The following is a 228,968-nucleotide window of genomic DNA, read 5'->3' as shown; positions in this document are numbered from 1 at the left end:
TAGTGTTTGCTTATCTGAAGGCCAAGTCCAGCAGTTCGCAGAAGAAGCAGGCAGGGAGAACAGGCTGAAACACCAAACTCCCCCAACTCCCAAACCGAACTGAACTGAGGAAAAAAAAAAAAAAAAATTTCCAACCGCTTCACAATCTAAAGCTGAATTTTTGTTTATCAACCAATGAAATTCGTTTAGAATATCAGAATGTTTTGGTTCTAGTACCAAAAACATTAGCCAGTGTGTTCCAGCAGTGTTTGTTCTTAAAGGCACAGCCTCAAACGACCACAGTCCACCCCTTTCTAAACAATTTCATTGGCTGTTCGTACTGTCCATCCAATCCAGAACAATATTTACAGTTCGTAAGTTAAGTTCATCGTCCATTCCGGCTATACTCAGATGTAGATGATTCAGAAGTCCAAGAAAATCCAAAATCAAGAAAATGGAAAACAGTTTGTCTCTCCGCAGACGAAGCGAAGAAAAAGGGAAACAGGGACTCAGGGACTCTCAGTTGACTCAGGGCTCTCAGGGTTCTCAGGGTTCGTGCACCGTAGATTCCTCAGGGACTCTTTCCTTTGGACGCGCTGTAGCTGTACAACGTTCTGAAATTAAACTCTCTCAGCTAAAGTTAAATCTCTTTGTGGAATACACTGAATTTCACCATTCTCTTGCATTACCCAATAAGTGTGACCCGGACCTTCTGCTGAAACCACCCCTCGGACAGGTTTAGCCTCTCCTGAGGGCGAAAATACCCAAACAGTTTTACCTAACAGATTCTTTTCCCTAACAACAGGAACTCTATCACCTTCTACTTTCTGTAGCAGATCAGAATGTGCAGGTCCAGCTCGGTTCACTGAACCTCTACTGTTCACCAGCCAGGTTGCTTGTGCTAAATGTTTCTCCCAGTTTTTCAAAGATCCACCTCCCATGGCTTTGAGAGTGGTCTTCAACAAACCGTTGTAGCGTTCAATCTTCCCTGCAGCTGGTGCATAGTAAGGAATATGGAAAATCCACTCAATACCGTGCTCTTTTGCCCAGCTCTTTACAAGGTTGTTCTTGAAGTGAGTTCCGTTGTCTGACTCAATCCTCTCTGGAGTTCCGTGTCTCCACAGGATCTGTCTCTCCAGACCGAGAATGGTGTTGCGTGCAGTTGCATGTGGGACTGCGTAAGTTTCCAGCCATCCAGTGTTTGCCTCTACCATAGTAAGCACGTACTGCTTACCAGAACGAGAACGTGGTAGAGTGATGTAGTCAATCTGCCAAGCTTCACCATACCTGTATTTGGACCATCTGTCACCATACCACAAGGGCTTAATTCTCTTTGCCTGCTTAATAGCAGCACAAATGTCACAGTCATGGATGACTTGTGTGATGGCATCCATGGAAATGTCTATGGATCTGTCACGAGCCCATTGGTATGTTGCATCTCTGCCTTGATGTCCTGACGAATCGTGAGCCCACCGAGCTAAGAATATCTCACCTCGGTGTTTCCAGTCGAGATCAAGTTCAGAGTCCTTGTCTACTTGAGAAACTCTTGCAGCTAGATCTGCCTGATGGTTGTGCTGCTGTTCCTCAGTAGCTTTGCTCTTGGGAATGTGAGCATCAATGTGTCTCACTTTCACTGGAATTCTCTCGATTCGATCAGCAATGTCTTGCCACAGTTCAGCTGCCCAGATGGGTTTTCCTTTCCTCTGCCAGCCATTCTTTTTCCAGTTCTTTAGCCAACCCCATAGAGCATTGGCTACCATCCATGAGTCGGTGTAGAGATAAAGCTTTGGCCATCTCTCACGTTCAGCCACGTCAAGAGCTAGCTGGACAGCTTTTACCTCTGCAAACTGACTGGATTCTCCTTCTCCATCCTTCGCCTCTGCAACTCGGCGTGTTGGACTCCACACGGCAGACTTCCACCTTCGCTTGTTCCCGACGAGACAACAGGAACCGTCTGTGAACAAAGCATATTTCTTTTCATCATCAGAAAGGTCATTGTAAGGAGGAGCTTCCTCAGCACGAGTTACTCTCTCCTCTGGAGGTTTAGCACAGTTGGTATCTTCAGGCCAACTTGAGATCACCTCCACCAGACCAGGTCTTTCAAGATTTCCCATTCGAGCTCTCTGTGTTATCAGGGCCATCCACTTAGACCAGGTGGAATCTGTGGCATGATGTGGTGTGGAACCTTTGCCTTTGAACATCCAATTCAAAACTGGCAATCTGGGAGCTAAGAGAAGTTGTGACTCAGTTCCAATTACTTCAGAAGCTGCTTTCACTCCTTCATAGGCAGCTAGAATCTCTTTCTCTGTTGGAGTGTAATTAGCCTCTGAACCTCTGTAACCTCGACTCCAGAAACCAAGAGGTCGTCCACGTGTCTCACCTGGAGCTTTTTGCCACAAGCACCAGGTTGGACCATTGTCACCTGCAGCCGTGTACAAAATGTTCTTAATGTCTGGACCATCTCGCACAGGTCCCAGACCCACTGCTTGGACTACTTCTTGCTTTATCTGGTCAAAGGCTGCTTGTTGTTCAGGTCCCCAGTGGAAACTGTTCCTCTTTCGAGTCACATCATACAGAGGTTTCACAATCTGACTGTATCCAGGAATGTGTAGTCTCCAAAATCCCACTATCCCCAAGAAACGTAGAGTTTCTTGCTTGTTCGTGGGATTTGCCATGGTAGAGACTCTATTTACCACATCCACTGGAATGTGTCGGCGTCCATCCTGCCACTGCACTCCCAGAAACTGGATCTCTGTGGTAGGACCTTTCACTTTGTCTCTCTTGATGGCAAAACCTGCATTCAGGAGAATGTCCATGATTTTGTTACCTTTCTCGAAGACTTCCTCAGCAGTTTTACCCCAGACGACGATATCATCGATGAACTGGATGTGTTCTGGAGCACCACCTTCCTCCAGAGCATCATGGATTACTGCATGACAGATGCTGGAGCTGTGGATCCAGCCCATTGGCAGTCTGTTGAAAGTGTACTGGATTCCTCTCCAGGTGAAAGCAAACTGAGGCCTGCATTCCTCTGCTATGGGAATAGAGAAGAAGGCATTAGCAATGTCTATGGTAGCATACCATTTGGCCTCTTTGGATTCCAGCTCATACTGGAGTTCCATCATGTCTGGTACTGCTGCACTCATAGGCGGAGTTACTTCATTCAGGGCTCGGTAGTCCACTGTCAGACGCCAGTCTCCATTCGGCTTTCGCACAGGCCACACTGGACTGTTGAAAGGTGAATGAGTTTTGCTGATGACTTTCTGACTCTCCAACTGACGAATCAGATTCTGAATGGGCAACAAAGAGTCACGGTTGGTTCTGTATTGTCTGTGATGCACAGTCCGAGAAGCAACCGGCAACTTAATGTCCTGAATCTTGTGTTGTCCCACAACTGCAGATTCATCAGAAAGCTCAGGTCTAGCAGACAGCTTCAGTTTTTGTCCATCAATTTCTACAGAAGCTACTCCAAAAGCCCATTTGTAACCTTTAGGGTCTTTGAAACGCCCTTCTCTCAGAAAATCAATTCCCAAAATACAAGGTGCATCAGGTCCGGTCACAACTGTATGCTTTTTCCATTGTTTACCAGTTAAGCTTATATTAACCTCCACTTTACTTAACTCTTGAGATCCACCAGTGACTCCCAGAATAGTTATGGACTCTGATCCCTGATAATTTGATGGCAATATGGTGCACTGAGCTCCTGTGTCAACCAAGGCCCTGTACTTCTGAAAGTGTGAAGTGCCAGGCCACTGGAGGTACACATCCCAATAGATTCTGTTATCTGTATTACCCCTCTCCTCCCCCTGGTGGGAGGCAGGGCACCCCTAGTTATGGGGAACATGTCCACAGGTGCAACGAGCACACTGTGCAGTGTTAGAACTGGAGCCACTGTTGGAGCTACTAGAGTTGTCCTGGGGAACTGTAGAAGTAACAGCTACCCTTCTGGTATTGCTACCTCGGGTTCTGCCACTTTGCAGTTCTCTCAGTCTCCTGAAAAGATTAGAAGTTGGTTGACCATCCCACCTGTTCATGTTCTCACCAAACTGATCACGCAGGGTAATCCAAATAGTCCTACGTGACTGCCTTGGTGGTCTGTTTTGGTTTGATCTGTTTTGGAATGACCTCCTTGGAGGATGTCTATTCCTCACAGATGAAACCTGTACCCACCTGGAGGAAGAATTGGAATCATCTCTTTGTGCCAATTGGGAGATGGTGTTTTTAAATTCATCCTTCAGCTCTTTCATGCAATTCTCCAGTTTTCCAGACAGAGTTTCAATGGCTGAAACCAAAGAAACACGTGTCATGCTATCATCCAATTGTCTCAATTGATCAGTGAATTGGCCAACCGTAAGAGGAGCTCCACCATAATTTCTCGCTACAATTCTGCTTGCCAGAATGTTTGCATAATTAGAAGGAGCAAGCTTGATGAGCTTTTTAGCAAGACCATTTCCTACAGGAACATCATCAGGATTCAGAGATTCATGTTCACCATAGAGTACCTCTCTAACAGCAAATTCTCTCAGACGCTTAATTCCCTCATCTATGGTAGTCCAGGGCTTAGGATTCCATGGAAGATCATCTCGGGAAGGGTATCTCATGAGAACCGCCATTAGAAGGCGTATCCACAGATTAACCTTACCGAGAGCCTTGCCTAGATGTCTATCTATTCCATTATCCTTCGAGAGAGTTCCTAGCTGGGCTGCTGACTTGTCTCCAACCATTAGAGCTGGAGCACCTGTATCATAACATCTACCAAGCCAAGCGAGAACTGGCTCCTTATCTGCTCTGAGATAGTCTTTTCTCACATTTCTAAGCTCCTCACGTGGTGAAGAGCAGTCGGTTATGTCATCTTGTTCTTGCTCCTCTGCCTCCTGTTCCTCAACTTGTGGTCCCAACAACCTCTCAAGGATCCCTTTAAGCTGAGAGGCACCACCACTAGCTGCTGTCCTACCAAGAGATGCATCTCGATCCTCTGATGATCTCAATAACTCAGCTATATTTTTAAGACAGATTTTCTCTTCCTCCCCAGCAGAAGAACCTTGCTGTGCATCCCCGTCAGCTCCTGAATCAGCTTTAGTCTTACCCTTCCTTGTTGTTAAAACTGCTACTTGCTTTACTGGAGCTGTGTTTGGGTTTCCAGCTGCCTTATTATCAGAAGCTGATAAGCTTTGAGACAGATTAGTTGCTTTGGAGGACGCTTCCGCTCCTGCCATGGAAGAAGGAGGAAATGACTTTGCCTCGTTAATGGTGGCTGCCTGGGACACAGGAGCCGCCATGTTTGGGGCTACTGTAGCCCCTGGCTGCTTGCCAGAATCATCACCATTGCTATTCAGAGCTGCCTTGCCGATTGACTTTTTAGCTTTATCTTTAACTGACACAGATTCTCCATTATCATCCTCACTGGATGTTCCTGAAACAGAGCTAGGGTGGCGTTTTCGTCTCTTTGTCCTCCGTCTAATAACAAAATATGCCTTATAAACTTTTCTCTCCCGGTACAGTGTCACTAGCAAATACACATTACTTATCACCAGCAGCAGGACTACACACATCAAGAAAATCAGCTTTGGATCCCAGCCATCACTTAAAATTACCCTTTCACCGAGCGGAATCTTAAGCTCTTTTATCTCAATAGGGAGTGTGCTAGATGTAACATTCCTGTACTTTTTAACATAAAAGAATTCCAGGCACTGATCATACAGAAGCCGAATCTTGTACTTAAACCACAAATATAATTTTTGCATTATATATTTACCTATCTTATCGATAATCATACCCAGGCAATACTTGTAGATCAATACACCAAAGACCGAGAAGAACAGGCGCTCAAAAAGCCAAAACACCTTCATGTTTGCTCGTTCGACTTAAGCAAGCAATAAATCAAACTAATTTGTCAGCAAGCCCCACGTTGGGCGCCAATAAATGTGGTAGAGTTGAGAGAGGGCTTAGCTCTCCCTCCTCCACAGAGTAAGAAACCACAGCTAACTCAGTCGAAGAGCAAAAGCTATATATTTACAAGCATATATGGAAAGCAGGTTATATATAACACAATATATACAGGTATTTACAATATATACACAGAAATACACAGCAAAGACAAATAACACAACAAAAATCCTTCCCTCAGGGAGGGATCCCCTCTTTGGAACCCTCTCTCTCCCCCCCTTACCTCCCTTTTTCCCCAAAAAGGGGTTAGAGAGAGAGAAAGGCAAGTTACTAAGGAAAAGAGTTGTTAGCAAGCTTCAAAAGCCCATGCAGGATTAGTGTTTGCTTATCTGAAGGCCAAGTCCAGCAGTTCGCAGAAGAAGCAGGCAGGGAGAACAGGCTGAAACACCAAACTCCCCCAACTCCCAAACCGAACTGAACTGAGGAAAAAAAAAAAATTTTTCCAACCGCTTCACAATCTAAAGCTGAATTTTTGTTTATCAACCAATGAAATTCGTTTAGAATATCAGAATGTTTTGGTTCTAGTACCAAAAACATTAGCCAGTGTGTTCCAGCAGTGTTTGTTCTTAAAGGCACAGCCTCAAACGACCACACCCTGCATATTGAAAACTTCACTATCTCGTGGTCACTGCACCCTAGGCAGCCTCCCACGGTCACATCTCCCACTAGCCCTTCCCTATTGGAGAGCAGCAAGTCAAGCAGAGCCTGTCCCCTGGTAGGCTCACTTAACAGCTGCGTCAGGAAGCAATCCTCTATCCACTCCAGGAATCTTCTGGACTGCCTTCTCTCTGCTGAATTAAGTTCCCAGCAGATATCCGGCAGGTTGAAGTCCCCCACGAGGACAAGATCTGATGATCTTGAAACAGCCTCCAGTTGTTTGTAGAATAATTCATCAACCTCCTCATCCTGGTTGGGTGGTCTATAACAGACTCCAACCAGGATGTCAGATTTGTTGGGCTGCCCTCTGATTTTAACCCACAGGCTCTCAATTCCCTCATCTTCCACCTCGAGTTCTGAGGCAGAAAGTGTCTCCCTAATATACAAAGCCACCCCTCCTCCTCTCCTCCCTCGCCTATCCCTCCTAAAGAGCCTGTAGCCCCCCAGTGTAGCACTCCAATCGTGCCTGTTGTCCCACCATGTTTCTGAGATGGCAACTACATCATAGTTGCCCTGGTGGATTAGGACCTCCAGCTCCTCTTGCTTATTGCCTAGGCTGCGTGCATTGGTGTACATGCACTGCAGCTGGGCTCCTGAGCTCTCAATTGACCCTACCTTGTGCTCTACTCTTACCTCTGCAGAGGGACCGATGTCTTCACCCACCCCCTTCAGACCTAGTTTAAAGCCCTCCTAATGAGTCCTGCCAACTCTAGTGCTAGGACTCTCTTGCCCCTTCTAGATAAATGCACCCCATCAGGACCCAGGAGGTCGGATGCCGTAAAAGTAGCCCCATGATCAAAGAAACCAAAGTTCTTCCGCTGGCACCATTCCCTGAGCCACTTGTTGATGGTGTGGGTTCTCCCGTTCCTCTCAGTGTACTCCCCTGCCACTGAGGGAACTGAGCAGAACACCACTTGTGCGCCTGCCCCATCAATCAATTGTCCAAGGGCCCTGAACTCCTTCTTAATTGCCCTGGTGCCCTTCCTGTCGATCTCATCACTCCCAGCCTGTATTACCAGCAGAGGGTAATAGTCAGAGGGACTGATGAGCTTGGGGATTCCCCTTGCAATGTCCCTTACCTGCGCCCCAGGTAGAGAGCAGACCACCCTGTGGGATGGGTCGGGACGACATATGGGTCCCTCAGTACCCCCCAGGAGAGAGTCCCCAACAACTATAACCCTTCTCCTTTTCTTTGTGGAGCTGGTCGTTATAGCTGGTAGTGGCCGCTTGGCCTTAGGCTTGGCCTTAGGCTGCTCCCTGGAGCTGGTCATTACAGCTGGCGGGGACCGCTTGGCCTTGGTCTCCCCTCTGGATGGCTGCTCCTCAGCCCTCTCATCCCCACCGCCCTCAGCCCGCAGGGCCTCATACTTATTATGCAAGGGCAGCGGAGGAGGAGGAGATGGCCGGGGTGGATTTCTCTTGCCACCCTTGGCAGGGACTTGTGTCCATCCCTCTCCGTTTTCAGGGGCCCGTCCCTCAGCAGGGGAGATCTGCAGAGCCTTCTCCCACAAGTCTAACTCCCTTTCACTTTCCCTTATTGACCTTAGCCTAGACACCTCCTCCTTTAGCTCGGCCACTTCATCCTTCAGCTCAGCCACCAGGCTGAGGAGAAAGTTCACCTGTTCACACCTGACACAGGTGTCCTCACCCTCTCCCTCTTCCTCTATTCCAACTGCCAGGCTGAAGCACTCTCTGCAGCTGGCAGCCTGGACTCCAGCATGCTGGAGAAACAACTCTGTCTGGGTAGATGCTGTTTTTCTACCCTTGGTCCGAGTAATGACCATGGTGCAACGTGTGGGTGAAAACCAAAAATTTTTTTTTTTTTTTTTTTTTTTCCTCCCAAGCAGCCGAAAGGCTCTCGGCTACCGAGCCAAACTGGCGCCGCGCGCACAGCCCGCCCGGGATTTAAATCTCCCGCGGCTGACGTCAGGCACTCGCTCCCGTGCACGCTCGCGAGAGCACGAGCCCGCCTCAACCCCTGCCCCCGAGGAGTCCTCCCGACCCGCTAAACCCCGAAAGCAAGGCAAAAAGCCGAGCAGAAACTCACAAAGCGAGCGGTGCTGTCCCGAAGGAGCGGTTCTGACCGGCTACCGAGCCAAACTGGCCTACCGAGCCAAACTGGCCTACCGAGGTCAAACATAAGCAGGCAGGTGTGCAGGCAACTGGCTGCAGAGAGCGCTGGAGCCTGGCACTTGAAATAGAGGGCAATGGAGACAACACCTGCATCAGGTGTGAACAGATCAACTATCTGCTTAACCTAATGGCTGAACTGAAGGAGGAAATTGCTAGACTCAGGACTGTAAGGGAACATGAAAGGGAGTTGAAGCTGAGTAACCAGGCTCTGCAGACTCCTCTAGCAGAGGTAGGTAACCCAAAAAGCAGCGGGGTATGAATACAGGTCCCTCATAGGAGACATAAAGTAAAACCCTGACAGCTCCCCTCACCTTCCCTGCTGCCCTTGCAAAACAAATATGGGGCACTGGATGTTGCAGGTGAGGTGATTCTGATGGCAGAAGACACACCATCCAAGGTGTTGCCTAAAGCAAAACAGCCTGCCCCAGCATCAGGACTTGTTCCCTCAAAAAAAAGAGGTGGGTCATTATTATTGGTGATTCCCTCCTGAGGGGAACAGAGGGCCCTATATGTCAGCCAGATCCTTCCCACAGGGAAGTCTGCTGCCTCCCTGGGACTTGGGACACAGATGTTACCAGAAGGCTGCAGAATCTGGTACAGTCCCCTGATTACTATCCCTTGATAGCTATGCTGTTAGGGAGCGATGATGTTGAAACCAGAGGTCCCAAGGCAGTCAAAAAGGACTTTGAGACTGGGAGAACTGGTTGAGGGGTGAGGGGCAGAGGTAATTTTTTTCATCGATATGCTTAGTGGCAGGAAGGAACACTGAAAGGAAGAGGAAATCAGGTGTAATTAACAAGTGGCTCAGAGGCCACCCTCTGATGCTGCCCCTCTTAGCTTAACTGCATATTGAAAACTCAATTATCTCTTGGTCACTGGACCCCAGACAGCCTCCAACCACCACATCTCCCAAGAGCCCTTCTCTATTGGTAAAAAGAAGGTTAAGCAAAGCCTTACCCCTGGTAGGCTCACGCAGCAGGCGGGATAAGAAGCTATCCTCCATACACTCGAAGAACCTCCTGGGACTGCCTCCTCTCTGCTGTGTTAAGTTCCCAGCAGATATCAGGCAGGTTAAAATCGCCCATAAGAACAAGGTCTGATGATCTTGAGACAGCCTCTAGCTGCCCATAGAATCAACCTCTTCATCCTGGTTGGATGGTCTATAACAGACTCCAACCAGGATGTCTGCCTTGTTGGTCTTCCCTCTAATTTTCACTCACAGGCACCCAACCTGATCATCCTTGATCTCTAGTTCCACGGTGTCTAGAGCCTCCCTGATGTACAGGGCCACCCCTCCACCCCTTCTCTCTCATCTGTCTCTCCTGAAGAGCCTGTAGCCATTGATTCCAGTGCTTCAGGCATGTGAATCATCCCACCATGTTTCTGTGATGGCAACTACATCATAACTTTCCTGCTGTAACAAGGCTTCCAGCTCCTCTTGCTTGTTACCCGTGCTTCATGCATTAGTGTACATGCAGTTCAGCTGGGCTGCTGGTTTCACCCCCTGACTCCAGCTTACCACCCTCAGACTCCTGTCTGGGGTAACTGGTCTCAGCCCCCTCCCCCTTCAAATCTAGTTTAAAACCCTGTCAATGAGACCTGCCAACTCCCTTCCTAGAACCTTTTTCCCTTTGAGGTATAGGCCATTGTCATGTGCTATGATCTTTTTCCTCCTCTGGGACATCTGTTGCTAGCTGACCTGGAAGCAAGGCTCCATCACACACACTTACTTGGGAAGACATTACTCCAAATGTTCCCTCTTCATCCTTCACCCGCCCCCATCCCCCAGCTTGTACTGCTAAGCACGATGTCATATGGTACAGAGAGGTCCCTGAGTAGTTTGGGTCAATGTCCCAGCTGTGTACCCTCCCAGCTTCTTGAAAACTTCCTTGAGCTGGTGAAGCAGCACTAGAAACAGGAAAGGCCTCAATGCTCTTTGTGTGCTGCTCAGCAACAGCTACAAAATCACTGTTACCAACAGTGCCCTTGCCACAAAACCAAAATACAACCCCATACAAGCTACTATGAGGAAAACTAACTCTATCCCAGCCACTATAACTGTCAAAAAATTGTCTTAGGGAGGGTAACAAATCAACACAAGATTAGACAACTGGGGAATTACTTTGACAGCAACTTGATTGCAGAGTTAATAGTGGAGAAAATTTAGGGCATTTAGCCAAAGGCACAGAGATGGGAATTGCTGCCAGGGGACTATGTCACTGGAAAGAGCAGAAGAAAGGAAAGGATGTTGGCAAGTAGGCTGCTCTAGTGCTGGTTATCACCCCTTTTACCTTCTGCCTCTGCTATTGCTACTTGTCTTATTTTCCCATGTTTTCCCTGCTGGCCTTCAACACTCCCACAGTGGTACCTGGAAAGCTTTCCATGGGTAAACACATCTGGTTCCTGCACTCACCTCCTCTCTGTTTAACAGCTCAGCCTTGTCAATGTCTAAAATCAGCACTAAAGTGAAGTATGATAACTACTACATCACCCCCTGCACATAAAATACCACCTTTTATCCAGGCTGGCCTGATATGCAAAGACACCTCACAGGAGAAGGTTGGTTCTTGGCAAGCCTAGTCTGTCTGTGAGTGCAACAGCAGAGAAACATTCCTGCAATTTTTGGATATTCAAGCTGCGACAGGGAGGATTTTACTTGGAGCATAGGTGGATTTAATTCCCTTCCTCTCCAAATTATGATGCGTTGGGTCCTGTTTTTATTCTCAATTTGCAAGGTACTGGGGAAAAAAATGCTTCTGTAACAAAAAGTTCTAGGAAAATTTATTTGGGGTATTGTGTTTCTGTGAGTCAGAACTAAAAAGGGTAATTCTGGCTCAGAGCTATTTACAATGAAGCTAGAGTGCCAAGGTTCTCCCAGTTTCCCATGATGTAGCCTTCCTGCCAGATTCCTCCCATCAGATATTATGCTGATCAAATCAGAAGAAACTACAGTTTGAAACTACAGTTTACCTTTCAGGAACCAGCCCATAAAAATGAATAGAGAACAGGGAGATGATACATGCAACACCAGAACAACTTCCATAAAATTGCAATACTTTTTTGGGGGTAGTTACTAGGCATTACTGAGCCAATACAGCCCTTCACTTCACTGTGGTGTTCCTTTCCAAGTACAGGTAGTGCTGGAGGTCATAGGCTGCAGGGACAAAAGAAGGAATTATGCCCTGTGTTGGACCATCTCTTAAGTTAACCTCTAGGGACATCCATAGGATCCCTGCTCAGCTTCACAAACAATGACTGTCCTGAATTAATCATCTCCTTTGCACATTTCCTTCCCTCCCCAGAAAATCCCACTATCCAAAAGTCCAAGCTTCCACAGCATGGACAAGTACCATGTTAATGCTGTGCAAATGTTTGTAGAACAGTGACAAATTTCACATCTTAGGTACCTGTTTGCTTTCAAGACACTAATTAATGGCATAGGAACTGGACAAGGAAGGTGAAAGTCAAGCCCAATTAGTAAGAAATGTTCAGAAAATAAAGAGGCTTTGCTAAGGGAAGAGCCAGGCAACTGCAGGCTCATGGAACAAAACCAAGTAGGTTTCTGCAATCCATACAAATCTGTTTTGGAGGTAATCAGGAAATGAAGCATCAGCCAGGAAGCTTAGTAACAAGAGGGTACATTCTGGTGTGAATTATACCAAAAGCTTCCAGTAGCATTAACTTGCAAGTAAAATTTGCTATCACACCTGGAGCAGGTGCCTATCCTGGCCCTTAAGGAGCATCTACCACTTTTCAGTAAGCATTCTGCAGCCCAGACCAGGTCCATGCATCTCCTAATTTCTCACTAACTCCAAAACCTGGAGAATAAATGCCCCCAGGCAGCAGGTCTTAACAGGCCGCCTTTATTTTTCTCCAACAAAAGCCCAAACTCCCTGTTAGCTTATTAAAAGTATGTAGTTGCACAATGGTTCCTCTTCACTCTCTCTAAGCAAGCTCTCCAGTTAATGTATGTGCACAAGTGTGACTTAGTCATGAAATGCAGTAAAAGGTGATTTGCAAGTGCTTTACAGTATTTGGTTTCTCAAGACCTTTCTTTTTCTCACAGTAAACAGCAGCATGGAAATAGTGACTCCTTGTGTTAACACATATGCAGACATGTTTGTCAGAACCACAGATGATGGTGGAAGAGGATCTTTGCCATAGTATTCAGATGGTCTAAACAGGGAGAAAACTTCCATTTGAAGAAGCCTTAGTTTATACTTTAGCTATTCATGGATCTTTCCACTTCTACCTTTTTGAAATGTCCTGTCTAGCCAGCAGGAAAAGTTAGATATTAATGTGTATATTTAAGCTAAACTCCCAGTCACCTCCCACCCCCTAAAAGATAGACTGAAATTAATTCCATGGGTTTTTACAGCAAGAGTTCCCCAAGGGGCTCAACAGCAGTAACAAACTGTGAGGATAGGCAAGAAAGCTGAGAGCATGGAAGGGACCTTTACACAGGTACAGAATGATAAACAAAGCAGTAGCTACACTGCATGACTCAGTGTAGATCTTCATGGCTGAATCCACTACCCTGTTCACAAGACTGCCTTGTAACCCAGAAGGTCTCTGTATGTGCTGGGGGATGCACCTGCCATTGGATTTAGCAGGTTACTAATGGGAATGTGTATGGGAGGCACATAGCCAAGTATAGCCCATCTGCAAATGGCAATGACTGCCTTCATACACAAGGTTGGTTATACAGTTCTTTTTTGAAGGCTTTATTTAGCAGAGCTGCTGGACAGCAAAGTTCTGTTGGTCAGCAAGATGACTCTAGTACAGTTTTGCAGATCATTACTCTGAGGTAAATCAGTATGAGTGTCAGATTAAGACTGTAGCCAAACGTGTTGAAATTAGTAACTCCAGCCAACAGCAGACAGACTTTACAGGAAAAACCCAAAGACCCAGAAGCCTGCCATCCTCTTCACTTGTGCAGTACGGCAAACATATTTCCAGGAGACGTAATTTGAGATAGGATTTGAGGTGTCAGCATCTTGAGATAAATCAGATTTACATTTCAAAACAGCTTGACATGTGAGAAAGAAACTGAACTTTCAAAAAAAAAAAAAATCCCCAAAAGTTCTAAGATGACAGCATTAAGAACAGTCAGTGATGTCCACCCACAAAAGAACCAAGTCCTAACACACGTTCAGGTAATTAATTTCACTTACTGAGACACTATAAAGAAACTGCACTTTTCATATAGTGATCATCAGGGACTAAACAGAAGGTATGTTTTTCCATTCATTTTTTAAAACAAAATAAAAATAACAACTTGAAGAGTTCAGGGTAATGAGAAGTCACGCATTTTGGTAGCTCAAAGAACACATTTTAAAACCGTGATCTTGCAATAAGGTGTACAGACAGGTTTATAGCCTCAATTAAGTCAAGGATACCCTGCTGGCTTACTCAATCCCTGGACTACAGCCTGAGTTTCCACACTCTTAATTCTTCTGTCAAATATTTATCAATTATATTCCATAATCCTCATGGACCTTACTCCAGGAACTCATTTCACAGTCAGACAGAACTCCACTGATCAATACTGGCCGGCAATATAGGAATGTGTAGTTCTCTATTCCCCTAAAGGCTTCAAAACAGGCAATTCAAAACAAGAATTACAGTACTTAACCTTAAAACTTGAAACCTTGCAGATTCTTCCTTATATTTTGTAGTGGGTTGTTTTATTTCTAACATTCTGTAAAAAAAGAAACCTGACGCATCAATTCTTTTGGCAAAGTTTATTGACAAGAAGCTGTTAAGGGAAACTGTTACTCCAAATCAAGCAGACATCAAATTTTGTATAAAAACCTATTGAAAGCTCCTCCTCCAAGGAAACAAGGACACTGTGTATCTTCAAATGGCATCCAGAGACTCCATCACTTTTACACATATTTTATATACAAATCAGTTTCCATTTTTCACAAGTCATACTCTTTCTTCAGGTATTCAGCATTCTGTGGGTAACATTTGCTTTCCAATGCTGTACAGCCTCGGCCTCAACCCCACTCATGAATTTTATGGTTATTTGTTGAAAAGCCACTGTGTATACAGTCACCCCAGTGTCACTGAACCCTTGTAAAAAGCCTACTGGCTTACATGTGAAATCAACAGGACTGTTTTCTCCATATATCCCCCAAAATATACTGAGTTTTACTAAAAAAAAAAAAAAAAAGTTATATATTGCTTAGTTTTACTTTGCAAGCCATCTAGTTCATTGTTTCAAAAAACCCTCTTGGCCCGTTGTCACTCTCCTTGCTGAGAGACTTGCTAGAAAAATAAAGAACTTATCCTTCCAGGAATACAAAATGGACCATTAGCTCAAAAGCAATAAGTAATAATAATAAAATATTTTAGTCCAACAATAGCATATTCTTCCTATTAATTTCCAGTGCAAGGCTACTTACAAGCCATTCTCTTCCTATGCATCAATTAATTCAAAAAGCTGCCATTTGAATACAAAAAGTATGGAGAACATCCACAGCTGTGGTAGGGAAACTATTTATCAAAACCAAATTCCAGATTTTGGGGACAAAAAAAAACCAACCAAACAAAACAGAATTATTTAATTACAACATAGACACTGTGTTACTGGTACAAAACCCCAACAAAATACAAGAAACTTTCTTTATATTTAAAAGCACTATTGAGAAAAACCAGGTTCTTGAAGAAAGAGGCCACTATGAAAGATCTGACCAGTCATGAACTTCAGACATGCAACATCTTTACACCAGTTTTAGCAGCTCACCCATTTTCTTACAGGCTCTCATCTCTCACAATTTCGGAAGTCTTGAAAACATACTTTCCAAAGATGCCTACAAACCCCATTACACACACACATGTTCATTTATATTCACATTCATTACTGTTCATCCATCCTTCCGAGCCGCCGCCGCCGCTTACAGAACGCCTTTAAGTTCCATTTGTCTGTCTGCAACATAAAAGGTCCACTGTAGACAAATAACACTGTCATCTTGTCGTTGTAAGTGAGATTTCGCAGGAGCTGGTGGAAAACAAAAAAACCCAAAGTCAAAATAGTAAGAAGGGATACTCCCTATTATGTAAAAACATGAAGGAAGTCTGCGTAAAGCCTTAGACCTCAAGCGGTCAATACGGCACGACAGATGATGTCTATTTGTTCCTGGAAACCCACAAAGAGTCCCCAGTCATCGTTCAGGTGATTTTCACGCTACACTATTCTTACTACAATAAGCCTTTGTATGCAATCTTTACCTTCTTGCTACACATGAGGGTTTTTTCTTTCCATATTCTCAATGGTCAGAGAACAGTGGCTATTTTTCCTTTTCTTGGCAGGGCAAGGCAGGAGGTAGATTTACCTGGGCACATTTACTGCAACACTCCTCAGCTCGTGTTCCTCCAAGTTAAGCATTTGCTATTAGTGGAAACTCAGCATTTTCAAAGCTTCTTGGAAGTTGCACTGCTGTCTTCTGCACTAACGCCAGACACTGCACTACTTCTCTGAGGTGTAACATCCAAAGCTGGACACTTACCATAGTCCAAATCTTGCAAGGCACAAGTGCAGCAGGCTGAAAGATGTCATGCAAGCTATACAGCTTGCAAGAGAGCTGCTCGGGACCAGCACCAGGACTGGCATACCTGAGCTGAGAGATACTCCTTTTTAGTTTCTTTTTGGGGCTTTTTGGGGCAGGAGGACCTCGGCAGACAGCGAGGACCGGCAGGGTCGTCTCTCACATGCCTGCTCGAGAGGGTGACATCAGCCAGGACAAATGTCAGTGCAGGAGAGCTGAGCCACGCGATGCCGTTTGGCAAGAGAGCTGCTGTCTTCTGGCTCAATTGCAGCTAGCAGCACGTGCCATGGCACGTTTTTTCACCAGAGGGAGGGAGGAGCTGAGTGGGCTCGTTCCTGAATTGTTCTCCAGTTAGGTCACATGGCCAGGGCCAGGGATGGTAGTAACTAAGTGCAAAGCTGTTTTCAAAAGATCTGTGTTGACCCAGACTGAGGTCAAACATAAGCAGGCAGGTGTGCAGGCAACTGGCTGCAGAGAGGGATGGAGCCTGGCACCTGAAATGGAGGGCAATGGAGAAAATACCTGCATCAGGTGTGAGCAGCTCAATTATCTGCTTAATCTAGCAGCTGAAGTGAAGGAAGAAGTTGCTAGACTTAGGACTGTAAAGGAATGTGAAAGGGAGTTGGATCTGAGGAACCAGGCTCTGCAGGCTCCTCTAGAAGAGGGAGGTGACCCAAGATGCAGTGGGAAATGGACACAGGTCCCTCATAGGAGATGCAAAGTAAAACCCGGACAGCTCCCCTCACCTTCCCAGCTGCCCTTGCAAAACAAATACGGGGCACTGGAAGCAGAGGGTGAGGTCAATGAGAAGACAGAAGACACATCATCCAAGGTGCTGCCTAATTAGCAAAACAGCCTGCAACAGTTTAGGCTGTGCCTTTAAGAAAGGATAGCTGCAAAATTCTCTAGCTGAATGATTGTAAAAAGGAAAACAAAAGGAAGATAATTCTGAAGGAATTTCATTGGTAGATAAGTGGGATGTAGTTTTACGATCTTACATTCTGTTCTCACTCTGGCTTCTGTCTTTCTCTTGGCCTGCATGTTGCCTTTGGACAGAGGGGGAGGCCTTTTATCTAGCAAATGTTTCAGATAAGCAAAACTAACTTCTTAACAAAACTTTGAGCTAACTGAAATTCCCCTAATATTTTTCTCCTTTTCCCATTTTCTTCTAATTAACTAGAGAGAGATGGGAGGGAGAAAGCCTGGGGGGAACCCAAGGTGGAATCCTCCTCCAAGGGGGATTTCTGAGTTGTTTCCTATTTGTAAATTCTTGTATAATAAACACTGTATAGTTTGTATAAATTCATTGCATTCCATTATTGCTTGTAAAATACAGCTTCAGTCGGTTCTCCAGCTCAGTTCAGCTGAGCTTTTTGTTGATGTTGGTGGGCTAAACCATCACTACAACAGGGGTCTAGGAAGGGATTTGGCAGGACTCACTGACAGGGCTTAGACTCAAAGGGGGAAGGGGCTGAAACCAATCCCCCCAGACAGGAGTCTGATGGTGGTAAGCTGGAGTCAGGGGTGAAACCAGCAGCCCAGCTTAACTGCATGTACACTAATGCATGAAGCACAGGTAACAAACAAGAGGAGCTGGAAGCCTTGTCACAGCAGGAAAGTTATGATGTAGTTGCCATCACAGAAACATGGTGGGATGACTCACATGACTGGAGCACTGTCATTGATATCTACAGGCTCTTCAGGAGAGACAGAGGAGGGAGAAGGGGTGGAGGGGTGACCCTGTACATCAGGAAGGCACTCAATGCCATGGAACTAGAGATCAAGGAGGATCAGGTTGAGTGCCTGTGGGTGAAAATTAGAGGGAAGACCAATAAGGCTGACATCCTGGTTGGAGTCTGTTCATCCAACCAGGATGAAGAAGTTGATGAATTATTCTATAGGCAGTAGAGGCTGTCTCAAGATCACCAGACCTTGTTCTCATGGGCGACTTTAACCTGCCTGATATCTGCTGGGACCTTAACACAGCAGAGAGGAGGCAGTCCCAGGAGGTTCTTAAGAGTGTATGGAGGACAGCTTCTTATCCAAGCTGATGTGTAAGCCTACCAAAGGTGAGGCTTTGCTTGACCTTCTTTTTACCAATAGGGAAGGGCTGGTGGGAGATGTGGTGGTTGGAAGCTGTCTGGCATCCAGTGACTATGAAATAATTGAGTTTTCAATATGCAGTCAAGCTAAGAGGGGCAGCAACAAAACCTCCACTCTGGACTTCCAGAGGGTGCACTTCAGGTTACTGAAGGAACTAACTCAGAAGGCACCTTTGGAAACAGCTGTTAAAAACAAAGGGGTCCAGGAGACCTGGACCTACTTCAAGAAAGACCTCTTGAAAGCACAGGAACAGGCTGTGCCAATGTGCCGGAAGATGAGCTGCCAGGGCAGACGGCCAGCCTGGATGGGCAATGAACTTCTGAGTGAATTAAGGGAAAAAAAGAGGGTGTATCATCTTTGGAAAGAAGGAGAGGTAACCCATGGAATGTTTAAGGATGTTGATAGGTCATGCAGGAAAAAAACTAGAGAGGCAAAGGCCCATCTGGAGCTTAGACTGGCCTCTGCTGTGAAGGACAACAAAAAATCCTTCTACAAATATATTAATGGCAAGAGGAGGGTCAAGGACAACCTCCACTACTTGGTGGACATGGAGGGGAACATAGTAACTAAAGATAAAGGAAAGGCAGAGGTACTTAACACCGTCTTTGCCTCAATTGCAGGACAACTGGCCTCCAGAGCTGCCAGATGGAGTCAGGAAGCAGTATAGTTGCCCTGTGATCCATGAAGAAGTTAGAGACCTGCTTAGCCACTTGGATCCAAACAAGTCCATAGGACTGGATGGGATCCATCCTAGGGTGCTGAGAGAGCTGGCAGATGAGCTGGCCAAACCACTCTCCATCATTTTTCAACAGTCCTGGCTCACTGGAGATGTCCTAGATGACTGGAAGCTGGCAAATGTGGTGCCCATCCACAAGAAGGGCTGGTTGGATGAGCCAGGGAATTATAGACCTGTCAGCCTGACCTCAGTGCCAGGCAAGACTACAGAACAGGTCATCTTGAGTGCCAGCGCCCACGGGGCAGCAGGGCAGGGCCCAACCCGACCCCTCCTCACCCTAACGGGCTGGGCCGAGCTGAGCTGAGCCCTGCCCGCCTGGAGGTCTTGGCTCGTGGGTGGCTCTCTAGCAATTGCAACTGGAACCTCACACCAAAAAGCACGATAGTGATGACTGACATCACTGCAGCCCCCAGGTTGGGGTTAACTGCCACCCCTCCAGCTGTGGCTCCCAACTTTTCCTGGATACCAGAGGGTGGCAGCCCCACAGCTGTGGAGAGCCAGTATTCCTCATTCCCACTGCTGCTCAGACCATCTCAGGTTTCCTTGTGTGGACAGCTTTGCTCATCACCTGCCATCAGATCTACATGCATCTTCGCTGCTATAGCTGCCCAAACGAGCAGCGCTACATTGTTCGGATCCTCTTCATTGTGCCCATTTACGCCTTTGACTCATGGCTCACCCTCCTGTTCTTCACCAATGACCAGTACTATGTTTACTTTGGCACAGTGAGGGACTGCTACGAAGCCTTTGTAATATACAACTTTCTGAGCCTCTGCTATGAGTACTTGGGAGGGGAAAGCTTCATCATGTCTGAGATCAGAGGGAAAACAACCGAGTCCAGCTGTGTATATGGGACTTGCTGCCTGTGAGGAAAGACTTATTCGATTGGATTCCTGAGGTTCTGCAAACAGGCTACCCTGCAGTTCTGTGTGGTGAAGCCCCTCATGGCAATCAGCACAGTCATCCTTCAGGTCTTTGGCAAGTACCAGGATGGTGACTGATGTAACCACCTCTATGTGATGATCATTTACAACATCTGTCAGCCTGGCACTCTATGCCCTCTTCCTTTTCTACTTCGCAACATGGGAGCTGCTCAGTCCCTATAGCCCAGTCCTCAAGTTCTTCATGGTGCAGTCTCTAATCTTCCTGTCCTTCTGGCAAGGAATGCTGTTGGCCGTCCTGGAAAAGTGTGGTGCCATCCCCAAAATCCACTCTGCCAACGTGTCTGTGGATGAAGGCACCGTAGCTGCTGGCTATCAGGACTTCATCATCTGTGTGCAGATGTTCTTTGCAGCCATCGCCCTGCACCACGGCTTCACATACAAGGTGTATGTGGACAAGAGACTTGATGCCCAAGGCCGCTGCGCTCCCATGAAGAGCATCTCCAGCAGCCTCAAGAAGACCATGGATCTCCACGACATTGTCCAAGATGCAATCCACAACTTCTCGACGGCCTACCAGCAGTACACACAGCAGTTGACGCTGGAGCAGGGCCCGCCCTGGCGCAACAGCAGCCACGTTATCTCGTGCTCCCACAGCTGCTCAGGGGCCTGGGACAACAAGAAGACTCTGCTGCTGAGCTCCAACGAGTTCTAGGCGGCACAGCTGCCAGCACAGGCTGTTGTTTTCCTTTTCTCCTTGCTCTTAATTTATTGAAGCGGAACCACGCAGGTCATATCACTTGTAGAGTGCAGAGGTGAGCGCTGCCAGGAGCTTTGGTGTGTGTGGACATGATGAGCAGCATGGAGGTGGGGGGATGGCCAGGACTCCATTCTCCAGCCCATTCCCTACAGCGGCAATTGACTGGAATGAATTGACACAAAGCTCCTGGGTTTGGGGCTCTGGCTTCCCCAGCCTGCCCAGCTTGGTGTGGAATGTGACTGGCCAGAGCCTGGAGTTGTGGCTAAACATTTTTTTGGTTTATTTTTCTCACATGGACAACCTGACTGCTTTGTATTCCTCTTCCTGAATGGTTGATGTAAGCACAGTTTTCTCTCCTAGCTCTCTGGTACTAACATCTCTGTGATCCTTGGAAAATGGGATTAGGATGCAGTTATAAGTATTCCTGAGGACCAGATCAGAGATTGGTCTACTCTATAGCCACTGCCTTGAGTGCTTAGTTAAGAACATCTGCCCCCACCCTCCTAAGCACCTGGTTGTGTAGTCCTCTACTTGAGTAAGCAAGGGGGAATAAGACAGGGCTTTACTCCTGTTCCTCCGCTCTCTGCATCCCCCCTGTTCCTCATCAAAGATGATGCTTTTTGAAGCTCAGCAAGGATGGAATTACTGTCTCAGAAGGGCAGGGTTTTCTAATCACCAGGTGCCAGAGCTTCCCATCTCTCCACTGTTCCTGTGGCAAGAAGCCTCCCTGGAGTGTCTGTCTGTTGAAGGTGTTCAGGAGAAGACATGATGGGGTGCTTGGTGCCATGGTTTAGTTTAGGTGGGTTGAATTGGTTGATGGATTGGACATGATGATCTTGACGGTCTCTTCCAAGCTGGTCTGGTCCATTCCATTCCATTCCATTCAATTCTATTCAATTCTATTCTATTCTATTCTATTCTATTCTATTCTATTCTATTCTATTCTATTCTATTCTATTCTATTCTATTCTATTCTATTCCATTCTATTCTATTCCATTCTATTCCATTCCACAGCACTTACAGGATGGCCAAGGGATCAGGCCCAGCCAGCATGGATTTAGGAAGGGTAGGTCCTGCCTGACCAACCTGATCTCCTTCTATGATCAGGTGACCTGCCTGGTGGATGTGGGGAGGCCTGTGGATGTAGTCTACCTGGACTTCAGCAAGGCCTTTGACACCGTCCCCCATAGCAAACTCCTGGCCAAGCTGTCAGCCCATGGTTTGGATGGGAGCACTCTGTGCTGGGTTAGGAACTGGCTGGAGCGCTGAGCCCAGAGAGTGGTGGTGAATGGTGCCACATCCAGCTGGCAGCCAGTCACTAGTGGTGTGCCCCAGGGATCAGTACTGGGCCCCATGCTCTTTAACATCTTTATTGATGATCTGGATGAGGGCATTGAGTCCATCATCAGTAAATTTGTGGACAACACCAAGCTGGGGGCAGGAGTTGATCTGCTGGAGGGTAGAGAGGCTCTGCAGAGGGACCTCAACAGGCTGGACAGATGGGCAGAGTCCAACAGCATGAGATTTAACACATCCAAGTGCCGGGTTCTGCACATTGGCCACAACAACCCCATGCAGTGCTACAGGCTGGGGTCAGAGTGGCTGGAGAGAGGCCAGGTAGAGAGGGACCTGGGGGTACTGCTCAATGGTAGGCTGAACATGAACCTGAAGTGTGCCCAGGCAGCCAAGAAGGCCAATGGCATCCTGGCCTGCATTAAGAACAGTGTGACCAGCAGGAGCAGGGAGGTCATTCTCCCCCTGTACACTGTACTGGTTAGGCCGCACCTCGAGTACTGTGTCCAGTTCTGGGCCCCTCAGTTTAGGAAGGATGTTGACTTGCTGGAACAAGTCCAGAGAAGGGCAACAAAGTTGGTGAGGGGTTTGGAACACAAGCCCTATGAAGAGAGGCTGAGGCAGCTGGGGTTGCTTAGCCTGGAGAAGAGGAGACTCAGGGGTGACCTTATTGCTGTCTACAGCTACCTGAACGGTGGCTGTAGTCAGGCAGAGGTTGGTCTCTTCTCCCAGGAAGCCAGTACCAGAACAAGAGGACACAGTCTCAGGCTGCACCAGGGGAGGTTTAGGCTGGATGTTAGGAACAAGTTCTATACAGAGAGAGTGGCTGCTCATTAGAATGGGCTGCCTGGGGAGGTGGTGGAGTCACCATCATTGGAGGTGTTCAGGAGGGGACTTTATGGGGTGCTTGGTGCCATGGTTTAGTTGTTTAGGTGGGTTGAACTGGTTGATGACGCAATGATCTTGAAGGTCATTTCCTATGGAACACATTCAGTTCATCTACTCATTCTGAGAGTGAATCATAACTACTCAAAATACAATTTTCCTATTCAACTCTACTGTATATTAATCTCCACACCTTCCTCTTTGTAGCTTATTCAAGAATACAGCAAAGTGTCAACTATTGAAAAAAACACAGCAACAGTTTTTCCTGTATGCACTGGATACATACACTGAAAATCCTTACCATGACAGTGTGCCACTCTGTCTAGTATGCAATCACATACGTGCTTTCTAGTAAATGATGACATTTAGTGTAGGTTCAGGTACTGGCAGGTAAGCCACTGAAAGAGGAGAGTATGGTTTTCTCCTCTGCCTGCTCTGTACAGTCCTTCAATTACAGTCTGATGCAGCTCATGCAAACATCAGCTAAAGCCTTTACATGAAATGCTATCTTAATTCTTTGTGGTAGGCCACTACTGTGATGATCACCTTGCAGCTTGATCAATAAAATAGGAGAAAGATAAAATACCTTCAGCCACCTCTTCACAACACTATCTCTTGCTGCTTTATATTGGTGCAACACTTTCCTTGACCATCCTCTTACCATAATGTTAAATAGACTTTTATTTCTTTGAACCTCTAAAACATTTCACATCTGCTTTCTCATTTTTATTGTTTAGCTCTACCTGCTCAATTTTCTCTCCTCTCCTCTCTGTTCTTACTAATTTGACAATAAATGTAATTTTTAAATCACATAGTCACATTGAAAGCACTGCACTTAGTAGAGCCATCTCTGTTCTTTCAACATCCAAACCACTGTTATTTCTCACTGTTAAGAGAGAGCACAGAAAAGCAGATCCAATAAGGAAAGAAATCACAAGATGATGAAAGGGGACAGGTAGCACACAGAAGTAACATTGACAGGCAACAACCAAACTGCATGGAGGCATGTATACTGCAAGATCAGAAGGAAAACAAGCATCACCTTCCTCCTACTTTCAGTCAGGTAAATGCTGCATCTGACTTCTCTCAGGTCCTTGAACTGCTACTTACAGAAAAGAGCAGCATACACCAGTCAGATTTTCAAATACAGTGAAGTACGGGATGCAGGAGAACTGGTATCTTAGAAAGTATACAGGGCACTACTGAATTGCTTGTACACCAGTACAAGTAACTGGTGTACTGCTTCAACCTATCTTGGATCAAATTGAATATAACATTAGCCTTTGCTAAAGGTGCAGGCGAGCACCACACTATTTACCAGTCCTTTCACCATGTCACTGCATCGCCTAGGCCATCAGTTATCTTTATTTAGCAGAAGAGCACAATTAAGCGCTGGTCATTCTTGACTGAAAAGTCTTCAGACCATTCTCCTGGGAACATCTATTGACTTTTTTTGAACTCATAAATCTGTTATTACTTAGTTTTCCTTCATTAATATCAGAAACTTCCAGTTCTTCCAGTGTCAGCAGAAGTAGCCTTTTCCAGTATCATTATCTGAGTGTCCTGAGTGGACAAAAAAGCCTCAAAGTTGCTCTGAACTAGACAATGAGGCAGAAGCTAGTAGATCTGGTTCTGGGGTCTTTTCATCAGGAAGCCGTATTGGGACCGCACCGGGACCTGCAGCCACCGGGGATCGTCTGATTCTCTCCTGTTGGGGCTGAGGGAGCCGCCGGGACTGCGAACATCCCCTGAACACGCTGCGAGGCCGGCGGGAATCGTCTCTTCGTGCCGCTGGGGCTCGTGATCGCTACGTGACCCCTGGCTGATTTAAACTCGCTTTGCTGCCATGCACAAGGGTCTATTCGTCGGGAAGCCTGCATTATCATGGTTTCGCTACTTTTTTTTTTTTTTTTTTTTTTTTTTTTTTAGTGGGTGCTGTGGTCAGGGACAATCATGTTTGTAACTCGTAGCAAAAACTCCCTAAAAAAGTCAGTGTCAACACAGACTAAGGTAGAGCACAAGCAAGTAGCTGTCCAGGTATCTGGCTGTAGAGAGTGCTGGAGCCGGACTCTTGAGATGCAGAGTAGTAGGGGTAACTCTTGCTTAAGGTGTGAGCAGAATGACTACCTACTTAATCTGGTGGCCAGACTGAAGGATGAGGTTGCTAGTCTTAGAAGTGTAAGGGAATGTAGGGAAGAGATGAACCAGAGGAGGAAAGAGATAAACCAGAGGGGGAAAGATATGAACCAGAGTAAGCAGGCTTTGCAGGCTCCCACAGCAGAGGCTGGTTACCCAAAAAGCAGAGGGGAATGGACACAGGTTCCTCTCAAAAGACACAAGGTTAAACCTCCTTGCCTTCCCACACCTTCCCCGCTGCTCTTGAAAAACAGGTATGGGGCACTGGAGATCGAGGGTGAGGTGGTCCTGTTGCCAGAGGACACTCCATCTGGGGTTCTCCCTGAGGCTAAAGAGCCTAAGGGTAAACACCCTAAGGTTAAACAGCCTAAGGCAAAGCAGACTAAGGTTAAACAACCCTCCCCTGGCATCAGGACCTGCTCCCTCAAAAAAAAGAGGAGAGTAATTGTTATTGGTGATTCACTTCAGAGGGAAAAGGAGGGCCCCATTTGTTGGCCAGACCCATCTCATAGGGAACTCTGTTGTCTCCCTGGAGCCCAACTTAATGATGTTACCAGAAGGCTGCCCAGGCTGGTACAGCCTTCTGACTATTATCCTTTGCTACTTATGCAGATAGGGAATGATGATGTTGCAATCACAACTCCCAGGGCTATCAAAAATGATTTCAGGGCCCTGGGAGATCTGGTTGAGGGGTCAGGTGCTCAATTAATTTTTTCCTCAATACCCTTAGTTGCAGGAGGGAATACCACAAGGAACAGGACAGCAGCGTAGTCAACAAGTGGCTTAGAGGCTGGTGCAGCCAAAAGAATTTCGGGTTTTTTGATCTTGGTAAGCTTTCTACTGCACCAGGCCACCTGGCAACAGATGGAGTATATCTGTCCCAGAGAAGGAGAAAGGTCACAGTATATGAGAATGGCCTGTCCCCCAAAGGGAAAAAGATTCTGGGGAGGGAACTGGCAGCTCTCATCAACAGGGCTTTAAACTAGTTTCGAAGGGGGAAGGGGCTGAAACTAGTCCCCTCAGGCAAGAGTCTGGGGGCAGTAAGCTAGGGTCAGAGGCCAAACCAGCAGCCCAGCTGAGGTGCATGTACACCAATGCACGAAGCATGGGAAACAAACAAGAGGAGCTGGAAGCCTTGTTGCAGCAGGAAAGTTATGACGTAGTTGCCATCACAGAGACGTGGTGGGATAGCTCACATGACTGGAGCGCTGCAATTGACGGCTACAGGCTCTTCAGGAGAGATAGACAAGGAAGAAGGGGTGGAGGGGTGGCCCTGTACATCAGGGAGGCACTAGATGCCATTGAGCTGGAGATTAGGGACGATCAGGTTGAATGTGGGTAAGAACTAGACAGAAGACCAGCAGGGCAGACATCCTGGTTGGAGTATGTTATAGACCACCCAACTAGGAAGATGATGTTGACGAAGCATTCTATAGACAGCTTAAGGCTGTCTCAAGATCTCCTGACCTTGTCCTAATGAGTGACTTCAACCAGCCTGACATCTGCTGGGATCTCAACACAGCAGAGAGGAGACAGTCTAGGAGGTTCTTAGAGTGCATGGAGGACAGCTTCTTATCCCAGGTGCTGCGTGAGCCTACCAGGGGCGAGGCTATGCTTGACCTCCTCTTCACCAACAGGGAAGGGCTGGTGGGTGATGTGGTGGTTGGAGGCTGTTTAGGGGCCAGTGACCACGAGATAATTGAATTTTCAGTATTGAGTCAAGCTAAGAGGGGCAGCAAGAAGACCTCCACTCTGGACTGCCGGAGGGCAGACTTCAGGATGCTCAAGGAAATAATTCAGAGGGTTCCTTGGGATAAAGCCCTTAAAAATGAAGGGGTCCAGGAGGGCTGGACCTGCTTCACGAAAGAACTGATGAAGGCGCAGGAGCAGGCTGTGCCAATGTGCCGGAAGATGAGCCGCCGGGGCAGACGGCCACCCTGGTTGGGTAATGAACTTTTAATAGAACTAAGGGGAAAAAAAGAGGGTGTATCACCTTTGGAAGAAAGGTGAGGCAACCCATGGAATGTTTAAAGAGGTTGCTAGGGCATGTAGGAAGAAAATTAGGGAGGCAAAAGCACATTTGGAACTTAAACTGGCCTCTGCTGTGAAGGACAACAAAAAGTCCTTCTATAAATATATTAATAGCAAGAGGAAGGGCAGGGACAACCTCCACTCCTTGGTTGACATGGAGGGAAATGTTGTATCACAGGATGAGGAAAAGGCAGAGGTACTTAACACCTTCTTTACCTCAATTTTTACTAGCGGGAAAGAACGTCTACCAGACAGCTGGCCTGCAGAGCTGGCAGAAGGAGCCAGGGAGCTGCATAGTTTCCCTGCGTTCCATGAGCAAGTGATCGGAGCTCTCCTCAGCAGCTTGGACCCCCACAAGTCCATGGGACCAGATGGGATCCATCCTAGGGTGCTGAGAGAGCTGGCAGATGAGCTGGCCAAGCCATTCTCCATCATTTTTAATCAGTCCTGGCTCACTGGAGAGATCCCAGATGACTGGAAGCTGGCCAACGTGGTACCCATCCACAAGAAGGGCCAGTTGGATGAGCCAGGGAATTACAGGCCTGTCAGCCTGACCTCAGTGCCAGGAAAGATTATGGAACAGGTCATCCTGAGTGCAATCACACAACACTTAGAGGATGGCCAAGGGATCAGGCCCAGCCAGCATAGATTTAGGAAGGGCAGGTCCTGCCTGACCAACCTGATCTCCTTCTGGGATCAGGTGACCCGCCTGGTGGATGTGGGGAGGCCTGTGGATGTAGTCTACCTGGACCTCAGCAAGGCCTTTGACACCGTTCCCCATAGCAAACTCCTGGCCAAGCTGTCAGCCCATGGCTTGGATGGGAGCACACTGCTATGGGTAAGGAACTGACTGGAGGGCTGAGCCCAGAGAGTGGTGGTGAATGGTGCCACATCCAGCTGGCAACCAGTCACTAGTGGTGTGCCCCAGGGATCAGTGCTGGGCCCCATGCTCTTTAACATCTTTATTGATGATCTGGATGAGGGCACTGAGTCCATCATCAGTAAATTTGCGGACAACACCAAGCTGGGGGCAGGAGTTGATCTGCTGGAGGGTAGAGAGGCTCTGCAGAGGGACCTCAATAGGCTGGACAGATGGGCAGAGTCCAACAGCATGAGATTTAACACATTCAAGTGCCGGGTTCTGCACATTGGCCACAACAACCCCATGCAGAGCTACAGGCTGGGGTCAGAGTGGCTGGAGAACAGCCAGGCAGAGAGGGACCTGGGGGTGCTGGTTGACGGTAGACTGAACATGAGCCTGCAGTGTGCCCAGGCAGCTAAGAGGGCCAATGGCATCCTGGCCTGCATCAGGAACAGTGTGGCCAGCAGGAGCAGGGAGGTCATTCTGCCCCTGTACACTGCACTGGTTAGGCCACACCTCGAGTACTGTGTCCAGTTCTGGGCCCCTCAGTTTAGGAAGGATGTTGACTTGCTGGAACGAGTCCAGAGAAGGGCCACAAAGTTGGTGAGGGGTTTGGAACATAAGCCCTATGAAGAGAGGCTGAGGCAGCTGGGGTTGCTTAGCTTGGAGAAGAGGAGACTCAGGGGTGACCTTATTACTCTCTACAACTACCTGAAGGGAGGTTGTAGCCAGGTGGAGGTTGGTCTCTTCTCCCAGGAAGCCAGTACCAGGACAAGAGGACACAGTCTCAGGCTGCGCCAGGGGAGGTTCAGGCTGCGCCAGGGGAGGTTCAGGCTGCATGTTAGGAAAAAGTTCTATACAGAAAGTGTGATTGCCCATTGGAATGGGCTGCCTGGGGAGGTGGTGGAGTTGCCATCATTAGAGGTTTTCAGGAGAAGACCTGATGGGGTGCTTGGTGCCATGGGTTAGTTGTTTAGGTGGTGTTGGATTGGTTGATGGGTTGGACGTGATGATCTTGAAGGTCTCTTCCAACCTGGTTTATTCTATGTATTCCATGTATTTAGGCTTGCTTGAGCGTGTTTCAGAGCCAGAATGAGCCAGGAGGGCATGCTTTTGGCCACAGTTGGAAAGGCGGCTTTCTATAGGTTGCAATATCAGAGTTTTATCCCTAGATCTGTGTCGCTGCTGGCCATTCTTGTCTCAGGAAATCTACAAACACCAGCCCAAAGAGCCAGAGCATTTGTCTTGCAATTGTCCATGCTCTGGAAGGAACTACAAGCTTCGCTTGGAAGCTGAACTGTGTTTCCATTTACCCAGACAAGACAGCAAAGACCCCTCGCTATTCTCAGCGTTGTAAAGCCCAGGATCAGACACACATCTTGCCGGGCCAAGAGGTGAAACCCCAGAGGAGCTGAGTCCCCGGGACAGTTTCGTTTGGCTAGAGCAAGGAGCGACCGCTGCTGCAAAAGGATTACAGTTGAAGAACCTCCTCTCTACAAAGCTTTTAGCTACAAATCCTTTGGCAGCAAATCCTGCCTCGGCAATAAGCTGCAGACACCAACAGAAAGTGAAATGGTGCTCCTGCAGCTTCCATGTGGTCGATGCCATTTTGGTTTGTCTAGATCTTAACATGTGCCATGAGGTATCAGGATCAGTGAGTAATTACAGTATCTGATTTTTATAAGCACCTATTGAAGGTCTGTTGCCCCAGGGAATTCTGGAGTTCCCCCCCCCTGTTGTGGGCAATCGCCGGCTTCATTGCCGAGGTTCCTTTTCTTTACAGTTTAAAGTGCTGTTTGTTGTTTCTGGATTTTTGTGCTTATTGTTTAAATTGTTACTTGTTCCTGCTGGGGAGGTATCTGTTCCAGAACCGAACACCTCAAACCTGTAAATAGGTTTTATTTAATATTTTTTCTGGGATTTTTTTTATTAATAAAATTATTAATATTTTTATTAATCACTCCACTTATTGAATAATGAAAATATCCCTTTTTTATAGACTACAACATTGAGGTAACTGGAAGTTGGTCTCTGCTGCAATCCCCATTCTATGCAATTATCACAGAGGCATTGCATTTCATGGCCTTGTAACCTGGTCCTTGGTACAACTTGTTTGAACTCCTGCTAGGGCTGTCTTTAAAATGGACAAATTCTCTCACAGCTACCCTTGAATATTAAGTTCTTAGATAAAACAGAGATAACTCATACAGTGCATATGGGGATATTATCACACAAAACTCAACTTTTCTATGCATTAAATTTTCCATTTAGTTTTCCATCACGCACCTTTGGTGTAACAAAGAAGTACTGAGATGTGCTTTCTTTACAAGCAGTTTTCACAACCATATCAAAAACTCTTCTCTCATTCATTGGATCCATTCCCTAAAAGAAAAACAAAAGACAAGCGAACTCTGTTCTCTCCACTATGTCATAAGCATCTGTATTGTAAGAAGTTATATTCTACACTACTGATCCTTACCTGATTTATTTCATCTACAACCCTGAAAGGACATCTGTTGAATTCCTGTAGAGCCATCAGGTACAACATAGTGGAAACACTTTTCTCACCTCCACTCTGGTAATACGGTGTCAATTCATGAAGTTCAGTACTACTGTGGAATTTGACTCTAATGCGAATCCCATACTTGTCATACTCCTCCTACAAAAGCCAATACTTGTTACACTCAGTTTCTCTGTGCTACAGCTTATTAGCCAATGACATGCAAATTACAGAAAATTTATGTCAAATGTGCTATAGGGATCTTCAAACTACTCAGGTTCAACTTAATATCACATAATCACAGAAAACATCTGTTTGGAAAAGACCTCAAAGATCATCTAGTCCAACATTTCACCTAGCACTGAAGGGTCAATACTAAACCATGTCCCTAAGCACCAGGTCCACACACTGCTTCAACACCCCCAGGGATGGCGACTCCACCACTGCCCTGGGCAGATCATTCCAATGTTTGATAATCCTCTCTGTGAAGAAATGTATCTTAATATCTTCCCCTGGAACAGTTTGTAATAATTTCCTCTAGTCCTGGTGCTTAACAGCAAAGAGATAAGGCTGCCCCCTCCTCACTCCAACCTCCCTTCAGGTAGTTGTAGAGGTCTCCCCTCAGCCGCCTCTTCTCTAGACTGAGCAATCCCATCTTCCTCAATGCTCCTCCCAGGCCATGTGCTCCAGGCCCTTCACCAGCCCTGTTGCCCTTCTCTGGGCATGCTCCAGTACCTCAATGTAGTGAGTGGCCCAGAATCAAACACAGTACTCCTGCTGGCCACCATGTTTCTAATAGGATGCCATGGGCTTTCTTAGCCACCTGGGCACACTGCTGGCTGATATGTAATTGACTGTAAACCAATGCCCCCAGGTCCCTCTCTGAGTTGCAGCTTTCCAACCACACATCACCAAGTCTGTAACTTACCATTGAGTTGTTGTGACCCAGGTGGAGGACCTAGCACTTGGCCCTGGTGAACTTCATACAATTAACATTGGCGCATGGGTCTAACCTGTCCAGATCCAGATTAATTCTGTTTCATATATTGTCCTTAAATCACAGAAGGCCAGGCTGGAAGGGACCCCAAGGATCATCTGGTCCAACCTTTTTATGAGACAGTGTAGTTTAAATGAGAAGGTCCAGCACCCTGTCAAGCTGAGTCTTAAAACTGACCAATGTAGGGCAATCCGCTGCTTCTCCTGGGAGATTATTCCAATGTCTAACTGCTCTCACTGTGAAAAATTTTTCTTCTGGATTCCAATCAGAATCTCCCCAGGAGTAACTAGTACCCCTTGTCCCTTATTTTCTTCATGTGATTCCTTGTAAAAAGAGAGTCTCCATAGTCCTGGTAGCCACCCTTTATGTACTGGAACATGGTAATAAGGTGTCTCCTAAACCTCCTCTTGTCAATGCTGAAAAAGCCCAGTTCTCTCAGCCTTTCCTTATATGGCAGATCTTCCAGTCCTCTGATTATTCTTGTGGCCCTTCACTGGACACTTTCCAGACTGTCCACATCTTTTTTGTACAGTGGGGACCAAAACTGCACACAGTACTCAAGGTGCGGCCTGACAAGCACTGAGTAGAGTAGGACAATGACTTCTTTATGTGTGCTGGCAATGCCCTTGTGGACGCAATCCAGGATCCTGTTCACTCATGCTGAGCCTGTTGTCTGCCAAGACCCTCAGGTCCCTTTCCACAGGTCTGCTCTCCATCCAGGTGGATCCCAATGTGAGCTGTACTCTTGGGTTATGTATTCTCAGATGCAAGACTCTACATTTGTCCCCACTGAACTGTGTAAGGTTCTTCCTAGCCCACTCAGTCAGCCTGTCCAAGTCTTCCTGGAGTCTGACTCTCCCTTCTGGAGTGTCAATCTCCCCAGTCATTTTAGTGCCATCTGCAAACTTTATCAGGCTGCTCTTGATCCCAACATCCAGATCACTAATGAAGATATTAAAAAGCATTTGGCCCAGCATCAATCCCTGGGGTACCCCACTTGTGACTGGCTGCCAGTTTGAGAAAGAACTATTTACCACCATCCTCTGGGTATGTCCTGTCAGCCAGTTCCCCACCCACCACACTGGCCACAATGTGTCAGATTCTCTAGGAGGAGGTTGTGGAGGACTGGGTCAAAAGCCTTGGAGAAGTCTAGGTAGACAATGTCAACTGCACACCCTGCATCAACTGAGAGAGTTACTTTGTCACAGAAGGTGGTCAGGTTTGTCAAGCATGATTTGCCCCTGGTGCATCCTTTTTGGCTCTTCCCAGTTGTGTGCTCCAGCTGACTTGTGACAGTCCCCAGGAAGATTTGTCCCATAAATTTCAGGACTGAAGTGAGGCGAATGGTTCTGTAATTACCTGGGACCTTCTTGGAACCTTTCTTATAGAGGAGGGTGACAGTCTTCTTCCAGTCTTCAAGGATGTCTCCTGATCTCCATGACTTCTAATACATTACAGAAAGCTGCCATGCAACAACATCAGCCAGTTCACTTAGTACCCTTGAGCGGATGGCATCTGGGCCCATCAATTCATATGGATCAAGCTCCTGCAATAGCTGACACACTAACTCTCCCTCCACTGAAGGTGGGTCTCTGCCTGCACCAACCTGGATTTTTGTCCCCATGGCCTGAGATGCAGCAGTGTTGGTAAGGTTGAAGAAGGTGCTGAGGACCTGTGCCTTCTCAGCAGCATAGGTGACTAGTTCACCTCTCCTGTTTAATAGTGGGCCTATAGCCTCTTTATGTTTTCGCTTGTTGTTAATGTAACTTTGGCCAATTCCAGTCCAAGCTGAGTGTTCACTTTCCTATCTGGATCTCTGCAAACCCTGGTAATGCCCCTGTGGTCTTCAATAAACAATGTTCCACTTTTCCATCTCTGGCACATTTCCCATTTGGTTCTGAGCAAACCCAGAAGCTCAGAAGGCAGTCTCTTGTTTCACCTACTTCCCTTGCCTTTATAGGGGAAGAAGTGGTTTTGTGTGTCTATAGGAGAGCACTCTTGAAGGAAGGACCCCCAGCACTTGCTAACTCCTTTGTCCTCCATGGAAGCTTCCACAACTGAGCCCTGAAATTTGTTTTTCTAAAATCTAAAACCTTTGTTTTGGAGCTCACTTTTAGCATGCTCTGGAGTATCTCACACTCCACAATATTGTGATTGTTGCAGACTAGGCTGTCACTAACTGCCACAAAGGTTTTCTTGGTTAACAAGCAGGAAGTCCAGCAGGCACTGCATTCCTGGTTGGCACATCTAACTTTTGTATTAAGAAGGAATCCTCTATGCATTCCAGAAGGTTGTTGGCTGCCAGGTGAACTGCTGTGTTGTTCTTCCAGCGAATGTCTTCCATAAGAAACAGGTTTTCAAGACCTGAAGCTTTCTTAAGTGACTCAAGACTTGCCTCATAGGTCATGTCATCTTGGTTTGGGGGTTGGTAACAGATGTCTAAAGTCTCCCTTGGAGACACCCCCTCTCATTCAACAGGGCTTCCACAATTACCATAGCTGACTTCAATATTTTTAAGGTTCTCTTTAAAGTCCAACTCCACCATCTCTTCTGCCCTGCCTGTCTCTACTAAACAGCATACAGCCATCCATTCCTGTTAGATAAGAGAATTTTCAATACTACTCCCTCCCAGTAACAATTTATTAATTTCTAAATCCCTGACAAGGAAGTCTTCATGCAAGAAGAAAAAAACAAACAACAAAACAACCCAACAAACCAAACCCTTGGCTAGAAAAAGAAAGCAATACTTCTGTAACTTCCATTCATCATTTAAAAAGCTGTTAGGGTATATGATGCTACCAAATTGAACAGTGGGAAGACTGGGGCGGGTGGGGATGTGTAGGTTAAGATCCTATCTGAACCACTTAGGAGTGCAAGCAGCAATTAAATCCTTCACTTCTCTTTCATCAGCAGACTGAGATACTAAGCCCATAAAAAAATCCACCATGACAGCAACTTCCCTTCATACTCAGAAAAATCACACGACAAAGATTTCGACCCTGGCTTTTAACAGAAAACTGACACTCATCAGGAGTCAGAGTCAATGGTGTACAGAGGTGCAGGGATAACAGATGCGGTCCAAAATAAGGCCTATACAAGGAGATACATTCATAATTTGAGGAAAAAATAAATCCTTGGAGCACTTGCTTGTATTTCTGAAGTTCAGCTAAACTCAGTGCAGGAATGTGAATGCAACCTCCCAGTACAGAAAGCCCACAATGACTGCTTACTATACAGTATAGTAAGACTCAATCCTTATAATACACTTGTTGAATTAATGACAGCTATAAGGAATACTAAAAAACTTTGGGAATATGACTTCCAACAGGTCTATTCATATGGACTGCTGAAGCATAAACCCTGCTCTTGGAGGCCACTGACTCCCTTTCTTCTGATAATGTAACTGTAATGTTTGGGTAGAAGAATGGACAAGAGGCAATTCTTGATGGTTGCTGACAGAATACTTCTAGATTTTGAAAGTTGTGGCAAAGGAACAACAAGAAAACCCATCACATAGAAAACAGAACATGCCTATTTTGAGAAGCTGGAACAAATGAGAAGGCTGTTTACAAAGCAAGTCTTAGAGGTTCAGGTGGGTGGGGGGTATTGATCTGCTTGAAGGTAGGAAGACACCGCAGAGAGATTTGGACAGGCTGGATTAAGGTTAGTTGTCTGAGGTTTGATAAGGCCAGTTACTGGGTCCTGCACTTGGATCACAACAATCCCATGCAATGTTACAGGCATGGGGTTGGAAAGCTGCTTGACAGAAAAGTACAAGGGGCTCCTAGTTGACAGACTTCTGAACACAAGCCAGCAGTGTGCTCAGATGGCCAAGAAGGCAAACAGCATCCTGTCCTGTATCAGAAGTAGTGTGGCTAGCAGAAATAGAGAAGTGATTGGGCCCCTGTACTCAGCACTGGTGAGGCCACACCTTGAACACCGTGTTTTGGGGCCCTCACTACAAGGAGGACATTGAGGTGCGGGAGTGTCCATCAAAGGGCAAGAAAGCTGGCAAAGGGTCTGGAGAACAAACCTTACAAGAAGCTGAGGGAACTGGGATTGTTTAGTGTGGAGAAGAGGAACCTGAAAGTATAACTCATTGCTCTCTACAACTACTTGAAAGGATGTTGTAGTGAGGTGGGGGTCAGTCTCTTCTCCCCAGTATGAAGTCATAGAATGAGAGGAAATGGCCTCAAGTTGTGTCAGGAGAGGCTTAGATTGGATATTAAGAAAAATTTCTTTACTGAAAGATTGATCAGGAATTGGAATAGGCTGCACATTGAGGTGGTAGACTCACTGCTCCTGGAGGTGTTCAAACAATGTGTAAACATGCACTTCAGGATATGCTTTAATGGCCATGGTGGTGTTAGGCTGATGATCTTAGAGGTCTTTCCCAACTGAAATAATTTTACAATTCTGTGCCAATTTGGTTCAGATTAAGACATTTCACAGTCATCAAAAGGCATATGAACTAGGGTGACCTGGCAGAACAGAGTCCCATTGTAGCCTAGCTTTCGTGAGGAACAACAAGGTCCAAATGCCAACAGGAAGTAAATAAGCTATACCATTTAAAAGTCTTAAAACTGCCTTAAGGAACTTCAAGTCTGTAGGAATACATTCCAGCTCCTCTGCTACCTTCAGGTCTTGTTCTGGGATAAGTAATGTACATATCAGATAGCATCTAACATTGGAGAGGACGGATCAAATTCTCTCAGATCCGCTAATCGGCTAAATCAGAGGAAGGAGACATCTGTTTTTGTTCCTGGTGTTCTACTCCACATGCAGACAGACAAGAATCCTCAGGAGTGAAATGTCTTAAGGCCTTGTACTGGTATGTACTCTCACGTACTCCAATCCTCTGGTTCTTCTTCTGTAACAATACTATAGACACACAGAACTGTGAATCCCTGAGGTTGAGGCAAATCCATATACACTTCAGGAGAGAGCAAAGGTAACCTGCCATATTTAAGACTTCACATTTGCTAAGTGCCAATTTTTTCCAGTTTTGAAGACAAGTCACCTTTCTCACCCTTGGCGTTTTCTCTGTTAGCAACAGGTTGGCACTTCCAAATAAGTAGAAGTACAAGTAAAACCAAATCAATACTACACGTAATACATTGTATACTTAGCCACTAAATGCCAATAGAATAACATAAAATAGCTAAAAAACCAGGATTAAATCACTAGCCTAATAAGTCTGAACTAAAGTAAATACAATGCTTCTGATTGAACCCTGTAAGTTGCCAGAAGACTCCAAAAGTCAGTGAGCTAAAGTCCTATATGCACTTTGACGCAGAATCAATTTTCCTTTCACCAGGCTGTGAGTCAGTTCTAGCACAAAAAGAAGCATGTTCATCAGTAAAAATCTGGGTTTTTTAAACACAACATCTTTCTACTACAAATCAAGTAACAACCCGGTTTTGTTTCATTTTTTTCTCTCTCTCGCAATCTCTAGTAGAAGATGATGTGTGAAAATATGAATGCTGCTTCTACATACATAAAATAAATCATAATACCTCATTTTCCACATGAAGATCAACTTCACCAACACACTGCATAGAATTAAAGAAGTTACTGAACTTCTCATTTATTTGCTCAATCAGCTTTTTCAGGGGGTTTAGCCACCTTTCTTTGACCTAGAAGTAGACATATCCACATAAAATCATTTTAGTAACTGTAGTTTCCTTTAGAGATAGAATTTAAATTATAAAATACCATAATTATGGAAGATAACATCTCAGTTTGCACTCAAGATAACTCAGAATATTACCCTTCATTTCTGTACATACCTTCTATTCTCAAAACGACGTACTGGTACAGAAGTGAAAATCTTTAGCATTACCTGGGAAATGTTTTGCTTATAGTTATCCAATTCCCTTTTCTTCTCCTCTAGATAGTCTGTCAGCTGCTCTATTTCTTGTGTCTGTTTATTGTATTCTTCCACAACCTGTCAGAATAAGAAAATACACAAGAAAACAAAATGTTCACCATTTCTAACCTTGACTGTAGAAGTATCACACTGCACTGATTATGTTCAAACACAATTATATGGATTATTGCACTGCACACTGAACGAGATCAATCTCTAGCTTTTAAGCAAAGAAACTGAAAAGCATTGCTTATTTCAGGTTACTGTGACACTTTTTTTTTTAAAGGCACAGAACACACTGTTCTTTTGGAGAACCTACTTAAAATTCTAATAGATGCAGAATCTGGCATTTACAGCACATTGTTCCTGCTGTCTAGCTTATTATACCACAAGATCTAACACAGAGAGGGAAGCAAGTACAATATGGATGGAGGGGGAGGAAGGGAAGGTGGAAGGGAAGTAGTGAACGTGCCGAAGCATTCAGGCCTGTGAAACAGGAGGCCCTGGTTTTCTCTTCATTCAGAAATGCATCAATTTCCTCCAACGTGGACGGAAGAGCCTGAAAAGCCTAGAAGGAAAAGGATGCATGTGTTACACAGTAATGCTAATGAAGGACTGCAAGTTTGCTAAAAAGAGATTCAAAAAGCCAAAACAAAATCTACTGCTTTTAATCAGGATGTCCCATATTCAAAATTTAACACAGCAAGATTCTGGACAACCTATTCTGGGCATAGAAAGGAGAGCAGAAGTGCTACCACTTGATAAATATACTGTGTGCGGGTACAGATGTTCAGAGACTTGGTATAAGCCAGAGGTTATGCTAGCTAAGCCATGCAAATATTTCTAGAGGCTGGGAAGACCTCCAGGTAAGTAGGCAAGCATGGATTTCAGTTCTTTGTGTGCTTCTTTAGAGCAAGAAGCCAGAATATGGCATCTAATTATTTCTATGAATGTAAGACTTTGGATTTTAATTGAAATTTCAGAGGAAATTTTACTCCCCTGTGCACAAAACGATAGAGAATATTCCAGCACTATTGAAAGGTGCTTCAAAAGTAAAGCAAGTCACAATCCATAACTTAACAAAACAGAATTACACAAAATCCTTTACTAGTAGCCTTCTAATATAAAATAAATAATATTCTTTGCTGGTGAAGTTAAAATGGTATGCACTACTTAAAATGTAAGAGATTCGTGGAGATTTGTTTTTCTACATACAGTCTGAAATTCTTTTGGAAGATATTGATCTGGACTCAGTTTGCAGACATGTCGAGCTTTTTTCAGTAATTCCTTGGAGTTTTCTGTAAGAACTCGCTTCCTATCATCCAGTTCATGAAATCTTTGCTGTTAGAAAATACATTAAAGATATTAAAACACATACTTTTCCCCCACCCTTTAATCTAAATTTCCAGAGGTGATGATAGCACGCTGGCAACAAACAACATCCAAATCGGTCCCTACCACAGGCCTGCTGCTTGCAATTACTGGGCACTTTGGACTGGGTGCTTGGCCTTGTTAAAACCTCAGACAACGACTGAGCTCAACTCATCCATCCAGGCTGTCCCCATCTCTCTTCAGTCTCTCCATACCTTCAAGCAGATCAACACCCCCACCTGTCTAATATAATACATATACATAGAATACGTAGAATACATAGAATAAACCAGGTTGGAAGAGACCTTCAAGATCATCACGTCCAACCCATCAACCAATCCAACACCACCTAAACAACTAACCCATGGCACCAAGCATCCCATCAAGTCTTCTCCTGAAAACCTCCAATGTTGGTGACTCCACCACCCCCCCACGCAGCCCATTCCAATGGGCAATCACTCTCTCTGTATAGAACTTGTTCCTAACATCCAGCCTAAACCTCCCCTGGTGCAGCCTGAGACTGTGTCCTCTTGTTCTGGTACTGGCTGCCTGGGAGAAGAGACCAATATCCCCCTGTCTACAACCTCCCTTCAGGTAGTTGTAGAGAGTAATAAGGTCACCCCTGAGTCTCCTCTTCTCCAGGCTAAGCAACCCCAGCTCCCTTAGCCTCTCCTCGTAGGGCCTGTGTTCCAAACCCCTCACCAACTTCATTGCCCTTCTCTGGACCCGTTCCAGCAAGTCAGCATCCATCCTAAACTGAGGGGCCCAGAACTGGACACGGTACTCAAGGTGCGGCCAAACCAGTGCAGTGTACAGGGGCAGAATGACCTCCCTGCTCCTGCTGGCCACACTGTTCCTGATGCAGGCCAGGATGCCATTGGCCCTCAATGTAATGTGCAGACTTCCTGAAAGGGCACTCAATCCCCTTATCCAGATAATTGATAAAGACATTAAAGAGAGCTGGACCAGTGATCCCTAGGGAACACCACTTGTGAGTGGACATCAAATGGATTTTACTCTATTCACCCTCACTCTTTGAGCCCAGCTATTCAGCCAGTTCTTCACCCAGTGTATCATCCACCCATCCAAGTCATGAGCAGCCAGTTTCTCCTGGAGGATATTGTAGGAAACGGTGTCAAAGGCTTTACTAAAGTCCAGGTACACAATACCCACAACTTTCACTCATCCATTAAGTGGGTCACCTTGTCATAGAAGCAGATCATGTTTGTCAAACAGGACTTGTTTTCCATGAACCCCTGCTGACTGGGCCTGATCATCTGGTTGCCCTGCACATGCTGCATAATGGCACTCAAGATGACATGCTCCATGACCTTCCTCAGCACCATGGTCAGACTGACAGGTCTGCAGTTCCCCAGGTCCTCCTTCTGGCCCTTCTTGTAGATGGGCATCATGTTTGACAATCTCCAGTCAGCTGGGACCTCCCCACTCAGCCAGGATTGCTGGTAAACAATAGAAAGTGGGTTGGCAAGCACTTCTGCCAGTTCTCTCAGTACCCCTGGGTGTGTGCCATCTGGACCCAGACTTGTGTATGTCTAAGTGGTGGAGCAGGTCACTAACCACCTTGCATTATGGGGGCTTCATTTTGCTTCCAATCTCTGTCTTCCAGCTCAGGGCACTGGGTATCTAGTGAGCAATTAATCCTACTACCAAAGACTGAAGCAAAGAAGGTATTGAGTAGCTCAGGCTTTTCCTCATCCGTGACCACTATATACCCCCTGCCTCCAGCAAAGGACAAAGATTCTCCTCAGTCCTCCTTTTGTAGAAGCATTTCTTGTTCTCTTTATCAGCTGAAGACAAATTAATTTCCAGTTACCCCTTTTCCTTTTCTCCCTGTATAGCCTTTTAACACTGTAGTCCTCCTCAGTGGCCTGCCCCTTCTTCCAACAACCACAGACTCTCATTTTCTCCCTAAGCTGCAACCAAACCTCTCCATTCAGCCAGGCTGTCCTTATTCCATGATGGCTCGTCTCATGGCAAGTGGAGAAAGGCTGTTCCTGAACCTTTAAAACTTCCTTCTTGAAGAACATCCAGCCTACACAGACTCCTTAGCCCCTCAGCGCTGCCTCCCAAGGGACTCTCTGAACCAGTCTCTGAAACAGACCAAAGTCTGCCCATCAGAAGCCCCAGGTGGCAGTTCTTTTGAACCCCTCTTCACTTCTCTAGCAACTGAGAACTCTTTCATTTCATGACAGTTGTGCCCAAGACAGCCTCCAACTACTACATCACCCACAAGTCTTTCTCTGTTCACAAACAGCAGTTGTTTTACTATACAGTGATTGCATACATGGTATGCAACCCATGTTTTTAACAGACAATTACACCATGGGAATACACTTTTTCAGAGACACAAAATTCTAGCTCAAAATCCATATGCACAACATTTTGCTTTTGAACTTCCCTCTGACAGTTTAAAAACTTCAGCTACGTTCCTGAACTTGGGAGAACTTTTCTTTCTGTTTTTTATTGTTGTGTACTTCAGTTAAATATGGGAGCCCTCCAGTGGCAAAAAAAATTGAGGTATTCATTTGGAGATGATTCAGTTAGATAACTGTTTACTCCATGCTTCTGAAATATAGGACACAGACACTGATAGCAACTCACCTTCCTTTCATACTCTATTTACTGAACACAACAGAAGCAATACGAAGAGTTATGTTCATGGGTGACCATCAGTAGAGTTTTCTAGAGCATACATCAACTCAAAAATCCTATTTTTCCATTCCTTCACCAAGCGTTTGAGCTAAGCATTTCACAATCTTCACAAATACACTCAAGATATTTTTCTACACTGTGTTGACATTTTCAAAAAGGTTAAAAGAAGATGGCCTTTTCTACATTTTTTTTCTCCCTCCACTTCATAAAGTCTATTGCAGAGAAGAAGGGAAGTGTCACATATAGGGAAGAAGAACTGGTGCTAGAGCTATAGAGATAAACCAGCAATGAGTGGAGTATGGCCCTCCTTTTGTTTACTATCAAGTTCTTGCGTCATTCCGAATTAGCACAAACAAAACAGTGCACCACAATGCTTATATACCATTATGTATCTGCATATGCTCTGTGATCCATTCAATAAATGATTTTTAAGGAACATGTTAGAAAGTTCTGAATTAATACTGGACTCTTTTGTGGATCCCAGAAATTTAATGAAACAGCTTAACCTGAAACATGTTTGACCTCACAATAACAAGGCAAACAAGGTGTGAAAAGCAAAACACATTTGGGCAGAAAAAAACCTCATCGTTCATCAGAAAATCTGTGACATACTAGAACAAGTGAAATGACTGTTCAACAAGAAGGTTAAGTACCAATTTTCATACAGTTTTTCCAGTTGATTGTCACAGCTACAATAAATGGTGAATAAATTAAAAACCAAAAGGGGGCAAGTTTTCTTTTTTCATTATTCCTGTATATTCCGAGGTGCAGAGTTGTGGTGAAGGCACCATAGGCCCAGAATTATGCCCCAGATACTGAAACTTGTCCCAGCACATGTGGACACATACCTCTCCTTTCCTGAGGGGAACAAAGGCCAAGGGCTCAGCCAGGCAGCACAACCAACCTCACCTGTATGCACCCATCGCATGGGATGGGCATGCTGCTACCAAGTATGGGCATAATTCTAGCTTCACGCTTTCTATAGGCTAAAGCCAGTTGTTTAAGAGAGTTCCCATTGGCCAAATCCAGCCTTAAGAATCTTGGAAGTATTACCCCACTTGTAAACAAGTTGCCCTCACTCTTTGTCCGAGCTTGGTAGCTCATGTCCATAGCCATTGCTAGTAAGTCTTCTCACTCCCACATACAAGCAAACTAGCAGCCTCTGCAAGATGGAGAGAAGTCAGCATCCGGGCAGGCCTGTCGAGCCTCAGCCCTGAGAGTCTCCAGGGGAGGGACTCTCGCTGAAAGTCTGAGAAGCTACAGTGTTGTACTGCCAGCCCCACCAGTCGGAAGAAGCGCCCACTGTATCTACCCAATGGTAAGATAGCTGAGTTGACAGAGAAGGGAATAGCCGAGTCCAGCAGTCCAAAAGTCTGCCTCAGCCTTAAGCAGCAGACTAAAGAGCTGCACAACCTTGTACGTCAGCTCGGAAAGCAGGAGCAGTGCCGAGCTGCATGCCTGCACGACCCGGCCATTGTGGGAGAGAGGAGGAGCCACCACTTTGCTGCTCCGTGCCCTGTGAACCCCAGGGAAATCCAGAACATCATCTGTGCCTGTGTTCCAAAGCTGGGACCACTCCAAGAGGGTCCTGCCCGCTCCTTTGAGCCAAAGGGGAAGCAGCTGCTCCACGCAGCCACGCCTCTTCCCCAGGGCCATCCACGCCGGCCCAAAGCCCATTGCCGCCCACACGGGCCCCGAAGCCTGTTGCCGCAGGGCCGACCCCGCGTAAAGACCAGCCCTACTGGCCCTGCAGGGCCGACCACACAGGACCGCTCCCTGCCATCTGGAGGGAGCCACCTGAGTCCTGCTACGAGAGCCTGCCTACCGGCTAGCCTAGGTCCTGCCCTCTGAATGATGCCACGGGAAGGACAAGGTTGCCCGCCAGCCACTCCACCGCAGCGTAGCAACTAACCTCGCTACAAACAAAGGACACAGTGTACCTTCCATGTGCTTGGCACTAACATTCAATTCAAAGCACCCGCGCCTAGCAGAACATTTCCAGTTCAAGCCTCTGACACATTGTAATACTCTCTGCATATAGTTGAGCAGCGGCCAGCGCCCTGCCGCGTCGCCACCTGGTGGAGAAGCGGCATAATTGCACCCTTCATTACACAAATAGAAATTAATTCTGTAAATATTCTAATTGGGTCCAAATTGTAAATACTAAACCGATGTATTTCACAATCGTGCACTAGAATCTGCATATAAAATAGTGATTCTTTGGTTATTGATAATTTAATAATTAATAACATTAATATTTAGGTAAGTAATATTTCATACAAATAAATTAATAACCTCTTCATCACAATAGTAATGTTAAGATTCCTAGTGATTTCCTCAGGGTGCCTCAGCAAACCATCTAGAAAAAAGAGAATTAACTTTAAGCAGAAAGAATTGCTGTTTTGAACAGAGATGCTACCAAGAAAAGTCATAGCTCAGAGGTTTATATTTGTTTCAGTCAATAGCATGAGAATCAACTTGTAAAGAGCTTTGTACAGGTACCTCAGGAAAGTTCTGTATTCCTGTGGGGCTGTGATTACAGCTTCCAGAAAGGCACCTACCAAAAAGCAAAAGCAAATCATATTCTGAATGCACAATTTGTATTCTGTTGTATCCATCAGTACTGCAACTAGTTTTGTGCAAAGCAAGAAGCTAGTTAAAGAAAACACAATTACAAGCAGTCAACGCTTCCTCATGAATTTGTGTTTGAGTGCACACTTGGTGACAGTGTACAATTATCTGAAGATTGAAATTTTATACAAGGTAAAACACAAACTGCGTTTTCCTAAAACTTGGTTTAAGTACTATTAATACCAATTGTTTAAATCAATTTACACAAAATGAACCTGAAAATTAATGAGCTATCAAAGCAAGACAATTAGCAACCATCAGAAACATGCAGGCAACTGTGCCAATTATTTAATGAGCAGATAGGAATAACAATATACCCCAATGTTAATGGGTCACAAACAGAGATTTGCTTCTCATACTAATTGAATAAATTAAATACAAGGACTTAAAATAACACTAAGGTTCCCCCTTGAACTGCAATGACAAAATACAAACCCAAGAAATCTGTTGTTGCTAACCTGACTTCTTCAAAAGTTACACAAACCAACACAAAGTCACACAAAGCCACCACAAACTAACAGACATGCTACTCTCTCCACAGCATCCCAGTGCCAAGGCCTCACAAAGGAACATTTGTGATCTTAAGGCATACTAAGTGGGGTTTGGTGGAGGCGCCATCATTGGGGGTGTTTAGGAGGAGATTTTATGGGGTTCTTGGTGCCATGGTTTAATTGATTAGGTGGTGTTGGATGATGGGTTGGGCGTGATGATCTTGAAGGTCTCTTCCAACCTGGTTTATTCTATTCCACATCTTAATCACAAATTTACCCAGGTATTACAAAGACTCAAGACTGCTTGAGAGATAAACACTATGAGTAAGTAATAACCAAGATTCATGCCTTCTTTGGCTGATACCCGCCATTGCAACTGCAGTGAATGCATCAAAACCAGCATAAGACCTATACAAATGTCTTGACAAATAGAGTTAATGGTCCCTTAATTGTAATGTTGAGGCTCCAGTTTAGTTCATTACACAGCTTTTGTACAATATACTTATTTCTGTTTGGCTCCTTGATTTTTGCAGGTTTATTTAAACATGAAGAACCTGCTTGCAAGACTGTCTCAAACTGTTGCAATGGCATCCTCACAAGTACCTTTGGAGCAAGACTACCGTAACACAGCAATGCTGTAGAAAAAACTATCAATTTTAGTCAAAGTCACTAAGAAGTTGCAGGGAAGAGCCAATTTAAACACACTATTTCAAACAACAATTTGAGACAAAGCTAAGAAATACCGAGTTTTCCCCATGAAAGTGCCATTTCTTAAGGCAGAAAGTGAGGAATAAATCAGAGTATGTGAAATGTGTAATTCACAGAGCAATACAGGAAAGAATATCTTTTTTTAATTTTTTTTTTTTTTTTTTTTAAGAGGGCCTAAAGAATTAAATCAAAGATTCAACATGCTACTGTGGCTTTGGATTTTCATGTATGTAAGAACTTAAGATGCACTTGAATACTCAGAAGACTTTCCTCCAGAGCAGTTAAATGGCTTGAAATTCTTATCACTGGGGTTACTGATTTTCTTTCACATTTTAATGTTCCTAGACCCAACCATCCAAAAAAAAAAAAAATTTGAATATTTCTTTTACATTTGTGTTGGAATGTAACTTAGTAAAGACAACTAATAGGATCTCAGCCTACTCAAACACCTCTTTCACCAGAGAAGACGGCAACTTTTGTTTAACCAAGAAATATCAGAACATACACCTTACAGCTCCTGTCTACTGATCTCACCAGACATTTATCTTTGCACTGTCTTAAGCCATTCTCTAAATTATGAAGATGGGGACAGAGAGAACTCAAAACATTAAGTATCCCAGCGATGATACACACTACTCACATGAGGTTCCTAGCTTTGTAATCCATTCTTACCCTTTATTAAGCTCCATCAATGAAACCATTTCCACTGAATTTTAAGTGTCTGAGTAACAGTTGCACCACCTGATAGAACTGATGCAACAATGATTTGCCAAGTGACATGCTGGACTTGTTTCTTTCTTCAGGTAACTTTCTGCTCCTCTTAGCAAGTTCTCTTCCTATTTTTCCTGCAAGTGATGATGCCTACAATCTTGAGTGGTTTTTGGAACACATTCTAAGATCATTCATTTTGGAAGAGCATATTCATCCAAAATAACTATCACTTATCTTTTGAACTTCTTTCCAATTCAACAGCAATTTCCTTTTCTTTTTTGTGTGTGTACCAAATTGAATTAGCAGCAAATTATAATTAACCTGACTCTTTCAAGAGGAGGAAAAAAACTTGCATCTTGTACTTTGCCAATTTTTCCCTAGTACATTCAAAGATTGTGCTTCTACACAAATAAAAAAGCTGACCTCTGTGCACCAATCCATGAGAGCTCACAGCATTCTCTGCTCTTAGAGTACTTGTCTGTGGAAATAATTCTTCAAAGACTGTCTTTCTACCTGGGCACAGCACTGCTTCATAATATGATCAATACAAGGATCATTTATCCTCCTTTCAACCCTCTAAAAGAAGGCATTTAATTACAGCAGAAGACAATAAGCTATGAAAGAAAGGTAAAAAGAAAACCAAATCATCTCTGTTCTGCTATGATGAAGTATTTTCCAGTTCATCTTGTGCTTGTATCTCCATGAGGGTTGGGGTTACTTGTCTATGACAGACTAAGAAGAAAGAACACTGGCAAATAACATCTAGCCCTTTACATAGATTATGTATGATAGGACATACGCAGATCAGGACATGATGACTCTTCATTGCATTTTCACAGCAGGTTATCTGTCTTGAGGAAGGCAAAGCTCCCATTCAGCTTTAAGTGAAGAAAACGAAGTCAAAACTACCATAATCAAGGTTACATATTTCGCAGTACCAACACCTATTTCTAAAAAGACAGAAAGGCATCTTTTTCTACACCACAAAGGCTTCCATAGAATATCATAGTAGAAACTCCAGTATTCATAGAAACAGTTACCTCTGCAGCTTTCAGCTGTACACTTCCTGCTTTATACTCCAGTTCCATTCTGCTCTTCTCAGCAGTCACCACAGTGCTCTGAAGAACCAAGTCTGCTTTGCGGATATTCAGTGATATACAGCTCTACACATGGAAACAGAAAATGTTCTTTTTTTTTTTCCCCCACGAGAGACCAAAAACTGATACAATCACTACCTGGCTTAAGCAACCATCCCTTTTCAGTCATAGCACACAATCTCATGCTGTGTTTAGATCTCCAATACTGCTGTCAAATTCAATTAAAAAGAACAGCAACTTATTGGTGACCCAAACCCTCCAAGAAGTAGAGTTCTGATGTACTTCTAATCTGTAAGCATATACATGTCACCTGCAACCAAGCCATTTTACACTCAAATAAATAAGAAACACATTTTATTTCTCTGTGCCATATACTTACATGTGAAATGTGAGAAGTCAGAGCCATCTCAATTCTTTCAGAGACACAATCCAACAGGTGGATTTTGATTAACTTATGTCACACACAGAGATGGAAAAAGGTAAAAAAACCCCACCATTTAAGATACTTGGCTGTCTCACTGGCAATGCAAAAGGACTGATCAGAGTGACTCCAGTGTCTTGTGTCTTGACTGGAACAACATACAAACAATAGCAGGCTCTATTTTGGAAGATTCGTAACAGGCTTCAGTGATTCCCAGAACCTCTTTTGACAACTTTAAAGAAGCAACCATTTTAATGTCAAACAAGTTATGCTCAGGAATGGTCAGAGCTCAGCGTAGCTTCAGACCTCAAATTGTGAGGAACTGCAAATACCAATATACTTTAATTTTGGTTTGGCTTTTGTTTGTTGTTGTTTTATTTTTTTAATGGTCAGCATATAAATACAAAGGTATCTTCTCTCTTAATGAACGGGAGGACAAGGTTCTACCTGTAGACGTAGGGGTTCTGCAGATTAAGTTTTGAGAGTGTTAACTTCTTTACTCTTTGTCATTTCAACACAAAGTTTGTATAGCGTGAGCTTGGACATGAATCAGTTTATTAATTTCCAATCCACTTAAACAAATAAAGAATAATTATCAGGGAAGCAACCTCAGTCATCACAAAAGGAGATTAAAATGGAAAAAGATGAAATTATTTAAAGACAGCAGCACAAAGAACTACACACAGAAGCAGTGCTAGAATCTGAAAAAGTGGCACAAGGCTATGTCTGTCAAGAGGCTGTAAAGTATTGATGTGTATTAAATACATGCCAGGCACACTCTGCCTTCTGTGCTTGTGCAAACATACACGGAGCTTGTTACTCTAGTTGAGAGTTCCATATAAGCCCCAAAATTCTTTATAAAATAGATCATATTACCACCAGGGAAACACAAAATCCTGTATATGTTTGAGCATTTCCTTCTGTGGCAGGAGTGACTATGCCTGACACGTATGACTACCTAGGTTTTCATCACTTTAATAGCCTACAGCTACTGTAACTACAAAACCTATGGTAGCAAGCACACTCACATAAAATTGGAATCAATCATGAAGTTTGGTTTGGGGATGACCAGAAGTACATGGATATAAAAATTTTGACAAAACATATAATGAGACATCTTACTTCTATGGGACCATTTTTCTCTCTTCAGTATGTACAAGGCATGTATTTCCCATAGCACACAATGTGTGAAAATTAAGCTGATGCAAAACTGAAATAAATCCCTTTTGCAATCAATAACTACTTCAGGCAAATACAATCCATACATCACTTACACCTGGGTACACTGAGAAATACATGGTATGTATTCCAACTATGTATTTTTAAGTTGCTTTTCCTGTACTGGGGACAAAGAATAGGAATGGAATAGAATTAACCAGGTTGGAAAAGGCCTTTGAGAACACGAAGTCCAACCTATCACCCAACATCATCTAATCAACTAAACCATGGCACCAAGTGCCTCATCCAGTCTCTTCCTAAACACCTCCAGTGATGGTGACTCCACCACATCCCTGCGCAGCCCAATCCAATGGCCATTCACTCTTTCTGTGAAGAACTAATATCCAGCCTAAACCTCCCCTGGTGCAGCTTGAGACTGTCCTCTTGTTCTGTAACAGGTTGCCTGGGAGAAGAGACCAGCCCCCACCTGGCTCAGCTTCCCTTCAGGTAGCTGTAGACAGCAAGGAGGTCTCCCCTGAGCCTCCTCTTCTCCAGGCTAAGCAACCCCAGCTCCCTCAGCCTCTCCTCATAGGACTTGTGCTCCAAACCCAAACATTCAGGCAGGCATGTAAACAACATGCAAACAATTTATGCTGCATTTTACAACAGCAACACATCTGGGACAGTTTATGTAATAGGAAACTGGCATCAAACACAAAATCAATACAATAATCTAGAAAAGTCAATACAATGATGTAGGAATTCCTGTTTTAAATGGAAATCATTTGAAAAAGTTTTGAGAAGAGTTACTTTTCAGGACTGTTATTACCTGTACAAGTTCTGTAAGTTATGTAGAAGTAATCTAAACCCTAAGCAACACTTTTAACTTGGCAGATTAGGTTTTTTGCTATTCTTTGGGATTTTCAAAATTGTTTTGACTAGCTGACCCAAATAACATCTCTGAAACACGTCAGTTCTTGTAGCCCATGCCTATCAACAAACAGATTCCCATTTAGACTTTTTTCCTAAAAAAACAAATATTATATAAAGACCAGCAATTGAAATGCATTGAAAGTAGTCTTAGTTCAAAGGTAATACTCAATTCCTTTCAGGGGTAAGCAAGAACACAATTTAATATTAGTAAAGCTCAGCAAAGGGAGAACACACATGCTCTAAGTGGCTGCAAGAATGGCACCACAGTTTGCTGAGTGTTGAAGCAGAAGCAGATTTCTTTGGAACTGAAACTGTTTCTTGTTCCTTAATTCATAAAAAAAACCCAAAACACCTAAGGAAATTCACCTTATGGCAGCTCTCATTATTAGGGCTTACAAGCTAAGTTAAAGCAACAATTAAGTCCACACCTTTTTCTCCATTTTTATGAATTAAAGAAAGCCCAATGACATTGGAACCTGAGACTTGAGTACTTTTCCCATCCCAGCCTCCTTTATAACCATGGAGATTTATAGTTTCAAGTCAATCTTCCACATGACTAATGATTACTTTTTTTTCAATAAAAAGCAAACAAGCAAAAGGTAATGAAGTAGGGTGGCAAGAATGATTCACAGAATTATGCAGTATTCTGAAAATACACAGGCTAAATCAGTTACTCAGCTCATTCCCAGCTCATTCATATATTTACTGCATCAGACAGACCATGGACTGTAAGTCTTCAGTCAGCAAGCCTAAACACAAGCACATGATCTACGAATTGAATCAATGACAGATGAACAAGTTTAAGTCTATAAAAGCTTTAAGAGATGTTGATCTTGCAGAAAGCTTGCTTGTGAACATTTACAAATCTGAGTGTTGCACATCTCCTACTTAATATACAAAAACTGGACTTTTCATAGAGAAATGCATATTGAATTAAGAATACATACCTTTATGAGATGCATCAATTCAGTAACAAGTTTTGTTTTTTGGATATTTATTTCTTTGACCTTTACATTTGCCTGTTGAGATTCCTCCTTCAGGTTAATAGCATCTTGTTCCAGCTGCTTTAAACTATGGGAGGAATCAATATTCACTTTGTAAATCATACAAAAATAGAAAAATTCTTATTCTTCTTGACAAACCAACAGTTTGTAAGAACAGGCATTTGTATACCCTGCGTGTATACACTGTGAACACATGAGGCATTCCCAATCTATGCACACTGAAGAAATTCAAAAGACAAAATTCCATAATTAAGGAAATCGAGTTTGGCTACAAAAACATCACACAACCACCATAATCCTGTAAATTTCAGATTAAAAAAGTAAATTAAGAAAAAACAGTCAAATCAGTGTAAGAGTATTTTTCTTCTGCTACTAGAGACTTGCAACAATGCAGTATAGGAGAGTTCAGGAGGTTTGCTTAGCCCTTGTTTTATGCACTAGCAAAACATTTAAAAAAAATAGAAGTGTCCTCAACTCATTGCAGAGAGCTAACAGCAATCCTCAAAATCATATAAACATTAAGAACTTTGTATGAAATAATGTTTAGTGAGCCACAAGAATTTAGAGATACTACAAACCAGTAAGAACAGCCAAGAGGATGACAAAGGAAATGATGAACTATCATTCTTACTTTGATCCCCAGGAAAATTGCAGAGCTAGCATCCTTGCTAATTCCAGAAGCAAAAAGAGGGAAAATCAGTAGTCATACCTGGTGAACCCAATTGTAAGACAAATGGAAAGCCACTCAGAGTGTCTGGACCCAGCCACTGACAGGATCCGTATTGTCTGCATGTACCCAGAGAAGTCTTATTAGGGGAACCTTGTGCTCCTTAGATAAGATTAAGAACACAATAACGCCACTGGTAATGCATTTACAAAACTGTTCTGTGTACCCATATGTGCTGTGAGGCTACACAGGGGCTATTTAGACGTGCTCTCTGTGAACAAGCACGTCAACTGGAAAGATAAGCTCAGCCTTGGTCTTTGCACCTGGAAGCATCAGTCCCACCTTCCTCTCAAGTCTGCTGGATTCAGATCCATTCCCCTAAGTTTTTCAGTGTAATCTCCTACAATATTGTTATGCTCAAGATGGAAGACTACAGTCTGGATAGATGGAAGATGAGTTCAGCAAAATAAAAAACAAAGGATGGGCAGGCTCAGAGGGTAAGAGTTATATCCGCTGTGTTCTCCTTGGAGGCCAGTACTGCAAGATTAAGTCCTGGTACCTGTCCAGTTTAACATCCCTGTCAGAGACACAAGTGACACAGAAGACACTCTAAACAAGTTTTCAGACAAAACTAAAGTGGGAGTAGCAACTGGCATATGCTTCAGAAGTCAAGAGAAGCCTCCAAAGACTTAGCAAGGATAAATGCTGAGCTGTGCCCATGGGAAGAAAGAGGGTCTGACAGTGATACAGTCTCAGGATGGACCAGCTGCACAGAAGCTCAAGGTAGAATAGAATAGAATAGAATAGAATAGAATAGAATAGAATAGAATAGAATAGAATAGAATAGAATAGAATAGACCAGACCAGGTTGGAAGAGACCTTCGAAATCATCATGTCCAACCTACCATCCAACACCACCTAATCAACTAAACCATGGCACCAAGCACCCCATCAAGTCTCTTCCTAAACACCTCCAGTGATAGTGACTCCACCACCTCCCTGGGCAGCACATTCCAATGGGCAATTGCTCTTTCTATGAAGAATTTCTTCCTAACATCCAGCCTAAACCTCCCCTGGTGCAGCTTGAGACTGTGTCCTCTTGTTCTGTTGGTGGTTGCCTGGGAGAAGAGACCAACCCCCACCTGGCTACAACCTCCCTTCAGGTAGTTGTAGACAGCAAGGAGGTCTCCCCTAAGCCTATTCTTCTCCAGGCTAAGCAACCCCAGCTCCCTCAGCCTCTCCTCATAGGGCTTGGGCTCCAAACCCCTCACCAGCTTTGCTGCCCTCCTCTGGACACATTCCAGCAAGTCAAAATCTTTCCTAAACTGAGGGGCCCAGGACTGGACACAGTACTCAAGGTATGGCCTAACCTGTGCTGAGTATAGAGGAAGGATGACCTCCCTGCTCCTGCTGGCCACACTGTTCCTGAGACAGGCCAGGATGCCATTTGCCTTCTTGGCCACCTGGGCACCCTGCTGGCTCATGTTCAGCCTACTATCAACCAGTACCCCCAAGTCCATTTCTGCCTGGCCGCTCTCCAGCCACTCTGACCCCAGCCTGTAGCACTGCATGGGGTTGTTGTGGCCAATGTGCAGAACCCGGCACCTGGATGTGTTAAATCTCATGCAGTTGGACTCTGCCCATCTGTCCAGCCTGTCAAGGTCCCTATACAGAGCTCTCCTGCCCTCTAACAGATCCACATCTGCCCCTAGCTTGGTGTCATCTGCAAATTTACTGATGATGGACTCCATACCCTCATCCAGATCACTGATAATCTGGTGGATTTGGTGGAATCAGGTACTGGTGGATAATGAGCTGAGCACAAGCCAGCAGTGTGCCCTGGCTGCAGCAAGGTCCCCCAGCATACTTGGTTCTATGAATGGACACACAACCAAGAGGAGAGTGATTTTTTCTTTATCTTTAGCACTGCAACTGGTTTTGCTCCCTGCCCCAAAGACCAACAAACTGGAACAAACTTGGAAAGCTGCCAATACTGTCAGAGGCTACACCACAGGCACTGCCAGGACAGAATGAAAGTGTTCAGTTTGTTCACCCTAGGCAAGAGACAGCTTTAAAACACCTAACAGCAACCCCCTGCTGTACTTCCCACAAGGAAGCCATTTAAAGGACAAAACCAGGCTCCTGCCAGAGGTGCATAGTAGGATTACAGTGGACGTATTCAGACTGTGGACAATTCAGACTGGGTATCAGCAGAAACTTTTTCCTCGTGAGGACAGTCAAATAGTGGAAAGGGATGTCCAAACAGTTCAGGCAGTCTCCATGGAGACTTTAAGGAAACAGCCCTGAAAACCAGGTCTGAATTCAGTGTTGACCTTGCTTTGAGGGGATGGCTGGACCTTTCAATGTAAATAATTCTGTCATTGTATATCACTTTCAAAATTACATCCCGCTTTATTCAGATGCTTATCAATGAGAAATACAAATATTTGAAAATAGTTGTGTTTACTGCAAGGATTATTTAAATAATTTCTACTTTTATAGAAAGCAATTCTGATTATATAAAAAAATTTGTAACAACCTTGTCTGTAATTGTGTTGGGTTTCTTATTAACCCTATTTCACATTAAAGGAGTGTTGTTATTTTTTTTCAAAGGGAAGGATTTAATCAGTATTTGCCTTCAAAGCAAATTCTGTATTCCAGTAAACCAGCATGGCAATATAAGTATCACTAACGTGAAATCTGAGAGCAACACTTGGTTTTGAGGCTGAGCTCACATCCACACTGTTTAAAGCTACTTATTTTCACAACAACCTGGACACTTGTGACTACATAACAGTTGACTCTGGTCCCTCTAACACCCCTACAGCCCCGTTTCTCTCTCTCTTTCTCTATTTTTAGTTTAATGCATCATAAGTAATGCAAGAGTTCTACATGCAAGCACCAGCACCAACTTTCAGAAAATGTAAAGCAGTGCAACATACTTGAGGGTTCAGAGTCTGTTGGGACTGTTTTACAGGAGTGCAGAGAGTGAAGCCTGGGGCAAACTCACCTACATTGCCTTCTGGGAGCATGAGCTTAAGTTTAATACCTCTTCAACCATACCCAGGTTCTGCTTTATGAGAAAGTGGTAACAGAACTAATTGCAGAGGCCCACAAAACCAGAAAATACATGAAGACAAATACTGTGGTCACTCAGGGTCCAACCCAATCCCTGAAATGCTTACTTAGTACTATCTATGTACACCATGGTATTATCTAGGTATGTACCATCAAGACAGAAGACTATGGTAGTATTTGAGTAAATGCATGCAACGATCTCAAACTGGAATCCTATGATTTTACTACCGGAAACTATTTGGAATATTGTTACATAGTCTTAAATGTTGTCTTAAGCTCTATTTATAAACACCTATTTTGTCTTGATTATCATCTGTGCCCAATGCTCAAACTACAGTTTACTATGTAAGGGTAACAGCACACCACACTAAGAGGAAGCCAAAATACCTTTGTCATGAAAATTGTTCATGTTTCACAGATAACATGCCTTGTTCTTACCTATCATACTTCACAGCAATTTTTGATTCCAACTGTTTCCTCCTGTTTCCTCTCTCTAAAAGCTCCTTCTTCTGCTGCCTGAGCTCATTGTCTCTATGTTCCAGGTGTTTTTGTCTCTCGTGCAATGTAGTCAAACGCATACCCAGTGACTTCAGTGTGCTACAAATGTTCTGAAATTAAAGAACATACACCATTAGCATTCTTACTACGAACATACCTTACTAAACACATGCAAGTAGTCTATGTTTATTGCACAATAAAATGGGTAGTACAGGGAAATAAATCTGTTACCTGTTGCTGATTTTCCAACTGCTGTCTTTCATCTGTATCCACTGAACTAGTTAGAAACTGGGCTGCCCTCAGGTATGTGTTAGTAGAGAGGGTTAGGTGTGTATAAGGTGATACTCTAATAATGTATCTTTCCTCAGCTGTATAGATGTTCCGAAGTTTGGTTTCTTGTATGACCTAAAAAAAAACACATAAAAGTATCAATACAACAAAAATGTTACTCAAGACAATGCTTTTCAGAACTAGATATAAACTAACCAAACTCCATAGTAATGATCTTCATCTAATGCAAGATTCTGACTTATTAAACAAGCCTTTGCAAAAAGATGATGCTGATTTTTAATGCATCGTTATACCTGGAATTCTGACCACTCGGCAGAGAGCTGCTAAGACTGTCAGAGTACAAACAAGGTCTGGCAATTATGACAGTACAGATAGACACTGGAAAAAACTGTCAATATTTGCACAGCAAGTACAACCCTGGCTTGTGATGCAGATGTGTAACATGCAAATGTAGTCTGTACCAAAGGACCAAAAGTACTTAAGAAATTAATAGATGAAACCATGAGGTGAGCTTTAATGCAATTTTAATGAAGCAAATGTATCTGTAGGGGAAAAAAAAAAAAGATTTATATTAATACTAGAGTATTTTTAAGTTCCTCACGTCAAAAATTATCAATAACCCAGAACAGCAGAAAAACCTCCACAGGACAACATAAATTTGATTGAAGATTTTTTCAGTTCATGTGCACAGCACCAGCAATATTCTGTTGATTTGGTTCCCAGACACTGAAAAACATGTTTTCTTTGCTTTACAGCATAGACTGTGAGTGAGGACATTTCCATCCTTGTCCTTTTTCCACATACTCAGCTCTACAAAACTGGGCAGGGAGAAATTCAATGAAGTTAAACAAGGGCAAGTGTAGAAGTGGGCAAGAACAACCCCATGCACCAGTATAGGTTGGGGACTGAGCTGCTGGAGAGCAGTGAAGGGGAAAAGGACCTGGGAGTCCTAGTGGATGGAAGGATGACCATGAGCCAGCAATGTGCTCTTGTGGCCACGAAGGCCAATGCCATTCTGGGGTGTGTTAGAAGGGCTGTGGTCAGTGGGTTGAGAGAGGTTCTTCTCTTTCTACTCTGCCTTGGTGAGGCCACATCTGGAATATTGTGTCCAGTTCTGAGGCCCTCAATTCAAGGACAGGGAACTGCTTGAAAGAGTCCAGCACAGAACCATGAAAATGATTAAGGGAGTGGAACATCTTCCTTACACAGAGAGACTGAGGGAGCTGGGTCTGTTTGGCTTGCAGAAGAGGAGACTAAGGGGTGACCTCATTAGTGTTTATAAATATGTAAAGGGTGAGTGCCAAGAGGATGGAGTCAGGCTCTTCTCAGAGATGCTTTTTTCCTGGCACGTGTGGGGAAAAACTGATAAAATGTTGCGAACAATGCACTTCGCCAAAAGTAATTACAACAAACAGTTATGCAAGTGAATTGATAAAGTACCACGTGCAACATTGTCCTGAAGGGTCAAACCCCTGAACATGCCCTAGCCCGGACAATGGGCTATGGATCTGTGAATGTGCTAACCGGGACAGTTCCTGGGGTCCAGATAGCCAAGGCAAATGTATAGCACTAGTGCTTAACACTGTAAGCAGCCATGAATGTGCAAATATGGACACTTCCTGGAGTCCAGATAAACATGTACCAGGTGTAATTAACTTTGTGACTCAGCTGTGAACCATGTGTGCCCCTGGCCATGTCTGGATATGCCTCGTCCTATGGGTCCAGTTATCAGGGTTCTGTGTTACCAAAGGGCATTAATTGTCTTGGGACAGTATTTAAACCAGCCAAGAAGTCAGGCAACATGCCTTGTTCTCACCCAGCAAGCAACAAGAGCCAAATGCTGCCTCAGTATCAGCTGAAGAACCTGCTGTAGCAGACCAACAACTTTGCCCAGGCCTTGCACCTGGACCAGGTGAATCCCAGAAGAGGCTACAGCCCAGCACCTGGGCACAAAGAGACAGAGGCCCCCTAGCCCTCTCTGAGCCAAGGACTGCTTGAATTATAGCCATAGCATCTGGGAAGATACCAGATGGAGGAGCAAGTTGTGAGTAGCCAGATAATCTGCCACAGAATCCCACTTGGGGGAAAACTGCAGATCACAGCATCTGTATTTCCAATTTGAATTGCTGTATTGGAAATGTTAGATCCGTGCTTAAATCATTTAACTATCTTTATATGTACAGTGTAAACCCCACAACCGAATCACTGAACCTGTGAATACATTTTGTAAACAAGTTATGGTGGTGTTTGAATATACCACTACCCAAGGTACTAAGTAGTAAAACATATACAATACACATTTTTATTACAAACATATTCAGAATAGTGGCTTGTCTTAGCCAGTGATTTTTAATTTGCTGCCTACTGAGCCCTGGAAATGAGAAAGGGCTGATAAACACAGTGGTGGAAGAACTGCAGTTTGAAGATGAAAATTCTTAGAATAAACATTAAAAGAAGAGCTTTTCATCTAGGATTCCTTCTACTTTTACTTCCCTCTTCGTCATTCTCAAGAGCCTTAGAAACACAAAAATCAGGAAGGAGCAACAGTTAAGTGAAACAGGAATTGCTCTCTAGTCATACTGCCTGTTGCCCAAGACTGTCAAAAAACCAACTCTGTTCTCAGAGACACTATAGTTCTCTCTCTGTGTAAGACAGACAAAAGATGTCCAGCACAGGCAGAGAAGTGAATAAGGATTTAAGCTGAGAACTGTTGTGTATGTTACCCATTATAATCCATCAACAATGAGCTTGCAAGATCTCAAGACAGACTGAAGCAGGGAGATTACTCCTAGTGGGAGCTCTTAGCCTGTTTCTAAAAATCAAAAAGGTTTATATACTATTTAACACATCAACTCTAACTGAAGCCATAACACCATATTTGCTGGAAACTGAACATTTTAATGTACTTATAAAACAAACCAACCCAAAACCAAAAGAGTTTTAAGTGTTACTTGAAACACAGCAGTACATGACAATGCTGACCTATTAAGTGGTCGATTCAATTTTTGCCCCAAATGACTCAGGCAATAAAGTTTCATTATAATAACAACTTCATGTAACGGTCTCAGAACAGTATACAGGTGAAAGATGTATTTCACTTTACTCTGTTAATTACTTCATTAGATAAGACTGGATTTGTTAAAATGTCCTGCAATATGTTTGCATATAATGAACTCTTTTCACTTCCAAAAGCCAATAAAAGGCTAAAGCAAATTTTTTCTTTTTTTTTTTTTTTTGCATTCTCCACCTCTATTGCAAAAATTCTTTGGCAAGTTAAACAGCAGACCATGGGTATGTTTGTACTATTTAGGACATCTCACCCTTTCAATCATGTTTCTTGTCTTCTCTGTTCCCACAGGGATATCATGAACATGGTATTGGTAGCAAAGGTAACTCATCACAGGATGAGGAGCATCAAATAACTCTCGTAAATATGAGAAAAATCCGTATCGGCTGGAGGAGGGGGAAAAAAAGCATGCGTCAGAAATACAATTTGGCAGGTAGGCAAGCTGAGGTTACTGAACCATCAGAAAGAAGTCCTGCTAACCCAGAAATGAAATGGTAGAAACTTAATTCATACAGAAAATTCTACAATATAGCTCTATTTGGTTTGGCTGAGCTGGAGTTAGTTCTCCTCAAAGCATCATTCCAATGCTGTGTTTTGCAGCAGTTGATAACACAGCAGTGTTTTGGCTACTGTTGAGTCCAGGTGTGGTGGATTGAGAGAGGGCCTAGCTCTCCCTCCACCACAGAGAAAGAAACCACAGCTAAACTCAGTTGGAGAAGCAAGGCTGTATTTACAAGCATATATAGAATGCAGGTTATATATAACACAGTATATACAGTATTTTACAATATATATACAGAAATATACAGCAAAGACAAGTAACACAACAAAATTCCCTCCTTGAGGAGGGTTTCCCTCCCTGTAACCCCCTCTCTCCGCCACCCCCCCCCCCCCTCAATTTTTTCCCAAAAAGGGGTTAGAGAGAGAAAAAATGGCAGTTATTAAGGAAAAGAGATGTTATTAGGCTTCAAAAGCACATGCAGGGATTAGTTCTGCTTATCTCAAGGTCAGCTCCGGCTAGTTTGCTGAGAAGCAGACAGGCTGGAAAGGCAGAACAGGCAGGAACTCAGGAAAATTCCAACTGAACTAAAACTTAAAGCTGCATTCTTGCAATCTACCAACGAAATTCGTTTAGAATATCATGTTTTCATTTTGATACCAAAACATTCAGCCAGAGTGTTCCAACACTGCCCCTTTCTTAAAGGCACAGCCTCAAACGGTCACACCAGGATGCGTTTTTTCATTTCCCCACTCCAAGAGTATGCTGAGGGGCAAAATTCTGGGAGGGGACACAACTGAGTCAGCTGACCCAGACTGGCCAAAGGGGTATTCCATGCCATATGACATCAACTCAGATACAAGAATGAAGTGAAAGAGGGAAATGGAGGGATTCATCCATGGCATCTATCCTCCTGAGGAACCACTAAGCTTAGAGAGCTGACCATCATCCTGCTGATGGGAAACAGAGCCTAACAACTCTCTCTCTCTTTGCTTTTGCTTTCGTGCAGTCTTTTGCCCATGCTTATTATTATATTGCTTCTATCTTATTATAGGCTTTTATTATATATTTCCTCTGTCCATTTAAGAAGGGTTTGGTGGGCATTTGGCCCCTAGGCCAGGGCCAAGCCAGCACAATAGCAACACCACCAAAGCACTGTATTTAAAACCATTGCTCATTAACAATCAGATACATACTGTAATTCTTCAATAGGTCTTGAAGGTAAGCTTTCAGCATATGACTGAGCAGGTGCACACACGGCGTTCACTCTGAGTTTCTGATGATCACGCATCTAAACACAGATTAGATTGTTTGGTAAAAGAGAACAGAAAAAGTCACTATATGAAAATCAAATATTTATTCTTGATTCATGGAACTGGAATTATTTGAAACTGACAACCTCTGGGAAAACCCACAGTAATCTACTCTGGCTCAGGCACGACTGACTTTTCTAAAAGCCAAGCTCAGTTAATGTCTCTACATGAAATCACCTATGAGAAAAAACAAAATTCAAGAAATCCTGAGTCAGATGCTCAACCTAAGTCTAAAAGTGGATGTAATAAGGAAGTCCAGGCTCTACAGGTATTTTGCACAGATAATGGCAGACCACTGGCTACAGAGGCTCTGAAAAACCTGATCCTAACAGAGCAGAAAAGATTGAGGATACAAATGATCAATCAGTTTATCTGCTTTAAAGCAGCCTTGCACTGGCTCAGGCTCACAACCATGGAGGCAAGACAAGCCACCAGAACTTCAGATATCACCATTACTGTTCACATACACAAAAATTCCTACCTTCTATAAAAAAGACTGGTCTTCAAAAACTGTAGAGTAGGTTGCCATTAATCATGGGGTTTCCCAGCACTTGGGAAGCATTAATGACAGTTAATACCACATCTTGTGGCTTTTTTCTCCAGCAAATGCATCAGGTGTCTGGCTCTCAAAGGGAACAATCTCCCTATCGCTCCAGGAAACAGCAGTGTTTAGAAAATAAAAGCATGATTCACTGCTTGGACTACTGTCTTCTCACAAAAGCTAGCCTCTTGCCTCTTTAGTCAGGAGACACTGGAAAAGTTTGGTATTGAATTTGTAGCTTCCTGTTCTTGTCACTTTCTTGTATACATCCTTTTATCCTCACATGATTACTGCCTTGTAAAGGAATTCATAGAATACCAGACTGGAAGGGACCTCAAGGATCACCTAGTCCAACCCTTCATGCTAAGAATATAGTTTAAATGAGATGGCCCAGCTCCCTGTCAAGCTGGGTCTTGAAACTGTCTAATGTAGGGGAATACACCACCTCCCTTGGAAGTGCATTCCAGTGCTTGAAACTCGTGAAACTTTTTTTTTCTGGCATCCAGTCTGAATCTCCGCAATATCAACTTATACTCACTATTCCTTGTCTTCACCATGTGACTCTTTGTCGAAAGGGAGTCTTCCTCCTCATGATCACAGAATCATAGAATGGTCTGGGTTGGAAGGGACCTCTGAAGGTCATCTAGTCCAACTCCCTCTGCAGTAAGCAGGGGCATCCTCAACTAGACCAGGCTGCCCAGAGCCCTGTTCAGCCTCACTTTGAATACCTCCACAGGTGTGGCCCAAACCACCTCCCTGGGCAACCTGTTCCAGTGTTGTACCACCTGTTCCCAACATCCAATCTAAATCTGTTCTTCTCTAGTTTGCCCCTTGTCCTATCACTACAGGCCTTTGTAAACAGTCTCCCTCCATCCTTCTTGTTAGCCCCCTTCGGGCTGCTATTAGGTCTCCCCAAAGCCTCCTCTTTCTCCAGGCTGAACAACCCCAGATCACTCAGCCTGTCATCGTAACAGAGGTGCTACAACCCCCTGATCATTCTCATGGCCCTCCTCTGGACCCGCTCCATCAGGACCATGTCCTTCCTATATTGAGGGCTCAACCTGTACACAGTATTCCAGGTAAGGTCTCACCAGAACAAAGCGGCAGAATCGCCTCTCTGGATCTGCTGGCAACACATCTTTTGATGCAGCCCAGGATGTGATTTGCCTTCTGGGCTGCAAGTTCACACTGCCTGATCATGTCCAGATTCTTGTCCATCAGCACCCCCAAACCCTTTTCCGCAGGGCTGCTTTCTATCACCTCATCCCCGACCCTGTATCGGCAATGAGGATTGCTCCAGCCACCCTTTACGTACTTTGTACTATGAGGTCTCCCCTAAGCGTTCTCTTCTCAAGGCTGAACAAACCCAGCTCTCTCAGCCTTCCTTTGTAAGACGGGTCTTCCAGTCCTCTGATAATTCTTGTGGTCCTTCTCTGGACCCTCTCCAGCCTGTCTGCATCCTTCTTGTATAATCAGAGACCAAAACTGTATACAGTAATCAAGGTGCAGCCTGACCAGCGCTAAGTGTGAGAAAGACATCTTTATCTCTGCTTGTGACACCCTTATTAATGCAACTCAGTATCCTGTTGGATTTCTTTGCCACTGCAGCACGCTCTTCACTCATGCTGAGCCTTTTGTCCACCAAGACTCCCAGGTCTCTCTCCACAGTGCTGCTCTCAAACCAAGTGGCTCCCAATCTGAGCTGCATTCCTGGGATAGCTTTTCCCAGGTGCAAGACCCTACACTTGGCCTCATTAAATTTCATACAGTTCCTTCTTGCCCACTCGAACAGCTTATCAAGGTCTTCTTGGAGTGTGGCTCTCCCTTCTGGGGTGACAACTTCCCCACTTATTCTTGTGCCATCAGCAAACTTCATCAGGTTACTCTTAATTCTAATATCTAAAATATTAATGACGATATTAAAACAGCCTTGGGCCCAATATTTATCCCCAGGGGGCCCCACTAGTGACAGAAGTTATTTCTAAAAAGGAAGATTTTCTTACTATTCCTGCATCCTCCAGCTGGTCTAGGCTAAAAATCTTACTCCAGAATAAAATATTTGAATACTTTTTATTAGCTATTGTGTTGATTTTGCCAATCAAAACTTAATAAATACAGACTATTTCGTTTAAGAGTTTAGGGCTCCTACATCAGTATTTAATCAATTTTTGGAACTGGTGCCTACTTACTTCCAGAAGAAACACCTCCATATCTTCTTGACTCTCAAAAACAAAAGCGCTCATATCATTGGCAGAAACGTGATTTTCAATATATTTAGCATGTCTATTGTCTTTCATATTGATCTGATAAAGGAAGGTAATGAGAATGTGATTTAATACAATTGTACTTAACTCTTCCACAACCTCCCCACCCCCCAAACATTTTAAGCAGTCAGGTGATACCCAAGAAAATAAAGACAATGTTTTAATGTCTAAAAGATACATTTTCTGGTTTTCTGCAACCAGTTCTCGTGGGAGGAAACCTACAGTAACTCCGATGTCAGTGTGTTTAGTTCTTAGCAACAGAAGATTCTAGTTCTGGCAATGTAAGATACAAGTATTTATTGTTACTAATAAAAAGTCATTTCAAACAATTCTAAGCACATTCAAGTTAAGAATTGGTATAAAATATTCAACTAATTTAAAATGTAGCAACACATGACTGAAGCAAGTTTGCAATTCTGAAGAGGAGCACACTGAAATTCTTCATGCTTATTCTGTGCCACACACACAGCAAAAAGATGGGATAATTGTGTAGGGATACAGTAAAAGAAGTCACTTTGAAAATTCAGCTCTGCTATTCCTAGCCAGTATAGCATGTGTTGAACAAAGACACTTAATGAAAGCAGAGATAGATAAAGGTGTTTCTGTTTCTGCAGCTGGCTGTGCAAAGCAAATCAAACCATGAAAACGCTGGGGATCACAGTGATATATTGCAACCTTTGCTAAGCATGGTGTGCTACAAGGGAAGGTATTAAATTGTAACTACCCCTATTTTTTTAAGCAGCAAATAAGAACTACTTAAGTCTTAAAAAAACGAATGTACCTTAGAGAAAATCTGCAATAGGCACCTTAATAACAGACTGCTCCTTGAGGAGGGAAAAGGACAGAACCACACCCCAGCCTAGTCTAGTGGAAGGTATCCCTCCCTGACCATAGCAGGGGGGTTGTAACTAAGGTCCCTTCCAACCCAAAACATTCTATGATCTTACTCAACATTGAGTATTACTGAATTCTGCCTACAGAATTTAAATGAAAAACAGTTGTGGTGGGTTAACACCCAGCCCCTTCATCCAATCTTGACACATGGTATTCAAATCCTCGATGCAAGTCCCTTGTTATCCTGGCTTGCTCTCTCCCAGGGCATTCTCTCTTTCTCCCTCTGGTGATGGTCAGTGTAGGTGGTGCTTGAACTGGGCAGGGATGAGGATTCAATCAGACAATGGAACCCACTTCAAGAACCATCTCATAAGGGACTGGGCAAAGGAACATGGGATTGAATGGATTTACCACATCCCATACCATGCACCAGCTGCAGGGAAGATCGGCTTGCTAAAGACCACTCTAAAAGCCATGGGGGGGTGGAACCTTCAGGAACTGGGAAAAGCACCTAGTTCAAGCCACTTGGTTAGTGAACAGCAGAGGATCTGTGAACTGAGCTGGTCCTGCCCAGTCCGACCTGCTGCAAACAGTCAATGGAGATGGAGTTCCTGTGATTGCTGAGAAAAACCTGCTGGGGAAGTCATTGTGGGTTTTTCCTGCTGCTGGTGGGGGCAAAACAACCTAAGGGATGGTCTCAGCTGAGGGGCCGGGTCACACCTACTGGGTCATGTTAGAAACTGAGGACATTCAGTGTATCCCACAGCGGAACGCGACTCTGGCTGAGAGGGGACGAACTCAGAGGGGGCAACACTCATCAATATATTATAGTCATTGTGTAAATAGTTACAAGTTGTTCTAAGATTTTCCCTCCTAGCTTAATACCAGCCTAGTATCCAGGACTCAACATACACACCGCACACCAATCCAGAGAGCTTCTGGGTCATCTCACCTGCACCTGTTCCTGCTTCCCTACAGCAACAGACTGTTCCTGATGTCCCTGCAGCAACGGGCTGTTCCTGATTTTTCTCTTTCCCTTTCAAAGACAGACTGATTCCCGATTCTTCTCTACATCCCTGCCCAGTTCAAGCACCACCTACACTGACCAGCACCAGAGAGAGAGACTGCCCTGAGAGAGAGCAAGCCGGGATAACAAGGGACTTGCACAGAGGATTTGAATACCATGTGTCAAGATTGGATGGGGTGGCTGTGACAGGAGAGTGGAAGTGGAACAGAGGGGTGGATTGTGGTGGGTTAATGCCCATTCTGTAAAAACAGGATGGAGGGCCTGCAAGCGCTTAGCCCTCCCTGCAGGGTGTTTTCCCCCTGGGAAACTGAGTTTGTTCCACTTCCCCCTCCCGGCCCAGCTAGGGTATAAAAGGGAAGGCATTGGAGTCATTAGCCTCTTATTGCGTCCTGCCTCTCCTGCATGAGAGCTACTGTGGCTGCCTTCCTGCTCCTCTGCCGAATGGTCGGGCCTGATCCTTCTCCCTGCTGCCTCTGCGCCTCTTCAGACAGAGACTGCTTCCATATTCTTCTTCTTTGTCCCCCTCCCAACCATCCTTGTTCCTTGCCCTTGTGAACCTTACCTGTTATTGTTATATGTATATATATTTTGTTTAAAGAAAACTCTTTACCTCTGTACTTCCAAGCCGACTCCAAATTATGGTTTGGTAGATTTGCTCTTTTCTTTTTTTTCCCCCCTTTCTGCTGGGAGGGAGGAGGAAGGGGCGGGGAGAGATTCTCAGCCTTGTCCTCATCTGAGCTCTTAACTCCCAGTTAAGGCTTAAACTACCACAACAGTTCACCATACTAATGTATGTAACTGTACACATGTAACTGGCAGCTCATTTCAAGATGTCTTGAAAGTCCTAAAGTAATTCTCAAAGTCATGCAAGACAAATAAACTAAACATTAACTGGTTAGCATGATACACAAGTAAATTTTCTTACTTCAAGCATCATGGGTTCACAAACTATTTTTTCAAACTTGTCTTTGTTCTTCCTTAGCCACATAAGAGCAGTGTGTGTGTCTTGGAATCTCACTTTAAGATGCTCTTCCTTCATATTCATTATATTATTAAGCTGTCCAAGGCGATCAATTATTCCTGTGATTTAAGGCAGTTTTTTTAAACAGAGTACATAACAAGCACACATTTTAACTAGCATTTTTCAGTATTTGTTGACTATGATACTCCAGCAATAGGGTTGTTAGGACATTAGAAGCATTATTTGCTTCCCACAATCAATATGCTGATTACTGTAAAGGAATCTTAAGAACTATTAAAATCCAAAACAAGATCAAGACTTACGCAAAGGATAACAAAAAGTGGTAGCACAGGAATTTAATCCTAAAAATATCTCTGCTCAGAGTTTGCTCTACCTTTGCATTTAAAACCAAAAATGCTTCAATGCAAAAGAGTGACAGTAGCAACACAAAATTTCCAAGTGTTATTCTATGTGTGCAGAAACCAAAATGTGTGACAACAGACTGTGCACGAAACCATTTGCTATTTATGAGAAACAGAAATCAAACACTCTTGTGATTCTCAAGGCAAAATACAGTGTCTCCTTCCTCAGGTCACTTGTCTCTCTAGACCTCAGTTTATTCTTCAACTCTGTAACAAGTTAAGCATTAGACAGAGGTCGGTGGAAATGTACTACGCTCATTGAGGAATTTATATACAACACTGCCTACTACTCAAGCTATATATTTTCTTTCTTAGGAAGAACTGATTGCAAATCCTAGGCTAGTATAAAGGAATTTATTATCAATAAGGTTATTTCAGGTGCACCTAGGAAGGACAAAAGCAGATGATACACTGCCAAAGAGACAGTGTGAAATGTTGCATCTTCAAAGCAAACTGCTTCTGGTTTGATTTTTTGATTCCTGCGAACAGTACACACCTTCATTTAATAATAGAAAAAAATGAAAATAGCAAAGCAGTCTCCTTAATGAGAGGAAACAATTTTTTTTAAGCATAGTTTTAAGGCTAATTGTCACCTTTGAGTCTTCTTATCCTTTCTATTTTTAAAATAGTTTCTGCTATTTTTATTAAAAATGGAAACAGACTGCTGTACATGAAAGATGTAAATACATGGCTTGAGGTAAATGTCTCAAATAATCTTACTACAGCAGGACAAGTAGATTCTGTACAAAGGAAAATGCAAAACAAAGCAAAACAAAAACCCAAGTAACTTACTTTTCTTTTCCCTCTCTTTGTTTATTTTCTCTGCTGTTATATCACTGATATCACTATCAATATTTGCCCTTTCTTCTTGCAATTTTTTCAGTGCATTATTAACAGCATCTGTTTGTGGCTTAAGATTCTCACAGACTGCCATTGTATTCAGCTCATTCTTCCAATCATCTATCATCTTGTGGGTGTTGTGTATTTTCCTCTGTCTGTCCATCTCTTCATCTTTCTTCATTCTCAATGCTTGATGAATTTCTTCAATCTAAGAGTTTTGAATATTTCCAACACTGAGTTTAGTATACAAAATCCACAACAAATAAAATATCTGTGCAACTAGTATTAAATGCTGGTGTAACCATGCATTAAATCCACAAGAGTGTTATAATTACAATAGCCCAAGAAGATTTTTGTCAAGATTTAGGAACATTTAAGCAACAACACAATCAATCCTTTTAAATAAATTTTTCAAGTTTCCTTATTTTTACAAAAGCAGAAGCTTTAAGCTTAAGATACTCCTTAACACACTGGAAAGTCACTCTAAGAATGCAGAAAACCTGTAACATGAACAGACTGTGCCACATTGACTCTGCATTTTTACTAATTTATAGAACTCTTGACTGAGTGCTTAGATTATGCTCTGCAACTCTTTTACAACATATCTTTGAGTTTTCTTTTTTTTAAAATGCCCAAACTAGGCATTTAAAAGATTTACTGTGTATACTGGAGGAAATGAAGTGCACAAGCACCTTGCACCCTTTTCTGAGCAATTTTCCTCTCCACTAACAAAACAGCAGACAAAACCCTCCATGTTTTACTGCAGAATTTAAAAAGGAGCATTTCACCTGAATGCAGTATGTGCTATAGCTAGTATTAATATATAAGCAAAGAAACACCAAAAAAAGTCACAAATATCAAGACTCTTACTTGTTTGTCTTTCATCTCCAAAGCATCTTGCTTCTGTTTACATTTTTGAGAAACTTCTTTAATTTCAGCAGCCTGCACAGAGTAAAATACTTAGAAAAACATTCTGTATATGCATAACTAAGCATAATACTACACTGAGCATCACCCTTGCTCAAAGCAGGTTGCCCAGGCACTTGTACAGCCAAGTCCTGAACACACTGGTAGCATACTATACTTTCTCTACAAACTTAATTCCTCCTTCCATGAACCTTCAAGGCTAAAAATACTGCAAACAGAACGCTGGAACACTGCAGAAGGATGGAACAATCCCTGAGCTGGTTGTCAGGGATGGGGAACAGAATACCCCTCCAGTAATGCAGGAGGAAGTAGTGACCTGCTGTGCCACTTAGATCCTACCAAGTCAAATGAGTCTGGATGGCACTCATCCTAGGGTGCTTAGGGAGCTGACACAAGAGCTGGCTAAGACACTCTCCATCATTTATCACTGGTCCTGGCTAACAGGGGAGGTCCCAGATGACTGGAGGTTGGCCAGTGTGATGCCCATCCACAAGAAGGGCCAACAGGAGGATCTGGGGAACTATAGGCCTGTCAGCCTGACCTCGGTGCCTGGCAGGGTCATGGAGCAGCCATGGAATGCCATCAAGCAGCATGTACAAGACAATCAGGGAATTAGGCTCAGCCAACATAGGTTTAGGAAAGGAAGGTCCTGCCTAACCAATCTGATGTCATTCTATGACTGGATGACACACCTGGTAGATGAGGGCTGTGGATATGACCTACCTAAACTTCAGCAAAGCTTTTGACACAGTCTTGCACAGCATCCTCCTGGAAAAGCTGGCAGCCCATGGCTTAGACAGGTGCACCGTTTGCTGGGTTAAAAACTGGCTGGATGACCAAGCACGGAGAGGGGCTGTGAATGGTGCCACATCCAGTAGGTGCCTGGTGATCAGTGGTGTCCCCCAGGGATCAGTACTGGGCCCAGTTCTATTCAACACCTTTACTGATGACTTGAATGAGGGGAATCAGGTCTACCATTAGTAAATCCACAGATAACACCAAATTGGGAGGGAGTGTGGATGGATCTGCTGGAAGTTAGGAAGACAATTCAGAGAGACCTGGACAAGCTAAGTCAACAGGCTGAGGCCAACGGTATGATTTTAACAAGGCCATGGGCAGGTCCCACACTTTGGCCACAATAATCCTGTGCAGTGCTACACGCTGGGAGGGTGAGTGGCTGGAAAAGTGGCCTGGCAGAGGGACCTGGAGATGCTGGTTGACAGCTCACTGAACATGAGCCAGCAGTGTGACCAGGTGGGGTGGTACAGAATTAAACTTGCATTTTGTAGTCCACTGTTCAAATGTTTTCAAAGAGTCTAAAGCAGAAACTATTCTGTGCTCCAGTCACACCATTTTAACTTTTCTACAAAACAGGCTGATGCGTTTTTTCAGAATTTGCATGTTCTACACACCCAAAGCACAAAATTTTACTAGTAATTCTTAGTCTAACCAAATCTTTTAGAAGATTTTTAAACTCAGTCTCCTCCCAGGCAAAAATCTTCAACACTATGCCTGGCTTTTTGCCAAAAGAAATGCAAACAAGACATAATGAAGGGGTGCTTCATCTCTGCTTTTACATATATGTCTTCAAACCAAGAGTAATATCTCAAAAAGCAGTCAGGATTACAGTTATTTGACAATGCATGTAAGCTTGGACCAAAGGGCCTTAAGTCAATTACCTTCCCTACAGGTAGGTCTGTGTGTCCAAAACAGAGAGGACTTAAGATACTAAACTGCTTTTCTTTAGTGCCAAATTTCAATCTAGCTTGAAAAAATACCATCTTTTGGGCAAAAAATGAGTTATACAGCTTTAACGCTAAAATAATTCATTAATCAACTCCTGCTGGCTTACAGCGTAATTATCTGTGAAATGCTTGCATCTACAAAGACTTCTAAGTTACAATAAATTCAAGCAGTATTTACAAATATGTGAAGAACCAGCAACTTCAGCAATTTTAAGGCATAGTACTTAAAGTTTCACTTTTGCCTTAGGCCAAAACTAACTCTCCTTTAACTCTCCTTTAAAAGAACTTATTTCTCACAGTTCAACTAAGAAAGTATGTGGGACAGAAACAGATTTCAGCACCCAAAAACCCAAAAGCTACCGTCACAGAAGTTCAAGAAGTAGCACTACACCTCCAAGAACTTAACTTGTTTGATGTCATACCAATTATTCATGCAATGACCAGGTATGGAACATATTCCCTTAAGCTTTTTTCCAGTTTTGGACTCTGTGGGGGCTTACTCAAGATGGAATATTAATCATCCAAATTAGACCTGGTTATCTCATTGAGCATCAGAAAAACTCTCAGGTTTAAAAATGTCTTATAACATTACATAAAACATAGCATCAGTTATAGATTATAATCAAAATAATGCAAAGCAGTACTGGAGTATCTCAGTTTCAAATGTAGCATCTTTCTTTTTTCTTTTCTTCTGGAATCTTGTAGAGAAAAACTGGCTCAAATTAAACACCACTTCAGCATACAGCTAGCCTTGTGAATTTAATGTGCCAAAGCCTCATTTGACAACCTTAGCCTGAGTAGAAAACTACATTGATGCAGGAGTGAGTTATCAGCTTGCATATTTCTGATTTTAATTTCACAGTTCTGTAGAAAACAGCCTATGATGAGTTAAAACTGCAATACTGTTTTGTCCTTGCTTTCTCTTACTGTGTGATTTATATTACCAACACACAATAGTGTCTACATGACTACAGCTCAGTACTGCTAAGAATTGTGGTAGCAATAGCTCAGCAGAATCCTCTCCCATTTGCAAAAAAACAAAAAAGAGGAGAAAAGATAATATTAATTAAAATGGAAGTTAAGAGTACAACCAAGGAGGGTAACATCAAGCAAAGAAAACAAAGCTTACCACTTAACAAGCATGTAGGCCTTTACTGTGTTATGAAAACGAATTTCAAGCTTCTAGCTGTTAACTTTCCTCTAAGGAAGTACAATTACTCTTTAGACAACAACAAAACTCCACAAAACAATGAAACCAACCATTCCCAAATAAGCCCACCTCAATAAAACTGTAACAATTTCAAACACTTTTAAAATGTAGGCATTTTGAACCACAGCACAATAAACTCTTGCAGTACCATGGAGCACAGAAATTAGAAAATACAGTAAGCAAAGAGTTTTCTTAAGTTCAGTAAGTACTATTGCCTAGTAGAGTTTAAATGACAACAAAACCAGAAGTGGTGAGAACAACCATCAGCTGGCTTTATTGGCTAGTCTTTCTGGTTTGTTTCGGTTTCATTGGGGTTTTTTGTTTGTTTGTTTTGGGAAGGGTGTTTGTTTCATTTTTTAAAATTACATGGACTGTATATTAGTTCATAATGCACTAAATGCCACTGAAGGATCAGATCCTGATTCTACAAGACACTTCACCACAGCTATCCTCTACAGGTATAACTGGTATTGCCACTCCAAGTCCCTTGATATGATCAGTTGTCTTCAAACATAACTCACTGTAGCAAACATTCTCCTATTAAAATTTAAATTTGGTTATCCATTAAAAATTTGTGCAGGCTATTCACACCATGACTTCTGTAGCCTCAATGGTAGTTGATAAGTTAGAATCCTGCAGAGAATTACAGTACATTTCTTTCTGTCATACGGATATAGTAATTTTCCATATGCCTAGAGAGAGCAGCTATTCAAAAACCAGAGAGTAAGCTGTTAAGGCATTGGTAGTTTTATCATTAAATTCTCTTGTGCTTAAAAGCATTCACAAGCAATGGAGGATTACTTTCTAATGAAAAATTTACACTTTACTTATGGAATCAGGTTAAGTACTAGAGGAAAGCTCTCAAGCCAGAAAAGTTTGTTCTTTAGTTTAAATTAACCATCCAAACAGACTAAATTTTAAGAAGATACACCACATCCACAAACCCAAGCTACAGAACAGCTGAAAACAGGCAACTAATTCAGTGTAACTATCTAATGCAGATAGAGTAACAGGCTGGGGCTGGAGTGGCTGGAGAGTGGCCAGGCAGAAAGGGATCTGGGAGCAGTGGCTGACAGTCAGCTGAACATGAGCCAGCAGTGTGCCCAGGTGGCCAAGAAGGCCAATGGCATCCTGGCCTGCATAAGAAATAGTGTGGCCAGCAGAAGCAGGGAAGTCATTGTGCCCCTGTACTCAGCACTGGTTAGGCCACACCTTGAGTACTGTGTCCAGTTCTGGGCTCCTTAATTTAAGAAGGACATTGACATACTTGAACATGTCCAGAGAAGGGCAACGAGGCTGGTGAGAGGCCTTGAGCACAAGCCCTGTGAGGAGAGGCTGAAGGAGCTGGGGTTGTTTAGCCTGGAGAAGAGGAGGCTCAGGTGAGACCTTATTGCTGTCTACAACTACCTAAAAGGAGGTTGCAGACAGGTGGGGGTTGGTCTCTTCTGCCAGGCAACCAGCACCAGAACAAGACGACACAGTCTCAATCTGCACCAGCAGAAGTTTGGCTCAAGGTGAGGAGAAAGTTCGTCACAGAGTGATTAGCCATTGGAATATGCTGCCCAGGCAGGCAGTGGAGTCACTGTCCCTGGAGCTGTTCAAAAAAGGACTGGACGTGGCACTTGAAGCCACGGTTTAATTAGTCATGAGGTGTTGGGTAATAGATTGGACTTGATGATCTCTGAGGTCTTTTCCAACCTTATTGATTCTATGCTTATATCTCTGAAGATTTTGAAGGTTCCATTAATGGGTTTTTCAATTTTGCATACTCTTACAAGAGCAGATTTTCAGAGCTGCTGCTCAAGGTATCCCATGTTTTACTGCTTTTAATAGAACAAAAACATGGAGAGGTAGTGAAAACCAAGGGTATGAATACTTCAGGAAGACGACTTCTGAAGTAGATCATTATGGCACACTAGGAAGGAAGAGGTTATTGCTTTACACTTTACAAAGCTGAACACAGAACATCTGAAATACTACATACATGAACTGACCTTATCTCTGATTTTCATTTCCAGACTCTTAATATATTCTTCAATTTCTTGGATTTTTTTTGTTATGGGGGACTGCATTTCTTTCAGATTCTTCACTTCTTCTTTGGCTTGGTCTCGGCTTTGTTTCACTTCCTCATGCTGCCGACGAATATTTTCATATTCCTTGGAAGAATTGCAAGTGAAATAATTAAAGACTTCTGTCTTCTACTTCAGTATTTATACTGCTCTAACATTCAGTTGTACATGACATGTAAGAGAAAGCCCTCATTCAGAAGCTAGTATTAGATTAATTGCTTAAGTAATAGAGTCACTGTGATTAGGAGATACAGAGATCATTCAGTCCTCAGTAAACAAAACACACACATTTCATGGTTCTTAAATATCATGCAATTCAAATAGAAGATGAAACAACCCATTAGTCTACATTTACCTTGCCTGTGGGTCTATTTGGGATTGGTGTGAAAAAAAAAAATTTTAAGCCACTTCTGTCAAGTTGAGCACTACTTACACAGAAGTCCTCATGTGTGGTAGGTTGAGAGAGGGCTTAGCTCTCCCTCCTCCACAGAGTAAGAAACCACAACTAGCCCAGTCGAAGGAGCAAAGCTATATATTTACAAGCATATATGGAAAGCAGGTTATATATAACACAATATATACAGGTATTTACAACATATACACAGAAATATACAGCAAAGAGAAATAACACAACAAAAATCCCTCCCCAAGGGAGGGATCCCCTCCTTGGAACCCCCTCTCTCCCCCTCTACCTCCCTTTTTCCCCAAAATGGGGTTACAGAGAGAGAAAGGCAAGTTACTAAGGAAAAGAGTTGTTAGTAAGCTTCAAAAGCCCATGCAGGATTAGTTTTTGCTTATCTGAAGGCCAACTCCAGCAGTTCGCAGAGAGAGCAGGCAGGTAGAACAGGCTGAACCCCACACACTCCCCCAACTCCCAAACGAAACTGAACTGAGGGAAAAAAAACATTCCAACTGCTCCACAATCTAAAGTTGCATTTTGTCTATCCACCAATGAAATTTGTTTAGAATATCAGAATGTTTTGGTTCTAGTACCGAAAACATTTAGCCAGAGTGTCCCAGCACTTTGTTTGTCTTAAAAGCACAGCCTCAAACTGTCACATCATGCTAAAGAGCAAATAATGGTAGAAAACTTCAGGAGAAAGGAAAGGAAGGAGCTGGACAGATCAGAGCCAGTAACAAAATACTACTGAATTAAACTAAGGAGAGAGAGAGAGCAAAACTGAACTGCAGAAAACAAACAAAAACTCCCCTATAAACCACAAATACCAGAAGTCACTGTCTAGGGAGGTTAACTAGAGACAGATTATGGAGTAAAAAGAGATGGTAAGCAGTGGGGTGACCGAAAGCCTGTACTTCAAAGAAGGTAGGAATTTTGGGGAGAAAATAATTCAGGCTGAAGAAGTCATTAACTATTGATTTTTTTTTGTTTTATGCTCAGTGGTGGAAAAAATCCCAGCACACACACAAAATCTGAACAACCCCCCCAAATAAGGTGAAAATAAAACAAATAAACAATGTGACATTTAATGATTGTTAAAGATTCATGAGAAAAATTATTGTCAGAGCACCAGGGGGAAAAGAGCAGATAAGGTATTTGGGGGTACAAAGGAAGGGAAAGCTGTTGGATTTGGCAGGCAGTAGAGAAAGTCTCTGGTTTAGAGCACATGCCTGGCTTATTCTGAGCTTTGATGCATTTAAGTAAATAAGCAAATAAACAAATAGCCTTCAAGCTTTATCTGCAACAGCTACCTTTGCTTTATCTGCTACCACTTTTGCCTGGTTGTCACAAAAAATCAGCCTGCTTGTAAATGCATTAGATTAATCACAAACAAATCAGCTTAGGCTATTAAATCCAAATACTTTCTTCATAGTACTTCTTTCACAAAGCCAAATAATATTTGAAGAAAGCTGCTGTAATTCTTTGATGCAAAGTATAACTGGTAGCCACCATTTGAAAGTTACTTTCACTTAGCTGATTGAACAAGTGTTTGAAGCTAATTGAAATTTACCTTTGCTTTAAATAAGGTAGTACATTTCAAGGCTGAAGCACATACACATAACTATATATGTAGATATTCCAGTCCCCTAATCATCTCAGTAGCTCTCCACTGGACTCTCCCCAGTAATTCCTTGTGCTTCTTGAACCAGAGAGCCCAGAACTGGATGCAGTGTTCCAGATGAGGCCTCACCAGGGCAGAATAGAGCAGAAAGAGAACCTCCCTTGACCTGCTGGCCACACTCTTCTTAATGCATCTGAGGATGCCATTAGTTTTCTTGTCTATGAGGGCACATTGTTGGATCATAATCAGAGAAGGAAAAGAAGAAAGGACACAGCTTGGCCAAAACACATTTTTAGAATTATGTGGTTTAAATGACATTTGCAGCAGGAAGAATGGCCTATTATGCTGCTATACTACCTTAAAACTAGTACACATTATTGTATACTGTACTACTTTAAGCTTAAACTTTCAGAAGGTAAGAAAACCCCTTTCTTTTAAGACTCTGCAAAAGAAGGGTTACCCATATCGACTGTAGCTCCTTAAATCTGCACACGGACTGTAGACAGCACAATCATTTGATAGAAGTCACATTAAGGTACACACAAGAACACAAAACATTCCCTAGATCCTTGGGTCCACATATTTAATATTGTACTTCTAATAATGAAATGTAAAGCAAAAGCTCCAACACCTATAAGACATATACATACATAAAAACTGTGTATAATTCTCCCCATAAAGAAGCAGCTGGCACTGACTAGAAGAAACATGTGACTAGAAATATGAAGAGGAGTCTTCAGAATAAAAACAGAGTTCCATAGTGGTCAAACAGTAACACAAGCTCAGGACTAGACTTCCTCTTTTCCACTAGGATCAAGAATCAATCAAATGCCGTATTTCAGTTGACCTGTTATCATGAGTTGAGGCTGGGCTAGCCATTAAATTAATGATAGACACTCTCTATTAACCCCTCTCACCTCCCAGGTGAATAGGAAGAGACTTAGGGGTTCAAAAAAATGCTAAAAGCTTTAAGAGTAACAGTGACAATAAATAGATATTTAATAATAGTAAAAGGTATACAAATAGATACAGAATCAATATTGAACTCTGCTGTTGATGGTTGTACCACCATTGACACCACAGGGCAGGCAACAAGGGAGTCCCAGACTCAGTTTGAGACAGGAATGATTCTGGCATTAGATGAAGGAACATGCAGATTGGAATTAATGAAGAGGGCTTAACCCTTGCGATCCCTCAGCTTTATAATGAATATGATGAATATGGAATGGGATACCTTGTTGGTCACATTTGGGTCACCTTTCCTCTCCTCCCTACAAATGCAACATTTTGACTTAGAGTCCTTTCATTCATGGCACTGTTGCAGCCACTGTCTGAGGGCAGTTGCTGGATGCATGCAGAGCACATGGAATTGCAAAATACTTTCTGACCAACTGCATGCTGCGAAGAGCAAAATAGTAACATTCCATGTGTACCAAGAACAACATTCTCATGTGTTGGCACGGTTGATTAGAACACACTGCAGAGGCCACCTCCTTGACACACTGGCACCTCTTACTGGGAAAAGATTTTACTATATATATATGGCTGGGTTTTATTGGTTAAGTGTTTGGTAAGAAAGAGAGCTGCTCTGAGCAATAGGCAGATTGGGGTGTTAGGGCTTCTCTAGGGACATTGGTTAGGGAATTTGGCTAGGGCTTCAGTTTAGGGATGATGCTAAGGATATGCTGGGGACTTCTGTTAAGGACAATCTAAGACTCTGTAATGCTAGGAATTCTACAACACAGTAATAAAGGACTTCCTGGAGAACTTCAGAGATTCTCTGCTCTGCATTTCTGGAATCTCATTGCTATACAGCAATGGAGTTTGTGCCTTCATTTGTGACCGAACAGCCTCTGAATCAACAGAACAACAGATAGCACACAAACGCTGATGGACAGCTGGCCCTTTCAAGGAGCAACAGTTAGCACCTCAACACAGTTTGGCAGATGTGAAGACATAAAGATGAATTCTCCAGTGGCAAAGTCTGTGGCTGAGACCGAGCAGGGTTTGCATAGTGTGCACACACCTTTTATCAACTCTGCTGGACAAGAGGTGAGCAGCCATGGAAAACCCATTTTAGAACAGGGCCATGTGCTAACTGGCGGCAGAAAAAGCTTCCTACGGAAATGTGTACGGGTTTACAGCCATGTCTCTCAGTAACTGGCTTGTATGGGCAAAGCAGGGAAGAAACTGCAGTTAAGAGATGATGTACCAGAAGAAATTACTCTTAATTGGAAAGTGATTTGCACCATGGCCCACTATGTCCCTCCTGTGTCTTTGAAAACAGCACAGGAACTGAGGCTTTCTCAGGAAAAAGCAGTGTTAAAAAATACCTGCTGCAAGCTTCCTGCAAGTTTCAAGATTTCCCTCTGTGGTGAAGATTTATAGTTTTTATGACTAATAAGCAGGCTGCCAAGAACTTCAGAACTCAGTTATCGTCCACTCCCCCCACCTCTGGCTTTCCTCTGCACAGATCTGGTTTTCAGCACCAAGAAAGCTAATGGAAAGGAGGCTTTGAAACCAAAAGCAGTATTCATGCAGATGAGACATTACTTCTAATGCTTGAAAACCTGTGCATTTCTGAAGACAACAGATAGCAAACAATGGAAGAAGGTTGCTGATTCCACCATTGACTCTTCACAGCCTGCCCCCATCCCCTGCCCCCTTCTCTGCCCCTTACTTGCATTTTTTTGCCATTTACAGGAGATGTTTGGGGTTTTAAAGTGAAAGTGCTGAATTTTGTTACAAAAGATGTTTTAACATTTTGTAGGTGCAGACCCTGGTAAGGATAATGACTATAGAGTTGGTTTTTAATTAGAATGGTCTTGGAGATTTGATTTTTAATGCCTGCAATAATTAAACAACAGGAATAATAAATAATTAGTAATTATGATAAGTATTAATAATTGTAATAAAGTATGTTAAGTAATAGGTAATTGTAACAGAATATGATTAAGTTTGGCTACATAACCAAGCAAATGTGATCATCTGATCAAAGTTAGACCAAGAAGAGTATTGCTGGTCCTTGCCTGTTTGCACCAAGCAATTGTAATCACGTTCAAGCTACTCTGCGCAAATAAACTTTTGGCATATTTCTAATACTGCAGTTTTAGGAAAACCAGATTAGGTAGGAAAACACTGAAAAGAAAATAAAAACTTACCACCCAAGGCCTTTTTCTCTCAAGCATCTCAATTAAGTCAAGATGGCGCTTGCGCTCATGGTATCTGTCAACGTCTTGTTTGTATCGTTCAATCCTCTGCTTCATTTTCTCCAAAGAATTAGCTTTGTCTCTGCACAAGTTCTGTAAGAATGCACATTCTCATGTTTTACAGTATCTAGAGTGTGAAAAACCTTTTCAGCAAAACAACACCTGTCTTGCACATTAAAGCAGAAATTCAACACTAGAGAGGACATTTTAGTACAGCAGTAATTAGAGAGGAACAACCCAACAAGGAATTGTTCTCGAGCTTTCTGTAAAAACAAACCTAATGTAAACAGAAATCTTAATCTGAAGAAGGTATTTTATTTTCTCAGGAAGTTGCTCCCAACAGCTCAAGCCTCCATAAATTAGTGTTTCTAAATTACTGTAACTAGCTTTGATAAATACAAATAGCAAAAATGGCTGCAAAAGATCTTGTACAGTTTCACAGCAGAAGCCTGTGGTTGCTATGTGAATGCAGTACGTATAAATTGACATGTGTGCACTCAAGCACAAGAATAAACAGCAGAATAAAGGATTAAAGTGACAGTATGGCCAAGGACACACTGTTCTCAGAACACTGTTCCCAAGACATCATTTCCACCAGTAACAAGGAAGACATTAGTTTTCCAACCATCAATCAGCCTGCACTCTGACAAGATCATAGGACAAGTAACTGCCTAGGAAAGACCCTGTGTCCTAAAACCAGGATGGCAACAAGGTTGAAGCTCACTGCATACACTGCCCCTTCTCCTCTATGCTAATATTCCAAATTGTGAAATAACAGGTAGCTGGCAGCAATCTCATCCACAGTTTATGGAACTGACCAGAAGAGTTGTTGTCAGTCAAGAATCACATGGAAGTGATGAGCACTTGACAACAGGCATCCCTTGTCCTCTTGCATCCAGATAACTTGCACGCAAGTCTGTGCTTACAAGCATGTAACTGTCAGAGTGAGTGAATTCTGAGAGATGAGTGTGGTAACACCACCTTACCACAGACTTTGTAAGTATCACCTTCTAATTCCATCACAATTAATTTTGTTATGCTCATTTCCCTCCTGTGACAGCCCTCCATCTCTATAATGTTCATGTTTACCTCCAGTTCTCTTTCTTTTTCTCTTGAGTTTTTCAGTTCACAGTGAAATCGGTACATTTCTGGAGGACCAATGGATTTTTCAGTGGCTTCCAGCAACTCAATCTTACTCAGTTTTGCAAATTCTCCAACTCTGTCCTACCACAAAAAAAGTTACAAAAATACAGTATTAGTTAAAACAGTGCAATACAGTAACACTGGATTTAAATTGAACAAGTTACTCCTTATAAATATCACCTGACTTTCAGCTCTATGCCATATAGGTCTGGCATAGTTAAGCATGGGATGACCAACACAGGGTAGGAGCCAAACCTCCCTGAACATTTTTAGTATTTTATACATGTTTTTCCTGAGAGTTGTTCTGGGATTATTTAAGCTTAAATTTTAATTCCTCTTGGCTGGTTGGCATTTTTTGAGGACATGGGTTGGTTCATTACTTTTGAATTGGCTATTATTCTTTTGAATAAGGCAATTTAGTACAGTTCTCAGGCAGCTGGGGCTACACCTTCCCAGTAAAAATGCTATTATTAACTCAAAAGTTAAACCACACAGAATTTAATACTAAGGCTGGTAGCCAAGTGTATCAGGAAGCATTACAGTATCACAGTATCACAGTAACTAAGGTTGGAAGAGACCCCAAGGATCATCAAGTCCAACCTGTTCCAACAGACCTCACAACTAGACCATGGCACCAAGTGCCACGTCCAATCTCCCCTTGAACACCTCCAGGGACGGCGACTCCACCACCTCCCTGGGCAGCCCATTCCAATGATGAACGACTTGCTCAGTGAAGAACTGTCTCCTCACTTCGAGTCTAAACCTCCCCTGGTGCAGCTTGAGACTGTGTCCTCTCGTTCTGGTGCTGGTTGCCTGGGAGAAGGGACCAACCCCCTCCTGGCTACAACCACCTTTCAGGTAGTTGTAGAGGGCAATGAGGTCACCTCTGATCCTTCTCTTCTCCAGGCTAAACAATCCCAGCTCCCTCAGCCTCTCCTCATAGGGCTTGTGCTCAAGGCCTCTCCCCAGCCTTGTTGCCCTTCTCTGGACACGTTCAAGTGTCTCAATGTCCTTCTTAAACTGAGGGGCCCGGAACTGGACACAGGACTCAAGGTGTGGCCTAACCAATGCAGAATACAGGGGCACAATGACCTCCCTGCTCCTGCTGGCCACACTATTCCTAATACAGGCCAGGATGCCATTGGCCCTCTTGGCCACCTGGGCACACTGCTGGCTCATGTTTAGGCGCCTGTCAATCAGCACCCCCAGGTCCCTCTCTGTTTGGCAGCTCTCCAGCCACTCTGACCCCAGCCTGTAGCTCTGCATGGGGTTGCCGTGGCCAAAGTGCAGCACCCGGCACTTGGCCTTGTTAAATGCCATCCCATTGGACTCTGCCCATCTGTCCAGTCGGTCGAGGTCCCTCTGCAGAGCCTTTCCACCCTCTAACGGACTAACATCTGTTCCCAACTTGGTGTCATCTGCAAACTTGCTGATGACTGACTCAACCCCCTCATCCAGATCATCAATGAAGATGTTAAAGAGGATGGGGCCCAGCACTGATCTCTGGGGGACGACACTGGTGACTGGCCGCCAGCCGCATGTGGCACCATTCACCACCACTCTCTGGGCTCGGCCCTCTAACCAGTTCCTAACCCAGCACAGAGTGTTGTGGTCCAAACCACGAGCTGACAGCTTAGCCAGCAGTTTGCTGTGGGGGACGGTGTCAAAGGCCTTGCTGAAGTCCAGGTAGACCACATCCACAGGCCTGCCCATGTCCACCAGAGGGGTCACCTGATCATAGAAGGAGATCAGGTTGGAGAGGCAGGACCTGCCCTTCCTAAATCCATGTTGGCTGGACCTGAGCCCTTGGCCATCCTTCAGGTGCGCCAGGATAATCTGTTCCATCACTTTCCCTGGCACTGAGGTCAGGCTGACTGGCCTGTAGTTTCCAGGTTCCTCCATCCGTCCCTTCTTGTGGATGGGGACCACACTGGCCAGTTTCCAGTCATCTGGGACCTCTCCAGTGAGCCAGGACTGGAGGAAAATGATGGAGAGTGGCTTGGCCAGCTCATCTGCCAGCTCTCTTAGCACCCTAGGATGGATCCCATCCGGTCCCATGGACTTGTGGGCGTCCAAGTGGCTCAGCAGGTCCCGAACTAATTCCTCATGGATTTCTGGGGCATTGCTACTGCCCAGGACAGAGGAACAGCTCAAAACCAAGACTGGAATAAAAGGTGTGCTTACTACTGCTGCAATGGCAGAGAGCAAATAATCCAAAATTTTCAACACAGTAATATTAACAGAATTGGCATTTATGTACTAAAGAAAAAAGAGTTTTAAATGCAAAATTTAAGTTTGCAGAGTATGCATGAATTCTTACTCTAAACAAATATTGTGAATATGCAAATGGAAATATAACCTCACCACCCTGAATTATTTGTTTGTGCAATATTAGCTTTCTAAATTTTATTGTTTGTTGGCACGTTTTTTTGAATGCACTTCTCCTTAAATAGAACAATAACCCCATATTTGGCTAGGCTCTGATAAAGCTTCCTGTTGCTACCATCCCTGATGATTCCCATGAACAGGGGAAGTCTTATGAAGGAGCTTGCCTTAACTTCTGTAAATGTGCAATTGTGAGGCAACTTAGTTATCTACACAGAAATCCTGACATGCTTAATATGATTGAGATATGGAAACCACTTGTAATATTCATTAATCTTGTCTGCCCTTTAGGAGATATTTTACATTAAGATGATTTTATTCTTGCGTAACTTGATTCTAAATATTTTCAAGTCATGCACTAAGTTCAAGAAACTGTTGAACCACTAACATTACCAAAAAAGCTCTAGTAGTAGGCTGCTGTTACGTGCAGAGTCAGCTAGGACTGGTTTCTTGGTTATTTTGAGAAAGAGTCAACTCCTCCCCCTCACTTACCAAGTACAGGAACCAGTCCTAAGGAACTGACTGGACATAACCAGAGGAAAGTGAATACAGAGAGACTAAGAAAGTCAGGCATGAAGAACTACAGGAAGCATCCAGCCAAAGGTACAGATAAGGCAAGATCTCAAGAGTTTAAAAATTTTCCCTGCAGATTTGTTGATTAGTAACATGCCTACAGCAGCACAGACAGGACACAGAGCTAACACTGTTAGTGTGGAGACTCAAACAGCACTGTAGGGAACAGCAGCAGCTTTCCTTTCAGCATCAGCTGACAAGAAGTATAAAGCCATCCAAATAGTAAGCCTTAAAGGTCACAGTTCCTCCTTTCTTTCACCATCGCACCAGTATAGCTAACTCATTGCTTTTATTCCGTGTGCTGTCCCTTTAAATTACTTCAGTGCTATAAAAGCTATGAAAGTAACAAACTCATCTTGAAACACAGCACTACCTTTGTAGCGCCTTCCAAAATTCATTCATACCTGAGGAAGAAACTGGCACAAATTGTCCACTTGGATGTTTAAGGATGCAATCTGCTCTTCTACAGTTTTCAGGGTTACTGGCTTTCTGTTGATAAACCATGATGATGTGTTGTTTGTCACTTGAATCTCACGTGTGATAACGATATTGTTGGGTACCTTAGATCTGATTAATAAAAAGCATTTATGGTTTTGAGAACATGCAGAGTTTACCAAGTGTCAAAGTATATTAGAGTTATAGTATTACAACTTTTATGTATCCAAATATTTAATAACGCAGACAGTAGCAGCAGATTCACATTTAAAGTGTCTGAAAAGGTCCAGTACTTCAATCATGAGATAATCTCATGGAGAAAACAGCAAGAATATCTGCAAATCTTAGAGGAAGTTACTTATATAAATGACAAACTCATGCTGGGAGTGTGAGCTATTTAAAAGGTGTTATAGATGTGAATAGTTTATATAAAAGTGGGGAGCGTTGTATGACTTTTAGTAAGTTTTAGAACTGGTATGTAGGAGGTGTACAATGTTATTCCTTTAAAATAAAAACTTAGTAGTGTACAGTATTACATCAACAAGCTGTGCATATACATTCCATTTGGGAATAAAAATAGTATTACACTGTATGAAAAAGGCTAATTTGCCTTCATTTTCTGCTTTTAAACATCAGCAAAGATGCATCAATTGTCCACTGGATTCTCTAGCTCAACATTTAGCTTCAAAAATGTAGTCTGGTTAAGATGCATCAATAACAAATGAGCAGTAACTCAGAAACTCTTGGCATTTTGGTCACCATCTTGATTTTAAAATTTCCAACTGACCATTCAGTCACCATACTACAGATGGAGGATGAGGGTTCATAACAATTTGGAGGCTGTGTACTTCAGAAAAAGTTCAAGTACAGGGGTCAAAGTAGTAATGAGTAATTCAACAGCTTCCTGTGTTTGGAGAGAGTGCCACCAGGATAAGAGCCTACATTTTGAAGACTGTATGGACTTCTCTCACAAATATCTGCTACTCTATTTTGTTAATCAGACCTCTTTCAAAAAAGCCTACAAAGACATAGAATCGTCAGGGTTGGAAGGGACCTCAAAGATCATCCAGCTCCAACCCCTCCACCATGGGCAGTGACACCTCACAGGTTGCTCAGAGCCCCATCCAGCCTGACCTTAAAAACTTTCAGGGATGGGCCTTCCACCACCTCCCTGGGCAACCTGTTGCAGTGTCTCAACACCCTCATGGTGAAGAACTTCTTCCTAAAGTCTAATCTGAATCTACCCCACTTCTAGTTTTGCTCCATTCCCCCTAGTCCTATCACTACCTGACATCCTAAAAAGTCCCTCAGAGCTGTCTTGTAGGCCCCCTTAAGATACTATAAGGCCATAGTAAGGTCTCCTGGGAGCCTTCTCTCCACACTGAATAGCCCAAGCTCTCTCAGTCTGTCTCCATAGGAGAGGTGCTCCAGCCCTCTGACCTTGTGGCCCTTCTCTGGTCACATTCCAGCACGTCCATATCTTCCTGTAACAGGGGCTCCAGAACTGCATGCAGTACTCAAGGTGGGTCTCACCAGAATGGAAAGAGGGGCAGAATCATCTCCTTCAACCTGCTGGCTATGCTTCTCTTGACGCAGCCCAGGATGCGATTGGCTGTCCAGGCTGCAACTGCACACTGGTGGCTCATGTTGAGCTTCTCATCTACGAGCACCAAGTCCTTTTCTTCAAGGCTGCTCTCAAGCCAGTCACTGCCCAGCCCATATTAGTGTTTAGGTTTGCCCTAACCCAGACGGGCAATGCCCTAACCTTGCACTTGGTCTTGCTGAACTTCATGAGTTCGGCTTGGGCCCACCTCTCCAGGCTGTCAAGATCCCTCTGGATGGCATCCCTTCCCTTCAGCATGTCAGCCATGCCACACAGCTTGCTGTTGTCAGCAAACTTGCTTAGGGTGCACTCAATGCCACTATATCCATGTAACATGCTTCTTTCTGTTACCATATTAAGGTCTTTTTACTACTTTAAGTCTCGATTTTAGTTACAATCCCATGGGCCAAATTCAACCAACACAGTACATGCTTATCATCAAATTTTAAAATACTTGTCAAAAAGCAATCTTCTCCACTGCTGTTCTCCTACCCTGTATGCTGCATTTCAATATTTTCTATGAGTTAGACAAAGGACTGAGTTACAATGCAACTTCTACAGTAAAAATGCTAAGTTTTCACACACTGCAAGTGTCCCTTCACACTTCAAAGTAATACAAGGATGTATCTATGTTGAAACAATCACACTGTTTACAGGAAACACATCCTACTTCCTGGCTGTATTGGTTTAAGCCCCACTAGGAGGGACGAGGGACAGGGCTACCTGCCCAAAGTGGCACAGAGCAACAGAGCAAGCCAGATCATATATTCTACACCATGCTGACGTTGTGCACAGTGTATGACAGGAAAGGGGTTGGCCAGAGTTTATGGGACCTGTAATATATTCTGTAGTTTATAATTTTCCCTTGCTGGGTTTTTTGTGTTTCGTTCCCAGTTTCCACCTGGGCTTCAGCCCTTTTGTTCCAGTTTGCTCAGTTCACATACCTTTTTCTTTCCTGCTTTCTTTTGTGTAATCTAAGACCCCTGCAACAGAGCAGTAAATTGACTTTATCTCAGCTAACAGCTCTACCTCCCCCATCAATCTGGGGGAGAGGAGAGGGCTTGTGAGAGGGGTCTGTGTTAAGCCAGGATGCTGACCCACTGCCTTGTCAGTCTCCAAAGAAAGTCTCTTTTGATCACTACCACAAGAACAGAAGTGGATAGGATTCTTTCAAAGACCTATTCAAGTATATTGTTTTTCCTTAACATAATTTTTGTCTTTTATGATCTCATCAGGGTGGCCAATGGTTATACAAATTAAACCAGGGTTTGGATCAGTTGATTAACACTACGTTTGATTTAGTTCAGGTATACAGATCACGTTAAGGCTTTATCAAAACGACCCATGCTTTTGCAGCTTCATTTTAAGATCTCCATAAAAACTCACCTATTTAGGAAGTATTTGGGTAGTCTCCCTTTAGTTGCAAATCAAACAAACCAAACAAGCAAAATCAAAGGGAGCATGTAATACTGTCCTGTAAATCACCAGCTACTTATGGAATTTTATACAGTAAAATGATTTTCCATTGTTCCAGTTGCTCTGTTTTGCAAAAGCTTAACAAGAAGACTGAAGTAGCAGGAATTAGCCAGATCTATTTTGCCTTCTTTTGTTTCCACATGTGATGTTTTCAGTAAGACTGCAGAGGAGCATATCAGCAGTGTAAGTGTAGGCAGAACATTTGATTACAAAATTTGTACTTGTCTTATCTTCTTATTTTCTTTTTAAAAAGTAACTTCCAACTACTATGTTATGATGGCAGTACTGACTGTATCTGAATCACTTAAACCTCACATGTAATAATAAACTAAACACACCATACATATTAATCTTTGTTTACACAATTTGTGTATCAAGACAAGGTAAAATGCTACAAAAACAAAAAGCAAGACCAGCACTGCTTATTTCTTGCATAATAATTACTTAACCTTAAAACCCTGAAGTCCTGGTTTAAAAAAAAAAAGGTAAAACAAACCAAGCTTAAAGAAGGACCTCTGTATGCTAGATTTTTTCCCCCCACAACTTTGTCAATGACTGCAGCAGGAAAATAATCTCATTAAAAATGCACAAGGAAATATAATTTTGATACTTACAGTTCAATTTCTACTACACCTTTCAAGCATCCCTGCTTTACAAAGAGACCAACCTACAAAATATAATTATATGTTATTATTGCAAACTAACATTGGGATTCTTTATGAAAATTTATGATTACAATCTAAAATATATTTTGGCTATGTATTTACTAAAGAAAGATATTATCATCTTCCTTTTAAACGGGCAGCATTAAAATTTCCTCTGCAGATTAACAATTTCTAATTAGCTGTAGCCTCCAAAACTGAACAAATTTATAATCGGCAGATTGACAGAGAGAAGAAAGTTCTCATGAATTCAGGGCACAAAGCAATACAAATGAAACACACTGCCAAATATCTGTGCTAATAAAACTGCCAATTCTAACAGTATAAAATTATACAAACACGAAAAGCCAATGAAAATACCAACACATAGTGCTGGTATACACTCAATTTCCATATTTACATTTGCTCAAGTCTAAGCTGCAACTAGAGGATAAGTACAATCATTTAGGTACGCAGATTCAGTGCTACAAAGATCTACTTAAACATATTCCATCCAACCAGAATGGCAACAAAAGCAAGGGCAAAGCGTAATACTGTACTACTGTACAGTACTACTGTACTCTACTGTAATGGCAACACATGATCTCTTGGGAGCAAAAAAACTGAAAATAGCCAAAATAATCACACTTCTATTTAAGTCACAGTTGGTGGCTCCACAGTTTCAGGTAATTTCTCAGGCACATAACAGGTATGTTATTTCTCTAACTTCTATATACTTGGAAATGTAATACCTTTTAAAAAATTGTTTCCCCTTTTGTTGGTATTTTTGAACAAATGTTACTTACCAACTAGGTGGCATTTTCCTACCCTACTGTGAAGGCTCAGACATCTTTAAATATAACCTCTTGTGTGCTCAGGTTGCAGTACAATTCACAGTATCACAGTATAACTAAGGTTGGAAGAGACCCCTAGGATCATCAAGTCCAACCTGTCCCAACAGACCTCACGACTAGACCATGGCACCAAGTGCCACGTCCAATCTCCCCTTGAACACCTCCAGGGATGGTGACTCCACCACCTCCCCGGGCAGCCCATTCCAATGACAAATGACTCGCTCAGTGAAGAACTTTCTCCTCACTTCAAGTCTAAACCTCCCCTGGTGCAGCTTGAGACTGTGTCCTCTCGTTCTGGTGCTGGTTGCCTGGGAGAAGAGACCAACCCCCTCCTGGCTACAACCACCTTTCAGGTAATTGTAGAGGGCAATGAGGTCACCCTTCTCTTCTCCAGGCTAAACAATCCCAGCTCCCTCAGCCTCTCCTCATAGGGCTTGTGCTCAAGGCCTCTCACCAGCCTTGTTGCCCTTCTCTGGACATGTTCATGTGTTTCAATGTCCTTCTTAAACTGAGGGGCCCGGAACTGGACACAGGACTCAAGGTGTGGCCTAACCAATGCAGAATACAGGAGCACAATGACCTCCCTGCTCCTGCTGGCCACACTATTCCTAATACAGGCCAGGATGCCATTGGCCCTCTTGGCCACCTGGGCACACTGCTGGCTCATGTTTAGGCGCCTGTCAATCAGCACCCCCAGGTCCCTCTCTGTTTGGCAGCTCTCCAGCCACTCTGACCCCAGCCTGTAGCTCTGCACGGGGTTGCCGTGGCCAAAGTGCAGCACCCGGCACTTGACCTTGTTAAATGCCATCCCGTTAGACTCTGCCCATCTGCCCAGTCGGTCGAGGTCCCTCTGCAGAGCCTTTCTACCCTCTAACAGACTAACATCTGTTCCCAACTTGGTGTCATCTGCAAACTTGCTGATGACTGACTCAACCCCCTCATCCAGATCATCAATGAAGATGTTAAAGAGGATGGGGCCCAGCACTGATCCCTGGGGGACGCCACTGGTGACTGGCCGCCAGCTGGATGCGGCACCATTCACCACCACTCTCTGGGCTCGGCCCTCCAGCCAGTTCCTAACCCCGCACAGAGTGTTGCGGTCCAAACCACGAGCTGACAGCTTAGCCAGCAGTTTACTGTGGGGGACGGTGTCAAAGGCCTTGCTGAAGTCCAGGTAGACCACATCCACAGGCCTGCCCACGTCCACCAGAGGGGTCACCTGATCATAGAAGGAGATCAGGTTGGAGAGGCAGGACCTGCCCTGAAGCCATGTTGGCTGGACCTGAGCCCTTGGCCATCCTTCAGGTGCACAGTTATTGCTGCCAGGATAATCTGTTCCATCACTTTCCCTGGCACTGAGGTCAGGCTGACTGGTCTGGAGTTTCAAGAATTTCAAGAATTGCCACTTCATAACTCTACCAAGTCAAAAAGTAGTCAAGAAAAAAGTCCTTTGGTTAAAGCCTTTGCCTGGCCAGTCTACAGGTTAGTCTACAATTTAGACACCTTGCACTTAATAAAAAGAAAGCAAGAATGGAGTCTTTTTTGTGTTACTTCCCCAGTTTCCAACTGGGCTTCAGCCCTTTTGTTCCAGTTTGCTTGGTTCACATACCCTGCCCCCAGCAGACAGTGCTCTTGATGAAATTCAGATTAAACATGAAAAAAAGAAAAAAAACAAACAAAACCACAAAAGCTCATAGTTACCTTATCAGCTCGCCCTATGAAAGAAGGTTTTCCAGCCAGTCCCAAGCAAATGGCACATATAATGCTTGACTTTCCTGTCCCATTAGCACCCACAATCATGTTCAGATTGGGTCCTGGATGTACTTCACAGTTATCATATGTTCTGAAACACAATCATTTTTTGAACCTTATATAAGCACTGTATCACCTTAAAAAACAAGTACCTTAAAACTATTCTGATTATATAACAGTTAATTTTATCAAATCTAGACTAAATCCTAGGGTTTTTTTAATATGATCACAGACAAAAGTACAATAAAACACTGTGGAATACTTTCCTACTAACCAATGTACTTACAGATTCACAGACTTCATCAGGTTAGAAAGGACTGCGAGGTCATCTTGCCCAACACCCCTGCAGTGAGAAGGGATGCATCCAACTAGATCAGGCTGCCCAGGGTCACGTATCTCAAATGTCTCCAGGGATGTGCCCGAACCATGTCTCTGGGTATCCTTTTCCAGTATCTTACCACTCTCATTGTAAAGAACTTCCTGCCTGTGTCAATCTACCCTGCTCCAGTTTAAAACCACTGCCCCTTGTCCTGTCATTACATCTTCTAAATAGTTCTTCCTCAGCCTTCCTGTAGGTCCGCTTCAGATACTGAAAAGTAGTTACAAGGTCTCCTTGAAGCCTTCTCTTCTCCAGTCTGAACATCCGCAATTCTTTCAGCCTGTCTTCATAAGAGAGGTGCTCCAGTCCTCTGATCATCTTGGTGGCCCTCCTCTGGACCTGCTCCAGCATGTCCATGTCTCTTCTGGTGTTGAGGGACCCAGAGCTGAACACAGTACTTCAAGTGACATCTCACCAGAGCAGAGTGGCTCTTTTTGTGATGCAGGCCAAGACACGATTTGCCTTCTGGGCGGCAAGTGCACATTGTTGACTCATGCCCAGCTTCTTGTCCATCAGTACCCCCAAGTACTTTTTAACAGGGCTGCTCTTGCTCATCCTGTCCCAGCCTGTACTGACCAATTTTCTTCAAGACCAATATACATATATATATGTTACATATGTAACAAATGACATCTATCCACATAACAACAATTTATACTGACATTGTGTTATTTCATGTATTAAAAAAGGCAGAAAATAGAGTTCAGTCAAGGCTGTACCATTTAATTCCATCTGCCCGAAGCACCACAGTCACAGGAGATTCCACTCATGCAACCTGTACAACGTACTTGGGTCTTAAGCTCTGCAATGTGGAAGTCCACATTGACACACCCTGCAGTAGGTTTCTTGAGTCACAAGAACCTAAAACACTAACCTGTTATCAGTGATTTACTTTTTCATAAATTTTATTACATATCTTTCATCATGTGCATCCAGCATGCCTACTGCAATAGTAATTACAGAAAGAAACCAAGCCCTAACACACAAATTCAAGACAAACCATCAGTATTGTCAGGATCAGTAACACCCCAAATCATTCAGCGTTCTGATCCTGCACTTCACCAAACACAGAGAAGAAACTGAGACACTAAGACCAAAGAACAAACACAAACGATTTAGTAAGACACAACCCATATACTTCAGGAAGAGAAGGTATTTGAACCCTTAATGCTGAAGCTGAACCTACTATGCTTGAAGCTTCACTTTAGCATGACCCACGAACTATGGTACTCAGTTGACCTGCAACTCTCAGCAAACCTGCTGTAAGAAGGCGGCCTGAAAGCTTCTACTAATAACTACAATAGCTCTAAACAGAATAGTATTCCCAATGCACGGAAGCTGGGGAAAGCATATGCAACACAACCACAGATACTTCATCCTAATGGCTCCCAAGGCCTGCCCTCGCTGACCTGTGCACATTTCCCGCACTCTCCCCTCCTCCACTGCTTGACAATCACTTAACAAAGAGAAAAAAAAAAACACGCACGCATAGGCTGACATGGACTACAGGCGTCACTGCCTTAGGGAAAGCCGGGCCGACACAACCACCAGTGGACAACGCATCCCCACAAAACTGCATTAAGAATCTGTGGGACACTTAACTCCAAGAGCAGGGCCCCTCCCCTCTCTGAGCAATGCATCACCTTCCAGGAGGAAAAAAAAATGCTTCGCGCGCTCCCTCTTACAGCCTGGGTACCCAAGACCTTATTATGGTCCCCTGTCAAGAGTCGTCTCCTCGCTCCGTGCACCACGGCGGGGAGCAACCACAACGAGAACGTCCGTAGCTTGCCAGCTTGACGCTCCAGGTTTGGCCCTCCTGGCTCAGCCGCCAACTTCCCAGTCCCACATCCGCCCGCAGGCTCCCCGAGACCAATGGCGGCCGCTGGGCCGCCGCCACCTGGGAGGAAAAAAACGCCCACCACTCACTTACAGAAAGTTCTCCATGAAGATCCTGACAATTGAGCCCTCGACGAAGCGTGGCCGCGCCACAGCGCTCTTCACAGCCCGCTGTCGGCCACCAGTGCCTAGCTGAGAAGCGCCAGGGCGGCATTTGCCCATAGTCGCCCCCGCCATCTTCCTCCCCTCTGCCCGCACTCAACCCCTCAAGGTGGGGACACGCCCCGCGCCTCGCTCTCATTGGCGAGCGGCAAAGGGCGGGCAGGAAAAGAGGGCGCTCATTGGGTCACAGGGCGGGACTGAGCTACGAGTCAGCTTTTCGCCGGCTCGCGGTGCGCCGTGCTGGAGAGACGACGGGCGCGAGGCTGACTCGGACTCGATGTTTTCGGTTTCGGGCCACGAGGCAGCAGGGGCCTGCTGTGTTCGTGTTCCCTGCTGCTCAGGTAGCCGCAGGGCCTAGCGCGCGTGAGGCGCGGCCTGGACCCGGCCCGGCCGGCGAGAGGAATTGGTTCCCGCCTCGCAAGCCGCACCTCCCTGCGGAATGCTACGGAAGGATAGGCCCCGGTGTCTGCGCCGCGTCCCCGGAGGCGGTCCCCCCAGTGCTGACCATTCAGAAAAGAGGCCAGGACTCCTGTCTAGCATGCGTCTCGGAGGCCCCAGCCCAGAGCGCACTGGGCAGGCCTCGGGAGTGCAGGTTTCGAAGCCTGTCCGCTGTCACTGATCGCTACCGCGAGGCTTTCCCACTAGGTGGCAGCACAGCCGAGCAGTTGGGGGCCGTGCTTCAGAGGTGCGCGCCTTCTGGCTGTCCTCCGTCCCCCTCCATGGGAACAGGCTTCGGGGCCGGGGGGGCGAGTTCTTGTTTCCATATTCCAGCAGCTGTCTCATTTTGTTTACTTTTTCTTAATTTTTATCAAGGCAACAGGAAAAACGTGTTTCACCTGTGTTACTTCTGAGATCAGGAAGTCTCTAGGAACATGTCCTTTAAAAAATACCCTAAAGCAACGCATGTGTAATTTTAGCACTTTGACTGCTGGGCGTGCATCAGAGTCACTGAGACTGCTGCAGATGCCGTCATTTATTTTGTTTGGTTTTGTGTTTTTTTTTTTCAGGCCAGTGGTTCCTGCTAGAGCACAAGGCCTCATAACTAGGCAAAGCTGCAATGAGGGACCAGCAGACTCATTGAAACTGGTGAAAGAGAAATAAGAAACTGCCTGTGCTTAAGTGAAATTATGTAAAGGAATTGAGACATAACTAGAGCGATATTTTCCTATAAAGTTTACAAAGAGAGTATTTTCCCAGTATGAGCCAGATACTTGACATGTAGGGAACTTGCAAAGCCACCTGTACCTAGCAACTGTTACCAGCAATACCCCTGCAAAGACTGAGACTGCCGTGAGACATTGTAACAGCATGAGGATGGTTGTAGCAGAACTGGGACCAATGAGGAAAAATTAATTTAAGGCAGGTTGCTTATTTGAGGGGAGTTTATATGAAGGGGAGTATGAGAGCAGTAAAAATGTTGTTCCTGATACGGGGTGGGGGGGGAGGAAATGGAGGAAGATTTAAGATCCATTACAATTATTGTCCAGCATGAATGCATATGCACACACATAGTAATAAAACTGACCTGCACACCCAAACAAGCTCACAAGGACATTGGACAGCCACTTTGGGTAACTCACTGGACACTACCAAGTCTACGTCCAGAATACTTGGTGTACAAGAATAAAGCAGCATAGAAATGCACCCTATTGCTACATAGTATGGGGAAAGGGGAAGGGTACTTAAATTGAGATAATGTAGTTCATAAGACTTGTGATAATAGCTTTGTAATAGCTGTGCATTAGAGTGCAAAAATTATATAATTGTAAATTAATAATGGTGTTGTGTCTATTAGTTAGAATATCGGTTGGTTTATTTGTTAGCCACGTTTTACTTAATAAAAATCTTAGTCTCCTAAAGTAGTTATGTCTCAATCCTGCAGACCAAAAGGGTAGAGTTGGGCTCATTGAGTGACAGTGACTTCCAGACAAAAGAGAAGGAGGTGGTAGATTAAGGAACCATTTCAACATATTCCTACTAGAGACTGCTGAAGATTTTTGGTTTTCCCAGAATTTGTTAGCACATAAACTCTAGAGCAGAGGATTCAGATTATTTTTAAAGTTCTATTTTATTAGGAAGTTAACAATTTCAAAATAAAGCCTCACATACAAACATATAAGATCTTAAAAACTAACAAGTTGTTTGAATTTAATTACCTATTCATATAAATGCAAGACATCTATGGTTGGGTAAAATATACACACATTCTCTGTGAGTGTACAAACTGATTTATTAACATATCCCCAAGCAAACATGACTTGTATGCCAGAAATCTGCAAACTGTTTCCTTTCCTATAGTTCAAAATGTCAGCAGCTTGCACTGAATTATACTGAAACATAAAAAGTGAGTTTGTTATTGGCAAGGATGACAAATATATTTGTTACAGCAAAAGAATACAAAAGCAAAAAAATTGCCTGAAGTGTTGAGTCTCCCAGAGAGATTTGTCATCATGAATGCACTTAACCTGTAAGTTGTTATTAGTATCTAAAACTCTTTTTTTGTTTAGTCTTAAATTCCTTAACAAAAATCCATTCTGTACCCAACACAAAACATTCACTGAATGCAGATTAAGACAACACAATATAGAATTTTAACTGTGCACTTTTACTTTCCTCTTTTTACCTATATATCAGAATGGTTAAAAAAAAATGCATTCATGATCTGTGCCTTTATATAATAACTGATACAGCATGCAAAAGAGAAAAAGTATTGTTAAAGAAGAGTCTAAGAAGCCCTGAGTCATTAATTTCATTGCAAAGGTGAGGAACATGAGTGCTCTGAGTTCTTCCTATACATTGGTGCATATTCAAACCAGTCCAGGATTTACTTCAAAAATATTTTAAAATAGGCACTTTGTGCAGTTTCTTGCATACAAATCTTCATTCCTTCCAGCAGGACTGTATTTAATACTCAATTTCATTTAAGCTGTCAGGATAACCTGATGACAGTTGAATTTCTTCCACTTCTAGAATACAAAAAAGCGGGGAATAATTCAATTATTTTTGCTTTAATTGTACATAAGAATGTATAGGACAAAATGTAGCTACCATGCCAGATTGAGCACCTTTACTAGTCCAGATCCTGGGAATGGTCTTGCATCTTATTAGGAAAAATTCTGCGCTAACCAAGCAGCATTCTAAATTCAGATCCATTCAGTGGGGATTCAAGGGAAGAAGCATTGCTTGTCTAATTACAAAAATCACTGTGAGTTGCTGGGTGTCTCCTAAGAGAAACAAGGTATGTTTAAACTTACCTAAACATGGTCCTGCCTGGAACAGAATATCATCAATAGCAGTGTCACTTCTGATTGATACACCACGGATTGCCTCAACAATAATCTGTGAAGGTAAGACACAGCTTTTTATGAATCCTACATGAGAAAGAACTAAAACAAAAAAAACCCCAAACAACAACAACAAAACCTCATGCAGTCTGTTCAAGGATGTAGAGTGTCCTGAAAGTCTGCTTACTGGAAAGAAACTTAGGTGCTTCATTAGTGGACTGACTGCCTTGGTCAGAGAAACTGGATTTTGCTATGCCCAAGGAGGCAACTTGCTCTCACAGGATTTTTCAAGAAATTGCCATGGGCTATAGATCACAGAAAAATTTTCTCTAGTGATGTGGCATTTCTCTCTTGCTTTTCAGCCCAAATGTGTTGGTCAGTGCTGCCCACATACAGAGGCATGTCAACAATATTACGCTGTGGTCCTGCTGATGAAGCTAAATTTACTTTTCAATAAAAGCTTTCTTAGTTATTTGTTGTTGGGGTTTTTTTGGTTTTTTGGTTTGGTTTTTTTTTTTTTGGGGGGGGGGGGGGCAGTGTTTGTTTGTTTGTTTGTGGTTTTTTTGGTTGGGTTTTGTTGTTGTGTTGTTTTGGGTTTTTTTCTCTCCCTAATTAATTTCCAGAGTCTTACAGCAAAGTGATTAAAAAATCCACACAACATCTTTGGTTAGGGATCAGTGCTATTTTATGCCCAGTGCTGTTTCTGTCAACAGCAACGTCTCCTTCCTCTGACAGAGAAACTGTAGCTGGCTTTGTCTCTGGCAATACTGAAAGGATGGCACTCTAGAAACTAAAGGCAGAGCTCTGGCTTCGCATCATCCCCTTCCATTGGTGCCACCTCAGAAAGATCATCCTGCTGCAAGAAGCAGGCATTTTATCACAGCTTAGTGGTTATGTAAAATCTAGACAGGGCTTTAGACAGCTGAAAGAAATTGCATCCAAATAAATTGATCCAAATAACAAAAAGTCACCACTACTGACAGGAAATTATGAGAAAACAGCATTTAAATTATATTAAAACATATATGGGTTTTTTCCAAACTTGCAGCATGTTCACATCTTTAATAATTTTCTCCCTATCTTCATTCATAAGAAATTACATGTTCAGCATGTTCAGGTGTCCATTCGATGCTACCAACTTCTAAACATTAATTTATTTATTTTTAATTCTACCAAAAACTTGCTTTCTAGCACACAGTTTAGTTCAACAGTCCATTTTGACTGCTTTTGTTTTTTCTTACCTGGTAGTTTCTGTCACTTTGATATTCTATCACTCCCCTGAGCCATGAGATGCTTTGTTCCCCTGTTCTCCTCCACAAAGGAATCTCTTCATCATCACCTTCCTTTTTTAGATAAACACTTAATAATCCAGTTCCAGCTCCATACATGTGATAGAAAAATGTCAAGCACTGTTTTCCAGAGGTTCCTCTTAGTGATCTTGAAATCAGGTATGCTCTCTGTCCATAGACCATGTTGGATGCCTCTATATACATGTAGTACCCTTAAAAGGACATACAAACAAATATTATCAAAGTAGAATGCATTCTCCCAGCATGTCCATTATGCTCAACATACTCATTATGTAAAAATTTGTGATTTACACTATTTTGAGAATTTTATGTTGTAGACTGTTATATTTATGAACTATAAACATCTGCAATATTGTAATAATTGTGTAGTGCAATAAACACTAATACTTGTGAATGCTAATATAAGAACACTTAAAAGTTTGTTCATGTCTGATGAAATACATAGCAACAGAAAGGGATACAAAGCAAGAAAAAGTAATAATTTTCTTAAGCACTCTGGCATTGGAATTCAGAGACAGCTGCATGTACATCTCAGGGTACAGTTTAACCAGTCGTTGGAGCTGACGTTATTAACAAAGTAAAGTAATTTCAATGCCTCTTTTAAATTACATAAGGCAGGAATAATATTTTTTTCTTCTGTGAACAAGTTTCAAAGACACAAGTAGGAAATCTAGACACTCTAGACCCTGCCAAGAACATCTTCACATTGGCACCCTTTGACTGGAACACGCTGCAGAAGCCACCTCCTCGACATGCTGACACCTCTTATTGGGAAAAGATTTTAGCTTATATATGTGGTTGTACTTTGCTGGTTAAGGGCTGATAACGAAGAGTGTAAGAAACAGCCGCTCTGACCAATAGTTATTCTGGGTTAGGAACGGCTTGGTCTAGGGCTGCTAGGGACTTCTGCTTCTGTTTGCTACTTCCTCTGGCAAGGGCTTTGGTGTATGGATGCTGAGAGGGATATGCTTAGGATATGCTTAGGATATGCTTCTGTTAGCTGCTCATCTGTAAAGGGCTTCTGGGACTTCTGTAAGTGGGTCTCTGAGACTCTGTAATGCTAGAGTTTTTACAATGCAGAAATACAGGACTTCGGAGAGGACTTCTGAGATTCTCTGCTCTCTGCATTTCTGGAATCTCGTTGCTATATGACAACAGGGTTTGTGCCTTCATTCATCACCCAATGGCCCCCAAATTGGGGGAGAAAAACAATAGAGAGGAAAGGGAGATTTTGCTGAATGTGCACAGAGCCTTCTTTTTAGATAAACAAGAAACAACATAGAATCATACAATGGTAGGGGTTGGAAGGAACGTCTGGAGAACATCTAGTCCACCCCACCCCCCCGCTAATATATATACCTAGATCAGGTTGCACAGGAACGTGTCCAGGTGGCTTTTGAAAGTCTCCAGAAAAGGCGACTCCACCACCTCTCTGTGAAGCCTGTTCCAGTGCTCCTTCAGCCACAAAGTAAAGATTCCTTATGTTCCAAGTGAAACCTCCTATGTTCTAGTTTGTTCCTGACTCCCTTTGTACTGTCACTGGGCACCACTTAGAAGAGACCATCCACATTCTCTTGATATTGGACTCTCTCCAGTAACTCTCTTTCTCTCTTAAATTGGGTAGCCCACAACTCTTTTAAACTGGGCAGCCTACAACTGGACACAATATTCCAGGTGTGGCTTCACCAAGGCACAGTAAAATGGGAGGAGAACCTTCCTTGCTCTGCTGGCTATACTCTTCTTAATGCACTCCAGAACATCATTTGCCTTCTTGGCCAGAAGGGCACATTGCTGCCTTATAGTGAACTTTTCCACCAGGCCTCCAAAGTCCTTCTCTGCTGAGCCACTTTCCAGCAGGTCAGCCTCTGACCTGTACTGACGCATGTAGTTATTCCTCCCCAGATGCAAGACTCTACATTTGCCCTTGTTGAACTTCATGAGGTTCACCTCTGCCCAACTTTCCAGCCTGTCAAGTCCTTGCTGAATAGTGGCAGAATCTTCTGGTGTGCCCAGCCACTCCTCCAAGCTTTGCATCATCAGCAAACTTGGTTATTGATAAGTATGTTGAACAAGACCAGACCCAATACTGACCACTGGGGAACATCACTTTTTACAGGTCTCCAACTGGACTCTGCACCATTGATCATGACCCTCTGAGCTCTGTTGTTTAGCCAGTTCACAATCCATCTCTTCTGACGCATGCTTCCTGAACTTGCCTATGAGGATATCGTGGGAGAGAGTGTAAAAAGCCTTGCTAAAGTCAAGTACGGCATGAACATTGCCATCTTGAGCCCCACCCCCTGACCCTTTCAGTTTAAAGCTTGTCTCACCAAGCTGGCTAGCCTGCTGCCAAAGATTCCCTTACCTCTTTGAGACAGGTATATTCCATCTCTCCCTAACAGATTACAATAGTGAACCATTGTCATAAAAATCTAAACCATGACAGCACCAGCCACGTGGCCAGGAGCCGATATTCATTATGCATCTATTTCTGACAGCCCCCTTTCCTCTTAATGCTAAATGAAGAAAAAGGTAAGTTGGGCACCACTGTTTTTCACTTGGACCCCCAAAGCTCTACAGTCTCTCTTGATTCTGCCCAGGTTCTGGCACATAGTGTCATTCATGCCAGTATGGAAGAGTGAGTGTGAGCAGTAGTCAGCATCTTTAATGAGCTCTGGCTCCCTCTTGCAATGCCTCGAATCTTAGCTCCCAGGAGGCAGCAGACCTCTTGCGAATCCCTGTCGGGTCAGCAGATGACAAAACATATGTTATTCTATTAACTAGATACTATCTAGAAAACTTCCAGTCTTCCACTAGGAAGGAGGGCAGATCCAAATGACTCAGAAAATCCTTTTTAAACCTCTGTAAGCTCAAGTTCACAAGCATTATACTGAAGTCAGTGCTGCTGTTACTGATGTCCTTTTCTTCAGGAACTGAGCACCAAATGGAGTGACACAGTTTATCATTTCAAAAGTCACCAGGTGTGAGGCAATTCTGTCCCCTGTATGGAGACAATTCCTGCATGGTCACTCATGTTAATGTTAATGGGATGTCAACTGCCTAAATAATTTAAATCACACAAGTGAGGTTGTAGAGCATATTTTCCAGACAACGTGTGTGGGACCTCTTTCATTATCCATATTTTATTCAAGGTTTGAAAAGGGAGATGTTGATGTAGCAGAGCTACCCAGCCATTTGTTTGCCTTTTAGTTTCAGGGAATCATAGAATGGTTTGGATTAGAAGGGACCTTACAATCAAATAGTTCCAGCCCTCCTGCCATGGTGGGGACACCTTCACCTAGATCAGGTGCTCAAATCCCCATCCAGTCTGGCCTTGAACACTTCCAGGGAGGAAGAATCCACAGTTTATCTGAGCAGGCCTGTTACAGTGTCTTACCACCCTTACAGTAAATAATTTCTTCCTAATATCTCATCTTGATCGACTCTTTCTTTTCAGTTTGAAACTATTATCCCTTGTCCTATCGTTAAGTCCCCTGACAAAAAGTCCCTCCCCAGCTTTCATGTAGGGACCCTTTAAGTACTAGAAGCCCTCTATAAGATCTTCCCTGAGCCTTGTCATATCCCACCTAGTGGGGTGAGGGGAGTGACTCAGATTCACAAATCCCCTTCGTATGGATTAAGGTAAAAAACTACTCACGATCTATATGCAAACATCAATATTACTGGGAGATTTCTGTAGAACAAATACTCTGTTAAGTGCTGGCACTCACACAACTGTATCTACCTAAACTATGCAGCTTTATGAGAACTGAAGGTAAGCCTTGTGGTATGCAAAACCTTTGAGAAAAAAGAGGGGAGGTAGGGGAGGGCAGGGTAGAGAAAAAGAGAGTGAGAGAGAGTCCTGGGTCCAGCACCATAACTACTGATGATGGTGTTCAGTGCAGAGAGAAAGTTCCCACACTGACTTGTATGTGTCCGGATTTATAGGGCCCAGTTCCTGGAGTGGCTGAGGCAACAGTACTTTTTCATGACATGGCAAATCAAGAGAAGTCACCCTAGTCCTCTCCTTGTGATTTCATGGAGTGTTTGAGACACCAGTGCCAGTATTTTTCACGATACGGCAAGTTAAGAGAAGGGATACTAGACCTGCTCCTCATAACTTCCATTTTGTCCTTCTCTTGGGGCAATATCCAAGCTTACAGTACAGCTATTTTATGTTTGTCCTTTGCAAGCCTTCTCTTTTCCAAGATAAACAACCCCACCTGTTTCAGCCTGTCCTTATGTGAGAGGTGCTCCAGACTTCTGATCATCTTCATGGCCCTTCTCTGAACTCACTCAAGTAGATCCACGTTTTTCTTACACTGCGGGCCCCAGAGCTGACCACAGCACACCAGGTGTGAATATTTGTATAACCTAGGGCTTCAGAAAAAGGATTCTTTCCAAGGTCTGCAAAGTCATCCTGTCCTTTTTTTCTCCCAAAAGAAAGGGCTACTTTAGGATATGATGACCAAATTACCTCCTTGGTCTGCAGATAATTTGGATTAAACATCAGACTCTCAAAATGATTCATGGATCCCTAGGAAACGTGTTTACTTCATTTGATTAATAACTGTGCCACGGTCTAGTCATGAGGTCTGTGGTGACAGGTTGGACTCGATCTTTGAGGTCTCTTCCAACCTTGGTGATACTGTGATACTGTTCTGAACATAACAGTAAAAACTTTCTCTGTGTTCTAGGTTATCATTTCCAAGTATTTTTGACAAGCTATCAATCTCTGTTCTCAAAGTTCAGTGGGGATCTTGACTCACCTACCCCAGTAGTGTGGTCTCCTTTTGGTCCCGTGTAAGAAGTGGGAGTTGGACCCCTTCTCCTGTGCCAACTTCCACGACCTCTCCTCTTCTGGATAAACATACACTCATCTTTTTCAAAGGTACACTCTCCAGGATTGGGCAACAATACATCTATAAGAAGAATACATTATTTAAAATGGCAAATATATTAGAGAGATTTGTGGAGAGATTACACCTAATGGATTGCTTTAATTCACCACCAAAACCACTTCTAGCCACCTAGCAATACTTAGTCACAGGCTTATAAAAGATACCTTCCAAATGATGTGCAGAACGTAATTTAATTTTATTCACAGCTTTGAGGAAATCTGTGTCCTAGTCTAGATTACTATCATGTACTAATATTCTATAAAACATCTCATCATAGCTCTTACTTTACAGTGGGTTCTACCAGTGTAATTTTCTTCACTCCTCTGGGAGAAGAGGGGAGGAGAGGAAAAGGGGAAGGGGAAAAGGGGAAGGGGAAAAGGGGAAGGGGAAAAGGGGAAGGGGAAAAGGGGAAGGGGAAAAGGGGAAGGGGAAGGGGAAAGGGGGAAGGGGAAGGGGGGAAGGGGAAGGGGAAGGGGAAGGGGAAGGGGAAGGGGAAGGGGAAGGGGAAGGGGAAGGGGAAGGGGAAGGGGAAGGGGAAGGGGAAGGGGAGGGGAGGGGAGGGGAGGGGAGGGGAGGGAAGGGAAGGGAAGGGAAGGGAAGGGAAGGGAAGGGAAGGGAAGGGAAGGGAAGGGAAGGGAAGGGAAGGGAAGGGAAGGGAAGGGAAGGGAAGGGAAGGGAAGGGAAGGGAAGGGAAGGGAAGGGAAGGGAAGGGAAGGGAAGGGAAGGGAAGGGAAGGGAAGGGAAGGGAAGGGAAGGGGGAAGGGAAGGGGAAGGAAAGGGGAGAAGGGGAAGGGGAGGGGGAGGGGAAGGGGGAGGGGGAAGGGGAGGGGGAGGGGAAGGGGGAGGGGGAGGGGGAGGGGGAGGGGGAAGGGGAGGGGGAGGGGGAGGGGGAGGGGGAGGGGGAGGGGGAGGGGGAGGGGGAGGGGGAGGGGGAAGAAAAGAAAGGGAAAAAATCCACATGTGGTCTTACCAGCAGCCTGGCAGTTTCCAAGCTGCAATGATATATCATCCAGTGCCACAAGTCCACAGTCCCAAAAGCTTTTACACCAGCTGACAAAGACAACCTGCAACACAGGAATGAAGTTTCAGGTATCTAACAAAAGTTGGCACTGTTAAGAGTCTGAAACTTCAGATTTTTTGCTGATATTTTTGATACCCACAGAACAGAAATTATTAATCCACTTTGTTTTGGCACATGTTAATACTGCCAGTGGCTGAAATTTCAAATCCAGTGGCATTCAGATGTATGTTGTCATTCAACAGAAAGTGTTTCCTCACTTTTACATGGAGAGGATGTAGCTCTGTATGTAGTTTCTATTTTATTACGAGCACCCATGGGTTTTAGTATTTGACAAAACATGACTCACTGAGGCTGTTATGGGTTCCCCCCCACACTCCCAAAAAAATTAACATGAACAGAATAACATGAACAGTGCAAATGTCTTAATCTATCTTACTCCTACAACTGGAAGTTTTTATCCATGCAAAAATCAATTTAAAAGTGTAATGCAGAATGGTGGCCATGAGATGGCTGTGGCAAAAACAAACAAACAAACAAACAAAGAAAAATGGAGATAAGATGAAACTACTGCATAAATTGGAATTGTTCAGAAATAACACATGCCCATGATATCACAGAGCAGGCAGCTGGAAATGCTAAACATCATTCACAGTCTTCATCTGCGTTTTTTAAGATTAAGAGTAGTGTTCAAGATGTTTTATTTGACTGCACATTAGTTCTGCCATGGAAAATACAAGTCACTCATGACATGACATATTACAATGTAGAAAAACTCTAAGGTTTGCATCTCTCTTCTCCCAAGGATGACACAGATCTGTCCAAATACAGACAACACAATGAGGTTTAGTTTGCGAAAATACTGTTGGCAGTTTTCTTTGACTAACTTCAGGAAACCATCAGTCTGACCACTGGGGTTATGACCACAACCTGGGAGGAGCTTTTCAAAGAAATTATTTTCTGATGAGGTCTGAGCTAGTGACTGGAGAAGCATGAATGTCACTTCTAAGAGTTTAACAATCTGGAAGAACTATAAACACCTCAGCTACATATTTGAGGTTAAATGCTGACAGATTCATAAAAATACAGAGAAGTTCTTAAAACTAGTTCATTGTTTTATTTGTCCACTGTTAACAGGCTCAGCAACATCTCCAGTATAGTAATTGTACTATATTTTGCTAGACTGCTTTGCTATTTAGTGTTTATTTGCCCATCTGCTTATAAAAGAGCTGGGTACATTTGAAGTATGTATGCATTATGGTGCTCCACACATTATGTGGAGCAATTTTCACAACCATTTTCCATTCAATGCTACTAATCTTGGTAATGAGGATTATCTGCCTTGTAAACTGTTACAGGTGTGGACTTGAGGAGTGCGTATCTACATGATGCATAACTGCTCAGTGTATAGTGGCCTAAAATTGGCCCATTTTTAATTTATTTTTCCCTGTTTCCCCCCCCCCACCTTCTGTAGAGCTCTGTCTTAGCTTTAAGGTTTAACAGGTCAAAAATTCTTTCCTACACCTTTAAGTTCATTCTTGAGGAGCAGATGCAATCTGTTAAAAAATGATAGCATCTCTTGGAGAAAAGAATACAATAAATATTGATGTTAGGTGGATGCCATTCACCAAAATTTTAGTAAATGCATTCTGGTGACCATTTGTAACAAACTAGAGACATATAGCTCTAAAACTAAGAATCTTCAGAAAACCACATATTAAAGGGTGAAGTCAGTCCTCAGATGTGAAAAAACATTTCCACAGTGTGGAATCATGTTGTAAGTGATGTTTTCCTATTGACATCACTGGGAGTAGGACCAAGTTCTTTGTTCTTAAATTGCAATAATTTATTCCATAGAAGGTATGTAATTACCCATCAGATCCTGCAGAAAACCTTCCATTTAAAAAATATCACAATAATTGCTGGTCTCTCAAAGACCATTGAATAAGTAGCCTTTGTACAACCAAAGGATTGATCTGTTTCAGTGACACATAAATTTCTTCAGATTTATAATTTGTAGCTTTAGCATTACTAATTCTCCACTTGTTTTTTGTGGTGTTGAATGATGTGCTATCATGAGCAGACCTCATAATTGCACAGGGATGGAGAAGCTTGTGCCTGGGAATGTGAAGTTTCCAGTATTAGCTACAGTAAATGTACTGAAATCGTTCATTATCTGTTTGGCTTATTTTGTTGTTATAGTCTTGATTTACTCCTGAGCAGTGAGAGAGTACACATTTTTATTCTCATGTCAAATTTATTCACTCTTCTTTAGTCATAAATGTCTTTTTTTTGGTCATACAGGGTCATCTTTGGCTACTTGAAATTTACCTAGCAAATTTGTATCAGTTTGGATTTACTCAGGTACTCATTTTCATCCTATGTCAGTTCTCTGAATCCTGTCTACTGTCTCAATAGAACTAATCTCATGATGCTTTACACTTGTTCTTCTTTTGAATGAAAATACTTCCTAGGCAAATCTATCCAAAAGAAATTTTATGAAGTTATTGGTTGGGGTCATATTTCTGCTCAGCTCACATTTTCTTCATAAAACATGACAGATGAACAACATAGTAATTGTTTCAAACTAGCTAACAAATCTTCCTGGACTTGCCATGCTATATTGGAAGCAAATTAAAAACATTATCAAAAGCAAGCCCTTGTTGCCTCTGTTACTGAAAAAATAAAACACATTTTCCTCTCATGCCTCTTTTTGCTCCAAAAATAGGACACCACCAGGGCAATAGTTTCCTACCAAATCATTGCCCCAGATTCTGTAAGGTGGTTTATCTATTTTCAAGGACATAATCAATGTTCCCAGGCAGCATCCTCAAAGTACAATAATCAGTTCTTAGTATTTATCCTGGATTGTATCAGTAATGAGTGATGTCAGAGTTTCACTTCTCTCAGGATATGATAGGTTGTGCTACTGACATTGAGTGAAGTAAAAGGGACTTCTCTGCATCTCTACAAAAAGATATGAGTTAAAACATATTGAATTCTCCTCTTTGGGGAGGAGAAGAAAGTCTAGGACATGTGCAGTCAGGTACTTCCATCGAGAAGTGTAAGGAAAGACTAATGGGGAAACTTGTAAAAGGATAGTTGGAGGGAGCTGGCTGGCAAGCAGAAGAAAAGGAGAGAAGATGCTCCCAGATTCCTGCAGGTTTTTTGTACTTTCTTTCCTACTTGTTTATCCCAGAAAATATAGCTCTTGCTTAATTAGAGTCAGTGTAGACACAAGACTCAGTCTGTCACTTAGCCAATGGCATACAGTTCACAGAAACTGTGGCCAGCAGGAACAAGTTGGTATTTGTTCCCCTGTACTCAGCACTGTGAGGCCACACTCGTTCAGATCTGGGCCCCTCACTATAAGAAGGACATTGAGGTTCTGGAGGGTGTCCAGAGAGGGCAATGGCTTGTGAAGGGCCTGGAGCACGTGACCTACAAGGAGTGTCTGAAGGACCCAGAGTTGTTCAGTCTAGAGATGAGGAGGCTGAGGGGAGACATTATTGCTCTCTACAAATGCCTGAAGGGAGGTTGGAGTGAGGAGTGGGCAGCCTCTTCTCTTTGATGACAAGCAACTGTGGTTTCCAGCTGCACTAGGGAAGGTTTAGGCTGGATATTAGGAAACACTTCTTCACTGAAAGGGTTATAAAGCACTGGAATGGTCTGCCCAGGGCATTGGTGGAGCCACCATCCTTGGAGGTGTTTAAGCACCTTGTGGACCTGGCACTTTGGGACATGGTTTAATGCTGACCCTTCAATGCTGGGTCAAGGGTTGTACTGGATGACATTGTGATTCTGTATTCTGCGATTAGGTTCAATTTGTTAAAGAAATGCAGTCATAGTGGAGTCTGAGGTGTTTGCTGAGTTTTTTTGAGAAACAACTATTTTAATTTCCATACAGTGACACAAAGCTCAGTATCACAAAATCCAAAAATCATCTGTGTACCTGAAACAAAAGTGTGATGTGACACAAAGAAGCAGACAAGATGTTTTCACAAAACAGAGAGACTGACTTTTCAGTCAGTTACACTACCACACAGCATGTGGGAAGTAGAGAATCATTCTGATTGTCCCAGGGCTGTTTGATACAAACATTATCAATGTAGCACAAATTAGTTTAATTAAACCAGATTTTAAACAGCTTATTTTTCTTTGGATTAAACAGTCAGAAACTCATTATCAAGAACACAAGTAAGCTATTAAGCCAAAATTAAAATGTCTGCAAGCTTTTGCCATTTGAAATAAATGGATTTAAAATGGCACTCACCAGGCAAGTTCAATTTCTTGCCATGTAAATACAATGAAATTCTCTAAGAAAAATTATTATTTAAAAAATATTATGAAAGCTTCTGTATTAAGTAATTGGATTCATTGTTAATAAGCTTGTGACATTCAAACAAATATGTTTGAAAATCTTTCCTGTTCAAGGGCAAATGGGTCACAGAAACAACGAGAAACGTGAAGCTAACAGAACAGCCTAGGGCCACAGGCTGTTAAATGCTGCACTTGTATTCACTGAGTTGCCCTGTCTGGCAGAGAATACAGCCTGCACAGAAATGTATACAGGACACAAACAGCCTCAGCTGTCTCCCAGGGTCCTCTCAGATTTCCATGTCTGCTGTTGTGGCTTTATCCTCTTTTCAGTGGAACAGCTTCCTTGGTATCCAGAAGGAAAGGAAAAGGAAAAACAAACAAACAAACAAACCACCAAAAACCCCAAAACAACCCTACTATAAAACTGTAGCTTATTCCAACATCATTAGGTTTTGTATCTCATTGTGGGAGGACTGATCAAAAGAACAATACTGAAGAGCTCCTTCATTTCTGCATTTGACACAAGCGAGGGGCTTCTAGAGGAGGAGGAGATAAGGAATATGATGTCTGCTTTCCTTCACTTGACATCTGCCTGATATGAAGAACTTTATACTAGCGACTCAATCACAGGGTTCTAGGTCTTCGTATATCTGAGACTGCTTTAGTCATTTACCTGTGGCTTCAGTGGGTGAGTGGGAGACACAAAATTCCCAGCAGCAAAGAGGAATGCTAGAATTTAATACTGAGCATCATCACAGTGATGATGTGAAAACAGAGGTACAAAGACTTTCATATCAACCTCTGTGAAGGAGAGGTGATAATGGATGTTTAGGGAAAACAATAGAAGAAAATAATTAACCACAAATCTATTTGTGATGTCAAATTATGTTCAGCCCACAGAGCAATGAACAACTTGCTGAACCGGTCACATCTGTACCATTATGTTTATAGTCATTTTAAGTTCTATTTCTCATGAATTCTCCTAATCCCTTTCTAAATGCCTGCATGCTATTGGCCTCCAGAGCATCCTGCAACAAAGGATTTCAGAGCTTAGTCATTCCCAAGGAAGGCCTCGGTTTTGTTTGTTTAAAAACATGTAAATAGTGAAGTGCAGCACTTGAATCACTTGATTCTGTTTACTTACAACTGCAACTAAAATTAGTTATGAAGGAGAAGTGAAAGCAAAGAGACAAAATCAAGGAAAGACAGTGAAGAAATAAAAAACCAACCTGGCATCTCAGAAGAAGAAAAGTAAACTGAAAGAATAAAAATCCAAGAAATGCTGCCACAACTATTCTGATGGCAGTATGGTGGGCTGTTATGATGCCAGCTACATTTCTGAGGATGTTTTTCAGCTCTTGTAGGAGCATTACAGTGCTAGATAGCATTGCAAAGACTTGCATGAATGGATAAACAATATGAGACATTCGCTTTTGAAAACCTGAGCTTCAGAATGGTGAATCAAATCTACCAGAAACGAACAGAACTGACCTAAGCAGACCCTTCATTTTAATGCACTATAACCTTATCTTAATCTAGGCATTTGGACTTGTTTGAAGTTGCATAAAAGAAGTATCTTTCCATGGCAGCATATATATATATATATATATATATATGTATATGTATATATGTATATGTATATGTATATGTATGTATATATACACATATATATACGAAACACACACACAATATTAAATGTAGATTCTTGTTCCATGGTGCATGTGAGCATCTCCAGGTTACATATGCCACACCTGAATTTTTCTTTCAGTTGGCTCTGACATATGCCTGCCATGTATTGGCCTAGAAGATCAGATTCAGTACATTCACACAGAATTACAGAATGTGAGGGGCTGGAAAAGACCTCAAAAGATCATCTAGTCCAACCCCTGCTGCCAGAGCAGGATCACCTAGGACAGGTACATCCAGGCAGGTTTTGAACATCTTCAGAGACATTCCACAATCTCTCACAGCAGCCTGGCCCAGTGAAAAAGTTTTTCCTTATGTTCACATGGAACCTCCTGTGCTCCAGCTTGCACCCACTGCCCTTTGTCCTGTCACTGGACATCACAGAGAAGAGCCTGTTCCATCCTCCCAACACTTTCTCTTTACATATTTATAAACATTAATGAGGTCACCCCTCAGTCTCCTCCAAGCTAAAGAGACCCAGCTCCTTCAGCCTTTCCTCATAAAGCATGAATCAATTTGTATCAGATGAAAAAAAATAATCTCAGTATTTCAGACTCAGATGTTTATGCTGCTGTTTAAGAGACTTATACAACAATGCATGAAGGCTTTAGTTTATTCTAATAATTTGTAGGATTTCAAATGTTTTTCTCTTACTTCTCACATGTATTCCCTGGGCTCTACAGAGTATAAAAACACACTCTGTGTATAGGATCATAAGTACTTTCAACCAGCCTTCTCACTAGCATTATATAGCATATGTATTTGTAGACTGCACATGTATACATATAGATACATATGCATAAACACTTATGACTTACTTAGCTGGATGACACCCACTTCACTTTTTCAACATGGAAGTTTCAAAGTGTCACATTAAAGCCTGTTGGCCAGCTTCATGTTTCCTGCTCACAAAACTCAAGCCAACAATCTGTGCTGGACTGCAGTTAGCTAATTCACAAAGAGCTTGCAAAAAACATTACACAAACCAGAAGACGAAAATTTGCACCTTTTTATTGTCTTGCTGCAAACAAATATGTTATCAAAATAAAACAGATTTTATATTGTTGGCAAAGCCTTGGGTGTAGCATTCAATGTAGAAGAATGATGAAGGACTCAGGTATTTTAGAACAATTGTTTTCTGGCTGCAAAATCTTTGTGACCTTCAGGACTCCCTGGCCATAGCAGCATGACGACTGCCTCACTGACTTTAGTAGCCATTAAGGAACAGCCAGGACACTATTTACTGTTTCCACAAGCACTGACCCAACCTACAGGTCCCACCCAGTAATTGAGAACTAATGACCCAAATCACTGTGTATGCCTACAACTTGTTATCTTCCAAGCCTAAATATGATACATCCCACCAAAAAAAAAAAAAAAAAAAAGATAGGCACATCATCCACCACATCTGTATTAAAGGAAAGTTGGTAGGGTGGTAGCTCTATCTTACTTTGAGACAACTTCATTCCATTAAAAGACTGCTTTGCATTTACTTATAACATTGCCAAGATGCAATGATTTCAGCTCAGACTTTCCATGCTGGGTCCTTGCTTCAGGCTTGTTTTGGAATATTTAAGCCAAAAGAGTTCCATCATTTCTGAGAAGATTAGGAAAAAGGTTCTATTTTGACCCTACTAAAAAAATTCTTTGAAAAGCTCGGGTAGGAGTAGGAGTATGAAATGTGTCAGGGTTTGGTCTTTCTGCCAGAACTGTGCTTTCTGACAAGTTATTAGTTTTTTTAAAACACAAGATTTTGAAGAACTAGGACAAGCAGGGCAAACACACTGGGACATGGACAGAATTAGAAGGGGGGAAACATGAACTATTCACAACTGAGGAGTAAGATGGGAACAGGGAGGAGCATGTGGGGGGTGTGCTACCTATGGGTCAAGAAAGGTAAGACAAAGATGCATCACTGAAGAGGCAGGAGATCCAAGGACAAATTAGGAGACAGAAAAAAAGAAGAGAGATAAACTTCAGTGATCTTGTTTTTCTCATGTTTCTTACTGTCTCTTGCTCCAGAGTCTGAAACGTAACTCCCAACTTGTGATTCCCACCACCCCTTGCTGTCAGCCAAAACGAGCTCTGATGCACCTCCACCACTGGCCTACACTGAAGACAGACACCAAAACGAGTGCTCCATGCTAGCTAAGTTCCCTAAGTCCTAGGCAGACACATCTTTTCAGAAAACTAACCTTTGTGTTTATACACATTTCCTTCTGCTGGGTTGGAAAAGAATAAGCAAACAAAATAAAGTGTGAAAGGACTTTCTAGAAGCATTAAGTTTGAAGAGTTGGGCATGGAATTGCAAGGAGAATCCAGAATCAGGTTCACTTTATAAAGTGATGGTTTATATACCCACACAGCCATCATAAAAACCATAAAACCTTTATACAAAGGTCAACATATTGTAGCTTATGCTTATTATCACAGAATCATTACAGTTAGAAAAGATCAAGTCCAAACATCATCTAACTCTACCAGGGCCACTATTATACCATATCCTTAAGCACTGTATCTTGACAGATTTTAAATACATCCAGGGATGGTGATTCAACCACCTTCCTGGGCAGTCTGTTCCAGTCTTTGATAACCTTTCTAGTATAGACATTTTCCCTAATGTGTAACCTAAACCTCCCCTGGCATAACTTGATGTAATTTCCTCTTGTTCTCCTTGTGCCTTGTGAGAAGAGACCAACATCCATCTCTCTACAAGCTCCTTTCAGGTGGTTGTAGAGAGTGATAAGCCTCCTTTTCTCCAGACTAAGTAACCTCATCTGCATCAGCTGCCACTCATAAGACTTATTCTCAACACCCTTCATCAGCTTCATTGAATTCTAACATAACAATAGCATCTACTACATAGGCAAACCCACAGAATTTCATACATACCCCCTAATACATAGTCATTTGGCTAAGGGATATCTGAACTTTGATATGCTGAACACATGCTGAGTTGTCTAAAGGCCAGTACCTCTCACAGTTTGTGATTTTTGAGGAACGCCTCCCAAACAGCAATATTTTGCAACTTGTTTCTGTAAGAAGAATTCTTCATCACAAGACCTGAAAGACCCACTAAGCATACTTGAAAAGGGCCAGAGGCCAATTAACTCTCCAAGTGCAGAGCAGTGTTTCTCCCGCCCCCCCCCCCGCAGACCTTCAAGCTTGGGGCAGCCAGGATTATTCAGATGCTTAAAAAACCTGCCACTTCCAAGGCTATGAATCATTTTTAACTGGCATACTCAGCTGTCATCACCAGTGATACAGTGTATATTTCTATACAAGCTACTGGGTGTGGGCTCCCCCATTCAAGAGAGACAAGGATCTGCTAGACAGAGTCCAACAGAAAGCTACAAAATTCATTGTGGGACTAGAACATCTCTGCATGAAGAAAGACTGAGAGAGCTGGGACTGTTTAGTCTGGAGAAGACTAAGAGGGGATCGTATCAAAGTCTATAAATGTTTGAGAGGTGGGTGTCAAGATTGAAGGTGCCAGTCTCTTTTCTGTGATAGGACAAGGAACAGGTACAAACAAGAAGACAGGAAGTTCCACCTCAACACAAGGAGAAACTGCTCTATGGTGAGACTGACAGAGGACTGGAAGAGGCTGCCCAGAGAGGTTGTGGAGCTTCCTTCTCTACAGACTTTCAAAACACGCCTAGATGCATTTTTGTGTGCCCTGCCCTGGGTGATCCTGCTTTGGCAGGAAGTTGGACTTGATCTGTGGAGGTCCCTTCCAACTCCTAATATTCTGTGATTCTGTTTTATACACAAAAAATATGTATATAAATATCTCATCCATTTTTTAAGTTATCCGATATCAGAGAGGAAACACCAGGCAACAATTAGGACTGAAATTTTCAGTGCAGATTTCCCTTTTCACACAGTTAGGTACCTATATATATATATTTTTTAACAAAACCTTCCCTCCCCCCCCCCCAAGAAAAGTTAACCTGAATAACTGTTTCCAATTCAAAAATTACTTATAGTGGGAAAAATGCTTAAGTTGTTTGTCTATAATCACAAATACTTGAGAGACACGAGAAGCGTTCATTCACATATTCACAGTAGAATCACACTAAAAACCCCACAGATTTAACTCAGTGTTATCAAGTAGTGATCCATCTGGTCCTCCTTGGGTGACTCAAAAATAATGAAAACCCATGACAGAAATGAGGATAACTGCAGAAGGAACATATACACAAATTTGTGTAAAAGTCAAGTCTTTGTAAAGAGTGGAAATGAGGAACAACAGCAGGTTGAGCACTTACCCAGGAGCTGACATGACACATTATGTTACTCTTAATAGCTTGCTAAGATAACAAAGTTCTCCACTGACTTCTGCTTTTGTATATTAACTCTGAGCCTGAGTTTAGGAAAGTAAGATCAGCTCCCCATTTTGACCAGAACTTACCAGTACTGACTATTTAGATTAATTAAAACCTGTAACTGAGTACTGTGATGCTGTCATGGGTTGATTTCTATCTCTTGCTGTTATTCATACCATGCTGCAATCACACCAGCCTCAAAAATGAAAGTGCTGGCTCCATGGAGCAAAGTACTATGGGGCTTGAAGTTCAGATTTTAACATGGGAAGCTTCCTGTTCCAGCTGCTGCTTCAGGGTTCTGGTTTTGGTTGGTCAGTTGTGGTTGGTTGGGTTTATTTTGATGGTGTTGTCTCTTCCACTGTGATGGTGGAGAGACAAGGAGGAAAGGGGGAGCAGTTTTCTGTCTTGGGCTTTCGGCTCACTTGCTTCTGCTTGCTGCTGCTTTGCAGCGTGCTTTTTTCTGCAAATAGGCTAAGGTAATTATGCATTCTGTACTATGATTATCTGCTCTTGATCAGTAAACCCTATTCTTATCTCACATTTTCTGTGTCTCAATCCCAAGTTTTGGTGTGTTGTTGTTCCCTCACTTCCATGTTCGGAAAATAGATGAGTTAACACACTGGTTTTATTTAACCTGTTTGTTCTTATTTAAATGATTACAGATGCAGATATCAGGAAACAAACAAAAAGGAGTGAATGTGGAGACTGCTGAGAAACAAAGACGCAACCAACTCTCATTAGAGCTCTTCAGATGAAATCTCTACAAATACTGAGATTGAAGTTGAGGGCACCCAGGAAACACTGCCCTAATCCTGGCATGAAGCCACCTTATTGGGGCTCCCAAGGGAGCCAGGCTGGAAAGCAGTACTCTGCTCCCTACTGTAGTGCCTAGGGAACTCTTGTCTTACTTTGTAAGTACAGCTTACTTAAGATTAATCCCTGGATAACAAAGAAACCTGAGAGAAGACAAGGAACATCCAACCAGAATTCAACAGATTTGAAGAGCTGACTCTTACCTTGAAAGGCATAGGCTTTTTGAAGGACATTTCAGCTTGGGTCCAAACTCCCTTTGGAGAGTCCAAGACGGACCAGATTTTCTCTTGAACAACATTATTCTCCTCAAAGATGTAAACAGCAAGAGTGCCAGTCATTTTGAAAAAACCATATAGGGCATAATAAAAGCGCAGACAAAACTGCAGGTTCCCTGGCAGGGTCGGGCCATAGAGACGTCCAATATAGCCAGGCTGCGATGTGAACTTCGTGTTCGCCAGCAAGTAATAACCTGGAAGAGAGCACAGTTGTTGAGCGTTTTGAATACACCGTTACTGCAGCTGATTTGCTAGTAGTCAGGTTCCATTACTGCATCACACTCTGGTTAGCAAACTAATTACTACTGGCAGGAAACAGACAATCATAGTGTTTAAAAGGAAATAAGAATTTTCTAAAGGCACCCTTGTGTCTTCCAGATAAACTGGCACATGGCTACATTACCAGAAATAAGCATTTTTCAAATTTACGCTGAAACATTCTCTGGCCTGTTGGCCTCACTGGAAACCTGGCTGATGCAAGGTTACCACTCTTGAGAATGAAGAATAAAGGACGGGGCACAAAGCCTATTATTCCCTGCATCAAATATAAAGAGGTGAGACTTTAGCACATATGATTAAGAGCTATGAATATCCTCCATAAGGAAATGTGTGAGTTTCAGTACATATTAGCAGGCCTTTCACTACCCAACATTTCCCAGTTTTCCCTTAAAAATGCCAACTATCCTAAGCCTGCAAGAGCTAACAACCCACCATTTCTGTATATTAAAAGCAACAAATTAAGCTACTATATTTTCTTGAATTATTTTTTTTTTGAAACATCCCTTCAGCAACTACAGATCAGTATAGTGAAGATACTCTGACTTACAGCCCTGTGTGACTATTCAATAGGTGACCCTCTCCCTTTACGTAAGTGAAGGCACAGCCAGAGTCCCAGGTAGGACAGAGTGGTATACAATGATTTTTTAATGGCAGGGAGTTGCAGTGAGGCAAGCTGACCGGTGTGTGGATGACATTATTTAACAGAGTGAATAATGATACAAGAAGTTAACATTCAGTCTGGAGGTTAACCTCTCTGGAAGCATTCAAGGTCAGGCTGGATAGGGCTTTGAGCAGCCTGATCTAGGGGAAGGTGTCTTGGGTAAAGTATCTAGCTTGAAACTTCCAATCCAAGCCATTTTATGATTCTACAAATCAATGATTCTATGAATCCTTTACATCAACCTTGACTCTTCTAGTGTAAAGGAGTTTTGAATTACCAAACCCAGTAGTGTGATCTCCTGCTCTATACACATTACGCTTCACTTTCACTCTGCTCCATCCTGGACCATCTTTGTGATCCTGGTAAAAATTACACAGATCTTCCTCAAAATTGCAGCCTGCCTTGGCAGGATCGAAAGAAGTTCCTAAAAGACGACACATATATTAGGAAGAGCACAGTATAAGCATGGGTATTTGAAGCACAAGTATGACAAAGTGTACACTCTTTTATCTTTCTTTGCATTACAGAAGATGATCATGCATACATATATATACATCTATATATGTTACTTCTATATGTTATGCATATATACTGCAAAGTCACAATGATATCAAACTACCAGTTTTCTTTCACAACTGGGTGTTATTTTCATATTGTTGCTGCAGACCATTTCCGTTCTGCTACTTGATATTTAGACAGAATGTGAGTGTGCATGTATGGTGTCACATTTCATTTCAGTTTCCAAGGGAATAAATTTCTAGAACCAACATATAATATTTTTTTAAAGTGCACTTTAAAAAAGCCAAACCTTTTATAGTCGTGTATAGTATGTGTGCATATGCATGCCTTAAGTATGTAAACCAAAGCCACCCCATGACCTCTGAGCTCTGACCACTGGAGCTATGCCTCACACATTCTAACACTGTGGCAAAAAGAGCTTCACCATTTATAGTGAAGTTGGGTAAAAGCAATGCAAAGCCTCTCAGTTGATGGCTCCTCCTTGACCTGCATATAGAATGTACCCCTAGAATTCAGGATTTTGCTTTAGTCTGAAAAAAATCCCCCTGGTGAATGGGTGCTTTTAAGTAAAACATTTCTAGTTCTTTAAAAGCCTCATCAGTCATTTGTACCAGATGCTGGGGGGAAAGAGTGGCACAACCCAAAGCCACCATGGAATTTTGGGCTATGTCAGGAGTCATGTGAGCATCATTACATGGCAGCACACACTTTTCTGCTTGGACATTAGGAGGGAATTTCCAGCAAGGACAAGGACACAGATGATTAGCTTCAGAAGAAGCAAAATTTTGGCTGTGGAGAGATGCCTGTGGTCTTTTCAGCCTCAAATCTAAGCCAGATCTAAGCACTGTCCATGTGTCTTTCTCTGACTGCAGAAAAAAGCAAAAAAAGGGAGACACCTCTGGTCTCCTCTCTCTGCTTTCCTAGCTAAAGAAAACACAGATGCAGCACTACTAGGTCCATGCAGCATTGAATCCAGCTTTTGATTCACCCTTTGGGGAGCAAGTTTAATACTCTGTTACCTCTTCCCTCCATTCGGCTAACACTGAGACCTTTGTTGACCAAAACTACAAGCAAAAACTTAATGCTATTATATATTCGGCTATGCTGATACAAGGAGAATGAAGGCTTCTTGCTTTTTAACATTACTGCTCAAAACTGTTGGAGATGGAAATAAGAGATAGGGCTGAAAGATTAACCAGCTTTGTTATATTTCAACAAAATACAATGATTGACATTCACTTCTAAAACAGAATAACAAAAAAACCCAAAACAAACTTAAGTGAGAGTTAGTAGGTAGAGCTCTAGCTGAACCTATCCAATTTACCAGTCAAAATACATCTTGGGCCATGATAATGTGACCAAATTCAGACTGGGGCAGGAAGTACTACAAAATTTGTCCCATACTTCAACACATATAACCCATCTGGAAGTGAAAATGGAAAACACAGATGAGCATACAGCTCCATTCCATGGCACAATGCTAACATAACTCAGGATTTTTGTTGCAAAATAAAGCAAAAACAGAGCAGGGATTGAGGAGTTCACATAACAACTAGATTTACTCAGCCAAGATTGGTGGATTAATAACATATCTGGAATCTATGTTCTATTGATACTTGATCATTGCAGGCAAAGCTAGGAGGGACTCTAAGCAGCATTTCAAAATATTAGCCAAAAATTCAAACCTGTGACCGGAAGAATGGATGGGCTCAGTTAGAAAACACTAATCTACTTTTGGCTATTGCTTAGAGCTATAATGAATCCCAAACAACCAGTACACAGCTACTTAAGTGGCTGCATTCACAAATGACAAATTCTTTTGTCCCATCTGCCTCTATGGCAGAGGTTCAGCTGACTTCTGATACTGTAAAAACCTATTAAAAACTTGACAGATGTGCCACTGTCTGAGGCAAAAAAATATCTCCCATTTTTGCTCAGGGCATGTGGCATAGAAGAATATAATCCCTACAAAGGCAATAATGAAAAGTCCAGGACATTTTCTTCCTCAGACAGTCACATCTGGAGAAATCTCCCTCTCTTTCTGCAAGAGGCTTGGAAGTGGTAATTTGTTCAAAAGCTGATGTGATGCAAATACAGCATTCAATTCAGCATTCTAGTTGCAGATTACTAATGCAAGGTGTTTGGAAAAGTTAGACACTGGTTTCTGAATCAGATGAATGGTATTACTGTCTATTTGCGTTTCATGACCATTATGACCCCATAGCTCTGGTCAGTTGAGAAGGTAGCATCTGCACATCATTACCAAATGTTGTAATTACTGACAGACAGTTCACAGAGGCAAAGCAAAGAGACAAAAGGAAGGTAAATAGCAATGACAACTCATACCTGTCTGATTGCTGCAGTAAATTGGAGAGAAAGAAATATCATCAAGGGCAACGTAACCTCCCTTGGCACTATTGAAAGCAACTTCAAATATTACCTGGAAATGATGATTGTTTGTTATTCATCTACCATATACACAACAATTTCAGTACATCCCTTCATGTAACAGAAGTCTGATCAGAGGTCCCCGAGAGAAAGAACTGAAGATGACAAGCATTCAGTTCTTCTCTCACATCGCATTTCTGGTGGATTCTAGTTCTAGTCACATGATGTAGGAAAAAAATCCTCTTTTTACCTTATTTAAAAACTGTTAACTACAAATTAAGAATGTGGATCAGCAATGTAAATTATGAGAAAAAGGGAACAGTTAATATTTTCTGTTTTATTATTGGGTTTTAAGAACCTCTCCCATATTCTGCTTAACTAATTTTTCTACATGCCAAAAACTATTATTTCAGTACTGTGACTTCTCCATACTTTTGGTTTGGGTTTGACATGGCAAATAGTTTCTTCCCCAAAAGAGTTGTCAGGCCTTGGAACAAGCTGCCAAGGGCAGTGGTGGGGTCCCCATCCTTGGGTGAGGTTTTGAAGCTGTGTAGATGTGGAGCTGAGGAACATGGTTTAGTAGTGACCTGGCAGGCAGTGCTAGGTTGATGGTTAGACTTGATGATCTTTGATCATCCCCACCTTCCTCTTGCAGTTTCAGGACATTCTTATTTAACTGAGAAGGTTGGAGTTGTATGCTCTGCTGAACATAGTGGTACCCTGTGCATTCATCCAGTGTTTTGATATCCTTTGTTTTGCTGCTTATTCCAGTATCGATTGTTTCCAACATGAATGCCACTAAGAATCACAAGGATATTTTCACAAAACTAACTACAACAATACCACACTCTTAAGTGATCATTAATTCACTTCCATCTATAGTGCTAGGACTGGTTTTTCCCTTGCATGTTATTTTGTATTTATTGACTAAGTAATTCACTTATCATTCAGTATTACGAGACCTTATCAAACCTCATATCCATTCCCAAAGCATTTGAGGTCTAGCAATTCAAATAGATGACTTAGTCACTGACTTTCTAGAGTATAAGACAATGTAATATCTGATGAAATTAGGTTTACCCCTAATAACTTCTGACAAAATGCAGGTTTACAGTGAATTAACAAGTAACGTAAGAGGAGTTAAAGCAAGTAGCATAAAAGCCAAGGCACTTGTAGTTCTAGTATTACAAGTGTATATATAGGAAGAAAGTATATATTCATATAAAAATATACATAGATGTATATGTAAAATCTATACACTTTATTCCAGTCTTTTAAGTTATGTGTATATGTATTAAAGAATATGTATTTTGCATATCTATAATGTATCTATATATACCATATATGCACATGCACACATGTTTTTTTACATATACATGTATGTGTGTGAATGTATATATATTTTATACACACAGAGTATATACGTGTGTGTGTGTATATATATATATATATATATATACACATTTATTCCAATCTTCTGAGGTTGGGTTCATTTTGGCTTTTTAAATAAACACTAGCAAATAAAAAGTTAAAATTATTTATGATACTTTTGAAACTAATTATAGTAACCATTGAAATCTGGCTTTCACATCTAAGGACTGCTGTCCTATTAAGACCAAATTTGGGCTCTTGTAAAATCACAGACAGCCAGTGTAAGGCTCAATAGAGAATAAAGCTCAAATATTTTTCTAAATTTTTCTTCTGCAGTCAGAGGAATGCCTTTTTATGATGTTCAGTATCCTCAGAACAGATCATTGATCACAGCAATATGGGACTGAGAGAACACTGACCTTATTTAGTATGACCTGAAAGACCTCACATTATAAGGACTCTACAACAGGACTCCCACAGTTCAAGCACTTCACCACCTGACTTCAACTTGGCTGAAGATCAAGCACCAGTATGAAAAACTCTTCCTCTTTGACCATTATGCAATGGACAAAGGAAACAACAGATTACCAGCATCTTTATAACCATTTTTCAGATACTGGATGGCCACTGCCGTGTTCCTGATTTGGTCTCGGTTTGAACTGATGTCTGATGCAACCTGGAAGTTTTAGCTGAACAGTGCAGGAATGATGCTTTACCTCCAGGGGGTATGGTGCATTGAAGTCAACTTCTGCTAGCATCCAGTCCGCACTCAGTGCACTGTCTGTTTTCCAGATCTCTTCATAAGAGCCGCTTGTGTCTTTCAAGTAAACAGTAAAAACAATGCTACTCTCCTGCTTAAGCTGATAATAAAAAGATAAGCAGCCAGACATTGGTGCAGTGGTCTTTGGTGAGATTAGCTGGGCCACTTCCTGAAAATGCTTGACATAAACAGAGTCGACATACATGTAGTGACCTAAAAGCACAAAAGATACTTGATAGAAGAACATTCTTTAATGGAGACCACTTACGTGAAGCATCAGGAGATGAGCAGGGACTAGATGTGTGGAGAACAATGGTGATTCCTAGGACATTTTAGGAATTCTAAAAGAATTTTATCTTTTTTTCCCCTTTCCTCCTATGTACAACCCAAAATTGTTTGGTTAAGATACTGGACAAACAACAGTTCCCAGCTCTTTTTAAAGTATTTATCTGAGACCTTTATATTAAATAAGTGATAAACTCTATGAATTTTGGGAACCATTCATAAACAGCAAAATCTGTTATAACTGGGTAAATTCCCTGCCTCCCAAGAGCACAGTGGTTTTTTTCCCAAGTGCAGCTTTTACCCAAGTAAATGAACAAGACTATAGCTGTGTGTTCTCTCACATTTAACTCAGCAGTTCATTCACTACATCAAATGAATTGGCAAATAACCTGTATTCTTCAAATTTCACTGCCTGCATAATTCTGCTCAGTCTGTCTAGGATTTGATTTCTAAATGTTCTATCTTTACTAAATAGATTGGGGTTTTGTAAAATCCATTAAAACCGGGATTTTGCCAGGGTAGGTGTTAATAAACAGAAAATTGCATTACAGATTAGTAGAATCCCTCCCCCTCAACAGCCAACATGACCTCCGGGGTCTTTAAAGGATAAAGCTTCTCAGACTTTGATTTTGGGTAAGCTATTTTGATTTAAAGAGCACACACCCATGTGCATGAATATGCTGTTCATCTGTAATTCTTCTTCCTCTGTACTCCCAGAAACACAGCATAAAACAGCATCACTCCATCAATGAAAAAATAGTTCTTCACAAGTAGAAAACTTAAGAAGAGAATGAAGCACACAACTGACAGGTTACTTCAGTATGGACATGTAATGGGTTGGGGCAGATCCCCTCCCCACCACAGGCAGAAATAACGACACAGGCAAACGGATTGCAAAAGTGATGGAAAGTTTAAATAGGAAAAACAATAACGAACAACAATGAAAGTTTTACAGAGACCCACAAGCACCATGACAAAGAGAGAGATCCCAGAACATACCCAAGAACATCCCATCCCCACCTGGGGGTACACCCAAACCCCCCCAGGGCTCTTTCTTCCCCCCCCAACCCAGCCTTGGGCCTGAGCAGGCCCAAGGGAGGCAGCTCACACCATTTTACCTAGGCAGCAGCAGGGGACGAAAGAGGAAGTGAAGACCCCGCATGGCCTTTTTATAGGGGAGCAGGGCATTATGGGAATGGAATACCTGGTCCCTGTGACCACCCCCTGGGCTGGGCCCACCCCTTGGGACCTCCCAGGTGTGGCCTGCGCAGTGGCATCTGGGCCAGCACCCAGCCTAAACCACCACAGGACACTATACACGATGCCATCAGGTTTGTATCTACACCACTTCATTGATTAACTACTAGTATTCTCAAAGCTGGAGATGTCACTTCTTGCTTGACTTCAGTGGAAGGAGAGGAAAGGGCTTGCTTGGCTGTAGGCCTCCTAAAGCCTACCCACTGCCAGGGGACTGATGACACAGTGTTCAACAGTGCATGAGTAGTTCTGGGCTTCATCTTTGCACTGCAGTTTTAGCTTAGTTGCAATCTTCCTGGCAGATGTATCTTCATAGCACAATTCTTGCAAAAAAGAAGGCTTTTCTGTGACATTTGGCTTCTTGGGGTCTTCTCAGACAATGGTCAGCAGCGAGGGTTTGGAGTGAAAAAGAAATTGCAGCTACAAGAAAACAGATCCCTCCCAGCTGGCAGTGTTTCCTATCACATACAGCACTTCATTTAATAGGCAGAACCACTGTCTGCTGTTGAAGTTGTGGCAAATAAAACTTCCATCAAAATTTTATCAGCATTTAGAAGCCACAGGGTGATGCACAGCTGGACTGACACTCTGTACTCAACTCACACAATTGTGAAATAAATAAAAAGGCACAGCGGCATGAGTTAAGGAAAGAGGATCAACCCTGCTTTTTGCGATGCAATTCCTTACACCTTTGCAAACCTCGCACTGTCTGAGACACACAGTGTGCTGCACCAGCTAGGCTTCATGACTGTCACCTACTGTGGTACCTCATGCAATACTACACCAAAGGTGCAGTTTTATGACTACATAAAACATACTTCTCTCAACACAGTGAGAGGGACAAGTATTTTGTACAGGGCAAGTGCTGAAACTCCTTTAAGTCTTTACAACATTCTGCCTACAACAGGCTCTATTAACAGCATCACATTTGATTGAAAGAAACAAAACTCCTAAACTGTGCATTTAACCTGTGATTATCCAAATATGATCTAATCCCTTAGCTTTCCTATTCAGCTCTCCCAATAGCCACTGGAAAGAAAACCCTTGCCAGACGTACAGAGTAGCAGTACAAAATTTCAAAACTTTTTGTGGTCCCTCCTTTTGGAATGCACAGAAAGATTAATTTTCTCTTTGTCCAAAACTTTATCCTTATTTTGAGTAATGCTGAAGCCTAGCAAAGGGTATAACAATCTTATCATAAATCTGATTCAGAACATCATGTGGGCTTCTGCAAATTCCTCACATCTTTTTCTAATCTCTTTTGGGTTTGTTTTTTTTCACATAAGTCATTCTTACCCTACTCAATGCCAGGAGAAAAGAAAGAACTCTCATGATAATTTGCAGTGCAAGAGTCATACATGGATTACAGACTCAAATTTTCCACTGTACTTCTGTTTTATGTTTGTTGCTTACCCAGTTCACTGTTAAGTGTGTGGTCTTTGGGCAAGATAGACTGAGAATTGCGAATGTTCCCTCCACCGACAAACCAGTTGACGTTGGGGTTCCAGCGATTCACAAAGCCACAAAGATGGTTTTCTTCAAAGTCACATTCTGCAATTGCAGGCATCACCAGCTTAAGTGCACACATTTTCATTACATAAACTGGAAGAAAGGCTATTGCTAAGTACAGCAGTGCAGATTGTACCTTTATTTATAAAACTGGACAGAGCACTTAAAGCTTATAATTAATGGAAGCAAACTTAACCACAAGTTTTGATCAAGTTTTGATAGAATTCTCATTCCCATCCTATTCAGTCCAACTATTATTTAGCATTATAGGACTCTTGTAGTTTAGAACCAATTAAAAGAACTTTAAAATACTCCTCTTCATATATTAAATGGTCAGAGCGGAACTTCCATGGATAGAAGAAAAGCATTTCATAGCATTAATGAAACTGCTTTGTTTCCTTCACAGAGCCAAAGAATTGTGACAATTCAGTTGGACTGTACCAGAGTTCCTCAGAAATGCAAAGGTCTCCCAGACTCCTAGATACTGAAATTTCTGAACTCCATTAGCAGTTTTGGCAAATGACATGAGGAAATAGCAGCAAGTGTAAATATCAATGGGGCTTTGAATCTGAATCTTGTAGATGCCACTGCAAGGATGAATGAGCAGGCAGACAGCAAAAATAATGTCACAGATGTTATACCTACTATTCGCAGCAGTTTAGTTTATAAACACATAACACTTATTCGTGCTTGAACAATAAATAGCTTCAGAATGAATTACTATGTAATATCTATTTGTATATCACAGAGATGGGCAAATTAAAACCCATGTATTAGTGTGTGCAAATTTTAAAATAGCTTTAAAGATAGATATGTATCAAATACGACAGCCTATTTTTTTCAATATGGAAAAAGCCATTGTCTTTCTTCTAAATCCAGATCTTAATTTTTTTTCCCCATGCAGAGAACACAGGAGGTGAGCACATAGTACTTACCAATACAATATCCAGGAGTTATTTTGATTTCAAAAACTGCTATGCTGGCAGATTTATCTTGTCCCATTTCACCTTCCAGTACAATCTGCACAGTATAAACCAAACTGTAAATTTTAGAGTTTCAGTATGGCCTGGACATTTAAACAGGATTAACAGGAAAACAAATTAAATGTGTGATGGGCTTATCATCCTTATAGTCAGGAGAGGTATTTTTGCTGGAAAAGCTTTCCAGTATGCATTAAACACAGAGTCAATGCTCTTTCTTGAGGACAGAAGGGACACTAAAGGACAATGAGACAAGGCCAAAGAAGTCCAGCACTTCACAGAATCACAGAAACACTCAGGTTGGAAGGACCCTCAGGATCACCAAGTCCAACCAATACAACCCTAAACCATATTCCCAAGCACCACATCTAAATAACCTTTAAACACATCCAGGGTTGGTGACTCAACCACCTCCCTGGGCAGCACATTCCAATGCCTGACCACTCTTTCTGTGAAAAAAATTTTCCTAATGTCCAGTCTAAACTACCCCATCGTAGCTTTAGGCCACTCCCTCTTGTTCTATTGCTAATTACCTGTGAGAAGAGACTAGCACCAGCCTCTCCACAACATCCTTTCAGGTAGTTGTACAAAGCAATGAGGTCTCCCCTCAGCCTCTTTACCAAACTAAACAGCCCCAGCTTCTACAGTCACTCCTCGTAAGACTTATTTTCCAGGCCCTTCACCAGCTTCACTGCCCTCCTCTGCACTCACTCCAGCACCTCAACATCTCTCCTGTATTGAAGTGCCCCGAACTGGACACAATACTGGACATGTGGCCTCTTCAGAGCCACAAGGGGACAATCAACTCCCTACTTCTGCTGGGCACAGCATTTTTGATACAAGCCAGGATACCCTAACCTTAACCCTACCCCTAACCCTAGCCACCTGGGCACACTGCTTGCTCATACTCAGCTGTCCATTGATTAGACCCCCCAGGTCACATATGGCATATGGAACTCTAGATTCCTCAGCTGTGGCTATACAGAAGGATGTTGCATGAGATGTGATGCAGTAAGTTTTGGGTAGGTTTAAGTTTATAAGTTTAGGGCCGAGCCCAGACAGTGGTGGTGAATGGTGCCACATCCAGCTGGCAGCCAGTCACTAGTGGTGTGCCCCAGGGATCAGTGCTGGGCCCCATGCTCTTTAACATCTTTATTGATGATCTGGATGAGGGCATTGAGTCCATCATCAGTAAATTTGCGGATGACACCAAGCTGGGGGCAGGAGTTATCTACTGGAGGATAGAGAGGCTCTGCAGAGGGACCTCGACAGTCTGGACAGAGGGGCAGAATCCAACGGCATGAGATTTAACACATCCAAGTGCCAGGTTCTGCACATTGGCCACAACAACCCCATGCAGAGCTACAGGCTGGGGTCAGAGTGGCTGGAGAGCAGCCAGGTGGAGAGGGACCTGGGGGTACTGGTTGATAGTAGGCTGAACATGAGCCTGCAGTGTGCTCAGGCAGCCAGGAAGGCCAATGGCATCCTGGCCTGCATCAGGAACAGTGTGGCCAGCAGGACCAGGGAAGTCATTGTGCCCCTGTACTGAGCATCGGTTAGGCCACACCTTGAGTACTGTGTCCAGTTCTGGGCCCCTCAGCTTAGGAAGGATGTTGACTTGCTGGAACGAGTCCAGAGAAGGGCAACAAAGTTGGTGTGGGGTCTGGAACACAAGCCCTATGAGGAGAGCCTGAGGGAGCTGGGGTTGCTTAGTCTGGGGAAGAGGAGACTCAGGGATGACCTTACTGCTCTCTACAACTACCTGAAAGGAGATTGTATACAGGTGGATGTTGGTCTCTTCTCCCAGGCAGCCAGCACCAGAACAAGAGGACACAGTCTCAGGCTGCGCCAGGGGAGGTTCAGGTTGGATGTTAGGAAGAAGTTCTATACAGAGAGAGTGACTGCCTTGGAATGGGCTGCCCGGGGAGGTGGTGGAGTCACCATCATTGGAGGTGTTCAGGAGGAGTCTTGATGGGGTGCTTGGTGCCATGGTTTAGTTGATTAGGTGGTGTTGGATTGGTTGATGGGTTGGATGCGACGATCTTGAAGGTCTCTTCCAACCTGGTCTATTCTATTCTATTCTAAGAGACTTTTCTATTCTAAGAGACTATTCTATTATAAGAGACTGGATGGGGTGCTTTGTGCCATGGTTTAGTTGATTAGATAGTGTTGGATGATAGGTTGGACTCCATGATCTCAAAGGTCTTTTCCAACCTGGTTAATTTTAGTCTATTCTAGTCCTAGTCTAAATACTCTCATCTCAGCTTCTGATTCCTCCTAGAAGTGCACAAAGGACAAGAACGAGTGAGCACAGCTGCAGAGCCAAAACCTGGCAGGTCCCATATTTACTACAGGACGCCAGCAGCTCCACGGGGCTGCCACAGGGTGAGGCATCCTTAACCTCACAGCTCATTCCGTTGTGCTTTTCTGTGAGCCATGCCACACATTTGCTGGGAACATCTTCGGCTGTGTGATCCAAGCTAACTCTGCTAGCTGATTTTAGAGACAGAGGAGTCAACTGACTCACATGCTGCCAGCCCTAGAGACAAAGGCCAAGAAGAGGACCCAGACTGGGCATGTTGAAAAAACAGTCCTTATGCCCCAACATGTGCATCAGGAAGCCTGCGGCATCTCCTAAAATCAGGCTTACCTTGTATTTCTTTGTGTTGTTTTTTAAATCTAAGCTAGCTATGAGCCAGCTATCTGAAGGCTCCTCAGCTGACCACAGCAAGCGATCAAAGCTCTCGCCTTCCTGTCTCAGGTACAGGTTGAGCCTTGTGGGATCAGGTGAAGTCTCTGGAGTCACTGCTATCTGATAAATCAATCTGACACAGCTCCACTCCTCAGAGTACAGCTCAGGGCTGGACAGAACTGCTTTCTCACCCTCATAAGATGTATCCACAAAAATGTAATGTCCTAGAAACAGACATACACCAGAATAATAAATGTCAGAGGCTCTGCTTTGCATCCCTGAACAAAAGTACTTTTTTGTAAGGGAGTGGGTGTTCTGGGGCTAAGTCAGGAGACTGGGACCACCACTCATTCACTAAAGAAGTTATTTACCTTTTCATAGCCCACTGTACCCACACAAACATAACTTCATGTGCCCCACAGCATTTTTAATTATAATTTTTAAGTTATTGGAATTTAAATAAAGATGCAGGTTATTAAGTAAGTATTGCCCTCCAGAACTGATAGCTGTAGACACAAAATTTGAAATGATTTCTGACATAAGGAGGAAAATGCTGTAGGATTATTTAGTTGTTTTATAGATCAAAACACTTCAACTTCCCTTTTTTTATTTTAGACTTAAAAACAATATATCAAAACTTCTAAAGCATTTCTGGTTTCAAAGAAAAAAACTGGGAAAACACACTCAAGGAGTAAAACTAAGATGTACAAATCTGCTGATACAAACCGAAAATGCAGATGCAAATGCAAACCTATATTTAACCATGAGCAGCTTCATTTGGGTTATTTCAAAATTACTCTCTGGATAGATATTTTAGGAGCAGGGCCTAAAACATAACTATCTTTAATTAAAAAACAAAACAACAAACAACACACAAACAACCAACCCACACCAAAAACACATAAGGCCAAAGGAAAAACATGTAGAAATAGGTGACAGTAAATGAATCAGTGAATCCCAGTGAAACAGAATCATGGCTCTGGAGACTTCAATAACAAATGAAAATCAAGATCAGGAGAGTAAATGGGATATGAGAGTCATGGAAACCTGAAAACCAATGCCAGAAAGAAGTAACATACAAGGAGAAAGAAGATTTCAAAATCAACAACAAAACAAGCTAGGACATCCATGTCTGAAATATGATCTCACAGATGATCTAGAAAATGAGCCTTCTAACCTAGTGGCAATGTATATCAGACAAATTGTTTTCTTGCTAGTAATTATCATCAGCCAGCCTGTGAGCAAGAGTTTTAGAGTTGTCAGAGACTGTGTTAAGGCAGTCCTTCACACAGCAGTACAACTCTCCTCTCCAGGTTCCACGTAGCATGCATTTCTTCTTTAATCTTTTTTCACTTGACCACAGAGCAGTCAGACTGATGTTAAGTATGTCACTGGCTTTTGAGGCACACCCTTCTCTCCCAAATCCTGACTAAACCCTTGAAATCTACCAAACCGCTGTGAAGTTTCTTCCTATGAGCTCATCTATTGCCTTTTCAAAATATTCAAAAGTTTGCTGATGATACAAAACTGGGAGGCTTGGCTGATACCTGAAGGCTGTGTGGACATTCAGTGAGACCTGGACTGATTGCAGACCTGGACAAAGGGGAGTCTAATGAGGTTCAACAAGAAAAGTGCAGAGTCTTGCACCTGGGAAGGAATAATAAACTGCACCAGTACAGGTTAGAGATTGACATGCAAGAAAGCAGCTTCGTGGAGAAGGACCTAGGAGTCCTGGTGGACAGTAAGTTATCCATGGGACAGCAATGCGCCCTTGTGGCCAAGAAGGCCAATGGTATCCTGGGGTGCATTAAGAAGAGTGTGGCCAGCAGGACCGCTCCCTGGTGAGACCACATGTGGAGTATTGTGCCTACTTCTGGGCTCTCCAGTTCAGCAGAGACAGGGATATACTGGAGAGTGTCTGATGAAGAGCTATGAGGATGATTAAGGGACTGGAACATCTCTCTTATGAAGAATGGCTGAGAGACCTGGGGCTGTTTATTTTGGAAAAGAGAAGATTGGGATGAGATCTTATTAATGTTTATAAATATCCAAAGGGTAGGTGCCAAGAAGAAGGTGCTCAACTCTTCTCAGTAGTGTCCTGTGATAGGAGAAGGAGCAGTGAATACAAACTAGAACACAGGAAGTTCCACTTCAGCATGAGGGAAAACTTCTTTACTGTAAGGGTCATGGAGTACTGGAACGGAGAGATGGTGGAGTGTCCTTCTATAGAGACTTTAAAGACCTGTCTGAATGTGTTTCTGTGTGACTTGTTCTAGGTGATTCTGCTTTGGCAGGGGGGTTAGAGGCCCCTTCCAACCCTTACCATTCTGTGGTTCTCTCTGATGAGATAAAAGTCATAAGCATAGACAGGCCTTCAAGGCAGAGAGTATGCACAAATACAGTCTAAAAGGTTCACAAAGTTCTCTTCCGTACACCCCTGGGAAGATGCCTGGAGCAGGCAGCAGCTCTGACAATACCCAATTCCTCGTGCAGCGCATGTTATAGCATCCCCCTGTAACTGCTCCATCTCTCACCTGCAGACACTGGGCAAAACAAACCATTTAAGATAAGTGCTACTTACACAGGGGGCAGATGCAGCCATAAGGGGCTGTGTAAATATAGAAAAGCTGCATTTTCTTTCCATTGTTAGGGAATAGACTGTTTTTTTGTCTCCTACCATAATTTCTTTTTAAATATACTGTGTCTGGTTTTAGTCTCTTGAAGGGATATATAAAATCACTGGTTAAATATTAATAACTTGTTACTGCAGCAGCATATGGAAGAAAAATAAACACAGGAATAAATATTTTAAAATGTGCCTAGTGTGCCTGTCAAATACTTAACCTGCCACTACATAAAATCTGAGCGCACAAACCATGCCTGTCAAATACTTAACCTGCCACTACGTAAAATCTGAGCGCACAAACCATCCACTCACATACAGGTATCCAGTTAGTCCACAACAGTTAGCATGCCATTTGCTGACATGTGCTGGCTCGAGGTATGCATGCTTTTTCACATGCACAGAGGATAAAGGGAAATCACCAGCACTCTATCAGAAGCCAAATGCTTCTCAAACATTTTTTTAATGTATAGAAGTGTCAATGTCCAGTTCAGATGAAGAACCTGGGTTTTTAGGCTCGCCTAAGTTTAGGCCATTTTGCTTACAGAGAAACATGTAATTCAGAATCCATACCTGCCAATTCCAGTGCAGATTTCAGCCCTATTTTTGTCAGCACTTTATTAGAAACCCCATAGTAAACAAAGACTTCATATAATGTTATTTTCTATTTTTTTTGCCTCTCAGAAATAAATTAGTGTTGCCATAGGAAAGCACATTCATATGAAGACCTCAAATTACCAGCTACAAGGTTTAAATGGCTGCCTGGCTTTAAGACTTAATTATAAGTAAACTACAGTTCTTCTGCAAAAATAGTGATTTTAAAAGAGAAAGAAAACCTCACAGAGTTTCCATTTAGGAAGATTACATCACTATAAACTTGACTGTACATTCTCCATTTGATGTACACTTGCTGAGACTGATTCCCCACTGATGTAAGTGCAAGTTATTAAAGTTGTTGTTGGTTTTGCTGTTGCTTTTTTAAAAAAGATTAACATGATCTTTTCACTAAGTCTCTAGAAATAGAGTGCTCTCATCCCCAATTCACTAGTGGTTTTAGCATCTTTGGATGTTCAAATGTGTGATTTGCTCCAGTGAAATGATAGAGGCCTTTATGTGTGAGTCTAAATGCTTTGCTAATCAGGATCAGGGAGCCTGGCAGTTGGCAGTATCAAGCACAGAAAATGCTAATGTTAAAACTCTTCTAAATGAATACTGGCATTTACTAAATGGCCTTTATATTAAACTGTATTTCAGCAATAGCAACAACATGTGCCATTGCTACTGAAAGAAAGGTCTCACAATGCAGACCTCATGGAATGACACAGACCAATTGTGAGAGCAAATCAATGCCAAGAGAGAGTTCCTTTGAGCAAAGAAGCAGATAACTTTCCACACTTATTTGTGGGAGTAATAAAAAGGATATTTAGCAGTCTATGGAAAATTTGATGAATGCCCAGTGCTGTAGCCTGAAATCTCTCACTGAAAACGTAACATGCAGCTCCATTTGCAGCATGCCACACAAATTGTTTTCCTTAATATCCTCCTCCTTCAGCTGCCCATAGCATTTAATTTATAGAAGTCATTCAGAAGCTAAGAGCAGGCTACTCTTCAAAGTCACAGGAAAGCAAAAGAAAGTCACAAAACGCTAGGAAAAGCCTGATGAAACAGAAACACACGCTAAAAATTCGGGGCTGCAGAAATACAGGAAAGCTGCACTTCCTTTCCCTTTTAAAGGAACAGTATGAGGGTTTGCCATTATGCTGAAGACACCATACAAGCTGCTTCACAGACCACAAAAGCCAGGAACTGCTTCATTTGCTAAAAGCTACAGCAATGAGAAAAAAATAAATACATAAATAGAAGGGGACTCTAAGATGTATTGCCCTCACTACTCACTCACTACTCAGGCTGGCGAGTAATGCACTTTTTTAAACCCCATTCCTATAATGACTTTTGACCTACTGTGTAATTTCATTGCCTTCTCCTTGACAGCTGAATCAAACTGCTCAAGACCCTGCATGTGTTCCTTTTACATTTCTTCATGTCCAAGCAAAATAGTAAATCCAGGAAGAATTAGGACCCTGTGTTTCAAACCTATTCCTCATCAATCCAACAATACATTGTTGCAGTAAGACCTTTAAAATCCTTCTGTATGCATCTCTCTCTTCTTGCTGCTTCTGTACAGAGTCTCAGCTACACGTGGTGATTCCTTCTTTTCTCTTTTTTTTCCTTTTTTTTCTTTTTCTTTTAAAAAAAAAAAAACAGTGCAGAAACGCCTTTGGTTGCTTTCTCTGGAAGTAACATAAACAAGACAAAATACCAGACAATGACTAATAAACTAAACCAAATTCCATTGAGAAAACTGAAAAAACCTAAACTGAAAAAACCTAACTGGGATAACTAAAATTACTAGTTAGCTTCTCAATTATGTATCTCTTCTAAAAATTTGGATGGGCAACCACAGACATGTTAGACTTTGTGAGGTTGTTGCTCAGCAACAGTGTAGCTTTACAAGAAAACCTGCATAAAAGCAGTAAGCTTCAAGAGAAACTGTTAAGAAAATATGAAGCAGAGTAAGTTAGGGAATTTACACTTGATTAGGCAATCACATGCAACAAATGTCATAAAGTAGACAGTCACATTTGGATTTTCTCTGTACTTCCCATATAGAAACAGGAAATAACATTACCATGGTTTCTTAGGACAAAAATTGGGCTTACTGATACCTTCTTTGGAATCTCAGTTCTGATTATGGGCTGTGGCTTCAAGGTTTATTTTTAAAATATTCTACTGCCAAAAACAACAAAACAAAACAAACAAACAAAAAGGCAGCAAAGCAGTTCATTTTGTAGAACCTATTAAGCCTTCTCACATCTCCAGGAAAAGTTAGTTAAAAACATTAAAGCTATAACCACAAAGACATAATTTTGCAAATTAAGTTTGGACATGGAGGCTATCCCCGGGTAGAGATGAGGTTTAAATGAAGGTTCAGAGTTGAAGAATTCAGAAGTTCTAACATTTATTTCGTATGAGATTTTGAGTGAACCTAAGAGAAGGCTTGTGGCATCAGAGTAAAGTCCCAGACTCAACAGCACTTTTCATTCAATTTCTTTTCAGTAGAATGCAGAGTTCTCAATGAAAGTGCTCATTTTATGTTCCTCCATGTCCAAGCAAAACAGCAAGCCCAGGAAGAATTAGGACCCTGTGTTTCAAACATATTCCTCCTCAATGCAACTATACAGTATGCTAGCAGTATGTCTTGAAAAACAGAAGTGTGTACATCAGTTTGAACTCTGTCCTGTCCACAAAAAGTTAAGGTTTTCTGAAGAAAATCCTTCCTCTAATCAGTAGCAGTCACCATGCATTTTGGTAACACTTTTTGGAGGAAACAAGAAGAGTTGGAGGACAAGGTGGGCTTTTTTCCTAATTTTTTTTTTTTTAGGTAGTATCTAGTGAAAGCGAAAAGTTGCATGAGCAAGTGACTTTTCAATTAGAAAAAAAAGATTGCTCTACAATTCCATGAAAAAAGTAAAACAAATCCCAAAACTGATCCCCCCTACAAAAGCCTGCACAAGTATTTCAGCTGAGCCCACAATATTGTGCTGGGCCCACAATATTGTGCTGGCATTAGCAAATCAGCTTAAACTGCAGCTGGAGTGGAGATCTTTCATGAGAAGTCAAATTCAGTTTGTAATACTTCCGTATCATTCAACCCACAAGCAGAGGGCTGTCACTGGAGCTAGGCAACATTGGGCTAGAGGACACAAAGCCCTCATCCCAGGTTCCCATGCCAGATGACATGGTACAACTTTGTCAGGGTGCCAGTGCCAGCTCCCAGAAGTCTGCAGGCTTATCCTTGATATCCTTATCTACACGCCAATGGGCAGGTCCCCTCTGGGCAGTACTGGCCATGACACCAAGACTAACATGGATGAAGAGCCACCAAAACCTTGTCCGCCCCATGCGCCTCTTCCCAGCCTGATCTGGCAGATAGGGAAGTGCAATAACAGTGGTCCACTCCTGTGAAAGTCACTGTTTACCATTTACACTTGGCCTTTGGGAGACTTGCAATGACAGCTTCTCCCCAGAACAGACAGATCCCCACACAACACACTTGGGGCTGAACAGCAAAGCCTGGCCTGAAACATCCAAGGTGGTGCCATAATTAAAGCTACATGACCCTGCAGGGCATAACTGATATTCTCATTTTTATCAAGCCACAGATGACTTTATTTCTGGTAAGCCATTAGACCCTCAACAGAAAAACTGCACAGCATATGCTGGGACCAGTTAGCACTGTCATCATAGGAAAGAACTTTTTTCATCTTCAAACCTTCTTGCCTCCTCTGTGGTTTTTTAAAAGCAGCTCTGTGAAAATTGCTGAGGGATGGAGAAACAGGAGGTGGTTTGTGTTTCATGCCTCCAGTGGCTGACATGCACAGCTACTGTCAAGGCATTTCCTCCTGTTGTGTGTCTATAGGAGCCTAAAGCCGTCACCATTCTGCGTCCAAAGCCCAGGATCTTGCCTGGCTGCTGACAGTTACGCAAATCCCCTTTGCTGCCCAGGCACGGAGGGCACTCGATGGCACTGCTAAATCTGCCCCAGAGCTACTCAGCTTTTTCAGGGGGATCAATGAGGTTTCCAGGCAACCTTCACAAAGCTGCCTAGTATTTACTGAAAACAAAAGCATTTTGTAGAAAAGCACAGCCCTGGGCAATGAACAGGCAGGCAGTTCACCCACACAGTAGCAGGCGTTCCTCCAGCTGGATGGACAGCCCTGACAACAGGAGCTCGCCCATCGCCCCTCCCAGTTCACCTTACTCTACAAACTGAGTCTCCCTCGGGGACACAGATTTATCGTTTGACTCTGTTTGCCCCAGTCACCAGAGAGGGCCAGAGAGCTCCTCTTTCCCAATACCAGGGGATGAATCTTCAAAGGTTCCTCTCCCAGCCGAGGGCTTGGATTAACTACCAGATGCAACTCCTGCCTTGTCCTTTGCTCCCTCAGAAAGAAAGTTCAGAGACACAGAGGTTAGCAAGCCTGTCAAAAACCAAAAAAACCAATGCAATTAGCCACGAAACAGCATCTGATCACAGATACTGGTACGCTGGCAATGCCTTCCAGCTGCAATCCATCAGCATGCCTGTGAAGGTCTGGCAAAGGTTTGGCTTACACTGCTGTTTCTGTTTCTGATTTAAAGGAGTTGCTTCACTGCATTGGGGATGCTTGAACATGTAACAGCTTTTTGGCAACAGCCAGATCCTCTCCTTGCTCTCCTTCTTGAAGTCTCAAGATCCTTATATCATGCATCATTTACATCAATCTTCTGATTGTTCCAAAGCAAGGCATGCAAATTTTCTTTCACAATGACCTCACATATTTTTATTCACTTTCCTGGTTTTCTTCCTGCTTGTTTAAGCCAACCAATCAGTCCCAGTGAGCTGCTATTCAGATCACTTGGTTTTCCTTTTCCTGCTGTTCATTACACAATTTTGACAACCTTTTATCTGCTGACAGAAAGGCTTCCACATTTTTCTCATTCTCCTTGTAATAGCTCTTTCAAAACCTCTGTGATTTCCTTCAGATGATATACCTCAGCATGACATAAGTAAGATTTAAAGTACCAAGACTCTCTGCAGTTAATTTCTGCATTAAAAAATAATTCAGAGAAGCTTTTTCTTTACACTCCAGCATTCCAAATCAGTTTCCATTGTCACGGAACACCAAAGATAAAACAATAAATAAAGTAAAAATCTTCAGGCATTTATCTGTTCACAGTGCTCATCTCTTTCACTACTAGCTCTGTCCCTTTGCTAAATCGCATTTCTACCAGGATCAACAACACAGGTGAAAGCACTAAAATAGCTCTTCTAGTTCAGCCACTTGTGCTGGCAGAGCGTATCACAAGGCTACCTTCCCTCAGAAAAGGAGTATGAAATTTCACTCTTATTTCCTTGCATTATGTTGTCTAATTTTGTCATTGCTTCTTTCATTTGTTTATGCAGACGCACGTAGTGTGATGTGGTAGTGTATGCCAGAGCTTGACTTTGTACTATGTGCTGAGCACATCTCAGCCTGCCCAGGGAATACCTACTTGTCCACAGTCCACACAGCTTTGGCACTTTTCTGAAGAAAAATACATTACATTTACAACCCATACCAACCTGTAGGCCAGCATCCCACAGGGGAACCAACATGAGGAATTTGTTGAGCCAAACCATGACACAGGGGATTTTTAAGTTTTATGATGGGGTATTTCTGGGGCCACACTTCTCTGATCAGAGTGAAAAGCACAGCCAGGGGGAATAAGACTCTGAGAAAGAGAAGAAAGAGTTACTCAGCCCTGATTTGCAATGATCAGGAATGTTTTGTGCTTCAAAAGCAAAGGCTTCTTGTGAAACTTCCTTGGTATACCACAAAGGACATAAAAAAGTCCACGACACTCACCATGTAAGCCAAACTCTTAAGCAAACCTGCACTCAGTGGGAAGACTCTGGTCACAGCAGGCAGCAGCCCTCAGAGGGAGAGGACAAGCAAGCCTTCGAGATGGAAAAAGCAGAAACAAAAGTCTGCCTAGCATAACATTGCTTAGGTGCAAGAGAGAGCAGGGTCTGTAATGCTGCCATTGCAAAAGGAAAAACTCCTCAACTGTGATGTCTTCTGGACTGTACCTGCAAACCACAGGGATGCAATCAAAGAAAGGTTATAAATCCAGAACTTTTCTACAGTGTAGATCTGCTCTCTCTGCTTTGCCCATATCACTTGGTCTACTGCATCACCCCAAAAACCAGCTCATCTGTCTAAATGCTTGGCTGTGTCTCTCAGCTATATCAAATCAACTAGTAAAATGTAACCTTTGCCCACAAATTCTCGTCCCTCCAAGGAAAGTAATAAATGTGCTTCAGCTATAGAAATTACATTTAAAATATGCCTGGTCTATATAAATTACCTTTACTCTGATACTCACCTATGCCCTAGGTTCCACACAGACTGAAAATTTTTTTGAAGTATTTATTTCTTTCACTGACTTCAGAGGTAGAACATCTGTGAGTTCTGTTTCCTGTTTTCTGGAAGCTAGGTGGTTTTATGCTCCCTTTTCTTTTTTTCTCCTTTCTCTTTCTCTCTCTCTTGTTTTTTTTTAGTACCAAGATGGTTAAGATGACTGCCAGGCTCATGGTGTGCTGATCAATGATTTCAAGTCACAAAATACAAACAACTGCTAATGGATGAGGTACATATTTATATCCATGTCTTGAAATAGCTATCTACAGGAAGTGTGCACAATTGAGCAAACCAGATTCCAACAGGTTCTAGCAGTAACCTAGTGGAAGGATCACCTGAGAGAATCAGCCCAGCCACACCATCAGTTTCTAAAGTTGTTGGAGATCTCTCTCTGGTAAGCAATTTATCACTAGCTGCTGTTGTGGCAGCCCCTTAGCTGCTGCTGCTGTGTTTACTCACTAGCCACTTTCAAGTAATCCACTTTAAGCAAGGAAGTAGTCACAGTGACTCATCTTTTGGCCCAGCAAGCTTCATCCTGGACCAGCAACATACAATGGTGAAGATTCAGCATCTGCAACCAAAAAACCTACAGCCAAGGAACACATCTATTGATGCTGATCAAACCCCATGGTTAGTATTTTCTGGAGCTCTGTAAAACTGTATCCAGCAGTTTGCCACTTCAAAGATCAACACTAGTGGCTTTATTTAGCAGGAATGTTTCTAGACTTGCAGTTCTGCATGTCATTCCTGCCTGGCAGGTGGTTGGTAGCAACTGAGAATGTGTGTGAATGCATACAGACAAAGGAAAAATTGTAGAAAGGGTTTTTTCAAACATTAACAAAATAGCCTCAAGCTAGATATCTGTAGCCTCTGTAACATCTCATGCACATTTTAGGGGGGTGGAAAGTAGTTGTACACTTAATCCTCTTGGATCTGCATTTGCTATTTGAATTCTATGTACTGTCATATCCATTAGATAGTGAATTCCCTATGTCCAGAGATGATTGACAAAGGACTTTTTATTCAAGTATATTGCATCCAGCTTTCTGCCTCAATCAGAAAGTACACTTCACATGAAACATATCCACACTCTGTGACAGAGCTCATCTATCAGAAGATGAGCAGAGGGGCTCTGGTCACAATCCAAATCCTGCAAGGGAGTTCCATTCAACAAACATTAGTGGCAAATTCTCACTCAGTATCCTTAAACAGAAACTGTTAAATTGGCAAAATTAAACAAGAGGTTAATTTTGCATCCCAGGAATCCTGGAATTCAGTCTATGAAGGCTACTCTGAGCTTTGTTTTTTCTTCTTAAATTGCTATTCTCTATTCTTTTTTGGTGAGTGGATAATTTAAAAAAATATAAAATGCTACCAATCAAAAGCCAGGAATGAAAGCTTGCTCTGCTGTTAGTTTGTTGGCTGGGTGTTTGTTTGGATTTTCTCCCCCAAAATTTCCATGTACATATTAACCCCAAAATGTTTTTCCAGTTTTTGCAGTGATTATGGAAAATTGCACACTGACATATATACTGCTGGTCTCAAAATTCAGAACACCCTGCAATATTTCACAGGATGCAGTGGGTCTCTGCGGTGACTCCCTTCCTTCTGCCTCAGTAATTTCAGGCTCTAGTACCACCAGAATAAGATTTAGTTTTGGAGCTTCAGCTTCAAGCAAGACATTTGGACTACCCAGAATGATGTTAGTAAGTATCATTTGGTACAGCAAGCCAAAAAAATATTTCCTTGTACAAACTCCAGTCCAAGGGAAGAAGAAATCCATGCCAATGAATATTATGAATGCTTTGGCATTTGAGAGATTTATGAACCAGTATTTTGCTTTCCACAAGGTATCTAATTGCTGACCACCATCAGCGGAGTTTTGACACACTTTAGTTTCCCTTGGCTTTGCCTTTCTATTAAAGCAGACATTCAAATTTTTCTTCTGGACTGAGTCAAAGTCAGTGAACCACTTCATATATCTAAATTCACCTCAGGCCGTCAAATGTCACCCAGGATACACAAAGGTCTCTGCCACCTGTCTGGCCCCATCCACTCTTCACATATCTGTCACATCACAGTGACCCCTCTGCTTCCCCTTGCTAGGTAACAGTCAACAAATGAATTCCTTCAGGCAGCCCCTTCACATATTTCCCAGTTATCCAGGGACACTTGTCATTGCAGATGGTCAGACACCATTTGTCACATCGGGCCCTGAATAGTTTAATTTTTTTCTCTAGATAAGTTTGGAAGTAAAAATCTACAGAAAGCTATGGTAAAATTTGGTACTGTAACATCATTCCAGTGAATATCCAGTATTGCCCTCAGACATTTGTCTGCAAGGGCATTTAGCATACCCTGGTCAAGCTGTAAGGTACATTTATCAAGACAGAAACAGGACTTGAGATGTAAACTGGCCATTGGAAAAAGTCTCTAAATTTGACCCTGCCAGCTCGTGAACCTGTTTCCTTCAGGATATCCTGACTCCCATGTCACTGCCAAAGTAAGTAAAACCTTGTCAAAACTTTCCAAAGTATTAGTGTTTATGAGCTCCCATTAGATTTCCCCCCACACTCTCAAAAGATTATTAAGGCCTCATTCTACTTACTTCACATACTAATAATCCTAGGGTGATTGCACCAGCATTAATGAAGTTCAGGGAAAAACATCCAGTAACATTTATATAAATTAATCTTAAAGCACTTGAGCTAACAAATCTCACCAGACAATTATACTACCCAAAGGGAGTGGCTCCCCCATAAACATGTGCCCTGATTTTATTGCTCAGAATGTAATCAAAGGACCCTGAAAGACTGCATCAGATCCAACCTCACAGCCTCCCAGCTGGTGATTACTACCCAACAGTGTCCACAGATGGAACTTCAGGAAAGAATGAAGTGTGAAAAAAAACACTCTAAGATACTCCCTTCCTGTGTCCTTCCAGTCCTTGCTGCCATTTTTCAGCATGGACTGCCTGAGCTGGTTGTGGTACCAACTGTATCAACAGATGAGCATAGCTGAGTAGCACGTGCCTTGCTTACTTTAAATAAAAAGCAGCTATGCAGAAAATAAACCCTGCAGAAATAACTCTGCTCTATCTGCCAAGATTTATGTGGTCTTTCTAAAAACAGTCCTTGGTCCAGTTTTTCTGAGAAAGCCTTTTAGTGTCATATTTGCCACAAAGTACAGCCCAGAAGTTATTTGGACAAATGCTGGCATGCTTGAAGGTGTTACCAAAGCTCATGCAGTGTCAAAAAACACATTCAGCATTTTCTGTATGTTTACAGTTTTCCCAAGAATGGTGACTTCTCTGCTGGTTAAGTATTCCCTGAAAACACACAGCCTTTGGGGGGAAATGGGAGCCAGAGCTTGGGCTACAGGCACTCCCGTACACTGCTCCCCACTCACGACAGTGCCAGCTGGAGTCCTGGTGTGACTGGCTGGTCACTGGCAATGACTCACCGCTTTGTTTCTGTTGTCAAGAAACAGATTTCAGGTCTAAAACTGTGCCATCAGCTGATCCTATCAGTTTTGTCTGTTATCCTGCAGAGTCAGAAACCTCTGCTGCTGTAGGGAGAGGTTGTTGTTTACTGAAGAAATATGTAGCTGTACTTGCCCAAGACATCCCTGGGATTATGGAGGCACGTAACTCCTTATTAAATGGTAACGTGATTTGACTAGCCCCACAGTCTTTATTTTAGGTTCAAATTTCACACATATAATAGCCATCTTTTAAATGTGAAGGTGTAGAATGGTCTTTTCCACCCTCTGCTCCAGGCTGTAAACTCAAATAATATTGACAGCTGCTCCGTTAATCACATACATGAGATGTTTGCTATGAAATGTGTAATCAGTGCAACTTATTGACATCGTTCCCATCCTCACTTTTCAGTGTGGAGCAGGAAAAAGACCCATTTCTACAGGACTCAGCAGCTGAAGCTCCCAGAGATGCTGTTCCTCCTCCTCTTCAAAAGCTGAGAATAAACTGGGCTACAAGAGTAGCTGCTTGCCAAGTTTTATCTTGGAAAACAAGGGAAATATTTATGACCACTGGGAACTTGGTGGAAAATTAAAAAATAACTCTTCCATGTGTGACATTGAAATAACCCAAAGTACTGAGCCAGTATTCCTATAACTATGATGCTCTTAGAGAGGAAAACACAAGGTCTCACACCAGTTTTCAAAAGTCTGGTCTCTACAGCTACCAAGAAGCTGATCAAAGCCAACTTAGGATACAACAACCATCTAAAGACAAGAATTTTCACATTCAGAATTTAAGAAAATATAATTTCACAAGATCACAGCAAACTAGCACTTTCCTATATCGATTTTTTTTCATTTAAAAAGTAAGAATGTTAATGAAAATAGGATCAATAGAATACATGATGCAAATAGGTACTTAAATTTTCTGTAATTTTTAAGAAGCAAAAAAGCCAAAAATGCTTTAGAGAGCAAGGGATACAGCATATGGCACAAAGCAAGCACCCAAGCAAGGATATTCATATACATGGCTGTTTTCTTGTTTTTAAAAGTGCTCTATTTTATTTTCTTTCCCACAGGATCTTTTTTCCCCATGCTGGATTTTAAAAATCCACTTGCAAAATTAAATCAAAGTCTGCAATACCTTTTACATTTTGCAAATAAAGGAATTGTTTCTTTGTTATGCTTCTGACCTTGAGGCAAAACAGGATTATCAACAGTCAGGAAACTGGCCTCAAGAAATGCCCATGGTTGTCCTTGCAACCCTCTGGGGAAGAAAATGGCTCTGCTTCTAAGCTGCTCTCAGCCCCACAACCCAGCTGTTTCAGAATAAAGACTTAATCCAGCAGGAGAAACATAAAATGAATTTTAGACCTGCTTTCCTCCTCTACATCTCTGTGTCATGTGAAGTCCTGTCAGGTGAAAATTAAACCCACACAGACTCAGTGAAAACAGACCTAACTGGGAAGATCAACTTCTGCTCAGTTACTTCATGAGGTACTAAACCTGTACTTACTTTTTAGTATCTCCCTCCATCGGTAATTAAGTAGTGAATCAGGACTTAAACTCACAGCCATTTGTTAACCTCAGAAAATTCTCAGCTATTGAGAATTAAGTCTTTGATACAGATAGATATGGGTTTGATGGATGGACTACACTGAGGATAAGAAATTGACTGGATAGCCACATCCAAAGAGTGGCAGTCAACAGCTCAATGTCCCTCAAGGACTCATATTGTTTAATATGTGGAGAGGGATTTTGAGATACTAGTGGATGCAAAATTTAATATGAGTCCATAGTGCATACTTACAGCCCAGAAAGCCAATTATATCCTGGGTGGTATAAAAAGAAGCATGGCCAGTAAGTTGAGGGAGGTGATTCTCTCCCTCCACTCTGCTGTCATGAGTCCCCATATGGAGTATTCTGATCAGCTCAGGGGTCCCCAGCACAAGAAAGACATAGACATGTTAGAGCAGGTCCAGAAAAGGGCCACCAAAAGGATCAGAGATGGATGGAGCACCTCTCCTAGGGGAGGGAAAGAGAGGGGAGAGGAGGGGAGAAAGGAGAGGAGAGGGAACTGGAGGCAAGGCACCAGGGAGAACTTATTGCAGCCTTTCAATATTATAAAGGGGGTTCTATGAAAGATGGGAGAGGTTTTTTAGCACTGTCATTATCAAAAATAACAACAGTCAGTTATGTGAAGTAATACCTATGTAGTCAGTTTGATTTGAATCTGACTGAGGAGTAAGTTAATGTATTTACATCAAGAATTAGAATCTGGAGCTGCTCATGCTCATTTCTGAGCCTGAGTTCCGCACAGATTACTGGCCTTGGTTATGGGTGATTGCAAACCTGTTGCTGACTCAAGGCTGTTGAAGGCTGTTGTTATCAAGTTAACTATAAAAATTCCATGGTGCATATCAATTCCTATTTGACTTGGACTTCTTCAACATCCCACTCTCAACTGATTTACTGATGTCTATCTATCTGATGTCTTCATATCTTAGATAATCCCTATCACTCTAGACTCCTATCCATGCCCTTGCAGACCTGTATTTCATTTAGCCTTCAGATAGTTCAGTGGAGCTTCTAGAGCACTGAGGGAAATCATGCAGCAGAATTTTGGTGGATGTCATGCATCCTCCTCAGCAACATGTCAGTAGAGTCACCATTAAAATGAACAGACACACTGCACGTAATGCTTGCTAACCTTGCTCTCCAAAAGATCTTACAGTTTTCTTTCTTCTGTCAGGATAGAACAATGCACCCTTCTGCCACCCTGCCCTCTCAGGAGTTTCCTGCAGTACAATATAGGCCATGTACACACTGCACAAACTAGAATGGTACAATCACTAAATTAGAAAAGGCCTCATGAGGGAGGGTCAGCTAGTGTAGATCTCCATCAGGCAACAATGCCATCTTCCAGAAAGATTAAGTATTTTCTTTTTCTTTTCACAGAACAGTTTCAATACTTTCAAACCACAAACTTAGATTGAAACTTCTACTGCTCTGGGATTCAGCTGGAGCTCTTCCTTTCTCTCTCATAGCAGACACCGAAGCTGACAAGTAGGTGCGCAATCTCGCAGTAAGTGGGTATGATATTTAAGAACAGCGGACTTACAGGTTGACTAAAGGTATAGTAGTGAATTTTTCTTCAAGCTGTGTAAGACAGAACATAAAACCAGGTAACAAAAAGTGGCCTATATAAAAGAAATGGCACAAGAGCTCTGGATAGCTTAATTAACAGAAAGATAACCCAGCATAGCAAAAGATTATTGAAGTCCTCTGCTAATAAGGAGTGACTGATCTTGCAACTCTATTTTGGGCTTGAACACCCACTAGCTGTGAAATCTAATCCAAAGTTATGAGTGTTTTTTCATATGAAAATAAACACTGATTACAGCTGTTTGCTTTTTACCAACATGTGCTGGTCCAAACTACACATACCACTCATCTTATTTCCATATATGACAACTTCATTCTGCAAAGTTCTCTCTTCTTTTTCTAACAAACTACAGTTACCACCCTAATAATTCTGTGGTTTGACACTTAGTTTAAAATAAGCACTGGAAGTGACTATATATAGAAAGCAATCTGGTATTTGTATAAATCCTCTCATGTTTCCACTTAATCACACAAGAGTATTCTTGGCCAGGAAAGAAATTCCTCTTTTAAACACCCTGTATGAATTAAAATGAAAAGCAATGACTGTATAGGAACTAATAAAGATTTATGTGTTTGAACTCCTCCTGCCTGCTGCTAAACTCAAGTGTTCCTACACAAATTAACACTTCGATTAGCATTGCCTAGCTGTACGTATGCATACTCAAAATTACTTGCTGACAGTAAGTGCTGTGAAGCTGAATATGCAACTGTGGATGCAGATGCAAAGCGAACCTATGTACTGACACAAATTTGTGAACAGACTTTATTCCACATACCGACAGATTTTATCATTGTTTGTGTCCTGCATGTTATCATGGCGTATCTCTGAAGGGGGAAAAAAAAGCAGGTACATCCAGTCTTCTTAAATGTATTTATTAATGCCATATGTAAAAATCCAAGTACCAGATATCAGGTACTGTATTTGCAATTTTCATTTGTATATATGCAGGGGTTCTGAAGCACTCAAGGCAGCCATTCCTTCCCTTGACAAGAATTTAGGAATTTAAACAATCACAAATTAGTTTGCACTTAGGAAAAACAGAACTATTACTGATTACTGGGAAGGCTCCAAAGTTGTCCTCAGTTATCGGAGTATACTGCTGCTTATGCCAGGGCTCAAAGCCTGAGCAATACTTAAAAGCTCCTTATTTTCTTGCTGCTTGTATTGCCTACATTTTCCACTGAACTCTTAAGGATGGCACCAAAGTGAAGGGCTCTATAATGGAAAATTACTTACTGTAGAGTAGAAGCAAGATATAAAAACAATGCATTATCCCAGATCTGCTACACATTCTCACTGTTGTCCTGCTATACTCATACAGGACAAAATTTGCTATCATCCAACACTTGGTTAGTCAGATATGACTTTCATGGGATGAAGAAGGTCTCAGTAAGATTATGAGGAATGGCATGACATACAGAAGTGTCTCAAAGTTTCTGGTCTTCTGGTTCCAGCCCAAACTTAGATCTTGAAAATTTTTTGACTGCTTGTCACAAGTGTCTGTACACATTTAAGGCAGGGAGCATAATTCTCTGTACAACAGGCACCTGGCACATGGGTAAGGAGAGAAGGGATTTTCAAAGAGCAGACAATAATAATAAATACAGATAATAAATTGCAAGTAATATTGGGGACACATGGGTTGGGAGAATTATGGCTTCTATTTCCTAACAGATGTAGGGCAGACAGTGCAGACATCTACAACTGACTGACTACATCAGTGGAGAAGGGAAGGGAAATGGATGCCTGTCATAGTAGGGCCAAACGGCCCCAGCACAAACCCACACAGACCCTAAAGTGTCTAGACATGGTCTCCTTCTCTCCCCTTCCTTCCTGCAGAAAGCTGGGGTAATGCACAAAAAGGAACAAAGGGGACAGGACTATGCGTGTCTGCTAAACAACCCTGTATCTGGGGTAAGGGCACATGCACTGCTCCTGCCTGACCAGGCCTATGTTTCTGCCTTTTATGGCCACAGCCTGGCAAAACTCCTCATTGGGTAACTATATCCTGGCTTCAGTTGCCCTATAGGCCCAAACGAATCTCAGGAAAGATTTATATACAGGCTGATTTCTAGTCGCCTTTGCCTTGCTTAAGGCTTGCCTTACTTGAACCTCTCTAGTCTGAAGTAGCCTTGAGTTGCAGTGCCTGGAGTGCCTGGTCCAGAACCTGGGATAAAGCCACGAGCCTACATATCACAAGCTAGAGAGAAGCCACAAGCTTAGGAGTCAGAGCCAAGCCTGCTTCCCCTTGCAACCAGGACTTTGCCATGCCTCAGTTTACCCAGGACAAAGCAAGCACCTGGCACAAGAAGGTTCATAAACAGCCCACTGTCCGCTGAAGCCAGAACAGCCATCACAGATCGCATGGCATTCCTGCCAGCAACCTGCTCTGCCTGGCACATGAAAGTGCCCCAAAGCCTCAACAGACAATACACAGCAGCAGTACCCCCCACTTGGGTGGAATCACTGTGAATAGTTAATTCATTGCCTCTTTGGCATAACAGTTCTTGTTGATTCTCCTCCCCACTGTGGTTGAGAGCCATTTTGCTCCTGCGAGTTCTCTCTTTCTGATATTCCTCCAGGTTTGCATAAAATTGTTATAATTGTTATAGCTGCCTGAATAATGCACACTCCTGTTGTAAATATATATTCTAACTGTACACCCATTAGAATACGTATTTTTTATGCATTTTAGCAATTTTTCATATTAATAAAATGTTATTAATATTTTTATTAATATTTGCCATATAGTTAATAAATTAAGGAACAATACATTCCCTAACAGTGCCATCTATGTGGAATTCATCAAGGCCTCTGGGACAATTCCCCACATCATCCTTTTCTCTGAGTTGGAGAACTATGGATTTGATGGGTGGAATGTTCAGTGGAAACCGAGTTGGCAAGATGATTGCATTCAGAGGGCAGTGGTCAATGGCTTGACATACGGATGGAGATGGGTGACAAGTGGTGCTCTTCAGGGGTCCCTACTAGGACAAGTGTTGTTTAATATCTTATATTAATATCTTATATTATAATATCTTATATAGACAGTGGGATGCAGTGCACCATTGCAAGTTTGTGGATGACACCAAGCTGACTGTTGTGGTTGGTAAGCCAGAGGAACGGGATGTCATCCAGAGGGACATAGACAAGATAGACAAGTGGGCCCATGCTAACCTCATGAAATTCAACAAGGCCAAGTGCAAGGTCCTCCACCTTGACAATCAATATTATCAATACACGCTAGAGGATGATGTGATAAAGGGTAGTCCTGTGGGAAAAGACTTGGAGGTACTGATGGATGATAAACTGGACATGAGCCAACAATGTGCAATGGCAGTCCAGAAGACCAGACACATTCTGGACTGCATCAAAAGAAGCATGGCCAGCAGATCTAGAGAGGTGATTCTGGCCCTCTGCTCTGCACTGCACTGGTGAGACCTCACATAGAGTACTATGTCCAGCTCTGGGGGCCCCAAACATGAGAAGAACAGGGACCTGATGGAGACAGTCCAGAGGAGACCCACAAAAATGATCAGAGGGCTGGGGCACCTCTTCTACAAAGAAAGGCTGAGAGAGTTGGGATTGTTCAGCCTGGATAAGAGAAAGCTCCAGGGAGACCTTACAGCATCCTTCCAGTACCTGAAGGGGGCCTACAAGAAAGCTGTGAAGAGTCTGTTTACAAAGGCATGCAGCAACAGGTCAAGGGGCAATGGTTTAAAAATAGTGAAGGGTAGATTTAGATTGGACATTAGGAAGAAGTTGTTTACTAGAAGGAGAGAGGAAGTTGGCTGCATGAGGAATCTCATGTTTTATTCTGTGTGTTTTATGATACTTCAACAGGTACAACTATCAAAGTGCTAATTAATGATCTATTCCTAGATATGCTTCCACTTTTTTTTTTTTTAAAACACCTTCAGAAAAATAAATCAAAACACTGCAAGAGCTGCTCACAGTGGGAAAGATGCAAGAGAACTTGCCTAATTCCTTAGGAAAAGAAAGACTGTTCACCCATTACTGCAGTGGGGTTGTACTAATGAAGTCCCTTCCAACCCAATGCATTCTATGATTATATCCTGTGATCTACGTCTTTTTCATCACTTGCCTGAGCCCTTTTTGATGAGCTGAGAGTAATTGATGACAATTACTGTCAGCTCTGTAGTATGGCCTTAAATTAACTCAGCACACTTTTGCTAAACAGCTGCAAGACAGCACTTTGAGTCCAGAAGCTTCATTTGCAGAATAGTCTGCCAAAAGTGATTAGCTAGAGTAGAACTATTTTGCTGAAGCCTCCTCAGGATAATAAAACCAACATACACCAAAGACAGTGTGTCTTCAAGAGGAAACTGCTAAAAAAGTAAGAAGAGAAGAACAGACCCTTTTGCAAAATGCATCAGTGTGTGCTGTGTCTTAGCTTATCTGTTTACCATGAAATCTGGCAGCCATGAGTGTTAGAAAATCTCAGCTACACAATAATCAAGCCCCAAAAATACCAATAGGAACAAGTTCTCCATATCCTGTTAAAAACAATTAGGCAATCCTTCATTTAACAGGGGATGTAAACTTTAATTTCCTCTCTTCAGTGAGGATGCAGAGATTTCATATATACATACACAGAAAAGGACTCCGACATCCACACACATGTGACTATTCTGATTAATTTATACCTTTAAAAATACCAGAATTTCTCATGTTCTCCACTGTGGGTGGAGATCTCTCTGAAAGACCACTGCATGAAGGCTTTTCTTAGCTTTCAATCAAAAACATTAAAATACCACAGCACACATTGTTGAAGTTGGAAGAGACCTCTGGAGATCATTCAATCCAACCTCATGGTTCAAGCATAACCACCTATAGCTAGATGCTCAGGACTATGCCCAGGTGGCTTTTGAGTATCTCTGAGGATGAAGACTACACCACCTTCCAGCCACCTTCAGTGTGAAAAGGCTTGTCCTGATGTTCACAGAGAACCCACTGTGTTTCAGTTTGTGCACACTGATTCTGGTCGTGTCACTGGGCACCACTGAAAAAAGCCTGGCTCCATCCTCTTTGCATCCTCCCTTCAGGTATTTATATTTATTTATGTAAGATCCCCCTTGAGTTTCCTTTCTCCAGGATGAACAGTCCCAGCTCTTGCAGCCTTTTCTCATAGAAGAAATACTGCAGTTTCCTCATGATTTTTATGATACTGCACTGGCCTCCCTCCAGTATGTCCATATCTCTCTTGTACTAGGGAGACCAGAGGAGAACACAAAACTCCAGATAGGGTTTCATCAGTGCTGAATTATTACCTTTACTGACCCGCTAGCAACATTGCTTCTCATGCAGCACAGGGCACCATCAACTGCCTTTGCTGCAAAGGCACATTGCTAGATCATATTCAGCTTGGTATCAACCAGGACTCCCAGGTCCTGTTTCACCAAGCTGCTTTCTAACTAGGCAGCCCCCAGCATATATCTGGCACAGAGTGCTCCTCTTCAGGTGAAGAACTTCCCACTTCCCTTTCCTTAAGTTCATACAGTTCCTGTCAGCCCATTTCTCTGACCTGTTGAGGTATCTCTGGAGGCCAGCATGCCTTTCCCATTCATCATCTTTCCCATCTCAAAGTCACTCCTCTTAGTTTTGTACCATCATCAAACTTGCTGAGAGTATACAACCCCATATCTAGATCCTTAATGAGGATGTTGAACAGGACTGACCTCAGTACTGACCCCCAGGGTACATCACTAGTGGATAGCTTCCAACTAGACTTGTCCCGGTGATACCATCCTTATAGGCTAGGCTCAACCATTCAGCCACTTTTCAATTCTCACCTCACTTTTGCTCATCCAGCTCATACATCATCAGCTTCTCTACAAGGATCTTACAAATAGAGAATTCATGAACACCTAAGTAACATGTAATGTAATTAACTGCTAGAAGTACTCAGAAACTCACATTAAGCCTGGAAGCTTGTTCTGTGTGTTCTTCACCATTCTTATAATGCTATGGCCCTAGCAGCTAAGTTTTCGGTTAAGTCTCTAGCAAGATAAGCCCAGATTTCCTATTTCTAAACCGATCTCAGCTAACATGCCTTTACACATCACGAAGTAAAAGAGATAATTTTCTTTTCCCATTTGAAAACAGTTTTAAAGTATGCCTTTGGGCATTTTTGCTGCTCACCTGCAGCACACAAGCAGTGAGAGCAGCCATGCCAAAGGACAACCCTATTTCTTTATCACCCACACCTTGGCTGCAATTCATGTTATCTTCCCCTCACTCTTCCAGAGCAACTACACCTCAAAGAATATAGTACTGCAAGCATCAGTAGTAATAAACCAATTTATCATCATCACTGTTACCTCAAAACATTTTTGAACATACAACATGATCATTAGTTCTAAACTCCTTTATGAGAGGAGACATGCCCCTTTCATTAAAGGAAAATAAGAGATTTTCCTGTTGTATTTTTCAGATGAAGTCCTTGTCTAAGACTTGGTCTGTCTGGTGTGTCTCAAACAATTCAAGCTGGAATCATTGCAAGAGGAGAATAAGGAGAGAGAAAGATAAAGCCCTGTGGAGGCAGAGTGGTGAGCTGCATTTTCACACATAGGGCTGAAAAACATCAGTTTGAGTGTGTGCCAGCTGACAGATCACACTTCAGTCCACTGTTGTCCCTGTAAACTTTCTAGAACACTACATCACACAGACACAGCTGCTGCACCCAGGGTAGTCCCAGACCAGCTAAGACTATATAAGGGTGAGCACATGCCTTTGTCCACTCAACACCTATAGATCAAGACTCAAACTGAAGATAGCAACAGTGAATCCAAGGGAGGTGAAATCTCTACATTAGCTGTATGTCTCTTTCCTCCCATCTCTTTTCTCTCAATTTTTCTTCTACTCATTTTTTTTCTCAGTAGACGTTGTCTAGATGGCTCTAAAGTAGTTGATAAGGAAATAACACCAGTGCCAAAATGCCTTTATCTGCAACACTTGTTGATAGTTGTTAGAAAAAAACAGTAAACTGTTTTATATTGTTCCTGAGAGTACTTGTTTTGACTGAACACTCTATTCATGTACTTGTTTTCCACTATGTATGTGAACTTAAGCAAGCCAAGAGATCTCTGAACATATAAAGCAGCATATCAGAGGCAACCAAAAAATTCACATGCTATCCAAAATTTTCTGGGTGGGATGCTACTACACCCAGCCACTGCAATAAAGCTATGCCATCTGAATTTGCCAACATCCATAACAGGAGAGAGTGAAGCTATAACTCTTTAAGTCAGCATTATTAATTTCCAAATACAATACCACAGAAACCAAATTATCACTCTACAAAAAAATATAAGGAGGAAAAATAAAGGCAGAACTCAAGGGTTTTAACTCAGAAAAGGATCAGGCACATTTTCTTCAGGACAAGACTACTATCTCCTGTGGGATTTAGTGGTATGTCCTATTAGCCACATGGGCACAATGGGCCCATGGCAATCATCTATAGCCCACTCATCATTTATACACCTTTCTCAGACCTTCTTCCTACCCCATGCAATAAGGAATCTGTGTCCCCCCATTACAGTCCCTAGACTAATGGCTCCCCTCCACCCTGCTCTTCTCAATCTACGGCAAGAAGAACTGATGACTCCTCTGCAACATAAAGGAAAATAATCAGAGCACTTCAATTTGCAACATAAAGAATGTGGAATATGCTCCCAAAGGAGCCTAGAGTACTAAGAAGTCTTGCAGTACCCATGAAGACCTTAACTTGGAAGCAGCTTTGCCTTACAGCTACATATGTGTATATAAGGCTAGACTGGATTCTTATAGATTGTCACCAGTATAACCCTAAACCCTGGAGTGAAGAGAAAGACATAAAAATGATGTTTACATCCTTCCTGTATTTCCAAGTTCCTTCCCTATTCCAGACAAAGTACACATCCTACCTGCTGGCATCACCTTTCTTCAAGGGCTCCCAAGTCTTGTTCATGGTAGTTAATGAAAACCAAAAAACTATGTTTCAGGCTGGAAGGAAGATAGTTCAGCAAACATAAGTCAGGCCTATGACAGGAGTTGCACTTTCATGGCAAGATCTACAAATGAAGCAGAAAGTGCCAGAGGACAGTTTAGTTTACTCCTCTATATATCAGCTGAGGACTTCCAAGTAGAAACTGCTCTGTGGAGCATTTAGAGCTTTACTGAAGAAAAGTGTTTTCATAGTTAATCTAAACTTTGTTCTTAGATACAGTTCATTAAAACATGATCTTTAATGTTACCATCAGAAAACAGGGAAATCTTTTGCTTATTCACAGAGCAGGTAAGATTGTCTGGCTTGCTTACCCTCCAGGCATGACTTTTTGCCACAAATGGATCTGCTCCAAAGCTAAAAGCAATAGCATTTCCCTGGACACTCACATGGAAGCCTTCCTTGGGCTTTGGTCAACCAGGGGTGATTGATGAGGCAGCAGTCTTACAGTATAGATTAACTGCTATGATGCAATACCAGGGTGGGGGGGAAGGAAACAAAAAAAATAAACAGTTTAAAAAAAAAAAAAAAGAGAGAATCTGAAAAATGGGAGAATGTCTTCCTTTGATAGCTTTGCATCTCACCATGATTTCATATATAACAGCTGTAATCTGCCCTTCAACTTCTGTAGCTCTTCTAGCATTTCTAATATGAAATACAGTTTGTGGTCCAGCAAATCTGAAGAAACCCACCATGATTAAAGCCTCTTTAAGCATTTTAATAGTTTGTTAATTGAAAACTGTGAAACTCAATTTCCTTAAAGATTTTGGCTGATATTACAAATAGAAAGAAAATTACCATGATTCATGAAACATTTTCCTACTAGGACTTGCATGGTTTTCAGAACAGAGCAAAGCATTAGTAACTCACACTTCATTATAGAATACATCTATTTAAAGCAACAAAGTACACCAAAACAATTACTCACACTACTAGAGATGTCTAACACAGTGATCTTAAGATGTTTCACAAAAGAAAATGTGTTGGAGGAGCAGCCATATAGTGCTGAAGAAACAATGTTAAACAAAGTGCATTTTTACAGTTGCAGGCACTATATTGTTATGTAAAATTGTAGGAATCTTTGGCTTGATTGATTATTGTATGAAGAAAGACTATAATAATCAGACTTGAATCTCTGGCTGTCTAGAGAAACACTGGGAAGGACAGGGCAAAGGATGCTTACTCTTTTAAATGGTAGTAATAAAATGTTCAAATGACATAAAGGCTTCTAAGCAGCCAATACATTGTATGAAGTTACACAGATGTACACTTATGTACCACTATTACTACAAAGAAATAGTAAGACAGGAAAACCTGAAATATTAAAAGAATATAGCTCTTTTTTTTAAAAAGTGTACTTTCTTCATACGTAACCATAGAGTGTTTGACTCCATTTGACAAGTTTAGTCATTCAGCTAATTACAGTAATGCTTGTACTGCTCTTGAATATGGTGGCTGCAGATGAAAAAGGTCATGAAGTAATATAATGGCAGCACTACGAGAAAAAGGGAACATAAGGCAATTAGATGTAACTATACAGCTTACTTTCCAAACAAACATTCAAAGATTTACACCTACACCTGATAGCATCCTCACAGTAAGACTAGTAGGCCATTTTCAGGCTGAATAATCTGTACTATATGCAAGGTGAACAAGTGTTTTTTACTAGTAGCAGTACTTTTGACATATTTGTAATCATTCCTCAGCACAAGTGCAAGCTTATTTTTCTCATTGCATATCCTGACTCACATTAGATCTTCACCAAAATTCATACTGAAAAATGACAGTGACAAAAATACCTTCTGTTCCTTCAAAAAAAACCCCAAACTAAAAAAAAACACCAAAAACAAACACCACAAACCACAAACAAAAAACCCAAACAAACAAAACAAAACAAAACAACTTTCAGATCACAAAATCATTCTGGTTGCAGGAGAAATTTCAGATCAAGTCCAATCATTAACCTAGCACTACCAAGTCACCACTAAACCATGTCCCTCATCATGACGTCTCTATGTCCTGCAAGTATCTCCAGGGATGGTGATTCCCTGGACAACCTATTTTCAAAGCTTGACAACCCTTTCAGTGACAAAATTTTCCTAAACTTTTAAGTTCTTCCCACAAAGACTAATTGGCTATTGGAATGTGCTGCCCAGGGAGGTGGTGGAGTCACCATCCCTGGAGGTGTTAAAAAAAGGTTTGGATTTGGCACTTGAAGCCATGGTTTAGTTGTCAGGAGGTGTGAGGTATTAGGTAATAGGTTAGACTTGATGATCTCTGAGGTCTTTTCCTATCTGGTTGATTCTGTGATTCTACTGGCTCATCTTGAGGACATTTCCTTTCATTCTGTCACTTCTTGCTAGGGAGAAGCAATCAACACCCACCTCATTATAATCTCCTTTCTGGTAGTTCTAGAGAGCAGTAAGGTTTCCCCTCAGCCTCCTTTTCTACAGACTAAACAATTGCAGTTGCCTCAGCCGCTGCTCATAAGACTCCTCTAGGCTCCTCACCAGCTTCGTTGTCCTTCTTTGGACATGCTCCAGCAACTCAATGTCCTTCTTGTACTGAGGGGCCCAAAACCAAACACAGATTTTGAGGTGCAGCCTTACTAGCGTCCAATTCTCCTCTTCTTCCCAAGCTGCAGCCAAAACTCTGTTCAGCCAGGCTGATCTTGTCTTACGGTATATTGGGTTAGCTTGCTCCTGCACCTTTAGGAGGTCTTTCTTGAAGAATGTCCAGCCTTCCTGGGCAGGGAACTACTAGAGCAAGTTCAACAGAGGGCTATGAGGATGATTAAGGGACTAGAGCATCTATGTTATCAGGAAAGACTGAGAGACCTGGGGCTGTTCAGTCTGGAGAAAAGGCGGCTGAGAGGAGACCTTACCAGTGTGTACAAATACCTGAAGGGTGGCTGCCAGCAGGAAGGAGACAGTCTCTTTTCAGCTATACCCAGCAATGGAGGAGGGGCAATGGACATGAACTCAATCAGAGGAAATTCCATCTCAGCATGAGAAAAAATGTTTTTACAGTGAGGATGATGGCCACAACAACCCCATGCAGTGCTACAGGCTGGGGTCAGAGTGGCTGGAGAGCGGCCAGGCAGAGAGGGACCTGGGGTTACTGGTCGATAGTAGGCTGAACATGAGCCTACAGTGTGCCCAGGCAGCCAGAAGGGCCAACGGCATCCTGGCCTGCACCAACAACAATGTGGCCAGCAGGAGCAGGGAGGTCATTCTCCCCCTGTACACTGCACTGGTTAGGCCACACCTCGAGTACTGTGTCCAGTCCCTCAATTTAAGAAGGATGTTGACTTGCTGGAACGAGTCCAGAGAAGGGCAACAAAGTTGGTGAGGGGTTTGGAACACAAGCCCTATGAGGACTGACTGAGGGGTTGCTGGGGTTGCTTAGCCTGGGGAGAAGGAGACTCAGGGGTGACCTTATTGCTCTCTGCAACTACCTGAAGGGAAGTTGTAGACAGGCAGAAGTTGGTCTCTTCTCCCAGGCAGCCAGTACCAGAACAAGAGGACACAGTCTCAGGCTGCACCAGGGGAGGTTTAGGTTGGATGTTAGGAGGAAGTTCTACACAGAAAGAGTGATTGCCCATTGGAATGGGCTGCCCAGGGAGGTGGTGGAGTCACCATCATTGAAGGTGTTCAGGAGGAGACTTGATGGGGTGCTTGGTGCCATGGGTTAGTTGTTTAGGTGGGTTGGATTGGTTGATGGGTTGGAAGCGATGATCTTGCAGGTCTCTTCCAACCTGTTTTTTTATTATTATTATTATTATTACTACTACTACTATTACTATTATTACTATTATTATATACTGGAACAGGCTGCCCAGAGAGGTTGTGGAATCTCCTCCTCTAGAGATCTTCAAAACTCTCCTGGACAGATTCCTGTGTGACCTATCCTAAGTGGTCCTGCTTTGCAGATGGGGTTGGACACAATGATCTCTGGAGTTCCTCTTCAACCTCCAGCATTCTATGACTCCTTGGCCCTTCAGGACTGACTCCTAAATAGGACAATATCTGCCCTCCAGAAGTCCAATGTAGCAGTTCCATTAAGCCCCCTCCTTACTCCCCCAAGAATCAGAAACTTTTAGCATTAGCCTAGCCAGCATGGATTTAGGAAGGACAGGTCCTGCCTGATCAACCTGATCTTCTATGATCAGGTGACTGCCTGGTGGGTGTGGGGAAGGCTGTGGATGTAGTCTACGTGGACTTCAGCAAGGCCTTTGACACCGTCCTCCAGAGCAAACTCCTGGCCAAGCCTGTGGCTTGGACAGCAGCACTCTGTGCTGGGTTAGGAAGTGGCTGGAGGGCCAAGCCCAGAGAGTGGTGGTGAATGGTGCCACATCCAGCTGGCAGCCAGTCACTAGTGGTGTGCCCCAGGGATCAGTGCTGGGCCAAATCCTATTCAATATCTGTTGATGATCTGGATGAGGGGATTGAGTCCATCATCAGTAAGTTTGCAGATGACACCAAGCTGGGAGCAGGTGTGGATCTGTCAGAGGGTAGGAGGGCTCTCCAGAGGGACCTTGCCAGGCTAGACAGATAGGCAGAGTCCAATATGATGGCATTTAAGTCCAAGTGCCAGGTGCTGCACTTCAGCCACAACAACCCCATGCAGTGCTACATGCTGGGATCGGAGTGTCTGGAGAGCAGCCAGGCAGAAAGAGACCTGGGGGTGCTGGCTGATAGTAGGCTGAACATGAGCCAGCAGTGTGCCCTGGTGGCCAAGAAGGCCAATGGCATCCTGGCCTGCAACAGAAATAGTTGACCAGCAGGAGCAGGGAAGTCATTGTGCCCCTGTACTGGTTAGGCCACACCTTGAGTACTGTGTCCAGTTCTGGACCCCTCAATTTAAGAAGGTCATTAAGATACTTGAACGTGTCCAGAGAAGGGCAATGAGGCTGGTGAGAAGTCTGGAGCACAAGCCCTTTGAGGAGAGGCTGAGAGAACTAGGGTTGTTTAGCCTGAAGAAGAGGAGGCTCAGGGGAGCCCTTATTGCTCTCCACAACTACCTGAAAGGAGGTTGTAGCCAGGTTGGGGTTGGTCTCTTCTCCCAGGCAACCAGCACCAGAACAAGAGGACAGTCTCAAGCTGTGCTGGGTGAAGTTTAGGCTCGAGGTGAGGAGAAAGTTCTTCACAGAAAGAGTAATTTGCCATTGGAATGGGCTGCCAAGGGAGCTGGTGGATTTACCGTCCCTGGAGGTGTTCAAGAAAGGATTGGATGTGGCACTTGAAGCCATAGTTCAGTTAGTCATGAGGAGTTGGGTAATAGGTTGGACATGAGGATCTCTGTTGTCTTTTCCAACTTTATTGATTAAATGATTCTAAGATGGCCCCCAGTGATTACATCATCCACTCTGCTGACAAACAGCAGGTCCAGTCAGGCACATTCTGTAGTTGGTTCCATCACCAGTTGTGTTGGGCAGTTATTTTCCACACACTCCAGGAATCTCTGGGACTGCTCCCTCTCCATTCTATTTTATTTCCAGCAGACACCTGGTAGTCCATAGTATTCCAGGCCATTCCTCCACCTCTCCTTCTTGGCTTATTCCTTCTGAACAGTTATAGCCATTCACTGCAAATTACTGGCTCCCCTCTTCATTTTCAGGATCACTACATATGTAGTGTAATAAGCTCAATGATCACAAAGTAAAGTGAGCATTTTTACTGATATAAAAACTCACACCATGTATGCATCCTGCAATTCCTAAGAAGAAACTTTATTTCAATTAATCTAAGTTTTTAATTTCTTTCAGAAGACTGAAAGTATCACTAGCTGTTCTCTGGAAGTGATTTTGCATATTTTCACTTGTATGTTAGCAAACTTCAACAGTATTTGCAAGTTTGTATCCATCCTGTTTATAACAGAAGCTGAAAAAAATATTATTCAACTTCCTAGTAACGGAGAATAGTACAAAGCTAGAGTGATATTCTAATTTTGGGCCCCATCCATTTCCATTAAAGCCAGCTACAGCAGCTGTGTTTTCAGGCAGGAAGCCATACCTCACCCTCCAGCATTTGACTGAGGCATCTCCAGATCCCTGCAGCCTTTCAAGCAAACTCTAGGTATAGTCACTTCGTGTATTAAGTGCAAGCTGCAGTGGTGTGACAGTAGTCTCTCTAGGTAAGCCGTCTCACTCTTGTCTCCAGAGGACATTTTTCAATGCTTCATGCCTACCCACACAGCTGCATTATAAATTAACGCTAGCCCAGGTTATGTCCAAAAGGATGGAATGGCTCCTTCACAGATGCACAGCTAGTTTTTCATGTAAAGATGCAGCACTTTGAAAGATGAAGCTGCAATATGATTTTTAGCAAGTGTAGTTTACTGTTCTGTATTAATGGCAGAGAATCACACGCATTGCTCCACCCTTAGCAATGAGCAACAAATCTTGTTACCTGGAGGGAATTAGATTTTCTTTGCAGTTACATGCAAGTTATTTGTTTGAATGAGGTGATTCAACCTCCAGCACCATTCTTAAAACACTCTTTTGCTCTCATACAGGTTTAGGGCTTTTTTCATATTCTCTTGGTAAATGATATGTTTCCTTGCAAAACTAAGTCCAGCCTATTGCTGGAAGTTGCAGGTATATTTGGTAAGCATGAATTTTATAAAAGCCATTCTCCATCTTTTACAACAAGCCTACATGGCTGAAAGTAAAATGCACCTAAACAGCCTGTTGTCTTTCGAAGCATTGAATCACTAACAGCTGTATGTGAAAATATGTTTCCACCATCCTGTGGAAGAGTAGGATGCTTTGAAACTCATCTCTCACACAGTGACCCACTGATAACAATTCAGGATTTGTTTCTCCTATTGCTGCAAATGGAAAGCTATGACTTATCAGAAGTGTCACACACATAAGCAATTGCTTGTGAAATCCTCCATGAACATAAACTGCTCTTGGCCATGGTTTTTTTTTGCACAAGGCTTTCCTCTGAAAATGAGCAAAATGTATACTAGTAACTGTAATTTCACCTTAGTTCAATAAAAATGTAATTGCTCAGAAACCCAGGACAGAAGTTACAGCTGGGCAAGAAAAATGTCAGATTTCATACTGGTATCAGCAAGACAAAGAGGCTGCATAAAGGCTAAACGCTATGCACATGTGGCCTTGCTAAGCTGTTGGTGACAGACTGAACTAGAAAAGAGCAAGAAGAAATGAGTTGCTAACACAAGAGTAGTGGCTGTAAATAGCACCAGAGATGAAGGAGAAGTAATAACAATACAAGAGTCTTCAGTGTCCCAGAAGTATGAGAGTTGTGTGGTTTGGTTTGGTTTGGTTTGGTCTGGTCTGGCTTGGTTTGATTTGGTTTGGTTTGGTTGGGTTGAATTTGGTTTGGTTGGGTTTGGTTGGTTTGGATTTGGTTAGGTTTTGTTTGTTTTCCTAGTCACTAGGAAGGACAGCTGTTACCTCAAATACAATTATTTTGGCCTGGAAGATAAACATTCAATTATCAAGTCATGGCAAAACAGACCATGTGCTAGTTCTAATGGCTTCTGCACTCCATCAAATAACATTTGGTGCACAGATGCCTAGGCTACAGTTTTGGAAGATCCAAACCAATAAGATCCCATGGCAGGACGGATGTAAACAAGCAAGCGAGCATTGTGGTATGCCAGTCTAGTTCTACTGCAGCTAAGTACAAGCTGGAGCAAGTCTCCCTGAATTACCTCTTTATTCTGCTTCCAGTTAACAGTTATCACGAACCCATGAGAATGCTTCTCTCGTGTTAAGCTTGTACAATGCCAAGAATATTGCAACTTTTCTACATTTTCTAATTTCTTACTTTCCTATGTATGGGAAAGTACTGCAGATAGCTGGAAATAAAACATACCTGTGTGCCAATCTATCTGCCAGCAGGTTTGTAACTCAGCAGGGCACAGCACACATCAGCTATGAACTGCGCTTGCAGTGATTACCTGTCGCATTGCTCTGTATAGTACAACCGAATGTGCCATTCAAACTAAGGTAAAGAAGGTCAGTTTTAAGTTATATGGCACAGCTGTAAATATGAGCTATTTAAATAGCATGCAGGCCATGTTTACATATGAGATTCTTCATACTGCTGCTCTCAAGTCTGACTTGTTTGATGGCTTGGGATGGCTGTCCTGTCTCTTGAAACTATTTTCCATCTCAACACTATTTTAAGGTGTAGCTAAATGGGAAGTATGTCCCAAAAGGCAAACTTCCATTTCCTGACACTGTTAGTGATGTTGTGTGAAGTTCTTCCCCATGAGGGTGGTGAGACACTGGAACAGGTTGCCCAGAGAACCAGGGGAAGCCCCATCCCTGGATGTTTTTAAGACCAGGCTGTATGTGGCTCTGGGCAATTCTGTGATTCTGTTGTTTGTTTACCTACATATCATAAACTGTTACTTGATGAATGCTCATCTTCAATGTATCACAGAAGGAGAGCCCTAGACTACTGCAGCAAAAAGTAGGTATGTTTTAAGGAAAAGATAATCAGGCTGTGTTTATATGTAATACAATTTATTATTACATTACTTTATAAATTAAATCTCTTTATTTTTGAGGATGAGTCTTCTTTGGAATACTGCAGAAAGAGAAAGCATTATTAAAAACCTCTGAAATGCATGCTGTTGAAATATATCCTCAAAGATGTGAGATTTGAAGTAATATACACTTACAGAATTTTAGAAGGAAAGGCACACTCACAAAAAAACATGCAGGTAAAGCTGTCAATGATCATATAAGAGCCAGATGTATACAGCTGTTATCAACTAACAGTTCACAGAATCACAGAAACATTCATGTTGGAAAAGACCCTCAGAATCACCAAGTCCAACTGATAACCCTACTCTACAAGGTTTGCCCCTAAACCATATTTCCCAAGCACCACATCCAAACAACCTTTAAACACATCCAGGGTTGGTGATTCAACTATCTCCCTGGGCAGCATTCAAATGCTTGACCACTCTTTCTGTGAAAAAATCTTTCCTAATGTCCAGTCTAAACATACCCTGTTGTAGCTTGCAATGATTCCATCTTGTTCTATCTCTAATTACCTGAGAGAAGAAATCAGCACCAGTTGCAGCTTCAGCAGTTCAGTGCTACATAGATCATCACAGATCAGCATGGAAAGTTGCTTGATAAGGGAGGTAACTATATAAAATATGTTGCTACTACAACAAAAAGAGATCAAGTCCAGTGCAATTGTCATTGCATGGGTACATTTAACATAAGAACTTGTTAATACAAGCAATCTATCTCTCCTGTAGCTTGCAGTGATGATACACAAATTTCTTATTCTTACACTAAATCCAGGAAAGCAGATGGAGCACAGCAAACTCCATTAGGGCAAACTTGAGCTGACAGCCCAAATGCATATTATTTGTAGCTCTATTAAATTGGTCCCTGTTAAAATGAAGAGAGATTAAGAACAAAACATACTCACAGACAAAGGCACACAAAATGTTTTATCTCTAGATTCTCTTGGTAAAAATGTAAGCATTGTCCAAATTCATAGGAAAGAGGTGACAGAGTTACTGTGTCTAATGAAACTCATCTATAGTAATGCGATGAGCAGGATGCTGTTACAGACAGGTTACAGCTGTGCTAAGACAGGGCTAGGAGGAAAGCAAAAATTGCCCAAATCAAACCATTAAGGATGGTTGCACTTGGCATATGGCTGTTTGACACTGCCCTGTCAAATAGGTCTACATGGTTTTCTTAATACTCTGCTGAGGATTACTGTCTGTTTTAAAGTTTCCTTTACATTTAACAAAGCATGTGCCCTCTCAAATAAATGCACAATTTAGTTTTACAAACTCTCAGGATTATTTGATAGAATCTTATTATGCAAGGTTTGACAGTATGTGTTAGAATTAACCAACTCCTTGTAACATATATACTGCTGACACAGAAGTAAATTCCTATGGAAACTGGCCACCATGTACCTGCAAAGGTCTACACCCCAATAGCACTGGACATGCACTCACACTAAATATACCTGTGAGTATTACTGGTAAGCAACATGGTATTTGAGCTGCTCAGCTACCTCTAAATACCACTGCAGTGATGAGTATATACTTGCCTCCTAAAACTCTCATCTGGTACTTGGGTCCAAGGATACTGATTTTTTTTTTTGTTTACACACCTTACCTAGATTTTTAAAAATAAGTATCACTTCCGAGGTATCACGAATGCAAAAGCATTTATGGAAGCATGCCTGCACCTCTGAAGTTAAAATGGACCATTGACACCACACCTTGGCTTATATTTACCAGCAAATCACTTAGATCTTATCACAGCCTTTAGATCTTATCACTGGTCCACTGATCACAAATTCCTCTGTTGCTCAGCAGATTTCAGAACCAGGTTTATATGATGATGTCCTTTTCCTAAGCAACATTACTGTGTTTCTTGTGCAGCTGGTATCCTACAAACGCCGACCTCATGAAGCACATTGTGTTTGCATAGGATTTCCCAGCTTACACTGAAAACAGAACTGGCACACTAGGAAACATGCTGCCTCAAGCATGATTCTTGGGACATGACCTCATCTGGGTGTGCTTCTCAGCCACAGATAAGTAAGAAACTTCTTTCCTCAGCTATTTCTATATTTAAAATTTTTCTTTGCACAGTGATTGTTTAATTGTAACTATAAAACACAAATACTGAATTAGCAGATGGCTGACTCAAAAAGTTGACAGTTAAAAAGAATACCTTGATGCTTATACTTGAAGGTCCTATTCCTGAATTCAGACCCATGTAAGGTTTACAGAGGATTTCAGTGAAGTGGAACTTCATGAGAGCATGAGTCCACTGCGCAGGTGTCAGGGTAAAACATTTGACTTATTCCCTCTGTAGTTGGTATCCTACAAGACTGGGCTGGGACTAACTTGCCAGTCTTGAGGAAATTAGAAAAAGTGATATCCATTTTAGCATTGCCTATTCTGTTTTGATTTTCCTTTTGCACTTGACTAAAATGGGCCCTAAAGTGCCAGTTATTATAAGTATCAAAATTTCAGCAAAAAACCCCCAAAACCACAAAAAAAAAAAAACCACATAAAAAAAGTCTTTTAAATTAGAAAAATTCTTAAATTAAATACACACAAAAAAAAAACCCTCATATGTCCCAGAAGTACAACAATACTCAAGAGAAACCACCAACATTTAGAGCAGCAGTTGACCCTTACAAAACTACTAGTTTTAGAGGGAATATATGGCTGTCAACAAAAGCAAAATTCAGCCTCACACTTCCTTTGTGTGCCTGGCGCTTCAGAAGATACTGACTTCCTTGGCAACTGGGCAAAAAACTTTCAAGTATGGAGTGGAAATTTCTGGGCAGGATTTTAGTTATATTTACATCATCTTGACAGTTTGGCACAAGATCATACTACTGAGCGATTTATAAGATGAAAGAACTGGCGCTGCAAGTCAGATAACCCTATTAAAAATGTGCTGTATATAACTATATGAAAAATAATATTTTAAAATAATGAAACCATTTTTAAGCAATATAATGAGAAGTGGAACAATTCAAAGCTAAGATGCCACTCCCATCCTTAACTTCCTGTTGTCCCAGTAAGTTACTATATGTACATACACTGACCTGCAAATGCCAGTGCCTGCTGCTGCGAAAAGGAACATGGTTTTATTAGATAAAAAAAGTATCTAAGGAAATTAGTTTTGCACACCTGCTATATAGATTTGGATAAACTATCTTCAATTAGATTTAGTTACAATCCTATGAATTTGTTTTTGAAGAGGCTAATAACTTGAGTGCTTAATGTTTGCATGGAATGAATTACTACAACTCCAGACTGCAGAACAAAGTTTTAAAATTAAATGCTGAGAGAGCTCTGCCTGTTAAGAAAGCTGGTATGCCACATATCTTCCCAGGGTATGACAGTTCAGATATATATCTGACAGAAGCTGCACAGCCACTAGTATGCTCCCAGGCTCAGAGAAAATCAGAATAAGACAACCCAAATAGCATTCTGTGGGCCAAAAAAGGCAGGCTGCAGACCATACAAATCTCTGACCAGATTGCCCTGTTTCTTGAAGCACTGCAGCATGGATCCACACAAATGATGACCATCCAATTCTGCACATATTACTCTCAGCATCTCAAAGTCCCTTGAAGATGAATCAACATCACTGGCATGTGGCTCACAGTTAAATCACAAGAAGGAAGTGCTGCTTTCAGGACTGGAAGCTTAACAGGGCATGATGTTAAGAGGCATAGATGAGAAAGTTGATGGTTACTAAATTTTCACTAATACCTTCAAAAATTCAAGAAAATCTATGTTTATTTAAACTAAAAACAAGAAAGAAGTGGAAAAGCAGTTATTTTAATGATGACATCTGCACGACCTTTTCTAAGTTAGAACTCTTTCTACACTTTCAAACCTTAATGATTAGTCTAAGAATTAACAATTAAGGTGACTTACTTTTCATATATGAGAACTGGTTAAAAATCAGGAAAAAAAAATATGTTTCATTATCATCTGAGTAACAAGTGGAATGAAAAAACTGGACCAGCCAGTTTTGAATGGAGCACTAATGAGGGGCAATGAGGGGTGTCAATCTCTTTGCATCTGTACTCACTTCTTCATTATTCTTGGAGCCTGTTTTAGAGTTAAAAAACTTAGAAAAGACATAGTACCTTTTACCGTGTAAGCACAATTTTCACCTTATGAATAACACTGTGCCCAAAAGATAACCAAAATTTAATTATTTCATTAACTAATTGTAATCATATTGTATTTATTTTTGCTCAGTCTTAAGTTTGTTCATACCAATTCTGTCAAAAATAGGAGCCTACACTGAGAACTTACCAAGTAAGTCTTACAGTTGCATAGAAACTCTGGATATGACTGGGTTCTGTTCAGTCTCTAAATGGCAGTGAGGCTTAGTATACAACTTACAGGACCAATGCTCATCTTTTCTCTATCGAACTGTGGGTATCATAAAATGGTGGAAAGTCTTAATTAAACATGTTGCGCAGATACTCTTGGCAAAGATTGTCTCCTGCCCTGGAAACGCATTTATTTCTAGATTAGAACCCAAAATATACACAGAAAAGAGAATAATGCAGTTTAACAGGAATTTGGCAGATGTGTTTTATTCTAGGAAGAGGCTAAGTTGCACATAGCAGATTTGATAGAAGACACCTTCTTCCAAGAGAAAGAAACAGGAAGGAGGTTTCAGGGGCACGCTGCAGAAACCTGTTGAGAAACCCGTGTCTGGGGAACAGACAGTCCTCGCAGAGCCTGCAGATCGGTTGTCAGAGGGCCGACACACACAGATCGAAACCGCGCACGGGAGGGATCCGACGGCGGCTCTTTCCCCAGCAACACTCAAATGTGCGGCACCGCCGGGTGACGGCGGCACCCAGGGACCGCGCAATAGCGCCTGGCCGGGGGCTGGCAGCTCTCGGGGGCAGCGAGGTCTAGGCCCGGGGGCTAACAGCGCTCATACCTTCCGCGTGCAGTGCCCAGGGCAGATGCGCGTAGTCCCACTGGTAGCCGCAGGCGCTGTCCTCAAAGGCACACGAGCCGGGGGAGAGCAAGGCCGCGCCGGCGAGCCGCAGAGCTGCAAGGACAAAGCGAGCCCCGGTCACGGCCTGGCCATCCCGGCGGCAGCGGGCGGCCGGCCGACGACGACCCCGGAACAGCGCCCATCCCACGTCCCGGGCGGGCGGCGGGCGTCGCGCGTCGCGGCGCGTCCCCTGCCGCCGCTTACCGTGCGCGGCGAGGAGGTAGAGCTGCAGCATCTTTCGCGCTGGGGGAGCTGGGGCTGACGACGGCGGGGCGGGCGGGCGCGGCGGCCGGGAGCGCGGGGGCGCGGCCGCGGCAAGCCCGGGGCTGCTGCGGCGGCGGCAGCGGGGCTGAGCGTGGCCGCTCGGCACCCCGTTGGGGCGCGGGGGGAAGAGCCGCGGCTGCAGGAGGGCTGAGCGGCGACGCAGAGGGACCGCGGTTAGTCCCGGTGGGCGGCCCGTCCCACCCACGACGCGAAGCGGGGTCGGCCGCGGCCGGTCGCCCAAGGCCGGAGCGGCTGACGCGGGAGCGGCTTTGAGGATGAGGATACGGCCGCCTCCGCGCAACCTGCTGAAGAGCATCAACGCCCTCCCGGCAAAATCGTGCTTTCCTATGTCTCTGTATTTCCCTGTGTTTCACCTTGTTCCCTCTGCCTTGCTCCTGTCACTGAGTACCACTAGGAGAGCCTGTCTCCGTGTGGTGTACTCCTCCCTCATATATTTGTATACCAAGATTCCCACTCACACCCATCTGCAGAGGACAAAACGGCTCCCATCCCATCTGGGCTCCTGTGCCACCACAACCTGTCCTGCTGCACCACAAAACTTCTCATACTGGGCGGGGGGGAGGGTTATGGCGGAGTACCTTCACTTTTTTTCAGGTAAGAAAGGTTCAAGAAATTGCTGCAGTGCTCCAAGACTTGTCGTTCTTAGAATCACAGCATAACTCGGGAGAAGTCTGCAGGAAGTCTGCGCTCCAAGCCCTGCCCAAAGCATGGCCAGCTCTGAGCTCATATCAGCCAGTTCTGAGCCTTAAGCAATTGGAGCTTGACAACTTCCCAGGCTGAAGACAGCACAACCTCTCTGGGCCCCTGCTCCAGTGCTGGGCTTTTTACTTTGTGGGTAAAAAGTTTATTTCATATTAATGGCCTGAATTTTCTGTGTTTCAGCTTATGCTGCTGCCTTTTCACAGTTTCACAGTATCAAAGTATCACAAAGGTTGGAAGAGACCTCGAGGATCATCCAGTCCAACCTGTCACCAAAGACCTCATGACTAGACCATGGCACCAAGTGCCACATCCAGTCCCCTCTTGAACACCTCCAGGGACGGTAACTCCACCACCTCCCTGGGCGGCCCATTCCAATGACGAACGACTCTCTCGGTGAAGAACTTTCTCCTCACCTCGAGTCTAAACCTCCCCTGGCACAGCTTGAGACTGTGTCCTCTTGGTCTGGTGCTGGTTGCCTGGGAGAAGAGACCACCCCCTTCCTGGCTACAATCACCTTTCAGGTAGTTGTAGAGGGCAATGAGGTCACCCCTAAACGTCCTCTTCTCCAGGCTAAACAACCCCAGCTCCCTCAGCCTCTCCTCATAGGGCTTGTGCTCAAGGCCTCTCCCCAGCCTTGTTGCCCTTCTCTGGACACGTTCAAGTGTCTCGATGTCCTTCTTAAACTGAGGGGCCCAGAACTGGACACAGTACTCAAGGTGTGGCCGAACCAATGCAGAGTACAGGGGCACAATGACCTCCCTGCTCCTGCTGGCCACACTATTCCTAATGCAGGCCAGGATGCCATTGGCCTTCTTGGCCACCTGGGCACACTGCTGGCTCATGTTTAGGTGGCTGTCAATCAGCACCCTCAGGTCCCTCTCTGTTTGGCAGCTCTCCAGCCACTCTGACCCCAGCCTGTAGCTCTGCATGGGGTTGCCATGGCCAAAGTGCAGCACCTGGCACTTGGACTTGTTAAATGCCATCCCATTAGACTCTGCCCATCTGTCCAGTCGGTTGAGGTCCCTCTGCAGAGCCCTTTCACTCTCTAACTGACCAACATCTGCTCCTAACTTGGTGTCATCTGCAAACTTGCTGATGACCGACTCAACCCCCTCATCCAGATCATCAATGAAGATGTTAAAGAGGATGGGGCCCAGCACTGATCCCTGGGGGACACCACTGGTGACTGGCCACCAGCTGGATGTGGCACCATTCACCACCACTCTCTGGGCTCAGCCCTCCAGCCGGTTCCTAACCCAGCACAGAGTGTTGTGGTCCAAGCCACAAGCTGACAGCTTAGACAGCAGTTTGCTGTGGGGGACAGTGTCAAAGGCCTTGCTGAAGTCCAGGTGGACTACATCCACAGGCCTCCCCATGTCCACCAGACGGGTCACCTGATCATAGAAGGAGATCAGTTTGGAGAGGCAGGACCTGCCCTTCCTAAATCCATGTTGGCTGGACCTGAGCCCTTGGCCATCCTTCAGGTGTGCAGTTATTGCCACCAGGATAATCTGTTCCATCACTTTCCCTGGCACTGAGGTCAGGCTGACTGGCCTGTAGTTTCTGGGTTCCTCCGTCCAACCCTTCTTGTGGATGGGGACCACACTGGCCAGTTTCCAGTCATCTGGGACCTCTCCAGTGAGCCAGGACTGGAGGAAAATGATGGAGAGTGGCTTGGCCAGCTCATCTGCCAGCTCTCTCAGCACCCTAGGATGGATCCCATCCGGTCCCATGGACTTGTGAGTGTCCAAGTGGCTCAGCAGGTCCCGAACTAATTCCTCATGGATTTCCAGGGCATCACACTGCTCCCCGACCCCATCACCCAGCTCAGGAGGCCACTCGTCCTGAACTCCTGCCTTGCTGTTAAACATTGAGGCAAAGAAGGTGTTCAGGACCTCAGCCTTTTCCTCGTCTTTGGTCACCGTGTTCCCCTCCAGGTCCAGTAAGGAGTGGAGGTTCTTCTTGCCCTTCTTTTTAGTGTTAATATATTTGTACAAATGCTTTTTATTGTCTTTGACAGAGGTGGCCAATTTCAGTTCCAACTGGGCCTTTGCCTCTATAATTTTTTTCCTACCTAATCTAACAACTTCCTTGAACATACCTCGAGAAGCCTTCCCCTCCTTCCAAAGGTGATACAGCCTGTTTTTTTCCCTTAAATCCTCCAGGAGCTGCTTGCTCATCTAGGCCGGTCGCCTTCCCCGCCAGCTCATCTTTTGGCACATGGGAACTGCCAGTTCCTCTGCCTTCAAGAGCTCCTGTTTGAAGTAGGTCCAACCCTCCTGGACCCCTCGGTTCATGAGGGTTGATACCCAGGGAACTTTACAAATAAGTTTCTTAAAGAGGCTGAAGTTTGGCCTCTGGAAGTCCAAAGTGAAGGTTCTGTTGGTGCTCCTCCCTATCTCCCTGCATATCGAAAACTTCACTATCTCGTGGTCACTGCACCCTAGGCAGCCTCCCACAGTCACATCTCCCACCAGCCCTTCCCTATTGGAGAACAGCAGGTCAAGCAGAGCCTGTCCCCTGCTAGGCTCGCTTAACAGCTGTGTCAGGAAGCAGTCCTCCATTTGCTCCAGGAATCTTCGGGACTGCCTTCTCTCTGCTGAATTAAGTTCCCAGCAGATATCTGGCAGGTTGAAGTCACCCACAAGGACAAGATCTGATGATCTTGAGACGGCCTCCAGTTGTTTGTAGAATAATTCATCAGCCTCCTCATCCTGGTTGGGTGGTCTATAACAGACTCCCACCAGGATGTCAGATTTGTTAGGCTGCCCTCTGATTTTAACCCACAGGCTCTCAATCCCCTCATTTTCCACCTCAAGTTCTGTGGCAGAGAGTGACTCCCCGATGTACAGAGCCACCCCTCCATCTCTTCTCCCTCTCCTGTCTCTCCTAAAGAGCCTGTAACCCCCCAGTGCAGCACTCCAATCATGTGTGTTATCCCACCAAGTTTCTGAGATGGCGACTACATCATAGTCACCCTGGTGGACCAGGACTTCCATCTCCTCTTGCTTATTGCCCAGGCTGTGTGCATTGGTGTACATGCACTGCAGCTGGGCTCCCAACTTCTCAATTGCCCCTAATTTGTGCCCTACTCTTTCCTCTGCAGAGGGACCAATTTCCTCATCCACCCCCTTCATACCTAGTTTAAAGCCCTCCTAATGAGCCCTGCCAACTCTAGTGCTAGGACTCTCTTGCCCATTCTAGATAAATGCACCCCATCAGGACCCAGCAGGTTGGGTGCAGTAAAAGTTGCCCCATGATCAAAGAAACCAAAGTTCCACTGCTGGCACCATCCCCTGAGCCACTTGTTGATGGTGTGGGTTCTCCCGTTCCTCTCAGTGTACTCCCCTGCCACTTAGGGAACTGAGCAGAACACCACTTGAGCTCCTGCCCCATCAATCAATTGTCCAAGGGCCCTGAACTCCTTTTTAATCGCCCTGGTGCCCTTCTTGTCAATTTCATCACTCCCAGCCTGTATTACCAGCAGAGGGTAATAGTCAGAGGGACTGATGAGCTTGGGGAGTCCCCTTGCAATGTCCCTTACCCGCGCCCCGGGTAGGGAGCAGACCTCCCTGTGGGATGGGTCGGGACAACATATGGGTCCCTCAGTACCCCCCAGGAGAGAGTCCCCAACAACTTCTCCTTTTCTTTGTGGAGCTGGTCGTTATAGCTGGTGGGGACTGCTTGGCCTTAGGCTTGGCTTGAGACTCCTCTCTGGAGCTGGTCGTTATAGCTGGTGGCGACCGCTTGGTCTTAGGCTCCCCTCTGGATGGCTGCTCCTCGGCCCTCTCATCCTCACTGCCCTTGGCCTGCAGGGCCTCATACCTATTATGCAAGGGCAGTGGAAGAGGAGGAGAGGGCCGGGATGGATTTCTCTTGCCACCCCTGGTAGGGACCTGTATCCATCCCTCCCCATTTCCAGGGACCCTTCCCTCAGCAGGGGAGATCTGCAGAGCCTTCTCCCACAAATCTAACTCCCTTTCGCTTTCCCTTATTGACCTCAGCCTAGATACCTCCTCCTTCAGCTCAGCCACTTCATCCTTCAGCTCTGCCCCCAGACTGAGGATAAAGTTCTCCTGCTCACACCTGACACAGGTGTTCTCTCCTTCCCCCTCTGTTCCAAGTGCCAGGCTGAAGCACTCTCTGCAGCTGGCAGCCTGGACTCCAGCATGCTGATGAAGCAACTCTGTGTGGGTAGACGCTGTTTTTCTACCCATCATCTGAGTGATGACCATGGTGCAACATTTGAAAACAAAACAAGAAAATTTTTTTTTTTTGGTAAGCAGCCAAGAGGTTCTCAAACAAAAATGGCGCTGTGCACACAGCCCGGGCGGGATTTAAACCTTCTGTAGCTGAAGTCAGTCTCCTGTTCCCACGCAGGCTCGCGAGAGCACGATCCTGCCGGAGCGCCCTGCCTACCAGGAGTCCTCCCAACCCACAAAACCCCGAAAGGAAGGCCCCTCTGCCCCTCTGCCATGCAGAGCTGTGAAACCAACTACATCTTCTCCTTCCCCTCCATCACTGCAAAGGATGTTGCAAGGTGCTCCTAAAGCCATCCCTCTGGCTGGCTGAATCAGCTCTGGTTCTGTAGTCTCTCCTCACAAGGCAAGGCCTCCAGCCTCACTATCTCAGTGGCCTCCCCTCACCTCACTGGAGGTTCCTGTACTGAACCCAGACTGGAAGCAGTACCAAGATGAGGTTTCATGGTCACCAAGTAGAGGGGACAGTCTTTGCCCTCCCCTGGCTCTTGGGGTTAAGCCTGGCTCACATCACCTGGCACATGGGTGGCTCCACTCTTCTCACCAGCACCCAAGGCTGTCCCCTGGAGCTGCTCCCCAGCACCACTAGTCACATTCTGCATCTCTGCAGGGTTCTGCCTTCCAAGTGATGGGATCAGCGTCTGCCCTTGTTGCATTTCCTGGGTCCCCTATCAGTCCCATTTTATGTCCACTTCAATGGCAGTCCTTCTTACAGCATATGTACTGGTCCCCTCATCTGGTGTCATCTGAAAACTCAACATACTTGCCTTTAGGTCAAATGTTGCAGCTAAGTACATATGACAGACTAAAGTCCCTGCCCTCCCTGTTGAGTGGTTTCTGTGTACTCCTCCATCCTCTGTCCTCTGTCTTGTTTGCTTCAACAGTTATTGTGCAACACAATTCACCCCTGAAAAGTCTAGGAAAACTTAGCTGACAAAAGGATTGCTCTGTAAATTCACTTCAGTTGTGCTTTTGAGTCATTACCTAAACTAATTAGGTACAATGAAAAATTTGAACAAATGGCTTCCTGAAAACATCTTTCAAAATTACACAAGTCACCAAGAGCATGTAGGATGTCAGAACCTTTTTGCTGGACTACCCCAGTAGCACTTTCTGCCAATTCAAAACAGAAATGAGCATCAATCTATAGAGAACAACATTTCAATGAAAGATGCTTTAAATTATGCCAGCTACTATGCATCTTAGTTACGTGGTCATGTACCTTCATTTTTCTCACAGTCTGTACTAAAATGTGCTGTGCCTGGAAACTGTTTTTCTAAGTAGAGTCACTGGCTATGACAAGTATAGGCAATACTGCAGAACAGCTACATAAGATTTTTCTTCAGTCATGGTGAAATAGTGTGTGGTTTTCTTGACAGCCTACACAGGCAACATCAGTTTATGTGGCCTTTATTTCTCATAATGTTCACAAATTTTGGCATGCATCAGAAGCCTCAAGAGGTATCTAGCAAAGTCACCTGAAGCCAGTAAACAGGCTCCATGTTCTCATATCTTGCAACTGGCATAAAGTTACTCAGTTTTTGTGCATGTGTGTGTGTGTTCCCTGTGCCTAAACAAGAGCTCCTTAGTTTCAGCCACTCCATTGTAGGAAAATTAGAGTAGCACCTACACTGGAGACACCTGCTGACAATTTAATTTTGTATTTGATGGGTATTAGTGCAATTACTTCAGTTTCTCCCCAAACATAATAATATTTGCATCCCTTATTTATGGGTTTCCACAGTGACATTCTCAGGTTTCTTGCTTAGATAGCTAGATTACAAAATTTGCTGCATAGTTTATCTTCCAGAGATTTCCTATCCCAGAGGGACTATTCTACTGGCAGCATCCTGAACGCTGCTCTGTAATTCACCTGTACTCTTTGCTGTATTCAAATATTTCTGTACATTTTGCATCAAACCCAAAAACTTTCTAAACCTTCAATCATGCTCCTCTACAATCACCCAAGATCAAAACAGCATGTAAACAGACCTTAGCGCTCACAACAAAATCAGGAAGTTATTATACTTTCCAGTGAATCACTTTCCATGTGTAGTCTGTGTAACTGGTGTGTCCAGAAGCAGTTTCTGAATGTCTACAAATATACCCTCTGCTCTCCCTAAAGGACACCTGCCAAGCCTTTCTGGATCCATCAGGGAAGGAAAATAGGTGGCAAAATTTTCTGGCACTGGCTCCTGCAAGAATGTTTCTTTTTGGGTAGTGGAAAAACTTCCCCTTTTTAGAAACTTGCTCAATTCATATGGGTTTTTAATAAAACTGCCAGTATTGACCAGTGCATGTAATCTCATTTTGGGTTGTTTTCTTTCAGTTTGACCTGTGACTCCCAGACAAGGAGCCTGCCAGCCCTTCTTCCAGTTTCTACTCAAGGGAGCATGGCCCTGTTTCTCATGCATGTACAATTAAGCACACTCATATGTGTTTTTATGGAGTATCCTCTTTCCTGTAACTTCCATCTGGCTCTGTTTCCGTTCCTCAATTTAATTTATTCCCGATATTCTTAGACAAAAAAAGCCTGACAGAATACTCCTTATGGCCCTCTGGCTTCAGCCTGCAAAAGGTAGACCTGAAGCTTTTGCAGTAAGCTGCTTCCTTACAAGTCGAAACAGTGTGGCATCTTCACTCATTTTGCATCTGTCCCTTTGTCTGCCATGCCTTCCTATCTTCATTACAGTGTGAGCAAATCCCACACAAGTACACAGTCTTAAGGAGGTGATAGATTTAATAAACAAACAAACAAGCAAATAAAAGCACATTACCACTTCTTCTAGATGGGTAGCAAAAATGGATGGATCCTCATCTGAATCTTTTACAGAATTGAGTAAACTGGACTACAGTAAAATGGTTGCTTACTCAGACACAGGGAAAATCCAAACAAGATACAGAGTTTTTCTGTTTGTCAGAAGCATTATATTGCTATACTCTTTTAAGATTTCTGCTCTCTGGTATAGCTGCCAGTTGCATAATGATCATGTTTTCACTTGAGATGACCAAAGCAGTCTCTTATTGATGAAGAAAAAGCAAACAAAACCTGACACACTAGATGCCAGTACATTTTGTTATTCCACATTAGGAGAGTCAAAATAAGTCTTTCGAGTGAATGTACACAGAAACTCCAGACTTGAAGTAAAAGAATCAAAAGTAAGTAACTTTGATTCTCCTAAAACTATTTTTATTAGTTAATTCTTCCTTCTTTCTAGTGCTGTTGCTGCAAGTTGCCTTTAATACTAATTGGTCAGTTAAGACTAAGCATATCATGTCTCAGTCATACCCATTCTGAATGCTATGGAGAAGATCAGTTCCCTAGTTTTAACTGTCATACCTCTCTTTTCCCATGCCTACATTTGCTCTCCTTTCCCATCCTGTTAAACATGCTGCTTGTTTTCACTTTCAGAGATTTCCATGATCTCCAGCTCTCTGACTGGGTTTTCCTCAGGAGTGACATCAGCTTCTACTATCTTCCATCTTCTCACATATAAGAAGCTCTCCATAACCACTGATGTGGTTTCTTCCTTCTTCTGTTTCACCTTAAAAGATTAACTCTGTGCTTTTTTCCTTTCCTGTAAAAAATTGACAGCGTTGAAACTGGTGTGCTGTGTCCAACATAAGATATGCAGTGTTGTTTCATTATATTTACTGTCTGTCTCTCTTCTTTTCATCTGATGTCCTTTTTTCTTAAGCAGAGGACTTTTGGGAGAGGCAGGGATTATTTTTATTTCTGGTTTTATACAAGGCACAGTTTAATAGAGGTTCTTTGAGTCCTAATTGCTATGGTAACACAAACAGTAAGAAATAACAAAGAAATCAGGATCACTTCATTTGATACATTGCATATACTAAAATCCTGCGTTATCTGTTTATCCAAGCTGCAGATGCTGCATATTTGCCAGATCTGACTTGGGGTATGCAATAACCTTTAAAATACAAACTTTCATTTAAATAAAATTCCATTGCCTCCTCAGTAAGAAGACTTCACCTAGGATTTTTCTAGTCAAAGCAATACACACAATTTAAGTCTCTCTCTCACTCCAAAGTATCATAGCTAAGATCCTCAGAGACTTGAATGATCTCATTTCAGTTTGTATCTGCTATGAAGCATTTTTGACATCTGGCTGAGTAGATGATAGATTTACTCCTGTTTCAAAGCCAACTGGTAGTGGTGACTCACCAATATAAGCACTCACTAAGAACAGCTGAATTAACTACTGTCGTCTGGATTGTTCTCCTTCTAGTCTTCAAGATGTTACAGCTCCTAAAGGGGATGGGTGAGCCGCACATGCAGCAGTTCCTCGGCCACCAAAGTTTGTTGTCTCTGTGTGAAACTGGTTGTTAAACTGGCAGCTCGAGGTTGCAGTAACCTCTAAGGAGCCAGGGAAGTAACAGCCAAGGTGTGTAATGGCAGAGATGTGTGTGAATGAGGTGATCTGGAAGAAAAAGGATAAGGGTGAGCAGAAATGTAAACAACAGAATTTGGAAGGTAAATGGAAATTTAACAGATGCAGAGTTTGTGAAAAGACTTGAGAAAGTAAACTAATGAGACCAGTGTTTAGGGCAGATGCTTCATGAAGTGTTATTTAGATTTGCAGATTAATTTAGAGGATGATTCAGAATTTCCAAAAGCCTAGATAAGCCAAATTGTGATAGAGAAAATTAAATGAGTCAAGATCCAGGCAAGGCTCTTGAGACAGTAAACATCAAAACAGCATAAAATTCCTGAAGCTGATATGAGATGTCAGAGTGGTCCACTAGACTCTTCCAACAAATGTGTAAAGGAGGACAAAATTTTTCCTTGATAATGAATTTGTAAAAGCAATTTTCACCTTTTAAACTCTAATTTACAGAAATCCTACCCTGTTCTTTCATGTTGCTAAAATAATTAGGTTGTCTTCTTCATGTCTTCATGACTGGCTGGACAATTGAGCCCAGAGAGTTGTGGTGAACCGAGTTAAATCCAATTGGCAATCAGTCACAAGTGATGCTCCCCACAGCTCAGTATTTGGGCCAATGATCTGGATGAAGGGATAGAGTGCGCCCTCAGTAAGTTTGCATATGATACCAGATTGGGCGGGAGTGCTGATCTGCTCAGAGGTAGGACAACCTTGCAGAAGGATCTGGACAGGCTGGATTGATGGACCAAGGTCAATTGTATGAAGTTTAACAAAGCCAAGTGCTGGGTCCTGGACTTGGCTCATCACAACCCCACAGGCTTGGGGCAGTGTATGGAAAGCTGTCCAATAGTGAAAGACCTGGAGGTGTTGATTGACAGCAATCAGAACATGAACCAGCAGCTCACTCAGGTCGCCAAAAAGGTCAAGAGCATCTTGTCCTGAGGTATCAGGAATGGTGTGGCCAGCAGGAGTAGGGAAGTGATCATGCCCCTGTACTTGGCACTGGTGAGACTGCACCTAGAATACTGAGTTCATTTTTGGGCCTCTCACTAGAAGAAAGGCATTGACTTGATGGAGCATGTCAAAAGACAGACAATGAAGCTGGTGAAGAGACTGGAGAACAAGTCTTATGAGGAGCAGCTGAGAGAAATGGGGTTGTTTAGTCTGTAGAAAAGGAGGCTGAGGAGAGACTTTGTGACTCTCTATAACTACCTGAAAGGAGTTTATATTGAGGTGGGTGTTGGTATCTTCTCCCTAGTAGCAAGTCACAGAAAGAGAGGACATGGCCTCAAGTCATACCAGGGTAGATTTAGATTGAATATAAGAGGAAATGCCTTCACTGAAAGGGTTATTAAACACTGGAATAGTCTCCCCAGGAAAGGTGGTTGACTCCCCACCCCTGGAGTTGTTTAGAAGATACATAGGTGTGGTGTTAAGGGATGCAGTTTAGTGGTGACTTGGCAGTGCTAGGTTAATAGTTGGACTTGATGATTTGAATGGTCTTTTCCAACCAAAACAATTCTATGATGCTATGTCAAGGAGTAGCATAATCACACATGCTACCTCACGGGGAAAGCAAATGTCAGAAGTGTCATTATATATGTGGTTTTGAGGAGTACCAATGGCAGAGTTCAACTCTGTAGGCACTTTCCCAGTTCATTCTTAACTGTATGGGAAAGCCACATTTCTGCTTGGTGCCTTTTAAGAAAGGGAATGCAGAGATCCAGGATAAGGCAGGAAGCCAATTACATCTCTTGCTAAATTCTATTTTCAAGTGACTGCTTTAAGGACAAAGCTGGTCCATAGGCCACAATTTGCCTTATGTTAATTTAACTTCTTTCACATTTCCAGATTAACTGCAACACCAGAAAAACAGAAGATCAATTATTAAAGTCCGAGCTTTTCCACGTTCTCTGCACTCCTGGCTACAAATACTCTCCTCTGCAGTGTTCATTTTGAAATTCTGGAAAATACATGTTGTAAAAAGATCTCATTGCATGCCCAGACACATCCAAATGTTCCATTTGTTCTCAGACATTGGACACTGGTACTTTTCTTGGTTGGAAAAGGACATCAGGGCTGGACAAGGAAATGAGGTCTTGTAGCACAGTTCAGTGTTCATATTTCTGTCTCCTAATATACATGTGGTAATGTTATTATTTTATGCTCTCTGTGCTTTAATGGTACTATAATCATGCAAGTCTAATTATGCAGAAAACCTGGCATGGCTTATTTTATATTTATCTTAAATAAATTAAAACAAATTATCTGAGGTTATGTAGTCAGATTAACTTTGTGTGGTATATCTGTAGTTCTTACGCCCCTTGAACATTGTCTCCAGTACTTCGCAATACCACCTGATTCTGATCTTGCTAATGAGCCAGTTTCTGCAGCTGCTGTCTTCTCCATTCTCTGAAAGTGTGTCATGCTGTAGCAATAATTCCACTGGCTGTAAGTAAGGTACAAGTTCATGTAAGAGTTTACATCTGTCTTCCCGAGGACATGACTACATTGCAGAGTGACATAAACAAAGACAGGTGGTCATATTCAGTTCAGCTTTGCTGTTTGGATTTATTGCAGCCAATGCTTCTGTTGTTCCCAGGGACTTAGTTCTAGTTAGACCAAACGGGCAAAACTCTGCTGTAAATCAAGCAGAAAATGCTTAAAAGATTTGCTTCCTGATGAAGGTACTACACTACACAACACAGCAAAGAAAATAAGGGCTTCTCTTCTGTGTTGCTAGATGGGAGGTGAGAAGTAATCGTGACAGCAAAAGGAGTACACATACCTATGTCTTTTCTTCAAAAATTTCTGAGGGATTTGGTTCCTAAGTAGCAGCCATTTCTGTTCCCATACAGTTTACATGACATTTGTGGGAGGCAAGAAAAGAAATGCACCCATGGGATGAGGAGAAAAAGGTCCCGAGACTTGTATTTGATTCTTCTGATTGCTATGGCATTGCATGGTTATCAGCAAACTGCAACTGCTTGCTGGAGCAGTGAAGCTCCTACCACTGCTATGACATATATGCCCATTAGCAGAGCAAGAACATGTGCGGGGTTTAGGACATCTCAGAAAGCACATTTTTTCACATTCTCTTGAACTGCTTCTGCACACCATTTCGGAAGGCTCTGCTCTGAATAGCCTGGTATGTTTTGTTACTCAAAAAGTACTTACATTTGGCATGTTGTCCCCACAATTTGTGTCTTAATTCAGTGTACTTACTCGTCTGTACATTGAAGTTGCTTCTGTTGATTGATACCCTGAAAACCTCATGTGGAAATTGTGGAGCTTTCCTGTACTGCTGGTTTGCTGAGGGTTGGTGGCTGATCTTAAGGGACACATGAGTTTATTAATGGAAACTGCAGTCAGTCCACTGATGATTTATCTGTGGGGACTCAGCAAAGGAAACTGTGCTGTGGCTGAGTTTTGTGAATCAGGCAGTACTGAAGGGTGTCACAGAGAGTCACAACAACAGATTGAGGTGGGGGGAAGAAGGTTAATCTGTTTATATGTGGAGTCAGCACTTGCTGCAGATAGATGGATAGCTAGAGAGAGAGAGAGATTATAGATAGATACAGATATAGATATAGATGATATAGATCTAGATAGATAGCTTGTGGAGCCTCCATCTCTGGAGACATTCAAAACCCACTGGATGCATTCCTGTGCAGACTACCCTAAGTGATCCTGCTTTGGCAGGGGGGTTGGACTCAATGATCTCTTGAGCCCCTTCCAACCTCTAATGTACGGTGATACTGTGATAAAGTCAGTACTGCTGTACTTCCAGGTAAGAATGGTTGAACTGAGCAATCTTTAAAATATTCTTTTTTTAACAATCCTGCAATGTGCAGGCTGCTCATAGAAGGGAAGGGACCAGGAGGCCAATCTCAGAAAAGGTAAAGATGAGCTCACTAAAGCTGACTGAGCGACAACAAAAAGATTCCAGGATCCCTCCTTTAAATTAGAAGTAACAGCCTACTATAAAAGCAAAAATAACTTTGTCTTTTTTAAGACCTTATTTAATACCTTGTAAAGGAAAGCCAGCTGCTTGAAATAAGTGGGCTTTTTGCTGCATATCACCATGATTTAATGAAGAGGAGTAAAATAAACAGTCAAGAAGGACATCTGCATGTGAAGTTACTAAACAAGTTAAATCTCAGTGATTTTGTTGTTTGTAAAATCTCTGCTGGCACCAGCAGTGTTTTTTTCTCTTTGGAAGAAAGAAGCACTCAGGCACTAGGGCAAGAGGTGGCATACAAAGCTCTGTTCTACAACTAATTAACATTTTATAACAGCTAGCAGGTCTGAGTTTTATGTGTTACAGTATCACGGTATCACAGTATAACTTAGGTTGGAAGAGACCCCAAGGATCATCAAGTCCAACCTGTCTCAACAGACTTCACGACTCAGACCTCACGTGGCGCCAAGTGCCACGTCCAATCTCCTCTTGAACACCTCCAGGGATGGTGACTCCACCACCTCCCTGGGCAGCCCATTCCAATGATGAATGACTCGCTCAGTGAAGAACTTTCTCCTCACCTCGAGTCTAAACCTCCCCTGGCGCAGCTTGAGACTGTGTCCTCTTGGTCTGGTGCTGGTTGCCTGGGAGAAGAGACCAACCCCTTCCTGGCTACAACCACCTTTCAGGTAGTTGTAGAGGGCAATGAGGTCACCCCTGAGCCTTCTCTTCTCCAGGCTAAACAATCCCAGCTCCCTTAGCCTCTCCTCATAGGGTTTATGCTCAAGGCCTCTCCCCAGCCTTGTTGCCCTTCTCTGGACACGTTCAAGTGTCTCAATGTCCTTCTTAAACTGAGGGGCCCAGAACTGGACACAGGACTCAAGGTGTGGCCTAACCAATGCAGAGTACAGGGGCACAATGACCTCCCTGCTCCTGCTGGCCACACTATTCCTAATACAGGCCAGGATGCCATTGGCCCTCTTGGCCACCTGGGCACACTGCTGGCTCATGTGTTGTTTTATTTAAACAGACAGTTAGTAGATGATTGGACAGTAACGTATGTGAACATTGTTTACAAGCCTGGTTAACAATTAAAAAACCCTTGGTGCTGTGCATGAAAATATGAGTTTTAATGTATACAAATTTAGAAGAGGGGCTACTTTTTAAAATACAGGGTAAATATTGATTTCAGCAGAAGCCTTTTTTTTTTTTTTTTCCATTTAAATTGGAATTCACACTGAAACAAAACATGCTGGAGCAAGTATATATATAATGATTGACAATGTAACTAATGGCAAATTTTACACATGAAGGCAAAATTCTAGCAAAGTACTGCTCAGTCCAAAACTGGGATGAGGATTTGTTTTAGGATGTGGTATATGGATAATGATAGTTTCATCACCCATTTCTGACTGGGTAGGTTTGATAGCCACACAGGCGTAGGCTTAGGGTTAGAGTTTGTGAAGCAAGAATCCTCAGGGCTGGAGTAACATTGAAAGCCTGCTCAGCTCAGAGCGGTAGATGAAGGTGGGCTCAGGATGGAGTGATAGGTTTCAGCTGGGAGGTTTATAATCTACTCTGCAGAAGGGTAGGGTTAGGTTTGGTTTGGGTCTGGTTTAGGGCTAGAGAATTCTTTGGAGCTGAGCTACCAGTAACATACTGTTCAGACCAACCTGTCTGGGATGGCAGCTGGGCTCACAACAGAGCTGTAATTCTGTGCACATCTGCAATCAAGAATTGATCTCATCTCCTCCAAGAAGAGCTAAGTTGTAAAGTTGCTAGGATGGTTAACTCAGTGCCACCATATGATCCTTGGAGCAGCATGTAATTGAAAAAGTAAACTGTTCTTTACAATATAGGCTACCTATATATCTCTTTTGATGCACATTTTAGCTCACAAAATGTAACATATTATTTTGCTCAAACAATATTCAAAGGCAGACATAATCTTTGGACATTACTGAATGAATCAGGTAAGAAAACATGTTTGTAGAAGTGTTGTAACAATCCAGAAGATGTACAGTATTCTCTGCTAATTTGTACCAGATGCTGCACTCCAGGTGTAAAGGAAATGTAATTAGGCCTATTAAGAGCAAAATAATATTGGTCATTTATAAATAAGTAACTCTTGCTTGTAGACATGAACAAAAAAAGCCATTAGTAATTGCAGAAAACCTTTTCTGTGGGTGATATTCTATTTCCTTATTGGTTTTCTGTCTATAACAATCTGTTTTTAAGATTTCTTTGACATAGCAGTTGCAGAAGCAGGGGAATGCCTAGCTGTTCAAAAGCAACTTCATCATCCAGAGGACTGCTTAAAGAAAAATACAGGGTTGCCATGGCAAAATATAATCTGTGTACAAACAAATGCCCTGTGGTCAGTTTTTCCCTCAGATGACAGTACTTTTGCAGAACTCAGAAGAAAACAGAGGAGAAAGCCAAATAAGAGGAGATGTGTAGAGATGGAAGAAAAAAACAAAACAAAACACCAAAACCAGGAACTGAGACACAAGAAAAGGAAGATGTGTTCAGCTCTGTTTAAAGCTATTACCCCTATTTTTTAGGACTGTGTGAAGTGGGTTTGCATGTGCCATATCTTTTTGTAAAATAATTTTCCAGGGACTTTCACAGAATCACCAAGGTTGGAAGAGACCCCAAGGATCATCAAGTCCAACCTGTCTCCACAGACCTCATGACTAGACCATGGCACCAAGTGCCACGTCCAATCTCCTCTTGAACACCTCCAGGGACAATGACTCCACCACCTCCCTGGGCAGCCCATTCCAATGACGAATTACTCTCTCAGTGAAGAACTTTCTCCTCACCTCGAGCCTAAACTTCCCCTGGCACAGCTTGAGTCTGTGTCCTCTTTGTCACAAGACAAGAATCTTCCTGGAAGAGACAAAACAACTGCCCAAAACAGTGCACAAATTCTGTAAACAAGTGTTGCATTGTTTGAGAAAGGCATCCAGGACTAGTTTGGTTGTGTCAGGAATTTTTTTGTCTTCTGAGTCAGCAAGGAATTGGCATACAACATGTCAGTATCCTATCCTTGGGGTTTGGAATCCTATTGGTGGAAGTCACTGTACTCACTTTGCTGCCAGATTGTGATTTTGTGTGGCTTGAATTCAAATATTAATGTATTTCTTAGCTGGGTATCTACTGCCTTTGCCAGAACATTCAGTATGTCAGCAGCAGCACCATCTCTTCAATTGAAACCTGTTGAACAGAGCAAGGTTACATGTTTAAAAAGGAAAGATAATGTTCACAGCAGCACTTCCAGTTGCAACATCAAATAGTATCATAGTATCATAGTATCAGTAATAGTGAGTGAAGGAGATTAAAAAAAACTACACCATCACCAAAACAAGAGAGCTGATATGCACAGGGCACTTGTGCCTGAATGGGCGGTGGCTGAAATTTTATAAATTCATTACAAAGTGAATACTGCAACTGCAAATGAAATCAGGGTATTTGCTCAGGCTGGAGATTGCCAGTTAACTCAAAAAGCACAGCTTCACTTTTACAAGCCTTCTAAATGAGGCAGCTACAGCTGCTCTCCATTTTTTCAGCTTGACATGTACCATAACTGTACAGACCACAAGATAAACATATATGTAAAGCTGTACAGGCAAGTATTGCCACAGGGTCCCCCTGTTCTTGTGAAATGCCAGAATTTCAACAGACTGTGTGCAACAAAGTACATCTCTGTAATGTATGCTTACTTTAATTACAGGTCATAGCTTGTTACTTACCAAATGAAAAGCCTACACACAGCTCTACAGTGTTTCTGCATATCCAATTGATCCTGATTATTTGCCTTGTTTCATGGAGATAATGGGCCTTCTGTTTTCCTGTTACACTGATTTGTTTTGATCCGTGAATTTTGTGCCACTCATGGCGCTGAAAATCTTTAAGGTGGCAGTTATTCACAGAATCAACCATGTTGGAACAGAACTCCAAGACCATCAAGTCCAACCGATCACTCAGCCGTAACTAATCAACTAGACCATGGCACTAAGTGCCTCATCCAGTCTTTTCTTAAACACCTCCAGGGACCTCGACCCCACCAAATGTAATGGTATGAGAAAGGAAATCATTGGAAGAAAAAAAGGAGAGGTATGAAAGAGGTGGTTGCTTATTGTTTGGAATTGTAAGTTTCATTCCTTATCAAGAAAAAAGCATGCTAATAAACACAGACATTTATATTTTTCAATGCTGTTTAAACATTTAAGGCCTCAGGGAGATTTCATATCCCAATTTTACTCTCCAGTCTAGTCTTCCTGATTTATCCTGAGGTTGGTATGAGGAGAGTGAGACTTCTCACTCTGAAATATTATGCAGCCTAAGTTAAGAGATTATAGGATCTAAATAATGGACATAACTATTTTAAGCCTCGGAGGTACAGAAAAATCCCTGTACAGTCTGGTCTTTAAAACCCAAGTTCCATCAGGCAGCACCACTTTGTCATCCCCAATTTGCTTTTCAACCAAAAGCCTTGCCAACTGGAAAGTCTGCGAGGACAAAAAAGTTTATTCCTTATCTTAAAGTATTTGTTCCCCAGGAACTATTACAGGTAACTGTTGGATCTTCTGCATTCTCCCTGCTTGGCAGAAGAAATGTCCGGTTCACAATGATCAATTCTCAACACAAAATAAAAACAGAAAGGAGAAAAGAAAAAAGTAAATATCGAAACTTTATCCAAAGTTGTTCTTCCTGTTTTTAAAGCTAGCAAACAGATGAGGCCATTTCTTCTAAATTTTTTTCACTTGGAAAAAAAAAAAAAAAAGCCTAAATTACATCCCTTCTTGCAGCTGTGGTTTGCACTGTCAGATGGTCTGATGATTGTCTGCAAGCAGTCTGTGTTTGCACACTGGGCATCTCACACCAGGCCAAAATGATCAGAGGTGCAAGTGGTGGGTCTTTGCATCAAATGCTGCACTTCGTGGTAAACAAACAAATTTCAGTTGCCAACAAAATGACAGATCTGTGGCTTCCTTGCAGCCATGTGGAGACAAAAGCAGTGAGTAAGGATTACAGTAGATGGCAAGGCCCAAGGAGGAAAATGACTAATAATTAACTAGGTATGAGGTTGCCACAAAAATGTGGTGTTGTGGACTAAAGCCTATCACTGGCTTACAAAACATAGGTATCTCTCTGAGCTTTGTTTTCATCTTGTTAGGTGTATTCCAATTTTAATTCTAACATCATGATAGGTTCAATAACCATCAAACTGCAGATCCTCTATTTCCATCAGTTTCTAGGCATGACTTGTTACTTGATCTTCTTACACGTGGTATGAGTCTTACTAAACTTTGTGCCTCATCTGGCAGGCACAGTAGTATTTTAACAACCTCTCTCTGTTGTTTGCCCAGTATTAGTCTCAAGGCCAAAACTCACAAACAGATTTATGGTTATGATGTGCCAATTTCTGTAGACAGCAAGGGGGGGAAAAGGGAAAAAAAAAAAAAAAAAGAAAAAAGTGATGAGGTAGATCAACAAGAGTTGGACTCTAGGGAAGGGTTCCCAGCCAGATCTGACAGCTGTCACCATGACAAAACAACAATTTCATCAGCTTTTTCAGACTAACCCTAGCTCATCAAGTGCCCATCTTTTCAAAGCACTGGGGCACTTAGTTCTTTGTTCAGACCTAGGAGTAAGAAAAGGGAGAGCTGAGTCTGACCTGGCCACAACCTTAATCTCCTAATGACCTTTCTGTTGATCTCTGTTATACTTGACTGAGGGCCTGGAAATTGTCAGCCTAACTGATAAGTTAAAAATAATAATACTATTTAATGGTCCCCCTGAGTCCTAGTTATATGACAGCTTACTGTGTCACTCACATAATTTTCTACAGGCAGCAAAGCCATGGGCTGAAAGGGGCATGGCAGGCTCACCTGCAGGTGAGATCTGACATTGAGGAGTATGTATGGACACTATCTGTATTGTACTGTGCATAACAGAAAAAAGAAAGGAAAGCCACTTTGTTGGTCGCCACTAATGCATGAACCCACCACATACAGTACCTTCTCTCACCCCATAAAAAACTTTTTCTTCATGTCTTCTGACTGTCTTTTGTTGCTATGGATGATCAGACACAGGCAAAAGTGGTGCAACCTGGAGCATTTCAGGTCATGCTTCTTCAGCTATCCTGGTGGAGATTAAGAAGCTTTACCAAGCAGAATGGGAGAAAGCTCACCAGAGAAACTCAACATAGCTAGGTATTTCAGTCATTATACAGAAAATATTTGTTACAAGGACAAGGTGAAGCTTTTATTGGAAAAATAACTCTCAATAAATAAGAATTTTCAGGCCAAATGCTTGGTGTCATTGCCCAACTAACCAGACAATGTGGACACCACTAACCTTTCTAGTTGGGTGATTACCATACTAGGTTTACAGTGTTGTCCTGGGAAATGCAGTAACTCCATTCAGTACTCATTGTGTCTAATTTGAACTGGGATCTTTCACCTCCTGGAACAGTGCCTGTTACTGAGACATAGGGTATTTTGAGTCTGAGCATCTGCAGAAAATTCCTGGAGGATTTTCACTTTATATAGAGAAAACATGATGTTTTTAATGAGGGAGATAAATGTAGATCATAAGGTCATAGAATTACTCAGGCTGGCAGGGACCACAGGAGGTTTCAAGCCCAAACCCCTGACAAAGCAGGGAAGTTCTGAGCTTAGTCTCAGCTGCATAAAAATCTCTAAGGATGGAGATGGTACAAACTTCCTGCACCCCAGTTTCATTTTTTGACTATCCTCTTGGATGCTTTTGGTTGGTTTTTCTGTTTGTTTGTTTGGATTTTTTGTTTGTTATGTGCCCTTGAATGTTACTTGTTTCCACTGATGACCTTTTCCTCTCACTTGGTAACCTCCTCGTGGCTGCAAAGCTGCTGCTAGGTGTCCTCAAAGCCATTTCTCCTCCTGGCTAAACCAACTCCAGTCTTTCTCCTTCCAGGACAAGTGTTCCAGCCCCTGGCTATCTTCATCCCCATCTGATAAAATAACTCCAATTCATTTATGTCTGTCCTGTGCTGGAGGAGGCTACACCTAGACACAGTGCTCTGGACACGATCGAACAAACGCTGAGTAAAGGCACCCTGGGAGATGTGGCCGCTCCTCACTTCCAGCAGCCACTAAGAATGATCTAAGGGAAAGACTCTGTTCACGACCATGGGGTGGGTTCAAAAAGTGAGGATTTGATCTTCAGTCTATCTCTATCAAGTTACTGCACACAGAAAGTGTGTGGACATTTCTCTGTCCTTCTAATCTAGCCTTCTGCTTTCCTATAACAACACCCCAAAAGAAAGATCATAAGAAATATTCTATAATAAACAGAAACCAAGTTTTTCTGGTGGTTTTTTTTTTTTGTGTGTGTGTGGGCTGGGGTCTTTTTTATTTTGGAATTGGTTGGTTGGTTTGGTTTGGTTTTTTTGGTGGAGGGAATGATGGAATAATTTTTAAAAATCATCCCCTGGAAATCTGTTTACCAGCCCTGTTTACCAGCTGGGTTTGGCGACTGGAGACCTTCTGAAGTAGAAGCCAGCAACTATGAGACTCCAGTAGTTACATAAAATCGTGAGAGAGCATGGAATACACCTAGCTATGTACTCGAAAACAGCTCCCAGTCTTCTTCCATATCCTTCTGTGCACCTGCTTAATGCTCATTCTAATACTTAGGCTGTTTAACTTAGTGTCTTTTATTGAAGGGTGGACCATGCTGAGCCAAAGTTCCTGCCTGGAATGTCTTTTCTTCAAATTATTAACAAACAAAAAGAAGTTCTTCAAACAAGTTTGTCTGCCAGCCAATGCTGCTATTATCTTCAATAAATAACTTCCTAAAATTGTTTAATTGGCTGGGATTCCTCCTGGCAATTTGTCTGTGAGCAAGCCATGAAGTTTGTTCTGCAGTATATTTTGATCACAGATTCACATCAAAAAATTGCTCAGATTAGCAATCTGGAGATCACCTAGTTCAAAGTACTGCTGTTCTTTTGGGTCTTGAGTGTCTCTGATAATCGAGACTCCACCACCTGCCTAGAGAACTTGCTCCGCTGTTTAATTGTCCAAGCAATAAAAACATTTTTCTTCTGCTTCTGTTTCAGTTTATGCCCAGTGCTCTTGTCCTGTCACTAGGCACCTGTAGAAGAATGTGTCTCTGTCTTCTTAATTCACTTTATCAGAAATTTGTACAAACTGAGCTCCACCATGTCATGGTCATTTCAACCATGGCTGCTCCCAGCATTGACAATCCCAATCAGTTTTTGCGTGGAAGTACTAGGAGCAACAGAGCTTTTCCCCTCTTTGGCCCTTCAGTCACTTTTGTCAGGAAATTATTGACAGTACTGTCCAGAAAATTTGTGAATTGTTTGTGCTGTGCTGCATTAAACCTACATCAGATGTTAGGGTGGCTGAAGTGTCACCATGTAGGCCATGGCAAGCAGAAGTAAAGCTTCTGCAGCTGTTTGGAGACCTTAGCTACTTCTTATTTTTATATTTTTTCTGAGCAAGTGCTTTCCATCAGACACCTGCTACAGTATCACCCATGTGTGTATTTTATCCTAAGGTAGAGCTCCACCTACTCTGGCTGCTCTCTCATATAAAGGGCATCTCCATCTCTCCATTTTCCCAATGTGCCCTTTCCAATGAGCCTGTATCTATCCATTGCAGCACTCTAATCATGTGAGCTAACCCAGCACATGACTGTGACATGACTTTGTAGTCCTGTTCACAGTTTGCTCCCCCTGCTGCAACTGATAATTGAATGATAAAAGGTGCTTGCAGCTTCAATTATGAATTCCACAAGAGAGAATGTTCATCCTTCCTATTTACAGTATTTTATTAATAAAAATAGCAATAACAAATCATCTGTGATTTTTTTCTTCCAGCCTAATTCAAAGACCTGAGGAAACACTAAACACTAGACAGGAACAGTAAATAATGCAAGAAAATAATTAATTGATCACTCCAGCCAATTATTTGCTCAATTTCATCTAATAAATGGGAAATACATTTCAGTTTTTAGTTACTTCAAAAGAATAAATCATGCCTGACTTTTCTTTTGGTAACAGTCAGAAATAAAGCAGGGAGAAAGAAAACTCTGTCCTTGTGCATGGGACAGCCATAAGCCCAGGCACCATTACAGCATCTTAAGAACTGATCCAAATCCTGCAAGCTGAGATGCCCCAAAGGGATGGTGACATGGAGACATGATGCAGTATTATCCCACAGACAATGAGAGCCTCTCCCATGTGGAGCAGGGAGCTAATAACTTTGGCCACAACATCAGCAACTGTGAAAAAAAGCAGATGGAGAATAATTCTGACAGACACATTTCCTACATACAACCACTAGAAGTTAAGCCATTTCAGACAACCACAGTGCCATTTATCAATGCCAGTTTTAACAGCCCTATAGACCTTGGTTATTAATGTAATTCAGTAACTTCATGTGTGCAGCCACTTAGTCTACGACAGCATTTGCAAACAGCCTCACTTAACAATTCAGTGTATTTGCCATTTGCTGTCATTCCCTTTCCTACTACTCTGTTAATTTTAGGTTTCATGTCTCTAGGTTTTTCACTTGAAAACTTGTCTTTCACACTTTGTAATACACTATGACACCACTAACTGGCAGCTGCAGATATCTATATAATGTAAAAATCAATATAAACCAAAATGTGAGTGATCAGAGATCCTCCTAGGGTCAAATGAAGACCCTAGGAAGGAGAAATACACAGAATCACAAAAGCAAGGACTGGTTAAGGTTGGAACAGACCTTTGGAGGTCATCTGGACCAAGTGGGCCCAGTACAAACCCAGACAGGTCCTGATGTGTCCAGACATGATCCCCATCTCCCCTGCTCCTTCCTGCTGAAGGTCAGGGTAATGCAGTAAAAAGAACAAAGGGACAAAAGACAGCCTCCAGGATGTCTGGGTAAGCAAGTCTTCTTCTGTGGTAAAGGCACGTGTGCTGGCCACTGCTTCTCCCAGACCAGACCTATGTTTCTGCCTTTTATGGCCACAGCCTGGTGGAATTCCTTTTCGTAGGGTAACTGTTTGCTGGCTTCAGTTGCCCTATTGGCCCAATTGAATCTTGGGCAAGATTCATACACAGACTGATTTCTAGTCGCCTTTGCCTTCCCTTGCTTGAACCTGCACTGCCTGATTGGATCTGCCTTGCTTGAAGCTGCCTCAAGTTGCCTTGCCTTGCGTTGCCTGGTCCAGCATCTGGGATAAATCCATGAGCCTATTCACTGCAAGCTAGAGAAGCCACAGCCTTGGAACCAAGCCTTGATTCCCCTTGCACCAAGAATTTTGTTGTGCCTCACTGTACCCAGGACGATGCAAGAGCCTGTCACAAGAAGCATTGTAAACTGCCTGCTGTCCTGCTAGAGCCAGACCAACCCTGAGACCCTGTGGCCTTCCCGCTGGCAAGCAGCCATGCCTGGCACACAAGAGCACCCCCAAAAGCCTCAATGGCTATACACAGCAGCAGCACTCCCCACTTGGGTGGAATCAGCTGTGAGTAATTAATTCATTGCCTCTTTGGCTTAATGGTTCCTGTGGAGTCTCCCCCCCTGTGGTTGAGAGCCATTTCACTCCTGGGGATTCTCTCTTTCCCCATTATTTCTACTGGTTTGCTTAAAACTGTTAGAAATTGTTATATTGCCTAAATATTGTACATTCCTACTGTAAATATATATCTTAACTGTACCTTGAACCTAATTGATATGGTTTAACTTTTTTTTCATATGAATAAAGTTTATTAATATTTTTATTAATATCCATTTGACATAGCTAAATTGCAAATTCAATAAATCCCTTAACACTCACAGGAGACATGCTCCAGTTCCTTCATCATCTCTCTTGACCATAGCTGGACTTGCTCCAGTATGCCCATGTCTCTCATGTACTGGGACGCCCAGAACTGGACCCAGCACTCTAAGTATGGTCTCACCAGCACTGAGAGGGGAAGGATCACCTTCCTCCACCTGCTGGTAGCACTTTTGCTTTTTTTTTTTATTGGCCACACACAAACAGTGCTGGTTCCTGGTTGACTCAGTATCCACCAGGACCTCCAGGTCCTTTTCCCTGAAGCTGCTTTCTGGCTGGATGATTCCCAGTATGTACAGGTGCCTGGGGTTGTGCCTCCCTGGTGCAGAACTTAGCAATTTTGCTGAACTCCATGAGGTTCCTGTCAGTCCATTTTTCTAGCATTTTTTGTATTTTTTTTTTCCCCTAAGGAAAACTTATAAAAAGATAAAAATAATTCTAGAGCTAAATAATATATTATTTTCCATAAAAGATGAACTGGATATTTTATTACTTCTGTGGAAGGTAAGTGTGAGTTTTCTTCAGCTTCCTTCAGACATATCAAGCTCATGTTTCTCAGCCTTTTATCATTAAGAAAATTCTATCAAAGAGTTCCAGAAGTTCATAGTAAAAAAAGCTTCTAATGTGATATTTCTTATAACATAATGAGCACTTATCTCTACGTGTAATCCAAACTGGACTTCTGAAATTATAATTAGTATTATGATTAACAGAAGCACCTCCTTCAGTCCAATGTTTGAAGGGCTTCATCATATTTAGAATTTTCCCCTAATCAATCCAGATATTTAATCCATGACATAGAACTGTGCTGATGGAGATGGCCTATCATGGATGAGAGTGGTACATGGCCTGAAAACATGCATAGCATTATATGATATAAATGTTTAAAATTTAACCTGTATGGGAAGAGTGTCAAAAACTAAATAAATATTCAAATAATAAGCGAGATAAAGGTGAACATGTACTGACAATGGTACTTACTAATTAGGCTTGCTAATTTTGTCCCTATGTTTAGCACTAGCAGAAGAAGCAATATTTTGTGACAGTTGCATATTAGTAAGTCTTCTGCAACAGTCCTCTTGGAATGCAGGAAATAACAATCACCTCTAACAAATTCCTGTAAATCTATTTGATGTGGATATGTCTTCTTCTGTCATTAGTTGTTTAGTATTTAAACACTTCTTAGTACTAGATGGAATGCAGTAAGTCTAGAAACTTAGTATACTAACGATTGATTTTCAGGAAACTAACAAAATGTCTTTCAGGCTCCAGAGCCATTTTGTCAGGGTGTCACTTTAAAATATTAATGATTTTAATTTTGCTTCCTTCGGGTAAAGGACATCACAGATGCTGGAAGATGTCAACACAGAAGGAAAGTTTGAAAATATTATAAGGGAGTTCAACACAGTGTACCTTAGAACTGTTTTTTAATCTGCTCTTGGCCTTCAGAATGACTAAGGTTCCTTTCCAAGACTGGAAAATAGCAGTAAAAACATGTGGATTTCCAAACTGGTTCCCTCTAATGCTATACATCAACACTGGCCAAAAGAAATCTGCTAATCTAAATGTAAAAGACCTACTACTATATCACTGTGACATAGTAAAATTATAGCTGTACTAAAAATAGAATATAGGCACAATAAAAATAAATGTCACTGTCCATAATTCTGAAAGCACTGCAAGGACTTCAAAATAACAAACACTGATTGTGACAGTTTTGGTAGGAATTCTAGGCTTTCTACCTCAATTTTTGGGGGCATTATTAAGTAGGTGATTATGTGGCTTTGTGTCTTGATTGTCACTCACTGTTAAAATGGCAGAAAGGAAGAGTCCTCTGACCCCTGAGGAGCATTTGATTAACAGAACTTAAGTTATATTGTCTTCTATATAAAGTCTCCTCTGAAGTCTGTGAGACAGCTGCACTCAGTTTTGAGCCCCCAGCATAACTAAGATATTCATGAACCTGAACACAGGAAGGGCCATCAATACAATTAGGGTCTGAAGCACAGACTCTGGGAGGTCAAGGAGATGGGTTTATTCAGCCTGGAGAAGAGGTGGCTTTTGGCAACCATGAGAAGGAAGTTACTGAGAAGACAAAGCCATGTTCTTTCCTGAGATGCAAAGGAAGAGATAGGGAATTAAATCAGGGAAAATTCTATCTGGATATATGGGAATAAAATTCACTGTGGGAAATAATGAAGTAGTAGACCTAGTTTTCCAGAGAAGTTGTATCTCCATATCAGAAGCTTTAAGAAAACATAATCTGATAAAGCCCAGGGCATTTTGATCTGAATTCTTTGAGCCGGAGGCTGGATTTTTGCTATACCTATCAACTTGTGTGACCATATGTTCTCTGTGATGAGAGAAGAAAGACATATAAAAACAAATCACTTTCTCATACATTGCTGCTCATGGGCCAAAGTTTGACTGGTCAAAGAAGGTGTTATGAAGGGATTTTTTAAGAGGCTTTAAAAGTTTGTTGTTTGGTGGATGTGGGGAAGGCTGTGGATGTAGTCCACTTGGACTTCAGCAAGGCCTTTGACACCATTCCCCACAACAAACTCCTGGCCAAGCTGTCAGCCTGTGGCTTGGACAGCAGCACTCTGTGCTGGGTTAGGAAGTGGCTGGAGGGCCAAGCCCAGAGAGTGGTGGTGAATGGTGCCACATCCACCTGGCAGCCAGGCACTGGTGGTGTCCCCCAGGGATCAGTGCTGAGCCCCATGCTCTTAAACATCTTTATTGATGACCTGGACGAGGAGATTGAGTCCTTCATCAGTAAGTTTGCAGATGGCACCAAGCTGGGGGCAGGTGTCTGTTAGAGGGTAGAAGAGCTCTGCAGAGGGACCTTGACAGGCTGGACAGATGGGCAGAGTCCAACGGCATCAGATTTAACACATCTAAGTGCTGGGTTCTACACATTGGCCACAACAACCCCATGCAGTGCTACAGGCGGGGGTCAGAGTGGCTGGAGAGTGGCCAGGTAGAAAAGGACCTGGGAGTACTGGTTGATAGTAGGCTGAACATGAGCCAGCAGTGTGCCCAGGTGGCCAAGAAGGCCAATGGCATCCTGCCATGCATCAAGAGTAGTGTGGCCACCTGGACCAGGGAAGTCATTCTGCCCCTGTACCGAGCATCAGTTAGGCCACACCTTGAGTCCTGTGTCCAGTTCTGGGCCCCTCAGTTTAGGAAGGACATTGAGACTCTTGTACGTGTCCAGAGAAGGGCAACAAAGCTGGTGAGGGGTCTGGAGCACAAGCCCTGTGAGGAGAGGCTGAGGGAGCTGGGGTTGCTTAGCCTGGAGAAGAGGAGGCTCAGGGGAGACCTTATTGCTCTCTACAACTACCTGAAGGAGGTTGTAGCCAGGAAGGGGTTGGTCTCTTCTCCCAGGCAACCAGCACCAGAACAAGAGGACACAGTCTGAAGCTGCACCAGGGGAAGTTTATGCCTGTGGTGAGGAGAAAGTTCTTCACAGACAGAGTTGTTAGGCATTGGAATGTGCTGCCCAGGGAGATGGTGGAGTCACAGTCCCTGGAGGTGTTCAAAAAGGAAGTGGACGTGGCACCTGGGGCCATGGTTTAGTAGTCATGAGGTGTTGGGTGACAGGTTGGACTTGATGATCTTTGAGGTCTTTTCCAACCTTATTGGTTCTATGATTCTATAAATCTGTGCACTAGATTCCTCTGCATTGAATAAACTTTAAATTTGACATTGCATCTGTGTGTTTGTGTACACTACAATTGTAGTAGAATGGATTTTTTTGGCTTTTTGTATAAATCCCCTTTCAGAATTTCAAGGGTAGAAGATGAACTAGGAAGCTGAATCAGTTCACGTGACAGTTAAACACCAAATCAGTTTAAGATTCCTTTGATAATTATATTTAGACCAACAAGTTAAGTTTAAGGCATATACATCTGATGAGATTATTGACAGCTATGTTTAAAACTATAATGACATATTGATAGAGTGTTGTTAATTGACACACAAGTAATTTCACTGAATAGAGACAGAAAGATTTATCTTAGCTGAGGCTCTGCAGACATAAATAAAATCTGTTCTTGTTTGACTGCTGCCAAATGTCTCATTCTTTTTAATTAGAAAGCAGGCATTCTTGAATGTCATTAGAAAACTTCTGAAAACTAGAAATTGTTACAAGTGGATACCCTAAAGTCTGGAATATGCATTGCCCCATCCATCTGTAAAAGCCACCAAGAACATGTTAGATTTCTCCAGCTGCAGGCAGCCACAAATCTTGGCTCATTAGCAAAGAATTATCAAAATTTATGTGTTTTTTTGTTTGGGTTTGGTTGTAGGTGGGTTGTTGGTTGGGTTTGGTTTTTTGTTTGTTTAACTGTGTAGTCTTCTTGCTTTTGCTTCTTTTAAACTCTCAGGGTTTAGGGGGTTTTATTATTATTTTTTTTTCCTCCCCTTTATTTTTTATTCTTTAAAGTACCATAGTCAGATCATGAAACTTGATTTGTGACCAAAGCCAGATAAGTTTGAGTTTTTTCCTCTGTTATTTCTTCTCAGAACCAGACAGAGATACCTAAACATTGAATCAAAATGATAAAAAGCATAACGTTTCTCATCTTGAGCCCTGAAGATGGGAACTTTTTTGGGAGTTTTTAGGAAGGTGTTTCACAAAGGTTTGTTTGGGTGTTTTTGTGGGGTTTTTTGTTTGTTTGTTTGTTTGTTTAGTTTATTTTTAATGTGAAGGTGGCTTAACCTTAATTTTATAGAAATAAAGTAACTCTGCCCCCTTCCCCCCCCCCAGCTCACAGACCTGGGCCACTGAGTTATACATTGTAGATGTAGGGGATTTAAAATAAACAACTTATTCTGCAGTTTATTAGTTGGTTTTAGCTCTCTGTAACTGAAACCTAAGAGAAATTACTCTGACATTAATAACTGGAATAAGCTAAAACCTGACTGTTTTGTACATGGAGATGTAAAAGCAGTTTGAATGTTCTCTTTTTCTTTATTCATTGTGGTATTTTGTGTGCAAAGCCACAGTGTAGCAATGCACCCATGTGAAACCAAAAGAGCCCTGGATGTGACAGTGTGAAATCACTGTAGCTCCTCCAAACACAGAAACTTAATGGGCTTAACTTTCCACAAAACTGTAACATTTTAAGTAGAAGATATTTAATCTTTCCTGCTGCTTCATATTGTCTGTCCAGTTGCTATCAAAAATAGCCCATGTATAAAATATATCCTTCCATTGCTTTTGTACCTAGCAAAAAACCAGAGTAGGATTTCACTTTCAGCATCTTATAATTTTTTTATTGTTATTATTTCTTATAGTTAAATTTATTTCTTATTGCTAAATTTATAATAGTGTTAGTCATATCTGGTAAATATGTGCATGGTGTGTGTCCTTCGCAAGCTATTTACTGTGATTTAGAATTAGCGCAGTTATTGAAACAGACTGTTCATGGAAGAAAGAAAAAAATCAACAATGGAATATTTTTTCTTTCATCCTTACTTATTTTCATACTTCTTTTGCAGTTTCTGTGTGTGACCAAAACTGACACTTTGAACTACCCATTAATTTTCCTACATCGACCAGAGGTCACGGCAAGATGTGCGATGTAAGCAGCTTGTGTTGACAACTTGTTGGAGCTTCCAACTCCCATTTTACAGTGGCTAGATGTACAAGAAAGCAAGCCATGGTAAGTTAGCATGCAAAGATACTGAACTGTTTTACACCTCCAGGCACTTGTCAAGAAGAAATTAGCATCTCAGAAAATAAAAGAACATGTATTTGGTATGAGCACCTGGGAAAACTTAACAATATTTTGCAAGCAAGAGTTTGTGTTCCTTTTCTTTTTTTATTTGGAAAAAAAAGTGGAGAACACATGAAAAAAAAAAATCAGTGTGACTTGGAAGCAAAGCTACATCAAAACTCAGATTTTAAGTTTCTCAGAGGCTCTTTTGAAAACTTTTCTAAAAAGCCTCTCATATTCCTAAGTGGCTCTTGCTGGGTTACATTTACATTAGACTCATACTGTGGCAAAGACTGCATTTTTTTCCAAGGCTTTATCCTACTTTTCAGATAATTTTCTTAGTTTTTAAGCTGGTTGAAGTCTATTTTGCAAACAACATAGAAAAATAAAAAGCATAAAATGACTCTGTATAGTGCCTAACCTATACATAAGGTACAAGGAGTGGGAAAATTATGTGCATCTATCATTTTTTTCCTCTGCCTCCTTTTCTTCTTTAATACAGACACAATGTCCCAATCCTGTTGTAGCAGGTGCTACTAATTGAACTACCACTCATAATTCAGAGAAAAATGAAATACGCCCAGACAGACAGCTGATGTTTTTGTTTGCTCAGCAGTGACATAGAGCAGTAGGAAGAAATTCCGTAACTGATCAGGTATATTTGAAAGTTGCTTCCTGCCTAGCTCTTATGAAGGCATTTGATTTCAGTGAGAGTTTAGTACAAAAGACCAATGTATGTGAAGGCTTCCAGTATATGGCTTATTTTTCTTTCTTTAAAATCAATGGGTCTGAAATTGGTTCTAGCCAGGAGGTGGTTGGTCTCTTCTCCCAGGCAACCAGCACCAGAACAAGAGGACACAGTCTCAAGCTGCACAAGGGGAAGTTTAGGCTCGAGGTGAGGAGAAAGTTCTTCACTGAGAGAGCTGTTAGCCATTGGAATGGGCTGCCCAGGGAGGTGATAGAGTCACCATCCCTGGAGGTGTTCAGGAGGGGATTGGACGTGGCACTTGGTGCCATGGTTTATTCATGAGGTCTGTGGTGACAGGTTGGACTTGATGATCTTTGAGGTCTCTTCCAACTTTGGTGATTCTGTGAAATAAAGGCTTCAACAGGACCAGTTGTAGGTCACAATAGGTGCTTTTGAAAAATCTTAAATGTTAATTTCAGCAATTCATAGCTTAAGAATGTCACCGCTGCAGAAGATAGTACAAGAGAATTATCGCTCTTCCACTAATAGCGTTGTGTTATCTGTGGTGATCTAAGGAAGGATGGGAGACAAAGCATATACAAAAATCATGGCTTTAATTAGACCAGGTAATTTAGCAGAAAAAATACACAAACTCTTAAGCATGTGAGCACTTCCTTGAGATAATAGGAGATTTTGAAGAGTAGATGTTAACTATTAGAGGATTACATAATGTATTTGTGGGGCAAGAAGAATTTTTCAGACACATGAAGTCTAACAAAGAAGTAGCAATACATTACTTTTCAATACACCTCAGAAAAGTGTGGTGTTGTTAACTTTATCTTTTAACATGAGAAAATAGTGACCGTGACTTGATTGTTCTGATGGAGACATCTCAAAAGAAAAATAATTTCAAGTAGCATTTGTGCACTTATTCCATTTAATTTAAAATGCTAATTTACCATTCTCACTATTTACAATTTTCAGTACTTCTGCTGACCCCACTCATTCTTTTCAAATTTGTCCTTTTTTTACCACCAGTAAAAACTTGCAGTTTTAAAAGGCAAAATATGGCAGAATGCTTGCAGCTGTCTGTACATTTTCAGTGGCTTCAGAACAAAATCAAACCATTTTTGTGTTTCAGCTTAGAAAAATGAAAATAATCTAGTTATTTAAAGGGGATGAGTTTGAAAGAAAAAATTGTAATGGCACCAAGAAAGTGCAAAAAGGAAGTGTAATGCTGAAATTGTAAGCTTTATCTAAAATTTAGCTCTCTTTCTTCCTACACAGGTGATGACAAGACTTCTAATAAATTACTGCTTTATCCAGGCTGTTCTCATATGGAGGGCAGGTTCTAGACTGAGATACAAAAGCAGGGCAAATTCTAGTTTTGAATCTGTATGTTGCATATATTGCTATGACTCTTTTTAAAGTTAGAGGAGTGGAAAATATTTTACAAGTAAATATTTATTCTGGCTGTAGTTTTTGCCACAAATAATCACCAGAAATAAGTCAGGTTATTTATTTAAACTGTAGAAAAAGTACTCATAATATGGTTCAATGTTTATTTTGCTCTCTTATGCTAATGAACATGAGCAGTTGGAACAGTTCCTGTTAAATGAGAAATAGTAATGGCAGCTGAACCACACAAAAAGTATGTTTTGCCCTAGAACTGTTATTGGGTGTCCTACTCTGTTCTTTAGCCTTTGCAGCCAACAGAGGGACTTTTGTCTCTGGCCTTACCTGAGTCCTGGGTTTTCACACAGCCCATTCAAGGGCTCAAGAAGAGATGGACGCAAAGAGAGGGTCTCAAAGTCATTTCTGTGCTCGCTCTCCCTGCCCTGTTCGGTTGCACTGGGCCATTACTTTTTCACATTTCATTAGCAAGTGAACTTGTGGCAATGGCACATAAATCAGAGAACCCATGCAAGTGTATGAGGTGGGTAGGTAGCAACACTTTTGTTTTTCTTTGTAAACTGAGTCTGTCCCATATTGGCATCCTGCAAATCCCAGCCGTGCTGTAATTTACTTTTTTGTCTAGAAATAATTGTGCTTTAAGAACAAAAGAGATATGTTAGAGTTATTAAGCCATATTTGTGTAACACAGTGCAACAGGTGCAGACTAAAACAAATACTGATTTACCTCCTTCTTTGTGTTTCCTCATTTATTTTCCCTTTGATTCAAAAGGAATTGAAGGAAAGTGGTTGCTATTTCAGAAGCCTATTTTTAAAACAACTGAAGAACAGCTTTTATTTTTCTGGGAAAACTGTAACAAAGCAGAAAGCTTTAAAAAAATTTCTTCAGCTTGAAGTGAAGTATGTTTGTAAAGGCCTATTCATTGTTCTGCTGGTTTATAGGGTCATGTCTGACCTGTTCAAGGTCTTGTAAATATGTTAGCTGAAGCTTCAAGTACAGTTAGAAACAAATTAACACTTACTGACTGTACAAATTATCTGCTAATAGGGCACATCTGAAGTCTCATCCCACAGGAATGTTAATGGAGACTTTTTATATGGGTCACCATAACCTCACTGCAGGCATCTCACATACAGCTAACATCTGTGTAAGTACTTTGACACCTGCCAATAGCCACAAACAAAGCTTTCAAAGTACTGATATCCGATGTCTGAACAGCTGCCTTAAAAAGGAATGGAATATCTCGGAATATCTCTTGAATAACTCATTATCATGACTGCTGATTTAGCAGGGCTCTGATGTTTCTCTTGAGGTGCTGGCTAAGGAGACACACCATTCCCTACTGCTCTGTGCAGAAATTGTTTCCTGGGCTCTTTCATGGGAACAGGCTTAACGGCAGCATGACAGCACAAGCAGCAGGCAGACAACCTGTGGTTAACTGGGGATTGTACCTTTCATGGCAAGTAAAGCAGAGCACAACTCTTGAGATCTGCATGTGAGTAGAAAAAAAAGAAGTGCTGTAACCTGGCCAGCTTTGTTTTGCTGGAGTAATTGTTTTTATGGGTGAGTAGTTCTTCCAGGCAAGGGTGAGACAGTTGGCGCATGTTGATAATTCAGGTTTTGTTAAGCAAATAGCAAGAGGAACTCCTCTGTCTGGTGGGCCATGATCCTGCAGCATGTGCCCCCTGCCCATCTGAGACTGGGGCTCTGGCAGCTCCACACTCCAAGGCACTTTACTGACACATGGGGTTGTTTCACAGAGAAGGTTGTGTGGCTCCAGTAAAGTGGTATTTTATGAAGCTGCATATTCCGTGATGCTTCACCGATTTGGACACTAGGAGCCTGAATCTCCATTTGCTGCATAGACGAAGCTTCATTTATGAAAATAAAATAAAACAAAACAAACCCTAGGGTTTGCTCCCTCTTTCTTCTTTGGCTCATTTATGCACTTCTCTTGTCTGATGTTTAAATGTACTATTCAAATGTTTTAAAGTATTTTCACATAGGTTTCTCATGACCTAGTAACAGCTTCCTAACAGCACACTTTGCCTTTGTTGTGCCCCACTATAGGCAGGAGGAATTATTACCAGAAGTCCTGCCTGCTAAACTTTCTCCTGTTTCTTTTGCAAGAATTTATTTTCTGTCTAGGACACAGGAATCTGAATCATCTCAAATACTGGCCCAGGAGGCAGAGTAAACCATGAGAAGTGGCTGCTCTTCAAGAGAAAAAAATCCATAATTGATCCCAATTATAATGTCCAATTGTGGAGGCCATCCAAGAAGAATGACACGTGGCTGCCAGCCCTGAAATAACAAACTAGCAGCCATGAATTCTGGATTTTGAGTGGAGCCTTGAGCATTGGGGACCTAGTTACTGAGCGAACTAATATGGGAGAAACAAAAGCACACCGATGAACTTCTTCAACATCATTTCCTCTATCATTTCAGAGCATATGGGATTAAATAATCTGGCAGTTTATTGTAATGTCTGCTTTGTTGCAAGACTTTATCCTATGGCTCAGCATTTGAGAGTTATGTGTGCTAGTTTGCTCTGAGACAGGGCAAGGGAAACTTGGGCAGAGCTGGCAGGGTATTTCAATACCAGGATCTTCACAGACAGGTAGCACAAATACACATTTCTCCATGTGTGCTTCTCTCACCACATGCAATCCCAGGAGATAGCGCATGCCTTCATGGCCTGTGCTAGCACAGGAAAAACACATCATCAGCGTGATGTTTCAGTAGTGCTGTAGTAGCAGGATGTGTACTATGCCTGTTGATTTCTGCCATAAAAAAATATCAGCTATTTTGGGACTACCAAGATGGTGGGGAGCTGGCTCAGGCCAACAGCCATGGAGAGTGGGCACAGCTGTGCCATTCCACAGGTTGCTGGCCCTGTGCAGTCTGGATAAACACCAGTCATTGCCAGGCTAACCTCCGGGTTGCGGTTCTCTGCCTGAACCAGGTGCAATGGACTGCTGTCTTACCAAGTTCAGATGTAGGTCTCATGTAGCTCTGCCTTTATTTGTCCTTGAACAGTTTGATGTGTAACATTCTTGATAACTGGTGTGCTGAAGAGAGCAACATCACTATATTCATACCATAATTACAGGAGACAGCCAGGTTTGTAGCTGAATCCTCCTTCTCTTCTTTTTCTCTTCACATTTTGACTGGAGTAGAAAATCAGGCCTTTTGCTACTACGTCCCAAGACACACTCTGTGACAAAAGAGCTCACCAGTTTCTCTTAATACTGTAACAGCTAGTCTAGTTACTCCCTAGACCCCCTAGCTTCTCTTCTTCCTCATCTGTACTTAAAGCACAGAGAAAGAGATAATACATATCCTTGGATACAAGGTCAATGCCTAAAACCAGTCAAAGGCAAAGAATGGGTTACAGTGCTTTTAGTGGACGAAAAAACCCAAACAAGTATTTAGTTAAAAAGAACAACTGTTCCCAACTGCCCTCTTGGTATGGTAGACCAAGCTGATGGTGTTGACAGGTACCTATGCAGTACCTGAATACTAAAGTGTTTGAAGAGTTAAGTGAAGAGATATTATGAGCTTTTTTAACTTGTTTGTTGATATTGCTGTTAAGGAAAATCTCAAATTTGGATGCCCTTTCAGTTAATATTAACCATCTGTCTGATTTGGTCTACTTTTCTGGCAAGACTTTTACTTCAGTGGTTCTTTTCTTTCTGATTATGAAGCAATCTCCAGTGGCATGTTAGAAATCACCACTATAAATGCTGACAATTGTTCTGGGATTAGCTTCAAAAGCTTGTAACCCCCAAAACATTAAATCTACAACAGGAGCTGGCATACACTGGTTGTAAATGTTTAGTTTGTGTGCAAGTTGCCCTCAGTTGTGAACACCCGGCAAATTCTTTTAACACAGGAATGCTTGTCAAATGTGAATCAAAACTCAGTCTTTGGGACATCAGTTCTAGGCAGGAGAAGAGTTTGACAAGGACCCAGCTAAATGTAGTGGAGATCCTCAACTGCAGCTGGTGAAGGGCTCGTGAAGGTGGAAGACAGTAGGGATTCTTTGTACCAATAAATGGTTGTTCTGAAGATGAAAGGTGGCAGAAATGGTAAATGTTTGTCACAGCTGTACACAAACCTATTGGAAAGCAAAGGAGATAATACGTGAGGCTCTTCTGCAGATGGATTAGAGCTCCTGCCTAAAAGATCTGGCTTCTTTGTGTATTAATCTGCCTACCTTGATTTCATTGGGATTTGCTATCTTTTACATCTGATTGGGTGAGACCAGAATTTTACCTACTGCCTCTGTGTGTACCATTCAGTACAGAAATGTAAACAGTAGGTATAGGAACAAGAACTGGATTTCAGCTTGCATCCCAGCTAACTAGCAGCTGCTTTACCTACAGCTGAGGTAATATTCTGAATGTGAATTTATATAGTGATGAGAGAGAAGGGTGGAAAATTTTTCATTTTGTGCTGTGGGTTTTTTAATAAGTTGACAAGGGAAGGGTTGAGTTGAATTTGCTCATGAGTATTCAATACCATGCTGACATCATGCCAGCTTCAAAATGAAAGCGCTGGCTGGAGCAAAGTATCATGGAGTTGGAGTTCAGATTGTAACATGTGAGGCTTCCTGCTCCAGTTGCTTCTTCTTGTTTCCCTTTTTTGTGTGTGTGTTGGTCTCTTCTGCTGGCTTGGCTGCTGCAGGCTGGCAGCCAGGGAACAGGACCACTTTGTCACTGGCTTCTGCTGCTGCTTATGCTTTTGCTAAGGTAACTGTACAGTCTATCATCTCATTAAACTCTTTATCTCACCCAGAGTGTTTCTTTTTTTGGTGTGACTTTCCCTTCTGCCTGGGGGGCAGGGCATGAGACAGAGGACTTGTTGGGGTGGACTGTGTTAACCCAGGACAAGAACCCTTTCAGGGAAAAATGAGCTAAAGAAAATAATCTAATCACATGACAACTAATTTAAAATCCACTGGTTTGTTTCTGTTCTGAAACTAGAAATCTTTATCCTCTGCTATGATGTTGAGAATGAGCTGAGGTGAGACGTCTTTGATGCCAATCATGGATTCATTCCCTGTCTGTCCTTTGGATCTTACCTGGAGAAAATTCCTCAGCCATGCTTTATAAGCATGCCTTTTAAGCACAAGCTGTCTGTTAGGACCTCTGTTATTTTTCGCTGCTTCTCACTATCATGTTCACTGGATGCCAAAGAAAAAATAAGCATCCTTATTACAGTGGATGTTCTCGTGGATGACTGAAGGCAACTTTTCTGTTTCTAGTGTCAAATAGTGAACAAAACAGAATAAAATGTAATGCACTCTTTGTTTCCCAGGCAGTCTTCAAGTATACAAATCTTTTCTGTTTGCAGCATCTCTAGATGACTGAAGTACTTTGCCTGTTTCCATCAAGAAAAGGCCTGTTTATTCCATCAGTGGGAACACAGATAAATCATTGTGCGGTTTCTTGAAACTAATGTCTGATCCTCTTCTCTCTTTCTCTTCTTGTCTATTACATAAATTAACTAGGTATTAATATTGTATTATTCTCTGTATTTTTACTACATGCATTTCCTATTCACAACATTGAATGTGTTGTTTTGGCACATTGGAACCATCAGTGGAAAGATTTAGCTAATAATATTCAGAGAATATTGCAAACAGAACCAGGGGAATCTGTCACTATGAGACAGATTAAAACAGACTGACTACTTAGTTGTGCCTGTGCCAACTCTTTCAGAAGCACCTTTATAGAAACGCTAGTGTTCTTCTCATCTGTTTTCGTCAGGAGGTTTTGAATCTTCATTATACTCAGAGAAAAATAAATGGCTATTTTTTTTTACTTTTTTTAAAGCAGGAGATTGTGTAAAATCTTAGTATTGGACACAGTGTGTGAGCACAGTCAAACATGACTGATACCCTAGTGCTTGACACAGTGTAATAGGGTTTCTATATATCCATGCCAAACTTTATTTTCCAATTCTAACACATTCACATAGTTCAAATTCTAGAATCATAGAATGGTCCAGGTTGGAAGGGACCTCCAAAGGTCATTTAGTCCTACCACCTCTGCAGTAAGCAGGGGCATCCTCAATTAGATCAGGGTGCCCAGAGCTTTGAATTAGCAAAAATCAGAGCTTTCAGTTCCACTCTCATTTAGCTATTAAACAATAATACATTAACCACAAACAAAAATGTAATTCCTATCTGACTGTGTTTGTGGTCTGAATTAGATAGGCCTGCTGGTCACCAGCTGCTTTACATTATTGTATTTTCTTCTTAAATTGAACTTCCTAATGTATGTAGTGACACTGGCTTCGGAAGGCTTACTCCCAGTTTTCATGACAATAGTGGAGATCAAAATTAGGATCTACATGTGATTTATATTTACACAAATTTGTGAAGACACATTACTGTGTATGTCTCTAAACCCAGATGCTTTTCCTTCTGTCCCCAGAAGCCTTCACTTTGGTGGTTGTTTGGAAATTCCTCTATTTGAGGAAAACTATTTCTATGGAGAAACCTCTATGGGGGTTTCTATGAAACCAATACTATTTTCTGATAGATTTCCCCATATGTCTGCAGAAAGGAACAGCTGCTGCTTTCACACTTAGGTTTTGTATGAAGTTTCTGCAGCAATAATGCAAAGCTCATGGCAGGGCTGAATATAAGGACTCCAAGTAGGAAGACTTCGTTGATAGTGGCATACCTTTTGTCTTAGACTTGCTCATCTTTTCCATTGAATTCTTGGTTTCTTCAAGATGAGACAGCCTGTTTCAGTAGAAATACACTCACTTTGCATATACACACTGCAGCTTCTAATAACTGGTCTACTTGCTGCTACCACATCCATGCCAAGTGGACATGATCTTTGCAGCTCAACTCAGACTTGTCAGTATCTTTGCATGGCATTATACCTTTAAATAAGGTTCACTTTTATTTTAACTCACTCCTTACTTTGGGATGCTGGACATTTTATCTCCGACTCTACAGATTCTGCCAAAGCCTGTGTTTATGGTGCCTGCTACTACAGTAAATAACAACCATGCTATTTCTTTTAATAGTCATCACTGTTAAACAAAAACTCACCTATGCTTCATACACAACTATTCCCTAACACACAGTTCCTAAAGACATAAAGAAAGCAGTATTTCAAATACCATCTTCATTGTTGCTTCATTCAACAGAAAGCAAACCTACCTGACGCAAAAAGTATGTAATAAATTATTTCAGTACAGGAGAGACCCTGGGCAATATGCAAAATACTGTATATTTTCCTGTCTCTTTGTTTCGGTTTTAAGACCAGTATTCAAACACCATCCAGCACTGTAAACTAACAGTATTCTAGGAAGCATTCTCCTTCAGAGCAGTGTACTTCAGCTATGGTATTTTCTCTGCAAAAACATGTAGAGGAAATCCATCTACAAGAGCTTCAAGCCAAGATAGGTTAAGTCGCTAAAAGCATTAGCAGTTAAGGTTTTATTGCACCCTCTAGTGTCTGAGGACAGGCTGCTGTATGTCTAAAAGTGATTATCTTGTAATCATCCCTGTGTTTACATCAAATAATTTTATGGTAGCCACAGCCAAACTCAGGACATTATAAAAAAATATATGAAGTGCAAGTGCTTTTTACCATATAAGCCTTTTCTTTTTCTCCCTTCAGTCTGTACTTAAACAGAATTTAGAACTTTCATTGCCAAGATTGAAGCCTTGTGTGACTGCTTCAGAAAATAAACATTTTGCAACTTACTCTGAAAACCACAACCTCACATTGCTGTTAAGTCCAAGTCAAAAAAGGTTTAAAAAAAAAAACAAATCAGTTTTCTACAACTGAAAGGAAAGCCAAAGCAGAGTTTGAATTGAATCTAGCCAGGGAGGTTAAAGGGAACACTAAGAACTTGTACAGGTATATTAATAGGAAGAAGATGACTAGGGAAGGCGTGGGCCCCCTCAGCAAGGAAACAGGTGAAATGATCACAAGTGATGTGGAAATGGCTGAGGTCCTCAATAACTTCTTTACCTCAGTCTTCACTGCAAGGGCCTCCAGCCACACTCCTGATGTTATGGAAGACAATGCCAGGGACAGGGAGGAAGAACTGCCCATCGTAAGTGAAGATCGGGTTCATGGTCACCTTTAGAACCTGAAGGTGTTCAAGTCCATGAGACCTGACGGGATACACCCACAGGTACTGAGAGAACTGGCAGATGAGGTTGCTAAACCCCTCTCTATTATATTCCGAAAGTCATGGCAGTCTGGGGAAGTCCCCACAGACTGGAAAAGGGGAAACTTTACCCCCATTTTCAAAAAGGGTAAGAAGGAGGAACCAAGGAACTACAGGCCAGTCTCACCTCTGTGCCCCGAAACATCATGGAGCAGATCCTCCTGGAGGCACTACTGACACAGAAGAATAGTGAAGAGGTGATTTGGAACAGTCAGCATGGCTTCACCAAGGGCAAATCCTGCCTGACAAACCTGGTGCCTTCTATGAACAGGTGACAACATTAATAGATGAGGGCTGAGCAACTGATGTCATTTACTTGGACCTGAGCAAAGCCTTCGACAGTGTCCCACACCACATCCTGGTCTCCAAACTGGTGACACATGGGTTTGATGGGTGGACCACTAGAGGGATAAAGAACTGACTTGATGGCCGCACCCAAAGAGTGGCTGTCAATGGGTCCATGTCCCAGTGGAGGCCAGTGACAAGCGGAGTCCCTCAGGGATCAGTGCTGGGACCAGTCTTGTTCAACATCTTTGTCGGCAACAAGGACAGTGGCATTGAGTGCACCCTCAGCAAGTTTGCTGATGACACCAAGCTGTGTGGTGCAGCAGATACGCTGGAGGGAAGGGATGCCATCCAGAGGGACCTTGACAGGCTGGAGAGGTGGGCACAAGCCAACCTCATGAGGTTCAACAAGACCAAGTGCAGGGTCCTGCATCTGGGTCGAGGCAATCCCAGGCACAAATACAGGCTGGGCAATGACTGGCTGGAAAGTAGCCCTGAGGAAAGAGACCTGCGGGTGCCAGTGGACAAGAAGCTCAACGTGAGCTCTCAATGTGCACTTGCAGCCCAGAAAGCCAATCACATCCTGGGTTGCATCAAGAGAAGTGTGGCCAGCAGGTCAAGGGAGGTGATTCTCCCCCTCTACTCAGTTCTGGTGAGACCCCACCTGGAGTACTGCATCCAGTTCTGGAGCTCCTATTACAAGAGGGATATGGACAGGCTGGAGCATGTCCAGAGAAGGGCCACAAGGATGATCAGAGGGCTGGAGCACCTCTCCTCTGAGAACAGACTGAAGGAGTTGGGGCTGTTCAGTCTGGAGAAGAGAAGGCTCCGAGGTGACCTAATTGTGGCCTTCCAGTGTCTGAAGGGGGCCTACAAGAAGGCTGGGGAGGGACTTCTCAGGATCTCAGGTAGTGATAGGACTAGGGGGAATGGAATGAAGCTGGAGGTGGGGAGATTCAGGCTGGATGTGAGGAGGAAGTTCTTCACCATGAGAGTGGTGAAGCCCTGGAATGGGTTGTCCAGGGAGGTGGTTGGGGCGCCGTCCCTGGAGGTGTTTAAGACCAGGCTGGATGAGGCTCTGGCCAGCCTGATCTAGTGTGGGGTGCCCCTGCCCATGGCAGGGGGGTTGGAACTAGATGATCCTTGTGGTCCCTTCCACTGTGTTCAAGTGGAACACAGCTGCATGGTTTCTTATTTTTTACATTAAAATAGCAGTATATTACTGGGTTAATAACAAAGAAGGAATGCAGAAAAGGTTACACAGCAGAAATGCATCTGCTGTCTCTATTTGCCCTTGACCTGAGAAATGTTTAATCTCTCCCTTCTGCAACGAGTATTAAAATTTCTTTCTGTGAGTCAGATCATTCAGAATAACTTTGTCACATTACAGGTAAGATCCCAATGTCTGCCAGTCATAGACCCCCAACTATCTTACTGCAATCACAGAATCACAGAATGTTAGGGGTTGAAAAGGGTCTCAGAGATTGTCAAGCCCAACACCCTGCCAAAGCAAGATCTCCTAGGGCAAGGCACACAGGAACACATCCAGGCAGGGTTTGAAAGCCTCCTGAGAAGGAGACTCCACAAGCTCTCTGGGCAGTCTGTTCCAGTGCTCTGTCACCCTCACTATAAACAAGTGTCTCCTCATGTGGAGATGGAATCTCCTGTGTTCTAGTTTGTACCTGTTGTTCCTCGTGCTATCCGTGAGCACCACCAAAAAGAGGCTGGCACCTTCATCTTGACAGTCATCCCTCAGGTATTTATAGATGTTGCCATGATGCCCTCTCAGCTGTCTCTTCTCAAGACTAAATGTTCCCAGTTCTCTCAGTCCTTCTTCACAGGAGAGATGTTCCACTCCTGCAATCATCCTCGTAGCTCTCTGTTGGACTCCCTCCAGCAGATTCCTGTCTCTCTCAAACTGGGGAGCCAAAATTAGACATAGTTTGACAGAATTAATATTTGCCTGCTTTCCAGTGCCACAGTAAAGACTTCCACTGAGACAGGTTCAGAAATATAAAATAATTGATAGGTTTAAGTTATTAAAGTAGCAGGTACAACAGATTCAGGACTGTTAGTGATAAATGCACTAACTGCAAGTGATCGAACTTAGGTTAATAAATTGCAGGTAACATCCAACAAAGCTGCAGACACAAATCTGTGCAAATGGTCTGACACATAATAGTAATGCTGGTGGAAGTTAAGCTGTCTCTCGAACACACAGTTCTTACCAAGGAGGTACTGTCCAAGAAGGGAACTGTCCTTGTCTTGGGTGGTGGAAAAGGACAGCCCACAGACCACCCACATCTCTGCTAAGCCTGCAGTCTTTTCCCCCAGACTGATGTTCCTCTCATGGCTTTTTACATCTGAACCCCATCTGTTTCTGCCTTCTAGGTGACTTGTAGCATGATTTGGATGGAGAAACAAGTCATACAGTCTATGTATTTAGTATCTACTTAATTTGGCTCACTAACACACAGAGGGGGGTTGACTCTAGTATTAAAATTACAGCTGATTTGGCAAAGGTCTTTGCTTGAGCGCTGTTGCTTTCTAAAACTGTTTTGAGGCTGCATGATTTTGTTGCATTAGCCTTGTTTCATTAGTTTTAGCTGAAACAAGGCCATCCCATCTTCACAAGACTTCCTCCTTCAGGCACATGGTAGCCCAGCTTCACAGATCTCCATTTCCAGAGATAACATTAGAATCTCTTGGCTGTGAGCACCTTAACCTTGCTCCAGAAACACACTAAATTAACTTGTGTTCCTGTCCCACAGTAAGATATGCAGTTATCCCTCAGAAATAGGGCTTCATCAGCCCTGCCTGAGAAGTGGAAGTCACAACAACTCTGCCACCATCTCAATCAATAATGAAAGAAAAGAGCACCTCCATTACATTTTACCACCACTCACATGTTCAAGCATACTTTCCTAGCACTCAGGAGCAATAAGGTGTTTGATAAGAATTCTTGCCATGAGGAACACCACTCAATTTAATCAAATTATGAAAAATAACTCAGATTAATAAGCTTGAATAACATCATTTCAAAATCTTGTGGTTTGAATAGAATAGAATAGAAACAGAATAGAATAGACCTTTGAGATCAAGACCAAATTATCATCCAACACTATCTAATCAACTAAGCCATACCACCAAGCAACCCATCCGATCTCCTCCTAAACACCCCCAGTGATGGTGACTCCACCACCTTCCCAGGCAGCCCATTCCAATGGCTAATCACTCTTTCTGTGAAGAACTTCTCCCTAACATCCAGCCTAAACCTCCCCTGGCACAGCTTGAGACTGTGTCCTCTTATTCTGCTGGTGGTTGCCTGGGAGAAGAGACCAGCCCCCACCTGTCTACAACCTCCCTTCAGGAGTGACCTCAGCAAGGTCACTCCTGAGCCTACTCTTCTCCAGGCTAAGCAACCCCAGCTCCATCAGCCTCTCCTCATAGGGCTTGTGCTCCAAACCCCTCACCAGCTTTATTGCCCTTCTCTGGACACCTTCCAGCAAGTCAACATCCTTCCTAAACTGAGGGGCCCAGAACTGGACACAGGACTCAAGGTGCGGCCTAACCAGTGCAGTGTACAGGGGCAGAATGACCTCCCTGCTCCTGCTGGCCACACTGTTCCTGATGCAGGCCAGGATGCCATTGGCCCTCCTGGCTGCCTGGGCACACTGCTGGCTCATGTTCAGCCTACTATCAACCAGTACCCCCAGGTCCCTTTTTGCCTGGCCACTCTCCAGCCACTCTGACCCCAGCCTGTAGCACTGCATGGGGTTGTTGTGGCCAATGTGCAGAACCCGGCACTTGGATGTGTTAAATCTCATGCTGCTGGACTCTGCCCATCTGTCCAGCCTGTCGAGGTCTCTCTCTGCAGAGCTCTCCCCTACCCTCTACCAGATCAACACCTGCCCCCAGCTTGATGTCATCTGCAAACTTACTGATGATGGACTCAATCCCCTCATCCAGATCATCAAAAAAGATATTGAACAGGATGGGGCCCAGCACTGATCCCTGGGGGACACCACTAGTGCCTGGCTGCCAGGTGGATGTGGCACCATTCACCACCACTCTCTGGGCTTGGCCCTCCAGCCACTTCAAGATGACCTGTTCCATAGTCTTGCCTGGCACTGAGGTCAGGCTGACAGGTCTGGAATTCCCTGGTTCCTCCATCCAGCCCTTCCTGTGGATGGGCACCACATTGGCCAGCTTCCAGTCATCTGGGACCTCTCCAGTGAGCCAGGACTGTTGAAATATGATGGAGAGTGGCTTGTCCAGCTCATCTGCCAGATCTCTCAGCAGCCTAGGATGGATCCTATCCGGTCCAATGGACTTGTGGAGATCCAAGCGGCTAAGCAGGTCTCTAATTACTTTCTCATGGATCACAGGGGAACTACACTGCACCTTGCCTCCATCTGCCAGCTCTGGAGGCCAGTTGTCTAGAAGACAACCTATCCTGCTATAAAAATTTGAGGCAAAGAAGGTGTTAAGTACCTCTGCCTTCTCCTCATCTCTAGTTACTATATTCCCCTCTGTGTCCACCAAGGAGTGGAGGTTGTCCTTGACCCTCCTAATAACATATTTGTAGAAGGACTTTTTGCTGTCCTTCACAGCAGAGGCCAGTCTAAGCTCCAAATGTGCTTTTACCTCCCTAATTATTTTTTCCTGCAAGACCTAGCAACATCCTTAAACATTCCATGGGTTGCCTCACCTTTCTTCCAAAGATGATACACCCTCTTTTTTCCCTTAATTCCTTTACAAGTTCATTGCCCATCCAGGCTGGCCCTCTGCCCCAGCGGCTCATCTTCCGGCACATTGGCACAGCCTATTCCTGTGCCTTCAAGAGTTCTTTCTTGAAGTAGGTTCAGCCCTCCTGACCCCTTTGTTTTTAAGGGCTGTTTCCCAAGGTACCTACTGAGTTAGTTCCTTGAGCAACCTGAAGTCTGTCCTACGGAAGTCCAGAGTGGAGGTCTTCTTGCTGTCCCTCTTAGCTTGACTGCATATTGAAAACTCAATTATTTCATGGTCACTGGACCCCAGACAGCCTCCAACCACCACATCTCCCACCAGCCCTTCTCTATTGGTAAAAAGAAGGTCAAGCAAAGCCTTACCCCTGGTAGGCTCACACAGCAGCTGGGATAAGAATCTATCCTCCATACACTCTAAGAACCACCTAGGCTGCCTCCTCTCTGCTATGTTAAGTTCCCAGCAGATATCTGGCAGGTTGAAATCACCCATAAGAACAAGGTCTGGTGATCTTGAGACAGCCTCTAGGTGCCTATGAAACAATTCATCAACCTCTTCATCCTAGCTGGGTGGTCTATAACAAACTCTAACCAGGATGTCTGCCTTGTTGGTCTTCCCTCTAATTCTCACCCACAGGCACTCAACCTGATCATCCTTGACCTCTAGTTCCATGGCATCTAGTGCCTCCCTGATGCACAGGGCCACCCCTCCACCTCTTCTCCCTTGCCTGTCTCTTCTGAAGAGCCTGTAGCCATCGATTACAGTGCTCCAGCCATGTCAGTTGTCCCCCCACGTTTCTGTGATGGCAACCACATCACAACTTTCCTGATGTAACAGGCTTCCAGCTCCTCGTTTGTTGCCTGTTGCATGCATTAGTGTACATACAGTTCAGCTGGGCTGCTGGTTTCACCCCTGACTCCAGCTTACCACCCCCCGACTCCTGTCTGGGGGAACTGGTTTCAGCCCCTTCCCCCTTCAAATCTAGTTTAAAGCCCTGTCAATGACCCATGCCAACTCTCTTCCTAGAACCCTTTTCCCTTTGGGGGATAGGCCATTCTCATGTGCTAAGATCTTTCTCCTCCCTGGGACAGATGTACTCCATCTGTTGTTAGCTGACCTGGTGCCACAGAAAGTTCCGCACGATCATAAAACCCAAAATTCTTTTGGTAGCACCAGCCTCTAAGCCACTTGTTAATTAAACCTGCTGACCTACTCCTTTCAGTATTCCTTCCTGCAACTAAGGGTATTGATAAAAAAATTATCTGTACCCCTGACCCCTCAACCAGTTCTCCCAGAGCCCTGAAACCCTTTTTGATTGTTTTGGGAGCTCTGGTTGCAACATCATAATTTTCTAACTGCGTAACTATTAAGGGATAGTAATCAGAGGGTTGCATCAGACTAGACAGCCTTCTGGTAACATCCCTGACCTGGGCTCCAGGGAGGCAGCAGACTTCCCTGTGGGAAGGATCTGGCCGACATATGGGGCCCTCTGTTCCCCTCAGGAGGGAATTACCAATAACAATAAGCCTCCTCTATTTTTTTGAGGGAACAAGTCCTGATGCTGGGGGCAGGCTGTTTTGCCTTAGGCAACACCTCAGCTGGTATCAGAATCACCTCACCCTCAACTTCCAGTGCCCCGTATTTGTTTTGCAAGGGCAGAGGGGAAGGGAAGGACAGTACTTTATGTCTCCTAAGAGGGACCTGTGTCCATACCCCACTGCTTTTTGAGTTACCTGCCTCTGCTAGGGGAGCCTGCAAAGCCTGGTTCCTCAAGTACATCTCCCTTTCACATTCCTTTACAGTCCTAAGTCTAGTAACTTCCTCCTTCAGTTCAGCCACTAGGTTAAGCAGATAATTGAGCTGCTCACACCCAATGCAGGGGTTATCTCCACTACCCTCCATTTCAAGCGCCAGGCTCCAGCACTCTCTGCAGCCAGTTGCCTGCACATCTGCCTGCTTATGTTCAACCTCAGTCTGGGTTGACACAGATCTTTTGAAAACAGCTTTGCAGTGAGTTGCAACCATCCCTATCCCTGGCGCTGACCTACTGGGAGACAAAACCAGTGCTGCGGCACATGTGGCTGGCTGCAGTCGAGCGGGGAGACAGGCTGCCCAGACTGCCAGCCCGCACCAGCCTCAGAAGCGTTTTAAATTTCCTGTGGCTGATGTCACCATCTTGAGCAGGCATGAGAGAAGATGGCTATGCTGGACCTTGCTATCTGCTTGGGGACTCATCTTCAGTAAAGAATGACAATACTGCTATATCAGTAGAATGTGATTTTCAGCTCTCATAGTCCAGTATTTTAACCAGCCCTTTCCAGGTTTTTCACAGCATGAAATCTTTTAATATCCAGTAGCAGTGACTGTGTCTTGTGTTCATGTTATTGCACTATCTTTTGACCTGTATGTCACTCACCTTAGCAGATCCACAAAGTAACTCACAATAGAAAACCAGCCAGGAGATACTCTCTAGAGGTGGTTGTCTTGGAAACTGATTATAGTTTCTTGGAGAAAGATGATTATGAACTTATGATTAGAGAGTTCTTACAGAACTGTTGTTCATTTTGTATTAAAAGCATTCCTATGTGCCAGTAGACCTGACCCAGAAAATGTACAGCTCTGTCTTCCCTCTGAAGAACAGGTTTTTGTACCCATCACATGATTATCCACAAAGTAAATATATCTTCAGCCTTTCATAGAAAAATTTTAACAGCAGTTAATTTGCTTTTAACCTTCACAATGGGAAGTGCACACATAGGATAGGATAGGATAGGATAGGATAGGATAGGATAGGATAGGATAGGATAGGATAGGATAGAATAGACCAGGTTGGAAGAGACCTTCAAGATCATTGTGTCCAACCTATCATCCAACACCACCTAATCAACTAAACCATGCAACCAAGCACTCAAGTCTCCACCTGAACACCCCCAATGATGGTGACTCCACCACCTTCCCAGGCAGCCCATTCCAATGGCTAATCACTCTTTCTGTGTAGAATTTCCTCCTAACAGCCAGTCATACCTCCCCTGGTGCAGCTTGAGACTGTGTCCTCTTGTTCTGTTGGTGGTTGCCTGGGAGAAGAGACCAACCCCCACCTGGCTACAACCTCCCTTCAGGTAGTTGTACACAGCAAGAAGGTCTCCCCTGAGCCTCCTCTTCTCCAGGCTAATCAACCCCAGCTCCCTCAGTCTCTCCGCATAGGGCTTGTGCTCCAAACCTCTCACCAACTTTGTTGCCCTTCTCTGGACACCTTCCAGCAAGTCAACATCCTTCCTAAACTGAGGGGCCAGAATGGGACACACGACTCAAGGTGTTACCTAACCAGTGCAGTGTACAGGGGCAGAGTGACCTCCCTGCTCCTGCTGGCCATACTGTTCCTGATACAGGCCAGGATGCCATTGGCCCTCTGGGCCACCTGGGCACACTGCAGGCTCATGTTCAGTCTACCATTGACCAGTATCCCCAGGTCCTTCTCTACCTGGCCGCTCTCCAGCCACTCTGACCCCAGCCTGTAGCACTGCATGGGGTTGCTGTGGCCAATGTGCAGGACCCGGCACTTGGATGTATTAAATCTGATATAATTGGATTCTGCCCATCTGTCCAGCCTATTGAGGTCCCTCTGCAAAGTCTCTCTACCCTCTACCAGATCAACACCTGCCTCCAGCTTGGTGTCGTCTGCAAATTTGCTGATGATGGACTCAATGTCCTCACCCAGATCATCAATAAAGATGTTAAAGAGCATGGGGCCCAGCTATGTTTGCTGAATAAACCAAACTGAAAGGTTGTAGCGATGCACACTTCGTTAATCAAAGTTGCTAGCAGGCCTCACACATGTGCACTACAATTCGTTAGCTGTAACAAAGGTAAAAGCACAATAACTTTATTTCCTTGTATCAATTAAGACCAGCATAATTTTTTTTAATCCAGAGTGGTCTGTTTATATCAGCTCCTTGGTGGCAAGGCAAGGCAAGAAGGGAGGGGGGAAAAAAAGTACAATTAACTTTTTTTTTGAAAAGCCAGAATGAGGCATTCTGCAGCTTCAGGACCAAGTTCCAAAACCAATCTTACTTTTAACACTATTGTCCTACTTTCTCTGCTACTACCTTTAGTTTATATGATGCTTGCAGTTGCATCTCATTGCACTTCAGAGATGACAAGAGTTCAGCGTAAACAAAATATCTAATGACAAACAGGATTTTGTGCATTAAAGGCAAAATCATTAAATTAACAATAAATTATCATAAAATATAGCTGCAATGTATGTAGCTATAGTGTATTGCCATAGAACTACCATAACTCTTTACTTATATTAATGTGCACCTAGCAGAGTTCCTCCCTAGCAGGATGTAATTTACCTCTCCCACTCACCACCTTAAGAATACTTTATCTTAGCAACAAATACTCAAATGTTTGTCATCACAGTGCCACAAAAGCTTAACTGAAAAAGATGTAAACCAAAGCAGCCAGCTCCAGATGTATTCCAAGAATTCCTTTGTTTGCTTCCCAGTCTTTAAAAGATAGGCAAGACTTCATCCTTTCATCACACGTGTACTTTGTCATCAATGTCATTAAAAAAGTAATTTCATCATTTACAGTGTGGAGGAACAAGCATGTCCCAAATTCAAAGCAAAGTTCAATCTCAGTATCATTTCCATTTCTTGCAATTCATGTTAACATCTGCATAATGAAAAATGGCAATTTAAGTTGCAAGCACCAGCATAATCTTTGCACCTAAACACATCATCAAATCAGAAATCTCCTGATGATATGTCCAGCGAAGTCCACATCTTCATCTGGGCGTCCACTCAACCAGTCTCTCATTTTGGCTCAAGTGTCAGTCCATTCCAGTCCTTCTCCTCTCATTTAACGGAACCTCCCGCGATGCAGAGTTCACTCTTCTGCGCTGCAAGCTCTTCATGGATCCGTTGGACATCCTGGTCACCTGGAAAGAACCTCACAACTTCTCAACCAAACCTTTATTCCCATCTCTATCTACTCAGCGGCATATTTCCACCCCTGGGGCAAGTCAGCCAGAACAATCAGGCTCTGCTGCTTCTCCACCCCTCCAGGAAAATAGCACGCTGAGCCTCTCTCAACAGTGCACGGACCTATCCAAGCCCAGTGCTGACCGCTTCCAGCCGCGGCCCGAGGCTCCACAGATGCATGCCACAGGTACACCGCCCCTCCACTGGGCGTTCGCGTACCGCAGATGTGGCAGCTCCAAGTAGACAGCCCCACCCCGGGAGGGGAAGGGGCTGCTCCACAACCTGCTGAGAAGAAGGGAGGTGGAGCCAGGTGCTAGGCGCCATTTTCGGAACTCGTCCGAAAACGTCGGGGAAGAGAACAGGGCTGGCCCCGCCGCCGCTCCGAGTGCACGGCCCGAGCCGCCGCCGCCGCCGCTCCGAGCGCACGGCTCGGCCCTCAGCCGCCGCAGCCCGAGCATACAGCAGGGCTCCAGTCACCTCTACCGCCGCGGTACAGAGTCAAAATCGCCTCCACCCCTCGGGCATTCAAACGGCTCCTCCAGAGAAAGCCATAAACGCGTCCCCAGGGCCCTTGAGAACAGCTTTCGAACTGAGTTCCCGTTCGCCCTTCCTGGGTATCGGGAGCCGGGCTCGCCCGCTCCGCCGCGGCTGGCCCTACCCCGCAGCGAGAACGGACCTGACTTTGATCTGCTCGCCGCTGCCCCCTCCGCCACTTCACCCCCCGCCGCTTCTGCCGCTCCGCAGAGAGTAAAGGTGGAGGAGGGGCAGGTCCCGCATTCTTAAGCGATGCCCCAGTTCCGATGATTAAGAGCCACCCCTGCTTGAAATAGCAGGAGGGGCTCTGTGCCACCGGCTACGCACCAGGTGCCCCCCCGCAATCCACGAGAACTCACACAGTCGCCCCAACAACAACAACACTTTGAGCCCCAACTGCCAGAAAACCAGAACGACGCCCAGAACTAAATTTAAACTCTCTTATCTTTTGCAATCCGATCTGCAGAATGCACAATAACAAACTCCTCTCCTGCCTGGTTCGCCAAGAATGTGGTGGGTTCAGAGGCAGACCCCCTCCCCACAACAACCATCCTCTGCTACCAAGAATGTGCTGGGTTGAGGCAGCCCCCCCTCTCCCCACCACGGGCAGGAATAAAACACTCAGACAAACGGATTGCAAAAGTGATGAAAGTTTAAATAGAAAGCGGTGAATGTTACAGAGAACCCAAAGCGCAGTGACAAAGAAAGATCCCAAAGCAAACCCAGAGGCATCCCATTCCCACCTGAGGGTACACCCGAGACCCTCAGGGCTCCTTCTTCCCCCTCCCTCTGCTGGGCTAGTCTCAGCTGGCCAGGCCTGAGACTGCCCATCCCCCCGTGGCCTTGGGCCTAGCCAGGCCCAAAGCCAGGAGACATCCCCAGTTACCGGCTGGCGGAGGAGGAAGAAAAGAGGCCAGTGCTAGACTCCGCACTGGATCTTATAGTGGTGCAAAGAATTATGGTAGGAAATACACACAATTTCCTGCGTCCATCCCTCTGGGCTGGACTTCTGGACACAGGAAGTGAACACACCAGGGGGGCACCCAGCTCAAACTGCAACACTTGAGTATTGCAAGATCTTAAGGTTTCAGAGATCACAACCATCCATCTCAGTAGCCCTCTGCTTATACATGTTTTTATATTATGTAGCTTGATTGAACTAACTGAGGCTTGCAGACAGCACCCTTAAAACAAACCAAAAAATGTTCGCTTTCATCAAGTCAGCGTATGTCAAAAAGCTGAGAGGAGTAACCTTGGTCCAGGAAGGGAGAGTGGGAGAGAACTTAAAAAAAAAACCAACACCAGAATAAGCTTTATGTATAGTCACTGAAAAAGAAGATCCTATTTCAGAAGTATTTGTTTTCTATATAACCTTGTTTTCTTGATCATTTAATTCCAACAGCATTATCTGACTTCTGAGAGCTGTGGATTCACAAGATGACACCGTAATCTTAAAAAAAAAAAAGATCTTTTACTCAAACCAGAATGGATAGCACACATGCACCTTTCAGTCTGTTTGGTAACTGCACTGGAGGTCAAATTCCATTTAAAAATTGGAATTATTTGGGACATTTTATTAATTCAGTTCAAAAAGCCAAATCAAATTAAATTTTCTGCACTTGAAGACCACATTTGGAGCACTCCGGCCAGTTTTGCACTCCCTAGGACAAGAAAGACGCTGACATACTGGAGAGTCCTGAGAAGGTCACCAAGGTGGTCACTGATGTATGAGCAGAGGCTGGCTATATTCATAGAATGCATCAGGTTGGAAGATGTATAACTGCCATCTAAATATATGCTCAGACCTACAATGAAAACACAAAAAACAGAGGGCTAAGTCTCCAAAGTCTTCTATTCTGAGTGAGCATTAAAAAAGTGCCAGAAACTAAAGTCTTGTGTGAACCCACCCTAAAACCAGCAGATAAAAATCCCCACTCACTTTTTCTTTTTTTTTTCCCCCCCCATTAAATCAGCTGATTTCTACCCGCCTCTTCTATAGAAGCCACACGACAACACAATCATCTGAGATTGCTAACCTTGTGCACTCACATCAGGCATTGTATTAAAAACATACATACCCTGAAATACTAATCTTGGATGTTGTTTTATCCAAAACTACTTTACTGCTGACTGGTATTTACAAAGAATCAGTTTCTGCTAGTGCAATGACATTCACAATTCAGGAACTCCTGAACCCTAGCATCAAAAATCACAGTAGTTCAAAGAGTGTTTTTACCAAGAGTAACCAGAAAAAGAAGGTTAAAGAAAAGGTATCCCCCCTGATGAGAGACCACACCTCTCTGAGGCAGAGATGACAAAGAATTTATACATGTTCAAGGGAATACTTGAGACTTTCTTAATGAAATATTCTGAGAGTTACTAAGAAAACAAACTAGTCTTTTGACTTTCCTGGAGCTGAGGAATAGTCAGAAGTGGTAAGAGTACACCAGTGGAGGAAGAAGACAAGATGAGAGTATCACATGCATAAGCTCATTTTGGTCCTTCCTGGGTCTCCATCTGTGGCCTCTGATCACTGACAGACTCTTGGAGACAGTTGTTTGGTCTGAACAAGCAGAGTTACTCCTGTATCTTGATTTTTACCTCCACAGGCAAAAGCTGACTGTCTTATCTTTGGGGAGACCTCAGTAACTCAGCATTGTGCTTACTATCCAGAGCAAGAACTTGAGCTCCACAGAAGAGGTAGAACTCTAGAACAATTTCAGAGGAGAGCTGATCTCATTATGGCTATACTTTAGCTACTGGAGGAGAGTACTGGTTCATAAATAGTATTTTTAAGATTAAAATAGCACCATAGCTTCCCAGCACTCACTGCAGAGACATTAATCATCTACAGAATCACCTTAATTAGTGGTATTACCTTGGTCAACAGAGCAAGGTAACCACCTTGTTATGTTTTGTGGACAGTGCTCTAGTGTAAGATCTTTCTTTTTTTAAGCACAACAGGGGGAATGAAAAAAAGAAAAAAAAAAAAGAGAGAGTAACTGACAGGTGTATCCCAAGTGTCCTAATTTATAACAATTCCAGTCTTTAATCAGAGTCTAAACCTCTAAAGCATGGGTTTGTAATAACTTTCTTGTTACTGCTCAGCATTTCTGCATCTCCATTCTTTACATTTGGAAATACATTACTACCAAAAACCCACAGAATTTTCATTTTGCTAAAGCCAGAAAACATAGGCTTATCATATTGCTTCCAATACCTGCATGTCTTGAGAATGAGCATGGGCTTCTGAAATACTTTACCGGTCTCTGTCAACATTAATTGAGCAGAAGTATTTCTATGAAGAAATGAGTTTGCCTTTGTTAGCAGCAAGGCTTGTTTGGTTAACTCCATGAGCAATTGGACATTAAAATAGGGATAGGACTAGGAAAAGAATGGAAGAAAATAAAGCAGAGCATAAAGGCTAAGAAGCTATCACTTTTAATATCTATTGTTTCAGAAATGTTTTAACAAGAAAGGTGCCTGGTCATGCAGTGAGAACACGGCATTCTAAGTTAATAAAATAAGTTACATAGTATTTGGTCAAGATAGCATTAAAACCCACAACAATTTTATTTTACATATAGTCAGAGTACAGATATTTATCCTTGCCAGGATAATTGCCTGTGACATGAAATATTGTTGTTGAAAAAAGAATACAAGGTCAGATTACAATACCAGACAATGCTAAGAAACAGAAAGATGAAAGCTATGTTGTATGCTTGATGCTGCTTCTTTGTAACATTTGGGTATAATACACCAGGCCACTGCCAAGTGAATCTATCATTTTTGTGTGCATGCAATTTAATAGACATGTCCTTGCTTAGCAAGAGGCTTTCACTATTATTTGCTTCTGGCAACATTTAAACTATGTATTAAAGAAACTAACCATAACTGTGACTACTTCCAAGTTTGAACTCAGACTACACCACCATTTCAAATACTATATAAAAGAAGTACAGAGGGACATATTTTGATACAAGATGCTTTCTACCAGAAAAAAAACAAAACCTAAACAAACAAAACACACCAACCTAATCCACCAAAACAACAACCACCCCACCCCAAAACCAACCAACCAACCAACCAACCAAACCCCCTAAATAATATTATTTTTAGAACTATGGTTCTTTAAATTGACGATCAGGATTGATTTCTGTTTAGTAAGTGATGAGCTAATAGGCCTATACTTTGCACAATTTTTTGGGGTGCTATTAACTCTCCATTCTAAGAGTGTGGTGGTTTTAGGCTATGCCTTTAAAATTTAGTTACAGATTTTGAGCAGAAAAGCAGAAAAATATAAATAAATCACTATTGGGTGTAAAAAGGAAAACAAAAGATTATTCTAAACAAATCCATTGGATAAACATCTGCCATAAAACAGGCTGTACCTGAACAATTCTCTCTCTTTTCTGATCTCTCTGCTTGCTTTGCTCAGGAGAGATTAACCTGCTTCTTGGCTGACCTTAGCTTGGTTGCATTGTTTAGTTAAGTCTAACTCACTGCTTTCTCTCTGCTCCTTTCTCTCTTGGGACAGGGGGAGAGCAGGGCAGTGGAATGGCTTCCCTGGTCTCTGACCAGGGGGTTTTCATATTGTTTGCTAATTGTAAATAGCTGTATGATATTGTAAATACTGTATATTTTGTACATATTCATTGCATTCTGTTGTAGAGTGTAGTTTTGCTTGTAAATACAGCTTCCATTTGCTTCTGAGTTGGTCTGGCAAAGTTAATGCTGGGGGGAAATTTCAACCCACCACAAAGAGCTGAACAAGAGCTTGAAAGTTACTTTATATATGGTTAGAATAAACTGGAAACAAGTCTGTTTTCTTAATATTTTACTGACAGAGGAACTACAGGTTGAAAAGTTTTAAGATATGTAGAGCTGCCAGGAAAACGTGCATTTTATAGAATCATAAAGTCTGAAAAGACCTTTAAGATCATCCAGTCCAACTGTAACCCAACTACCACAAGCACTAAACTACAGCCTGAAGAGTCACATCTACATGCTTCTGGAACACCTCCAGGGATGGCAACTCTACTACCTCCCTGGGCAGCCTGGTCCAATGCCTCCTATTTCACACATATAGCTACTGACATTCACTCATTTTACATACATGCAAAACAAACAGTAAGAGTCACATTGGAAGCAGCAGTTCATTTTTGTACACATTTACAGAAGATTTGACAATAAATTTCAGATGTTTTCATTTTACTGAAGCCTGCCACTACAAGCCCTGCTAGTCTTTCAGCAAAGAATGACACCTTGCATTCTCATAGCACATAGACAATTAATTTTGAACTGTGTTTCATGAGAACACTTGTGATTGCTTGTTCTCTAAGAAGCACTGTTTACCTGCATGGACATGTAATTTCAGTGCATTTGTATAATCTAGAAAGTTCTGAATGCAGAGTTCTCTCAAGAACTGTAAGAAATCACAAACACTGATATGAGAAAAGAAAAATTATTAAAAAGATAAGATTTAAGGGCTAGATTAAGCAAGGTAAAATATCTGAATTTGGGAGATAGAAGAAAACGGTGTTTCCTTTGAAATGAGAGTAGGACTTCTTATCTAGCCAGTTCTCTGAATGCTTACTTCCTCCCATCTGTTTACCATTAAGTAAGATAAGAATGGAAAGAACACCCTAGCGTGAGGATTAAATTGAAGAAATAGGTAGGTGCACTGACAGCGCCAGTCTGAACCAAGAGAACACATTAAGCTCTGTGGCTAAGGCAAAGATTCAGATTGAAAATAGTAAGCACACAAATCCAGGAGAAGACAGCCAATTAAACTAATTGTTTCTATTACCATCACTCACTGGGCTATGACAATTTACGGCTCAACTAAAAGAAGCGAGATAATCATTATAAGAATATAAATGGTAAAAAGCTGGCAAAATAAACTGCAACCAAAATGAGCCACTTGGATATTACAAACCCTGCTGTTAGTTTTCCTCACACATTCATGACAGCAATTAAAGGTTAAGACTATAGGTACTGTTTGGCTTTCTATGATAGGGGTAAGTCACAGACAACAGAACATCAGTTCTAATCTCAGTTAAGGACCGTGGTGCAAGAAGCCTGTTTTTTTCAGTTCCACATGTAACATAAGTGAGGGGTTACAGCAAAGGTATTTAGAACGTGTTGCCATATAGTAAGTACCTCTGTAAGCATGATTTGTGAAGCCAAATGAAAACATAGTGTGTTAGGTTGTGCAAAATTGGAGCTAAGGAGAAAGCCAATATATAAGTTTAGGTTGTTCAAAGAGCTAAAAAAAAAACCAAAACCAAAAACACCAACTTAAAAAAATGCCAAGAATATGCAGCAGAGTAACAGGAAGCCTAGCACAGAAACTGGAAACAAGCTCCAAATGACGAAAAAAAATCAATCACTGGTCTGAATCTGCAAACACCTGGACTTCACTTTACCCTATAGGGAGAGCAAGCTTCTGTGCCAGTGACATTTCACTAATTCTACTTAAGTCCACGGATCAACCAAGTCCATTTTCACAACCATGAGGGACTCTCCCTGTGGGACACTAGGAAGCTGAAGCTCCTGCCTGAACTACACTTACTATTACATTGCAGTGGTAACTGGCATTGAAAGGAGCAAAAAATTCCTTTCTCTTAAAACTGCTGGGTTAAAGAGATAAAGATCTCTATTATAAGATCTCTAGAGCAGAATGCTAGCATTCATTATTGAATGCTCATTTTTCAGATTTGGCTGCTCTTTTAAAAACTCATGGAGGCGTTTTTACTCTGTAAATATACAGTTTGCCCCACTTACAACTGCCAAGAGAACATTTCTGAGCTGTCTTGTTGTTTCAGCACATCCAGCAGCCTTTACAGATGGCTGAATTAAGCCATACAACTGTGTTTCTCCACAGTTACAGTCAAGTCCCAATGGATGTGGGTATTTTGTAAGTCTTGAGCTTTTAGTACAAAACTACTTAACATTTACAGAGAAAATAACAGATTACACTCCAATACCATTTCAAACATCCCCTGATTTGGTTTTGTTCTATTCAAAACTGCCAATACCTAACTGAAGGGTCTACAATTTTAGTGATGATAGCATTGCCATTCTCAATACAGAAAAAAAAAAAAGAAAAAGATGAGGTTATGCAGTTTCTGTGCAAGCAGATATAGGATTATTTTTCTAGCTTTATAACTAAATACTGTAGTAATGTGCTAATATATGAAGGGCTAACCCCTCCTTCATATTCATATTGTTTAATGCAAAAGACAGAAATAGGATCTTAGGAAATTTTTCACACTAGACCAAGAGATAAGGCTAAGCCTTCATTAAAGGAAAACCTACTCACTTTTTCTACTGCCTAATAAGACTTCAAATTTGCTTTTATGATGTGTAAGCGTATGTGAATTTACACAGACTGTGGTGGTGAAAGAAGTTCAGTTCTCCCCCCCCATAAAGGAACCACAGCTAACTCAGTTGGAAGAGCAGATGGAAAAGCTGTATTTTATAAGCAGGATCAAATGCGATGAATATATACACAATATACAGTATTTACAGTATATATACAAAAATACACAGGAAAGAACATAACACAGAAAACCTGCCCCCTCCCCCATGGAGGAGGGTCTCCCCCTAAAATCCCCTTTTCCCCTCTTCCTCCTTTTTTCCCAAAAAGGGTTAGAGAGAGAAAAGTAATTATTAAGGGGGAAATTGTTAGTTCAAAGTGTATGCTAAGGGAAGAAAAAGAATTAGTTCCTTATCTCATTAGTCCAAAGTCAGCCAAGCACAGATAGAGAAACAGCTGTCCAGGCAGACTGAAGCAGACTGAGACACAAACTGAGCTAAAACTAAAATTTAAAGTTGCATTCCCACTGATCTACCAATGAAATTCATTTAGAACTATCTTTTTTCCTTTTCACACCAAAACATTCAGCCAGAGTGTTTCAGTAACTGCCCTAATTAAAGGCATAGCCTAAAACTGTCACACAGACTTTACAAAACAGTCTAGAAACTCACCAATGGGTATATTCTCAGAGCTACTGTGCATTGCACTTAATTCAGCAACATAAATTCACACTTTCAAGATGGTGTGGTTATTGCAACACCAGATCCAAATGGTCCAGGCATTTACCAATCCATTGGTGTCTACTTCCATTTGTAATAAATAAATTTTGCACACTTGTATCAAAGTTCACAAAAACAGCAGAGTTCTGTTCATGAAATGCATTGCAGAAACATAGGGCAAAAAAAGAATATGAAGATGGCTTGAAATTGAAAATATTATTTAAAAATATTAAGACCTCATCAAAAGTCTTAATTAGTTGCATTTTTAAAGACATACACAATATTATACTTTTGATTCATCACACATAAGAGAAATAACTTACCATACACAGAAGGTGTGTACCACTTCAAACAGTATTGAACTTTCAAAAAGGACTATGATGGATGGCAACACAGCCAATGCACACACAAACACTGTACACAAAATAAAACTGAGAACAGATTAGCAAATTTATTAAAAGGTGTGGTTTTCCAATTTGTAGTGTTTCCATTAACACATATTATTACCTTCTTCCTCCCCTCACTGCATTAAGAGTAACTTCAGCAACTGTATCCTCCTACAGAACCAAGCACTATTGTTAGTAATTATGGTAAGCAGAAATCTGGAGTTGTTGAACTGTTGAATGGAGGAAGTTACACAAAATGTTTTGTGTTCCTGAAGCATTCTGCTCCACTGTGACCTCAGTCTGTGTCTACAAACAGTGAAGAAACATTTCCTCAATTAAGCTATCAGTACAGATAAAAGAAAATTTCTTCTTAGGTACCACAGTCCATCTTCCAGATTCTCCATCACATATACTACAATGTTTATTATAAAGCTGAAGTGTGAGGAAAATATTTTATGAATAAGAAAAATAATTTAAAGTATTTTTTCCCTTTGCTTTTGCAGTTCTTATCTAGCAGTCACCCACATTGACACCAGTATGGAATTTTCCCCTTATCCCTATAGTTTCCAGGTAAAGGATACACGGCTTTTTGAATCAGGCCCACCACCACTGATTCACTTACTTGTTTATATTGCAAGACTGAAGAAACACTGGTTACAATACATAAATGCACACTAAAATGAAGCTGACTGGTCACAGAATTCCATTCTTTCTTATCCTTATCCTAATCCTTATCCTAAATTCCATTCTTTATTATCCTTATCCTAAATGAAAGCTAATAATAAAACCAATGTTCTTATAGTTAAGTAAACAGTCTTAAGACTGACCTCTGTCCTTCCCTAGAAAATGACAAAGCATTCTGACAGAAGTCTAAAAAATCATTTAGTAATAAGTAAACATTCAAAGACTGACAGTATACGCCTACCATCAAACCCAATAATCAGCTCTCCAGAGAAATTACAGTAAATAAATTACATTTTAAAAAGAAGAAAACCAAGATGACGGACCTATAATAATTGATTCTGTTGACAATTGATAATAACTGATTCTGGTTTGACAATTCCTGTGCACATTGTAATCAATCACTGTTGAAAAACCATCTTCTTCTACAGACACGGAAGGTGCTCCCAAACCACTCGGTAGCACTGTATACACTGCTGCTGAACTGGTCAAGATCAAATGCAGATCTTAATGACAATAAACAGTCCAATTTTAAGAAAAATTTTGACATGATGTAACAGGAACACCTTTGCCATATTAGAGATGTATCAATAAGACACAAGTAGAAGCTTTTATCAATGCAACAATTTTTCCTTTAAGGTTACTCTAAAATCGAAGTAGCTTCAATTGTTCTGTAAATTCATACTATACAACAAAAGAAAATTAATGATTTCTCTTACGTGAGGTAATTTTGTGTTAGCACATCAATTGCATTTACTTCTAGTAAGAAGGGAAGAGAATTAATTTGGAGAACACAGAAAAACTAATATCCACAAATGAAGTTAGTTACACCTAAACTGAAGAAAGTATGGCACGTTTCACAGAAACTTTGTATCTAATTTATTTCTGCACATTTCAGCATGAGGTTTGATTCCAACCCTCAGCATGAGGTTTGCTTCCTTTTGTTTCATCTGTTTGAGAACCAAATTTGCACACTCCCTCAGTGATGCCATTTCCATGAGTCCACTGATGTTCATTGATCACATGATGAATTAAGCCACATTACGCTCGCCACAATATAAAGAAACTATTATAATAAAACAGAATTAATTACATAAAAAACATATTAGAATATTACATTTTGATGCAATGACAAATTACAATTAATTTTTCATATGAACTAGCTTCCTTGCAGCAAAACCCGAAGTGACTGACAATGGCTGAACACCACTGTAACAGCATCACAGGAGAATTACTGAGAGGAGTCATTGATACAGGACTAAGCAAAGGTTTTATTAAACAAAGATTAAATGGTAGTCAAACAATCTACTACTTACTGCATATCAAATAATTAGCTTCCAAAGTCTGAGGGCTGTCTCTGCTCAAGAGATTGCTGTGCAGCCCACTGCCGTGCAGGAGAGCTCAATGTGCTCTGGTGGCTGCATGTATTTGTAGTGTAAAGGGATTGGCTCACAGCAAAACTCTGTTTTCATGTATGTGCAGGTGCGCAACTGTAGCAATTTTTAGTTCCACCTAGTTCCAGCTCAGAGGAGTATTGTGGTTTGGCTCAGGGCATTGGTTCTTGATGAGATGTGAATTAGAACAAGTTTGCAACGTTTGCCCAACAAAGCTGCTATTAGTCAGGTCTCTTTGTAAGCTTTGTCTGAACTGAAGTAGTGTGAAGTCAGTCAGAGTAGGTGCACCCACCAGAACGGAGTGGTGACAATCTTGGTAGCCTGAAAAATGAATCTATGCAGAAATACGAAGTAGAAAAATATACAAACATATTTTTTTGATGTTAAAGAAACATCACTGAAAAACATGAAGACTGACACTTTCTGGTTTATGAAAAAATGTGCAGTGCTTTCCTGCATTTGTATGTTCAAAATTCCCCAGTGAACTTTGCAATAAACTGAAAAGCAAGGACAGCAGTGATTCAGCTCTCCTCTCTGCATTGTAACCTATTCAGAGAAATCTTAGGCTGCAGGAAATCACCCAGATTGATGTGCCTGTTTTCCGTGCACTTCCCGAGAAATGAAAAGCACAGAAATTAATCAAGATCATCACATGTATTTGCAACAGCGGCCATTAAGACATTAACAGTGGTATTTCACACCTGGTAAATTGGATCTAAAATTAAAGATTCTAACCTTTTAGTCATTTATTAAGGCAAGGTTAAAGCAATATAAATTTGTTATATCATTTTATGTAGCTACAAGGATACATTATTCTGTAGTCATCACAGAACTACCTCCATCAAGACTTCCAAGACTTTTGACACATCCCCAAATATCATAAGAATGCATTACCCATTGAATTTTTCTGTGAACGACAGACATAAATTCTTAGATTACTTAATTATGGTATATTTTCCACAGCTTATTCCTATGCCCTACATGAAATTTAACAAAAGAATACATTCTGAAATAATTTATTATAATCACCCCCAAATTACAAATAATTATGCTCAGCTGACAAGTCAATCACTCCCAAAAGCTACTGTACACTGCAATATTAATACCAATGCCTGCCTTACAAGCTTTGACATTGTGTTTAAGTACCTAACATATACAATTTACATCTATTTCATTATGCTGTTTAAATAAGAATAGCAATTTAATCTTCAAAATGCATGCATGCAGTTATACACATTATATTGTCAGTTAACTATGCCATTCTAAATAACTATTTTTGTGACTTTTAAGTGTGATTTGTGACAATATTCAATTTTGGAACACAACTTTGCATTGCTATGACTAATTTTTGTTTGTATTCAACACCCAAGCTGAAAAAAAAACCCCAAACTAGAACTGAAAGAAAACCCCAAACCAGACTTTTAATACACTGAGTAATTTTGGCATCACTCATGACATGTTAAAAGTGTTCTTTTTAGGTCCAATTCAGCAAAACCTCTTTACAGAATTCAAGCTTTATATATAGCTGGTAACATTTCATTCACTGTGTTATCTGGCTTAAGCTAAACTAAGTTAAGTGAGAAGGCGGTGTGCCTGAAAAGTATGCTGCCAGCTACATAAAGCTGGCATATTTCTTTTGAGCAAGGCAAACAGACATTGATGAAAAATTTAGGGTTATGCTGAACATATAATAATCAATACTACTGTGAAAAAATACTTGGCATTTTTCAGTTAAAAGTATCTCCAATTGCCCACTGCGAGTTGCAATACTTTTTCTTGTATTTTGTGGGTTTGCTTCCAGAATGCATCAGCTTGCTTCAAAAGTTTCAGATACCATGCACCATAAAACAGTGCTGTACAGTCTTTGAGGTGAATGAAAACCTGGGACAGCCATGTAACCCTGTTACCTGAACCCAGCACTATTTAGCCTAAACTTTGCTATTAAGAAGGCTCCACAAAATCCCCCATATGTAATTATTTTTCTAATTTGGAGGCTAATACTGAACGTTCCAATAAACCTGTGGAGGCCTGAATTTGTGACAGACTACAATTTTCAACAAGAAGTTGTTTGTGGTGGTTTGGCCCTGGCTGGGGGCCAAATGCCCACCGAAGCTGCTCTATCACTCCCTTTCTTAGATGGGCAGGGGAGAGGGGAAAACATAACAAAAGGCCCATGAGTCAAGATGGAAGCAATTGAATAGGATGCAAAGCAAAGAAAGATGTTATTCTCTGCTTCCCATCAGCAGACACTGTTGGTCACTCCCTGGAAGCAGGGCTTCAGTATGTGTAGTGGCTGCTCCAGAGGACAGATGCCATCAATGAACACCGCCACACTTCCTTCTTTCACTGAGCTTTTATATCTGAGCTGTGGTATGAACACTCTTTTGGTTAGTTTGGGTCAGCTGGCCCAGATGTGTCCTCTCCCAAGACCCTGCCCAGCCTACTGCTGAGGGGGGAAATGCTGGAAAAGCAGAGCCTTGGTGCTTGGCTCAGAAACAGCCAAAACACTGACGTGTTATCAGTTACATTACTGCAAAACATAGCACTAGAAAAATGCTCTGCAGAGAACTAACTTCAGCTTAGCCAAATCAAAGTTACAAGTAATGTATGACTTCATAGGCTCATCTTATTTACACACGCACAAACTACTGAGTTGAAGTCCAAATCAGAATGAAAGCATCATTTATTTTCTTAACTAATGTAACAAAGCAGAAGAGCTCTTCAGTACACTGATGATGGTACTTTAGACCTACCTGATGCTATAACATTCCCTTTATCTAGGTATGCAGTCAAGTAAAACGAACTACTGAAAGGGAGAAAAACTCTGACATGAATTTGACACCTATGTAGTTATTGTAATTAATTACTCTTGAACCCTACAAAAGTTTTGTCAAGTATGCTGCACTGAAGACAACAGGAGCTGTGAGCACAACACGTGCATGTGCACTGTGCATCTTCTGCTTGCAAAGGTGATAGGAAATCCACAATTAGGGTGGCTTGCCATCTGATAGCACCAAGAAGTGCTCGCTTAGGCTATCTATGCAAATTACACCAGTCTACAGTCAAAAAAGGTAACATTAGAATGGTGAAAGTAAGTCACAGGACCTGGGAATGCAGGAAATCCTGGATTCTAGTTCCAGGGTATGTGCTCTACATAGCCACCAGTCAGAGGAATACAAGTCTTAAATTATATTCACTTACTATGAAGGCAAACCACACATGTAGGAAAAGTATTGTGGCAAAGTAAAGAGACACCTGTAAACATCTAAAAACATTATTTTAGCTATTATATGGAAAACAATGTAAAAAAGCAAGAAGCTACATTTCAGCTGCTGCTGCTGAAGAGGTTTCGCACACATAATGGCCTATTTGTCCTTTTAAACATATCCTTGACTGAGCCTTCTTCTCTCCAGATGCTTTATCTTTGTTTGTTTGTTTTTCCCAGAAGGATATACAGTGGACCTATCAGGCCTTCTTGGTGGTGGTGAAGATAACTACTCAGCAGATGAAAATAATGACAACATTGCAAGCTTCTAAGCGAAAGACTACTCGATTATGCGTAGTTAAATAATTGTACGAATACCTGTTTTGAAATAATACATTGATTTCCAAATGACAACCAAATACAGCAGTTATGATTCAGAATTAAAACCAGCTCTTCACATTCAGCCTGCAGATTGATGCACACAGTTCTCTTCTAAGGCAAGGGAAGCCACACACACACATCTAAACACCTAAACACCTAGCATGT

General features: G+C 42.6%; 2 protein-coding genes and 1 pseudogene across 2 annotated transcripts; 1 reads left to right on the top strand and 2 right to left on the bottom strand.

Annotated features, from left to right (window-relative positions):
• Window positions 1-15,303: 15,303 nt before the first annotated feature.
• SMC5 (structural maintenance of chromosomes 5) lies at window positions 15,304-90,067 on the bottom strand. The gene is made up of 24 exons (XM_054177766.1): window positions 90,033-90,067; window positions 88,815-88,956; window positions 86,233-86,285; window positions 82,509-82,671; window positions 79,093-79,227; window positions 77,956-78,096; window positions 72,699-72,860; window positions 67,693-67,764; window positions 66,775-67,030; window positions 65,525-65,679; window positions 62,664-62,777; window positions 59,817-59,911; window positions 58,375-58,507; window positions 54,995-55,168; window positions 54,704-54,873; window positions 50,464-50,587; window positions 46,948-47,070; window positions 38,538-38,663; window positions 37,795-37,890; window positions 37,296-37,400; window positions 36,970-37,089; window positions 30,436-30,615; window positions 30,243-30,338; window positions 15,304-15,721 (listed from the first exon to the last, which is right to left on the bottom strand). Exons 1-24 carry the CDS (start codon window positions 90,065-90,067, stop codon window positions 15,581-15,583), a joined length of 3,111 nt encoding a protein of 1,036 aa, XP_054033741.1. The 3' UTR covers window positions 15,304-15,580.
• LOC104304622 (transmembrane protein 184B-like) lies at window positions 19,423-20,703 on the top strand (annotated as a pseudogene).
• A 3,662-nt stretch (window positions 90,068-93,729) lies between the features above and the next one.
• MAMDC2 (MAM domain containing 2) lies at window positions 93,730-164,258 on the bottom strand. Its single transcript, XM_009905387.2, has 13 exons — window positions 163,619-164,258; window positions 125,837-126,102; window positions 123,142-123,226; window positions 122,111-122,248; window positions 119,112-119,368; window positions 116,983-117,076; window positions 114,395-114,541; window positions 113,106-113,371; window positions 101,708-101,801; window positions 100,606-100,758; window positions 95,768-96,027; window positions 94,497-94,581; window positions 93,730-94,208 (listed from the first exon to the last, which is right to left on the bottom strand). The coding sequence occupies exons 1-13, from the start codon at window positions 164,256-164,258 to the stop codon at window positions 94,147-94,149; spliced, it is 2,547 nt and encodes an 848-aa protein (XP_009903689.2). The 3' UTR covers window positions 93,730-94,146.
• Window positions 164,259-228,968: the final 64,710 nt, after the last annotated feature.

Source organism: Dryobates pubescens, chromosome Z (assembly GCF_014839835.1).
Source record: "Dryobates pubescens isolate bDryPub1 chromosome Z, bDryPub1.pri, whole genome shotgun sequence".
NCBI lineage: Eukaryota > Metazoa > Chordata > Aves > Piciformes > Picidae > Dryobates > Dryobates pubescens.
The sequence above is the reverse complement of the archived record's forward strand: the minus strand, read 5'-3'. Positions and strand labels throughout refer to the sequence as shown.

Excerpts from the sequence above, each read along its gene's own strand:
- SMC5 (XM_054177766.1), bottom strand. The coding sequence starts at position 90,067 with ATGTGGACTTCCACATTGCAGAGCTTAAGACCCAA. Across the intron at positions 59,912-62,663 it reads TGGAGGTGTTTCTTCTGGAA|ATGCGTGATCATCAGAAACT; the intron begins GTAAGTAGGCAC and ends ATCTGTGTTTAG. Across the intron at positions 47,071-50,463 it reads AATTGATGCATCTCATAAAG|AGCTGTATATCACTGAATAT; the intron begins GTATGTATTCTT and ends TTCCATGTGTAG.
- MAMDC2 (XM_009905387.2), bottom strand. The coding sequence starts at position 164,258 with ATGCTCTTCAGCAGGTTGCGCGGAGGCGGCCGTATCCTCATCCTCAAA. Across the intron at positions 122,249-123,141 it reads AACTCCTGGATATTGTATTG|AATGTGACTTTGAAGAAAAC; the intron begins GTAAGTACTATG and ends CTGCAATTGCAG. Across the intron at positions 114,542-116,982 it reads TTACTGCAGCAATCAGACAG|GAACTTCTTTCGATCCTGCC; the intron begins GTATGAGTTGTC and ends GTCGTCTTTTAG.